The 288,358-nt window shown below is 37.2% G+C and overlaps 5 protein-coding genes, 1 long non-coding RNA gene and 3 other non-coding genes across 19 annotated transcripts in view; 6 read left to right on the top strand and 3 right to left on the bottom strand.

Annotated features, from left to right (window-relative positions):
• Positions 1–2,796, bottom strand: part of LOC128860942 (uncharacterized) — a 3,089-nt gene extending 293 nt beyond the window's left edge. Inside the window, exons 1-2 of the long non-coding RNA XR_008454321.1 lie at positions 2,681–2,796; positions 2,505–2,620 (exon numbers count right to left, since the gene is read on the bottom strand). This is a non-coding gene — a long non-coding RNA (uncharacterized LOC128860942). The remainder of the gene's footprint in view (positions 1–2,504; positions 2,621–2,680) is intronic.
• On the top strand, positions 140–16,910 carry LOC128860941 (drebrin-like protein). The gene is made up of 7 exons (XM_054098750.1): positions 140–1,253; positions 7,209–7,380; positions 8,526–8,977; positions 9,055–9,234; positions 9,299–9,948; positions 10,013–10,105; positions 13,422–16,910. Exons 1-7 carry the CDS (start codon positions 1,171–1,173, stop codon positions 13,559–13,561), a joined length of 1,770 nt encoding a protein of 589 aa, XP_053954725.1. The 5' UTR covers positions 140–1,170; the 3' UTR covers positions 13,562–16,910.
• Positions 16,911–23,855: 6,945 nt separating this feature from the next.
• LOC128862435 (transient receptor potential cation channel subfamily V member 5) lies at positions 23,856–26,959 on the top strand. 2 transcript variants are annotated; one of them, XM_054101050.1, is made up of 9 exons: positions 23,856–24,254; positions 24,319–24,545; positions 24,607–25,117; positions 25,175–25,475; positions 25,535–25,653; positions 25,712–25,819; positions 25,882–26,033; positions 26,091–26,625; positions 26,682–26,959. In XM_054101050.1, exons 1-9 carry the CDS (start codon positions 23,856–23,858, stop codon positions 26,847–26,849), a joined length of 2,520 nt encoding a protein of 839 aa, XP_053957025.1. In that variant the 3' UTR covers positions 26,850–26,959. The 2 variants fall into 2 exon arrangements, with proteins under 2 accessions (XP_053957025.1, XP_053957026.1); XM_054101051.1 differs by having other exon boundaries at positions 26,091–26,629; positions 26,689–26,959.
• An 11,250-nt stretch (positions 26,960–38,209) lies between these two features.
• On the bottom strand, positions 38,210–79,562 carry LOC128860938 (BAG domain-containing protein Samui). Of its 9 annotated transcripts, none has more exons than XM_054098740.1 (4): positions 79,447–79,562; positions 76,914–77,543; positions 40,287–40,395; positions 38,210–40,211 (listed from the first exon to the last, which is right to left on the bottom strand). In XM_054098740.1, the coding sequence occupies exons 2-4, from the start codon at positions 77,214–77,216 to the stop codon at positions 38,614–38,616; spliced, it is 2,010 nt and encodes a 669-aa protein (XP_053954715.1). In that variant the 5' UTR covers positions 77,217–77,543; positions 79,447–79,562; the 3' UTR covers positions 38,210–38,613. The 9 variants fall into 9 exon arrangements, with proteins under 9 accessions (XP_053954715.1, XP_053954714.1, XP_053954718.1 ...); XM_054098739.1 differs by having other exon boundaries at positions 76,914–77,524; XM_054098743.1 differs by having other exon boundaries at positions 40,287–40,392; positions 76,914–77,524.
• On the top strand, positions 70,118–71,682 carry LOC128860940 (uncharacterized). Its single transcript, XM_054098749.1, has 3 exons — positions 70,118–70,705; positions 70,765–71,154; positions 71,226–71,682. Exons 1-3 carry the CDS (start codon positions 70,422–70,424, stop codon positions 71,362–71,364), a joined length of 813 nt encoding a protein of 270 aa, XP_053954724.1. The 5' UTR covers positions 70,118–70,421; the 3' UTR covers positions 71,365–71,682.
• Positions 79,563–140,506: 60,944 nt separating the features above from the next.
• LOC128860937 (tyrosine-protein phosphatase vhp-1) lies at positions 140,507–286,811 on the top strand. 2 transcript variants are annotated; one of them, XM_054098738.1, is made up of 7 exons: positions 140,507–140,868; positions 220,605–220,668; positions 283,073–283,174; positions 283,794–283,910; positions 283,975–284,425; positions 285,085–286,006; positions 286,065–286,811. In XM_054098738.1, the coding sequence occupies exons 3-7, from the start codon at positions 283,154–283,156 to the stop codon at positions 286,105–286,107; spliced, it is 1,554 nt and encodes a 517-aa protein (XP_053954713.1). In that variant the 5' UTR covers positions 140,507–140,868; positions 220,605–220,668; positions 283,073–283,153; the 3' UTR covers positions 286,108–286,811. The 2 variants fall into 2 exon arrangements, with proteins under 2 accessions (XP_053954713.1, XP_053954712.1); XM_054098737.1 differs by lacking the exons at positions 140,507–140,868; positions 220,605–220,668; positions 283,073–283,174 and adding an exon at positions 283,623–283,724.
• Positions 191,566–191,647, top strand: Trnas-aga (transfer RNA serine (anticodon AGA)). The gene has a single exon. It is a non-coding gene; the product is annotated as a tRNA-Ser (tRNA).
• Trnas-aga (transfer RNA serine (anticodon AGA)) lies at positions 204,868–204,949 on the top strand. Its single transcript has one exon. It is a non-coding gene; the product is annotated as a tRNA-Ser (tRNA).
• Trnas-aga (transfer RNA serine (anticodon AGA)) lies at positions 225,802–225,883 on the bottom strand. Its single transcript has one exon. It is a non-coding gene; the product is annotated as a tRNA-Ser (tRNA).
• Positions 286,812–288,358: the final 1,547 nt, after the last annotated feature.

Below are 288,358 nucleotides of genomic sequence, written 5' to 3'. Positions count from 1 at the left end.
CTTAATCTAAAGAAGGTGTGGATGTGGGATTAGTTATTGAAAAATAACATTTGTAAATAGCTTCGTTTGTCAACACTGTTACATGTGCATGCAACCCTGTCGGCTAATAAGAAATTCTTTTGGATCGAGTCGCTCTGCCAATTCACCCAATCGGAATTTTAAAACCAGCAGCAGCGCTGTTAGAGGCAGTGAGAGCAAACTTAATTGCAGTAAATAACAAAAGGCAAAGTTTACTATATACATATAGAAATTCGCAAAAAAGTGTTTTTTGTTATGAAATATACATAACAAATTGTACTTTATAAATTCATGCAAAAGAATTTTAATAAGAGTGTGTGAAAGTGTTGTACGGGCTGCATTATACAAATGAAGAATTCCAGTGCATCGTGCCGAAAAATCAATTCTGAAAGCACTAAAAGGCGCAGCGCTAGCTAGAAGCAGTAGCGGTGACGGCGACTGTGACTGCAAAGTAAAAGCAACTTGCTGTGTTTTTATGTAAACCAGAGGGGTGGTGGCAGAGGCAGTAGCAGCAACAGCAGCAAAGCTAAAGAAGACATCGAAACATTGGCACCCACGTAGAAGGCAGCAGGGAGCAGGCAGCACGCAGTATCAGAAAATCACTTGCATGGAATTAATAATTGTCTAGTGTGGCGGCGGCAGGCGTATAAACACGTTAACTTGTGTAAAAATAACCAAGCAAGAGTAGAGTGTGGGTGCGTTGGTTCGTCGGTGTGCAGAGTGCGTAAATCAGTTGTTCAGTTAAATCAGTTGTAAAAGCTAAACGAGTAGGGGTTCATAAATTCGTGCAGTTGTTCGCTAGTTGCAAGACAGGTGTCGATGTTTGTGTTGCAGATGTTATACGGAAAGGTGTTGAGGGAAAGTGTGTGAAATTCGGAAAAATCAGGCAGGTCTAGTCACATATGCAGGCGCGAGCTGTACTGTAAGGAACGTACCAACGTAGTCAAAGCGAGACGCAAATCCAGTTCGGTCTGTACGTGGCGCTGTGCCAAAACCGTCTTTCAAGGTCGTCGGCATTAAAGTGGACAATAACCACATCAAACGCAAGCAAGAGGCGACGCGACTCGTAGTCAAGAGGCAAAGTTATTTGAACGGGAAGTCAACGCCGGAAGTGCTGCAGTTTGTGGTGACGGTTAAATTATAATCCGTAATATGGCCATTAGCTTCGAGAAACATCGCGCACAAATCGTAGCAGCCTGGAAAGATGTTTTGGATGATAAGAGCAGCACAAATTGGTAAAGTTAACCGTCAAATATTTTTATTTCTCTAAGTTTTTACAGTTTTTCTTTGGAATTTGTGCAAACAAGACTATTGACATACAAATACCTATATTAGTAATAAACTCACTAACTGTAAATACTTCTGTTAACCATTCACTTTTAAATTGCTACAATGCATTTGGTAGAGTGCCAACATCATTCATATGTCTTGTTAAAAGTTATATAAATATTTACATACTTTGCGGTCAGGCTTTTCTAAGCATTTAAACCACATATTTGCATTTCCATGAGTCAACAAAGATAAATATGTAATAAGTATGTACATATATTTGCACATAAGCATATTAAAAGATGCCAGAAAAACCGGAAAGGTGTAAAAAGTAATAAACAACCATTTATATCTCGGCTTTAATTTGTATTGTTAAGACTTAAACTCTTTCTAATTTTATAAAAATAATGACGTGCATACATACACACGTATGTGGGCATGTGTGTACATGATGTAAATGCATATGTATGTACTCGTATACGTCCAACATTTGCACGTATTTGTATAGATATGCCGGTGTTTCTGCATTTATTAAGAAATTTGCATTGGCTTTGTGGGAATGGATGGCGCCACGGGAAGACACGAATTGTCTTAAGTTCATGCGTGTGTGCCCGTCTATTGGCTGTGTAACAGTTTTGGCTATATCTAACGCTACATCGTATGGGGAAAAGATTTGCCGCACTTGCAATGGTACGCTCAATATATGTAAGCCCGAAGTAACGTTCAAATTCGTCAGGGACCTCCTGGGTGATTCACCTTGTCTTCGATTTTTTTTATTTTGTGACTTCGACATTTCGTTATTTTTAAAAATTTCAAAGCAATTCATTTTTGTCCCCTCGTAGTAGATAATTTTGAGCTGAACGTCCTCTGGATCAAAGTGTATTAAACAAAGTGAAGCAAATATGTGACATTTAATTTTTCTGTACTCTCACTTGGCATATTTGTCAATAACTTAACCGTTTTTTTTACTTTTCTTTAATCAAACAATTTTATGTTGCAACTGGAAAATAGTAAAATTTAAAACGAAGAATAAAAATAATGCCGTTTATGTCTATTTTAGAGTACTAATATATAAGTATCTACATACTTATCTACTTAAAAAGCAAGTGGCTTTTAATACCTCAGGTACAGAAAAAAGAAACACGAACGGTTAATGTGCACAAGTAAACAAAGTGTTTATTTTCATGTTGTCAAAAAAGCATACGTCAAATACTTACTCCACTTTGTGTTGTTGTTGTAGCAGCTTACTAAATCCAGTCAGTGCAATGTAGTTACCAGTCGTCTTCGTCTAGCTTATCTAACGAAAACATTGTTGTTGGTCTAGTGCTACCACCTTTAATTAATGCACCTTGGTAGCAGTTGTTGCAGCGACATAAACATTCCCCATACTTACATACGGTGAAAGCTGCTGAAGTGATAGTCCTTGGCCGGATACTCGTATAATCCGGGTCGGTAACGTAGAACCGACTGCCGTGAAAACGCAGTAGCAGTAGACCAGCTGATTTATGTTTTTTTCTCTCGCTGAATACATTTAGATGTCAAAATTAAAAATTTCGAATGAATTTAAATTCAAAAGGCTTTTTATAAATAAATAAAATAATGAGAAAGTGCGCAATTTTGTTTTAAATAAATAAATCACTTCCTTTTTTTCTTTGACGTGGCATTCTAATTCTAATGTATAAAATTTTGTTGTTGGTCTAGTGCTACCACCTTTAATGAATTCGCCTTGATAGGACTTATTTTTCTTTTTAATATTAAATCCATTTTTCAAGAGTAAAAAAAAAAAAAAATTGCTGGGGTTTAGTAATCTTTATTATCATATCAATCTTTAATATCATCCTTTAATTTTGTTTTTAAAGACCATTTCATTGAAATGTTGGTCATAACTGCAGTGGAGAGGATGTTTCATTCGGAAGCTCGAATTTCCGATGATGAACCAATGAATCGACTCTGGATTGAGCCGGCTTACCCATCTAGATTTTGGATTTTACGTCTCATGATTTAATGTCACATGATCAAGGCGGTTAATTTACTGGTCCGAAGCGTGAAATGAATTGCTCATCGAACTGTTCTCGCAGTAAAGGCATGGTGTCGCGGGCTGTATGGCGAATGACCTCATCTTGTTGAAAACAAATGTCGTGGAGATCACGGGCTGTGTCGGGCTAAGTCTTCCCACGATGCAATGCCAAATAATACTGCAAAAAAATGGTTCGTCAATGGCAATTAAATTTCCATGAAAAAAATCGTATGTAAATAAATCACCCGCTAGTTTTGAAAATACTAAGATTCAATTTGATACAGGGGTGGACGCACATGGAGTAAAAATACATGCAGAAATCTGAACACCAAATTTCTGGGACCGACTATTGTTCGCACATATACTTTTCTCGAAGAAGACGTACTTAGATTTACAAAACCTCTACTTTTTAGCATTTTCTCCCATAATCAATGTCTCTCTCCTGTTGCCTGTGACTTGGTTTTACCGCTAGATTAGTTCAAGGACAACAGTTGTAGGATTTTCAAAATGTTCATCCAATTATTTCCAAAGTCGCTTTCTATGCACTTTTGTGAGGATAACAGTTACTCCTGCGGTGAAATATGTATATGCAGCTAGTAAGAGAGATCAACATAATGACGTTCGCAAAACAGTCGTGCCGACCTTGTTAAAACGGCCTATTAGCATCCTCTAATTGCGGCTAATGTTTTTATGCTGCTACAACAACAAAGTTAACATAAAGTAGTAGAAACAGTGTTTTTCCAGCCAGCTACCATTGAGAATACTCGATTTTCATTCATATCTGTGGCCACAAGCCATACCAGCATAACTACATTTTGTACAGAACTTTAAAAATTTATTATTACAACCAAGTTGAGTTATGTTATTATTTTTTTTGTTTAATTTCTCCTTAACCACTAAACCCGATATCCATAAATTTTTCTTTTAAAAAACTGAAACCTATGATAAATTGTAAAATTATATTCTTAATTATTGTGCGATAACATAAAATTTTAACCTTTTTTTACATGATAAACACTTATCTTAATCTTGAATATTTTTCACCAGATGGAACGGGACATGAAAATTTCAATTATGATAATACGACGAATTCGACTTAACTTGAGTTGTGTTGTACATTTTTCCGAACTCCAAACACTAAGAAAATGCCTTTACAAAAAGCCTTCGCACTCAGTATCCGGTAGGCGAACTTTAAATGGCAGTTAAACTTCCGATAGGTAGGTGAAATGGTTGAAGTACCACTCTGGCCCTCCCCAAGTAGCACTGAAGCGCCGTTTTCATACCAACACGAGACATCGAACAGGCAGATATCTACAGCCAACTAGAGCTGTTGATGTAACGGAGAAGGTCGATGGAATTTAAGTTGGCGCAATGCCCCAGGCTGTCGAAAAAAGGTCCACCCAGTGACCTGATTTGTCTAGCTACTAAAACTGGACATTTACAGAGAAAGTTCTCAACAGTCTCCTTCTCTGAAGGGTCTGAAGGCTTCTGCAATGGGGGTTAAATGGTAAACATAGCTTTTCCGCGTGTGTTCCGATCATCCCCTGGACTTTCTGAGACCTGCGTCTATTGTACTGGGGACAAAGGTTTTTCGAAACAGCACATGAAGAAATGGGGCTCCATCTTTTCTGCGCTTTACTGAGAAATAAGTTGCGCAATTTCCCTATGGTTAGAGGGATGCCCATGACCGGGTAGGAGGTTTCTGAGACTAATTCAGTGGGTAAGCTCATCAGCAATTTCGTTTTCCTCTATGTTTCTATGTCCAGAGAAATGTTACCTGCACACCCAAGATATTTGATCTGCACCATGGGGTCGTCAGAGCCTTGATCGCAGCTTGACTATCGGAAAAATGTTAGTACTTCCCTCGTTCCCACGTTCTGTAAGCATTTTGCATGCCTGCAGGATCGCAAAGACTTCTGCCTGAAAAACACTAGCAGTATTCCGCAATTTTAAGGAAATAGATAAATTGGCTGATTTAGAGAAAATCCCTGCTTTGACTCCCGATTCCATCTTGAAGCAGTCAGTGAAGACAGAGGTACTAGCTTCGGTGCAGATTTGCCCCTCGTTCCAATATTGCCTATTTGGAAATATTGGCATGGCCCAACCCTCAAATTCCAGTTCGCAGATAGAGAGTTCAGAGAAATTCCGAAACTCAGAACTTCCGAAGTTCAGAGAAATACGTTGTTAATTGCCTATAAATGCTCTCATGTGTAGGTATATCACCGGTCATCTTCGTCTAGCTCATCTAGGGGTAGGCCCAGGAAACATGCTGTTTCGACGGGTTGGGTCCAGAGGGAGAGGGGTGTTAGATGAGTCGGTTTTAGGGGGCATGTGAAGAAGTGGTTAGTGTCGTGCGGGGTACCTTCACATGCCGGACATGTGTTTGGTATGTCGGGGTCGATTCTGGATATGTAGGAGTTTAACCTGCTACAGTATCCAGAACGTAGTTGTGCCAGTGTTACACGAGTCTCACGGGGAAGCTGGAGCTCTTCGTCTGCAATAGGTGGTGGTTGGACTCCGATTACGGCATTCACAGGACGGGAGTTCATGAAGGTGGTGACGGTCTGCCGGTGGATGTCGTTTATTGACTGTCTAAATACTGTCCGGTCCAGTAGGTTGCGGTCAGTTTTGTCCTGGATTTCGTCAGCGTGGTCTAAGAGGTGTCTCCTGACGTGCCTGGGAGGCGGCTCAGGCTCAAGCAGGTGTCTGCAGGCGTGAAACCTGCGGTAACATCTAGCGGCCAACCACCTTTAACCTGATTGCACTTTGAGCAGCGATGGAAATAACGTGAAAGTCGATGGGAAGTAAGTGCAAAACGACATTGGGGGCGGCACTGGAACAAGTTCTACACGCTCTAGTGATGTCAAAACATGCAGCCAATCTGCAGAACCACTACCACATTGTGCAACCAAAGCACGACCTGTGGCTTGAGTTTTCGGCGAATAGTTGCACGAATTTAAAGAGCTCAAATTTTGATTTCTTTTCTATTGTATTTTATTTTCTATTTTAGTTGAAATTTATAGGTATCTGGTTTATTATACATACTTTATTCTAATTAGAGTTTCTAGTTTTCTGAATGTCTAACCGCAGTGCGAATCTCATTTGAAATGTGTGAAAAAAATCTCTCACTGGAACTAACTATCTGGCACGCCAGTCTAACAATGAAATAAAAGTATAACTTGTGACAATGTCTACTAAATGACCCCCAAGTTGCAACAGCGGTAAACTTGCTAACGACTGGAGTTGCGCACAAGTGCAAGCTCCTCTTTACTTTCTGCATGGAAGTGTAGCGCTTTAAGTGTTTGTATGCTTTTATAGATACATACGAACACATGGACATATATAACATGCATATGCAATACACTTTTTCATATGTGGGCATGTATGCTATGTATGCATGTGTGTATGTATGCCATGTGAAAGTCAGGCGAGTTTTAATTAACTCTCCTAACTGTTCAGTTGTGAGTGTGAAATTGTCTGTGCACTTTTTCTCAACCGCTTTAATGTTTCTACGTCCTCCTTTTTTCATTAGCTCCAACAAGCACTATTTCGTATTTTCCAATGCTACATACATACATACATATACATACACATACATATACATATATATGTTTATAAGCAAGTTTGTATGCTAACTGCAACAAAGTAACTGCACAAAATTTAATTATGCCACAATTAAACCATCTTGGTACCCAATGCCTTATGCCCTTTGAGTGGTGCCTGTCATTGAGCATTTTGCTTTCTCGTTTAAAATAAAATTGCCTTTTTTTAATGATTTTATACGCTTACATACTTAATTTGTATATACATACATACATATGCACTTACAAACACATACATACATACTTACATGTATTTTTCTCACTGCAATCATAATACATATACTTTTTTTATTACTACCCAGGTCACTTTATGGCTACGAAGGTCAAACGAATGAACTGAAGGTCGTGGGCAGTGGAGAGGGTGGGCTGGAAGAGCTATGTGAGGATCTGAATAGCGGCAAAATTATGTACGCCTTTGTGCGAATCGAAGATCCGAAGACGGGATTGAAAAAGTTTCTACTCATCAATTGGCAGGTTAGTAAGGATGGAGGATATTTTATGGCGGTCAAAAATTACACTTTTGAGGTATAAAAGTAAATAAAAAAAGAACGACTGATATAATTAAGGGTTTTTGAAAAGACGCGCCTAGATGTTGCTCTAAAATAAAAAAAAACTTGAAAATTTGGATGCTACCAGGTTTCACTATTTTTTATTGAAAATACGGCACTTAACAATAATATGTGAAAAATGTCAACATTAATGTTCACCATGCGCACGTTTACTGGTGAAATCCGCCAAACAGTCGATTCATGAATGCGTAATTGTTGAGAACGTCGAGCTATCGATGTTGAAGGTTGTTCAGCAACACTTTGGGTTACAGCAGCAATATTCTCAACAGAACATCTAGTTTTTGGTCTGCCAGCCCTTTTTCTATCTTCGACAGAACCAGTTTTTTTTTAATTTTGTCACCAACCTTTGAATTGTCGACTTATTCGGACGTTCGGACGATTACTTCCAGCTTGTTATAGCAGCATAAACATTCCCCATACATATACGGGGAATGCTGCTAAAGTGACAGTCCTTGGCCGGATATAAAATCTGGGTCTTTTCGGTAACGTAGAACCGACTGCCGTCCGAACGATTGTACATCTTTCCACTTGACAGATGTTAAAGATGACATAAGAAAAAGGTACCGTCTAGGAATTATTCACTACTGACAGCTAGGCGCCACTTTTGAAAGACTCTCATTTTACTTCAATTTTGTTAACTTAGGAAGGGATTTAGGTAGGATTTTACATCCACAAAACGCCAGGGTATGCAACGTCGGGTATTGATATTAGTTTCTGTTCCGTTCCATTGAGCTCTATAAAAATCCATCAGTCGCTACGCAAACAACAAAATTCCCCCAGAGTATTGCTGATATTGCTCATTTAAACGCTGTATCACGGCACGCCATAAATTTACTTTGCAAGCACCAAAGACGCCGTCCAAGATAAGGCTTATATTTTCCAATACTTTATTTACGCCTATTCTCATATCTTATTGACGACACTTGGCGTTGTAATATACGAGCACAAACAATTCATAAATAAACATTTTAATCTTCTTTCTCCAATAATTTTGTGCGTTCTTACTTCAATAATATTTAATTGTTGTTGTGTGTATATTGCGATTCGCAGGGGGAAGGTGCTCCAGTGTTACGCAAAGGCACTTGTGCCAATCACATACACGACGTCGCGAAGTTAATATCCGGCGCTCATTTGACAATAAATGCCCGCAATGAGGACGATATCGATTTGGAGCGCTTGGTGAAGAAACTAAGCGCCGTCAGCTCTACGTATAGCTTTAAGGAGCCACGCGGCGTGCAAGATGAGCAGAAGACACCTGTAGGCACAAATTACACGCGAGTCATACCCACGAAGGAGCTGAATCCGAGCGTGATGCAGGACTTTTGGAAGAAGGAAGAGGAAGAGGAGAAACGACGTATTGCCGCCGAGAAGGAAACGAAGCGACAACAGCTGCTTAAACTCGAACAGGAGCAGCGCGCACGCGAGGAGAAGGAGCATTTGGAACGCGAGAAGAAAGTGATTAGCGCGTCCAAACTGCAGCCGGCGCACGTGCCGATTAAGACGTAATACAAAAATAAAATAAAAACATTTTTATATAACAAAAGTTAACTTAAATTTGCACCACATTTTGCCATTCCAGCTCTCCACAGCCACTTAGTCCTGAGAAAACTGTCGCCAGCAATTTCTCCGCCGGCCTGACTGAAGCAGAACGTATGCGCCAGCAGCGCAATCAGGAAGCGCGTGAGCTGATTGGTTCGCGTGTCATTGCAGCCAAAGCAATTTTTACCCAAAATACCAGTCAAGGCCAGTTGCAAACAAAGTAAGTTTTCTTCATTTTTTATTTTTGTTTTCCAATTATTAATACTTTTTTTTTACATTTCAAGATTAAACACCGCACCACCTGCCAAACCTGCGCGCACATCCATAGCGCAACGTATTAATGCCTTTAATCAGCCACAGCCAAGCGAACCGGAACCACGCAAACCCTCACCTACACCCGGTCGAGTCGCGCTTTCGAAATTCGAGGATATTTCCTTCGTCAATAATGGCAATCAACAGCCACAGCAGTCACCAGTTGTGCATACCATTACACAACGTGCGCCTTCGCCGGCCACAGTCACTGTGCCCACACACACACTGACTCCAACGCAAATTATTGAACCTTTTGCAGCAGCCGCGGTGGCACCTGCGTTGGCGACAAATGCACTGGAGGAGGAGGTGGAGCAACCGGTCAAGCCGGAAATCACCGCCATTGCCAATAATGATGATGTGCCCTCGGCCGCCGATGATTACGCTGCCGAAAATGAAGAACAATATTCCACCATAAAACGCTCGCCACATAGCAAATCGAATTCACTACAATCGCCAGAGACTTCATCTTCGAATGCGACCGATACGGCTGTCTATCAGGATCAAGATGATGAAGGCGAGGAGTTGGAAGAGGAGGAGGTGGTACGCACAAAGGTGTCGGTAACGGTGCAACAACCGCAGTCGGTCAAGAATGGTATTAGCAGCGCGTTGGATAGAAATGATTGTAAGAACGTGGCCTTAACTGATTGTTCTTGGGGGAAAATTTTGTTTAATTCTTTCAATTACAGTGACTGATTTGGTCAATGAAGATGACTTCATTTGTCAGGAGTCACTGGGTGATGTAGGACTGAAAGCAAGAGCTTTATATGACTATCAAGCAGGTGCGTATATGTATATTTTAGTGGTTAGTTCGCTGAAATAATACTACTTAGTCAGGTAAAATTCGAGTAATTTTGATACGAGAACCGAGTATCATGGGGATGCATTAGAGATTTCAATTTGGAGGTTTGGCAACTAGTAAATCAATATAAAATCTAATTTATAGCACCTCCTTCGGTGTATTAGGCCGAGCGATGTGTTACCAGAAGACTGCACAGACTATCAAACAACAATGAGCCAAAAAAAAAAAAAATACGGTACACGACGAGGCGCACATGCTCCCGGTTAAGGAGCACAACAAAATGCTCGGCAAGCAGTTTCTGCTTGGGTGTCACCGTAGGCCTCACCCATGCAGACACCTGCTCGAGCCTGAGCCACCTCCCAGGCACATCAGGAGACACTTCCTCAACTACGTGGACGAGATCCAGGACAAAACGGACAGACCACTCCAGGATCAGACAGTATACAGACAGGCAATTAACGACATTCATCGGGAGACCCTTACCACCTTCTTAAGCTCCCGACCCCCGAATGCCGTTATCGGAGTCCAACCACCACCTATCGCAGACGAAGAGCTCCAGCTTCCTCGAGAGTCCCGCGTAATCTTGGCACAACTACGTTCTGGATATTGTAGCAGGTTAAACTCCTACCTATCCAGAATCGACCCTGACATACTAAACATATGTCCAGCATGTGAAGGTACCGCGCACGACACTAACCACCTCTTCACATGCCCCATCAAACCTACTCATCTAACACCTCTCTCCCTCTGGACCCAACCCGTCGAAACTGCCAGTTTCCTGGGCCTACCGTTAGATGAGCTAGACGAAGACGACCGGTGATCTACACTACACTGACAGGGCGAAGATACTGCTACAACAACAACAACAACAACAACAATGAGCCACTTGCTTGCATTAGTGATGAGATTTGTGTGGATAAATATATATATAATTGCCACTTACACTCTTTATTGGGGGTTTGGCCGAGCTCCTCCTTCTATTTATGGTGTGCATCTTGATGTTGTTCCATGCATGGAGATTCCAACCTATGAACTTCCGAATGCTACTCGCACACCAACCCATTCGGCTATGGCGGCCAGAATCTGTATGCTGATGTTTAAATAGCACGTATTGCTGCTAAAACAACAACAAATCACATTTTAACTTTGCTATCACTAAATGACATAAACTCCAAAATAATTTGCGATAATAACAAACACCATCCTAACCTATTCAAGTAGGGTTTAAGTTCTTCAATGCCCTAACTTAGAATATTAGTTGAAAGCTGCGATCTTTTCTCGACTGTCGGTTCTACGTTACAGGAACGACCCGGATTTACTATATATCCGGCCAAGGACTGTCACTCCAGCAGCATTTCCCAAACATGTATGGGGAATGTTTATGCTGCTACAACAACAAAAACCTTTTCAACCAGCAAGAAATCTTAGCTGAATAAAGAATGATTAAACTATGGGGTAGTGACATCAGGCCTCAAAATTTTTCACTTGTGGTTGGAAATAAATAAATATGATTTCATCTATTTTAGAAAGTTGGATGAAATTATGGGTACCTGTACTCAATCTACTCTGAGAGTTGCCCAGCTAATAAATTGTTATGGAGGTCTTTTTTGTACTATAGCAGGAGGAAATCCTAATGCCCACAATGCACCTGAAGCTTCGCTTAACACTATCAAAATTATGTTCTGACTTTGTAGCAGGTTAAATTCTTACTTATCCGAGATAGACTCCGACATTCCAAAAAATATGTTCTCCTATTTGGCTGGTTTTTACTTTTTTGGTCTTACTCCTTACGTTTAAACTCCAGAAAGCACATTTCGTTTTACGTTGTTGTTGTTGCAACAGCATATAAAATCACCATAAATATTTGGGGAATGCTGCTGGAGTGGCAGTCCTTGGTGGTAGGGTTTCCCGATGAATGTCATTGAGCGTATGTCTAAACACTGTCCGGTCCAGAAGTTGTCGGTTCTTTTTTCTCCTGGAACTCGTCAGAATAGTTGAAGAGATGTCTCCCTGACGTACCTGGGAGGCGGATAAGGTTTTAGCAGGTATCTACAGGAATAAAACCTTCGGTAGCATCCAAGCAGAAACTGTTTGTTGAGCATTTTATTGTGCTCCTTGACTGGAAGCATTAGTGTTTCATTTCGTAGGTGTTGTAGCGGGAACATCAGGAGGCATCCCGTGGCTGTCTTCATTGCAGTATTTTGGCATGTCTTAAGCTTAGTCCGCTGCAAATCACAGTTCCAGGCGGGCAGACGAATGCAGCATAGTTCAGAACCGGCCAGCCAATTGCTTTAAATGTCGCTAGCAACATTTCTAGTCCTTTTGCCAGAAGCTCATGTTCACCCCTGGTCGGGTGCGTAGCGCCTTTGGTGTTAGTTGTAAAAGATATGTAGGGCAGACGGAAGGTTGGGCGGTGTTGTGGTGATATTTTCCCTTCTTGCTGGGCAGTTGTCTGTCGAAACAGGATCGTGTCGAGTTCTGTAGTAATTATGCTTGTAGGGATTAATTGTTGATGGCGGATGAAATCACTGCGTGACTATGCGTACCCTTCAGGTTTGTCAAACGGATTATGGTTGTTGTGTATGGTGCATAAGGTCTGATTTTGCTGGTGTTATAGCAATCTTATTAATCCCTGCCTAAGTTGTCCCACTATCGTCATCGAGATAATTTAGCAATAGGTGGAGAAAATATGCTCTTTTGACTGAGTTCGAAAGGAAAAAAGAGGGTGGGTGTTAAATGTGTTAGTTTTACTGAGCGTATAAGATAAGTGATCCCGTTAGTATGATTTCTTTCTTTATTTTGCTGAGATTCTGTATGTTGTCTGGATGAGTCTGGATGTTGTTTTTGTTGTAGCAGCATAAACATTCCCCATACATATACGGGGAAAGTTGACAGCCCTTGTCTGGATATATGGTTTTGTAGAACGGACTGCCGTGGGAACGATTTTCTACTGGTCGCAAGAACACGTGGAAAGAGAGCCGTTAATATGTTGTTTGCGCCGCCGAAGCGCAGATGGCTGTTTTTTTCATGGCAGAAATACACTCGTAGATTTGCCATTGCTTGCCGAGGGGTGATCTCTGTTGGAAAAAACTGTTTCTATTATTTGATGTTTCATGCTTGGAGATTTGAGCCCATACACCTCCGAATGGTAGTCACGCAAAAATCTATTCGTCTACGGCGTCCAAGAGGAACTTAGTTAAATTTTATTTTTGCAATTGAATTTGAGAATCGAAATTAGTTTTCTTTAAAATTCTTTTAGTAAAACTTAGACAATTAATATTCCTTTTTCTTTCTAGCCGACGAATCAGAGATTACTTTCGATCCGGGTGACATCATTACGCATATCGATCAAATCGATGAAGGCTGGTGGCAAGGGCTCGGACCCGATGGAACTTATGGACTGTTTCCGGCAAATTATGTCGAAATTCTTAACTGAACAAACGAGGGAATTAATTATATGCAAACAATTGCGAAAGAAACAAAAAAAGACAAAATTGATTGATAAACATTTTAAATAAATTTCTTAAACTTTTACAAATGCAAATTAATGCAAGAAAAAAAAACACAAACACACACAGCAAATTAAAAAACAAAATAATTGAAATTTAGCATCTATAATCACAATTGCCGACCCTTAGAGCAATCACATCCATACCATATTAAAAGAAATCCGAAGCACAGCACAACTGATGAAGAGAAATCCGAGAGGGATTAGAAACTCCTAATACTACTGAAGCAATTGAATTCTTATGCATTTTTATAGCAACGTACATACATAAATAAAAATTGAAAACAAAAATAAAAATAAAAACAAGAATCATTGGCTGCGCTACACTGCAAACACACGATTTATGCAAATTAAAAGTAAATGATGAGATTAAATCGACATTTTTCAAAACGTATAAACTTTTACGCACTCACACACACAATTTTTGATGCATTTTTTAAAAACAAATTTCTATACTAAAACTAAAAATATATTAAAAATTTAAATAAAACCAATTGTACGCCTAGCAAAGAAAAACAATCCAAGAATCAATTACAGCCAAGTATTTGCGTAAATTTATAATGTTTTCGAACTGAAAAATTTAAGAAGCAAAAAAACAAAAAAAACCAAAACAAAGAAGAAAATCAATACTATTAGTGCCAAGCTGTAAAAAACCACATACTCACATAAATACATACATATATTCAGCGTAAACGATTGCGTTCAGTAAACGAGATTATAACAGTAAAATCTTATGTAAAAAATACTACGTTATATATAAAAAATTTTGTAAATCTGTTGCCTATATGTTAAAGTCAGTGCGAAATCGATAGGCGAATATTATTGAAATTGTATGAGTATTTGCAGTTTTGTTATTGGGGAATATGAAAGGCAGTTAAATTTTGTCGTTGTTGCCACCTTCTTTTGTAACCAACCGCATTTGTTTCAACTTTCTTTGTATTTATTTAATAACAGCCCAAGAATTGCTGCTGGTTGTTTTTGTTGTAAATGCATAATTTATTTTCGAAAAATTACTGGAAAATGCTGCTGGATATAGGCGCATGGTAGGCACAACTGTTGTGTTTTGTTTTTTTTGTAGCAGCATAAGCATTTTCCATACATGCTGGGAATGCTGCTGGAGTGGCAGTTCCTGGCCGGGTATACTTAGTCTTGCCATAAATTCTGTGACAAATTTTTCAATGCATACGGCGAGAACGAATTTGCGGAAAACAGTTTCGGTTTTGTTTGCTTTTGTTCGTATGCATTGTCTCCTCATAAACTATATTCAGTTACGTGACGAATTTCGCTTGTTAACAATGGAGTGGGGAGCTAAGGGAAATCGCATTGCAGTGATTACATTACAGAAATGTGGTGAAAGTGCCAGGGAGATTTACGAGTTGCTGAAAAAATTTAATATTTCGAGAATGTTTGTTTACCGCACGATCAATCGTTTTTCCGAAACGTCTGAAGTGACAGACAGAAAAAGGAGTGGTCGTTCGAAAAAGAACTCGCAGAAATCCCCTTAGAAAGCAGAAAATCATGTCCAGGGAAATTAATGTATCGACCAGATCCATGTCAAGACTAATTAGAGATGATTTCTACATGAAAGCCTTCCGTCGCTCAACTGGTCATTTTTTTGGCAACGCACTTGAAGAAAATTAAACTTCTTCGTGACACGCGGTTCACGGCCATGAAAATATTATTTTCACAGACGAAAAAATGTTCACTGTTGAAAAAGTTTTTAATGAGCAAAACGACAAAATCTATGCTAAAACTTCTAAACACGCAAAACATGTTATTCGAAGGGTTCAGCGTGGCCACCTCCAGCCTCCGTAATGGCTTGTTGGGCAGTGTCTTATATGGTAAAGGCGTTACATCTCTTCATTTCTGCAAAGAAGGGGCTAAGACCGGGGCAAAAGTGTACCAGGAGTATCTCTTAGAAAGCGTGGTGCAGCAGTTGAGCTGTATTCTCTTCAATGGAGAGTGTTGGATCTTCCAACAAGATTCCGCACCAGCCCATAAGGCAAAAACCACTCAGCAGTGAAACACAATATTCCTGAGTTCATAGCCGCAGAAGTTTGGCCGTCTGGAAGTCCATATCTGAATCCATTGCACTACAGTTTGTGCCAGCATTGGAGAACACGGCCTGTCGAAGAATTCACATAAATCTTGGGGACTCTCAAACAATCTTTGGTTCGAGCACCAGCGATTATGGAAACTGTGCGTGCGGCAATAACTGAATGGCCAAATCGTTTAAAGGCTTGTGTAAAAGCAAATGATGATCATTTCGAATGAAAATTTAATTTTTTTTTAATATTTACTTTATTAAATAAAACTAACTTCATAAAAATGATTATAATTTCATATCTATAACGGACTTAACTTGTAACAGAACTGGCAGGACTAAGTTAATCCGAATGCCGCGCGAACGACAATTGTTGTGCATTATGGTGTGCCGCTATTTTCCAAAAAAAATTTTAAACTGTGTTTCTATTCATTATAACTTATTTTTTTTGCTAAATACTCATCTTTGATCCTCAAGCAAGTATAAATTTGTCTAATATTTCAAATGTTTATAAAATAATTTCTCTTTTATGTTGTACTTTTTTTTAAATTTAAAACCATATGCCAGTTAAAAGCACACACGAACATATCTTACTTTAGAAAATATTTATTTTTTACTTAAAACAACAATGCGTCCTTATTACGTCCAAATAAGCCAATTGTCATAAAATCCAAAAAAATTTTAATTAAACAAAAATTTATATGTATTTACAATTTAGTGCAGTGGAGTCATATTTAGCATATTTATTAATTACTGAGATTTTGTATTAGCAAAACAACTACTGCGCATCACTAACATTCACTTTTTTAGCCTTCAAAAGACTTGAAAAGAAGTTGCGATTTTCATAATTTGTCCATTTTATATACAAACAAATATATATACATATATACACATACATACATATACCTTTGTTAGTATTTATTACTGTAAAACTTATTCCAATACTTAATTTTTCACTCGATTAAAGATTTTGTAGATTTTTTATAATTATGAAAATGAATGGCGGAAACCGATTGTAGCCCGCAAAAAAAAGAAAGAAAGTAAGAAAAAAATTAAGTGTTGAATGCATTGTATTTGTACTTTTATTCAAGGAATCTTTTTGTATTCAAAAACTGTTTTCCATCATTTTAAGCATTTAACAGAATATAAAACAAAAATCATTATGTACTACGATTACTAACAATATTTATTGTGAAACAATAATAAGAATTCAATAAAATTAAAAACAGTATACATGCATGTTTCGAAAATATGAAGTGCAGTGTTTCATTTGAGAAATTCCGAATTGCTGATGGCCAGCCCGAAGAACTGCAACGCTTTTTCACTGCAAGGAATTTCCAAATGCCCTCCACTAATCCACGGCGACACTCTTTACCACCTGGTCAAACCACCATTCCCACAGCAACCGGACCTATGTTACCGGAGTGACTCGGGTTTTCTCGACCAAGAACTGCCGCCCCAGTAAACTAACTCTGTCTAATGCACCGTACCTCACCTCTCATCTGCCGTCACAGGAGCAGATCTATGCACAAGCTAGCTTCAAATATTTCTCTTCAGGGCTGGCATCGAACCCAACCCTGGACGCGAAGTTTAATACTGTTGCATATGCCAAAAACGGCTCCACCCGAACTCAACATCGGTTAGATGTAATCAGTGCGACGGATGGTGCCATCTTAAGATTTGCTCAGGCCTTAACACATACTGCGAGTGGTCCACACGGTATGTGTCCATGTGTTACTCCCGTCATCTGGCTCCCCCAGCCCATACTACTATTATCCAATGAGCTGGCGCTACCATCCGCCACCACAAACCAAACCTCATCTAGGAACTCACTACAGCTAAAGAGCTCCCCCACATACACCTACAAAAAAAACAAAAGGTTATAGGAGCAGCACATCGGCCAACGTCTTAAAATAGGTTCCTACATTTTCAATTTTTTTTTGTTCAGGAATTCAAATATCTCGGTGTCAAAATCGACAATAAAAACAACATAACGACTGAAATTGATCAAAGAGTACTTGCCGCGAACCGATGCTACGTTGCGTTAAAAATACACCTACCATAAAATGCCGCATTTTGGCATACGAGCGAAAATTACTTTATCGTACCGGTACTTATACTCAACAGGATCAATTTACAAAAACTCAAGGTTTTTGAGTGTAAGAACCTACGAAAAATATTTGGTGCTGTTTCCGAAAATTGCATTTGGAGAATACATACAATTTAATCACGAGCTTCAAAGACTGTAGGTATAAACACTCGGACATTGTCTTGACAATAAAACTTAACCGTCTACGATGGGCTGGTCATATTATAAGGGCAAACGAAGCACATCCACAAAAGGAAATCCTACTGGGTACGCGCACAAGAAATAGAGGCAAAGCAAGACCAAAACATCGATCGTTGGATGGCGTATTTCGGGACTCTGAGCTATTTGGTATACGTTGTTGTAAAACTCATGCCTCGAATTGGAGATAAATGTTACAGCAAGCCAAGACCCGGACCGAGTTGTTGAGCTACCAATGATGATGATAATAGAACCTTCCACTTAGGCTAAAATTAAAGGCCGAATTTACTTATAATTTATTTATTGAACAGCAAAACCTAATTTGAGCGAAGTTTGAGAACCTACCGAAATTAAACAAAAGCTGATCAAATTTCGTACTTGGGACTTAAAGCTTACATTTTCAAAATCACATTTCTATACAATTATCTAGTGGTCAGTGGAAGCGACTAGCAAGAGAGGGTACTACCACTCGCCTCCCTCTTGGTATGGAGATTGTAGATCCACCCAGCTCAACCTACAAACTGCAAAGTCGATTAGCATTTTCACTTCAGCCAACACGAGATGGGTTGATAGTCTGACATGTAATGCTACAAAAAAGATTTGGCCAAAATGGGGCGTCAGGCACTCAAAGGCTTAACTTAATCGGTCAAGAAAAAACGTCTCTCTCTATGTTAGTTGCTTTGATCACAGGCCACTGCCTTCTAGGTCGAGATTCTCATAAATTGAACTTTCGACTACTGCAGAAGCGGCAAGAATGAGTAGGAGGAAGAGTTCGTTAGACAATTTCTTTGTTACTTTCCCGCGTGTCATACCCCTAGGTTTATAAGTAGATAATTGTCTCATAGTTCTTGAATGATGCTGATGACCTTAGGGATATAAGTGCAGTCAGATCAATGGTTTTACACTTAAAACAAAATGGGTAATCGAGGTAAACTGCTACTACAATGGATCGGCAACTGTCTAAGTGAGTTGGTATAAAGAACGACTGCCACTTCTACCTATGTACCAGGAAGTACCTACCTACCAGTGGTAGCAATTTTTATAACCGAAAATTTGTTTCCATTTTTATTGTCGTGTGTCTGCCTTGGTTTTGATCTTATTAGCCTAAAATTAAAGGACCAAGTCGCCGACGAACTGACCGCCCGATTGGCGCAACATTTTGGTAGCGACCAAGACCGACCATCGGTTGTAGTTGTTAGCTAAGTAAGTAAATTAGTTTAAAACGGTAGTTGGAAACGTGCGTCTTCCTTCCATATTGAACACACAATCTGGAGAAGTAGGAGTTTAACTTGCAATGAGTAACTGTAATGAATCAAAATAAGACTACTCGTGAGCTTCGTCTGCATTATTGGCATAGATGATTTCTAATTTCGGTGTTCTTGGGGCGAGGGTTTGTGAAGGTGTTAGGCGTCTCGATGTCGTTGGGAGCCTGCTGTTAGCCCAACAAGTTAAGCGGTTAACAAACATTTAGCAGAACCTGTACTTTTAGCTTAAGTCTGGACTTTTGCTTATACCGGTTGGTGTCTGCTGGGGTTGCATCCATGATAATAACCGAACAGTAGCTGCTTGCAGTGCATCATATCCTGGTTCACAATGGGGGTGTAAGAAGTTTAATGTGAAAGAGTTCCGTGGAAATTAGAAACCATCTATTTTCGGGCCTGAGTATGTAATTCGGATGTCATAATCACTGTTAACTAATTAAAAATATGGTTAATCAGCTTACAGGCAATCGTTACTAGCAGCAAACAAAGCACAAACGATATCCGCGCGTTTACAGCAAGAAGGGCTGGAGGGAAGGGTGCTGCCATAACTTCAACTTTTTGGAATACCCTCCGCCACCATATCATCGATTCATTTTACTGATAACAGGTTTACGAGGGCAACGTTGAAAATACTCGTATCTGCCGACAAAGTTTTATATGACGACAATACGAATGGGTCAAGATATTAGTAGTGGAACAGAATCTGCTATCTTCTCTCGGAAAGTCTCTAAGAGTTGAGCACACAGACTGCCTGGTTAATGCGGTGTTTTCCAGGCCGAGATGAATACGTATACAGGCTGTCTCATTCAAGTAATACGCATTTTACCACATTCAATAAAACACATAGTCACTACAATTAGCTACAATGGCTTCACATCTTCGAGCCATACTTTGTGTTAATTTCTGCGCAAGTTGTGGAGGTAATCGGCTCCGAATCAGCCAAATTAGCTTTGTTAACCATTTGACTGCCCATATTTGTTTTCCTTTGAGTTTTTGCTTAACTATTTCCCAACCTTTTTCAATGGAGTTGGCATCAGGCGACTCTGAAGTTCAATTCAACATTTCAATCCCATTTTGCTGTTTTCACGAACCTGTTTCTCGAAACATCTTCGTAGCTGACGGTAGAAATGTTTGGACCCATACGCTGTGAGGTATGAGCATAATCTTTGGAAATATCTGAAACGGCCAACAAAAGAAATGTTGCAGTTAAAGACAGCATTAGAGAATAGTGTAGAGCTGATGAAAAGAAAGCAGAAGCGTTTTCTCAACATTCATACACAGTTTTTCAACCAAATGATGTCAGCGATACTAGATTCAAAAACGAAGTAGACAACTTTCTTAATTCGCCTTTTCAAATGAAATATCACCATTGGAGAGGTTGAAGATGAAATACAAAAATTAAGAAATATAAAATGTCCTTGATAGGACAAAATTGTCGAGGGCACCATTAACAATTTTTCTCCAATATGCATTCGTTTATTGACATTTATTTATAACGCAATGCTGCGTTTAGACTACTTTCCAGTCAATGGAAATGTGCCGAAGTAATTAAGATACCGAAGCGGAATAAGCCTGAAAATAATATTTCATCACTATCCGATGAATCCGCTGGTTATATTTTCCACGGTGTTTGAAAAAATATTCTTGAGAAGATTTTTGTTAGTGTTGGATGAACTTGCTATCATCAGTTTGGGTTCAAAAAGGGACATGGAATACCTGAGCAGTCCCATCGAGTTGTGACTGTCATCACAGACGCGCTAGAAAATAAAAAGTACTGTTGAGCAGTATTTTTTAATGTACAACAAGCGTTTGATAGAGTTTGGTACGCTGGTATTTTATACAAAATAAAGAAATGACATCCGGCTCCACAGTTTCTATTAATTAAATACATTTTCAACAACAAAACTAAGCATCCTTATTGAAAACCATTAAAGCTGGAGCTCCACAAGGAAGTGTTTTGGATCCGGTGCTCTATACTATATTTACAGCCGACATGCCCGTATCAAACGACATTTACATGGCAATATATGCTGATGATACGGCTACTATTGCAACCAACAGTTTTCCGGCGGAAGCATCGCAACACCTACAATCAGAGCTTGACTTTATCGGTATGTGGCTATTTCAATGGAAAATTCTAGTCAATTCGAAAAAAATCATTTCCTAAAGTTTCACTTAATGGTTCCGAAATCACCTATAACGATTCTATTAAACATCTTGGAGTTCACCTTCATAAACATTGGCCAAATCTTTTTTCGAAGAAGCAGTTCCAAACATGAATTGGATTATTTACAGTTCGTTGAAGTTTATCGATTATCAGCAGTACACTAGGACCGACGTATGCAACTATTCGCTCAAAAGGACGACTGATTCGTGAACATTACTTTTGCAAAATTCCATTGTAACTTGCCTTAACCTATGCGCGTGTTGTTTTAACTTGTGTTTTTAAATTAACACCACTTTTCTTTAAAACTGTCTCACAACGATAAGTTCGGCTTAGCCACAAACAAATAAATGATTTTCTGATTTGTTTTGGGTCTCGTCCGGTGAAGTCGTCAACGTTTTTAGCTTCGGCATACCGTTACGCTCATTTATGTCTTCGATTCCTTCAAATATTTTGCTGCATTTGCATAAAATATTTTTGGACCTTTAAGGGGTTACTTACGTCCAGAATTTTCAAAAAATCGATTTTGTTTTTACAGATTTTATTCTTTATAATTTTAGGCGTACAGAAATACGCCGTCGATTATAAAACTTCTCCATAGATACAAAGTTATGGCTGAAAATGTAACTGCCCAACGAGAGTTTGATGCGCACAGGTAGCTGTCCTACGTTTGAGGACTTCAAAGCTTAAACTCTTTTTTCTCGAACCTACTTTTTCCGGCGCGGCCTGCATGATAACTCGTACAGTTTTTAAATTTTTTTTTTTTTTTAAATATTCGAAAGAGTTTTCTCTATATTAAAAAATATTAAAATTTTATAAACATAATTAAAGTGTGACATTTACGAAGTAAAACACATGCTTTTTTTTAAAATGCTGTAAATTGCAAAAATCCGGGTCGACGGACTATAACTACATCTTTACCTTACAAGAATTTTTTTACTTTTTACAGATCCATCAACATTTCAAGGAGAAATGATGCAGACCGTGAATCAACTTTTTTAATTGTACTTTGGCTCACGTGATTTTTTATATACTAATTTTTGTAAAGAAAAATTAAAATAAATTTTTTTATAAAGTTTAAGTACTACTCGTAATAAACAATGCATACATTTTTTTATATTTATTTCTATTGTTATCCCTGCTAAAAACAGTTTTTCTTTTAGCTCATTTTTGGCGCTGCTGGACGTATGTAACCCCTTGGTGTTTCGGTTTTCACACGCACAACTCATTTTGTAAAATAAGCCTAAGCTTTCTAATTTTCTCACAAAACTAAAAAATTACACAACGCGTATTGTGAAAAGGTTGCGCCTATTTAGCAGCATTTAAAATTTTTCTGATTGCCGAAAATTTGCCAGTCACGCTTCTACGAGTATTAGATAGACTGGAACTGCCTCGATAGCAAAGTTGGTTAGCTTTCTCTGTCCTACGAGTGATGATTTCTTCATAGAATATCCCGCTTAGTTTTATTTAACCTACATTTGCCTTCCGAACAACAATACAAATCTTCAAAACCAAAACAAAAACGGCTTTTTGATGTCATTCAGTTGCATTTATTGAGGGGTCAATCACCTTTAAGGCGACCAAAGTGCTTTGGAGACCTTGCGTGCAAATTGTACATATATGTTTTGTTTTTGTTTTTTATAAAATTAAAGGAGGGAATGTCAAGGACATCAGTGTGTATTACTCATTCATTGATAGTTATTTGCCGGCTATTCGTGTCCTCTTACAAACACTAAAGAACCTTGCGATTTGTTTACAAACAACTTTTTGCATGAGATTAACAAAAGCGCAAATATAAGGTAGTACACATACATACATACTCGTACGTATGTGCATTCATTTGCAACCCTTTTGGTGTTATTTACAGCCTGAGATGTTTTATTTAGCGGGCTTGCTGAAGCAGCGAAATTTTGTCCTTTGCGGCGTTCTCTACTACTCGCCGTACAATTATAACTTTTTTAAGACATTCGCTTGGTAATATTTACAATTATTTTTGCGCGCCATTTCTGCTCCAGTAGAAAAGTGAAGGACTGAAAGTGAAAATAAGCCACTTCATTGGTTCCTTGGAAAACTACAATAATTTGCCTAGCAACCAGCCGTTGGTCGACTCGCTGTTAAATCAATGGGATTTTTCAGTTATTTCGGGCAAAGTTTTCGTTGGAATAAATCATTTCTTTTTATAGTTTTAAAAGCATACAATTAGTAAATAAATAGATTACAGTTATAGCAATGGAAATAAATAAAAAATAAGATAACTCGGTAATCTAAGATATCCATTGCTCAAGAAGAGCTCTTTTCTACGAACTCGACTACTCCTGATTTTCTCAGTTCACTCTAAATGTTATTGTAGATTACCAATTCATTTTATGTCTTCTGCACCGCTGATGCACTAAGAAGCAACGCAACCGTTCGTTTTCGTTTATTTTTCAATTTGATGTTTGGTCTGAGAACGCCCCAGCGCCGCCATGGGGAATACGGAGAGCAATGTTACGAGTGGCGTGAAGAAGCAAGCTGGTGTTTCCACACAGGCGCTTTACAAATTTGTGAATCTCAAAGGCGGCGGTCTACTGGTGGATATGATGAAGCGTGCCTGCCAAACGAAACAATTTGCGGAAATCGATCACGCAATCAAAACGAAAGTCGAACCATTTCTCTACAATAAGGGTGCCGGCCGTTATTTTCCCATTTCGAAATTGGTGCTCTTGCGTAATAAGGAACGCGCACGCACCAAACAGTTGCCCGAGATCAGAGCGCTCGAGAATCCGGATGATGATTTTAATATACACGACTATTGCACCGAGGTTTCGGAGGCCGAGTACATTTCGAATCCGAGCGCATATCGTTTTGTCTGCTGGAATTTAAATGTAGCTTAAATGCTTCTGTTAATTCTTTTGACTTTCCCTCTCTCTAAACTGGTTGACTTTGTAGGAACGTGGCGCTGTTGGTGAAACCATATTGCATCTCTGTCTGCTGAACGCCACATCGCTGCATGCTGACCTCGCCAAACGCTTGCTTAAGTTCTATCCGAAACTCATACTCGATGTGTACATGTGTGATGAATATTATGGCGAAAGTGTGCTGCACATTGCGATCGTTAACGAGGATCCGGCTATGGTAAAATATCTGCTAGACGCGGGCGCAGATGTGCAGGAACGGTACAGTTTCGAATACAAAGTTGAGTGCATCTTAAAAATGTTGTTTCTAATTATTTCGCAGCTGCTGCGGCGCCTTCATGTCCGCCGAGGATCAGAAAGCTTCTCGCTACGACTCACCTGATCACGAATATGTCGGCGTACAGCCGATAACCAACTACGATGGCTATGTCTATTGGGGCGAATATCCGCTGAGTTTCGCTGCTTGCCTTTCGCAGGAAGACTGCTTTCGCTTGGTGTTGGCACGTGGCGCTGATCCCAATCTGCAGGACACAAATGGTAACACTTCGCTGCATATGCTGGTGATCTATGAGAAGATCGAAATGTTCGATGTCGCTTACGAGGTGGGCACCAATATACATTTACGAAATATGCAAAATCTGACCGCAATGACGTTGGCGGCGAAATTGGGACGCGTCGAAATGTTTTTCCATATAATGAGCATCGAACGCGAGATTTACTGGCAATTGGGCAGCATTACTTGTGCAGCGTATCCTCTATCGATGATCGATACGATCGATGTGGAGACCGGAAATATCAACAAGGACTCGGTTTTGAATTTTGTGGTGTTTGGTGTGAGTGGATTGCATAGTTGAGAAAAATTCAGTTAATCAGTTCTCTAACACTTGTAGGACAAACTGGAGCACTTGGAGCTGCTGGACGGTGTGGTGATTGATTTGTTGAAGACCAAATGGGAATCTTTTGTCAAGTCGCGTTTCTACAAACAATTCTATATGTTCTCGTTTTATTTTTTATTTTCGTTAGTCAGTTTCATTTCGCGACCTGGTCCATCTGCGAAAAACGAGGAGGACGATGATGATGAAGGTGGGGAGGTCTCAGTGTCGCAAGCCACAAATAGCACGTCTGCGTTCCGCAAAGGCGATAAGTGGCTAAAACGACTAATCAAACGCGCAATCGACAAGATAGAATATAGTGAGTTGAATTTAAGCTAGGAATCTGGGAATCTTATATATCTGAGACCATTTTTGCAGAAACTTTTTGGCTAAACTTCACCGATTACTTCGACGACAACGACGTTGAGCTGGGTCCATCATGGTGGGCGAGTTATGCTGAGTGTCCGCTAATGAACATGGAATCGGACTTGGCAAAGGTTACTATCCTCTTTAAAGCTGTACCGAAAGCTATGGTATACTACCTTTTCATTTTAGGTGCGCATTGTTGCAGAAATCATCATATTCTTTGGTTCGATTTTATACTTATTGGCGGCTCTGCGCGAGGCGCGCTTTTTAGGCTATAAAATGTTTGTCGAAAATATGGTAATTGTTCTGTAATGCTTTTAAATTGGCCAACTTTTTCTATGTTCTGTTTTTGCCCGCAGATGACAGCGCCTTCGAGGGTCATGTTTCTTTTCTCCTGTGCGCTCATGATGACTATACCCTGGCTGAGATTATCGTGTTTAACCGAAATCGATGATCATGTCGCGGTCTTCATAATGCTCACTACAGCTCCTTACTTTCTATTTTTCTGTCGGTGGGTTCTTCATATTGATTCTCTTACTCTTTGTAAATTAACTTCTTTTTATCTCAGCGGCTTTAAAACCGTCGGTCCCTTCGTTGTGATGATCTATCGCATGGTCATGGGTGATCTCATACGTTTCGTCTCAATCTATCTCGTATTTGTGATGGGCTTTTCGCAAGCCTACTACATTATTTTCCTTACATTCGATAATCCCGCGACACCCGAGGAAATCGACGATTCTGAAACAAATCCAATGCCCTCGCCAATGGAATCCATAGTGGCTATGTTTCTGATGTCGCTCACCAATTTTGGCGACTACTTCGGCGGTATGGGTTCTACGCAACATGAATATGAAGCGAAATCACTTTTCTTCCTCTTCATGGTAATCGTGAGCGTGTTACTGGTGAACATGTTGATCGCCATGATGGGCAACACTTATCAAAAGATCGCCGAAATACGCAATGAATGGCAACGCCAGTGGGCGCGCATTGTTTTGGTGGTGGAGCGTAGTGTGCCGCCAGCTGAGCGGTTGAAGAACTTCATGCACTACAGTCAACCAATGTCGGATGGGCGGCGTGCATTGGTGCTGCGCCTAAATATGAGTGTAAGTATTGATATTTCTATTCCAATTTATCTTTTTTACATTTTTAAATTTTTTAGGATGAAGACAAGGAAGAGATGAAGGAAGTCCAGGAAATGAAACGCATACACCAACGATTTTCCAAGAAACGTCAGGCTGAGCGGGAGGCGCGTGCTCGTAAGAGGCAGGAAGAGTATGAGAAATTTTTTGGCACACAACCGAAAAGCGAAAATAATAACCCCTGCTAAAGTATACGTAAATACCTTTGAGTGAGCTCACTTGCTTATAGGAGTGTAGTGTGGGAAAAGTAGTTAACTGAGACAAGTTATAGTAGAGAGTAGGTAGGAAAAATTTGTAAAGTTCTAAAAAGCACGTTTATTAAAATAATAAAGCTATTTTAACAATTTCTGTTTAAAACACATAAAAGAATTAAAAAACGAAACCGACTTTGAAATTGAAAAAAAAAAACAATTTTTGGCGGATGAGGAGGTTTAAAATGCCTACTGCAACATCAAAGCTGTCGTTGCAGCGATGGTATGCCCGGTACTAAAACACTCCCTCTTGTTTAGAATCATTGTCCACTATGAAACCGCTTTCGCATTACTTTTGAGTGGGGTTACATCTCCCTCATTACGTCTTTTCTTCAGCAGAATTTTTTCTGCGAAACCACTGATGGTTTCTCACGTTTGCATTCTCCAGCGTTCGACGTTTTTTATTCCCAAATCATGCATTGAAAAAAAGATGTGTTCAGTATTGTCTTCGGCAGCATCGTCGTGTATGCATGTAGGGTGTTCGTATTTCCCTATTTTAAACAGGTATTTCTGGAAATACCCGTGCTCCGAAAGTATTTGAGTTTTATACAAAATTTTCTTCATAGAAGTTCTTACTGCACATTTTAGCGACGTCTTTAGCCTAGCCGTCCATCTACCTTGTGTTTCGTTTCTGCAGCGGTCTTGCCATAGCCTTAGCATTTCATCATCATTTCGCACGCTGTAGGTTTTTGACTCCTTCTTCCATTCTTTCTTTAATGCCCACAACTTTTTCCTCTCAAAGCCTAGTAAGTCTATCGGCATTCATGGTATATAGCTGGCCCTGATACTGTGGCGGATACAACTCTCAGGGTTTTATTTGTTGGACCGATTCTAGGAGCTTATACCGGTGATTTGCCTTTAGTGCATTTGCCTACAGTCCAGCTCCGTATAAGAGAACGGAGCGCATGGTAGCCATCGTTATTTCCCGTTTCTGTTTGGTTGGTCGCCCTATGTTTGCCATCAGTCTAATGAGTAGCCTTTGCTGGGTGTTTTATTTGGTCCCAGAAGCTTAGTCTTGGGTATGCCTGGGTACTTTAGAACCTTTTTTGTGGTTAGCGTATATGAGCGTATTTTAAAACAATTGAGTTCATATTTTTTTGCCCCATTACTAATTAGCGCATCAGATCATTTCTCGATATAGGTGAAAGATCATAAAGCAAATCAACTGTAGCTAAATACGAAAAAAAGCGGAAGCTATTCTAATTTTCTAAAACTGTATGAAATTGCTGTCAAAGTTTTGTCGTGGCCAAGTATTTCGCTTTTGATTTAGGATACAGAAAATAAGCCAAAACCCTTAAATAGTTATGTGCAGAAAATGTATTATGAAATCAAGACAACTTCATAAGGGACTATCGAGTGCAGCGCCCTTGTGAAGACTTTGAGGATCTTCTGATTTGTGAAGACCGCCGTAGCCGAGTGGTTTATGCGTGCCTGTGTTTTTGTTGGTCCCGGGCTCGATGTTCACTTTAGACATGAAGCATAAAATGAAAGAAAACCTTTTTTTCTGATGGGGGTAGTCTTTGACACGCAACGGTAATCCTTCAAGCGCATTTTCGCATTAAATTAACTTAACCTGATGTATCGCATCCATTCCTATATTAAGCTCGCAGTTGGTTCTATCGCTCGCGAAGCATTAATTAGCTTCTTACAGTAGGATTTTCAATGATCTTGATAAAGTTTAGTTCCTTTCCTAGGTTAGTCAATTTTTGTAGTCTCTAAACAATTTTTTACATATTTTATGGCGGTAATGGAGGAAATGGCGGCCGCCGTAGCCGAATGGGTTGGTGCGTGACTACCATTCGGAACTTAGAGAGAACGTAGGTTCGAATCTCAGTGAAAGACCAAAATGAAGAAAAAGTTTATTCTAATAGTGGTCGCCCCTCGGCAGGCGATGGCCAGCCTCCTAGTGTATTTTTGCCATGAAAAAGCTCCTCATAAAAAATATCCGCCGTTCGGAGTCGGCTTGAAATTGTAGGACCCTCCATTTGTGGACGACATTAAGACAGACGCCACAAATAGTAGGATGAGCTGGGCCAAACACTCAAAAAGGGCTTACGCGCCAATTATGTAAATACATATATGGAGGAAATGTAATTTTTGGTATTGGAAGAATTAGGCGCGATTTTTGTAAATCAAATCGTTTTTGTTAAAACAAAATAATTTTGAATGGTTTTGAAGTTTCATTAAGCATAAAAAGTTTTTGGTGAACCAAAGTACTTCCTTTTTCCTTCGGAGATAAACCAAATGCGAAGCTTATGTTACTTAAAATAAATCTTTTCACCCAATGATGTTAATGGCCATTTTTTAGAACTACTCTAAAAGCTACGCGGCAGATATAGACCTTTATTTTTAAACACTTCTTTAAGCACGTCCAAAAAGTTATCGAACTCGGAGTACTCGTCTTGACTCGGATAGCTGAGTATCGATAGAACCAGCCCTTTCCAGTGTGACCTGTAGCACGCAAAGGCGATATCAATCGCTGGAAAGATGCGGTATATAATTTGTCTGTCGTTGCAAATTCTCTCTGACAAAGGGTCATTATTCCTAGCATTCCGAACCTATGCTTCACTATGGAGTAAAAGGAATATATATATATATATATATATATATATATTTAAAGGAGTAAAAAGAATATATATATATATATCTGTCTATAGTCTCTGAAACTTTTTCTTATTCCCCCAAGTCCTGAAGTCCCACCGCAAAAAAATTCATCTTCAGGTTACAGGAGGTCAAGGAAGCTGTATTCGCGATGCTGAAAGAGTTTACTTCGAAGGATTACCAAGGATAATTTCAATCGTAGAGTCCACGTTAGAATCGTTTTATAGAGTTTGAGGGAGACTTTTGCGAAAGTCGACAATTAAAATTTTGTTGCAAATTTATTTGTTTGTGTTTTATTGATAAGCTCCCGGAACTTAATTGTCACACTTCGTATGCCACGTACAAGCTTCAATGTGTGGACGATGTGTTTTGCTCTGAAGGGGCAAATCCGCAGCAAATTCCAGTTCTTCAGCAAAAAAAATAAAAATTTAATAAAACATAATAATTTAGTCTTTACGTAATTAACAATTTTTAATTAATTTATTTTAATTATATTTTTTAGTACCCCAAATAAAATATTTGTTTTATATTTATAGTTTACACATATTTAAGTAAGTATTTTTTATTGTTTGTTTACTACAAACAGCGTTAATTTCATATTATCTGTTAAATATTTAGTAATATTTGTAAGCATTTCACTTAAAAATAAGGTTTTTTTGTGTTTTTAGAGATGTCGTTATCATGCATACCATGCAAAGAATGTAAAAGAAATGTCAAATTAGTCTTCTGTTAAATTTCAGAGTGTAGTGAACAGGTCTGCTGACCTGTAAAAATTGTAAGCTGCTGTTAACAGTCATACCAGAGAAGTTACAAGTGTTCTACTGCTGCAGAGTCTGTTACTGCACTGTTGTTAAACTCCATATACCATGTACAGTGGCGTAGATAGGGGGGATCAAGGGGATCAATCCCCCCATGAGGAATTGAAACTAAAATTTTTGAAAAATTGTACTTATACATGTATATGCGGCCATTTCTCGAAATACCTTCAACCCTTTTGCAGTATGACATCATTTAAACCACTTTAAAATGAGAAAGAAAAAATCTTTTTATAATAGTTTTGAATTTGAACACAATGGAATTCCCCCGCCTAAACGGGCTTACCAATTGAAAGGCATGAAATGGCGCTGTCATCGATAAGGACGTATTGAAGTTCGATAATCGAACATAGAGTCAATATTGCGGATTTATAACTTATTCCATAATCACGTTTGCATTGTTATTTGTTTATCATCTCATGATGAAACGATTTTTAGTGGCAAGAACACCCTTTGCTAAGAATAGCGAAAATGCAGAATTATCTGCTGAAACGACTGCGAAGAAACTTCGTTGTGAAGCGTCAGGCAGTGAAAATACAGTCGAAGAAAATTCTCTCGATGAAAGTGGAGAGCGTGTTGAACACTGCATCCCTCAAGAAGTTATAAATAAAAATGACATCGGAAATTTTGTCGACACACGTTTGAATGATTCCCAAAGGTTCGATTTATTAAAAAATGTTTGGGTCCCATCTAAAAATTATGTGTTTCCGTTGCTGCAAAAGTTTGAAGCTCGAGGATTAAAGTTTTGTTATAAATGGCTGGAAGAATTTTCCTGGCTTGCCTACTCAGAATTACACCAAGGGGCATTTTGTATTTCGTGTGTAGAATTTGCTAAAAGTGGTGGCAAGAGATCTCAAACTTTGGGTCAGTTAGTGAAAACGAAATTCGACAATTGGAAAAAAGCAAAGGAAGTATATTAAGTTTCGAGCATTTTTTATAAAATACATAATGTCTTACAAATACAATTTGACGGAAACATTTTATTTTCTGATTTTTACAGACTTTTCAAGAACATCAAAAAAAAAACTTATCATATACATGCGATTGCTGACCGTGATAATTTTTGCGCATCGTGCAAAATCGAGATGAATCTATTGAAAATCTAGTCGATGAGTCACGGAAACAGTAAATCTTGAAGAATAGACAAAATATAATTCCTGTCGTTGAAGCAATCATAGTTCTTGGACGGCAAGAGTTGGCTTTGCGTGGACATCGTGACAGTGGAAATATTGTTATTCAAAACGACTTCACTGGACCGAACGAAGGAAATTTCAGAGCTTTATTGAAGTATAGAGCTAAGGGAGATCCAATTCTTTGTAGTCACCTAGAGGGTCCAGGAAAACGGGATAAATTTACGAGTCCGTCTATACAGAGTGAAATTATCGACGCTTGTTATGAAATTTTGACCCAAAAGGCGATATCCAAAAATTTTACTCAATTTTGACGGATGCAACACAAAATGTGACTACCATCGAGCAGGTTACACTGTGCATTCGATATGTGAGCGAGAAAAATGAAGAAGATTTTTTGAGGTTTATCCCAACAGAAACCACTACAGGTGAAAGTGAAATGATTCTTTGAATCATCTAAGCAACAGCATTAAGAGCACTAGTAGTAATCTTGACCAGATCTTGCCAAGATCTTCAATAAAATGCTTAGATTTTGATCAAGATTTTGGCCAAATCCAAGTGTATGCTACTTGGGAGGTTTATATATATATTTATGTCATTAATTAATATATATGATGTTCAAATTTACAGGTGCTGCTCTTGCCGAGCTAGTGGTAGAAAATCTTCGAAATTTTGAATTGGATATTTCTTTCTTGATGGGCCAAGGATTTGACGGGGCAAGTAATATGTCCGGTCAATATAAAGGTGTTCAGACAATTATACGTAATAATTATGCGCCTCATGCTATATACGTTCATTGTGACGCACATTCTTTGAATCTTGCTATATCCATCACTAGCAACGTACCAGCCATTAGAGATTGCCTCGGTACCCTCGAAAATGTATACAATTTCTTACACACCCCAAAAAAAAAGCCATTTCGGATAACACGATTGAAGAATCTGATGAAACTCCACGAACGAAATCTTTGAAAAGATTGAATCTGACTCGATGGTCTTCGAAATATGAGGCCGTCAACGACTTTTTTGAGTTATTCCCGTTTGTTTACGAAACTCTAGATGCAATGAGAACCTCGCAAAAAGACGCCAAAAATCTGAAAAACGCCATGGATTTCGAATTTTTAAAATGTTTACATATTATCAATGTAATTTTTCAACTTTCGTTGCCTTTGAGTCGTGAATTGCAAAAGGTTAATTTAGATTTGGTCCAAGCCAATGGATCTCGCCAAAGATTTGCGTGAGGAAGTAAAAAAGATTCGCGCAAAAGAAGACGCTTTTTCTGCAATTTATGAAGCTTCGAAAAAAATTGCTGAAAATCTTGACATTGAGATCAAACCCAAAAGAATAGCGCGCAGACAAAAAAATCGAGCAAATCCTGAAGCACGGAAGATTATTTTCATGTGAAAGCGTTCAATCCTTTTCTAGATTTTTACATCATTTATCTTGGAGAAAGATTTACCAAACATGAAAATATATTTGAAGGATTTTCGGCCCTATTCAAGCATGATTTGAACGAAATCGACAAAGTAGCTGATAAGTTCATCAACACAGTCGAGTTTTACCAGGAATTTCTCACTGCGGGGACACATGCTGTTCTTGTCGAATTAAAAGTGTGGAAGAGATATTTAATTCGTAAAGGCGATATCAAACCTGGAAACTCATTGGATGCACTTGATCATTGTCCAGAAGAAAATTTTCCGAATATCAATGTGTTGCTAAGGATATTAGCTACTTTACTAGTATCAACATCTACTGCGGAATGCACTTTCTCTAGTTTGAAACGGATAAAGACGATTTTGAGACCCTCGGCAAAAGAAGTAAGTTTCTTTAAGATTTTAATCTTTTCTCTGAGATCTATAAATTTTATTACAAAATTAGAAATTTATTTTTGTCTCTTTTTTTATTGTAGGATCGCTTGAACGGATTGACTGCTCTAGCTATTCATCATGATATTCCAATCACAGCTGATGAAGTCATAAATGAGTTATCGAAAAAATCCCGAAAACTTGATTTTCTTCTTTAATTGATGCAAGAATTTTTTGCATATTGAGGGCATCCAAGTGAAAAAATGTATCCGTAATTTTTTGTTTGTTTATATAGAGTATGGCAAGTGATTCCCATGATTATGGAAAAAGAAAACCGATAAAAATATATTGAATGTAAAAAAAGATATTGTCAAATATCCCCCCCATCACAAAAAGCTATCTACGCCACTGACCATATACGCGTTTAAATTAATTAATGTTTAATTTATAATGCTTTAATTTGCAATGTAGCTTATTGTGGAAAAGCATGTTGAATTTAAAAATAGAAGAAATGTTTTCAAAGAATACTTAGTCAATGGTCTGCAGTCAGGTAACATTTAAATAGTTGCATGTGTTCTGCTGCTAGCACAACAAGGCTGCCTGTTACTGCACTGTAATACCCCACTGTTAAGTTCCATAAATGTGCATTTAAATTAATTTATATTTATTTTCACCTGTTTTACGTTATATTGTAGAGAACCATGTTGAATTTAAAGATAGGAAAATTTTTTTCAAAGAATATTTAGTTATTAGTTTTTAATAAGTTTAAATGTGTTTTTACATTTATTTAAATAGGATACATTTTGCTGTATTAAATTTAGTTTGTTCTTTTAAATTTTCACTTGCATTAAATTTTTTCTATAAGTTTTTATGTACAAAAAACATTTTTAAATTTTCATTTTGCACTTTTTCAATATGTTGATAGATTCTAGTATGCATGTAAAATTATTTTTATGTTCTGAATTAATTTTTTTATGTTTTTGCACTCGCTGAATTGTTATCTGTTATGCTTTAAGTATTTATAGAAAACGTATTTTTTTTTTAATTTTAATAAGTCCCAAAGTATATTATATGTCATTGAGGTACATATGTACATATGTGTGTATGTTCAAAATATTTTATTTATTTATTACTTAGCTTCAGGCACTTGTGTTAATTTGCGTTTACCCATTTCGGCTCATTTGAGTCGTTTTTCGTAGATATTTTTTATTTATTTCAAATTTAATTTATTATTTATTCATGTTAATCAAATAATAAGGTTCTTGTCAAAATATATTCTAGTGAATGAGTGAATTTTCCAAAAAGGATGGAGTTTTTATGTTTTAAATTAAAGAATAAAAATAATTAGCGTTACAATAAAAACAATTGTCATCTAAATTAATGGGAAATGCTAAGCAATAATATTTATATACAATGTCGAAATCTAGTTTCTTAATATAAATTTGTTTTTTTAATATAGTTCAAAAACTACTGGTGTAAGAAATATTTAAAATTTGAGATTTAAAAAAATTAGGTTTTTGGTATAAAAATGTATTTATAAGCGAAATAACTGAATGTTTGATCTCCAGCTGGTCTAAATTCGACAATTGATTCCAAAGAACTCGATGAGATAAAATAGAAACAATGATGAAAATAAAACTTACTGATTTTGCATGCATAAAAAAATTGTAATTCCAAAAAAACTGTCCAGCTCAAACTAATATTAAAAAAAAAAAAGAAATGAAAATTAAAAAACCAAAATTATTAAATAAAAAAAAAAACCGGTCTATCAAAACAAAAAATGTATTAATTTAATTAATCAATTTTTTGATTTAATAAATTTTTGTTTTGATAAACAGTTTTTTTATTTATTTTTTCATTTAATAAAATTTTTGTTTTGATAAGCAGTTTTTTTATTTAGTACAACTTTTGATTTGATAAGCAGTTTTTACTAATTTCGTTTTTAATTTTCATTTCTTTTATTTTTAATATTAGTTTGAGCTGAACAGTTTTTTCGAAGTTACAATTTTTTTAAAACATCAAAGAGGTCAGCGCTGTAAGATGCAAAATCAGTAAGTTTTATTTTCATCTTTGTTTAATTTTTTTTCATTAATTAAATTAATAAAATTAAATTAATAAACAATTTTTTTTTTAATTTAAAATTAAAATGTTTTATTAAATACAAAAAAAATGTTTATTAATTTTTTTAATTTAAGTTTTCTAATCTTTAATTTTTCTTACTTAATTTTTACTTTAGAAAGAAAACGCTTTAAAATGAAAACTGTTATTTGCTTTCCTTAATTTTTTGGGGTACTTTCTAAAATAAAAATTCTATTCCTAAACACTCCATTTTCTTCGTATAACTAAAACTATTTATTTTTAATTTCAATTGAAATTTTCATCACTGAAACCATCTATTTAATATTTAATTAGTGTTCAAGATTTTACAGATAAATTTGGTTGAGATATTTTAAATTTGCTGGTCTGTAGTCACTCAGGCCTACCTGTAATTAATAATTATTACCTTCCGTTTCGGATTTCTTTAAAGTCATACATTTTTTCCTCTGTTCAATAGTTTAGGAGCAAATTAATGACATACTTTAGTGCGTTTTCGCAAACTGTTTTCGTTTAAGAAGTCGACTTTTTTTTTGGAACATTTTAACCCTCCTATAAACATAATATTTTCAGATTTTTAAAAGTAAGGGTCGAAATGGCTCACACAGGTAAAAAATATTCGGTTAAAAAGTGCCACAAAAATATGAGCCATAGACTCTCAAAGACAATATAAATGGCAAATGTATTTTAATATGAGTTTTTCCAAATAATTAAAATCCACTTGGGTCTAAATTAGGAAAACTTCAATGCATTGTAAAAAAAGAATTGTGAACTTTAGGTGCAACAAATATTTTACCGGTTGACCAATATTCTTCTCTCTTCTTATTTCAAAATCAGACATAGGATTTTTTCTTTTTTTTGTCCAATTTTGTCGCATAGTGTTACCGACTGTAATTAATGGGTGGCGCACCCATAACATTTTTCCTTTATTTTTGTTTTTATATTGTTAATAAAAATATTTTCAAATTTTAATTACTAAAATATCCTACATCATTGTTTCAGAGCAAGTCTACACTGCCTATCAAAAGTTCTCTGACCTGTAATGAGAAGTTATTTACTGATACGCCGAATTATTCTTCTCCTTTCTAGCTTCACAGCCCGTGGTGGACCATAGATTCGTTAACCATTTTCTACACTTTATTTCCGAATTATTGGCGATGGATTTTTCTCTCGCTTTTTCATTGAAGTCAATAATTCGTATTCTCTATGTAAACTTGTCTTTAGTTATTAATAAAAATTCGAGAAATAGTAATTAGCAATGAAAATTTGGTCAAAAGCTTAGTGTTTTCTTCGTATATAAATATTATAATGAACTTTTTGAGTATGAATTCTTTTACTTATACTTTTTCCCTATTCTATTGAAGACATGAAATTTATATTATGGATTTTATTTTTTTAATTTTTTATTATTAATTTATGGACTTGAAGTACTTTCTTGAATAATTTCATATCTGAACAATCTAATCAATTAAAAAAGTAGTTAGAAATTTTGTTACTCTGGCTTAAAACCCAAATGAATTGCGGAGCGAAAATGTGTATTAAAATGTTATCTGGTTTTACTTTTCAAATCATTTTGTATTACTCGTATCTAGGCATCTGCAAGAAATATCGGTGCTTTATGAAACTCTCGGACCTATAGCTAAAAAACAGTAGCGCCACTATTCTACCAAGTGTCATTCTGTACAGTCCGTTATTATCGAAACTGTACTAATAGTTCGAGATGGACCCTTCCGGTTAGTGATTTATTTATTATATTTTTTCTTAAACTCTTATTGGAGCATAGGGCGCCAACTACGCCTGTTTGGTAACGGACACGCCAAAACAAGCACACACGTGCTTGGAGGGGCAGATAGACATCCAATTACCAAGCTAGGGTAGGCGATCTAGCAACCTCCTTATTTGAAACTTATTTTGCTAACGAATCGTCGGTGGTTTAAAGTTGTATAAAAAAAGAACCCAGCATTTCTGAAATTTACTTTTCTTACCGTTACACAGACGGTATACATAAATAAAACGATTCAGTTAGCTCGTCATCCTGATGCCGAATTACAGCATTCGTGAGCGAATGAATTTTGACTCGAAATTTCAGTTTGAGTTTGAGGCACTATAGCGAATGTATTTCGACTAATCAAAAAGTGTAAGGATATAATATCATTTTATCTCATTCGATCTCGAGTAATCTAATTTGGTTCCAGTTTGTTGTTGAGTCGACTATTTAATATTCAAAACTATCAGCAAAAGCAGTCATGCCAATGTTAAATTAAAAATGATTAACGATTACTTTCGTATTTAAATTTACAAAATCTCTTCCTTTTGTGCTTTGCTTCCTTTGTACTTCATTCAATGATTGAAATTTTTTTCCGATTGTCATATTTGAATTGTTTTTAGGGTAATTTTGCTTTGGCGCCACTAATTGAACTTCAAATTCGAACATATCAAACTCAATTTCGACTCAATTTTCACAACTCAGCTCGATTTGATATCCCAATTTTGGATTACGAAACTCAAAAACGTTTGAATTTCGTTAACTCAATTTCGTTTTAGAGAATCAGACGTATTCGGATAATGAAACGAGTAGTTTTTGGAACAGAGTTTCGCTACTTTGCCTATCGAAAGTGACTAAGCAATGAATAATTTCGAACTGAGTTTTTAAATATTTTTTGCCAGTTCTACTCGTATAATTCTGCCCATGGCTCGATAACCGACTAAACAACTTTCTTTGAACAATGAACGGCCGTGACTTTATTACGAGCCTTTTAGCGACTCAATAAAATAGAAGCAAGTTTCTACTAAACTACCTGCGTTCAATACACTTCTGATAAGTTTTTTTGGTTGTGAAAAAACAAAAAGAGATTCAATTTTAAATATTATATTTTTATTCTTATTTATAATTAATTTTCGCACAACAAAACGCAATGCCCGCCGATCCGCCGGCTGATTCAGTTTTGGCCTCAGCGTATTTGGGCATTCATGCGAATATTTTTTGCCTTCCTCTAAAATACTGCGCTCGTTAAGCAGCAGCATTCCTTTCAGTATTTTCTAAAATGTTTTGTGGCATAAAATAAAAACGTATAGGTAAGTATGTTTTTTTTTCTTAATTTTTCGTTAAATTTCTAACACAACGAATTTTACATTTATTTTGATGTATGAAACTAAGTTTTTTAGGACTTTCGTTTGGTGATGCTATGTAAACGCTTTAAAAATGTGGTTGAATAGGAGGACCTCACGGCACCGGAGGAAATGCGCTGCTCCAATCATCATTTGCTCAACTCAGTCCCATCCTTCGCCGACACCTCAGTTGTTTTGCCTTCCACAGCTATGGTGCTGGTGTTAGTTTCCGCCGTTTCGTCGATTTTTGACTCCGCAGCTGGCTCACCGGACTCCTTCGACTCTGTACTATTTGCCTCGCTGGTAGCGGATGCCTCGTTTGCTTGCATGCCTTCTGGTGGTGGCAACGGTATGGGCGCTTGAATTTGTTTTGCATCGGCCGGCTCGGCCTCGGAATCTGCTGCAGCCGTCTCTGAAACTACCTCGACTTTTTCTTTCGACGCACTCTTTCGCGTCGCAGCTTCGTTCATTTGCACTGGTTCTGTAGCTGCGGCGGTTATTGGCTCTTCAGCCGGTGCACCACCCTCTGCTGCCTGTTCAGCAGCCTTGCTGTTCTCGTTTGCTTTCGCTTCGAGCACATTGATCGAAGCCTGAATGCATTTGATGGCCTCCTTGCGTGCTAAACGTATGCTGTCCTTGCCGTTCGTGTCGATTGTGTCCAGCTTGAGTAGATTGCGTGTCAACATCTCATCAAGATAGGCATATTCTTTGTCTTGGCGTGTGCCAGTGAACTTCTCAACTTTTCCCATGAGATCGAGCACATCACGTTGAATGTCTTGAATTTTACTGATCGAGTCCAACGTGTGTGGTGTTTGCGGTGGCACGCCAGCAGCGGCAGCGGTTTGCTGTTGCTGTGGCTGCTGCTGTTGCTGAGTATTGAGTGGAGTGGGACGGTGTTGTTGGGGCTGTTGTTGGGGTTGTGGTGGCACATGTGCCCTGGCTGATGCACTGGCTGTTGCCTGCGATTGACCAGGCGCGCTATTTTGATTCGGTATTTCCTTGTGAGCGTTAATGATCGGCTCGGAACGACCCTCGACAAAGATCGGTATGGTGCGCACATAACTGCCGCCTGGAGTTTGCGGCGGTGGTGGTGTCTGTTGTCGTTGTTGTGGATGTGGTTGTTGTTGTGGTGCATAGTATGCCTTATTGAACTGGGGTTGCTGGCCAGTAGTGGTGCCAGCCTGCACGTGTGGACTAGTTTGTGTGCCAAATTGCGAGTGACCAGCCTGTGGCGGCGGTGTCTGACGCTTACCATTCACTGGGATCTGTTGCTGTTGCTCTTGGGGTGGCGCAGAATGTGCACGAGTACCTTGATCCGACTCCAATGCGGACTTTACACCCATGTCGACTGTGTTGCGCAGACCATGCTGCTTCAGGTTATCACCGTGTGCTGGCGGTGCAGCGCTGTCCACTTGATCGCCACCTGAACGAACAATGGGATCTTCGGTTTGTATGGCGGCATCGCAAAGCTTTTTCGAAGGCGATTGTGGTACGCCATTGGGCGGTGAGGAGGGAACAAATGACTGATAGTAAGCGGGTCCACCACCCTGTACTGGCACCTGTTGCGAATGCTGAGAGCTATGTTGGCGTGGCAAAGTAGCACTTTCACCACGTCTGCTGTGGCCAAACCCTTCGGGTATGTATTGGCGGAATTCGGAAGGCAGGCGATTGAAGAAGTCATCATCACGACCCATGTGGTCGGCAGCACGCCGGCGTCCTAGCGAATTGAATTGCGGAAAGCCAAAATCTGCAATAACATCAAAGAAATGAGAAAAAAGTCAGGATGCAATACGAGGGTCGAGTGCTAGATTAGAATGCTTACGTGAGTTATTGAAACTTCCGAATGGGTCATGCATGCGACCCAGGCGGCTGCGTGGAAACATGTCCATGTCCATATCCATGTCCATGTCCGGTTCGAAACCAAAGCCCTGCTGAAATGAAAGAAGATAATAAATTTATTTTAGTAAAAATTGCCGGAAAGCAACTAAGTAACGGTAATATATCACTAGAAATACTTCAGACCTACTACTGCGTCGTTGTGAAGCAAACATTTCATAAACAAATGTTGGTATGGCTGGAATTTATTTCTTAATTGAGCATCCTATTAATCAGCGCAAATTATTCTAATATATTCCCTGACCGTGGCTGCTGACTCTGGAAAAACTAATGGTGACTTAGTTTTTGTTAGATACCCTATTTGTATTCTAGCACCCACAGTTAACTGTAAGCTTTGAGATAGAGTTAAGAAAGTGATGACTTTCCTATTCTGGAGATATTTGGTGAGTATGCTCCGATAACTGGCCATAAGCTTGGGGACGGACGACACTTTTCATGTGGGATTCAATACGAAGATTGAAACTACGGTCGTGAGTTGGGATATTAGTTCAAAGTCGATGGATGTAGTAACTGCCACTATCGAGTGGCTCAGTGTTAGTCCCATTAGTAGTCATGGTATATCTATACCAACCGTATATACAGGAAGAATAAGAAAAAGCCACCCGCAAGGGCTTCGAAAGCACAGTTTGTGCCAATATTGCAATATAAATCTTTGTGAAGCGAATTACCACGAAAAGACATAGAACCATAATGCGTATTAAACCCTGAAAGGCTTATGACTAGTTTCCTTCCATTTCTGATTCAAATTCAGTTAGTAGAAAACTTGACGACAAGGTAGATTTCTCGTGTATGATAAGCGCGAACTTTAGAGAGAGCGCAGACTTTTGTAATTTTGGACAGCGCAGACAACGATAACTCGCATTATTCATCGAATGTGATATTCGAGAAATATATCAAATATTGTAACTATCGACAGTGTAAGAGACTAACATGTTAGTGTAGGATGTGGCTAACCGCCCATGCGAACTTAAGCAAGATTGGTTAGAAAAAAGGAGGATGGTTCCATATGTTGAAGTGAATGCTTGTGGGGAAAGCCTCTGATCGACATTCACTTGGAAGTGACCTAGACGATTCTTCTGCATATAATCGAAGCAGCTCACAACTTCCGGGCTTTGCCAAAGCCTTAAAATTAAAAAAAAATATGGCGATTGACAGAAATGAAAATCTGACATATAATAATAAAAATGGGATGGAACAGTGTATCGAACAAGCATAGATGCATTGAGGTGTAGCGCTTGAAACCCGAAAAGGAAATATGAACGCTGAGGTGGGCCTACTTTTGTTCATAATGCTGGGTGACTCAGAGAGAAGCACATTAACAAATTCAATATCATAGTAATAAGAGAGCTAAGTCGTTGAAATGCTTTAGACTACGCAGCGCGAAGTAGCTTTGGAATTATCAAATTGACCGAGATTAACTTAAGACATAGATGTTTGTATTGGGCATATAATGGCGACTATGTTAAGGCTATGGCAGAGATGTAAAACTGATCGAAAAGAAAGGTTCTAAAAATCTCGTTTTCTTAAACCGCCCCCGCTTACGTCAAATGATTGGGAAGTATTACTGACCACTATCTAATGCGGAAGCATATCAGCAGAATAGGTTTGTCGGCTAACGAAAGCTCCGAAGATCATCTCTGACACTGCCATTGTTATGCTCTGGGGAGGGAGAGAAGCCTCTTCTTTCACTACTACTTTTTAGTTCTATCGGGACAGTAACATAGAAAGTGTCTTACGGATTCTTTCTCCTCCTCATTCTTGCAGCATTTGCAATAGTCGCAATGAGGTACGTTCAATCTTTGATCACGGCGACTTATGAGACAAAGCAACTAATATAGAGACGTTTTTCCTTGACCGATTAAGTAGCGCTGGAATTCTAGTACTAAATAACCTATTAAAGTATGGTTCATTCAAACAATAGTCAACAGGGTTGTTTGGACCCAGACCGAGTGTTATGGGCGAGTGTTCTACCCCTATTTGCGGCAAGCCGAGCAGCAGTCGCAAGCCTGAAATCTGTTTACCAACTGAAGCGGAATCTAACGAAGCCACGTCATAAAATTTGCGTCTTGTGTGGGATGCAGCGCGGGGTAACACAACTCAAATCGACTTTGGTTAGCAGAACAGAACACAAATGTTAAAATAGAGTTATTTTGTAAATCGAAGAAATCGAGAATCAAAAAATTCTAAAATATTAAATGAAAAATAGCAAATTTTAACAAAAGAGTCACCATAAATATTATATTTACTTTCAGGGTCGTTGGGGTTCATCAAATTATTTACGAGCGCAAAAAAAAAAACGCATACCAGCTGGTCTAAAATTAAAAACGTACACACTGACAAGTGCAATTTAATAATTGTTCATTAGACAGAGAATATAAAAAAAATATGTGTAAAATATTTGTTGCTTGTTTTTTTAAGCGTATCTGCGCCCACCTCCAATTTTTGGTCACACACAAAGACCACAAATTTATGCGATCAACAATCAAAACAAGCAAATATATTATATATAAGTGTGTGCACACACTGCCAATCATGACCATAGCAATACCGTTGATGAGTCATATGAATTTTCAAAGCAACTTTTCGCCAATAATGCGTTGTAAATTTAAGTATTGGTGTATTAAGTAAATAAATAATAAAAATAAAAAAATGCACTAACAACATGATAAGTGCACAACACATATAAATATTAAAAAAAAATGCTAAAAAGTAAAATAAACCAAAAAAAAATGGCAGTGAATATTGAAGTGTTTATCTGAATGTCAAACATTAACGACTCAAATTACATTGAAAACACAAACATAAGTCATCATAAATGCGGCAAAAAAATTTCACGAAAAGTAATAAAGTTAAAAACAGAAACAAGTGACGTCATTTGACTGCTGTGAAAGAAATATAGCTCAAGAAAGGTAATTTAAGACATGGCCAGACAGGTCGGCAGACCAGCAACACTGATTGGCAAGAAAGTAAAAGAACTGGATTAATCAGTCTATATGCACGTATGTATGTGTGTGTGTATATGTATGCCTATATGTGTGAGTATATTCGCATGTCGGTGCTTTTGCAAATTGCGTTTGACTTTTGTACTTGTTCGTCCAAGCCAAACACGGAATTGACACACTGGCATAAAGTGTTGAGCAGCGCGCGACCGGCTTGCATGACTGCCGGCATGACGTCATTACATGCGCTGGTAAAGGAGTGCGGGAGTTTCGGAGAGACATGCAAACATTTTAAAATTCAACAGCTAACCGCAAATTGGTTTTAGTTTGTTTTTTCCCCATTAAATATATTTTCTCAATGTGTTTTTGGCTATTTTTCGTGAATAATGGAAACAAATTTATCCAACAATAACAGTCTTTTGGTTCCTTCATTGTTTCTGATACTGATTATTCATTATGTACATATTTATGAGAGATTAGTATTGAATTACATACATACATATATCCACAAGTATGTACATGTATGCGCTTATTTTGAATAAACAAACAATTAGCAAATATGTAGAGAAATTTATTCTACAAAGCACTTCGCTAATAATGCCAAAATGCCACACAATTAGACTTTTTATGAGATATGTACATCAGTCAACTTGATTTAATGGATTCATAAAGGCCGGAACTGCATATGAATCAGTGTACTTAATAATTTATTATCATGTCAGCTTTTTAAAATGAGAATAAAAAAATTAAATAAATATTTCGAACAAAAAAAAAAAAAAAATTAAATACACAATAAACAAGTTGAAAAAAAAAACATTTTACACCGGATATTTCAACTCCAGACATCTTTTTGAAGCTTCATGTCAGTAAGTATTTTAATTAGTACCTCCATCGAACGAAATGTGGCACTTTACGCTCGAACCACTGTGGTAAATATTGAAAATTTACTTCCATTTCCAAACCGAAATAAGTTTTGGTTGAAATAAAACCTCTATCGGTCATTTGGGAGTGCGGAGGTTCGAATCTCCGTGCATGAAACAGCAAAATGATTGAAGCAGGTTTTTCTAATAGTGGTCGCCCCTCGGCGAACAATGGCAAGCCTCCGAGTGTATTTCTCCCTTGAAAAGGCTCCTCATAAAAACCCATTTGCCGTTCGAGGTGGGCTTAAAACTGTTGATCTTAAAAAAGGAAAGCACAAAACATCGACTCATATTCTTTCAATATTTTGTAATGGAAAAAGGCGTTCGTCAATGCAGTATTCGAATTTTGAAAACATTTTGGATATTTCAGAAAGAAAGTTAATAAACTACAGACAATTGTTTAACCGTCTTATTCACATTCCTTATGAGAAGAGACTGGTTGGTTTCAACAAGAAGGCGCAACTTACCATACAGTGCGCTTAACAATCAATTTATTACCATATTTAACCCATCATTATCGCAAAAGTAGTCAAGAATTTACTTTGAAGAAGGCGATCAAATCTCTTGGGTGTGAAGGCAACATTTCTCTGATCTGGGTTCCAGGACATACGAATATAGAGGGAAATGAAATTGCTGATGAGCTTGACAGGAAGGGGACAGAAAGTCTACCTACCTAGTAAAACATTGGATGATCGAATAGACGGTATAATTCGTAGTCGCGGGATACTTATGCCGGATATCAAAAAATAAATGCCATGAAATAATCTGCCAGATTGTAATGAAAAGAATTCATTCCAACAATATTTCCGTTTTGTATATCATTTTAACTTCTAAAGCTCTTAAAAAACACCCGATACTAAGTCAACAATTGTCTAGGAATTTCACTGAAAATAGCCTTTTGTTAAAAATATATAAAAAAATATAAAAGTAAAAAAAAAAAATTAAAATACTTTGCTGACCAAGTCGCTTATCAAACACGATTCATTTTTGTATCCACTGATTCATGGCACAATTAAGTTTTGTGAGTAGCAGTAATTTTGAAAAAAATGTATACAACAAATATTTGTTGATGCCACGTTTGGATTAGTAATGCTTTTAAAATAATTTTTTTATAAACAATTTTTATTAAAAACTTGCCACGCTTGAATTAATGCATTTAAAATAATTTTTTAAAAACAATTTTTATTAAAAACTTAAAAAATAATTATAAAAATAAAAAGAATGAATAACAAAAAGTTATAAAAAAATTCTAAAAAAATTAAAAAAATAAATATTCGAAAAAAATCTTCAAAAAAAAAACAAAAGTTTCTAAAAAATATTAAAAACAAAAAAAAAAAATTAAAAAAATTAATAGAAAATTATCAAACAAATTAATAAAAAATCTTATTCAACTACTAAACACTGCACGAAATCCTTCCATGCCAAGTTATGTACGCACATACATTTTCAAATTTGACCATTTCGTCGGCGTGCACTTGTGTAATGTAGTTTTTGTAAATTCGAAATCAAAATCCTGCCCAATTTCTGGAAGCTCGACAGTTGTCGGTGCGTTACTCTATTGTTATGTATGTATGTATATATATATATGTGTGTGTGCGCTTAAAAGGCTTGCGCTAGTAGCCAAATTTGGTTAGCACAAAAGCTGGTTAACTTGTCTTATTTTGGAAGTTTTCGCTGTTTCGCAACCGTTTTGCTGTCTTCTTTGTTTGAAAAATTTTCACCTTAAATTTTTAGTTACTACTAAAAAAGTCCACTCAATGCGCAACAAATAATTTTTTTTGCTTTCAAATAAAAATCACTAAAACAGCACAAATTTATTGTTGTTTTTGTTTTTTTCTTTCTTTCTTTATTGTAAAATTTATAGAAACAAATAAGTATTTACTTTTACACTTGTTCTTTTCGGCCTTGCTGTTTGTGTGTGTGTGTAGCTCTCTGTGTTTATTATAGTCTTTTGATTTCTTGAATTAAATTCACTTAAAATACAAGTCTAATACTGAGTTCTTTTTTTTTTGTATTTTGTTTTTGCACTTTTTGCTCTATAAATAATTGCTCGTCTTTTTGTTACGCTCGTTGTGAACACGTTCACGTCTTGAATTCAACTGTTTGTGCCGTCGCCAAAAGGCGTTGTTTTTATAGCGACGCCCTCGCATATTAATACGCGGCGCAAGCGCGGTCTGTACATTGATTTGTATTTGGTTCGGTTGCTTGTGTGCCGCGTTGGCGTTCGTTTGCTGTTTGCTGTTTGTTCACTGTGAACTGTTCATTTGTCTAGATGTTCTGCGTACCTTCTACGCTCTTCTCGAAGATAGACATTCACTGCTGGGGATATTGATTTTTCTGTACAATTTTCACGATTTTATGCACGGATTTTCAGCTTTTGCAATTTTTTTTTCAACTGTTGTGCTGCGTGCTTTTTATTGTTGATGAGTAAAGCGGTTTTCCATAATAAATATGAAGAGAGTGTGAAAAAGTAGGAGCAGAAATAAGAAAACGAACATGAAAAAAAACGTTAAAATGCCAGAAGAAAAGTGGCTTTTTGAAAATGCCGAGGCAAAATTGAAAAGTGTGAAGTAATTTTTGATTTTGCAAAGGAATATTTTTTATACATATTTTTTATCTTTTTATGGATTAATTACAAGTGTGTACATATGTATGCATGTGTGTTTGTGAAATTTATGATGTTTACAGTGATAATTTGACAAAATTTTTTGCTCACTTACACAGCTACATGAATGCTTGTGAAATACTAAAAAAATCTCATCGTAGCTGTTAGAGATAATTCGCCTATAAGTTTCAAAAACAAAACATATGTACACATTACACACACATATATCTTCATTACTATAGAGCTGTACAACTGAATGGAGCCACAGTCTTATCAATTGATGAACAAAACGCCAAATCATTGCTTAGCATGAGCTTCGATTAATTTGTCGCGCACGTGATAACTTATTTAGCGCGCTTAGTCGAAGCGTTTCCTCTATTGCGCAGACTACCTCTTATTGCGATCATCCACGATCAGCTCAAGAAAGAAGTCCGAAGTAGTAAAATTACATAATCCACTTACTCAATCCAGCATACTCAATTCTTGCGACCATTCGGCTGCCAATGGAATGGAATTATGACTCAGGCAGGCTGACAAGTAGGAAAAAAGGGATTGACAGGCGGAATCGGAATTCATTACTCCTCAACAAACTGCCCAGACTTTTATATGAATCTTAGCCCCTCCCCGGCATGAAACACCAGTTGATACAAACAGTGTTTTCTAATGACGATAGCTCTTCGGCGCACAATTGCAAGCGCATTTCTGCCATGAAAAAAGCTCCTCATAAAAAACCAGTTGCCATTCGCAGTCGGCGTTAAACTGTAGGCCCCTCGCTTTGTGCAAAACATCAAAACGCACACCACAAATATGTAGCAGTTTGTGGAGGAAAGATCAGATGGAGAAGGGCTTGATTTCACTTGGTTGTGCCCAATTGGCGCGCTTTCTTAAACACGGCCAAAATAGCGTAAGCGGTTATGGCGCCAATCAAGAAGGATAAGTCTGGCGGAAGCCGGTTAGTGGCAGAGAAAATGCTCTATATTTTCATTGTCCAGACAAGATGACATAGTGGAACGACGATGATACCTACGGTGAGCGTATGTCGTTACCATGGATTGTGCTCCGTCGTTTTGTCTCCATAGATTAGTCCCATCAGAGCTCGTAGCCCACTCCTCCTCGGTCTGAGAAAGAATTCTGTTACCACCCTGCCAGGAATTCTCAGGAAATACTTGATTTTTGGTTTTAATAGGAGGGAGAGAGCTTTGATATACCTGATTGGTTCCACTATACTTGGTCCTAAAATTACGTTCTAGTAAAGTGATGTCTCTTCAGATACTGATTTTTTTCAGTCCTCGGCCACACTTCTACAGCGCGAATAATTTTTTGCGTAGGTACACAAAAATGAGTACTCAATAAATATGTATTATGCTTAAGGCTGAAATTAACCATAGATTTACATATCGTTGTTCATATAAGCTGCAGGGATAAATAATTTTGCCACCCGAATTGAAGAAGAATTGCAATTCCACAATGCATTATTGTTTTCGGAGTGTAATTGCGATTTATTTGAGGTTTACACTGCGGCCTTATGATCTTTTGTGCCTTCTACTCATCACAGTACCTCATCCAGATCCAGTTCCCTTATTAGACTTAAGATAGATCTGGGTTGGACTGAGCCCATGTGCCTTTCTTGTGGCTGCAAATTGCCGAGGTGTCTCAAGATTCCCCGAACTGTAGCGCTGCATTCAAGGAGAAGTTGTATTGGACTATCTTAGATCGCAGAAACGAAAATAATCAGTAGACCATATCCCGCTATGTATAGGTGACTACGCAGTCTGCAATGGTCTGTGAGCATTCTTAGTTTTTTCTTGGGGAGAGTTCGGATTTTTAAATCTCTTTTGGTTGTACCCCCTAGTAAGGATTTCGCCTGGCGTAACCCCATAGTTTAATGCCAGCTAACCTCCCTTGGTGTTAGCTCTTCACTCCTAAGGTTCTCCTTGATGATGTGTTGTCCTATAGCAAGGAAGGGCTCTGGTCAAATTAATAACGAGGTCACAGCCTCTCTTGACAATGCGTTGGTTACTTCGTTTTCAGCTATGTTATGTGCCTTGGGACTCAAATTAACCCGATGCGATTGTGTATTTCTACCAGATTCAGTTTCACTGAAGAAACTGTGAGGACTTAATCTCACATGATGACAAAGCCTTGAGAGCGAAGCGACATTGCAAAAAAGGTCCAAAACAGTAAGCTGTACGTGCCTTATAAAAGGGGTCGGCGCAGGAAAATCTGGGTAGATACAGTTAATGATAACGTCAAGACCTTTGGACTGAAAAACTCGAGAATGTCTGCAAAGGATCGATAGGTCTAAGTGATTGAGGAAGGCTAAGGTTCAACCCGGACCGTCAAATCAACAATGAAGATGACAATATAAATTAATAAACTAGCTTAACTCATCACGAAGCTTAACTCCCCGCACTCCCTAAAAATCTAAGCAAACTCCTCTCCCCCAAAGTTAAACCAACTCAAACGCTATTTCGATATCTAAAGAAAAATGTGCGAAAATCAATAAAAAAATATACACAAACATATATGTGCGTATGTTTGTATCCCAAATTTCAATACAATTCGAATATGGTTCTCCAGTTACTGATTGTGCAAGTAGTTGTATGTATGACTGTGCAAGTATATCTTGAGTATATGGAAGTGCGTACTCATAGTTCCACTCCAAAATGCGCCTGGAAAATCGTATGTTCCACCGGAGCTTGTTCACTCTATTGCACTTATGAAAATATCCATGACAAGTTGCAAATGTACGTGCATGGATATATCCATACGGGTGGATGTGTGTGATTGTATGTACATTTACGCCGTCAGCCATTTGGCAGGAATAATGCAAATGTTTTGAGAAATAGTAGGTCATAACCGACAGACGACGCCTTCGCCTAGCACGCCAAAGAAATAGTGGCATTTGATATATGGAAATCATGGAAGCACATACACATACAAACATACATACAGACATACACATGCGAGTATGAAATAATAAACATATGTAAGAACAGCGTAGCGTAAGAAATCATTTGTGGTGCACTTTATCCACTGGATGCGTATAAATTTCAAAGAATTAACCACTTGAAATTAGTACTAATTGAAGTAATCAGACTCCATTTTCCATATGTATGAGTATTTTAGATGACTATTTACTAAACTATTAAATATTCATGTTTCTTTTCCTTCTTTTTCCTTATGGTGCTAAGGAATGTTAATTTTATGTATGTACCATAGCATATACAAGTATTTATTTCCTGCTAAAGCAAACTGCCTATTCAATAAAACTCATACGTTCGAGTGTCATAAGTGCGCCACTGCCCAAAAGAGGGCCACTGACGATCAAAGTCTATTAAACTCATTAGTGCCAAGAGGCAGCTGCTTTCCATTGTATTCTTTCTCCGCATACATGCACATACATATATACACATATATAATGCATAAATTATTTTTCGAATTTTCTTTATTTATTTGCAGCATTCATTAAACTTTGGTCGATTTTCAAGTGGTCAAAGAGTTGTTTGCGATCTCATTAATTTTTTAATAATTTCAAAAGCAAAAGTTGGTTCTCCTCTTTATCCACTAACGTCGAGCTCGTTCTGAACATATTATGTGTTCATATGTACGTATGTATGTACATATGTATGTGCATAGTTACCATGAAGAATTTGAAAAGAGAAAATAAATAACGGGTTTTCTGCAAATACTTTACACATGCAATTGTGCAATTTGCTCACTTTTTCCCCTGAACACATGTGCACATACCTACAAGTACAGTCATTATGCACGAGTAAAAGACAATCTAGAATAATTTTTATTTTTCAGTGATCGTTCTTCATTCTTTTACTGTTACCTTTTATTTGATAAATTTTTCTCTTTATATGAGCTAATATCATATTTTGACAATTTACTTTATTTTTCAAGCAGAATTTTGTTTATATTATTCTTATATACGTCTGTCTGTCTGTCCGACCACTTTCCGTTGTTGCAGTCATTTGCTGCTGCGGCGACTTTTTTCGACATTTTTAATGGTCGCATTGCTGCTGACAGATAATATTTTATTTTATTTTATTTATTTTTTCCTTGGCGCTGTGACAGTTGCAGCTGCCAAATCATTATTAAACGGTCAAGGTGAGTAGAAACAATTTCATTTTGGCCACCATAAAATTCCATAGTGCCCACTCGTGATGTGAAATGTTGAGCACCAAGCATTTACGCGAGTGCATTCGTGTGAGTTTAGTACAAAAAATATTGCCCAATTCTTTCGAATAATTTCATAATTTTTTGAAGGTAAAGTCATTTTATTGTACTTTGTTTTGTAATTTTAGTAAAATATATATTTGTAAGTATTTTTGTTAGGATGGGCGAATAAAGAACAATTTAAATACCTACGATACGAGCTTAAGACCGATTCATATAATTATAAATTTAAATGAAACGGGGAAAGGCAACAATAATTCACACGACGAATACTGCTCAATGCGTAACTGGCTAGCGTTCGGATGCTGCGAGTTTGAACCTCGTTAAAGTATAGAAAGAGGAGTGATGTGCATTTGTGGGTGTAAGGTGTTCCCCCTAACTTTATTTAAATGTGCATAATTTTTACTGTTTTGACTAATATATTGTTGCTTTTTCATTTTGAATGGAAAACCAATTGGCTTTAAGCTCCTAAAGTCGGCGTCTCAAAATAGCGGGGAAATGGATTTTCATCGACTCTATCCGTTTGTTTACCCGCGCACACGAAGCTTGAGTGAAAATTGAGATATCTGAAGCGAATAAAACTCGGTACACACACTTGTGCTTACATAATTAAGTCACTTTACTTTTTTGCGTAGTATTTTTTTGCTAAATTCCTTTCGTCTATTTTTTTTATAAATATTTAGTTAATTTCATAACAATAAGTCAAAGTTCCAATTTTTATAGCCCAATTAACTGCATGTTTAAGCAGCTCAAATATTTCCCTGATTTTTGAAAACGGTTTTTTGACGGTGTTGCATGTTTTCTCCTATAAAATAAAATCTGTAAAAATTCTAATTAAACAGTTTGAAATTTTCACGATTTTTTTTAACTTTTTCATAGTGTTTTTGTTTAGAAGAATGAACTACATTTTCATAAAAAGTTATTAATATTAAATCATACGCAAATGAATCGTAATCAATCTGTACCATAGTTATTTCATACAGTGTATTATGCTTATGTACCAAGGTAGGTTGGCATTGGTAATAAGCAGAATCGGGTATTTTTTTATTTGAGGGTGAGGTAGGATTCAAAATGTTTGCACACTTACAGCGACCGTCGTCTACTGCGTTGAGGGGTATGGACACTAAAATAATGGCTTCTCCCTTAAAATGCTACAATGTGATAGTTCTGTAAAGTGCGAAGAAAATGTGCTCAATTTTTTAATTCATTTGAAAACACTTTTATTTTATTTATTTATTTAATAGTTTTTTATTTCTTATATTTTAATTTATTTTTCTTATTTCATTTTTTTGTTATTTTGGTTTATTTAACTTTTTTTAATTGCGTTTTGTTTTATTTTATTTTACTATCCATATTTACTGTCATTTAATTTTTTTTAGCTACACTCCTCGTTTACTTTAATTTAATTTATTTTACTTTATTTTATTTTAATTTTATTTTCTTATTCTTATTCATTCATTTTTCATATCTACTTTTTATTTTACTTTTTTTGTTTGATATAACTAATTTTACTTTAGTGCATTGTATATCATTTTATTTTAGTTTTTTTGCTCTATTTCTTTTATTTTATTTTATTTCAGTTTTTTTTTATTATGTTTCTTTCATTTTAATGAATCTATTTTATTTTTATTATTTTAATTTTAATATAGTTTTTATTTTTTTATTGTTTTCGATTTATATATATTTTGAATTATGTAGTTTTTTAATTCAATTAAATTTTTTTTATTTTTTTATCTTTAACAATTTTTTTTATTCAAGATTATTTCATTTTATTTTTCTTATGTTATTTTTTCATATTGCTCATTATATATTTACATTTTTTTAATATTTTGATTTATATATTTTATTTTATTTAATTTTTTTATTTTTTTATTGTATTTTAATTAAATTTAATTTACTTTATTTTTTTTTAGTTTCATTAAAAATAAAACAAAATTTATTTAATTTATTTCATTTAATTTTGCTATTCATTTCATTCATTTTAATTTTTTATACTTTTCTTTACTATTTTATTTTACTTTTTTCATTTGATATAATTTATTTTATTTTAGATTTTATGATTTTATTTCATTTTATTTTAACATACAATACATTTTTTATTATTTTTATATTTTCAATTTATCTCTTATTCTATTTTATTTCTTTTATGGGATTTATTAATTAGCTACATTTTCTTTTATTTTATTTTACTTATAAATAAAAAATAAAAAAAATTAGTTTTACTTTATTTCATTTTTTTATATTATTTCTTTTAGTTTATTTTATTGTACTTCTTTTTATCTGATTTGATTTATTTTATTTTTCTTTTCATTTTATTTCATATCACTTATATTATTGTTTATTATTTCACCTTATTTATATTATTTTTTTTCAATTAACTCCATTTTATTTTACTTCACTTTACTATTTAATATAGTTTTTATTTTTTAATATTTTCGACTTTGATTTTATTTAATTTTTTGTTTTATTTTATTAAATTTCATTTAATTTTTCTTCGTTCATTTTATTTTAGATTATTTTAGTCCATATTTCATATAATTTTTATTTATTTAGATTTCTCATCTATATTTTATTTAGTTTTACCTGATTTTCTTTTATTTTATTTTTCTTTATCACAATTTAATTTTTTTTTTAATTTTATCTTAGTTTAGATAACTTCATTTTGATTTATTTTATTTTATTTTATTTCTCTCTGCTACTTAATGTGACTTTAATTTTTTATATTTTCTGTTTCTTTATTATTTTGTTTCGTTTCGTATAAAATTATTTTACTTTATTTTATGCATTTGGTTTTATTTCATTTTACATTTTTATATTATTTTGGCTTTTTTTATATTTTCCATTTCTATTTTGTTTTACTTTACTTCTTTTCATCTGATTTAATTTATTACCTTATTTTTTTGTATATTATTTTATCTTGCTTTAGTTTATTTTATTTTATTTCATTTAATTTTTTCCTATTTTATTTTATTTTATTTTGGATTTTGCACTTTTATTCATTAATTTAATTTAATTTAATGTTTTTTCATTTTCTATTTCTGTTTTATATTATTTAACTTCTTTTATTTTACTTACTTTCATTTTATTATCTTTTTTCATTTATTTTTTACTATTTGTTTGAATTTGCGTTATTTTATTTAATTTTTTCTGAGTTTATTTAATTAAATTTCACTCTCTTTACTCATTAATTTTTTAAATTTTCGATTTGTATTTATCTTATTTTAGTTTAATAAGGTAGACTTTTTTTTGTTATTTTATTTAATTTAATTTCATCTTATTTATTTCATAATTTAATTTATCAAAATTCGACATTCACAGCTGGAATTTAAGCACCTGGATCCGAAAACCAGGGTTGTGACCGGACAGAGTTTAGACAGACATTAAACGACATTCAGCGGGAGATTGTTACCACCTTCATAAGCTCTCGTTCAGTGAATGCCGTAATCGGAGTCCAACGACCACCCATTGCATATGAAGAGCTACAGCTTCCCCGTGAGACCCACTTAACACTGGCACAATTTCGTTCTGGATATTGTAGCAGGTTAAAAATCCTACTTATCCAGAATTGACCCCGACATACCAAACTTATCTCCGGCATGTGAAGGCACTCCGCACGACACTAACCACCTTTTCACATGCCCTTTAAAACCCACTCATCTAACACCCCTCTCCCTCTGGACCCAACCTGTCGAAACAGCAACCTGGGCCTATCTTTAGATGAGACTGACGAAGACGACCGCTGATATACTCTACATTGACGGGGCTTCTCTTACTGCTACAACAATAACAACAACAACAACTATTGCGATCTGTTGCTATTAGTTATCGTTGTTTTCCATCATCTAGCCATTAAGTTTACTATCTCTCTCTCTCTCTCTCGTTTCTTGTATGATCGATGCTACTTTTATGAGGAATGCTTTCTACATCTGCGTGATTATTTTATATAATTTTATTTCACTTAATTTCATTTAATTTTTCTCTTAATTTATTTCATTTTACTATCCTTATTCATACATTTTTTTTACTTTTCTATTTTGTTTTCCTTTTTTATTTGATTTAATTTATTTACATTTTTTTTTCTATGTGAATTTTTTCCTTTAACTTGTTAAATATTCATAAATAATGCAAATGTCATTAATGTCAATAAAGCAAACTATTATAAAAAAAAAAAAATAAACCAACGAATAAAAACTGTTGTGGCTATATGTAAGTGGCTTGAATAGTATCTATGTATGTACGTGTATGTGCATGTGAAATAGCGAGTCAAATAAAGTAAATAAGTGAAATTCGCGCTTACACTTGATGCTATTTTTAAGCTATTACCAGCGCCGGTTGAGCAAAAACTGATCTGATCACGTAGTGTTCACATAGGCGCGTACATACATACACACATACCTACCGGTATTCGCCAATATTACTGCACATACACATGTAAAAATGTTTGTACAGCCAAACTAAAATAGCTCATAACTTTTTCGACTTGAAAATCAGCGTCTGAATTTTGTTTACATTTGAAATTTACGCATGAAATGTGCGAAACAAAAGAAAATGAGTGGCATGGAAATGAAGAAAGAATGTAAATATACTCGTAAATCATTACTCGCTTAATGTGCTTTCATGGTTGATTTGTTTAACGTTAAGTTAATTTTTGATATGCGCTCGTATGCTTAATATTTTCGAAGCATGCATTTTCAGAGTTTATTTTCATGATCTGCATATGTGTGGAGGTATGATCACGGGTATGAGGATAAGTGAAATTCTACTAAGCACCTCTGTAAACTCTTATATTCCTAGCTTTTTAAGGAGCACAAAAAACTAGGCCAGAGTCAGCATCACCACCAAAATGCATTGAGCTTTTTGGAAAATGATGACAATATTTTTATCTTGAAATCCAAGCCACCTTTGAGGTCGCATAAAATCTAACTAACTACATCTACACAGCCTGGAAAGATACTATAATTTCAGTTGGACTAAAATTGTGGAATTCTACCTGGAAGGTAGATGAGGTAACCGATGCCAGTAATCCCAACTCATGGTTAAGTGAGTCGGTTTCTGGAATTAAACTCATTTATATCAGCGGATCAGAGACGTTTTTTTATTCTTGTAATTTCCTAAGACGGCCGCCGTAGCCGAATGGGTTGGTGCGTGACTACCATACGGAATTCACAGAGAGAACGTAGGTTCGAATCTCAGTGAAACACCAAAATTAAGAAAAACAGTTTTTTAATAGCGGTCGCCCCTCAGCAGGCAATGGCAAACCTCCGAGTGTATTTATGCCATGAAAAAGCTCCTCATAAAAAACGATTTGCCGTTCGGAGTCGGCTTGAAACTGTAGGCCCCTCCATTTGTGGAACAACATCAAAACGCACGCTACAAATAGGAGACGCACGCCCAAAAAGGATGTACGCTGAAAAAATTATCAAAAAGTAACAGGAACTTCCAAATTTCTAGCAATTTTTAACAAAAAAAAAAAAAAAATTAATTAACCCTGCATGAATTAATAAAGTATTGAAAAAAATTGTTTCGCAGTGAAAACAGCTTTATTTAATTATAAATAAGACATATTGAAAGAAAAATAATGACGAAAGTTTTATGTTTTTTTTCGTTTGTATGGAATTATATATAAAACCTAGTTGTCAAGTATGGAAAGCAGTTGAAAAGCGCAAAAATTATTATCCGTCGAGAAAAATTAGTATATCGACTCCATGAAACTCTTTTCCTTTCTGTTTGTCAAAAAAGTTTACGTTTTACTCTGTTATCGTTTTTCGAAAACGAATCGCTCGCACTTCAATTCTGCTTTTGAACCCACTTGCACAAAAGTGAAGTTATTTAGAAATGTCATAAAATCCTACACTATTTTTCTGCATTCTATTATATTTAAAATATAGGTATATCTGATAGTTTGAATTATTTTAAAATAATTAATTTGGAAATAAAATTACATCGAAAATTGCAATTCCATGGGCGATAAAGCCCATATGCGGTAAAGGGTTAAATTTTCTGGGTAAAAAGTTCGAGATTCTGATGAAAATTTGAATGTGAATTTTTTGAATTTTGAAGACAAACTTCGATTTATATTCCATTATTACACTAAAACTATATTCTCGTACAAAACTAATGGAGAAATATAGCATGAAAAACATTGCGAGGTTTATGAAAAAATCACAGAGCCAAAACTTTTTTTTGATGACGGTAAATATGTATATGAGCTTAGAAAAATTAAAGGGCAGTGCATTTCCTACTTTTGGTTAACTGATTCACTTTGATTATCAGATGATCTATTCTTGAAAAAAAACCGAAATACAAATATAGAGCCAGAATGCTTGTCTGTAAAAAATAATTGGTCAAATAGTGTCTAGGCTATGGCGGTCACGCTCCCATTAGACAGGCTGTAGGTCTCATAAAATCGATTGCTGATGAGTTGCTGTCCCTTGACAGCTCAGCGGCGACTTTGATGCCTTCGATTCTACAGGGGACGGACACCCAGCCCTGTATATCTATGTTTTTGTTGCCTGAGTTGGGCATGGATGCAAACGACCCATTGGAGAGAGCCTTAGTAGCCTAAGAGGTAGCAATCGGGCGGAAGATTATATTTTACTTTTCGTTTCCGCCTCCAACTCCGATCAACTACATGTGTTTGACCTTGTCGGAGTATTCATGGACTGCTTCTCAAAAGGCGACCAAATCAAGAAAATCGTTGAAAATTTCATCACAATTGGATGAACGGTATGAAGCTGTTAGAATCATTAAACGAACAATTTTATATATTCTTATGTATAAATCTATACTAATATTATAAAGAGAAAAACTTTGTTTGTTTGTTTGGTTGTAATGAATAGGCTCAAAAACTATTGGACCGATTTTAAAAATTCTTTCACCATTCGAAAGCTACATCATCCACAAGTAACATGGATTATATTTTATTTTGGAAATAGGGCTCGAGATATAGGTCAAAACGTGGACCCGGGTAACCTTCGGATGTGTATGTACAATATGGGTATCAAATGGAAGCTATTGGTGAATGCTTTAGTCCAGAGTATTTTTCATGCCGCTCCGTGACTAGGGTCTCGGGATATAGACCAAAAAGTGGACCCTAGAATGTGTTTGTACAATATGGATATCAAATTGAAGCTGTTGGTGAATGCTTTAGTACAGAGTATTTTTCATGCCGCTCCGTAACTGGGGTCTCGAGATATAGGTCAAAACGTGGACCCGGGTAACCTTTGGTTGTGTATGTACAATATGGGTATCAAATGAAAGCTGTTGATAAGTGCTTTAATACGGGGTAATTTTCATACCTATTGATGACTAGGGTCTCGAAATATATGCCAAAACGTGGACCCTAGAATGTGTTTGTACAATATGGATATCAAATGAAAGCTGTTGATAAGTGCTTTAATACGGGGTAATTTTCATACCTATTGATGACTGGGGTCTCGAAATATATGCCAAAACGTGGACCCGCCGTGTCTTTCCACCGAATTAAACCAAACTTACGCACATTGTTAAGTAAGTATTGAAAATGGGTTTCGTAAAGTTTGGTTGTAATTCGGAGCACTGGCAACGGGTACAGCGTTCTTTTGAACCAGCCATAATGTCGCTTACTTGGTGGTCATATCGAGCTTAAGTGAATATATTATACTAGCAAACCCGGCCCCCTTCGCTGGGCACACTAAAATAGAATAGATATGGTTTAGAACAGAAAATATATGATTTTCATATTATTTATTTCTTTATTCTTTATTCAAGCGCTTTGGCATAAACAATATTTTTTGTTTTTCTATTTGTTTTTGAGTAAATATAAAATATAAATTGAAAATCAGGAAAAAAGAAGATTGTTTTTAAATTTCAAATCAACGCTTATGAATAAACAATCGTCTTTTTTCCTGATCATCCATGAATTTTTCGTTTCAATTTATATGTTTTATTAAGCTTTGGAGCTTTTTTAACCATTATCCATTTATATTTTTCAAAAAAAAAAAAACCAAAAAAAATTTTTTTTTCCACGAACACATAATTTCATTCGGATTTCCCATTAAATTCTCAAATTTCGTAAGAAATTATTCACTGTTCCAAAATCCACTCCAAAAAAATTCACAAACAATTTTTACATGTTGCACTTACGTTCTTTCCTTATGGCATCCAAATCAGAAAGAAATATTGACACATTGTAACTCACACTGTCAATTTGACAGTTCAGTTCCGCCCCAAGCGTTAAAAAAGTAAGCGACATTATGGCTGGTTCAAAAGAACGCTGTACTCGTTGCCATTTTCAATACTTACTTAACAATGTGCGTAAGTTTGGTTTAATTCGGTGCAAAGACACGGCGGGTCCACGTTTTGGCATATATTTCGAGACCCTAGTCAACAATAGGTATGAAAATTGCCCCGTATTAAAGCACTTATCAACAGCTTTCATTTGATACCCATATTGTACATACACAACCAAAGGTTACCCGGGTCCACGTTTTGACCTATATATCGACCATGTTACTCGTGGATGATGTAGCTTTCGAATGGTGAAAGAATTTTTAAAATCGGTCCAGTAGTTTTTGAGCCTATTCATTACAACCAAACAAACAAAGTTTTCCTCTTTATAATATTAGTGTAGATGTTAAAATTGTAATCATTTTTGAACAATTTTGTCTTTGAAATCAATAAAAACTAATTTCACACAAAAAAGTTATGGTGTTTTGAATAGGTAACACTTCGTATCGTAAATATCATATCTCCTTGTACATGAACATGTACGCACATATAGATTATCTCAGTTGACAAAGAGAAAAAAAAGAGATACATAGATTCAGCACTAGAAAAAATATAGCGACAAAATTTGAAGAATTTTAGAGAAAAAAACATGAAATAAATTAAAAATATGGAAGAGAATTCAAACAAAACGAGGCCAGCAAATAGGAATTTCAATCAGTGAATTAAGAAAACAACTGATTTTTGTCGCCGGTTGAAGTATATTAACACATGTGTGTGTGTATGTATGTATGAGTTAAAAATGAAAAATGCCCACACAGTCGTGCCTTCGCTCGATCAGCCCACAACAAAATCAGCAAAGCATATAGACAGACGTTAACTCCCACGCGCAAAATAATGGCAAAAAACTAATATTTATGTAGAATCGTCACTGTTTGATAGAAATGCGCGAAGCCGCTGAAGCAGCGCGGGTTAGAGGTGAGAAGTGTGGACGCCATCGTTGTCTACACGACTATGGCGATCGTTTGTGAAACGCTGACGTCTTGAACGTGAACGGAAGTGAGTGAGAATTTACTACGCGCGCATACGTGCATACATACGTATGTATGTTTATTTGTGCACATATCAAAAGTAGGTGGGCGTGGGAGAGAGAGAGAGAGAGAGAGGGAGCGAGTAATCGATTTTTGATTTGAGCGATTTTTTAAAATACAAGTGACGTGTCCCAACCGTCAGATAGCGGAATGTAAACGGTGTAATGGTAAGCTACAAAACTACAAATCATTTGCACGCGAGTGTGTGTCAAGCGGGGAGGGAAGGAAATCGCTCCGCGAAAGATAATTCAATCGATTGAATTATGCACACGTACTATGATTTATTTCACATCTTATTTTATCGTACAGTGCACTTGGCAGGCTGCACCTCCCTACTCAATGTAAATATTTGTAAAATTGCTTTTTCTGGCCTTATTAAGCTGGTATGCAGCAGTTATATAAACAGAGTACTTCTAAGAAATTTTGCTACGTTTTTATAGTAGTGTATACAGTGTGGCAAAAAACAAAACGCAGAAGAGATTTGAGACAGACACTTGAAAGTGCATAAATTATAGAAGGGAGCGAATATGAAGTAAAAAGCTAGGCAAAGAAAAAAACAATGATATACAAATAATCAAAACAATGAAAAATGTGCTAAAGACTTGTTCTTAATGAAAACGGCAGGCTGGTTGGCGCTGAGTTTCGCAAGCATTGCAAAAATAGTGAATATGACTCATAAGAAACACAGTTTATGCGAAATGCCCCTGTGTCAATTAGTAGTATTCATACATGCATACGTATGCACATATCTACATATCTATAATATACTCGCGTGTGTCGTCCATACTTTCAAAGAACCATCACAAGCCCGTCGTCTAACAGCGATCGTTCCATCCACTATTAATTACATTCATATTGCGTATGTTTGTACGTATGAATGCGCAAATATATACATTGTATGTGCATAGGCGGATACTCATGCGCCAATATCTTAATTAAGAATCTCACTAAATCGTTGCAAATTAAATTACTTGAAAATGGTTTACAACGCTAGCGCATGCACGAGTTGCGTCTCTGCCCTCTCGATGAACCCTTTATGTGTCTCAATAGCTAGCCATAACACAACATCGTCAAGGCATTCGCAAAAAATATTTGTGATATAACTACATATATGTAAGAGTACTAGAGGGGATAGCTTTTTTTGTGTGTTTTGGTGGGCGAGGTAGCCTTCAAAATGCTTTCGCACTTACAACGATCGTTGTCTCTACTGCTTTGAGTGGTGTGGCCACTAAAACAATTCCTCCTCCTCCTTCCCAAATTGCATCCATAAAAGACTAATTCTATTCATCCACGTGTCGGTCCACCATATTTGTAGCCATCTTTCATGCTATTGGCTCGTCTTTTTGTGTCTTTGTCTCTGAGGCTTCGCCTTGCTGCACTGTGTCGAGGTCAATCTTTTTTTTTCGTAATACGTTCTCGATGTGTCTCTTAACTGCGTTCCAGCTGTCCTCGTGTTCGAGCATTTTGTCTCTAATCTGCTTCCTCAGAACATCTCTTTCCGCGAGCCATCTGCCACAACTAAACAAACATACACGCTTCATATGCATTTGGGATCGCTTACCTTACCCATGCGATATAGGTATATTCCGAAGTATCCGTGATCCGTAAGGAACTGAGTTAAGAAGTAATTCACTTCCCCGAAGTTCCTTTGGGCCCATTTGCCTATAAATATAATGAGCTTCACCATCTATCTGCCACCCCGTTCAGAGGTCCATCAGCTTTGCCACCGCAACAGGTTTGGCATCTCTGTTCTGGGTCGATAGTGAGGACGTGTTTCTTCTTGGAGTCCCACGCATTCATTTGTTTCCGGGTCATGATGTCGACAGGTATCTCCCCGCTGATCCCAAACCCTGCAGCGCCAAAGACAGTGTGGTAGTCTAATTCGGTGTAACGCTGTGAGGTTGGGCTCTTCAGTTTGCATGAAGTAATCCAGGTGCACACCATGAACTCAAAAACAAACTTGGCGTGCAAAAAATATTATATTTTTTAAATAATTGTAAAAGTCTACCAATAGATCCAAAGTGGGAAAGCCTGTTAAAACTCAACATATTTTCAAAAGTTCAAAAATAAATTAGAGAGAACTTAATTTTATTTAAGAGTTCCCCGCTTTCGTTGTAATGATACTTCCTGAATCTTAAATATACATTTTGGATTACAGCTTAGATGACTCCATGTCGCTCCTTGTGAGAGTTAACTTCCATTGTTGGACTAGCTCATTTTTTGTTCGGGTTCATTCGGGTGGAGTCCACGGGGAGTCTATAAGCCGTGCCGATAATTATTTTATTCACTTTATGAGGACTCTAGAGCAGATATGTCGAATTAAGCAAAATACATGGAGGCATAGATAGTAGAACGCTGCTGCGGTTGAGTTAAGATGGTGATGAAGGAACTGCGAACCAGACAATTGCGGAGATCTCATGAGGAGCTCAAGAGAAGAAAAAGAACCAGACAGGTTTAAAAAAGTAACAAGGGGCTTTGGATTAGAGGATAACGACAGACAGTGACTATTTACGTTCGTATTAACCGCTTCAAGCTACTGATGGCACTATCCGCATTATCCCCAGTTGTAGGGAAAAAGTAAGAGTCCAGATGTCTGAATCTTTGCCCGACGAGAGCAGGCCAGCTGAGAAGAAAGTGCTAAGATAATTCCACCTCAACCTCCAGACAGCTTCTGCAGAAGGGACTTAAAACAATCCCCAGTCTCATCGCATGGACAGTTAAGGGACAATGTTCGGTATGGATACCTACCAAATTGGAAGGCTGCGGCTTTGTTTGTCTTAGAAGTTCCGTCGAATGTCCTCGATATACCCGTGGCCAGAAGGATCTCGCGACTTTGCACATTTGCGCACTAGCCCACCACTCGCTCAGTCGGCGTGAGACCCATCTCTCCAAGAGCAGACCACAAGTTTTCAAGGAAATCACAATCCTCTCAGCTCACGATGACACCGTCTCCAAGGGCCCTTGTCTAGCAAGCTCATCAGTCCAGCAACCCAAATAAGCATAATATCAAAGCATTCGGATGCAATCGTGATAGAAGTCAGGTATTGCCCGACTAGTTTCGAACACACAAACAATGAGCCCAAGACCCTAATTGCCGCTTAGATGTCGGAGTAGATATGTACATCCTTTACAGTAATTAACGTAGTAAGCAACCAATCCACTGCAGTGGTCCGGAAGCCTAAGTTTGAGCTTGATGGGAGCTCCTCCCAGAATACTCGTCCACCAACTCTTCCGTCCAATCTCGAGCTATCCGTAAGCATGTTTGCTATGCCAGGTAAATCTGAGTAGACCCGGGTTCCACTCACCACAGCTTTTTACTTCTTACCCACTTTATAGTTTGCTCACATTATTTAAAATGTTTTCGCACAAATCGCCTCATCCTTATGTACACACACGCATATATAAGATATGCATTCATTGACTACTGGGTTAACACGCTTCGGTAGCTCCAGTGCGCGAACCATCAATACATTGTTCATATTTAAGTTTAACAGCACACTTTTTTTTGTTATCGTTTGTTTCTTTAGTTAGGTAACTTTAGTGTTATATCTTTTGTAAATGCAATTAACGTTGTGCAATCAGTTTGTATATACATACACACGTACATACACACAAGCGCATATGCACATAACTGTGTACAAATATTCGCATCTATTAACCGGCACTCCCATGCACCCATTTCCTACACATTCTACTCGACTAACTTGCTTTGTGTTGCCGCCGCCATTTTCCTCATCCCTCCTGCCTCATCTAGCTGAGCTTCCCTTCCACCTTCGGCTGTAATTGGACTTTGTACCCGCATTTACGGGCACTGGTGTACTTTTATACAAATATTTTGTGCGATTTCCCATCTAACTTATTGATTCTATTAAGTAACTGGAGCGCTTTTCGGTTTCGCTTTGTCGGTTTGATTTGAAAGCAAACTCGGTTAATTTCACTTAAACAGCAATTAGCTGAATTGCCTGATAGCTGTGCTTAGCACGATCAAGTTTTTGCAATTACCTTGCAGCACAATCGGTTGTTGTTGTTTTTTTTTTAATTGAGGGAATTTCTACCGAACTTAGAATTAGAGTTAGTTGGCCTTCTAGGCAGGTGATTACACGCAAATATTAAAGGAAAATCCAGTTGAGTACCTTTATGCAGAAGTGGATATCGACTGGCTTTGGCTTGAGACGTCCTTGAATGTTTTGTGTAAATGGATAGCCTTGATGAGATAGAGGTTTGAAGAGTTCAATTTCAACTATTCTATGGTTGAACTCTTGAGCATTACAAATTCACCTAAGTTTTTGTGTTAATAAGAGCGGCGAAGGAAATTTGAGTAACCAGGTAGTCGGAATACTAGGTAGAATCTGAACTTCACCTTCTGATTTCACCTTCCCAAATCACGAAGGCTAATTTTCAACAACATCTCAACAACTTGAATATTATTATTATTATTTCCTATGGAAGGAAGGAACAAATTCATGGCGCGCATTTCCAACTCCAACAATCGTCTCCAAGTGTTCCATGGCCTTTCCCGTCTTCGGTTGTCTTGGGGACTCTACTCAATAGCGGGTCTTATTCGGTTATCACATTGTCTACGAAGTACGCGGCCAATCCAACCCCATTTTCTTTCACAAATCTCAAGCAGTATTGGAGTTGACTCTGTTGTTCTTCACAGATCTACATTCGAATTGTGTTTGACCAGAAGATTTTCAGGATTTTGTGAAGCCATGAATTTGTGAACACTTGCAGTGCGTTTATATCGGCCGCTATTGCTTTCCGCCTTTCACAGGCGTAGATTACAGATGATTTGACATTATAATCAAAAATCCTCAGCTTTGTGCGCTGCGAAATGTGTGATGCTTTTCAGATTGGAGGTAGGGAACCAAATGTAATAGAGCTTTCTTAATGCGGTTTTTGATGTCTTCGCTTGAGCCACCTGACACCGAGATGTTAGTAACTAGATAACAAAAAGATTACATTTCCTGCAGTTGAGTACCATCGATCACACGTCGACGCGTATTTTAGAGGTTAGTACTTATCACTTTGGTATTTGAGATGTTATAAACCAGCCCGACCTTGGCGGCGGCTTCTTGTACTGACTGGATTTGCATTGCCATGTCGGAAAAAGTATGTGATAATAGGCAATTATCGTCCACTAAGTCGAGGTCAGCAAGCCGGCTCTGCTGGCATAAGGAAATCCCACTTGCAGACCCTGTGGCGTTCTTCATAACGATGTCCAAGACGATGTTAAAGAGCAATGGTGATGGTATGTACTCTTAACATACGCTTGCTAATACTTTTATCCTATCACCTAAGAGCTGGGGTAATAGCTTCTTGCTTCCTGCCACGGGATAAATGCTTCAAATAGCTGGATCCGTTTACGTGGGACCCTCTTACCAAAGAGGGTTGTGAAGTGAAGTGTTGATTCTAGTGTTCTCGATTTAAAATTCACTTGTTTTTAAGACGAGACTTTCTTAGATATTAGCTTTAGTAATTAATAACCACTTGACCTCAAGGAACATGAAATCAAATGAAATAAATTTTGATTGTTTTTTTTTTTTTATTTTATACTTTTATTTAATTTGATATTTTTATTCATTCAAATATTTTTTATTTTTTCATCTTTTTTATTATTCAAACTATTAAGATTCAAAATTTATTTCATATTTTTTGTTTTAATAAAGGTTAATTACACAAAATTAAATCACTTCCATTTCGATATTTAATGGATATGGAAACGTACAAATTAATCTAAAAGTTCATTTACTTAACAACGACACACAAAGAAAATTACAACTAGATAAAAAAGTAGGGTACATTCCGAACCAAAGCACCAGCTGCTTCATAACTAAATACAAACACTCTTAAATACAAGTTTTGTGTATAAATTAAAATTGCAAAGAAAATTTAAGTGCTGCCAGAAAGGTTTTGAGAAAATGGTTAATATCAAATGATAAAGAATGCGAGAACTCAATTTGAGAACAAGGGCACTGGACAATATTTTTTCTTGTGTTTGCTGGGATTATATGTTTGCACATCTGTACATGAGTCAATCTTTTATCTTCCATCTTGCATACACTCTAACTTTCCTAGTCTTTGCGCTTCGATGCTGTTATCTTATCTCGGCCGACAGTTAAAAAACTGAAGCAAGCGCTATGGATTCTGCTGTTTATTATGGACATATTTTATTGTCGCTTAAATATTTGTAGTCTTGCCTATTAAATGAATACTTTTGTGTACCTGACAATCGTGAAATAAAGTGAAAATATTTTTTTTTTAGTTTCCACTGTACACGATTTGATAACAGTTGGCTCACCAAGCGAATTACATGAGTAAAAGCGAAGGCATAGATAATTGGGGTGAATCACAAATGACAAGCATTTACTTATTATAGTTTTACACTTTTAGTGAGGAAATTTAGGTTAGATTAGGAATATAATTCCATGATTACAAACAATAGCGCGTAATTCGAAAATCAGATTTAAAAAAAAAAGTTTTTATATCTGCCTTTTAATGGTTGCCCAGGCGAGAGTCTGCCCTCAAAGAGCACAGAAAAGAGGGTGGAAGAGACAATATTTTGATCCCGAAGTTTTCAACATGAGCTGGAACGCTTGCCTAACTCTAGATAGCGCTGGGGAAATGAAAGCAGAAGGCATGACGGCGGTCATAAGCAACTGTCTCAGCAAGGCCTGCGACGCGACCATGCCTAGGTTATCGGGAAGGCCACACAGAAAAGCAGTACATTGGTGGAATAGTCACATCGCAAAAATAAGAGGAGACTGCAATCGGGTGCGCAGAAAGCTGAAGCGAGCTCGTGGTACACCAGCCGTCGACGCATTATTAGCACAACATAAAACCTGTAAAGCTACGCTTCAAAAAGATATGCAGGCTAGCAAAAATCGTTGTTTTAAAGAGCTTTGCGACAGCGTGAACGTCGACCCCTGGGGAATGGGATATAAGGTTGTAATGAGAATTATCAAGAATCCAAGAGGACCACAGCCAACGTGCCCAGCCCTATTGCGAGTAGTGGTTTCCACATTATTTCCATATTAGGTGGAGTCAAATCCACGACAGACACAATGGGTGATGGCGACTAACATCCTAGAAGTCACCACACAAGAAGTGCTTTCCACAGTACAGCGCATTGCGGATAACAAAGCTCCGGGCCTAGATGGCTTGCCAAATGTTGCAATTAAATCAACACCCGAGGTTTTTGCTAAATTGTTCAACACATGCCTCAATGAAGGCGTTTTCCCAAAAGTGTGGAAGAAACAGAGGTTGGTACTGCTCCCCAAACCAGGAAAGCCGCCAGACCTTCCATCGTCATATCGTCCACTCTGTATGCTAGATACACTCGGCAAAATACTAGAACGCATCATATGTAACAGAATGCAAGAGGTTCTAGAGAAACCAACAGGGCTTTCCCCAAACCAATACGCCTTTAGAAAAGGCCGCTCAACCGTGGACGCAATACAAGCTGTAATGAGTATTGCTCGTCAAACCACTAGCGGCAAGAAATGGAAAGGTGGCACGAAGAAATACTGCGCTGTTGTTACCTAAGATATAAAAAATGCGTTCAACTACGCAAGCAGATTATGAGTGAACTGAGAGGATTCGCGGTGCCGAAATACCTGCAAAATCATATCAAGCTACTTTGAAAACAGGCTCTTGCTTTATGATACTGACAACGGAATAGGCACATATAAAGTAACTGGCGGTGTCCCACAGGGCTCGGTGCTTGGCCCAGCACTTTGGAATGCTATGTATGACGGTATCCTCAAGCTTGAGCTTCCCGAAGATGCTAAACTCACTGGATACGCAGACGACATTGCGTTGGTGGTAGTGGGAAAGCATCTGGACGTGTTGCAAGCGTTATGCAACGATGCAATTGTAAGAATTAGAAGATGGCTTAAAAATGTGAAGTTAGAACTTGCAGCTCAAAAAACTGAAGTCGTATTACTGACAACACGACGGGTACGTGAAGAATTAGTGATTACGGTAACTGACCATGACATTAGGTCCCAGCCATATATCAAATATCTGGGAGTACTCATTGGCTCGAAAATGACCTTTAAGCATCATTTAGAGTCAGTCAGTGAAAAAGCGGTAAGAATAAATAACGCGTTGACTAGACTAATGCGTAATATTGGCAGTCCTCGCGCAAGTATACGGAGACTCCTGTTAACAGTCACAAGCTCAGTGATTCTGTACGCAGCACCAATCTGGGCAAACACGAAGCCATCTTCCTTCCAACACATACGAGCCACATACAGACTTGGCGCCCTGCGAGTAGCCAGTACCTATCGCACTGTCTCAGATGACGAAATCCATGTGATAACGGGAGTGGTGCCTATCGACCTTCTCGCGGTTGAGATGTATAGGTTACATAATACCATTGGGTAGAAACCGTCGAACGTGGCTAAAAAAGAAGAAAGGCTGCGAAGAATTGAAGAATGGCAGATACGATCAGTGCTGCCAGTTTAGCAATTTAGTTGCTAGATCTGGCAACTTTTAAAAAAATTTGCAACTTTTCTTTATAAAATGCTATTAGCCACAAATCTAGCAACTTTTTATTTTTTCTTAGCAATTTTAGCAATTTTGTTATAAAAAACGCAAATTTTATATTTTTCTTCAGAGTTTTTTCATTTTTTATACCTTTTTGTCATCGATTGCACAAATTACGATGAAAGCGGTTCGCAAAGATATCGGAACATGTATTTATTTCAGTGGTTCGTTTATATGAACAACTTTATTGTGTATGGTAACTCTTTGAATTTGTTTGGTGATAGCAAAGCGATCAAAATGCCAAAAGTCTACAAGCAAAATTTTCGTGATGCCTGGCTTCAAGACGAGGAGTTTAAGCAATGGATTCGCAAGGATTGCACTGATCCAACGCGAGCATATTGTGCCTACTGCAAATCCTCAATAGGCGCAAAGCTTTTTGACATTCGCCACCACGCTGCCTCAAAAAAACATGTAGCTGTGATGGGCGCATGTACCCAGAAAAATAAGTTGCATTTCGTTCCAAAGTCGACCAAAACGCAGGAGCAGGAAGCAGCACTATGTCTGCATATTGCCAAACACTCAGCGATTGCGACAAGTGATCATTTGTCGAAGTTGTGTGTTGAGCAGTTTTCAGCTTGCAAAGCTGCTGCAAATATAAAACTAGGCAGAACGAAGTGCACCTACATCATTAAAATTGGACGAGTCTACTGACATCAGCGTCGAAAAAATTCTTGGTAAGCTTTTTGTCTAAGTAAATATTAGCTTGTATATACATGTATTTATGTTAATTAATATGTAATTGTAAATATTGTTAAATCTTAAGGAGTTGCTATTTGTTACTTCAGTAAGAGTAAATGGGATGTAGTATCAACGTTTCTAGGACTCGAGCAAATCGATGCTGGAGACGCCATTTCCATAGCAGATGCTGTAAAAAGCTTGCTTTTATCAAATAATTTAAAAATATCCAATTTAATTGGCATAGGCACTGACAACGCTAATGTAATGACTGCTCCAAAAAGAGTGTATACACAGAGTTGAGGAAATCAGTTCCCTCTCTGAAACTTTTAAAATGTGTATGTCATTCAGTTCAACTAGCTGTTACAAAGTCGTGCACAAAAGTTTTACCGGACAACCTGGAATTTCTTGTGCATGAGACTTACTCCTGGTTTTCGAAAAGTTGTAGTCGCCAATTAAATTATAAAAAGGTGTATCAATGCATAAATGATAACAAGGTACACATACAAATATATGTATTAACCAAAAATAATCCGAATTGTGATTGTCTATAACTAATGTATTAAAAATGGATAGATACAGTAAAACTTTGTTGTTTTGTGTGTGTAATTGTTAAATGTCTGTTTTCTTTGATTTTCCTATTTTAAACTAATCGCTTTTTTTTATTTAATACAATAGAATCCCTTAAAAATACCGAGAGTATGTGACACAAGATGGTTGTCGATAGAGAGTGCGGTTTCTCGTATCGTGGATCAGTGGACGGAGCTGAAGCTGCATTTCGAGTTAGCAGCTACTACTGAAAAGTGTCACAAAGCTCACATTCTAAACGGATTGTATAAAGACGATACAAATTATCTGTATTTGGTGTTTTTAAAGCCAATTCTAAAAGAGATGCAAAGTCTTAATAAAAACTTCCAAGCACGGAATGGAAACCCAACCCAATTACTTTCCGATGTAATTGTGGCCATAAATTCGCTTAAATCTAAAATAATACCACCAAATCATGAAATTAACATTTTAGAAGATGATTTGGAAAATGCAGCAGTGCCTAATATGTATTTGGGCTATGCTTTTGAGCAAAAAATTAAAGAGGCTCAATTTCTATCACAGGAGCTGGAAATTAGAAAAATTTGCATGGAATTTGTTAAAGAATTAATAATCCAACTACGTGAAAGGTAATATGGGAATTTTGGTTTAAGTTCATATCTTACAATAATTTTTTTGCAATTTCTAGGTTGCCAGATAATATAGAAATAATGCAACTGGTAAATTTATTTTCTGTACAAAACATGCTAAAAGTTTCAAAAAGTAAAGAAATTTTCAAAGTATTAGAATATTTTGAATGTAAAAACATTGAAAATATTCAATTGCAAATTGAAAAAATTAATTTTATAAAATGGGAGTTTGTAGAGGACACCAGCAAATTTTGGACGGAAGTTATTAAGTACAAAGACGCTGGAAATAATAATCCGTTTAGCGACTTAGCGGAATTCGCCTTAAAAATTCTTTCTCTGCCGTGGTCGAATGCAGAAGTTGAGCGGATATTCTCACAAATGAACATCGTTAAGAGCAAATTACGCAACGCCATGAGCCTTAAAACATTAAATGCAATAATGTATATAAGGTAAGACTTAATTTTGAATAATTTTCACCAAAATACAAATGGAACATATTTAACTTCGAATATTATTACAGATATGGACTAGAAAGACATGGCAAATGTTGCCATAATTATGTCCTGCCAAATGAATATTTGAGTCAAATAACAAGCAGTGAAAAATATTCTGATGTATGTGAAGCTGACGAGCTAGACAATATTTTAAGTATCCTTTAGTTTAAGACTGATTTAGTTTATAAATTGATTAAGTAATGAATTTTAAATGTAAATTGTTTGGTTTTTTTTTTATTTTTAAGTGTTTTCAGTAATAATTTCTACGTTTCGTTAAATAAATATGTATATTTGTTGAAAATTAAGATTTTAATGGCTTAGCAATTTTTCTAGCAATTTTCAGAAAATTTTTAGCAACTTTTAGCAATTTTTCTTCAAAAATCTAGCAATTTTAGCTTGGAAGATTCTGGCAGCACTGGATACGATGGGAGCAATCCGAGAAAGGTAGGTGGACCTTTGAGAGGTGGACCACGGAGAAATTGATTTTTGTACATATCACACAGTTGCTGACTGGACACGGTTGCTTCAAAGCATACCTACACAGGTTCCATCTTGAGAACGACCCGTACTGCCCGCAGTGCCCCGAAGAACAAGAAACGGCGAGGCATATCTTGTTCCAATGCCCGCGGTTCATTAATGAGCGAAATATGCTTGAGGGAGTGTTTGGCGAAAACATAAGTGAGACAAATCTTATCCCACATATGTGCGAAAACGAAGAAAACTGGAAAATTACATGTGTAGTGGCCGCAAATATCATGAAGAACCTTCAAAACGCGGAATATGCACGTAGGTCCCTAGAAAGAACTCTTTAACACAATGTACAGAACAGAATGACAATAACAGACGATTGAGGCGAGAGTCTGGACAATAAATCAAAATTTGTCTTTTGTGATACCGTACGGAGGAGAAAAGAGGGGAAAACGTGGAACAAATAGCTAAGAACGGGTGTTATTTTGAATAGCTCGCTATTTCGGTAGATGCCACTTTTGAAGCTGCCATTTTTTGATACTTGACAAGAAGAAACAACGCCAAAACACGCTTAAACCACGCATTGAAATTATTAAAACTCACTATAAAAATGGTGAAATTTGGCAGAGACGGTTCGTAAACCTCGAACATTTTTAAGTCATCGTGAAGCCCCTTGACGGACCGCAATACAGAAATTGGTGAAAAAATTCGAGCTGGTGGGACAAATTAGTGATGTGAAGAATAAAACCCGTGCACGCCGCTTAAGAACAGCCGAAAATATTGCTGTTGTTGCCGGAAGTGTTGAAGAAAACCCAGGTTTGTCCATTCCTCGTCGTTCTTTAGAATTGGGCATTCCACAAACGTCATTACACCGTATTTTGCATAAAGATTTGGGTCTTAAGGCTAATTGGGTCGTTGCATGAATATCATCCGGAATTCCAACGAAAAATCATCTTGAGTGATGAGGCCCATTTCCACCTCGGTGGCTTCGTCAACAAGCAAAATTGTCAGATCTGGGGCTCAAAAATTCCAAAAGTTATTGTTGAAAAGCCTTTCTATACTCAACGTGTGACTGTTGTTTATGGTCCGGCGGAGTCATTGGATCTTACTTTTTCCAAAATGAAGCTGGAGCAACAGTTACCGTGAATGGATTGAGCTATCGAGAGATGATTAACGACTTTTTATGGCCGGAATTGGAAGGTATTTATCTGGACAACGTTTATTTTCAAAAAGACGGCGCTACGTGCAACGCAAGCAACGAAACCATTGATCTTTATCAAAATAACACCTCTTATTGGAAAACCCTGTAAGAAAAGCGAATATCTTTTTTATGAAATTTTTAAACCTACTATTAACATATTTAGTTAAAGATTAAAAGCTCTTCTCAATCGGATGTTGACGGCCTTTCTGTAACATTACTTAAAAATTGTGGGCCTTTGGTGCAACCTTTTAAACTAGTTTTTAATAAATCCTTGGCTGAAGAAATATGTGATGATGATTGGAAGCTGCTGCCTCCAAACTCTTTGAATGTGTTGCAAAAGACAATTCATATTTTAGCGTGAAACGTCTGATTAGTCCTAGACAACATGGTTTTGTAATTGCAAGATCTAAGTTATCTAATATAAATGATCGGCTTTTTCTGATGATTGCCATGCAGGCATTCAGAATGGATACCAAATTGACGCGATATACACGGACTTCTCTAAAACCTTCGGTAAAATCTCCCATACGATTTTAGTAACTATAATAAATTGGCATTTCTCGGGATACATTCGACTTTCCTTGATTGGACTCGTCCCTATTTAGTAAAGGGGTGCAGCATTTTAGTTATCGACGGGGTTTCTTCGGAACAGTTTTTTGCCACTTCTGGTATACCTCAGTGCGGTATTTTAGGTAACAAAGGTTGATTTGTTAATTAATGATATCTGTTCACGTTTTTCCTTTGCTAATTTTTTCTCTATGCTGATGATTTAAAAGTTTATGTTGAAGTAAGAAATTCTAGTGATTCAGCCGTCCTACACTCTGAGTAGAGTAATTTATTTTCTTGGTGCTTTATGAACCGTCTCTTTCTTAATATTGAAAAATGTCATGAAATCACTTTTCTAAGCTTCAAATCCCCTTAATACCTCATATAAGTCATACATATCGTGCTTCGTTTAATGAGATTAAAGATTGAGAGGTTTTCTTTGATTCGTGGCTTAATTTTATCACGCACTTAAGATATGCCATTTCCAATTCGCTTGCTATGTTCGCTTCGGCTATTCTAGAAGGATTACAGTTTAATGCTTCTTGCAGAAATTTTTGGCGATTTAAGATTTTTCGCGTTGGCTTTAGTAGGACACTGCTAATGCGCCACTGGCTAGGACGTTGTCTGACTTTAATTCACTCTCAACCTTTTTGGATTTGGACAAATGCAAGTAAAAATTACTTTCAGTGTAGCAAATTAAAATAATACCTGTATATATTTGTTATTTTAGTTTCATAATTATTTAATGGTTTCGTGTGTTGGTAATTTAACTGTACTACACTTTTTAATCTTAAATATGATAAATATTTGTACTGTAGTTTTGAATTCATCTCTTAAATGTCTGGTGTGAATTTTGTTAGATAATTTTGAATAAATAAATAATTAAATATAGACCTGGGTTAGTGGCATACGATCACTTAAAAGGCAGTTATTACTTAAGTCGACTTAAGCTGTTATTGCTTTTGATTTATTGAATGCGAAGGCCCCAGCTTCGTTGAGAGTAATCTTGAGCTAGTAGACTTGTGCAATCAGTGATAATCTGTCGTATTGCAACAGCCGTGTTATCGACAGCTGCTTACGAAGCAGCCCAGAGAGTTGAGGCAGTTTAATGAACGCAATGAAATTTCAAGGTGCTGTGCTCAAGCAACAACGAAGGGTACTATTGTATAATGTCAAATTCAAACGAACACAATTTTGCTATCGTTGTGTTATATTTTAAATTGAAGATTCTCATTGAAGATTCCAAAAAAAGGTAGTGTAACAAAAATTTCAAGAAATACTTGTTTTGTGGTAATAAACTGTTCTTCCTTCGATGCACACAGTTTGAGATGCTAGTTAGAGAATTGAAGTTCAAGTCTACCACAAACACATAATGCCAAATATTTAGGTATTCTATTGGACCGGCGTTTTACTTGGCGAATAACCGAGCAAATAACCTTTCCAAGATAAGCTACTCCTCAAGATTAAAAAAATTTGAGCCTAACGATTTAATACAAAGATTTAAACCGTAATATACGTAAATGCAAAAGTTGTAAAATTGTTGTTGTTATATGTTGTTCATTATTAAGTAACGAATTCCACTGGGGATTCTTACTCTAAGCTATTCTTATTTAAATTGTAGGTAAAAATAGTACTTATTATTATTGTTATGACAGATTGTATGGAATAAATGGAGTTCGAAAAAAAAAGTCTAAGCTGGCAAGAGATGCTGGTGTATTCGGAGCTGAAAAACTCGCATCACGAATTGTCCTATAAATTAATTACATTTGGATCTCCGCAAAAAGTGGGGTTGAATGGAAAAAGGTAAGTATGAGATCGGTACGAACTTCGATCGTTAGGAGTTCGTCATTTATTAATATAAAGGCTGATCATATTGGAGGTACTTTTTCCACGCTCTGTGAAAAGTATTCATCGTGCGCTCAGGCCAACTTATGGTGTACATAACCGTTCTACGGAACGCACTATTCGGCAAACCATCGGCAAAATTGTGAATACTTTTATATTTTTGGATGATACTTGGCCGACTAGACTACATACAGTCCGAAGTGAAGAGAATATTTCGGCTGTAAATGAGAGTTTTGCCGAAGACCTGGAAGAATCATTTCGGCGCCGATCAACAACTTGGCCTTGGCCGTATGACACTACTTGGGCGATTTTACTCAAAGATCGTGGTGTGAAAGCGTATAAAATAGAGCTAGTCCAAGATTTGAAGGCGGCCGATCACCCAAAGCGTCATAATTTCAGTCGTTGAGCTCTTGAAAAACTCGCCGAAGATCAGCATTTGGCGATCCTATTCAAGTACAGCCATTACATCCATTGAAAACAACCGTTTGGTGCAGATTATGGGCTGGAGGAATCATCGGCCCATATTTTCTCAAAGACAAGGCTGGCCCCAATGTAGCAGTGAATGGCGAACGCTATCGCGCCATGATAAATGACTTTTTGACGATGAAAATTGAAGCTCGAGATCTCCACAAGATTTGATGCCAAGACGATGGCGCTACTTGCCATACAACCCGTCACACAATGGGTTTACTGCACCGTCATTTCGGTGAGCAATTTATCTCTCGTCTCGGGCCAGTAAATTGGCCACCAAGATCGTGTGATATCACTCTTTTAGGCTTTTATTTGTGAGGGTATGTAAAGTCGACATGCTTTGTGTATAAACCAGTTTCGACTGAGACATTGGAAGCCAATATTACTAAAGTTATTCCCGAGATACCGACTGAAGTCCTCCAGCGAGTCGTCCAAAATTGGTGTTTATGGATGGCCGAATTACGACGCAGTTCGGCTATCATTTGAAAGTAATGATCTTAAAAAAATACATGTCAATACTCAAAAATAATAAAGATTGCCCAATCAATTTGAATTCTCGTTGCTTAATTCCAATTTAAAATCTAATACTTCTGAATTGATCACTCTTTAGATACATAATAAGTTAATGTTGTGTAAAAAATTAAATTTTGTTCAAATAAAATTCTAATTAATTTTACGCTCAAGTTGTCCTCAAATACCGTACGCACCCTGTATATAGGCACGAGAAATATTCTCTGTGTCGTTTGTAAGTTTCACCTCCAGCTAAGTCGATTGCACAACTGCCTTAAATAATATGAAAATAACGAACTAATCGATTATGTACGGCAACAAGCAGCAAATACAAAAATCTGAAACTAAGAAGGGAAGCAGCCATCAAAAAGCACGCAGCCGACCTTGCCATGCTGACGCCCCACTTTTTGGCTTCACATTTTTTTTCAGAAAGCAACCAGCAGAGAGGCACAAAAAACAAAACGAGACGAAACGAAACGAAGGAATGACAGCAATTATATGCGTGACCTTGACGAACAAAAACTCGCAGCGCCAGTGCAAACATATGCACGAACATTTATTTTACAAAAAAAAATAATAACAATAAGAAACATGTGCAGTTTGGGCCACTTCCAGTTACATGAATACATTTAAGTGCGTTCGTATGTGTGAGTTAACTTGGTTTGCTACCAACCTGAAAATGTTGTGGAATTTGCTGGTGTGGATGTTGTTGTTGAGCCGCTTGTGGCGCTTGCTGCTGCGCATGATATGATTGTTGTTGTGGTGATTGTTGTTGTTGTCGTGGCGAACCATATGCGGCTGCATTGGGATCAGCATAGTAGCCGGCTGCTTGCGGGTGCACGCCGCCGCCGTTGCCGAAATCGTGTTGCACGGGTATGTTAATGCCATTGGTGGTGTTGCCGGCTGTACTACCGCCGCCCCCGCCAACACCCGCTGCGGCGCTCGCATTCGCATTGGACAATACGGTGGGGCGCATTGTTGTTGCTGCTGTTTTATTTGGCGTGCTGATCTGAAGTGTGTTGCAGTTGTTATTAATTGTTATTGTTTTTGCTTATTGCCCCAAGAATTTCACTTATTAAAGCGTTAAGTTTAGATTTGCAGTTACGGGTATTAATTTCGTTTTATTTTTTTGATTTTTACTTTCGATTTTTATTGTAAAATTTTGTGTCATAAGAAAATTGCTTGTTGCTTCCGAGATTTTTGTTTTTTTTCTCACTTTGTTTTGCCTTTGTTAATTGACTTTTCGTTAGTATATTTCTTATTTTGCTGGAAATGTTGTTGCCACTTTAATGGAATATAAGAACTTTTAGTACAAAGTTAAATTTTCTGCCGAAAATACTTGATTGAGTAAGTTATTGTGAGCTTACATGTTTTTGCAGAAAAAAATGTTTCTTTGAAAAAAAAAATTCTAGAAATAAAAAATTTTTACAAAAAATATTTTTTTTAAATATTTTTAAAAATATTATTTGAAAAACTGTATGAATGTGAATATTTAATCTTTTAACTAAAATATTTACATATACTAAATGTTTAATGTACTAACTATGTTAGAGTTCACCAATTTTTCATATTTCCTTTTATTTTATTTTTATTAATTTTTGCGCCTAAGCTGATTATTAAATATTTTATTAATTTTCGAAACTAAGTTTGTTATCTTTTCAATTTTTTATTTGTTCTTAGTTTTTTATAAACTCATAGGTATTTTTTATAGTTGTGTGTTTTTATGAGCACTAAAAAACTTTCCGCAAACTCTCCGCCTTACGCAGAACTTTGAATTTCATTGATTTTCACCAAGTTATTTAGTATTTCTTATTTTAAATATTTCTTTCATGAATTTCGCAATTTTTGATATTTTAAATTTGAATATTTTATGACTGTCACTTTTGCTGCTGCTTGTTAACAGCTGTCTTAGCTGTTGCGCCGTTTTTCCCCTCTCTCAATGGTGTGGGTGGCGTATGAGCAACCACCAATGCGCGCATTAAGCTCTTAGCACACTTCCTCTGCCTGTTTTGCTTGACCGCTGCTGCCAGTATGCTCACCTCATTCGTCTATTGAGCTTGACCGTTCTGTCAACGACTGCTCCAATTTGTACGTGGCGATTGCTCGCCCGAAATTCGACTGTGCGATTACTTGATTGCACAGCTGCTTGGTCGCTTGCTGTACGAACCGCTATTTATGCACCCTTCCCGCATCTATTTTCTGACTCATTTTATTAGGTAGTTTCTTGGGTGGTGAGCGGCGCTCAATTTTCGTGGCACTGGGCAGTGGGGTTGTTGCTGGCCGTACACTCACCCTGTGTAGTTTGCTTTTGCTTTTGCTGTTCTTGTTGTTCTGGCCGCCTATTGTTGGTGGTGGTGGTGGTGGAAAATTCTATTGCGATGTTTCTAGTAGCTTTTGGATTTTAGCGGAAATTTTGAGAAAAATTTTGTAGCAGCTCGAAAATACACACGAAATAGATTTATGTATTTGAATTTTTTAGTTCTTTTTATTTATTTTCAATTCAAACTTTTCAATTTAATTTACTTTCGACAACTTCTAGTGTTGTATAATAATACGAAACCGGAATTTCAAGCGCACAATTATCGATTTTCAGAACAAAAAAAGGAATTCGCATTCAGTTGGCATTCTTGCTATTGCGTTGTTGTTGTTTTGCTGAAATTTACACGCACATCAACCTTGAGCAAAAAAGACGCAGTAATTTAACCTAAAAGCACTTGCAACACCAACAAATTGCGTTTTGACACGCAAATGTGCCGAGTAATTTAGGACCTACTTTTTGTGGGGGGTTTCGCAAAAATCAAAATCTGCAATGCAGCGATTTGGAAATTAGTAAAAAAGGAGGAAAAACCGCAAAGCCAAATATGACGTCACTGTGTGCTGCTTTTAGCTGTGGCTTGCCGTTAAGTAAAATTTTAATTTTAGTTTCACTTTTATTTGTTGTTGTTGAGAGAATTGTTAACTTATCCGGCTACAGCTGACACCCGCGTGCTCGTTAAATAAGCTTTAGCTTATTACGCACACATTCTCAACGTAAAAAAATATATTAAAAAAAGTAAGTACTTCAGTTGCCAGCCACACACGAAAAATTAAAAAAAAAAAAATCAAACAAACAAAAGCAATTAAAATTGCTCTAAGTAATATAATTTCTTGTTTACTGCATTTTTTATTATTTTTTTTTTATTTCTTTTTCAGCACGTTTCTCTTACAATTTATTGCCTTGTTGTTGTTGGCGCCGTCTGTTTTATTCGATTCTCAGATACAATATTTAATTTGCTTTTACTTCCGCCGTACTTAATCGCTTCGTTGTTACTTTTAGACTGTCTTTCAATTGGGTTTCCAATTGTTACCTTATTGCCAGCAAGTCGATGATATACCAAAACTCACGCATTTGCCGTTGAAACTCACAATTCTCTTGTACTTGTCTCCAATTGCTTTATGCAAACACTATGAATACATAAGTATATGTATATTTGTGTTTGTGTCTTTTATTCTCTCTCTCTCTCTCCCTATCTGTTGCTTTGTCTCTATAAAGCGCACTTTCTCCACACTTTCAAAAATATTTCTCACTTTGTTGGCGAGTGAGCGACAATAATTTAGTATAGAGCGCGTTGAGGTTAGCTTTTGAGAGTGAGTGCACGAGAAACCGTTTAGAAAAACGTGTGCAGTTAACCTTACACAGTGGGTTAGTTACTTGAATTATGAACACATTTGAATATGGATGTACATATACATGTACTTAAATATCAGTTAGTGGAGAAATAATTATAACGGATGATTAGTTGGTGATATTTATCGCGGGCTGTATCTTGTGAGCTCGGTTTTGGGAGAATGATCGATACAACTTGAGCTTGTAAAAATAAAATAACCTGTAACCTAGGTGGAAAGTGTTTCTAGTTAAATCCATCAGGTGTTACTCAAATACGAGGTGAGGATATTAAATAACGAAACTGATGCAGTGGCGCCTTCATTTCGAATGTAGTATCTCTCGTTTATGCAAACAAATCAGTATAGTAGACATTGCCTTTGTTCACATTAGTGTGGTTTGTTTGTTTCGTCGAAATTATGTTAAGTATAACAATGGAGATGAGAATGATTATTGTTTTTTCGATAGTCAATATTCCCACCTTTATGTTATTGTTAAGCTCCATGAAGGAATAAGAAGAAAAAGCGAACCGAGATGCGGAAGGAGAAGATGGACTCTTCAGCAAGCAATTGCGCTGCCTCAAGGGAGTTCATATCGTCAGTTATTTCTTTTCCCGCCAGCTATTTCTTCAAATTGGCGAGCAAATAGTAGTCTGAGAGATGCAAGGGAGCCAATTCCGGAGAATAGGGAAATGTGAAACGAGTTGGAACCATATTTCCATTAATTTTGCGATATCAACTGCTGAGGCGTGAGCTGGTGTCTTTTCATGAGAATTAAAACCACCCGACTTCCTCTATTGAAACATATACCAAATACAAATAAATATACAATATATACCGATCTGGCTGAAACTAGTTGTTGCTACTAACTCAAAATAACTCTCAGACTTTCGCTCTTTCGTCGGCTCCTATCGTTAACTGCACTTTATGTAGAGATTTGGCCACCTCGTGACCTGTAGTAATTAGTAATACTACCTGGTGTTATAGCCAAGAAAAAATCTAAAGCTTTCCGGTTATTTCTATACACGGCAGTCCAGGGGCCTCCTACTGCATTAGAGTTCTAACTTAAATCTTATCGGGTCAGTACATATTTATTTTGTATAGTTGATTCTCTCGAACAACAAACAACAGCCTTTGAAAACACTTCTAGATAAAATCTATTTTTACAGACGAGCAGCAAATTTATTTTACTAATCTACTAATGTTCTTGAATGTTCCTAAAACACTCAGGCAAAAAAGTCCGCTGCATTTAAAGTTTTGGAAAGTGAAAGGGTAGATGGTCAAGGAGGAAAGGAGAGAAGTAACAGAAGGAAAAAGATAGGATAGAATAGAGAAATAGAGGTAGTTAGTCATGTGAGAAGTTTTCAGATTCTTTGGTAAATTTGAAAATATCCACCAGTTTAAGAGATCGAATTTTATTTGTTCTCATGACATTGGAACCTAAAACTCGCAGCGTTGCTCTAGCAAATGTAGGACACTCACAGAGAAAATGCGTAGTACTATCCGCCTTCTCTAAGCCAGACTAGCAAATCGGGTCCTCAATAATTCCAATGGTGGTCATATGTTGACCTCCCCCTAATGATCTTTTATATATATTACACCTCCTCCTAATTTGTGGTGTGCGACTTGATGTTATTCCACAAATGGAGGGACTTACAGTTTCAAGCCGACTCCGAACGGCAGATATTTTTTTATGAGGAGCTTTTCCATGGCAGAAATACACTCGGAGGTTACGACCGCTATTAGAAAAAACTGTTTGTTTTTTAATTTTGATCTTTCACCGAGATTCGAACTGACCTAATGATCTTAGTTATAGATAATAAGAGATAGAGTGGCATGAGAAATAAGAGACGCTGCGACCTAAAGGCCTTTTGGAGTCTTGAGCCTCTCTATTTCTGACTAAAAGGTCCCTAATTGCCGCATTCATAACGAAAATAATATCAGTTAATATAATATATAGTATGTTGAGACGTGATCAGTCTAGGTTGACCACCTGTCAATGGTGGATGAACTTTTGCTTGAATTTTGTGGTGTGTGATCTTATGTTTTCCCGAAGCGACAGCTGTATGCCGTCTCATAAAAGTTGATTACCTCTGAGAATCTCTATTAAGGCAGAAAAGTATTCGGAGGTCTGTCATTACTTCTCGAAGGACGATCGCTATTAGAAAATATAGTCTGATGTAGTATGTACGAAGTGAGAATAGAACCTAGAGTGTAGTCTATATGCCGCAATATAAGTTACGTCAAGTAATTATTTGTGTAGTGCCAACTGAAGGTGTTTGACGCATTGCTGTCATATGAGGTTCGAGGATGCTTCTTCAAGTACCGGACGAGTGGTGATAACTGAAGAGGGATCAGTTAATATGTACGGATCACTTCTGGAACCAAATGTTTTTTTTCATACTCCACACGTGCTCTTTAGATTCTGTACGGAAGCCGAAACTGAAGTGGCTGCGAGTTATTGTAAACGATTGTTTTTTTTTCATCATTGAAATTTATCAGCCCGGCATAAGAATTTACTATCGGTTTTAATATCGGATTTTTTAACCCTGCCATCAGTTAATCGGTGGTACAAAATCAATGGGATTTCAAATAAAAAAAAATTATTTGCAAATACGACGCTAAGGGCAAACAAAGCCAATCGATCAGCAGCTATACCGTCACAAGTACTCAGCTACCGAATCATCCAACCGGTGCGTAAGAGAACCTGTACATGAGCAGTATGTCACCCAGTCACGCCGGCCAGAGTTCGAAATGGACGGAATAATTAAATGTACGTTTTCGCATTCGCATTCGAATTGTACAGTATTGAATTGTATTTGTGCAAGCGTTTCAAATTTTGCCCACATTACTCGTTGATACACACATCAGATTTATAAATAGATACGAACGTGGGTTCCGATAGATGAGAGCACAATACCAAAAAGCCGAACACACAAAATGTTTAACGCCAAATACCTAATACCAAACGGCAAATGGCAAAAACGGCTAACGAAAGTATATTACAATGAAGAAGATAAAAAATATATATAAACCCAAAAAAAAAAAAACAACAAAAGGCGCTGAATATAATCGCATATTTTCTTGTTGGTTTTGTTTTTTGTGATGACGCCGATCACCCGAGTACTTAATAACACCAACAAAGAATTGAAATTTTATTTGCAGTTTTAGCGACTGCGCGTTTCGGGTGACTACATTCGCGTACATGCACATACACATATACTCGTACATAGAAGTATGGTATGCTAACAGCTAGGTGAGCTCAGTTTTGACAATATTTATATGCGAAGGTCTGTAGAGAAAGATTTTAAGATGAGTGATCGTGCTGAGAGCGAATGGCTAAGTGTAGAAAATAATCAGCTCATTTGGTATAAAGAGAGAGTGTTAATGGAGCTTAGCTAATCAGCTGGCAGGTTAATTAGTAAGGTTTTTTTTGTAAGCGGGGTAAAGGCGCATTATTTAATTAAAATATTCCAAGCATTAAATAGAATTAAAATTTCCACATGCAAAACCAAATAAATGAACAAAAATTGTGTGTTGTTATTTTCAATGCACACGTACATACATACATACATACATACATACACACATGCAATAAATAAGTAGGTACAATTGTGTGTAACAAATATAGTATAACAATTTCTACAAAACTCTCATTGCTCTTTAGCCAAAATATTCTAGACACCACAAAGCTACACAATACATTCACACATACAAACCAAATTTATAGATGTTTCTCGAATAAAAGCTGCTGATATATAATAATAAAAGGCCGGAAAATAAATTTTGTTCGTGCAGCAGATGATCGTTCTCTCACTTCCATGAAATTATTCTATTCGTATGTATATGCAAAGTTAAAAGTGTTTGGCTTACTAAATTGTTGCTGCGCACCCAGAATATTGCATTTGTGGTTAGTTTACTTATAGTTTATTAGTAGGCGAATTGCTTTGTAAAAACGTGAGATAAATTTGCGTGCATAGACATATTTTAATAAAGTAGCAATTGTAGTTTTTATTTAAGCGTACATTAGAGTAGAATCTTAGATGAGGCAGTAAGTCAACTAGTCGTTGCCATCAGAAGTGATGTATAGGGTGACCAAATAAGAACTAAAGAAAAGATTTTGGATTTATTTTGCAGCTACATATGTATATTCAGGTCACAATAGAGTCACGAATGTTGGCCTTGAGCCATGCATGGTAGTGGAATTGTTAGTATTGACTAATGACTTAAAGGGACCCCAGAGAAAATAATGGACGGGTTTTAAGTCATATGTTGGCGGCGGCCAATTGCTCCACACTCGCAGTGAAATGACGCAGTCGTTAAATTTCTCCTTCGCATATCGCGGCATGAAGCGTTATTGGAACCACAATGCAAATATATAGATATTGGCAGTGGCGGTGTCTCTCTCCTAATTTCGAAATAAATAAAGTCCTATAAACCATACTAAAGGGTCAATCTTGGTGGGTACATTGATACAGGGTGTTCCATAAATGCTTGGCACATGAGAATTGTGAATAAGTTTGCTTCTCCTATAGGGTATAATTTTAACCATTCAGTAGTACACAGCCACAGAACGTGGAGCAATCCTGTAAGAGCTGCAATTTAACGTGTTTAGACTTATAAGGTCCGATCCCATGCGAATAATCTATAAACGATGGAGGCTCTTAAGGCAAATTTAGAGCGAGCCAAGGTTTTGGAAAACTGAGTTAACAGCGAAGCGAAGCTCGCCGAGGCCGCAGCATCACTGAAGTTCTGTCTTACGGATAATGGAAATGTTTGCTCTTTCGAATAAACCAATAATATTCACGAAAAAGTTGGTACTTTGTTAATTTTTTGCAACTTTTAAAACGAAACTAATAGATTAATCACTCTGTACTCTGTTAAAATAATAAATTTATAAAAAATTTTAATTCTGATCAAAGTTTCGGTTTACATATATTTAGTCTATAAAAGGCTTAAAAGAAAATGCTGAATTGCCGAAGGTTTTCTTACTTTGTTTGTTCCCTTATGATTTTAAGAGCAGCAACAAAATTATCATAGTTGTGTAAAGTACATAAAAATTGCACAGAAAGGAGTTACAATCCTAACTCGGATATAAACACGGTTTGTTCCAATAAAGTTACCCGACTGACGTGGAAAGGTAACTTACTAAGGCCATTCAGCTTGGGGACTTGCTTGCTTGCTTAGATGACACTACAACCGTATGCCGGCTTTGCAGAATCTAAAAAAATACGTCATATAGCGCGGTTCGCCGCTTACTGACGCCAGTTGATAAAACCAGGTGCAGCATAACCTGCTCCATTTGGTCTCCCCAACGTAGATTAGGTCTTCCTCCTCCTCGTCGCCCAACAGTGGGTTCCTTCTCGGAGGACTGCCGTGCCGGATCACTCTCGTTCATCCTCGAGACGCTCTACTATGTCCACGTCTCGGTTTAGCTCATTCAGCTCGCTGTTCCATTTTCGCCTACGCGAAGAGTACCAAAGATTTTTCGGAGAATGCTCTTTCATCAGTAGTCGTCATCGTCTAAGTTTCTGCGCTTGCTCGACCACTTCGAATTTGCGGCTGTCAGCAGTGGTTGTTTTTGTATGTTGACAGCAGTCGTTTTACTCTCATTCACCGCAAGACCCCTTTTTTCTGTTCCTTCTCGAGACTGGAGTACGTTAAACTCGGTTGTTCAGGCCGACAATATCAATATCGTCAGCATATGACACTTTTGTAGTAGATAGCACCAAAGCGGTTCAAAGGGGATAGCCTTGTTTGAAACCTCGCTTGGCATCGAACAGTTAGGAGAATTTCTTTTTGATCCTGACTGAGCTTATCGGAAGCTTATTGTGAAGATCTGGTCAATACTCAATAATCCAATCAGTTCTTTTATGATGGGTTTTAATTTCTCACATAATGTTTGCAGTTAATACTCCATAATTAGGGTATCGGTCTCAACTTCGTCATCCATACTGCTAGTGCCACCGTTTAGCGAAGAGGTTCCTCCAAAACCCCAGCATGCCCCCCCAGCATCTCTAGGTCTTCCCACTCACGTTTTTCCATTTCCCGTTTCTTGTGCTCCTAAATAATCCTCTCTTTCCTCCTAGCTTCGCGGTACTGCTCTTAGGAAGTATTAAAGCATAAGATAGACGAAAGAGTTGAAGGTCTTCATAGTATGCGAATAAGATTTATTCAGAGCTGGGTCTGTGTAATAGGTTAAGTTTTTCGAGTTTCATCATAAAGATTCCTCCACTCAAGTCAGGGCGTATCTTTAAGGTTTTGTATCGGTCTTGGAATGGGATCCGATTTAAGAGATATTTCACGAAGTACAGACTTGATGCATATTTTTGCATTTTCAACGTATTTAATTGCGTTAATAGACTTATACTTCAATACAAATAGTATTCGATTTTGGTTTCTTCATACATATTCGCCCATGTTCCCCTAATTGTATGTTGAATAAATTACTTAAATTGAACCATCACTATGAGCAGAAAGCTCAGTAGACCAATTTCAAAAATTAAAATTAAATTGTAAAAAGTGTGTACATCGCCTATCAGCAAAGTATAGAAAAAATATTTATTTCATTTTGAAGTTTTCACAATCATAAGCTTTTGCAATTTTGATAAGAAAGTTTTTATGAAAATACCTTAAAATAGATAAGATTTCAGCTTGATTGCGTTCACACTTAGACTTTAAAAAATAAATTGCTAAAATCTCCAATATATGAACTTTAAACCACACCAATTGGTGCGAAGAAACAAAATAAAAATACCAAGTTCCCGCGAAGACAAAGCAGTCAATAAATCAATTAAAAATGCTTTTACATTTCTTTCCACACTTACGTTTTTTTCGTAGAGTGATTCACAAAAATTCTTTAAAGGTCAGTGCCTAACTACGCGCCGGACATGTGAGGAAATGATTTTTAATTAAGTTTACTGCAAATAGGAGAAGCGTGGTGTTAGCATCAGAATAGGCAATACTTCCGCATTTTACACCGAACCACCGTAAAATATTATCGGTGTTCAAATGCTCTTCATACTCGAATTTTTTCTCATTTCCCAAACTCTTTCTCTTTTCGCTCATCGCTCAGCGGGTTTACTATGCTGCGTTGGCATTTGGAGTACGCATTTTTACACAAGTACTCGCAAGTACTTCACATTGTTATAGCCACCTATTTTATGCTCATCAAACCTCAAGGTACCCCACCGGCTGACTGTCACTGTAAAGGTGAAAGAAAGAAATTGAAAACCACAAAGCACAAATTGTCATACAAAGCGCAAAGTATACATTCATTGTTGTAGTTGCAGTTGTAATTGTTGTTGTTGTTGCTGCTACTGCGGTTTGCCTGTTTCCGTATCGGTCACTAGGTGCGTTCTATGGCGTAACTGAACACAACAACCACGAGAAATGCGGCCACAAAAGCAAAAAGGAAACACATACATACATACGCATGTACAAACTTGTGTGCCTTGAGGGAAATGAAATTTTAAGATCAACCACAGCAACAACGTCATCAATATGTTGATGCTTGGAGCGAGTATCTAAATGAGGTAGCAACAGAAATCACTAAACAGAATCACAAAGAATCTACTCAAGTTTTATTGCTCAAGGAGTAATTGGCAAAGGTTTAATAAAGTACGTGCATTAGAGAAGAAAGAATTGCTGTCCAAAGGGGAAACTTTTTTCGTATTTTTATGTGTTTCAGGAAATATTTGAATAGACCTTAGAGCGTCATATAGCTAAGAGAACGTTTTGGAACCGAGTAGACTACTTGGAAGAGTAGTCAGATGAGAGCTTCATTGAGCGATTTTGGTTGACGAAATTTACCTACTCACATATTCTGAGCGGAATTGGTACGCCATGATGGTGCAATTCAAACCATAAATTGAAATCATAAATATCACAGAAGCCGTTAATCTGACTTCTTATTCTCACCTCTTTGTATTCCGCCACCGAATCTAGAAGGACTACCTATTCCTTTGTTTTATTGTCTATTCTTTTCTCTTCTTAATGTGTAGTCAAAACCTTTTTCTCACAAACCACAATATTTACCATTGCTTACTGAGAACTGAAATGAATTGCATGGGATTTTTAATGACCTTTCTTTCAATATAACTTTTTTTTAATCTGACAATCACTGCTCGTCACAGAGGAAAGGAACTGTCGCTATTGTTATTTTTTTTTTTCTTAATCGACGCAATAACCGCTTATGGAATTTTGGGGAAGTTTAGTGAAACGCTAAAGTCAGACACTAAGTGCATTCAAGTTCTTCTCTACCTTATCTTTCTAACGAAGACGCTGCTCCCACCAGCTAACACCGCTTTGAATACTTTCAGAGCCGGAGCATTGATGTCCAATCCGACGACATGTTCCAGCCAACAAAGCCACTGGATCTTTAGTCGGAGAGCTATGTCTATGTCGTCGTACAGCTCATACAAAGGTTCAAAACTCTTCTACAGAACCTTTCTCTCAAACACTCCAAGGGACGCCTCATTGGATGTTGTCATTGACAAAGCTTTTACACCATACGATAGGGCGCAAGTGATGAGAAGCACCAAAGTAGCCCTTGTTGGCTAGAGAGATTCTTAGTTGGATTTCAAGGCCGTCATTGTTATCGGTGTTAATGCTGGTTCCTAAATAAACGAAGTATTTTACAACCTCGAAATCATAATTGTCCACAGTGACGTGGACTGTGACTGTTTGCAGACAGTTTACCACTGGACCCATTCGTTTTTCTTCTTTCCAGTTTGGAAGAGGCAGAACTAACAGCGTGGTTGATAAGGCCCATGATGTCAATTCCATCGGCTTGCGCCTACAATTGTACCCTCTTATAAAAAATTACGTCTGAGCGATTGAGTTCTTCGGCTCCTACAATCTTTTCCAGCGTCAGATTAAAGAAGTTGCACGACATATAGTCACCCTATCTGAACCATCGTTTCGTACAAAATGGCTTGAAGAGGTCCTTCTGACGGCTCTGCTGGTATTGAGTAACGTCATTTTGTATAGCCGTATTGGTTTTGCATTTTGTTGCTCTTTAGCCGCGTTATCGCTATTCTCACCTTGTCATGGTCGGGTAGCGGAACGACAATTCCGTCGTCAACGATTGGGGTATCGGGATCTTCACATTCTCTGTGACATGCACAGTTGTCACTATTTAACAAGTTCGAAAAGTGTAACCTCCATAATTTAAGTACGCTCTGGGTGTCAGTCACCAGATTGGCGTCCTTGTTCTTACAGGAAAACGCCTTGGTCTTGAAACCTTCTGTGAACTTTTTCCTATTGGCCAGAATCTCAAGTTCCTCGAACTCACGTATTTCGGCCTCTCGTTTCATCATTCTGATAATACGTCTCTCTTCCTTTTTCGGCTCCCGGTTTGGGGTCCAGGAGTTTAGTTTTGCAGGCAACGCTCGCTGGTAAAGCGATTAATCAAGTCAGTCATATACAAAGCGTTAACTATGCGCAGTATCTCAATTTATTGTAGATGAGAAAGAAAACCATCAGCAGAAAATGCTGTTTAATGAAAGTGAAAGCTCATTTTGAATCCAACTTGATTTTCTGCAAGCCAACAATTTTTTTTTATCAAATATTTCACTTCTTGCCTGATATAAAGCCTATTTTTTCAATAAATTATTTACACCTCACCCACTTATCATTCAAAACCTATACATCAATTTCTCTTTAAATTATTCGAATAACAAACTACCTTTACTGGATTTTTGCCGGCCGCGGTTCGTTAATTAAATATGGCCACGCTTCGGCTTACATGCCGTGCATATGCATTGAGCAAAATATGAATGAAATAAAATTTTATGAAGGAAAAATTCGTCACACATACAAAACAAATTGTTATGCCATTCAAGTGGCTCATTAAAAAATTACGCAAAAAATTTGCAAAGCTCGCCTTTTCAGCTGCTACGAACCGATTTGGTATGGCTTGTCGGGCTCTGCGCTAGAAAGTAGCAGCTGCAAAAGGTGTGTTTTGGTAGTAGCAATGCAAGTGTTGGCAATATATCAATAACAGCGGTAGCAGCAACAACAACAAAAACAACATCAATGTGATTCACTTTGCGCGTTGGCATTGTTGTGTCGTCACAGTCATCATGGTCTTCGCCGTAAATATAATAAGCAATTGAATTCAATTACACACTCGCAGAGTAACCAGTCGATTACGTCGTTGCGCTGTCACTTCTTTGAAACCTTCTTCCTGCTCTTCCTCCATCTTGCTGCCTTCAGCGTCGCCACCACTATGCTGCTGAAAAGAGTACGAACGCACAAAAACCAAAATTATGAGAAAATCAGCGAAAGAAAACGTAACGTGGGTTGGGTTAACTTGCAAATGTTTGTCGGCCTCAGCGGATTCAGCGGCGTTGCGGCGGCTTGGGGTTCGTTCACTTGTGCGGAGCCTACGTACTTCTGCATGGCTTGCTGGTTGTTGTCTTAAGCTACAGTCGAATCACATTAAAATATTTAATGAAGTGTTTATCATTCATAAAACCACAGCCATCGAATTGGCGATTTTCATTTTATTACAATATAAATGAAATTTACCATCAAGGCGGATTATTCCATAAATATCGATTTTTTTATATTTTTATTGCACAATTTTTTTCTTTCTGGTTGGTGTTCAGGCTGGCTTCAGATGATTTCTCCAAAGTAGAAACATTTAATGAATCAAAATTTAAACTTTTAAAATAAATCAGGAAACCAAATCAAATTGAGAAGCCGTCAGGGTTTCGGTTTATTAGAGTTAAATGTGGGGTGCTTATTATGCTGGTACTGTTACCTAGAAATTCTCCCAAATTTCTGCAAAGAACATACAATATATTTATAAATATGTGTGGAAATTAAGGAAATATGTTAGATTAACTCCCATCAGAGGGCTCGGTAGTACAGAACCTTTTATTGACTCTTTAATTGGCTTCATTCTTCTTCATCTTTCTGATTTGTAGAGTAACCGCCTAAGTTGTCGGAGCGGTGCACACTGTTTTCGATGCCAGCGGGTAATCGGGTACTTTACGTTAGCTTTGGAAGTATGATGTTTTAATCTCAAATAAAGATCAATGGTTAAGTCCAGAAAACCTGCTAATGATATTTTAGCACACTTTCTACACCGACGGATCCAATACGAGTGATTGCATAGGATCTGGATGGTACTTAGACCAAGACACTAAGTACTTCCATGCTACAGGACAGATGGATACGGTATTCTTAACGCAAGTCTATGAGAAAAAGTGGCGGGGCAGTAGTATTCGAATTTGTAATGACAGTTCAGCTGCACTAAGAGCCATTGCTAACCCACGCTCTTTGAAATTAGTCGGCGAATGTAAGACAACAAAACTGAACAGTGTTCCAAAACACAACAAAGTTTGTTTTATTTGGGTGCCTGGATATGCAACACCACTAGCCCCTGAACCCTTTGTAGGAGTAATTCTGTAACGATTGAACTATAGATTGACGACTTCATGAGGTCTACCCATAGAAGACGTTGGTCTGAGTTGGTCTCCTGCAGAGTAGCCGACTGTTTTATGAAAGAACCAAACAGGAAACTAGTGACCTTTCTTCTAAAGCTTAGTAGGAAGGACCTGGGCTACATGACGACCATGGGAATCATTTACAACCCAATATACCTAACCTATCTTGAGAATGAGGACACTGCAGAGTATTTTCTCTGTAGCTTTCTTATGTTGTAGCGTTTTCTTATATCAGATGAGATTCATCATTGAATGCTAAATATGATTTCAAACCAATTTTTCCATGTTACCATCCATCTCTATTCTTCGCATTGTAGTCTATCTGGGTGCAGTACAATGGCCTTGTTGGTTGAGTGCTTGGACTTACCCAACAGCCCCCAATCTAATCTAATCTTATCTAAACGTCCAAGCGTTTTCGGCCGAATTCAAAAAGGAGTCCCATTCGTTATTTCTTGGCGTCAATTATTAACGGTATTTCCCACTACGCTTGGTTTTTCTAACGCGGAGTAGACTTAGCGCTTCTTCTACATGGAATAGAGCCATTATATTCTCTCCTATGACGTCACATCGCCAACACATCCAAAGATATTTATTCGATAAGAAGGATACAATTTATAATACCCATGACGCTGAAACTTCACTGAGCTCATAGTTCCAACGTTTGCGATGTTCGCCGTTCACACAACATAGAAGGTCCATGAATTCCGTAAAAACTGCTTCTGCGCAATATATAACAAGCTTCATTAAATTTTTCGAGACTTTTTTCATGGCGGAAATGCATTTGAAGTTTTGATGTTGCCTGTGAATGGACAATTCCTCTTCATTTGTACATCTTCTTTCAGTCATCAGGTCATTCATTCCATCTATCGCCCGAACGAACATTGTTCCGTTAAAACTGAAGAATTTCATTGAATTAGACTTGAAGCTAGGCAGGGCTAGGCTTTGGTTTTTGTAATAAATAAAAAATGTACGACTATCTCTTTGTAAAAACAAAAATAACAACCTGTTCTTTCTCAGTACAACTGGTCTAAAAGTTGTCTCTTTAGTTACGAGTGTAACAAACGACGTGCAGATATTGAGGAAACAGTTCTTTATTGCTTACCTCTTTCTGAGACGATAGACCGGAAGGGGCAGTCATTTCTATGGCGATCATTTCTTTTTCCAAAAGGTTGTGCCTCGTGTTCAGATCTGTCATTAATAGCAAATAATACGTGCCTCGTATCGTAACTCTACCTGGAAAATCACCACCGCTATAACCAGTCGCTTACAAGTTTTTTTCAACCGCTGTCTAAGGATAATATTCCGAATTTTCTGGCCAAAAATAATGCCAAACAAGGAATTACTTGAAAAAGCAAACATAGAGCCGCTCGACATTTGGATGAGAAGACAGAAATGGAAATGGATTGGTCACACTTTACGCAAAGGTCACATAGCGAAAAGACAACGGAATGGAACTCACTCATAGCGAGAGGAAGAGTGCCTGGCAGGCCAAGGGAAGCATGGAAAAGAACTGTGGATCGCGAGACGGCTCAACTCGGGTTAAGCTGGAAGCAGGTGAAGGCGTTACCGGGTAATTGGACGAGATGGCGCGTAGGTGTTGTTTATGCCCTATGCCTCGTTAGGCATTCACGGATACAATGATGATTCTCCCTCGTGTATTTTTAGGAAATATCTCCTTAGCCTAGTTAGGATGTGGCTCTGTAGCTGTTTTACAGAACATCCTATGATCCTTGTATGTCTTTTCACAAATCCCTTAGTCCACCTTCACAGTTCTCACTACGCTTGCAGTTATAATTAAATGTTCCGCACTACGTGTGAATAGTTTATCGAAAATTTTATGTTTTAATTGTTTTCAAACCTAATTTAATCTAATTTCTGTCTGAAAACTTTTATAGTAGAATTGAGTGTTTTTGTAGTAAATCGCAATCCTCTGCCTTCTGCATTTTTGTCTTACTAAAAAATAGCGTTATTGTAACCTCATTAGAAGTAAAAATAGAAACCTAGAATTTTTACACAGACAATTTTACTGGAGGTCGCCGAAGACGAAAAACTCGTACGGGCTAAGGTGAGTGCGATTGAGAGAGGGTTGATTTGGATGGAACACAATTTTTTTATTTACTGCATACATCGCATAAGTTGAAATAAATATTTGTTTGAAGTATTTTTTCCAATTAAAGTGTGGCTTTAAGGGGTTACATACTTCCATACTTTTAAAAAAATCGATTTTGTTTTTACAGATTATTATTCTTTATAGTTTTAGGCGTATTTTTTGTGGAAGTCGATTGTAAAAATACCGACGAGAGTTTAATGCTCACAGGAAGCTGTCCTTCGTTTGAGGACTTCAAAGTTTAAACTCGTTTTTCTCGAAACTACTTTTTCCGACACGTCCTGCATGATAGCTCAAACAGTTTTTATATTTTTTGATGCCAGTTTCTTTTAAATATTCGGATGTGCTGTATATAGTATATCGAGCCGGATTTTTAATATTTCTATTAATACATACATTTTATAAACATATTTAAAGTGTGACATTTATGACGTAAACGCATACTTTTTTTTTTAAATGCTGTAAATTGCAAAATTTTTCGAAATTCAGAAATCCGACTGGGCAACTATAACTACAACGTTATTTTACAAGCATTTTTTTACTTTTTACAGATTCATCAACATTTCAAGGAGAAATGATGCAGATCGTGAAGCAACTTTTTTTTCATTGTACTTTGGGTCACGTGATTTTTTATATACTCATTTTTCTAAAGAAAAATTAAAATACATGTTTTTATAAAGTCGAAGTACTAATAAACAATGTGTAAAATTTTTTATATTTGTTTCTATGGTTATCCCTTCTAAAAACAGTTTTTCTTTTAGCGCGTTTTTGGCGCTGCTGGACGTATGTAACCCCTAAGTGCGATGTTAGACGCCATTGCTTTAATTTGTATTTTTATGTGTCATACATTAACCGTTAGTGCAAAAAAATTATAAAAAATTGATATATAAAATGTTATATAGGCTCTAAAGCTTTACCCCCTAGATGGCGGCTGTTGGTCCATCTGATGCATGTACCCATTTTAGACTTTTTCTAGATTGGTAAATAGAAGAAACCCAAGGGAACTTGAAAGTTACGTAAAACAGTTACGTCAGTTTTTGTCTCTGGGTCCTCGCGCAAATTTCGAATTCATTCTATGCTCTTTAAAGAGTTGTAGAAGATTTTAGAATTCCTTTACCCTCTTTGGTTTCTGGTTACAGTGAGGGTGAGTTTGAAAGAAGACAAGTCTATGGAGCACGCAAATTTTATTGTCTAAGCGCCTTTTTCTCAGCTGTATACGCACATATAGTTAAATTTTAGATCATTCGGTTAAGATTTCTTCCAGTAATGAGTGCAGCCGATTTGAAAAATTCAGTTTTGAGAAAAACGCGTTTAAAGTTTTTTGTATGGTACGCATCGGACGGGCGGCACCAAAAAAAAAATTAATAAGTGGCACTTACACTTTTAGGTGTTCGGCCGAGTTGCTCTTCCTATTTGTGGTGTGCGTCTTAATGTTGTTCCGCACTAAAATACTGACCAATTTTTTTACACAATCTTCCCACTTTAAACCTTGGAGTAAAAAACTTTAAATGTGTCTTTTACCCAAAATAAAAGAAAGGTTGAGTTTTCTTAATACGCACAGTGGTCTAATTCTTTAAACGTGGTGCTTATGGCATATGAGTGCTGATTGCTTCATACTCTATAATTGCTAAAATTTAGATATATTTATTTATCCGTTCTTCCTCTGTTTATTATTTAGAAAGTTCAACGTCATTCTAGTGAGGAATTTTTAAGGTTTGCAAAAATAAGCACAATGACTAATGGCAGATGATCGGCGTCGTAATGTGTGTGCAAGCAAATATTCTCATGCATATGTATATGTGTATATGTACATTAGCGTGTATCAGTCCCCATAAAAAAACAATATCGGCACTGCTTTTCCATGGGAACTATCCATTTTTTTTAATTTTAAAACTTCCACCCAAATATTTTGGAAAAGCATTAAATTGACGTGAGCTGGTTGCCACAGATAGTAGAAGAGTTGAAGCTGAAAATTACATAAAATTAGATCTGCATAAAAATGTTGAAATATTTCGTAAATGTAATCGAAGTAATGATATATGACAAAGAGTGAGAAAATACCTTTCCAATGGTACCTTAGAAGTATAAATCGGTTACGATTTGGCTGAATTATTCAAGATTTCCTTAATCACGCTCGCGTTTTTTGTTTCACAAAATGTTAACAAAACTATGAGGTTTTTTATTTTGTATTTAAAAAATAGAACAAAAAATAGTTTTATTATTTCAATATTACACACATAAGTTATAAATAAAATAACTACTAAAAATTAGTAAGTAGATTTTGTATGCATTTTGTTGCATTGTGATTTGCTGTATTGTGGCATATTATAGGTCTGTTCATGAAGCAAATTATTTGTAACAATTGACACAAATATCAAGTTTTGGGAAAGTGAAAGTGGAAGTTGAGAGTTTTTACTGGATAAAAGTTTTCTTGTAAGAATTTGCAAGTGAGAATAACAGCTGATGTCGAAGTAAAAATAAACACGAATTCATTTTTGCGAATTCAAAATTCTAAATTTAATAAAAATGGTGTTTAAAATGGAGATTGTAACGAAATATATTTTAGATAAAATTTATAAAGTTTATTTTAAGTCATACAGGGTGAAGTCTAAACTAAACAAGACTGGCGTCATAAAAATTCAGAAAAGGCTGTGAGAACATATAGTAAATGACAATGAACATACGGGCCGCCCAAAATCAGTAATCACCGAAAACTCCATCGAAATTATTCGTAAATTTATCAAAACCATCGATTTATCACATTTGAACTGATCATTTGGGTTTACGAAAGGCAAGTTTCATTCCGCACAAGTTAATTGAGGGCCGAAAGACCTCATTAAAGCGGCGAGAAAAGACGAGAGCTTCCTTTACAACATTGCAACTGGTGATGAAATGTGGTGTTTCCAACATGAACATGAAACTAAGTGTCAAAGTGTCGAATGAAAGGCCCCGGACGAGTTACAACCCAAAAAATCGCGTTTGGAGAAATCAAAAATATGGTCGATTCTCATTTGTGTTTACGATTCCAAGGAAATTGTCCACAAGGAGTTCGCGTCATTGGGTCAAACCGTCAATGCAATTTTCTATCTTGACATTTTGAAGCGTTTGTTGCATCGCATTCATCGAATTCGCCTTGAATACCGTGAAAGGGGAAGCTGGCGCTTATTGCATGATAATGCACCATCTCATCGATCCACTCTTGTGACTTATTTTTTGACTAGAAATCTCATTTTATTCCGTATTCCCCTGATATGGCTGCCTGTAGCTTCTAACTATTGGGAAAATTGCAATTCGACATGAGAGGAAAAGTTTGGCGTCCGTAGAGGCCTTCCAAAAGGCTTGTACCGACATCCTGAAGGACAATCCGGTCAATGCCCTGTAACACTCTTTCGAGAAGCTTTTATATCAGGCAAAATAGTGTATCGAGGCCAGAGGGGACTATTTTGAATAAATAAACTCAAGGTTATCAGAACAAAGCTCCTGTCGTTTCTATTTTAGTCTTGATTATTTTGGGCTTCATCTGGTATATTAAAAAGGAATCGGCCAATGTATGTACGCTTGCGCTTCTGAACCACATCCTCCAGTCACCGTTGTTGCAATTTCCGAAATACAAATCGGTGGCATTGAAGGAATCGTTTGTGTTTTATGCTTGTACTTCTGGTTTATTAACTAATTTGGCAATATATGTATGTATATATAATATATACATATGGACATGCATAGGGGGATGCAAGGAAAATATGAAGGAAGCTGTGATTGCCACAACAAAACATTTGCTAATGGAATGTTCTCCATCTGACAGCGATGATGAAATGGAACAAATTATTGTGGACAAAATAAAATCTTGTAATGCTAAGCTTGTTATTTTGCATTTTATTTTTTTAATTTAATTCGAGGTAACATAACTAAAAAAATGTTTACTTATTGAGATTTTTCCCACCAACAATTTAATTAGCTGCTCGTAAAATTGTCAAATTGTTACTGGCTTTGCGGTCATGCAGTTATTTTGATATTTTTCTCCTTGAATGCGAATTCTGGGAAACTAAGTTACTGGCAAGTTACTGGATAATTTTTACTCGAACAGACCTAATGCCATTATTTAGACCTAATGCTTTTCTTTAGTTTCTGTACTTGGAAATGCACAAATAAATGAAAATATATGTAAATATCAGCTACTTGTGGCTATAGCACCAAGAATTGATGACACAAATAACGTTATGGTTAATACCACGGCTACGGTTATGGCGTTACGCTATACCACCTCTACTTTGAGCTTTAAAATTGTAAAGTGGCAAATTATTAATTAAAATTCTTACGCGGATTAGTCAACAACTGATTTCTTTATTGGATAGTTTTGTCAGTAAAAGATGAATCGCAGGCGGCAAATACGGGCCTTAGCTGCCCTGATACTAAAAAATAATAATTTGTTTAAAAAAATCAAACTGCTCCGATATATCATTCGGTAGCAATGATTCAGTATCATTCGAAGCAATACACACATACCAATGATTAGTCCAGTCATCAAAGCACCTTTTAAACGCGTTTGAAGAGATCTTCTTCTGCTTTCTCAGCGAATTCTCCTTAATGGCCTCTATCGACTCAAGCGGCATCCGCGGAGTGGAAATTTGAGCTTTAGGAAAAGAAAAAAGTCACAGGGGGATAAATCCGGATGATATTTGTCAAGGTTTTGCTCAAAAAAATGTTCACAATATGAGCCTTGAGAGACGGTGCGTTATGATGGTACAAGCTTCACGAGTTTTCTTTCCACAAATTGGGCCGTTTCCTACGCACATTCTCTCTCAAACATCGCATAACTTCCAAATAATATTTTTATTTACCGCAGTACCATTTGGAAGGAATTCCGAGTGCACAACACCCTAATAATCAAAGAAAACGAGTAGCATGACTTTCACTTTCAACCGACTTTGACGTGGTTTTTTGGTTTCGACTCATGTGTATTGCGCCATTCAGCCGCCTATTGACCGGTGCGCATGTCAAACTCATATACCCACGCTGGATAAACGTTTGGTCCGAATTCACTTGCTCAAGCATATCTTCAGCCATCTTCTTCCGATGAAATTTTTGGAAGAAATTCAACTCTCTTGGAACAAGTTGAGTAGGCACGCGGCTCATGCCAAATTGAGGGTGGAAAATGTTGCAAATTAATTCGTCAGACATGCTAAGGTCACAAGCTACCTGCTTCAAACTTAAATGATGGTTTTCCAGCACCATTTCCTTGACTTTGTCGACGTTTTCTTCCGTTGAAGATGTTGATGGGCGACCAGATCAAGGCAAGTCCTCCACGACTTCTCGGCCCTCTGCAAAAGCCTTACACCACTCGTAGACTCGTGTTTTTGATATAGTACTTTCTCGCGCTTTTTAAATGAACAATTTTTTATATTTTTTTGACAGAAGGTACTTACCCCTGTTGTGCTCAGCATATTGCTCCAGAGTTTTAATGCTGCAATGATTGTTCGCAGTCTTTCTTGTTCATTTCTCTAAAAGTTTCATTATTTTTCATTGACAATAAATATTAACTGTTATTTTTCAGCAGTTTTGCCATCGACAATTCCTATAATCCGTTTAAATTATGAGAATTAAGTCTAGCTGCCTAAAGTCTGAAAGTAAAAAAAATTCATAAAGTATACAACATAGTTGCAGTTTGATTACGTTAATAAAATTTTTAAAAATTTTTACGCTGACCAAACATAAACTTTTCTATTTTTTGCAATTATTTTTTTTTTTTATTTATTTATTGTATTTATTTATAAAAAACTAAACTTTGGGAAATATTTTCAAATCAGCCCAACTCACGAAATATTTTGGCGGAAGTCTTAAAATATAATAAATTTTATAAAATCGCACTCTAGTGTACACACAGGCGTACATGCGTATGTATGTATGTATTTAAATATACTATAACTAAGCATCTATACAATAAAATATTGTAAACTATAACTACAGAGTATTACTGTAGGCGAAATGCGCTGCCAATTTCTAGCTATGATGTTAATAGGCTTCAGCCGCAAGTGTAAAAATGTATGTAGGTATGCACACACCAGGCCACGACTGACAGTTTGCTTCCATGTGGGCGTACTCTGTGTGGGGAAATAGCATCTGTGAGTGGCAGCAGACGCCAAAAGTGGCGTTTGCGATTCTCACTTGTGATCGCACCAGTCCCCATATGTCTAATGGTTCAGCGCTTGAATCAAATCTTTTGTAGAATAATTTAGAAGATGATTGAAGAAAAAGACAGAAGAGAGTAAGTAAATGAGAGCAATACATAGAATGCAGGCAAGCTACAAAATGTGGGAAATGCGAGAAAATACGAGATTATATGAATTCAACTGTAGACAAACTGAAGTGCTGTTGAGCGTCGACTTTCGTATATATTTGTGGATTCCACATTTATGTTGTTTTAGTCTTAATACATATGCGCATACATAGGTACATATATACTTTAGATATATATAAATACATGTTTATCCTTTGTTAGTTGTTTGGCTGAGCCTCTTCTGTACTTTGAGATGTGTGTCTTGGTGTTGTCTCACAAATGGAAGCACTTACAGTTTAGGGTCGCTTTTCAAAGCAGGTTCGTTGCTACGCATTTTTCTAGGCAGAAATCAACACGGAGGCTTGCGACTCCCTGTAGAAGGGGACCGCTTTATACAAAAATTTTCATCAACACAGTGGTCTTCGAATATCTGGGGTTCTTCGGCTCTGCGACCAGTGATATTGGTTCCCATTCAAGGCTTTGGTTGCTTTTTCATTGGGATAAAAACCTAGACCTAGACCTAAACCCCAGACAACCTGGGTTGTTTTGCCTTCTCGCATTAGCTCGCTCTCAAACGAATGTTCGGAAGCTACCCAGAGGATACTTGGGCAGAGCTCGGAAATTGCGAGCTGCTTGAAGAATAATCGTCCAGGTCCCTCCTAAGTGAATGGTGATCAGGGAATTTCCCTATTTCAGTCATGTCACCCGTATGAAAGAAGACTCTCCATCATGGTGAATTTACGGCACGGTACCCCAAAAAGAAAGACGTGGAAAAGGAAGATCACATCGCCGTTCCGAAGGACCAGGACCTGTCACCATTCGATATATCAAACTGGCTCCAGAGAGCGCAGAACATAACCAGCTGGCGCGCTATTTTGGATTCGGTCAAACCCACTTACACAATCTCTCCGCATTTTCAAAAACTATTGTAAGTCAAAAGCAAAGTTTTGCGCAAAGCTTCGCTCAAATAGATGAGCAGAATAATGCAAAGAGACTTGAAATAGAAAATAATCACTTCAATATTGTTTAGTCACCGTTTACTTTTCACATTAACGGCAGCCAATGAAGGGAATTGAATAAATATCTCTTTTATCTGTTTTGAGTTAAATGCGTGGGATTATTTAATGACTTTTTCATTCTTTTCTATCAGTGTTTTTATTTTAATTTCTGAATAACTTAGATCGAAATTAAATAAAGTAATAACTTATTTTTTTCAGTTTATGACATGCGCCATACAGATACGAAATCTCAAGGCATAGGGCGTCCATTAAAATCGCCTATTTGGAAGAAGAAACATGGAGTTTATATAAACATATTGTGATAAAGGGTGTAAATAAGCAGGTGTAAAATGCAGTCCTCGAAATGTCCATCTCGTGATGTTGGTTGGAGAAACTTTCAATAACATTTTGGAATAATAGCGACATGATAACATCAAGGGTACGTCGAATATCATATTTCAGTTCTAGAAGTGTTTCTTTATTATTGACTTTATCCTTGCTTAGTTTGGATTGTAAAGGCGCAGTGTCTTTGGTATATAAACTAGTGAATCAAGATTCGACAGAAAGGTCAGTGCCAAATGTCACAATCGAGGTGATGGGACAATTGGGTCTCCCACGTTTTAATTTTGAATCTTCATATTGTTACACAGGCTGCCAAAAGTAATTAGGGATTGCGAACAGATGTATATAGACTTGACACCACACTTTCCTTTGAAACCATTTTGAGGCACTATCAACCTACATCAACATAGGCATTGGAAAAGGCTTGAAGGGCTCGAAGGCAAATGCCATCTTTAAAATCGGACTCTTACATTCAAGGTAATGCTATTGGAACCGCCAGCTACTGGCTGTAAAAACATGGCTATATTGTGCAGGTATCTGGCAAGATGTAGATGAAAATGAAATGGTAAAGATGGCATACATAAAGAACGAATTCTATTCATCCACGTCTGGGTCCAACATATTTGTAGCCAGCTTTCATGCTATTGGCTCGTCTGCTTGCGTCTTTGTCTGTGAGGGTTGCACATTGTCGAGGTCAATATTGTTTTTTTTTGTAGTACGCTCTCGCTGTATTTCTTTACCACGTTCCAGCTGTCCTCACGTTCGAGCATATAGTTGATTACCTTGCTTGGCGCGATGTCTCCAATCTGCTTCCTTAAAGGATCTATTTCCGCGAGCCATCTATCCCAACTAAACAACGTGTGTTCACCGTCATCGCTCGGCACTCGCAGTATACGTATACACTTGGGATCGCTTACCTTGGTATCTCCGCGGTCCGTAAGGAACAGAGTTAAGAAATAATTCACTTCCCCGAAGTTACTTTGGGCCCATTTGCCTATTGATGGAATGAGTTTCGCCATATAATCTTTTTGAATGGTTCCTTCCTGATTCGCTTCTCTAAATCTCCCCAAAGCTTTTCAATGGGATTTAGGTCCGGTGGCTCCTCACATACTAACATTGAGGAGTGTTTTGAGTCGTTATCTTCTATAAAAGCCACCGAAGTGGCATATTCTCCTCAGTAAATGGTTTCATTACTTCTTTAAGTATGTCACTGTAAATAAATTTGCCCATTTTATTGATTATGAGGTGAATAGGTCTGCTTGCCAAGAGAAGCATCCCCAAATCATTATGTTGCCGTCACCGTGCTAGATTAGTTTTTTTGTGTGAACCGCGGTGAGCACTTTTGTGTTTCAGAACGTCTGATATTTCACCCCTCATCATTCCCAAATAAAATTTATTTTTGTTCCAAAGTATTATATGTTATACCATTTCTTCATACTCTCTAGTCTGGTTCCTTTCAAAAGAGGAACTTAACGGTAGTTTTCTGCTTGGTAGACTCATGTGGTACAATCGACTCCATACATTTATTGCTAAACTACGTTTTTAATTAGAGCTACAATGGCCTTTGACGCCACCACGTCCTTCTGCTGATTTTTTGGACTTAAAGACATAAAGAACAAAATGTTTACACCGCCCAAGTAACTCAACGATAAATTTGCACCAATTCATAAAAATATTGTTTAGAATGGTAAATCTATTGCTAGATTAAGCTAAACTTTTGGCAGAGGAGGTGCCGTCTGCAGTGATGCTATTTGTGAAAAAAAAAATAAATTTCAACAGTAGCTTTTAATATTATATTTCCGAGCCGGACAAGGAAATCGGTAGATAAAGGCAGCTTACCTATTTCAATGATCATATTTGTATATACACATGAATATTTCAACTGGTAAACAACAAACCATCAACACCATATTCACTTCTGTAGACTGAAATGTCATGAAAATAATTATTTCAAAATTTGGTTATATCACATACCTGAGTATATAGGTATGTATATAAATACTTATAAGAACAGGTAAATATGTGAATACTCGTATGTAAATAAACACTTTTCCAGCTTGTTTACAAAAATATAAGAATACAACCCACCTTCACTAGATTCTCCTGAATCATTGCAAAACAATTGCACAGCAAAACAACATCCTACTGGATTTCGCATTTTCTGTCCATATATGCCGAAGCAGCTATTAAGCCCCGATCGATCTTCTGCTTCGACATTTTTGCTCGTGAATCACCGCTTCGATTACAACAAATACCGCAAAATGTGAAACCATTACAATTTAAATGCCATACATTTAATTGTAATTACAACAACTTAAAAAAATAGGTTTTTACCTTAAACTGCACGACAGCTGCTCGCATTGTGACACTCTTACAATTGCAATCCGAGTTGCGATGTTGAACTGAGCAAAGTGTGCAAGTAAGCTTTACATTTTTTCACTTGTTTTTTTTTTGGTGTAAAATTTACGTTTTATTACTAAACATGGTAATATTGTTGGAAACTAGTGGACTCTGTTGAAGTGCATATATGTATGTGTCGTATTTACTGGCTGTACAGATGTGTGTGTGATATAAATGTTCTGTGTTTGTGATGAATCGATGGCTGCAGTTGAAGTGGGCGAACTTGAACGCGTTCATGACTTGATTACAGGTGAGAACAAGTTGTTGGATACGTCATGGTTTTCGCATTTCAACTTTAATAACGCACATTTTTTAGTGGGAGCACACACATACAAGCATTGTAATTGAGTTCTTTTAATTAATAAAAAAATATATATAAAGACGTGCGCATTTTAGACCCATTTGCTGGTTAACCCACTCTAGCGGATTAGTCTGATGGCCAAAGTTGTTATGATGAACAATGAAGCACATAACCTTCTTTTAGTAATGCATTTTTAAATCACTTATCACCTTGACCAAAAAGTTCCCGGAATATATTCAAAAATATTTTGTAAAGCGAATTCTGAAGCTACCATTACATATGCCTGCATATATACTTTTTTGGAAACCGGCATGCAAGAAAATCATATGTCCACTTTAGAACTGTTCCTTAAGTATATGCACAGAATATTGTTTATATACTCAGAAAAACGGCTGCCACCTTATATGTCCAAAATTGTTATAAAGAAAGAAGTCTTCTGTATTAGAGGTCTAAAGAATTTGTTTAGTAAAAACGATGTCATTTGGCGAACAGATAACATACAATCAGAAAGCTGGATAAAAGATGCAAAATTGCTTTTAACAAACCACAACCAGGCTAGGATGAATATGTACATACAAAAAGCCTTAAGTACTAGTAGGATATATTTTCATTTCCTACTTTTCTTATCATATCATATCGTAGAGAATAGATTCGTACATTTGATATGTCCATATGATGTGTATGTATCTTTACATATAGATTTGTTCTTTTTGTTTGAAAATTGCGCGAAATTGTATAGAGTGGGCCATGTAAAATTTGCTTTTTGAATCGGCTATAAAAAAAAAACTAATCAATATTTTTTCAAACTTTTTTTTTATTTTGAAGATTGAACATTGTCGTTTATGAATGAAAAAAAATATCGTTCAAATGACTGCCACGACTGGCTTTACAGTAGGTCATTCGATCAACACAATTTTTAAACACATTTTCGATTGTTTGGGCTCGTGTTTTAAAGCATCAATCGTCTCTGGAAGGTTCGCATAGCATTTGTCCTTAACGGCTCCCCACAAAAAATAGTCCAACGGGCCCCAAATCCAACAATTTTGCTTATTGTCGTAGCCACCGATGTGAAAATCAGAAAAGAAGAAGAAGACTCACCACTTTGGAAATAGGTTTTCAATATTTCCCAATTTCGTCCCATTTCGTAAATGTCAAACCTTTAAGTAAATTATGAACACATTTGACATGCCATTTGTGTTACCATTCCGTCTTCCGTCTTTCAAGTCCTCTGCCAGCTCGCTGATGATCTGATGGTGAATTTGTGGTTAACGATTCCGATGGTCTGCCATTACTTTCATTATACTCGATGCACTCTCACTTTTTCTCAAGCGTTCATGCCCCTCGAAACACCGAAACAGTTTCTCAACAGTTCTAAGGTTTTCGCATCATTGAATCTACATATATCGCATTTTTAGCGCAAAATTTAACACTAACTCGTTGTTGTAAATTCAATCACGTGTGGTGGTAGATTTACTCAAGACGGCGTAACTTTTTCAAATGTCAAGGAATGACGATACAATTGTAGGAATGTTAATAAATAAACAAAAAAACAGCACTCAAATCAGTTCAATTAGAGCGTTACCTGGCGGTTGTTCTTGGAACTTTTTGATTAAGGTGGTATGTGTACGATAATTCCTGAGTTGTCGGCATTTGAACCATACATTTCTTTTTAATTTGATAACATGATAGACATCTACAAAATAGTTCGCTTTTGGAGGGTACAAATTTGGAAAAAACTAACAAGATGGGGATGTGCCTTTTTAACTTCACAATCATCTTTTCAGATAAAAATTATTTCCACCTCGACGGTTCTGTTAATAAACAGAATTGGGGGTCGGAAAAATCGCAGGCAAGAAAAAGCCGATGCGTTCTCAACGACTGACTTTTTGGTGCGGGCGGAGCCTTCGGACGATGTTTTTTTTGGAAAATGAGCACGTAGTTTACCGCGTTATCCAACCAATTTTTTGCTTGCCCAAAGTGAGACGAATAATTTAGATGGCATTTGTGTCATCGAAAATGCAATGGTCGCTTCGAAGCTGAGCCATTAATGGTAAATGCTATGCCAACCATACAGAGGCGATTCAAGATTTGTAGAATGAGATCGAACTTGCCAGTGAGGAGACAAGTTCCGAAATTGGCGAAAATATACTGAAAAGTTGGGTTAGCAGAATCGGCTACTGCAAAGTCAATCGTGCACTTAAGTGAAGCTGTTCTTCTTAATTATTTAATAGCAAGGTATATGTATATGTATGTATTAAAACACTTATTTTCTTCTTATATATGTATATTTATTTGTAATAAGAATATAATATTATCCGCGATTTGTACTGCACTTGAAGGCGCAATGCCTTAATCTGTCCTTCGTTCGTTGGGTATGTTCACTGTATGGTGATCGCAATCCTTTTTGTTGTGTCACATACATATGTTTTCTGTACTAGTCCGGTCACCCACTATATTATAGTTACTGTCTGCTATTATGTCCGTTCGTCGCGTCCGTCATTTCCCACATGTATATATATAATCGGCGCTGATATCCTTTATTGGGTGTTTGGCCGAGCTCTTCCCCCTATTTGTTGCGCGCGCCTTGATGTTGCTCCACAATTGGAGAGACGTACATCTTTAAGACGGCAGTATGGTATTGTCTGTCGTACTATATGCGGTACCAGCCTGGGTCGAAGCAACACGCTGCAGCACATACATGAGAAGCATTAAATCGATATACCGGTTATGTGCCTTCAGGGTGTGCTGTGCATTCCGCACGGTATCGGAGGAAGCTGTATTAGTCCACGCATACCCAGTTAAGCTGACTGCACTCGAATTCGCCTAAATAAAGAAAACATCGGGCGAATCCAGCACAGCTGACTAACCGAAAGACTGAACGAGAGCGAAGCATCTGTACGTGGCAGGAGGAATGGCGAAACTCCATGAACGGACGATGGACATATCGATTGATTCCGAATATGACCAGACGGATAAATCGAAAACATGGACAGATAATATAGATTTCTACCTTACCCAAGTACTTAATGGGCATGGATTATTTAAAGCTTATCTGCATAGATTTAAGCATGAAGATGACCGGTAATGCACCTTTTGCGACAGTCTAGTTGAAGATGCAGAGCATGTTTTCTTTGTCTGGCCTCGTTTTGAGCTGGAAAGAGAAGATATGAGTGATAGGATTGGGAAGCCAATAATGGTTAGTAACCTAGTAGATATCATGCTTGAGTCAGAAGAACATTGGTCTGCTGTCAGTAATATGGCAAGAATAGTAATTACCAAACTGCGTCGCGCTGAACAACAGCGTAGATCTTTATGTAGAGGCAATAGGCCGCTCTCCCTTCCGGGAATTAATACCTAACGGTACCAGTAATTACCAAACTGCGACGCGCTGAACAACTGGACAGATTTTCATTAAGAGGAAATAGGTCGCTGTCTCTCGTAAAGTACATATCGTCTAATGATCGTCCCGCGGGGGACAGCTTTAAGCCGGTGGTTTTTATAAGAAGGTTTTTCATGGCAGAAATACATTCGGAGGTTTGCTTTTGCCTCCTAAGGGGTGTCCATTATTAGAGAAAACTAATTTAATCATTTGGTGTTATCAAAGTTTGCCCTTTCTAATAAAAAAAATTATTGGAAAATATTCACGCCCCAGATATATATACTATTATTTATAGCTGCCGTAGCGGAATGAGTTGAAACCCGGACCCGAAACACCAATTGGTAGAAACGGTTTTTTTAATAGCGTTACCCGAAAAACCATCTGCAAAGTCGGTTTAGAATTGTAGATCCCTCCTAACAACATTAAGACACACTCGAGAAGTTGGAGGAGGTGGTGGGCCGAGCTCCCTTAGATGGTGTAATTATAGATACATATATGCTGTTTATAGCCGAACCAATAGAAAACTCTGTATGTGCAAAGAACTACAAAATACTTTTGAGTGAAAAATGTTTATTAAATACAATAACATGTCCAAAATAAACGAGACTGACGTCTTAAACAAGTTTTTGATAGCGCCATCTACTAATTGATTTAGTGCGTTGGAAGTTACATTCCTAGCTGACTTGGTGACATTCGGTTCAGTGGAAGCGTAATTATTGCGTCTAAAGTGTTAGTATGTTTGTGTCATCGGTTCAAAAATGAGTTTCGAACAAAGAGCTGATATTAAATTTTGTTTTAAAATCAGTAAAACTTTAACCGAAACACTTGAATTGATGAAAAAAGTTTACGGCGATAATTGTTATATCGTGCCAGAGTTCATAAGTGGTTTACACGTTTCGGAGATGGTTGTGAAGACATAAATGACAATAAACATATGGGCCGCCCAAAATAAGTTCGCAAATTTATCAAAAAATGAACCGAAATCATCATTGAAATTTATGGAATGGGAGTTGAATATCCCCAAAACATCGATTTATCGCATTTTAACTGATCATTTGAGCTTACGAAAGGTCTGTGCAAGTTTCATTCCGCACAAGTTAATTGAGGACCAGAATTCAACATTCGAAAGACCTCATTAAAGAGGCGAGAAAAGACGAGAACTTCCTTTACAACATTGTAACTGGTGATGAAATGTGGTGTTTCCAACATGAACCTGAAACTGAGGTTGAAAGTGTCGAATGGGAGGCCCCAGACGAGCCACCACCCAAAAAATCGCGTTTGGAGAAATCAAAACTCAAGTCGATGCTCATTTGTGTTAACGATTCCAAGGGAATTGTCCACAAGAAGTTCTTGCCAATAGGACAAACCGTTAATGCAATTTTCTATCTTGGGATTTTAAACCGTTTGTTGCATCGCATTCATCGAATGTTTATTGCATGATAATGCACCATCTCATCGATCCACCCTTGTGACTGATTTTTTAACTAGAAATTTCATTTTAACCATCAATCACTCACCGTATTCCCTGATATGGCTATTTAAATATAGTAAATCTCGCACGAGATGTGGTTTGATTTTCAATTAAGAAAGTGAAAATTTTTTTATTTATGCTTCGTACGGATTTTAAAAATCATACTTCGTTATACAAGCATTTGAAGGCTTAAAATGTGGTCCGCACATAAGGTGGTACGATAGAAACTCAGAATTCTAAAGAGAAAGCATTTTTACAAGAATCATACCATACTTTAGAAGGCGTAAATGATCTTTGAGTCCAAGAAAAAAGAATTGATTTATTCAAAGTTCCACAGTGGTCTTACCTATTAAGTATAAAACAAAGACAATGCTACATATATTGTAAAAAGCAATATGAAGGTTTCTGAAATATTGCCACTCTTGGCAGTTGGCTCCTCTGCATCTCTAATAGACCTGTTTCGTCTATAATGAATCACCACTTCTTTGCTGGGAAAATTGACGCTAAAATACGAGTATGACAAAATGAAGTGGTCACAGGAAAAAAATGTGTTTTGAGATGACTGTGCGAAATAAAAACACATCGAAAATAACAAATAAATACACATACATACCTACATACATACATCATTCGTAATGTTTTCGTTTTCAACATTTGATGTTTTCAACAGTTCTTTTTATTTCTTATTTTTATGACCAATTTTGCAATGCTAAGGTAAATTTAAAAAAATTACTTTATTTATTCTTTATTGATACAGTTACACACACAATTTCACGTTAAAAGTGCGTAGCAGCAACAATAATCGTTTTGAAATTGATTTGTCTGTTTTGGCGCTTTTCGGTGCCGAGTGCTTCATCTGCAGGCGCACAAATGTCCAAATTGCGGATGATTCCTACATTCTAACGTGACAAAAACAGCGACATGTGTGCCATAAGTGCTTGGATTGACAAAACAAAAACAAAAAAAATACATTTATTTACAAGAATTACGGAATTAACGAATGCAAAAAAATAAAAAATGAAAAAAATTAGTAGTTGTGTGGAACCCAGGAGGTGGGTTTTAAAATATTGGAAAAATATTTTGCATTTTAAATGCGAGATGTGAAATATTGGAAATTTGTAACGACGCATTAATATGACAAATCTATGTACGTGAATTTTTCACTTGTAAGTTTTTATGGATGTGTGAATTTCTGGTATAAAAACAAAGAATTATTGCAAAGTCTACTGAATAATTACGAAAATGGATCAAAGAATTTTGCGTTTTCATTGAAATGCTCTTCAAACATTTTTTAAATTATTATTATATTACGTATTATATTTTCTTATATTACTTACCTTATTTTTAAATTAATTTTACGTATTAAATTTCTCGCAAAAAGTTTATCACGAAATCCGGACCAAAAAAAAAAAAAACGATATGTGTTGAATGAGGATATTTACCAGAGTGTGCACAAGTTTTTCAAACAAAACTTATTTCACAAAGCAGTTTTGGATTCCACGATCTTGAAAATTCACCGAACATAATACCAAAGTCTAGCCGAAAGCTTCCTTTATTATAATGAGGAGCATCATTTCCATTTAAATGGGATAAAAGCATATCGCTTGGTCAACACACCAGATATAGATATAAGACCTATTCATTCCCAAAGCAGGCGGTTTTACGTACCGGAATGTCTCGAGTTCTTCCCGACCAAGGGCTGCCGCTTAGGTAAAGTACCCTTCTAGTGTACCCTACCTCAGGTTACTAGCCACCTATTCACATGTCCTCTAAAACCTACGCACCTAGCCCCTCTCCCACTGGATCCAACCAGTCGAAACAGCACGTTTCCTGGGCCTACCGTTAGATGAGTTAGACGATAACGATCGATCAGCTCAGATAACGGCTAGTACTGGCAACTGCTGTAATAACAATAAATATAGTATAAGATCTATTGACTACTTTTTGTGTGCTTCGAGAATGCGTAGGTTACGAAGAACAAATTTAGCTGCCTTTACGGAGGATTGGGGTTAAAGGGGTTTTCAAATGGATGCCTTCTACACAGATTTTTCTAAGACTTTAGATAAGGTTTCTCACCCAATACTAATAGCGGATTCGCGTCTGGTGCGTTTGAGAGCTATTGTGTGGACGTTGTGAAGTTCGGAATGTTGTTTTTTTAGCCAGTTTTGGTCCATTGAGCTTTGTGAGACGGTGTCGAGTCCTGTTGAAACATACATGGTCTGTCGAAATGTTTGTCTGCCCACGGCTTCAAAGCAACCTCCAGAATACTTTCCCGATAATATTTCGCATTTACCTTGACGCCAGGCTCGATGAAAACGATTGGAGAACGCCCATCTGCGGTTACAGCGGCCTAAACCATTACCAGAGCCCGGTGCTGCCTACTGGTGGCCAATCGGTTGACACAAATTCTCGCATGAACGGTCGGTCAAATAAACCCTATCATTTTGGGAGTTTACGAATTGCTCAATTTGACAAATTTTGTCATCAGAAAACACAATGTTCGGAAATTGACCGCTTTCGGCCAAGCGAAGCAACTCCTCTGCTCTCTCAGGTCTGACTTGTTGTTGCTTTGGTGTGAGATCATGCACCTTTTAGATATTTGATATTTTCAGTTCTTTCGCCATCTGATTTTCACTTCGACGGGGATTTCGCTCAAGTCGCTTCTTTACTTTTTGAACCATTTCACGTGACGTTACAGTCTTTTGATGACCACCTCCATGACATTTCGCGATGCTACCAGTATCATTGTAACGAATAATGGTGCAAAAAAAAACTTGATTTACTTTATGGGGCTCGAGCTAACGAATAATCGCTGGTTGGGGTTTCCCAGCCAAATTAATGCAATCACACTATTACATTTGAAATCCATTACATCCATCGAACAAGCAGATATCTACAGTCAACCAGAGCTGTTGATGTATCGGAGCAGGTCGATGGAATTTAAGTTGGCGCACTGCTACAGGCTGCCGAAGAAAGTACACTCAGTGACCTTAATCATCTGGCTATCAAACCCGGATATTTACAGAGAAAGTGCTCAATAGGCTCCTTCTCTGAATGGTATCCCCAGCTTCTGCAATGGGGGCAAAATGGTAATCCTAGCTCTCCCGCGTGTGTGTCGATGGTCCAATGACCGGTAAGCACAGCCACGTGTTTGGAAATTAAAGGGCGTGGAATCCTCGGAGCTTTCTGAGTCCTGCATCCATTGTACTGAGGCCAAAGGGTTTTCAAAATAGCACATGAAGATATGAGGCTCCATCTTTTCTGCTTTTTCCTAAGAAATAAGTTGTGCAATTCCCCTTTATCAACAGTCAGGGGGATGTTGATGACCAGGTAGGACGTCTCTGAAACCAATTCAGTCAACCTCTCCTGGCAAGCTCATCAGCAATTTCATTTCCCTCTACGTTCCTATGTTCTGGAACACAGATCGTAGAAATGTTACCTTTATATCCAATCGATTTGATCTTCTTCTTGGAAGACTTGTCTAGTTGACCTTTATTAGCTGAAATTATTCTTCGATTTCTGACCCCCATACTCTCAAACTATGGTATTCGCCCTTAGTTTAGATGAGATTAGAATACGCGCCATACGTTTGGTGACCGTTTCATGAAGTCCATATTAATAGATGAGAGTCTGTTCATAAAGCTTTGATTGATTCCATTCCGTCCTGTCCCTCTCGTTGCTTACTAATAAATCTCATGTCCTTAGAGTCTAGGCGTGTTCTGTTGCCGATGTGTTTTGTGTTCAATAGATTGTTCGTATCGGCTCAAGAAAGTTAATGGTTTTGCTAAAACTTTCATGAGATGAATACATTTAGGAGGACGCTTGCTCAATTTAGTGCTTATTAGTTTTGCTTAGACTTACTTATAAGACTCTTGTCATGAGGTCTTTGTTTGTATGCATCTATCTAATTATATGTAAGCATCCTGTTTGTTGATTAATAAATAAATAAAAAAAAAACTTTTAGATAAATACCATATCTAAAATAAAAATCCTTGTAAGTTTTGCATTGCTGTTGTTTTATTTGATTAAAATCAGAATTAAACATTTTAAAGGGAAATATTGGCGTATTTAAAAAGCATTACAAGTCATATGATATTGTGATTGCTATGATAATTTGAAAGAAAAATCAAATTCTCTTAGTATCTTCATTAAAATATCTATTTCTTATACAGGGTGAAGGTAAAAATAACTATTAATGATACAAGTTTATTTCTATAACTACTGCAAAGAAGACAAGTGCGGATTTTATTTTTAAAAATGATTTTCTCTAAATGTTGATCGTTACTCGTTACGTCGGAAACACTCTTGGAACTTGGTCACCGTACTCCGTGTCACTCGCTGGTGAAGTGATGTCTGGATGCCATTAACCTCGCGTACGATATTTTCTTTTACTGCTGAGATGGTCACTGGGCATGTTTCATGGAATTTTAGAATACTCCCACACAAAAAAGTTAAATTGTCCGTGTAAGATCTGGCGGCCTGGGTGACCAGTATGTGTCTTAAAAATAGTTTATCAGTTTGTTAGAGAAGAAATCACGCAGTATCGCCATGACCTCTCTAGTCGTGTGGGGCATGGCGCCATCTTGCTGAAACCATGTGTGTGTGCTCCCTAGTATATATATATACTAGCAACCTGCCCAGCTTCGCACGGGTATAAAATATATACCCTATGTCACTCACTGAAAAAATGATTAAAATCGATCCAATAGTTTTGGCTTATTCATTATTGCCCGTGGCCCGCACGCGTTAAATTTGGAGTAAAACAATTCCCCTTTCTTTATAGCATGAAGATTTCCTGCTATCTTTGGGATATCTAAATTCATACCCTACATTTTTGCATATTAACTTTTTGCATTTTTACATATGTATTTATTTTATTTTTACAACAATTACTATATTACAGAATGTCTTTATATACAACGTTCATAGCCTTCTTGTCATTAGACAATACAAACATGTTTTCTCTAGAGGTTACTCTTGAAAGAGCGACATACAGTTGGCCATGTGAAAAACAGTCAACACTCAAATCTAAGCCTGCAACGTTGAAGGTTTGACCCTGAGATTTATTAATGATCATTGCAAAAGATGTCTTTACCAGAAATTGTAAGCGTTTAAATTGGAATGGTAGATCCGATGGTATCAGAGGGATTCGGGGAATCAATACATCTTCTCCGGTACCACATCCTGTGAGTATTGTGCACTCTATTATGAAAGTTTTCAGTGATTTTACCAGCAAACGCGTGCCATTGCAAAGTTTAGGTGGACTTAGGTTTCTTAATAAAATAACAGGACAACCTATTTTCAGCTCCATTTTGTGAGGAGGGAGTCCAGACGGTTTCAAAGAATTTAGAAATTCTGTAGGAAATTGAACAGCTTCTTCCAAATCGAGAACAGTATCGACCGAGTAGTATATTTTCGTCGGCGCATCAATCTTTGAAATAATCAAGTTATTTACTTTATCTACTTGTTCGTTAGTTGGTGACAGAATAGCTCTTTCTTTAAACCAAGATATTGTCTTATAACTTATGTTATCAATGTCTGGATAGACATTGTTGACTAACTCTTGGATATTGTCTATCAAAACACAAAGGTTTTCTAGGTTAATCCTTCCCTCACTTTGTGTTAATTCTCCATTGCCAACTTTTAGCAGCATCTCTGGAAATAGCCTGTTCTCACGTGAAGATGACGAAATCCTCATATTAGTTTTAAGCTCTAATTTATTGACATACAACTAAAGGTGGGATCTTTTTAGCGAAGCATTTATTTCGTCAGCACGTGTTCCTCGAGTCACAACTGGTAGGATTTGACGGAAATCTCCTGAGAACAGAATTGTACATCCACCCATAGGTGCATTTTTGTTGCGCAAATCGCGCATTGCCCTATCCAGTGCTTCCACAGACGTCTTGTTTGACATGGTAGCTTCGTCCCAGACTATTAATGAGCAGTCACGCATCAATTTTCCTGTATTGCTCTGTCTAGAAACACTACAGACGCTGTTATCATCATCGGTGGCGATTTTCAGCGGGTGCTTCATTGTAGAGTGTGTGGTTCGGCCTCTTTCCAAAAGAGTAGCGGCAATGCCGGATGACGCAACAGCTAACGCAATTTTTCCGGTAGATCTCAATTACTAATTACTGTTGTAATATCTTGAAAAATATTGTTTTTAATTATATGCTGTAAAGAGCCATATACATAGATCTATATGAAAACAACAATGTATTTAAGGTATTTAATTGGATAAGGATTAATGTTGTACCCATTTGTTGAAATCGCTTCGAAAATAAGCTATTAGTTGTCGTAAAAAGTAAATGACAAAAAATGTTATTGTATGGAATTGATAGCAAACTAAACGCGCTCCGAATCAATAAAAACTATTCAAAAACTGTATTTTAATTATGTGCGATTTACTAATATAGAACCTGAAAATAGCGTTTTATTTCGCTGTAAAATTGTATGTACATATAATTACATGGAATTCAGTACATACATAGATACATATGTGCATATGTGCGAAATGAAATAATGCGAGCGATTCGTAAATACATACATACATACGTCACCATACGATGTAATTCAACATTAATGAGGTGTGGTGAGATTATCGCTTAACGCCTGTTGCTTCATTCGGTTGAACGCGAACAAACACACAAACAGCTTTTTTGGAAAAAGAGCTGCTTTTGTTTAAACAATTTTGGTTAAATAACAAATAAATCAATTATTTTTTTTGATGCAGAACGAAAGTAAATATTTCAAAGTTAAACTTCAAGGAAGTTTCATTTTAATTGGTTGATTCGTTTATGATTTATGGCCGTGAAAACAAAAAAATTATGTTTTTTTGCCACATTTTGACCGATTGCCACGCCCCCTTTATATATTTCTTCACATTATATAGATATAAACCTTCCTCTTCAATCAATCTATCTTTAAATAAAAACCGCATCAAAATCCGTTGCGTAGTTTTAAAGATTTAAGCGTATAAGGGGACATAGGGACAGAAAAAGCGATTTTGTTTTATAATAAGTAGTGATATACACTGAAGAGCAAAACTGTAACAAAATGTAATACTTTCTATTTCAACACATTTTTTTTAGACATGTTTTAACAAATCAAATATTTTTTTTGCATAACTTTATTGGCATGTATGTACTCTCTCTCTCAAACCGGTTTGGTGTCAATGCAACAACAACAACACTAGTAGCAAGCAATAATGCAAATAAAGACAAATGTTACAGTTTTGCACTCAACCCATTTTTTATTTTTTACAATAAATAAAATAAATATTAATAAGATGTCCAATATCCTTTGGATTTTTTCAGCTCGTGGATACGATTGGGCATACTTCGTGTATACCTCAAGACAAAGTCAGTCGGAATAGCATCCCATACATCGCGTGTTCGCTCCCACAGCTCATTAACTCCACTGGGCGGACTTGAATATTCGGCAAGCTTCGATTTTACATGACTCCATAAATTTTCGATTGGGTTCATGTCCGGTGATTGTGGAGGCCACTTCAAGTTATTTACGAAATTTTTGGCGTTGCATCCAATTTCGTACAACATGTGCGGTGTGCTTAGGGTCATTGTCTTGCTGAAAAATTACTTTTTCAGCAGCAAGACCCATACTTTCCACTACACCCGGCAGATTTTGTTGCAATATGGCCAGGTATTCCTCTTTCCGCATTATACCGTCTATTCGTACTAAAGGACCCACACCATTTTTGGAAATGCAGCCCCACACCATAATGGAGCCACCACCATGTTTTACTGTCTGCTTGATGTGATGTGGCTGGAGCGCTTGGGTCTTTAACCCAATACCAGGCCCGACCATCTGACTGAAATCGATTGATTTTGGTTTCATCAGACCAAATAACCTGCAATCGTTTTGAAATTTTATGAAAAAAGGTCTTTTATAATCCATTTATAAAGACGTACCTGATCCCAATCTTCAACTGTCCAGCTTTGGTGAGCCGCAACAAAATCCCGCCTCAACCGCACATGTCTTTTTGTCAGCATTGGCTTGGTTTTCTTCTCCGCTGCCTTTAGCCCCAGTTTTGACAGGCTGCGCCTGGCTGTCCACTGACTGGCATCAATATCCAGCATCTTTAGTGCTTCTTTGGGAGTGACCGCCTTGCTGCTTGTTACCAAATTTGCCAGATGGCGGGCATCGCGGTCGCTTATCTTCCTTGGCCGGCCTCCTTTGTTACTGGGAACAGCGTCTGGTACATTTTTCCGCAGCCTTTGCACAGCCATGTGGCTCACTTCGAATTTTTTAGCTATTTTTCTTATAGACTCGCCCTTCTTCAGCAAATCAATTATTTGGCGTTGTACTTCCCGATTTAACATTTTGTCTTATTCGCGGTCAGGTTTATAATAATTAAAAATCCACCAAATATATAATTACGAGAAAAATAACGGAAAATTTGAAAATTAAGAGTGAGTGCAAAACTGTAACATTTGTCTTTATTTGCATTATTGCTTGCTACTAGTGTTGTTGTTGTTGCATTGACACCAAACCGGTTTGAGAGAGAGAGTACATACATGCCAATAAAGTTATGCAAAAAAAATATTTGATTTGTTAAAACATGTCTAAAAAAAAAATGTGTTGAAATAGAAAGTATTACATTTTGTTACAGTTTTGCTCTTCAGTGTATATATATAATTGGTGCGTACACCCTTTTTGGGTATTTGCCCGAGCTCCTCTTCCTATTTGTGGTGTGCGTCTTGATGCTGTTCCACAAATTGAGGGACCTACAGTTTTAAGCCGACTCCAAACGGCAGATATTTTTTTTTTATGAGGAGCTTTTTCATGTCAGAAATACACTCGTAGGTTTGCCATTGCCTGCCAAGAGGCGACCGCTATTAGAAAAATGTTTTTCTTAATTTTTGGTGTGTCACCGAGATTCGAACCGATGTTCTCTCTGTGAATTGCGAATGGTAGTCACGCACCAACCCATTCGGCTACGGCGGCCGAAAATAATTGACCAGCATGCGCGGATGAGGGACACCGTCCACAGAAACTTTTAAAAAATATATGGCTAAACTATTTCATTGATTGGCAATGCACGCCAAACCGTCACTTTGGGACTGTGAAGCGGCTGTTGATGTTTTAACAGTGGGCTCTGTCCTTTAGATGGCCCATGACTGCAATTTTACTTATTGACACTTCCATTTAAATGAAAAGGGTCTCATCGCTCCGAAAGATAGTATTTACGGTACCGCCTCAACATTGTGTCGCAGAATTTTTACTTTAATTGTAATCGTTAGGCGTTGTCAGCGCTGGCACGATTTCAAGTTTGAAGTGGTAAATGTGTTAAATATTAAGGAAGGATCTTAGTCCTTAATATTTAATACAAAATAGTTTTTGGAAGTCCCAGGGTAGTCGCTCCCACGGATTATCGCCCATATTTGTAGCGACGAATTAAATATTTTCATTTGTTCTCGATGTCCTGCTGGGGTCTGTCGGATAGCTGTTTGCCACCGAACTTTGGTGTTCGGAACCTGCGCACCCATGAACGAATCAAATCTTCCCAGCAATTGCTCTAATTACTATAATAAAAGCGCACAGAAAATTATCACCTAAACGTCAAATATTGTAACGTGAACGAAATCTACGACGGGCAGTTGCACAGTAACCTTTGACCTTGAAATACGTTTCGATTGCGAATGCACCTAGTTCACCCGTCCACTGCAACATCGTGACTAAATAACCAGCACGAATAGCGAAGCTAACACGGTCCTCTCCGCGCTTATACGCTCAGCGGTTAGGGAAAAACTTCAAATTTAACACCTAATTCTGCCACTAAGAACCCTGTATAACAAACAAAAAAACGCAAATAATTGACTTTCATTAATCAAAAGCCCCATTATTTCTTTTAGAAAATCTAAGAGGCACACACTTTCAATGAGGCAGTGCCAAATCTTCCATACTTCTCATATTACTTATACTTCACCTGTATATTTCCACTTATGTATCTACTTTGTTTTTTAATACGCCATGGTCGGAAAAAAGATTACCAGCAACTATCAATTTACAGGACACCTGTTTCGAGTAGAACTTAAATGTTTAAGTAATTTAGCATTGATAGATATCCCATTATTTATTAGTTGCAGAATGATAGATGCAGACTGATAGCTTTATCTTCTAAACCCCTTTTAGTGTAACTTAATCTCTTCCAATATCAATTTAATTACTATACATTTTTCAAAAAATTTATCGCCTGCATTATTCATGGTAAATATTGTCAATTTACTCACAACAGAAACCAGTTTTTCATTTCCATAGAATAGGGCACGAAATTTATAGTGAAACCAATTTGTTTCTTACCACACACACACACGCACGCAGTAATGGGCAGATTATTTCACGCCACAAGTTTTACAAATTGCTCCAAAAACCAGCAATTGGTCCAATTACTATAATAAAAGCGCATAGAAATTTTTCTTGGAATGGGTGTTGGAACACATTTGTAGCTGAATTTAACGCAATTATTATAGGGAATGAGACATTTTACACTTCGAAGGAGAATTGTACTACTACTAGATGTACTAATATCTGGAATATTGTAAATTTGTGTTTGTACGTGTTTATGTTACTTTCTGTTTACATATAAAAGCTGCAAGTGGTCGAGCAGTTGTACCTACATACCTATATCATAGTAGGTACCCTGCAGGAAAGAGTAACTGGTTAGTAAGTAGTAGAACTAGAAGTAAACTAGTAGAACCATTGTTTTTTTGTACCTTGGAATCCGATTTTCAACAGTTGCAGCTGGAGCTAAATGCGATTACTAAACAATAAAAGAGTGTTAAACGTGGCATGAACTTTCGCTCCATCAAAGTAGATAGAAGTACAACGTTTCCCTCATAAGGTTACTAGTTTGATGCTAAAAATAACTCTTGTAAAGAGTTATTATGATATTTATCGTTGTAGTAAAAATTGTTCAATTACCTACTTTAGTTGTGTTTCCAAAATTATGGCTCACTAAAAATATCACTCCTATAGGAATTGCCATGCCTCCTTGTCTAACCAAGCTATTATTACTAATAGTGGTGTCACTATTCGAATAAAAATTATTCGAATAATAAAATCTTTTATTTGAGAGGTACTCGTAATTCGAATAATATCACAGTCCTGCGAGGGTGAGTTTCTAGAATGGCTGTACTTGTTTCTTGTAGTTTTTTATGCGCTGAAAACGAATCTGACCTTCAAAATGCTCCATCACGTCAGGATTTTTGGTAAATGAAGCCTAAAAGGTCAAAAAATGGCCATTTTAGCCATTTTTGATAATTTTTTTTGGGATAGAAATTTTTTTTTTTCAATTTTCGACGAAAAGGTTGCATAGTACAACTCTTTAGCTTTAAAACCCATTTTTTTAAATTATTGTACGATTTTTTAAAAAAAAGTTATGACATTTTGAAATTAACAGTTTCAGTTACGTATACGTTGGGTATAACGTCTATTGGCGTAACGAACCTCAAGCAAGAACGTTCAGCCAATCTAATCATCAATCAAGACAAATAAAAAAAATAATAATAATGCCCAGAAGCAAAGTTTGGCAACATTTTACAATCGTGGAAAATACCGGTGAGGCCTCCTGCAATTATTGTGGTGATATGCTGAAACGTGTGGGATCCACCACTTGTTTATGGAACCATTATAACTTTAAGCATAAACTCAGTTATGGAGTTGATAATCAACCGGAACCTTCGAGCAGTCGTGCTACGGATGATTCAGAAGAAATTTTGCCTCCAAACCGGAAGCGGCAGTCACGGATTAGTACTTCAACCAGCAGTTCCACAAGTATTACCCAAGACCGCCAAGAACTAATTACCCAGGCGTTAACGAAAATGTTGACAATGGATATGCTGCCGACATCCTTTGTTGAAAATGAAGGATTTAGATCGTTAATGAGTGTTTTGGAGCCAGGGAACAAAGTTCTTTGTCGGAAAACAATTCGAAAACGAATTGAGGCTTTGTAATCTGATGAATTAGTCAAAGCTCAAAGTATCATTGGGAAGGTTGAGACACATATAGCTCTGACCACAGATGGTTGGACTTCAAGGGCATTAGATTCCTATGTCACAATAACAGGTAAGTTGTTTACATAAAATATATTTATAGTTTGATTGCGACCAGTTTTCGGGCGATATTTTGTAAGAGTTAAGGCGAAAAAAGTTTCGTTTCTTACACAGCCGAAATATCACCTTTATTTACCATTACATAAAAATAAAAAATTCTATTACACAAGTACTTTTTTGCTAACAAATATATAGTGAGGTATTCGAATAGTAAGGTATTCGAATAGTGAGATATTCGAATAGTAAAGTATTGGAATAGTGAGGTGGTATTCGAATAGTGAGGTATTCGAATAGTAAGGTATTCGAATAATGAACTATTCGAATTATTTGAAACGAATAGTATTATTCGTTTTATTCGAATAATGTTTATTCGAAAATAATCCCACTCCTAATTACTAAAGAAGTGTTCCTGTTAGTTCCTGGCTTGTTTGAGAAAAGAAAATAGCCTTTGCAGGATCTCTTAGAATCGGTCTGTGTTATCTATTTTCCTTTTTTGTTTGGTGAAAAATACTTACAATAACCCATTCTGCCAACCTAATTTTTATGTGAATTTCTGCGAATTTTGCACTTACTTCAGCAATGGCGACTCCGATTTCATGCTTCAATTCTAAAGTCACCTCTGGATGGTTGATGTCCAATTGACAATACCGTTTCGGTTGATTTTTTAAATTTTATAAGTTTTAGCCGAACTTCAAGTAAAACGTGATCAATACATACACTTGGAATGCTATTTTAGCTATTTATGTAAGAAAAAAAAATCGATGGCTCGAATTCCAAACGCTAGATGGACCACCCTGTTCATCTGTACAATCGCGCTACAGAGAGTAAGATTAATGAGCATATGTTATATACCACACACAAACACATATGAGAAAAGGGTAGAACAACAAAAATGACACTAAGCTGACATTAAATTGCTCAAGTTGTCAGTAGAAAGTGAAATGACAAATATGAAACTTAAACGCAATGTGACACAAAATGGAACGCGGATGGATTCGTGATTTTTTTTAACTTAACTGAGGTCAGTTATTATTGATTTGCTGAGGGCATAACATTTAGTTTTTACTAACATTTGCTAACAGGCTTTTAGCGGTGTGCGAAATTATTATGTTTATTGTGACTATCCACTATTATTATTATTGCTAGAGGGGCGGCTACCGTAGCCGAATGGCTTGGTGCGTGACTACCGTTCGGAATTCAGAAAGAACGTAGGTTCGAATCTCAGTAAAATATCAAAATGAAGAAAAGGGTTTTTTTTCAAAATGAAGACAAGTGTATGCTCCTCTTAAAAAAATATCTGCCGTTCGGGGTCGGCTTGAAACTGTAGGTCCCTCCATTTGTGGAACAACATCAAGACGCACCACAAATAGGAAGAGGAGCTCGGACAAATACCCAAAAAGGGCATCTGCGCCAATTATATATATTTATATATACTAAAGGGGGCTTGGTACTGCGATCTAAATGTGCCCTCTTCACGCATTCAGTGTATTTTCTGAGCCCAACTTCTTCAATTGAGTCTCATTTCCTCCTCTGCTAAAATATATTTACCCACGGGCTCTACAGTGCTAGTAGTCTCGAGACTACTTTCTGCATTATTTCGGAAGGGCCCAGGACGACGTCTATGAAATGAACCAGTTTTATTCGCCCACGTCTTATGGCTCTGTCTGTGAGGCTTCGTTTTGTTGTACTGCGTTCAGGTCTATCTTCTTCTTCGTAATAAATCGTCAACGTATCTTTTAACCGCATTCCAGTTATCCTCCTCGGCACGATATCGCCAAGTCACCGCATGGTGCTTCACAGTATATTACACCTAAGGTCACTTACCTTACCCATGTGATATACATAGGTATTTCCGGAAGTATCCGTGGCTCGAGAGGAACTGAGTAATGAAATGGACCACTTCCCCGAAGTTCCATTGAACCAATTTGCCTATTGTAGGAATCTCCGTCCATCTGCTACTCGACTCAGTGCCAGTGCATTTTATATTTTGCACCCAATTATGGAAACACAGTAAAATAATAATGATTACAATACACTTCTTAATTCGCTCGAAATTTTTAAAATATTTTTGCAACTGAGAAGTTGATATCTCCAAAGAGAGCTGTTTAAAGGCTTCAATAGCTTCTTAAGATGTTCATTTTTGATACTGGGAACAAAAAGAACCATTAAGTGCCAAATCAGTGCTGTAGGTGTTGTGATTTGAGTGCTGAAAAACTTTCGCCGTTATGTGAGAGCTCGCACTGCCTTGGTGAAGGATGATTCGTCTTTAGCGTTTGGTTTTCCTTAATTCTCTGAAAATTTCTGGCAAGCTGTTGTGGTTGTTCATCAGTTAGAATTAAGCTCGTTTTGGAACACCCATATTTTCGCTTGCTGTTTTGCTTCCGGCTCATATGCATACATCCAAGATTCGTCGCCTGTTACGATAGTCCTCTTCTATACGCCACTTCTCAGCTCTCTCTGCTCGGCTCACTTGACCAAATATTTATATAAGAAAGCATCAACAAAGTTACTGATCAAGATTCGTGACTAGCGAGTATGGTTATAGCTCATTAGACTGATATAAAAAATAAATGTAATTTTAGGCAGCTCTTTTCCAGTGCTGCCAAGATACGTTTATTTATACCAGTTGCTTCATATGTTCGCCACTTGCCAACGCTTGGCGAAAAGAAGAGGCCTGATGTCATAGACGTACATTAAACCACCGGGGCTGAATTTCTTCAGCATTTTTTACATTAATAAATCTTATAAGTGAAAATGTTATATGTAAGTTTATACTAAAAAATACCAATCTTTCGATAAAAATATAGAACTACAGCTCTTCACATGCAATGTTGCAAAAGCGCAAATTATAAAAGGACTACATTTCCTGGTTAGGAAGATGATAATGCAATCTGCAATGCCCGGTTAGAATTCCTGTGATTTGTGAAGTTTGTAAGGTCATAAGAACTGAGTTTACAAAAGGCAAAGAGTGGCACTAGTAACAAAGTCATTTCTGGTAACCAATTCTAGCTAGATAAGAAGGCGGTCACCGTAGCCAAATGGATTGAAACGTGAGATTGAGAAAGTTTTTTTCTAAAAGCGGTCACCACTCAGCAGACAATGGCGAACATCCCAGTATATTTCTGCCATGAAAAGCTTCTCATGGCAATTGCAGTTAGAAGACGGTTTAAAACTGTAGGTCCCGCCATTTGAGGAACAGCACCAAGAGGCACACACATCGGAGGATGGGCTCGGCCAAACAACAAACAAAGGATGTAAAAAGCTGAAAATAAGGTTATGCTCAGTCGCAGGTCTTCTCCCTTATTTACGCTCTCGGTCATAGGAAAAGCAAGAGAAATGGGAAGTGAATTAGTTTATTAAATTAGTGCGCAGCAGTGACACTGGAAGGCCCCTTTTTAACACACTTTTATTAGGTCGGGTTGTATGTATGTATGTATCTATGTATGTATGTATGTATGTATGTATGTAACGGAATCTTTGAGCTTAATTTTCACTGGCTTCTAAAAATCTGATCGACTTGAAATTTTGCACACCTATCAAGGACCGATGACAATGCAATAATTTGATAAAAGTTTTCCATTATTCTTTTTAGGATTGCCAGGATTAATATTTTCTATTTTTACCTGTGCGCAAAAAGTAAGGTGAATTTGGTTGTAAAATGAAAAATCTTTATTTATTCTTGTAAATCAATTTCATCCCCTTCAAAACAATCCCCTCTCAATGAAATACACTTATGCCAACGATTTTTCCAATCCCCGAAACATGCCAAATAGTCCATTTCCGGTATAGCTATCAGCACCTTCTTCGATTCAGCTTTTATCTCCTCAATCGACTCGAAACGCGTTCCCCGGAGTGGTCGCTTGAGTTTTGGGAATAGCCAGAAGTCACACGTAGCCAAATCAGGCGAATACGGTGGTTGCGGAACGATATGCGTGGAATTTTTTGGCGAAATGGTCACGAAGAACGAGTGCAGTGTGAGACGGTGCATTATCTTGATGCAAAAACCAAGAGTTGTTGGCCCATAATTCTGGTCTTTTTAGATGAATTGCTTCACGTAAACGACGCATAACGCTCAAATAATATTCCTTATTAACAGTTTGGCCAGGTGGAAGGAATTCATAGTGCACCACACCACGAAAATCGAAAAAAAACTGGCCAATGGAGTGAGGTAGCCGTTTCTCAGGCTCCCTCCACGAAATAAGTTCTTCATCCCGATTACTTCTTTATCAAGGCCGATAACTGCATAGCTTTGACTCACAGTCGATAAGAAAGGAATTAAATATAACACGAATATATCGAATCATTAATTCACTGACTGCAATGATAACAATAATTTTCATTCATAATAAAAAATAGTTAAAAAAAAAACTAAAAAACACGCTTTTTTACTAATCGAACTAAAAAGTAAGAAAATAAAAAATAGTTTAAAAAAACTAAAAAACACGCTTTTATTGCCAATCGAACTAAAAAGTCTAAAATAAATTTTAATGACAAAGAGACCTATAATGAAGTAATAGCACTTGAAGGATCAGTCATAGTCAACTACCTCAGAACAGAATTAAAACAAAAATTAAGATACAAATAGAATAATTCAAATTCGAGTTAAAAGCGTGGGATCCATTTTGCTTCACTTTCATAACCTTCTGTACATAGGTAGTTGCCAATAGAATGATTGTAATATTTACTATATCAAGCATCCCACGCTTTTAACTCGAATTTGAATTATTCTATTTGTATCTTAATTTTTGTTATAATTCTGTTCTGAGGTAGTTGACTATGACTGATAGTTCAAGTGCTATTACTTCATTATAGGTCTCTTTGTCATTAAAATTTATTTTAGACTTTTTAGTTCTATTGGCAATAAAAGCGTGTTTTTTAGTTTTTTTAAACTATTTTTTATTTTTAATCCTGTCCTGAGTTGGACTTTCTTGGGTAAGGAGGAGGTGATAAAACATTCAACTATAAAAAATAGCAGGAGACTCTTAACCTGATAATTGTAGAATGAAGGCAACAAATATGCTAAACAGACCAGAGGCATGCATCGAACTTAGTATCTACAAGAGAAAGTAGTAATAGGATGCTCGGGAGTTATGTATTTATATTATTAATCATAAATTCTTATTTACGTGCAAAAATTAATTCTCCTCTACAAAAACTACACAATAGGCTGTGTTTGGGCATCATGCAGATTCTGCCTCTTTCTGCCTTCTTTATGCTGTTTAAAAAAATCAAACAAGAAATTTCATATATCAACAAGAAATTTGTCAAGAGCTTATGTAGCAATTAGGTTTAAAGTACTACGTTTGTATGTGTACTTATATTCGATTTACTGATTGTCAACCATTTGACACCTATCAAGTGACAATAATTTCCGTTATTTCCGACATCAGCTTTTATAGTACTTTTTCAAACGCATGCCATCTTCTCCTTTGAAAGTAATTTCCTTTAGCGGGTAGTTAACTTGTATGCGATCATAGCGAGGATGTATGCATACAGAAGGCAGGATATATAGTTTGAGGGTGGCAAGAGAGGACAAATACAGATTGCTATTGCTACCGAAATGACAGGATTCCGCCATCTGATACAATTCAAAGCAGGCAGCGTAAATCGAGTCATCATTTAAGCCTATATTTTCTAGTGCTTGAATCTTTAAAGATATTGTTAGTATATCAATAAGAACAAAACTTCATTCAGTCGTTATAAGTCTCTCATTATGCAAGGAGTAGAAGCTTGAACCATCCGATGAGGTGTCCATTGTATGTAGTGTTTGAGAGAAAGTTTCTGCGAAAGATGTTTGGATTTTTGGAAAAATCAGGCGCCGAAGTACTTGGCCCGAGAGAGAAACTACTAGCGCACTTTGTTAAACTCGGCCAAGCTTGCTTAAGCGGTTATTATGCCAAAAAGAAGAAGTATATAAGTTTAGTCCACCTAAAAGTTATTTATACCTCTGACAGAAAACTGATCAAAATTTTCGCCCATTTATTGGCGTTAGACTGAGTACTTTTAGTCAATAGCTGTAACCTAAAGTATCTAATAAATGATGCTATATACCGAAGCCTGCTTATAGATACTGCGAGATAGTAACATAATAGATGAGAGATGATTTCCTCTTCCTAATAATTCCTAGCTCTTGCGCAGCATATTTCCCTATGCTCCATGCAATGCTCTGATAATAGAAAATTCTTCTCTTTTTAGGGGTGATGTTTGTTTCCAGTCCTATTTCGTCCATTTTTACTTGCGATCATTTTGGATTGGCTCGAGACTTCTTTACGCTTGGCTTCCTTATATAGCAGTGTGCAATTGGTATAACACATAGGTATCGATGCGTTACAAGCTCCGCTGTCATGCAGCTTCCCTCATGTTCCTATGAACTGGAGCACAATCGACGTGTCGTTTATTATGTAAAGCTATCTCCTCTAGAGTAGAAGAATTGGACGCGAAAGAGCCTTATCGCTGCCTGGTGATAACAAAATATGATATATAAATTGGCGCTTACTTCAGTTGTTTTGTGTTTGACAGAGCTTCTCCTACTATTGGTGGTGTGCGTCTCGATGAATTTCCTCTAATGGAGGGACCTACAGTTTTATGCCACCTCCGAACGGTAGATTCTATTTTATGAGGAGCTTTTCCATGGCAGAAATATTCTCGGAGTTTTGCCATTGCCTGCCGACGGCGACCACTATTAGAACAAGTTTTTAGTGCTTCATGACCGGGTTTTCGAACCCGAGTCCTACGGAGTGGTGCTCACACACTAACACATTCTTCATTCATTCTTAAATTCTTCCTAAAGCTCGAACCTTCCATGATGATAAAGGTCTTAGCCTATTAAAGATACGTTGCACTAATCAGACAAGCAAACGAAAAGGTTTAGAGATGGGCTTCTTTCTTGTCGTCAAGCTTAAAAGCTTACACTGACATGCGAAATGTAGAAAATCTCTTAAAATTGCTTTCAGAACAGCGAATAAATTTAACAAACTTAGCATGCACAAATTTGTTCTCCATGACCACACATGTTTATCTTAAGAGCAATGAAGGTAATGAAGATTAGATCTAATGACTACCGTCAAAAGTTGAAAATCTGTCCATACTTGTTGTGTAATAGAAGACTTCGCTACACTGACATGACATTACACTCTCTTGTATGAACCACGTAGGCCCTGGTTGGTTGGTTGGTTTGAATGGTGATTTTTCCAGAATCCAACTAGCGTTTCCGCACCATTTTGTTGCCACATCCTCGTTACCAACTTGATAATCAGTTATTTACGGCATGACTATATCCAGTCTGTGCGGTTTAAGAACCTTATTAGGTTGTTGACAGATGTTCGAGACTCTCGAACAGCGGTTTGCCCAGGGCTAACATTCTGTCCCTCCATAGGGCAGGGCATTCACAGAGGAAGTGGAAGATTGTTTCCTTTTTCTCCGGTTGTTTACAACTGTGACAGTATGTGCTGTGAGGGATGCCCATTTTGGCTGCTTGTTCTTCGACAGATCAAAAACCAGTTATGACTGCCGTTATTCTCAAGGCGTCCCATCGTTTCATTTTTAACAATATTGACGATTGCTTTAGGTTGTAGGTGGGCCATAACTTTCTTCTGATTTTGCATTTCGTCTGGTGTCTCCATCTACAATCCGTGATTCAGAGGTATTTTAGGGAAATTGTACTCTTGACTGCACCCAATGGTGTGAATACCAATTCTGCAAGAGCGTTATTCACGGCACAACAAACTACCGAACTATACGATAAAATTGGTCGTATAATCGCCTTATATATTACAACCATAGTGTATGCTTAGGTTGGAAACCCCATCTTCTTCCAAGCATAAGTTTACAGGCATATAAAGCAATTTCTGCCTTCCTTACCCATTCTTCGACGCTTAACTTCCAGCTAATTACCCCTAAGTACTTTGCACTGGGTGAAAGTGAGAGGGTTTGCCCGTTAATATTTGGTAGGATAAAGATGGGTATCTTATATCTAGTGATAAAGAGCATGAGTTATGTTTAACGCGTGTTTAAACTTAGGCCACAGCCTGTGGCTCAAGAATTAAGCTCGCCTAATGCCCTTTGCGTGATCCCAAGGATCGTATTACGCCATTAGCACCACATCATCAGCGTACGCCTCCCCTTTTACCCAACCTCTATTAAGTTTTATTAAAATTTTGCTAATCACACATAACCAAAGAAGTGCAGATAATACTCCCCCCTGTGGAGTACCCCTATAGACTTTCTATGTTGATATTACCCATGTTAGCTTTGATGATGCTGGTTCCTAGCATAGAGATGATCCAATTGCTGATACAATTTTCCACCCCTAAGTCTATTAACGCCCTTTGGATAGCATCAGTGCAAATGTTTAATTTAATGCGCTTTCTATGTCTAGAAACGTAGGTCCTAAGGCAGTATATTATTGCAACACGCTCAGTACACATCGGCGAGGACTGATTACATCCTCCCGACGGTAACATTCAATTGGACTTTTACAACTCCTTTTCCATCTCAGGAGGAATGGAGTAAGAGGTGGCTCTAAAATGGATTGTGGTATTGGAGCAGGTACATTTTCTCATAGACTCAGAATTGAAAAATCTGTGCGTCTTCCTAGTGCTTGCAATGTTTTCCAGGCAGAAGTACTGGCAATTGGGGATACTAACGAAAAAGCAGACAAACTGACAAAAGGGAAATCTGTCATGAATGCAATCTTCTTAAATGCAATCTTCTCAAAATATTTACGAATCGCGGAAAATAGAAAATAGAAAAACCAAACGGCATGCAAAGTTAGCAGAAACTTATGGCCCACCTACAACCTCAAACAAACGTCAACATAGATAAACATGAAACGACGGGACGCTTGGAGACTCACGGCAGAGATAATTGGCTTCTGGTCTATCAGGAACAAGCAACCAGAATGGGTTGTTGTAAAGAACCTGTGATTGCCCTAGGGAATGTATGTCAACCCTGGGCAAACCGCTGCTGGAGAGTCTCGAACAACTGTCTGGCTTAGACGTCAACAACCTAATAAGTTCATGCTGTAAATAACCGCTAAACAAGTTGGTAGCGAGGATGTGCAACAAAATGGTGGATTCCGAATGAATCACCACTTCAACTAATCAACCAACCAGGGTGAAAGAATTTCTGCAAAGGATTCAGCAGATACAAGGGTCATAAATTTCACCACTTTAGCTCAGAGAAGACATTTGTTTATATTTTACTAATTAATTTACTAATAAATTTTGTGCACAGTGTAACAAAATTGTTTATTATTCCCTTTGCCATTATAATTCAAAATACCCCTCCCCTGTCTAAACAGATACACAAAATAATACCGGAAAGGCTCATACCGCCAGCTGCAATAATTATTTTGCATTGCGTTTCCAAACAAACAAATCAGTATTGATTAACACCAACAACGCCATCACCATCAAGAATATCATCAAACACTTCATCAATAACAGCAAAGACAATAAAATCACAAAGTAGAATAGACAAGTAGGCATGCAAACAGGCAGGCAGGCAGGCCGACGGGTAGTGGCATGTTAACTTCAATACCCATCAACGACACCCAACAAAGCCCAGCTGTGCAATCAACTTCCAAGGACGACAAGTCAGTATTTTCATAGTTACTACAAATACGTATTTACATGTTAACATTTGTGTGGTGTGTATATGTATATGTATATGTAAGTGTTTATAAAACAATAAAACCACTGCATACAGAACTGAATTAACAAATACAGGCATACACATAAAAGCAAAATTATTCCTACATTCAAATTATGATTGCCAGCAAGAAATCTAAATTGTCATTTAGATCTCGCTTTTAGACTTGGATTTAATGCAAATGATTCAGCCCCATAAGATTTCCTATGTACACTGGTGGAGTTAGATGATGCTAGTGGCTACCTTGGTTTGGAGATACTACTCGAATTAAAGCTTTGCCACTTTTTGTTAAAGTTCTTCTTACGTGAAAGATCAAGAAAGAAAACTTGTTCGAAAATTATTAAATAAAAGTGTAATAATCTTATTGCTTTTCATTATGAGGATTTTTTACGTGTCGCGCCCCAAGCCCAGCTTACAACCTGATATACTGGGTTGTTTCGCCTTCTCACATTAGCTCGTTCTTAAACGCATGTTCGAAAGAATGTGCGGAAGAATCGTCCTGGCCATTGCCGGGTGAATGACAATCAGGGACTTTCCCCACTTGCGTGGACTTCTGCAAATAGAACCATCCTCCGAGCCGTTTGATACTAAATGACGTTTCAGACAAGGTGACTCGCTGTCGCGTGACTTCTTTAACTTCGTGCTAGAAAAGTTCGTTTGGACCGCAGAACTGAATCACAATTTTGTATAAGGGCGCACAATTGCTGGCCTATGGCGATGATATTGACATCATTGGCCTTAACAACCGCTCTGTTAGTTCTGCCTTTTCCAAACTGGATAAAGAAGCAAAACTGAGGGGGTCAGTGGTGAATGAAGACAAAAAGAAATACCTTTTGTCATCAAACAAACAGTGGGAAACCAGTGGAGTAGAAACAAGCACTAACACCAATAATAATGCCAGCCTTGAAATCCAATGGATAATCTCTCTTGCCAACAAATGCTACTTTGGACTAAGTAGTCAATTGAGTAAGAAAGTGCTCTCCCGACAAACAAAACTAACACTCTATAAAGCTCGCATCATGCTCGTCCTAACATATGGTGCAGAAGCTTGGACGTTGACAATATCCCATAAGTTGTCACTTGGAATATTTGAGAGAAAGATTCTGCGGACGATTTTTGTACCTTTGCATGTGGGCGAGAGCAAATAACGCAGGCGATTGAAAGATGAGTTTTATGACGACGAATAAAGATCCAGGGGCTACGTTGGCTAAGTCATGTCATCCAAATGGATACAAACGCTATGGAAGAGGAAGGTATCCCCTGGGTTGAAAGGATCGGGTGGAGAAAGTCTTGGTTTCACTTGGTGTGCCCAACTGGCGCCGGTTAGTACGAGAAATAAATGATTAGACTGCTTTGTTAAATTCGGTCAAAATCGCTTAAGCGGTTACCGCGCCAGTAAAGAAGGCGAAGATCAAATAAGAAAAGTAAGACTTATTTGCTGCTAAAACTCTATCATTGACCTAGTTACATATAATCAAAGCAAGCTGCAACAGTAGTAATTTACAAGAGGCCAATGGCTTGGATCCGAATCGCATTTCTGATCGTCTACTTAGATACGTAGATGCGGGTAAAACTGCAAAAGAATATATGAGCTTTGACTCTTTGTATCAACAGCTGTCAAGCCGTCATTATAATACTGCCAGGGAGTAGTCATTGGTACACCTCTTCTTCGAGAGAATGAAATATTATTGTTAAAAGAAACTGAATGGGGAAAATGGATATCTTTGAGATAAGTTTGGTAATATGTGCCAAATAAACTCAATCAAACCTTTAACAAACAGATATTGCTTTTAAAATAAAATAAAGAAGATAAGATAGGCCCCAGAGCCTTAAAACATCTTTTGTATTCCGATATTTCGTCAATGTGCAAGTCACCTTCAGACTCCCTAATACGGGCTAAGATATTCCGCATTCCATCGCTTAAAATATATTAATAAAGATCCAACCAAGACCGGGCATTTGCTGCATGTACTGCTACTGTCGAGTAAGACTATTAGATAAGAGAGACATTCCAAATCACCACAACAAAGTTTATCTTACTTCGGTGTCTGGTATTACAGGGAACGAGTTGGCTGAGAAACTGTCTAATGAAGGCTCTGCAAACACACCACAAGGTCCTGAACGCTTTCTAGGTGTCAATTCAACTAAAAATTGACGACTTCATTAGGTCTACCCATAGAAGACGTTGGTCTTAGATAGGCTCCTGCAGAGTAGCCAAGTACTTTGGAAAAGAACCAAATAGGAAATTAGCGTCCGGATCTCTTAAGATTCATCAATGAATCCAAACCACATTTTTCAGTCTTATCATCCCTATTAAATCTATCCTGTCCCCCTATTCTTTCCACCGTAATCTAAGCGGGTGTAGTACAATCGTTTCCTGACTGAGTGCTTGGATTTGTCCAACATCCCACAAATCTAATCTAATCTGAGGTCACAAAATGGTTCTTATTCCAGGTGAACTGGGAACAGGGAGCTCGTCCGACGAGTCCTCCTGTGCTTGAAAAATGGATGCCATCTCCACTTAAGATGGAAACTTTGAAAAAATTACCCATTTGTTTGCAAAATAATTTTTATTTCTTACCTCCCGTTACACCCAAGCTTATCAGTTGACTGAACTAGATTGAGCTTCTCTATTCGATAATAATTTAGAATGGAATTTCGTACAGCAAACCCTTTCAAACTACATAGAAAAAAAGAAGAGAGAGGCAAATAAAGTTATTGGCTATGAGATGGAATGTAATTCGTAATTCTCGTTCACTCATTTGTGTTTGAGTGAGTTTTTTCATGCTTTGCCTTGAGCGCATAAATTCATGAGAAAAGTAAATCCAGGCCTTGCTGCAGGAGTGTTATATAACCGGCAGGACAAACAATGGCAAAATAAAAATTCGAGTCTCTAAGGTTTTGACCACAATTGCAAATTACTCAAACATCAACACTCAGAGAGAGAGAGAGAGAGAGAGAGTATGAGTGATGGCAAAAATGCGCGCGTAAAAGTAAAGGAACTTATCAGAATAAGGTAGGGCGTGGGTGGTTGAAAATGGAATACTTCACTGACTTTTCACTCCTTAATTTTTTTCCACTTTTGAGAGAATTTTTATTGGCGTTACTGCTGTGGCAAAAGCACTTAAGTGCTATACACCACCCTAACTAAAGATATGTTAAGCCACACATGAAAAATCTGCACAGTCATACATGCCGAAGAGCGAGTTGACTTAGATGTAAATAAATATGGAATTTTATATGTATGTCAAGTTTTTCTTCACACGCGTACTGGGTATCCGTTTTAGCGACAGTATCCTCCTGGCTGATTAAGTGTTGTGTGAATTGATCGCAAGCAAACAGCTGGTGCAGAAGGTTGGGAGTGATAGTGAAAGTGCAAAGGGGCGGGGTTTCGGGGAAAAAAATAAAATAAAAATAAAATGTTGAAATCAATAGTTTATTAAATGAGCTACCTAGAAATGAACAGACTATTCAAATAGTTCGAAACACTTTACGCAAAAGTAAGCTCATATTGCACATGAACACTTTCCCGTGGGAATGTTTTGATTACCTTTTACCTGGATATGGTTAGAAATTATTATTTTGCCTATAGAACAAGTAGCGCACGACTACGGCCGCCACCCTTTGGGTAAAAGTACGAGTAGTATTCGGCGTTAAGACACACAACAATTTTCACTACCTATGAAATATGTGGATCATTAGACAAAGAATTCCACTGAGTAAACAAAATGAGTATCGCAAAGATATAACCCCTGTATAGTTATGAATTCGGAATTCACAGATAAAACGTTGGTTCGAATCTCGGTGAAACCAAAATTAATAAAAACATTTTTCTAATAGCGGTCGCCCCTCGGCAGCCAATGACAATCCTCCGAGTGTATTTCTGCCATGAAAAAGCTCCTCATAAAAAAAAAATATCTGCCGTTCGGAGTCGGCTTGAAACTGTAGGTCCCTCCATTTGTGGAACAACATCAAGACACACACCACAAATAGGAGGAGACAAAGGACAACGGAGATATTCAAGTAATGATGATTGAGAAATAAGAGTGGAGAAGCGTTGTGTGCATAAGAGAAACTCTTCAATACACTAATATCCAAGCTTGAAAGCTTCTCGCATGCAGGACAATGCTTAGTATGACTTGGGGCTTATCTCCTCGACTTACACAGCGGATATACTCGTACATGACGGTCATTAGACCAATAATGCTCTATGGTTCGCTGGTATGGAGGACGTCGTGTGATAAAATTTCGTACGATAAAGAATTGGAGGGCGTTCTAAGGTTTGCAGGAATATGTGTAATCGGCGCTTTGAGTACAACTCCAACAGTGTAAGAAACACAGCCAAAAGATCTGCACTAAGACTGATGATGATTGGACAATACTCATAAAGGCTTTTCGGTCACAGTATCATGCAAGGCATAAAGGGAGGGCCTTACTACTTTATTCCACAACTAAACTTTGGCAGAGGCCTGGTTTTATAATAGAACAGAATGGTTGGCAGAAGGGATTAGAATCCGATTACCACGCATACAATTTCTTTACAGATGGATCCAGAATGACGAAAGGAGTGGGATCGGCTGTCTTCTGCCCGCAGTTTAATCTCCAAAAGTCTTTCAGGCTTCAAAACCACTACAGTTAAGCTGAGATCTATGCTATAACCAAAGCTGGAATTTATTCCTCTCGACACACGCACAAACATCTTCATCGATAGTCAAGCTGCTATTAAAACAATAATGGCTGTAATGACTAGCTCGGAATACGTGCAACACTATAGATCCAAAATAGACGAGGTCTGCGAGAATAGAAAGGTCACAATTTACTGGGTACCAGTAACAAGGGAACGGAAGGCAATAAGAGAGTTGACGAGTTTACTATGGCAAGCACCCGCTTGCCTAGGATGAGTACAACGAACATATATCCCTTACTCTCAGTTTTGAAGTCGGAACTAGACAACGAACTAACTCTGGAAGCATAGTCTATATGGTAAGCCTCGACATCCCACAGGTTTGTCAAAATAATGCTATGAACTTACAACACGAAAACAATGAACTTTATTTTAGCACTTCCAAGGAGGGAATGTAAAATATTGTTTGGAGTACTGACGAGACGACATTGTCTCACTTCATAGTGAGCTAAAATAGGATTGGTTCAGAACGAAGCGTGTAACTTATGCGAAGAGGAAATAGGTGTTTTAGAACACCTCCTTTGCCACGGCCCTGCTCTAAGCAGAATTCGTTACAACTGCTTGGATCATATTTTAATATACATAACATAAATCGCTGAAGAATATCGCTGACAAAAGTTTAAACTGTTTATTAAAACTAGGCAAGACATGTATCACGAACTACGTTTAACTCGACCTCAACAACACTGGTAACACTATGGACCTTTGTGGTCTATATAAGATCTATTCAGATCAGCCAGATATACTTAACCTAATCTTAATAGCTTCTCTAGCGAGATGGGTAACTGAAATATCTAATCCTCAGCCCTAAAAAACGAGGTAGCAGAGGAGTAGATGCTGAGATGATATTACGGCATGATTATATGTGCGAGTATACCGTCTTGATGCTTTTCCACAAATAGAGAGACTTACAAATTTACGTCGCCTCCGAACGGCATATGGATTGTTATAAGAATCTCTTTCATGGCAGAAGTACGCTCAAAGCTTTGCCCTTGCTGTCGAGGGGCGACCAGCAGCCAGAGAATTTCGAACCCAGTTACCAAATGGTAGTCGTGCAGCAACCTCAATATAAAGTTATTTTATCCCAATTGAAACCCTCTTTAGCTTTGTTTTTTAATCTGCTTCCATTGGTATGCACCTGGTGCTGTCAGGCACCTGTAATAACAGAAAAAATCAAGACTCAAGAGGCTTAGCTGACAAACCTGTGATCTAGCTAATTTCTGGCACAAGAGAAAATTCCAAAAAATGTATTGTATATTTTCGCTTTGCGATTTTACTGATGTCTTCCACCTTCAAATTACCAAGAACAATACGACTGAACGAGTATAAATCATTTTAACGACTACGTGGAATTACTAGCAATGTGCAACATGCTGAACGTACCCACATAAATAGAATATGTTCATAAAAACAAAAACAATAAAAATGGGGGTGCAAGTTCTTGTATTTCCTTTTTTGTGTCAAATAAATTTAATAGAAATTTACAACTCTTCAATTGTTTGTGGCCTTCAAGCTTTACCAACAACATTTTCCAAAAGTTCAAGGCTATTTTAGTTTTGTATGAATAAAGATAGTGAGTGACTAAACAAAAACTTTTAAATTTTATTAGCCCAAAAAATTATTACTGAAGGTTACATGACCAAGCCGTACACTGAAAGCTAAAGCTTACTTTCAAAATGCCACAGAGGAGGAGAGAAAAATAAAGTAGCTTGTTTTGGTTGGGCAACTTGCGGTTGGGCGTTGGAAAACAAACAGGTATTCATATATGTATGTATGTATGTGAACTCTCCGTCACAAATTCAAACTCAAGGTGGTCATTTTGAAGGGGTAGAAAGAGCTAAGTTGAGAGAAAAACCAAAGAAGACTGCGGTCGGAAATGAATAAGTGAGAGGGTACAAAGGAAAAGTGGGACACAAAAGCAAACATTTTATGTTATCTATTCGTTAAATTTGAAGACATTTAAAGCAATTTAAGCAGGGCGCAGTATTTCCTGCCCAACTGTGAGGCGATTGCTACAACTCAATCAATTCCTCACACGCTTTCTCTATTTAAGCTTTTCCTAGTTTTCCCACTCTGTGAGCAGATTCTTTTAATCACGCCAAAGAATTATTTATTTCAATCATTTGTCCGTCGGTTTGTACTTTAAAATTGTGTGCATTAAAGTGATATATATACGTTTATAAATATATTATGCGAGTTTCTTTTATGTGCGCATTAATCTGCAAATCTTTACAGCTTAATTTTAAGATTTATTGCCATTTCTCGTTTGTACCAGCGCAGCTAAATAAGTAAACGAGTAGACGCCCGCTGTTGCCACCACGTTTTTAAAAAATTGGTAAACAAAGAGTTTTTGTCGTTGTTGTTCCCGTATGCATGCATGCACTAATACATCAACACGCCCTTTCCGCCCGTACACTCACACTTCCCTATACACTCCAATCATTTTGACTTTGTAAATAATTCAAAATCCATCTACATAGCGAAGGCGGAAAAATTACTTCCACATAGACTCGCACTCGCACTTACGTATCTTTTTTGCACTTCGTGTTTCATTCATGTTTTTTGTTATGAGTGACGTTAAAGGACTACGTTGAAAGAGTGTGAATACTATACGAAGAGTATGGAACATTTGAGTGCCACTTTGGAGCGCATGTCCATAATAGTGAGTAAGGAAATATTGAGTGAAATTAAAGGCGCTCGAAAGAACGCTGCTGTGTTGTTGTTGTTGTTGCGGAATGGGAACAGTTTTCTCATAATCCTTCCTGCTCTAGGAGTACTGTGTGTGCATAGCAGGTGGTAGTTAATATGCAAATTTAAGGGAGGTATACATAGTACATAGTGACTACCATTTGGAAGTGCGTAGGTTCGAGTCTCCGTACATGAAACACCAAAATAATAGAAAAGGTATTTCCTAATAGCGGTCGTCCCTTGGCAAGGAATGAAAAAAATTATCTGCCGTTCGGCTTAAAATTATAAGTCCCTGAAGGTAAGTATTTTTTCGAGAAAGTGAAATTATGTAAATTTTCTATTTGTTTCAGTAGCCATGAAACATAATACCTTCTGCTCAAATATGAACGAGACGTTATCAATAAAACGTTTCGCGGATGACATATGGCAAAAATAAATTTTTTGTTTTTTGGTAGGACTGTTATAAGCTTGCATGGCAAATTTCAGCGTGATATGTCACATAGTTTGTTTTCTGTGCTACTGTAAACAAGTCAAGCTCGAGTGTGTTCTTCGAATTTAACGATGGAAATTCAAGTTGAATAAAGAATTTGTTTGAAATTTTGTTATTCCAACAAAATTTCGGCTTCAGACGCCTTAAAAATGTTGCAGACAACCTATGGGGACTCTGCTCTATTGCGTGCACGTGTTTTTCAGTGGTACAAATCGTTCAAAGAGGGCCGTACATCGGTTGAAAACTTGCCTCATGAACGTCGTCCAGCAACATCAGTACACGACGAAAACATCGGAAAAGTAAAGGAAATTGTGCTTGAAAATCGCACAAATCGCAAAATCGGTTAACACTGAATATTATTTAGACGTTTTAAAGCGTTTGCGCGAGAACATTCGTCTTAAAAGGAAGGAATTGTGGGACAACAAGTCATGGTGTTTGCATCACGATAATGCACCAGCTCACACATCACGTCTTGTTCGCGATTATTTGAACAAAAATAATGTTAATATCGTTCCGCAAGCACCGTATTTGGTTGATATGGCTCCATGTGACTTTTTCCTGTTTCCCAAGCTCAAGTTGCCGCTCCGTGGAAAACATTTTGACACAATTGAAGTCATAAAAGAGAATTCGAAGAACACACTCGAGCTTGACTTGCTTACAGTAGCACAGAAAACAAACTATGTGACATATCACGCTGAAATTTGCCATGTAAGCTTATAACAGTCCTACCAAAAAACAAAAAATTTATTTTTGCCATATGTCATCAGCGGACCGTTTTATTGATAACGTCTCGTTCATATTTGAGCAGAATGTATAGTCAGAAGTGCAACGATGTGAGAAATGTGTATTGTTATTCGAGAACCTTTCCTGCTGAGTATTGCTTATGTTCGCGACCACATAGCAGTTACCGCACCTACGAAATAGTACTCAACTTGAGAGATCTCATCCTGGAGGTGTTTAGGAGGTCAAAGAAGCGGAGCTTAACAGGTTAACTTGGAAGAATTACAGAGGGTGCTTCCGATTATCGGAGTCCAAGGTTCGTCAGGTTCTTTAGGATCCCTATTGGAGGCCTTGACAGCCGCATTTTGAACAACAATTTTTTTAGTTTTAAAAATTTTTTTCTCTTCATTACTTCTTTGAGGAGCAAAGAGCCTCTACAAGGCTTGGATGCTTACGGTAAGATGCTATCATCTGGTCCTATCATCTGGCTATCATCTGATCATTGGTCCGCAGCTTCGGCTTTCCTAAGGATGCCAATCTAGGGCAAGTTCCGTGATACTGTGGGGTGGTTTTCTAAGAACGTGGCCTAACCAACTCCATTACTTGCTATAAGCTGGCGTAAGATGGGCTCCCGCTCATTTGTCTCCAGAGTTCTTCATTACTTATTATGTCGAGCCAGTATATTCTGGGTATTATCCTCAAGCCTTTGTTGGTGAAGCACTGATGTTGAACAAAATATGATTGCACTGAAAAATATTTCCTGTGATTCCGCAGCGCTTTTGGAGTTATATTAACGTACAAAGATGCATACGAAGTAGTAAAAAGGTACGTCGGTATGCAGAAGGAAATCTCAAGTTAACTGCAGCAAACAAATTAAAAAAAATATGGAAAGTAAAGTCACAGCAAGTTGGAGTTCAACATTTGGACTATTCAAGTCAACAAATTTAAAAAAATATGGTAAGTAAAGTCACTGCAAGTTAGAGTTCAACATACATATGAAGTATTCAATTCTTAAGATAAAACACCAAAAAAGGTTTGCAAAACTAACAAAATAATTTACTCTCTAAAATGTTCCTCTCAATTCGAGCTCCATCTCATTTACCTTAAATTTGCTCACTCAATGAATGCAATCGTTCTATGCTCGTACTTTCACTCAAATCCTTCGTGTGGCTACTGCTGAGATGTTTGTCTGCCTGCTTGTCTACTATTCTGCCCATGAAATTCAGTTCGTCTTACTCAGCTCAGCTTGCTTGAACGTCGTTTTCCAACTTTGCTTTAAATTCGTTGCAAATTTCCACATTTCAAACATTTCACTTTCAAACGGCAAAACAACAACACTAAGCGGCGTTTAAGAAAAAACCAAATCGAATTAAAATAAAACAAAAGTTTTTAAAAACCAGAAATAAAACCTAAAATCTCTATTAAAAGAATTTCAAACCAAACTCAAACCTAAAGTAAAATCACTTTAAGAAAAATTTAATTAAAATATTTGTGCAAGTGAATGTTGGCATTTGCGTGTGTATGTTTATCTGTATGTGTGTTTTCTTGAATGCGTAAAAATACTACGCGCTGCTGTTAGCTGCAAGTTGCGTTCAGACGCGTCAGCCAGTGAGGTAGCGAGAAGTGTTGGCAGTAGGAGCAGAATCAGCAGAAGCAGCAGCAAAAGGACGAACGAAAACAGCCAGTGAAAGTGGAGACGTGTGCGTCGCGTGTGGTGATATAACAACCGCTTAATTTTTCATTTCGTGTTTTTTTGCTGCATAGTAAAAGTGAGACTATTTTTCAACTGCTGTGCGGTTCGGAAAAAGGCATTGTGGTAATTGGGGAAAGGACGTTGAAGAAAGTAAATTTAATAATAACAACAAATTGTATGCTGATTATAACTGTAGAAATAAGCTGTATTGTGGATAAAATTTGCATATTTGTAAATACATAAAATATTGGTTGGCATGTAAGTATTTATGCTCGCATTTGGCAAACTACTTTCCTGCAATTTTTGTTTACTTTAAAATGTCTATTTACACACTTACTCATGTTTTTATTCCTTACTAATATTTGTCCAGCAATTAGCTCCTAGCCAATTGCAATTAATTTGTTGACTTTGCTTAAGACGCTTTTAACTTTGAAATGCGTGACACTGTGAGGCACGCATATGACACACAGCCATCAGAGCATAAAGGTAAAGATCATTAGTATCCTCAGGACAATACATATTTACATATTTACAAGCGGACAGTTACTAAAATAAGCCTATATGGCTTGGCTTGGGTTATTGAAGAAATTCTAATGCTCCATATTCATAATATTATTTTTTTTGCAAAAATATCTTTTATTAATAATAAAACTGACGTTAAAGCGATTATAAAAAATTGCATATACCTTTTATTAAAAAAAAAATACTCATCACTATTAGGGTGATAATAAAAATTTTATATTTAATTTAAGAAAAAAGTTCTGAGAGAATAATTTAATTAAAAATTGGATATAACTTTAATTTTAAGAAAAACTAATAATTGCTATTAGGGTGGTAATTAAAATTTTATACAATTTAATTTTATTTTTGAAAGAAAAATATTTTTAACCTTAAGGCGGTTGTCCTTTATTTCCTTTAGTCCTTTATTTTGGTACGAAATAACCCTTTGAACCTAATATAACCCCTTTAAGATGGTTGCAGAAAATTTCATAAAAACTTTATTTTTGCAAGAAAGAAATTTTTTAATTATATTGTAATATAAAAATCTTCAAAGTGGCTGTATTTAGTTTCATACAGTTTTATTTCATAAGAACAAAGACTTTGAGAATAATATAACCGACTTTAAGGTGGTTTTAAAAACTTCGTATATAACATATGGGCTAAAAAGTCCGAGACCTAACAAAGAAAACTTTTTTTTATTCAAAATTAGCTTCATTTCTCAACGTAATTTCTATCAAGATCAACGCAATCATGCCAGCGCTGCTCTAACATTTCAATACCACTTTTGTAGATCGATTTATCTTATTCTCAGGGAGCCAAATCTGGTGGATTATGGGGGCAATTCGAAGTTCAATTCATATAGTTTAGCCATTGATTCGCCACTATTATTCTCATAGTTAAATGCTCATATAATATAAAGCCGAAACGTTCTCCTGATATCTTTACGATGTCAGCTAACTCTCGCAAATTCACTTTTCGATTATTCAAAACGACTTTGTGGATGTTTTCTGTGATTACCGCTTCATTTGGACGTCCACCGCGTTGTGCATCATCGGTGTCTCTACGACCACGTTTGAAGCTAGCAAACCACGTTTCATTGTTGTTTTTGATGGAGCGGAGTTCCCATAACACTTTTCAAGCCATTGCTTTGCTTGAACGGTATTTTTCGCCATCACGAAACAGTATAAAATTAAAACACGAAATTCTTTCTGTTATTTCGAGCAACTTTATACAATTATTACAAACAAAAAAATGATATATTCGAAAGATGAACTTCAACTATTAAAAAACAGGATAGATATGAAAAGCGACTTGTGTTTTATTTTCATTTGCGCATTTTCTCAATATACATGCCCTGGCGCATAAGAGCCATCATAGAAGTGAAAGAAAATGTTACAAAGTATTGACCAGAACTAAATAATTTTAACTGCATATCTTTTATTTATCGCGGAATTTATAGAAATTTCTATTGTATTCTCATATAAAACATTTCGGTGGCGGACCATGGATATTTTAACAGGTCCCGGCACCGTCTCATAAAGCTCGGGTGAATTAAGAATGGGAAAAAAATAACGTTCCGAACTTCCCAACGTTCACACAATGGCTCTCAAATTCACCAGACCCGAATCCGATGGATTATTCTCTTTGGACCATTTTGGAGAGCAAGGTCCGAACTAAAAGATTCACCAGTCTCAAGGCGGTGAAAAAAGCCATTGCCCGCGAGTGGGCCAAAATACCTGCAAGTCACATTCGAGCAGCTTGTGATTCGTGTCTGGACCGTCTCAAGGCCATAGTAAAGGCAAAAGGTGGTCATATGGAGCAAAAGTAAATTGATTCTTAATTTTGCATTTCTTGCACACATTTTTTACTTTGAATTCAATAAAAGTATTTTCCAAACAAAATGTATGGCCTTTTTAATTGATTACAGTTCGAGTGCCTGACCTTGTAGAATTATAGCCTTATTCGACGAAAAAAATGTTTTATTAAAACCAACTTCTTCAAAAAATAAATTAACCCATTTATGTCTTTAAAATCATAGATTAATTAATTTTTCCGTATATATTTTATGCTTTTTTATTAAATATTCAACTTATTCAAGTTATTATTTGATTACATTTCATATTTTAGCGGCATTTAAAAATTTGGCATATGCCGGTTGTAGCCTGCTGTCGTCAAAGTGCTTATACTATTCGGCATAATCCTGTCCACTGCAACGCTTACAACTTGATAAAAGTCATACAAAAGACATACAAATTAGCTAAATTTGTTGAATGTTTGTATGTAATTGTAATGTGACAAGTTCACTACTTCTACTTTATAAAGTATATCCCTTGATTGAAAATCTAGAAAACTCTAGTGCGATTTTTTTATGATAAGTATTTTTTACTAATTTAACGCGTAATTACGCTCATAAATAATTATATGCTTATCTGTCTTGAACAATAGGTATTGATATTGAGAATAAACCAGCATGCTTTAGTCTTTATCCTTTAGAACGTGAAATAATAAGCCACACATTTCATATTTAATCAGAAATAACTAATCAAACAAACTATTCATATACGAGTATTCAGCTGACTTAAGCGAGAGAAATTTTTTGGCAGCTTAACTTTTTGTTGGTTGCTAAGGAAATCCGCAAAAGCTGCGTGTAAAAATTCAGGGGACACAAAAGCGAAAGAAAAGAAAAAAAACTACATACATTGGTGACTAATAGCTGAGCAAATCCTTTGCATGTCATTACCAGCGGAATTTCATAGCTATAAACAAAGATTGCGTAAGTGGCCAGGGACAGCAGAAATACTTAAAATGAGAAAAAGAGTTAATAAACAACTAGAAACATAGCGAAACTAGCTTGATAAATGACAATCTTTATAGTTTGCTTTATGGCAGATTTTTTCACAAAAATGCTGTTCTTCAGCTAATTCCTCTATTTATTTTATAGTTTGGAATATGAATGGATAGTTTCATCGGAAAATTAGCACGCGCTGTGGTATCTACAAAATATATGAGTGTATATATATACATATATGTATATATGTGGCATCTTTCCCGCAATTGATATCTCCTTTCCGTACTTTGCCTGTAGCATTTATTCGTTGGTTATTTTGCTACAGGTCACACTGGAAAGGTTCATACACATTTATAAGTACGTGCAATATAGAAATGTCCTGCCTGAAAAAAACGTGCTGGAAAGCTGTTAGTGTACTTAAAGTCATACCTGCTATGCGTTCCTTTTCTTCTTCACACCCTAATGTTTACTGAAACTTTCCTTTATTAAAAGTTTTAAATGTTTTTAGGTCGATGAACTTTACACAAATTTGTGTTTCCGCAATCTTATTCAATTTGAAAGGTAATCAAACATATTTAAATTTTTGTATTAATATGTTAATTTTGCGACCATTTCGCTGATTGTGTTTGGAAGAGGCATTGAAAATGTAATCAAACATAATAATTTGGGCAAGTATGGGCGAGCTTTAATATATCGAACGGTGCAATAATTTCGGATATTTCACTTGTTTAATACAATAATTTTTTATTAATATTTGATTAAATACGTCTTGAAATTATTTTACTAATTTATTTAGTAAAATCTGTTTTCAGTAGTTTAGTTTTTGTATCCATAAGAGACTACATGGCTTAGCAACTACATGATAACTCAGAGTTCTCCAGGAGGTACATTTTACATTTCCTATTAATTTATATGCCATAAAAAGTGAACCGTTTTACAGCTGTTCGATTTGTTTGGTTTCGGTTGCGACATAACTGCATAAGACTATGAGATGGACCGTAGTTGTAAAGCGTACCTTGCAATACCTTACCAAACTAGTAATATTAATGTGCAGAATTCTTACTCCCTAAATATACATGAGTGGAGAAAAATTGTTGATGAAGCTATGGTCCACCACGGATTGTGGAGCTAAGAAGAAGAAGAAATATACATAACTTCATCGCAGAAATCAGATAAGATGAGGGAAGAGGGTGCTCGAAGTATGGACTAAATAAACTGCATACTATTGAATATCAATAGAACTGCAGAGTTAGGAACCTAGTAATAATACTTGTTTGGTGGACGTTAAGCCGGCAGCGAGAAGATAATAAAGTAAGTGTTCTTGCAAACTGCTAAGCATAATTGAATATTTCAAAGATATGCCCACTGATTCGAAATAAGATGCCCAATTCACTAGAAAAGCTATTCTGCCAATAGTTAGTGAAGTTGGCGTCTCAACACCAAGCTACCCAAAGTAGTTTGCTGCTGTTTAGGATAAAAGGAAATACCTCGAGGAAATGTTTAAAACATATTAGTAGTATAGTAAATATTTTCAGTTGTGATTAGTTTACATCGAGTGTAGGAACCGAGGAGAGCGATAGTGTTACACAAACTGGTGGTGAGCTTGTTCCCGTGTTAATTTATTAGAGGTTTTTAGCTCTTAAAGATAAAGTTTTTGAGCTTTGTGGCTTCATTGTAGAGGTAGAACATAATGCCAATCAGTGGAGGAGTCATCATGGGTTAGTATTAGTGTTGTAACACATTTTTGTGAAACATTTTTGAATTTACCATATAAAACGTTTTTAATGAAAATTTAATAAAAAGTTACGCGTTAGTCACTTAAATAAGGAGCAAATTCAAATTTGACTGAATAATGACTGGTTCATCAGCATTAGCATCATCAGCACTGCCAGCTTAGAGATCTGCCAAGGTATAACTATACAGAGCCAGCAGATGTTACTGTCTTGGTTTGAAAGAGGCAACGGAATGGGAAGAACTTTCTGCATGAACAAAAAATGTGCTCTACATATCTTTCAACCTGCCCTTGATTTCATATTTTTGAGATAAATTTTCGTTACCATGTAACATCTGTGGGTTGTGAGAGAGCTGATAAGCTGTGTAAGCTCTGTGTTGGCTTGTAATCTTTCGTATGCAACTATTGTGATACGGAAAATGACCTTATTACTCATTAACCATGCATGAGTATGGAAATCAATAAAACCGCAGAGTGCAGTTTCAGAATCGAGCACTTAAAACAATTGTTTGGTGCTACATGCTTCGAGGAATTGCATTTTGGGAGATTTAGTGTTAACCAAAACCGAAAAACTATTGCAGCACCTTTTGGATGAAGCAGAAATTCTGTCTGCGTCATTTTATACAAAAAAGTCATGCATGTTATTATCTGCTTAGAATTATTGTATTAAATTTGATTTCAAGAAGCGATACCACAATAATATATAGGCATGCCATTCGAAACGAAAGCTAAGCAATTTCTGATTAAGCTAAGCTGCTATCTGATATTCTGCAAAGTCAAGAGGAAGAAGTTTTTGGATGTTAAGTAAATTCAGTACAGTGCCTTCTCCAAAGCAGGCCACTATATAATAACTCCGTACAGCAGAATAGTTTCGTAAGAACTGTCCACATATTTAGTAGCAGATGGATTTTACTTCGGAATTTTTGTTTACGGAACCTTTACCAGTACAGGTACAAGTTAATAAGCCTTCTTGTACGCAGGCAAGTAGGTAGAAGTGCTATTCGGTCTTTGAACCAACTCACTTAGACCGTTGCCAATATATTGTGATACCACAGTAACAGTTTATCTGCTACGCTTCGCTAAACTATTTTGCTATAAAGGAAAATCCTTTGATCTGGCTGACACTTATATCCCTAAGGTCATCAATATGATTCAAGAATAGTAAACCAAAGTATCTTAACCTAGTGACATGCTTCGCGGCACAGTAACAGAGAAGATATATAATGGACACTTCTTTCTCCTCATTCTTGCAGCTTTTGCAATAAACGAAATGAGGTACGTTCAATCTTTGACCATGTCAATCTAGAAGACAGTGGCCTATAATCAAATTAATTAACATAGCGACGTATTTCTTAGACCTTTTAAGTAGCGCTTTTTAGCGCCCTTCGTTCCATTTTGGCCAAATTCTTATGGTAGCGTTACTTGTCAGACTACCAACCCATTTCCTGATGGCTAAAGTGACTGTTATACTTGTACCACGCAGTTCGTAGGTTGAGAGGGGTATACTCACAATCTCCGTACAAAAAGGGAGGCGGTATGTCACTATGCCCTCACCCATATCAAATGGATGCGGAAATATTGTATTACGACATCTCGTAAAGAAAAGCGAGCATTGATGGAGTTAGCGACAACCGGGGAGAGATTTAATCGCCGCTTCGCTATTAGATTAAATATGGTCTTTTCTAGCTACTTCATTAAGAGCTAGAATTTTAGTCTGAAATACGCAGTGATTAGGAAACACGAAACGCTTACTTTTAGATCCTTTTCTAACTAAATATCGAATTTCCTTCCAGGTCAGTTACTTATCCGGAAATAACGTCCAAAAATTCAACTTAATTTACCTTATTCAGGAGTAAAGAACGAAACAATCTAGACAATTTAAGCAGAACATACTGCTATGTACCCGGTAACCGATGGTGAAAAGTCCTTATACACTGTCAACATTCGTTCTTAAAGTTCCTTTGCTTTTAAGCCTTCCAAAAGTAAAAATTCAATCACCGCATGATACTTGAATTTGTACATTTTAGTAGCAACGCTCTTCCCTATCAAACCGCGAAATTTATTGAACAACCCAGTATTAAAACATTGACACATTTTTTGTAAAAAACGGTTACGCCTCGACCGGAAATGGTTACCCACTAACTGTATTTCTGCCATAAAAAAGAGGCTAAGATAAACCTCTGCGGCACACAGCAGAAATGAAATCAGGAGTGTTACTTAACTCCTATTATGGCTGTATGTGTCAGTCTATTACGAGTATTAATAATCCCCTCGTGCCTCATAACAGGTAACTACATTCACTGACTTTGTTAAGATGCAAGTACAGATTCTATAAATACAAACATATTTTCACCGCCTGATGTCACCTAGCAATTGTACTATCTCATTTCTCTACACACACCTTCTTGATTTACTTATACTGATTTGCGCGCACACCCAGTCGTATACGTAACCTGAGTGTCAACACGCCTCAGCGCGGTGTCGCTCGCGCACTTGCACCTGTAATAAAGCAATATGTTTTATACTGCACTCAGCTATGTTATGCTTTATTAATTCTATGCAAATAATAAATTCTGCGCAATTTATGAAATCGGAATAAACAGGAAAACTTTATACCTTTATGAAACATACACTCAAAGGCATGCAAAGTGTTGGCGATGTGCAGAAATTTATGTATAAAAGTTTATGAAACTGATTAGCATATTTTACGCATGAACAGACTGTTGTACAAGTACATTGATGAAAATTGGGGAATAGTCTTAAAGGAGAAAAATTTGGTAGAATTATGAAAATTACATTTCGAAGAAATAAAATTTGGGGGAATAATGCAATATTAAACAATAATAATAAAAAACAAATCAACAACTATTAATGGTAAAACTGGCATTAGCAGGCATTGCTTATTTGGTTTGCATGCTTGCTTCCATGTACAAGCACATTAACGCATGTAACCAAATTTAATTTTTTACTCTAATTTCTTCCGGTCTCAGCAGAAGAAATACTTTCCGTCACACGTCGTGCGCAATTAAAATAATTTGTTGGCCATAATTTACCAAATTTTCTTATAATTTCACACAAACGAAAACCAGAAATTGCAGCGCATTGAAGAAAGTTCGCGGAACAACATTTGGCACAAAGTCTGTGAAGTGGTCATAATTATGAGTTTGAAGAACCAATTAAACCATATAGGAAAATATATTTCTTGCTACCTCAAAGTTAGTGAGTCTAATGCTAATATTAAAAACGCGACTTTCAACCACAGAAAAAAGAAATTCATAGTAATAAAAAAGTAGAGTAATTTTACTCAGAGGAGCAATTATTTCGCAGAACTAAATATCGGAGCGTGGAACTCTCTGCACTTTGTGACACTTGCAATAGTTGCTTATTTGCCAAGCTGTTTCACTCGGAGTTACCGTCGCTACGAGCTCACAAAAACCCAAAAAACATAAAACAGAACAAAAACACAAACTACCAATTTCACATTCATTTTCAGTGACATTAATTAACTTAATACGCTTTTAGCACTCGCACTCAAAATATTTGCCTTTTTGCTTCTTTGCTTCTAAACGTAGGGCAGACTAATTAGCTGAGAATTTTGTGGCCGCAGTTTGTCAGGCAAATAATACCAAAGCTGCTGGCCTTGAAACTAAGTATCAAAAGGAAATTCCAATATGGCAAGAAATTTGGGCAGTTTGAGCAAATTCTTAGTATGTAAGGATGTAAGGAGCATTTTAGGGCTTTGGGGCAAACACTAGGTGTTAAATATGGAAGAAAACCGGCTTATTGACACTTTGTATGTATATAATTAAATAACATAATATATGTAGTAAGTGAAATGCTGCTCAGGGGGAAATATTTGCTTGGTCAAGGAGGCCAAAACAAAAGAAAAATTGCTTTGCACAACAGCTCGAGATGATAAATATTTCAATTCAACTCGGTCTCGACATGTCGTACTCTCTCTCGCATCAGAGCAGTATGTAAGAATGTGTCGTTGTAATTATGGGAACAATATCTGAAATATAAAATATGCTTGTATAGCGTGGCGTAAAATACATCATCCAATAGGTAGGTAGGTAGACTCTCACTCCCCAAGTACCACTTAAGCGCCGCTTTGATCTCATTATTAGACGTCCAATAGTCAGATATCTACAGTCGGCCAGAGCTGAGCAGAGAAAGTGCTCAACGGTCTTATTTTCTGAAATGTCCCCACAGCTTCTGCAATGGAGGCAAAATTGTGAACCCAGTATTTTTGCGTGTGTGCCGATCATCCAATGACCAATAAACATAACTAGGAGCTTGGAAACTGAATGAAACCGATGACTGGGTGGGGACCCCTGAGGCCAATTCAGTTCCATTCCTGGCGAGCTCATCAGCAATTTCATTTCCTTCCATGTCCCTATGCACTAGAAACCAGATCAGAAAAATTTTACCTACACACCAAAGATATTTGACTAATTTCACACGTCGTCAGAGCCTTGATAGCAGCTTGACTTTCGAAAAAAATTTTCATATCTTCCTCGCTTCGCCGTGCCCTAAGCATACTACAATCCCGCATGATTGCAAAGATTTGTGCCTGAAAAAGACTAGCAGTATTCGAAAGTTTTAAGGAAATAGATAAATTGGATAATTTAGAGAAAACCCTTGCTCTGAATTCCGATTCCGTCTTGGGGCCGTCAGTGAAGACATAAGTAACAACCTCGGCCCCTCGTTCCAATCCTACATGATTGGAAAGATTGCCCTGGTACGATACTCAAACTCCAGTTTGCGGGTAGAGGGATCTGTAGGAAGGTCAGGGAACTTTAGCACCGAAGTTCAGTTAACTGCCCAAAAATGAGACTATGTCTTTTCAAACTTCAGAAGCGATAGAAATAACATGAAAGTTGATGGTGCAAAACGATAACAATGGCAGCGCTGGGACAAGTTCTTCATGCTACTTGCTACATTCTACCCCATCGGAAGATTTATAATTTTCACAAATTGCGTCGTGCGTCAGTCATATTTGGCACTTGAACTAGAAAGTGGCAGCATACAAGCAGACAAGTTATAGAGTTCGTGAAGGTCAAAATGATGATGTTCATCACCGAACCATTTTTTAATTCCAGTTTATTATGGAAGCTAGACCAGGAAAAATTAAATATTTCAATCATTTTAAACCCAGTGGTCTTTAACTTATTGCATTTTAGGTATTGCTACTTGAAATGAATCAGTTTCGGAATCACAATAATATAGCTCGGTGGCCATCTCCTAACGGTTTTTGCGTATTTACTATTCGACAGGCCCTGGGTTAGAACTTTGCGTTTTCTATGTAGCCCGCGATATTGATATAAATGCCATGAACTGAAAAATGTGATGAAATAATAATTACTAAATAAACAAAAATATAAATAATTTCTTCAATTTTCGTTGAGTTTTATTTAGGTATAAGGAAAATCTGCGGTCTTATTGAACCTTCCACAATGCCTACTCATAGCACACAAAATTTAGCTCTTAAAGTGTCCATATTTTTCCTAAATCCCTATTTATACCACCAAGTGTTTGTAGAGAATGCCACCATACACACAAATGGACCGCAAAACTTTACCTGTTTGCAGCTGACACCAACTAATTTTGATTAGCGTGAAAATATGTGACAAATGTGCAGGGAATTCGAAGTGATGTGGAAAGCTGAAGAGTAGCAGCCCACAACAAAAATAAAATAACCAAGCTAAAAAGTATGCCAACACTATTTGCAAACAAAGTTTATTTTGGTCCACAATTGCAGTTACCGCTGTGGTATAATATTTGCAAGGTAAACTAGTGGAACTTGCCGTTTATTTGCGATGAGCTGAATGGCTGTGAAATGCCAACAAACGGCCACAAAAGGCCAAAGGAAGCTGGGAATTTTTGGTTGAGCGAATTTCCGATGAAATTTAAAATGTGCAAGCAAACACAAAAGTACGTACTTTGCCCATACAAACACAGCGAGGGTACATATTCGGTACTTTTGGGAGCTAATTTAAAATGCCCATTGCCGCTCCTGATATTGAAACTGATCATGATTAAATATTTTATGGTTAGAGTGTGTTAGTGGAGTCACCTCGTAAACAGAAGTTTGTGCGGGCATTTGAGTTTAAATAAAAAATAAATACATTTAAGATGAGTGAATGTACAACACAACAAATCCTCTATGCCGGTGAGTTGCTGAGTTATTCAGTAGTTGATTTGACTAAAGCGGGCGGAGATTACTACTTGTCCAACGATACGATTTACGTGCTGAAGTTAATTTTTTATTTAAATAGTAAATGCCACTTTAAGTGATTACCCTAAATTTTGAACTAATATCCTTATGTTAAAATAATTTTCTTTCAGCTTTATGAAGGAGAACTGAAGCTATGCGTGAAAATTGAGTTTAAGCTGTGTCTCACAATTTCGAGCAGTATATCGCTTACATGGGCCAACAGTTTTAAGCCCGCTGCGGACGGCAGATGAATTTTTATGAGGATCTTTTTCATGACAAAAATAAACTCCGCCGAGAGGAGACCGCTATTAGAAAAAACTTCTTCTTTTCTATCATTTTATGCCTCATTTATGTGTCTAATTTTCCGGGGTAATGTATTCCAAAAGCGGCTGGAGTTCACAAAGTATTGACATTCAGTCACCACATAACTTCTTCTTCTTGATTGGTACGATAAACGCTACACACGATTTTGGTCGAGTTTAACAAAGCACAGCAGACATTTCTTTCTAGGGCTAAACGGCGCCAGCCGGACGCACCAAGTGATCCTGATCTTTTCAACGGCAGAGAGACCTTCTTCTTCCTTTGCTAACACCAGCTGATACCGCATGGAATACTTTCATAGCCGAAGCACTTGTACACATTCGGACGACATGATCTAGACAGGGGAGCCACTGATGCGCTAAGTCTATGTCATCGTACAGCTCATACAACTCATTGTTTTATCGGCTACGATATACGCAAAGGCTCAAGAATCTTCTCAGATACTTTGCTCTCTAGAAAAAACGGCAAAATATTGGAATTTATATCACGCAGCCAAAATAGGCTTAGTTCAGAGCGGTGTGTGCAGCACATGCAACGAAGCGAATGCTAAGCGTACTTTGGAATACCTACTTTGCCACTGGCCTGCTCTTTGTAGGACTCGACAAATGTGTCTAGGATCACCACATTTTTACACGTTAGCTATTGTTTGTTATTGTTTTATGTCATTCTTGCGAAGAAGTGCATTGAGAAATACTATAGGTACATAAAATAATAATTCGACTACAAATGCATAGCACTGTTAACACAGAGTCTTTTACATTAAAGGGCTCATCGGATGTTGTCATCGTCCAAGCCTCTGCGCCTTTCAATAGATCGGGCATGATGAGGGACTTATAAAATTTTAGTCATTAAGCCTCTTACTAAATAACATCTATATGATATAAGAAAATTATAACTGTCAACAGTGGCGGGTGTGCCGATACAAAAGTGCACCCATTGTTTGCTTGGTGACCGAAAGCATAAGAAACTCGTTTTGTGCTCGTTCATTACTAGACCCATTCGGTTGGCTGCTTTATCCAGCTTAAAACAAGCAGAAGTAAAAGCGCGGGCTTTAAGACCAATGATGTCAATATCATCGGTATACGCCAGCAATTGTACGCTTTTATTGTATAATAAATGGTGCCTCAGCGATTAAGTTCTACGGTTCGCACAACCTTTTCCAGCATCAAGTTAAAGAAGTCACGCGACAACGGCTCACCCTGTCTGAATCCTCGTTTGGTATCAAACGGCTCGGAGAGGTATTTTTCAATTCTGACGAGATTACTGGTACTGTTTAACGTCATTTTCAGTTTCTTTTTCACTGCTGTGACGTGTTGAGCAGTCCATAGACTTTAAAGCATACCATATACTTTTTCTTTACACCGCTGAAAATCTGGTTACTCCACGTCAAAGTTCTATCAAATATGACCTCTAAATTGTTGATAGTGTCAAAAGTTTGATCAAAGCTAATGGACTTACATATTTTTAAAGATTATTTTGAAATTTCGTTTATTGCATAATATATTTTATATTAATAGTTTTTAGGTCTTAGACTGGATTTCAAATTTTAATTTTATTGCTTGGGTTATTGCTTTACTGTTTAAACTCCATTTCACAATTTCGAGCTCAATTCAAGTTTTCTGCATATAATTTTTTGAGCTGAAGTTCTTCCTACCTGACTTGAAGGTGTTAACAAATGTTAATTGATTTTATCCATACAAGTTGAGCTTACGTCTCTTCTCCTAATTTTGACTTCAATCTCGACTTTTTAGTCCCTACAATTCTTTGGCATGTTTCAAAAGCTCTATCTCACACTTTCGATCTCTAATGCACTTTGGTGAGCATCAAATTCTTAAGTTTAATCGAAAAGTTGCATCTTCTTACCTGAGTTGAAACACCGTCTTTTAATACAATTGAAGTAGGGGCCTTAATTATTCTAGAACAATGCGTCAAATTGATGATTCATCATTCAGAATTACTACCTTTGTTTTGTAATTCTTCACACTTAAAGTGTGTGACAAAAATCCACTACTTCTTTACTAAGGTGAATTATTTTAATTGCTTGCCATTAACATCATTTGTTCGTGAACCTTCATAAAGCCTTCAATGAAGCGTAGGGAACGGAGTACTTTGCCTTTTTATTGCTGTGACATTTGCGATTGTTGTGGTGCTACCGAGTCGCGCGGTTCATTGGAACTCTAATTACGGAAAGGTGTAAGAAGAAGTCTTAGCTTACTTAGACCAAATTTACATGCACTCGTACAAATTGTGTGTGTCATTTGAATAATATGCGGTCATTGCACGTTCGTATACTTACACAGACGCAGGCAGACGCATAAAAGTCACTGCGTGATTGCCATTCACAGCCATTATTGTTTAGCTATTTTTATTTTTATTACTCACAGTGATTTCACCAATTAGGCTGTTGTATTTATTTGTTTATTGCTTATTGACTTGCGTGGAGCAAAGTAAAGAATAAAACACAAGGTGGTGCAAAATTAGTCATCCTATCGGAAGATTTATAATTTTCACAAATGCCGTCGTACGTCAATTGCATTTGACATTTGTGAGCTACGCATCTGCAGTATACAAACAAGAAAGAAAAGGTGCCCGTGGTCTAACTAAAGAGTTACATTACTTGTTTTTATTTGGATAATTAATTTTGCGTCACCTTTTAGCTATGATAGTATGCAATGCATCATTCCAATGGGAAAGGTAAAGTTTTCATTGGAAATACTAATTGACTTTATATCGGGTGTTTTTTAAGAGCTTGAGAACTTAAAATGATAACACAAAACAGAAATATTGTTGAAATGTTTTTTTTTTTGACGTGATAACGTCTTATAATTCGATTTAACAGGCTGCACGCACGAAAAAATGTGTCGTTACCTTGCTCATTAGTGTTACCTTGCTCTTTAGTGTTACCTTGCTCATATGTAGTTACCTTGCTCATTAGTGTTACCTTGCTCTTTAGTGTTACCTTGCTCTTTAGTGTTACCTTGCTCATTAGTGTTACCTTGCTCATATGTAGTTACCTTGCTCATTGCATTGAATGAACGGCCGTATTTACTGGTGCGTAAAAATACTGAAAGCAAAATTTAGAGGTGCCTACGCATTTCATACAAGTGGATTAGCTGAACTAAGCAAATACAACATGCATGCTTTAAGAGTCCCATATTTTATATTATACTTTCATCTGAGTTACAATTTGCGCTAGCAAAACCTCCTATTTAAAAGTAAAAATTAATTCCCAGTTGTGGTCAATTAACATTCCGCACACTCAAAAACATTCATCCCATATTTAGTCTACTTACAGGCACGCGCTATGCCGGTTCATTGGCCATATTTGATTAAAATACGATGTACACAGCAAAAAATGCGACTTGACCAGAAACACGCGGCTACTGCCACTTTTAGTATTTTTAATAATATATATAAAAATTAAATTTTGTGTGCGCATAGCCTATGAAGAGACTTATTGTACCCTTCCAAGGGTGATAGATTACTAGGTTTGGTAATCTGCTATGGTGAACAGAAATAAAATTGGGAGAGTAACTTCGGCTGCCACTTCAATGCAAACTCTCAACAGAGTTCTGCCCACTCTAATTTCACACTGCGCTGGATTTTTCGAATATCACAAACACAATATTCGTTTTTTGAATGTTATTAAGTTGGTAATGTTGGCAATGCAATCGCTGGTGGGCTATAACATTCATGCATCTCACTTTAGGTCCAAAGTTCAAATCTTGGCAGAGGTAAACAACATTTTGTAATAATTTTTTTCGTTTTAAATGCTATACATATTCGAATATTAATTTATTGTAATTTAAATATTGCAAAGGTAACTTTATATTGGTTTTGGAAAATTCACATGTCCGATATCGAACTAGAACCAGCGCCTTCAGAATCTTAAGCTGCTGTCTTTATACAAGTATATGTCACTTTAGTCATGTGTGAGTGGAGTGCTTATTTCCGTTTTCTTCTGTGTCTTGTTACTTTCAAGCTTCGAAGAAGTGATCCGAAATTGTCGAATTAATATCCAATTATACCCTACAGGGACTAATTCCGGAATACTTCTTTTAGAGTTTAGTCGTACAATTTTTTACAGAGTATCGCACGAGCCATATACACATACACACTGACACACTGGGTTTTTCGCCCTTACACTTTTGCGTTTACTTGGTAAGCCTTCATGGTATCAATTATGTCAGCTAAGTTTATTGACCGCTTTTATATTTTCGTTCACGATTCACGAACAGCCTTTAATATTCGCGTTTAGTGTAAATAAATTTCCACAAATACTTGCCTGAATGTGTTGTTGCTATTTTTATTACTTGCCACTTTGCTACTTTTACTTTATTTTCTCTTATTTATTCGTGTGTGTGTGTGTCTTTGTGCTTTTCATGTCATTTAATGTCGGGCATTGTTTGCATAGAGCAGAACCCACTGAGAATAACCCTCTGGCCCTCTTGTCGTCGCAATTTTATTTGGGCTCATGTTTCGCTTTTGTGGTCACTGGTAGCTGGTAGCTGGTGTTTGGCTGTTGTGGCTACTGAATGCAAAACTGGGGCTTTTCTGTGAAAACAAGAGACTGTTGCATGGGTTGCTGTTATATGAATTGCTCTTTTGCTTATATTTAATACATAATTGCAGTTGTTCTTATTGTTGTGCGGACATAAGTGCTGCTTAGCCTTTTTTGGTGGCTACTACAATGACAGATTTAAAGCTACGCCGTATGCATTGCCCTTTGACGGGTTTTAAAATTATGTTTTGAGTTTGAGTTCTAAATCTTTATAACCTGAAATATATCTAAATATGTATGTGCATCGTGTAATTTTTTTATTAATTACGCGGCACAGAAGCAAAATAAATAAACAGGAAAAATAAATAAGGCCGCAACTTATGGTGAAGGAGGTCAAGGAATTACATCCGTCATATATTGATTTAAAAATTTACGTCTAAATCTCATTTTTGGTGGTAAAAGATTTTTATATCCTGCTTTATTTACTTTTCCTTACTTTCTGAGCATATTTTATACGTTAAATGTATGGATGTTGTGACTTTGTAAGCCATTTCCTCCAGGAAAAGATATCAAAAAATAATTTAGATGCAAAGTGAAAAATGATGACCCGAAGTATGCCTTCAGGAGAAATATTAATGAAACCTTTTGAAATAAATACAATTTTGTTGCACAATGTTGTGACAATGGAGTGTCGAGATCAATCTTTTTTTTCGTAATACGTTGTCGATGTATTTCCTTACCGCGTTCCAGCTGTCCCTGCGATCGTGCTGATTTGCTGATTATGTTGCTCGGTGCGATGTCGCCAATCTGCTCCCTCGTAGCATTTCTTTCCGCAAGCCATCTGTTACAACTAAAAAACGTGTGTTCAGCGTCATCGCTCGATGCTTCGCAGCATATCCACTTGGAATCGGTTACCTTGCCCATACGGTATGGGTAACTCCGGAAGTATTTGTGGTCCGAGAGGAACTGAGTTAAGAAGTAGTTGATTTCTCCCGTGTCTCGAGCTGGTATGACCGCCACTATATCGTCCGCGCATCCCACTAAATATGTTTCTTCTGGCATTTCTATGCTCAATATCTGATCGTAGCTCAGATTCCAGAGATCGGGGCCGATAATGGATCCTTGAGCTGCGCCAGACGTTATCGCTCTTTTGTTTTCTGACCATTTGGTGTGTCGTATAACAGTTCGCGCTCGCTAAGGTAGCTCTGGAGAATCCTTAGCAGGTATGCAGGTATTCGAAACCTTTCTCGTAATGCCTTTATAATGTGTGTCCATCGGCTGTTAAATGCGTTTCGTAGATCAAGCGTTGCCAGGACGGTGATGCTGTTCGGGTAGTGGCGTGTGCGTTGAGCGTTGCTTACTACCTCCTCTATTGCGCCAAAGATTGATTCTCCGCGTCGGAAACCGTATTGTCTTGCTGAAAATCCTCCTGCTCTCTCAACAGACTCTACAAGTCTACGCTGTATGAGTTTTTCAAGGAATTTGCCGGCGCTGTCCAGCATGCAAAGCGGACGCCAAGCCGACGGTTGCGCTGGGTCACCCTTACCCTTACTGATCAGCATCAGTTTCTGTATTTTCCACAGCTCAGGGAAGATGCTTTGAGCAATGCATGCATTGTATGCTCGATGCATCACATCTGGTCGGCTTTCACCAACAAGTTTGAGTGCTTCAGCTGGGATGCCATCTGGACCTGTAGCTTTGTTTCTTTTGAGGCATCTTGCCTCTGTTTTAAGCTCGTCCTCGGTGAAGGGTGGGAGCATCTTGTCACCTTGGGGTTCTCAGTGCCGCACATCATAGGGTGCGTGGGGAACAGTCTGCCTACTATTTTGCTGATAGCATCACTTTCTAGATGTACGGCTGTGGAGTTGGCGTTTAGCTTCCCCGTTACAATTTCATAGCCCAGACTCCATGGGCTGCTATTTAGATCCCTTCGAAGTTCCTCCCATTTTGCCTTCTTACTTGCTTTAGCGCTTTTCGGGATTGTCTGAAATCAGTAGCTTCCACCTTCTTCTGTTACGGAAGCAGGTTCTTCTGATCTCTGCGATTTTTGGTGTCCACCAGTACACAGGTCGTCTTCTTGAGCGAGGGGCGCCGAAGCTTTTGGCAATGCGCTGCATCATGACGCTTGCAAGTGAGCCAGCGTCACCACTTATGTGCGCCATGGAATCTGCATCAAAGTGAGCTAGAAACGCTTCAGTGTTCACTTTGGCGATGTTCCATTTGCGTGTGCCCTTTGTTTTAGGCGTTGCGGTAGGGTCAGTTCTCGCACCGATCCGGAATGTCACTTCCAGTATCTTCTTCCAAAACTTCCCACCCGTTGATTGCCCCGGCCATGCTATCAGGCACAAGGGTGATATCCGGCATGGTGTGTTCACATCCTGGTCTTCTAAAAGTAGTGGCGTTTCCTGTGTGTGCCACTACAAGCCCCAGTCTGGCAGCCATGTCTAGGACATGTCTTCCCCGTGTGTTCGTAGTAGGGGCGTCCCACTCGACAGCCTTGGTGTTGAAGTCTCCGGCTACTATGAAGGGGCCACCTATTTCGCTTAAACTGTTCAATACTGTCGCTGGGGGTAAGGTAGCAGCTTAGCATTGTGAAGCGTTTATTTTGAACGTATGTGCAGAGTGCGGCCGTTTCTGCTTCGTCTGTGAACCAGGTTCCCTTGGCAACCCGTCCGTATTGCTCGCTGATGATGACCGCATCTAGCTCCCTCTCGATGTTGGTTCAATCAAGAAATTTATCGCGTTATGGTTACGGCACCTCTACTTTGGGCTTTAATCTGCCTGCTTATTTCACACGTATTTACACACTCGTTGCTCAGACGGCAAAGAAGTAACATAAATGTGGACTGCTTGAGTTGTTTACTGAAGGGGCTAGGTAAATATAATATGTATATATGAAAATATTTTATACTTGTTGACATAGGTATTTATGCGCCATTGTCTTACAAGAAATTCGCGATTCAAAAAAGTAAATGATTAGATGAGAGTATATTACGATTTATGTAAAATACAACATTACTGAATAAAGCCATATCGATGGTGTAGTTACCGGCAATTAAACATAAAATAAAAATAGTAAGTAAAGTTTCTAGAACCAAAAGGCGGTTATTTTTTTAATTAAGGTAATTTGTATTTATAAATAAATTTCCACCAGAAGTTCCACCGAAGGCAAATTATTAAAAATTAATAAAATTACACTGTTTTAACATATTTTTATAGAAGAATTTCATGCCAACAAATTTAATCTAACCCAACTCGAGATATTTGAAAGTCGTGCAAGCGCAACTTATCTTATTTGTGTGCTTTTCTTGTTTTGTTTTGAAAAAAGTTCATAAAGAAAGAAATTTTGCTTTAACTATTGCTATCTAATCTTTCTCAAAGTATATAGAGTAGAAAATATGCATAAGAAACTTTGCATTCCCAAATACCTGTAAGTTTTTGATTTGCATTATCACATATTCCGATATTCCTCATGGCATTGAAAAACAACATTCGTTGTGAGTGCTTCACAATTACATATAGAAAGATCGTAAAATATTGGTGCTAGCAAAGATTTGTTAAGCAATTAATTAAAGTTCATCAAGTGCCATATCGTATGTGTTAAAAAAATTATAGATTAAGTTAAAAATTTTAAAATATTTTTTTTTTACACAAATGCTTTATTTATTTACCCGCCGTATTCCTCAGGTATTGCACCTTCGGCTTACCATTTGTTCCGATCAATGCAAGCAGCCCTTATTGGAGAGCGGTTCACTTCTTACGAGAGCACCGCAAACTGGCTCAATGAATGGGTGAAGTCAAAAGAACTAGAATTTTTTATCAGAGGAATCCACATGCTGCCTGAAAGATGGAGTCAAGTTGTAGCTTTCAATAATACATACTTCACATAATATTATATATTCTTTAATTGTTTAAATTATTCGTAACTTTGGCTAAGAAGGGACGGAAGCCTATTCCCATACCCAATACATTTTAAATTATTTAAATCCAGGTGAGCAAAAATGGCGGTTTTTCTCACAATAATATCGTATTCATTCCGCCCTGCACCAAAGCAATAAAATTTGAAAGTTCGTTTCTCAAGTTGTTGTACTCGCACCAGGCGAATGTGTGACTTTATTGCCCATAGATTTTTCTTTGTTTGTAAGCAAAATTTCGCCAAAATAATTGTACGAAAACTTTATTTGTTATACTAATATAAAATGATACTAAATCATTCTATTTCAATATATTCAGTATATGTATCTTCTTATATTATAGATATAACATTTATATATTTTTTCCCGTGGTTCATAGGTGGAACATAGGACCCCAAATTAGTTCTTATAAAAAATTGTATATTACTTTATTAATTTTCTTCAATTGTTAGTTTCAACTTCTTGTTATATTGAAGATATAATTTGTGGAAGTTTCAATTTTCCCTTGCTCTATATTTATATTAAATACGTGGTATTTTGACCGACTTGCTCTATATTTATATTAAATACGTGGCAATACCGACATGTAAAAAGGTGAAATTTTTTCCGATAAAATAAAGCATTACTAAATACTAATACCCCTAGAAATTTCTAATTTCTCTTCAATATTTATATACCGAAACGGTTCAACGTTGCGTATGAGTGACATCCAATTCAGTAATAATTCGTTTCATTAATTTTATTTCGATTGCCTCTTTTACTAAATACAGATTTAAGTGATTAAACATGCTGCTTGTTAAAAAAGAATCGAGTGCAGTAGAATATTTAAGTGACATCTGACAGTTTCATAGTACTTAAAATAGCTGAAGAAGGAATACCACTTCATTATAGATACGAGTTCAAGGCTGAAATATTATAGCAAGAGAGCTAGCGCCTTTTGTTTTAACTTTGATTAAAGTAAATTAAGTTAGCAGAAAAGGCAATGGTACCTTGAGTAGAAAACAAGTACACATTTTGGATTACTCACGGGTACGAGCTATATATATAATGAAGGTTGACACTGTCGGATTCAGAAAAATGTTTCTTAACAATTTTTTTGTAGAAAGTCTTATTTAAAATATATAGGTAGGTAGGTAGGTAAGATGGCAAGAGTACCCCAGGTACACTACAAGTAGCACTTACGTGCCGTTTTGATACCATAAAGTGGACCACTACCTCTGAAAGGATTTAGGGAGGAGATAAGACAGTCTACAGCCATCCAGTGCTGTTGATGTAGCGGAGGAGAGAAAAGGGATCTAGGCTGGAGAATTTCATCAAGTCATCCCCAAAGGGGACGCTGAGGAATCTCAAGCGCCTAGCCGCCAAAGCCGGACATCTGCAGAGAAAGTGTTCCACAGTCTCCTTCTCTGTAGGATCCCCACAGCTTCTGCAATGGGGGTTGTACGAAATTCCAAGCTTCTCCGCGTGAGTGCCGATCACCCAGTGGCCACTGATCACCGCAATGAGTTTGGAAATTTAATGGCGGGGGGTTCCCATCACCTTAAGCGTTCTGTTTATGTCGTATTGAGGCCATAGTGCTTTTGAAATGGCACACGATGAGACAGACCTCCATCTGTCTTGCGCTTTTCTTAGAAAGAAGTTGTGTAGTTTCCCTTTAACGACGGCCAAGGGGATACCGATGTCTGAGAAGAGGGCAGCTGGATTCGGTTCTGCCGCCCCCTTCCTGGCAAGCTCATCGGCAATTTCATTTCCCTCTATATTCCTGTGCCCAGGAACCCAGATGAGGGAAATGTTTCCTGCACGTTCGAGGCGTTTAAGTTCCTCCTTGCAGGAGTTCACGAGAAGAGAGCTGCAATACGGCGACGACAGTGCCTTGATTGCAGCTTGGCTATCGGAAAAAATTTGAATGTCTCCCTCCCAACAGCGATCCCGAGGCATTTTGCATGCCTGCAGGATCGCGAAGACCTCTGCTTGAAAGATGCTGCTTGTCTCCGGCAGTTTATAGGAGACCGAAATGCTGGCTGATTTGGAGTAGACCCCCGCTCCCACTCCAGACTCCATTTTGGATCCGTCAGTGAAAACAGAGGCATCTGTATCCGCAACAACTCTCCCCTCTTTCCAATCTTGCCTGCTCGGAAAGATAGCCCTAGCACAACCCTCAAAGCACAGTTTGCGGATGGAGAGGTCGGTGCGAATATCAGAGAAGGAAGGGGAGATCTGCTTCAAGATGCTGCTATGCCCTGCAGGGAGTTGTCTCCAAAGGCCAAACTCCTTCAGTCTAATAGCACTCTGAGCAGCAATGGATTTAACCTGCAGATCCACAGGAATTAAGTGGAGAATAACGTTGAGCGCAGCGGTGGGACATGTCCTACAGGCACCAGTGATGCCTACACATGCAGTTCTCTGCACTCTCTCTAATTTAGTGAAGTTGTAGCCCTTCTGAAGAGCTAACCACCAAACTAGGCAGCCGTATGTCTAAATTGGCAGTACCACTAAGTTGTACATCCAAAGTACGACACGTGGCTTGAGGCCCCATTTTTTGCCGAACATAGATTTACAGGCGTAGAAGGCTATATTAGCCTTCTTAACACGATTTTCTATGTGCGGCTTCCAGTGGAGCTTGGGGTCAAGTATTACACCAAGATACTTGACTTCCGATGAAAGTGTAAGGCACTGGTTGTTAAGTCTAGTAAGCTTAAAAGGTGGAGGCTTGTATTTTCTGGTGAATAGCATCGACTCAGAGTTGACTCTGAGACCGCAACTGGCGGCCCATCTGCTGAGTGTAGCCAGTGCACCTTCCAGAATTTCAGCCATTACTGATGGGAAGGGACCTGAGACCATCAGGACCAAGTCATCGGCATATGCTACCACCTTTACCCCCCCCTCCCTGTTTAAGCGAGTTAAGGCTTCATCTACAGCTACTAGCCAAAGGAGAGGCGAGAGGACGGCGCCCGTGACAATTGACTCCGCCGTAATATTATTAAAGGCGCCCTCTATGTCTATAAAGGCCGCCAAAGTGAATTGTTTCCCCTCCAGAGATTTATCTACAGTCCCTACTACCTCATGTATGGCTGACTCGGTAGATTTCCCTTTCAGGTAGGCGTGTTGGGCTGGAGAAAGTCTGGTTTCACAGTGCTCTCGGATGTGACAGTCGATCACTCTTTCAAACACCTTGAGAATAAAGGAGGTAAGACTTATAGGTCTGAAGTCCTTGGCCAGGACGTGGCCCCTCCTTCCTGCCTTAGGAATGAAGACCACTTTGGTTTTCTTCCAGCTAGCAGGAACGTGGTTCAGCGAGATACACGCCGAGAATATCTTTTGAAGAACGGGAACCTCCACGGTTTTAGTCTTCTGAAGCATTACTGGCATGATACCATCGATGCCTGGAGATTTGAAAGGGGAAAAACTCTCGATTGCCCAGTTTATTCTGTTGACGGACAGGACCGGTGTCAGGGACATCACAGGTAACCCCTCCTGCCGGTTCGCGTCTTCGTTACAGACCGGATCAATAGAGTTTTCCGGGAAATGGGCATCAATAAGGATTTTTAAGGATTCGTCTGCAGATTCAGCCCACTCTCCGTTCTCTCTTTTGACAAGAGTTTTACAGGAGTGGTCTTTGGATAGGATCCTGCTGAGTCTGGCCGAGTCTCTTACGGATTCGATGGATTCGCAGTACTCTTTCCAAGAGTTGCGCTTCGCATCTCTAATGGCTTTCTTATAAGCTTTCAAAATTTCCCGGTAATCTTGAAAGTTCTTTATTTCGTAACATTTGTTGAAGACTCTCCTAACCTTCTCTTTCAAGTCGGTCAGCGTCTTGCTCCACCAGGGAGGAAAGTCTTTCTTGCTAAAGGATACTGGACAGGCCACTTTGAAGGCAGTCTGATAGGACCCTTCTAGGTGTCTAACTTGCGTGTCCAGTTGTTCCTTAGTGGAAGCCAAGTACTTACTCCTATTCAGCTTTTTGCAGAAAACCCTGTGGAACAGAGACCAGTCTGTTCGTTTAGGGTTCCTGCGGGGTAGCAAGGTCTCCCGAACGAAATCGATTTCGTAGAGGATCAGCCTGTGGTCCGAAAACGAGTTCCTCTGGGAGACGGTCCAATTATCAACCCTAACAGCAGATGAGTTAGTAGAAAGAAAGATATCAAGAACTTCCTCCCAACCACTTGATGTTCCCGATGCCGGGAAGACAAAAGTTGGGGAGTTGCCCTTGTTCCAGATAAGTAAATTACGGCTTAGTATAAAATCAAACAGAGACTCACCCCGTTCATTGATCTCGCTGCTGCCCCAAATGGTGTGTCTGGCATTCGCATCGCATCCGATCAGGATGTTCTCCTTCTTGGGCTGGAGAGTATCCATTAGATGTTGCAACTCCTCAGGAGGCGCCGATCTGTCATGGGCCATGTAGGCAGATACCAAGCAGAAGCAACTGCCACTGGATGGTTCCACCCTGACCGCAGTCACATCCGGTGAACTGAAGTTAGACAGCAAAAAGGCATTAATTGTGTTCCTTACTAGGATACAGGCCCTTAGCTTACCATCAGTTTGGACATAAAAAAGGTCATAGGATCTGTCCCTCAGTCCCATGATTTTTTGCTGCCAGATCCATGGCTCCTGAATCAGGCAGACATCGATGTCCTCCTCCCGGAGGGTGACTCGTAGGTTATCTGTGGCTAGTTTGGAATGACGAAGGTTAATTTGTAATACTTTTAACAACCTGTTCAAAAGTATTATTTACCTTTTACGACTGCTCCCCCAGTTCAGAGTCTGCGTCCGTCCCAGACAACCGCAGATCGTCGAGCAGCTTCTGGGTGTCATCCCCCAATTTCTCCAAGTCATCGTCCAGGGCGACAGAGGCGGGGAAGACCTTCACTTTGGCCAACCTGAGGCCAAAGCGAAGTTTGAACTGCTGTTTTTCGAGTGCCTCCAGCGACTCGTTGTTGATCAGCAGTAGTATGGCTGAGCTATGCTGCTGAGGTTCTTCTACTTTGATGACAGACCAGTCATCCATAGGAACCTTAGGTTTCTGTAGCTTGAGACACGGGACAATTTCCGAACTGTCCAGCTCCATTTTCGGCAACCAGATTCTGGCTCGTGGTCGCCTGGGAATTTCTGAGGCAGGGATGAGCTTTAGCGAAAGCCCTTCCCAGGCGTTGCTAACCGTAGCAAGGCACTTCTCCAGAAACTCTTTCGAGTACTGGTTGGCACATTTTATCACCCTACAGCCTGGACAGATTTCACCTGAGTCAAAGAGCGGAGCTGGCCCTTTTTTATCCATGAGGTGTCTGACGACCATGCCCGATATCCGTCCCTCAATGGCATCCCAAAGGGGTAACACCGCTCTTCCACTATTGGTTTTCGCGTCCACGAGGGCAACTTGGAGATGATCTCTGGCCAGCTCACTGTAAGCCGCCCTCGGGGCCGCTCCTGCCGCACTGGTTGAAGGGCCCCCAGCCCCCTGGGCTGAGGAGTATTTGCTCCTTTTGGCCACACGTCCACTCACATCCTGTGAGCGGTTACGTTTAGCCGAGCTCCGTGCCGGTTTTGGCTGTTGTTGTGGTTGTTGTTGTGGCTGGTTTAATTTTGCTGCGGACGCGGCCTCGTACTCTCTGATCGCGGCCTCGTACTTCACACGGTCCTCAGCGTCCCGCTCGTGCGCTTTACCGGCTTGTTCATTCTTGGCAATCTTTGCCAAAATGAATTTCGCCCTCAGGTAGCGCGCTTTGAGCAGGGTACCGGACGACTTCTTGTTCTTTTTCTTTTTGGTGACCTTCGCAGTGGTCACCGGGGCATCATTGCCAGGGTTCACCTTGGCGGCCTTACCAGAGGCCCCAAGGAAACCTTTCCAGAGGCCGCCTTGACTACCTCACCAGAGGTCGTCTTGGTAGCCGACTGGAGAAGGCTTGGTCTTAGAAGCGGGGTGCTGTGTTTTGCACCGCTCGAACATGGCTTGACGATCGTTTCCTGGCTGGAGGCCAGAAGATCGTCCTCGGAGAGAGTGCCCAGCACACTTTCCGTTAACTCCTTTACTTCTTCTTTTGTTTTTTTATTTGTTTTAGAATCCATTAGCTTTTTGGTCCCACGAGTAGGCACGGAAGGGGTGGTCCGCCACGGCAGAGCCGGTATGCCGTGGTAAGGCACTTAATACAACCGACCTAGCCTGGGCGTCGGAGGGGACCGTTAAAGACTGGTTATTTAAACACTACCAGCCATGCAGCTCTCGGCACGGGTACCTCGACACCTTAGCTTAAAGTGCTGACAAGGTTATACCGCCTTGTCACCGGTCGACAGAGCCTCGTTAGCGAAAACAGGGAGTACCAAGTCCAGGGCATCAGGTCCTGGACAGTGGGTAGAGGTTGCCAATTGGAGAGGAGTGGCTATATTGTTCGCATCACTTTCCCATCTAACCCCCCAATATTTAAAATATATATTTGAAAAAGAAGATAATAACCTATAGATAGATAGACTCATAGAGGACTCTAATAAGGAAGAATTTACGACAATAACTCTTGGTCATCTGGCGGAAAAATATACAATAAATTGAGATATACGCGCATGCATAAACATTTTTTGTTTTTATATTTAACAGTATTCGTTTACAATGAAACGTCTATATTCCAAAGCCTGAGTAGTAAATCAAATAAGAACATCCTATTCAAATGCATCAAAGCAATAATGAAAATCCTATTTCTTAAAATATTATCCTTCGTAATTGAGCAAAGTCATTTGATTCCCGCATATCAACTTGGTTTCCGTAAGCAGCACAGCTCCATTGCGCAAGTGCACATATAAATATCGCTTTCGATTTTGCACGACAGCTTTTCTTAACATCTTTCAAGCTTTTGGCAGAACATGGCACAGCGCCTACTTTAAAAATTTAAAATTTCTCCCAATATATATTATTTCTATAACCTTATAAACTCGTATCTTTCCGATAGACACTTTTTGTTAAACAAGGCGATGAAGTAGTCAATCATAAAATAAATGCTGGTGTGTCTCAAGGCTTCGTCCTTGGTCCCATATTATAACTGTTATTCACGCATATTCTACTTGCCACATCAGGAAAATTTGCCTATGATACAGCTGCCATAGCTGTAGATAAAGTCTCGAACACAGCATATCTAAAATTACAAAAATATCTCGATGGCTTTACCTAGTGGCTACAAAATTGGCGAATTAAAGCAAATGAGACTCAATCCGTTGAACTAACATTTATAACCCAACGTGAACACTCTCCTCCAGTAAAGTTCAATGCCATCGATAACCTCCAATCCAACAAAACTAAGTATTTAGGCAACCATATGGACTCAAAACTCACTTGGAAAACTCGCAACCTCTCCAAAAGAAAAGCTTTGGCTTAGAAACTTTTTTCTCTGTACGGGTTACTAAACAAAACATCCCATTTGTTGCTACATAAGAAAATTCTCTTGTATCAGGCCACTCTCAAACCCATTTGAACATACGGTATCCAGGTATGAGGTTCTGAAGTCAACTCAAATATCAAAATACTACAGAGATTTCAGTCTAAAGTACTTAGGATGAAAATAATTTGCTCGTGGTATGCCTCCAATTTCCAAATCTCAAAATACCGACGGCCAAAGAGGAAATAAAAAACACAGCCACCAGCTATAAAATGAGATTATTCTTGCACCAAAATACTTTGGCATAATGTTTAATAAGACATAATATGAATTATGTCATAAGAGTTTGACTAACAGAATCAATAAATAATAGAGCCAATAAAAAAAATAGTTTTAAGTGTTAATAAATTCTTCAAAACTTAAATAAACTTTTCTCAAATATGCGTATCGGATTCCTTTCAAAATTGGATATCTTCCTCAGAAATAGCTTATATTTTCTAATTCGCTCAAGGTACAAAGTGCAGATTATAAATTTCTGTGTGCTCCAACATACATAAGGTCACACCTGGCCTTCAAAATCCACATTATTTTATAATTTAACAAAATATTATCAGTTAAATAACTTTTGCCAATATTGTGAACTAACTTGCCGTAGCCGAATGGGTTGGTGCGTGATTACCGTTCGAGAGTGCGTAGGTTCGAGTCTCCGTGCATGAAACACCGAAATGACTTTTGGTGTTTCTAATAGCAGTCACTCCTCAGCAGACAATGACAAATCTCCGAGTGCATTTCTGCCATGAAAAGGCTCCTTATAAAAATATCTGCCATTCGGTGTCGGCTTAACAATATAGGCGCCTTGTGGAGCAACATCCGGATACAAAGAGGAGGAATAGGAAGAATAGGAAGAGGAGTTCGGCCAAACGCCTAACAAAAGTATACGCGCCAATTATTTATTTTATTTTTTATAATCAAAATTTATTGTTTAACCAGATTGCAAGTAGTCCACAAGCCATATTCCTTTCGCATTCCAAAAAACTGATCCTAACACCTTCTTGGCCGATTTCTGGACTCGAACTCGTTTCGGAGCCGAAGATCCAGATTCACACCACTCTTGTTTCAATTTAGGATTGTGGTGATAAACCCAAGTCTCATCCATACTGATGAATCGATGCACAACATCCATTTTATCCTTTCGAAAACGCAATGAATGTTGCTGAGAAAGTTGCATTCTAATGTTTATTTATTTTTTATTGTTAGCGAATGTGTCACCCATTTGTGAATACCGCTTTCTGAAACCCAATAATTCAGTCAAAATATTGGTTACACTGCCCAATGAGATGCTTAGGGCTTCTACTTAATCTCTTTCAGTCACTCGTAATTTTAAAGTACGATATCCTATATTTTTTCTTCGATCTCTGATGTTGTTGATCATCTTCAAGGCTTGTACGACCACGTTTGCATTCAGCAACCCTAATTCTACTATACTAATTGCTGGCGAAAAGTCCTTATACGCTTCCAACATTCGTTAATAAATTTTCTTTGCTTTTAAACTTTCTAAAAATAAAAATGCAATCACTGCACGGTACTCGATTTTTTCATTGTAGAAAATTCTTTGACACGCCGATACTAAATGGCTTGTGAACAAAGAATGAATTGACCTACGTTCATATAAAGAGAGAAAAAAACATAACAAAAAAAATTTAGGTTAGTATTAACGTCCTCTCTTATAGAACCGCTGAATTTATTGAACAACCTAGTACATAAACCTTTAAGATTTCTTTCACATAATATCTTTTTACTTTTCTTATTCAAATTTTGAAAAGGTAAATCAATTTTTTCGTTCCGCTTGCCTCTATTTTGATTTTTGTGTGGCAATCTTGTACCGCCGTAATCAGATAATGTTTGAAAAATGTATCCAAGGATAAGTTGCAATGTATATCAAATAAATTTCGGAGTGTCTGTTTCTAAGAAAATTTAATTAATTAATATAAATTTTATCAACTTCTTATCCTATTGGGCGCGCAGAATTTAACACATAAGTGCACAAAACCGAAAATTGTATTATTTTGAAAATTCTTACATACCAAACCATATAGTGGTTTATTGATACCTATACCTTCAAACAGATATAAAAGTACAGTAAAGTCTCTCTCTCAATGAGAATCATAAAATAGATAGAAGCAAAAACCAAATAAAAAATACCCCTCACTGTCTTACTGAGAACTCAATTTGTCAGCACCCACAGCAACCTTGTAACGAGTTAAAACTCAACACAACAGATCAGTGTCAATGTCAATGAAACACACAAAAAAACAAATTTAGTTTGTTTTAATTTCCCAGCGCTACCATAAAACACAAAAGCACATCAAACACAGTTACAAACACCTTTACAAATAGGTACAAAATGCAGTTTGAAGTTCGTGGAGTTGGAGGGAATTGAAAAATGGGGCAGAAAGGCAACTGAAGGAAAGGAAAAACCGAAATTGTGTGCCCCTGCAAATCTAATGAACTTGACATAAATTAGCAAAAGTATGAGTAGCGGGCTTCGGTGTGCAATCGTGTGCGTACACACACAGACACGCCTACGTAAGTATGGCCGTTTGCCTACCCACAGGCGCCACTTAACAATTCACTTTTCACACTCACTTTAACATGCATAACCTAATTAATATGCAACAATATGCCGGCGCTGCGTTTTGTGTGTGCTTCTGCGGGTTTGTGTGCTTAACCGAGACTTAGTGATATTGTGACCCTTTTGCTAGTAGGTCTTGATTTTGCTTCTTGCAGAATATTTATTGTCATTTGAAATTCTTCATAGTCCGTGATGCTCAATTGTTATAGTTGCTGTTTGCCCTCCTACTGTGCTCTTCATTTCTTATTCACTTGCTCTTACTCCTTTGTTTAGTTTATTATTTCATAAATTTCCAATTTCGAAACTTTCGCACACACGAAGTACCTTTTGAATAATTAGAAATGTCAATTACTTGCAAACAAGCTGGTCATTAGTTACTTTGTCACGTGCAGGTGATTCAAGGACATTTGAACTCGAGAAAAAGGTAGTTGGTGAAATACTTAGGGAAAGTAATTTACCCGCATAATGTCAACATGAAATTTGCAAATGGTGCTTTAAATTATCTTAAAATTTGCATACATTTTAAGATGGTTGGGTTAATACCCTATGACTTCAAAAGTTATAAGGTAGGCAGTCTGCCTGCACCAGATCATAATATGCACACATGCCATTCAAGCCCATTTGGCCCTTTACCCAATTTTTTTTACTTATTCCTCTGCTAGCACCATCAGGTACCGCATCGAAAAGTTTCTGTACTGGTTAATTTTCGCTTATTCGAACAGATGGCCGTGGCATCATATTTTTTAAATATTTATTTAATTTAATTTAATTACTAACCAAAAAACACAACCACAAAAAATTTAGTTAAATTACAAATTTTCTTACAGACCACTTACTGCAAAAACATGGTCATCAAAAATTTAAATTACAACAATTTAATTGAGCAGAAAATCATAGTTAGGTAAAGTAAAATCTAATTCAATAGATTTAGAGATTTCATTGAATTCACGAAGAGAGCGAGCAATTGGAGCCTCGCATCCATAATTAGTTCTGAACCTTTTCAAATGGAACGGATATTAAAGACCTGATAAGGATCGAAAAGTTGATCATTTCTAGAGAAGGGAAACAGTCAATTTTACCCTTGATAATATTAAACAAAAACGACATCGACAAAATGGATCTTCGCCTGTTTAACTGTTTGAGTTTATTAGAAGTAAGGAGAGGATTGGATCATAGGAATTCAGAGAGGGAGATAGAGAGAGCATTTTAAGAAAACCTTTTTGCACTCGTTCAATTCAGTCAATACCGAATTGGTGGGAAGATTTCCAAATAAATGCGGTGTAGATCGAACAACTGCAGTAAATAGCAACTTAAGAGTTACGGCAAAATGTCTGGAAAGTTCGAGTTATTCCCCCTTATAAAACCAGGAATAGAGTACGCTTTAGATATAATAAAGTAAAACGTAACTAAATGTAAAAAAGGACTTAGAAAGTTTTAGATTCCAAAATCGTATAATAATATTATATGATTCCTTGCTGTCTTAAAATAAGGCGTACTTTTCGTTATTAATCTCTTGATTCGACCCTATTTTCAAACGGGCGGGTAATTTTTTCATACCTGAAAACAGGAAATGGAAGCAGAAGCGAACATCTGACTAATAGCTAAGCTTGATGGGGAGAAAGGGAGGAAAAAACCTTTTAAGTAAAATATTTTATAATATAGTTTATTATTAAGTTTTTGTACCTTTGCTAGCATGTACACCGTGGGCATGACGCTTGAGTCAAACACTCACAATAGTACCAAACTGAAGACAATAGTCTCCCATGTTTCATTCCCTCCACAGCCGCTTGAAAAGGCAGTGGGAGAGTGAATACTATCGATGGCGTAAAATCCCCACACGCCCACAGGAGCGGAACCTGGGCGAAGGAACCTGTTGCGTCAATAGACATAATCGCTGCTCCACCTTGAACAAATGCTTTCGCAGTTCCTGGGTGGAAGTCAGCCGAAAAGGAGGAATGTTATAGTTTTAGTGGTAGCATAAAAATACTTGATGGGGAAATGCTCATGAAATTTTGCATTACTACTAAATATTTCTGTATCGGTGTTTTGTGCTAATGAAACTAAAAACGACTTTTCCCATAAAATGCGTTCGTTTCCTCTTCAAACTTTCTCGAATCTGTCCAATAGATTTAATCTGTCATAATATGCCATATCAAGTTAATCGGCATCGCTTGCATCTAAAAAATAATGACGCCATGTGCAGGTTGGCCAACATACCAATTTTGGTCACTTTTAGGTTCGGTTTATGACTATAATTCTACTGTCCACTGTACTGTATGTTATGATGATGATAGCTACGAAATAGTGCGGAAACTTTATCGAATTGCTATCGCATATTACCTTCATCCCTTTGAAGTTGTGAATCAATTGCCAGTTGTTAATTTTTCTGTAAATGCTGAATGAGTTCCGATTAAGGTTTCTCTAATAGACCATAGAGGGATAGATTTATCTTTCCTATAGAGTACTGGACTCATAATCACTACATATTATAAAACAAAGTCGCTTTTTCTGTCCCTATGTCCCCTTATACGCTTAAATCTTTAAAACTACGCAACGGATTTTGATGCGGTTTTTGTTAAAGATAGATTGATTGAAGAGGAAGGTTTATATCTATATAATGTGAAGAATGGGCAATCGGTCAAAATGTGGCAAAAAAACATAATTTTTTTGTTTTCACGGCCATAAATCATAAACGAATCAACCAATTAAAATGAAACTTTCTTGAAGTTTAACTTTGAAATATTTACTTTCGTTCTGCATCAAAAAAAATAATTGATTTATTTGTTATTTAACCAAAATTGTTTAAACAAAAGCAGCTCTTTTTCCAAAAAAAGCTGTTTGTGTGTGTGTTCGCTGTCAACCGAATGAAGCAACAGGCGTTAAGCGATAATCTCACCACACCTCATTAATGTTGAATTACATCGTATGGTGACGTATGTATGTATGTATTTACGAATCGCTCGAATTATTTCATTTCGGACATATGTACATATGTATCTATGTATGTACTGAATTCCATGTAATTATATGTACATACAATTTTACAGCGAAATAAAACGCTATTTTCAGGTTCTATATTAGTAAATCGCACATAATTAAAATACAGTTTTTGAATAGTTTTTATTGATTCGGAGCGCGTTTAGTTTGCTATCAATTCCATACAATAACATTTTTTGTCATTTACTTTTTACGACAACTAATAGCTTATTTTCGAAGCGATTTCAACAAATGGGTACAACATTAATCCTTATCCAATTAAATACCTTAAATACATTGTTGTTTTCATATAGATCTATGTATATGGCTCTTTACAGCATATAATTAAAAACAATATTTTTCAAGATATTACAACAGTAATTAGTAATTGAGATCTACCGGAAAAATTGCGTTAGCTGTTGCGTCATCCGGCATTGCCGCTACTCTTTTGGAAAGAGGCCGAACCACACACTCTACAATGAAGCACCCGCTGAAAATCGCCACCGATGATGATAACAGCGTCTGTAGTGTTTCTAGACAGAGCAATACAGGAAAATTGATGCGTGACTGCTCATTAATAGTCTGGGACGAAGCTACCATGTCAAACAAGACGTCTGTGGAAGCACTGGATAGGACAATGCGCGATTTGCGCAACAAAAATGCACCTATGGGTGGATGTACAATTCTGTTCTCAGGAGATTTCCGTCAAATCCTACCAATTGTGACTCGAGGAACACGTGCTGACGAAATAAATGCTTCGCTAAAAAGATCCCACCTTTAGTCGTATGTCAATAAATTAGAGCTTAAAACTAATATGAGGATTTCGTCATCTTCACGTGAGAACAGGCTATTTCCAGAGATGCTGCTAAAAGTTGGCAATGGAGAATTAACACAAAGTGAGGGAAGGATTAACCTAGAAAACCTTTGTGTTTTGATAGACAACATCCAAGAGTTAGTCAACAATGTCTATCCAGACATTGATAACATAAGTTATAAGACAATATCTTGGTTTAAAGAAAGAGCTATTCTGTCACCAACTAACGAACAAGTAGATAAAATAAATAACTTGATTATTTCAAAGATTGATGCGCCGACGAAAATATACTACTCGGTCGATACTGTTCTCGATTTGGAAGAAGCTGTTCAATTTCCTACAGAATTTCTAAATTCTTTGAAACCGTCTGGACTCCCTCCTAACAAAATGGAGCTGAAAATAGGTTGTCCTGTTATTTTATTAAGAACCCTAAGTCCACCTAAACTTTGCAATGGCACGCGTTTGCTGGTAAAATCACTGAAAACTTTCATAATAGAGTGCACAATACTCACAGGATGTGGTACCGGAGAAGATGTATTGATTCCCCGAATCCCTTTGATACCATCGGATCTACCATTCCAATTTAAACGCTTACAATTTCCGGTAAAGACATCTTTTGCAATGACCATTAATAAATCTCAGGGTCAAACCTTCAACGTTGCGGGCTTAGATTTGAGTGTTGACTGTTGACTGTTCACATGGCCATGTATGTCGCTCTTTCAAGAGTAACCTCTAGAGAAAACATGTTTGTATTGTCTAATGACAAGAAGGCTATGAACGTTGTATATAAAGACATTCTGTGATATAGTAATTGTTGTAAAAATAAAATAAATACATATGTAAAAATGCAAAAAGTTAATATGCAAAAATGTAGGGTATGAATTTAGATATCCCAAAGATAGCAGGAAATCTTCATGCTATAAAGAAAGGGGAATTGTTTTACTCCAAATTTAACGCGTGCGGGCCACGGGCAATAATGAATAAGCCAAAACTATTGGATCGATTTTAATCATTTTTTCAGTGAGTGACATAGGGAATATATTTTATACCCGTGCGAAGCTGGGCGGGTTGCTAGTAATATATAAACCTTGACCTTTGGATTTTTTTAAAATCTCAAATTTATGGCAAAGTCACTAAACGGGAGTTATTTGAACTTTTTCTAAACGGATTTCATTAATTTGCCCAAAATCTACAATATTCTTCGTGTTTGGTAGTTTTTATAAATACATCTTTATATTGAGAACAGTTTGCTCTAACACGGCCGTCAGATGATAACGACCTACATTTCCTGTAGCAGCTATTGTAGATCCTGATGAGTTAAGCCGAATACTACAGAGTAGCTCAGTGCTCTCTTCTTAATAACTGGCTGACCTTCAGATATGTTTTTAGTGGCTATTCGGAGGATACTTCTCCTAAATTATTTTAATAGCACTTCCTTTTCCTATGTAAAGATATTCAATGCCATCGCATTTGAGTTGAATGGAGTCACATTGTGGATCCACCAGTTTGAGATTTTGTTATACGCCTCATCATGAAGCTGTATGTGAGCCACCACTTTTTTAATATTTATTCGTGCTAAAAATAACCATCTTTAATTTCTCTTCTTGTTGGGATATTGAAATGATACATAGAACTCAAAGTGATTATTCTTACTTGAAAAGGATATCCTTTGCCGCATAATTTTTAGATCTTTCCACACCTTACACCTTTCTGCCAATGTATTTGTTGTCTTAAAATTTTCGTCTGGAGGTAAATTCGGAGAAATCATTTAACCAATAATGGAGTTTAGACAGGGCGAAAAATTATAGCGTCGGTAAATTTGGCAATTCAAAGGTATACACATAACAGCTACAAATGAGTATTGCTATCTGGGAGAAGTACTGATTCCAAAAATGAGCTATCAAAATCACTTTAAAGCGTAGCACCTCAGCAAAAGTTAGTATAAATTCAGCTTGGACAAGCTTATTTTTCAAGAGCTTAGTGGTAGTCAGAACTTTAAAGAAATTGACTTTTTTACATTTTCTTAAAGTACATATAATATATTAGAATTATTGTGTGAAAATTTTGAGTGAGTCTGACAAATACTTTTCGAGTTATTCAATAATTAACAAAGGGTGCTCGGGAGCTCCGGAGCGATGCCCCAGGACACAGTGTAAGTAATTAAATAATTCGTATAACTTTACATAAATCGATAGCAAAACTTTAAATAAGTTTTTCTCAAAACGATGTATTTGGAACTGGTGATCACTGTAACTTAAAAACCGCTTGGAAGGTTTCAATAAAATGTATACTGCTTTTGAAAAACATAAACAACTCGTGCCTAATCGAAGGATTTTTTCGAAACATGATGTATTAATATTATGTTTTTATTTTTGCAAAATAAAGCAATTGACTAGTAAAAACAAGTGATTGAAAATCATATTTTTTCGGGCCTCTGACTACCCCTAACCTCTTAAAAAAGCTATAAATTTCACCTCATAATGGCAAATTTTACAAGCTAAATGCCATGCCAATCAAAGTTAGGCCTCTCAAGTATGGGGCTACACTCTATTTGAAGGCGTAAACAAACTCCAACTTCATTTTTTTTTTAAATCGTAAGACTTTCGGAATGCTCGCCTACCTATGTCATAGTGTTGGAAACGAATACGGAAAGTGGGCATATCTATACCCTTGCACTACATTTAAATTATATGCAAAGAAGAATTTTTGAGAACAGCAACGAAAGACCACCGCATAATCTGACACTGAAAGTATTGCGAAAAAACATATTCAGTTCAATTTAAGATGGGATGATAGAGATCTAAACCCAAGTGTTTGGAAAGAAAAGAAAGAATCGCTTATAATGATGAGGAATATCAAAATTCGATATAGAATGAGAGAACGTGCTCAACAATCTTTTCTCTGAAAGTTCCCTACAGCTTCTGGAATGGGGGTTAAATAGCAAATCGTCCAAAGACCGTAAGTTCAGTTACTGAGTTGAAAAATCTTTCACGGGTTTTTCATCTTTCAAGTAGTTTTCGAAACACCCCTGAATAGGTTTTGCTAAAATTAGAAAAACTATCCTTCTAATAGTTAATGGCAGGGATATGTCAAAGTAAAGGCTTTTAAATTTACTTTAAGCCTTCGTATAAGGTGTGAATTTTGAATGACCAATTTTACATAGCCGTTCTGTGGCTTATTTCAATATAAGCTAATACAAAATATTTACCGCTACCGCTTTTTCAAAGTCTCAAATTTTTCCTTTCTTTATTAAGATTTACGTGCATACCATGAACATATTGCATTTTCACATAAACAAAAAGTTGCTCATACGCCCCGCTGTTTGCATACATATGGCACACAACACATCGGAAAGATACACCACAGAAATTTGTCTTTTGGCAGCTGCTGACGAAACTAAAATCTAACAGAACTCAATGCATATTTGACGCTTTTTACATCACTCATAAAAACGAAACAAACAAACTCACAAAATATGGAAACACATAACAAATATTTACACATAATTTTAATGGAGAGCCAAATCTCGGTGAGCAGCTGAAGTGGCAATGGCAAAAGAGAAATCGGACGGGGCAAAAGCTGACCTACAGCAGTTATTAGTAGAGGTGTGATAAAAAACAAAGGGTAAACAATTTGCCTCCACATGCATTTACGCTTAAAAGTAAACAATAAAATCCATGTTTGCAGTTTGTGGTGTACAATCGCCCATTTGCAAGCAAAACATGCGGATGACAACAATAAGTAATAGAAAAACAAGGCGAGTTGTTGGTTTAATAGAAAAGATAAAACAGAGTGGTTTTGTGATTTCATTGTGTATGAATAAAGCTGGGCAGGACTTCAGACTTGAATTGAAAAGTGTATATTAAATTAAACTTCCATAGATACGCATCAAACTGACCTGGTTTTTAGTAGAATGAATAAAATGAGATTAAACAGTTTTAGATGGAACTTCGACTGCAGCTACAAAAGGGCATGTTTGTAAAAGTTCTGTACTATTATTATATCAAATTGTGTTTTTTAAGAAAATTTATGCCATATAAAGTCAAACAAATGACCACTACAATACTGCGGAGCTCCCGCTTTTAATTACTTTGTTGCGTAAATCTGGAGAAATTTGTTGGATGGCATTCGTTATGCTGACCTCAAAGTCGAATTTAGAGAAAATGGAAATAAAAAATTGAAATAATTTACTGTTTGGAATTTCAAATACACCCCGTTTGCTTAAGTATAAATGCACAATAATCTTACTGTTTCATCTGTTATCTTATGGTTTAGAGAAAATATTTTTACATGCACTGTTTGGATAAGTTTGAATGATCTTATTAACTTTATTTATTTATTTATTTAAGAAATGAGGTACATATACAGCCTTTTTAGTGTTTTATATAACATTGCTGTTGTTACATAATTCGAAATCAGTTATTTTTATATAATGTCAACTTTAGAATTGTAGAAAATCTTATTATTTAAATGTAACTGTAAACGCAATGTGATGTAAATGATATTGAAATAAAATTGGAGAAAATAAAAAGAATAGTTAGAGTAGTCAGGAACAGATGTAGATTAATAGTAGAAAATAGAAAGACAGGGAAATGGCCACAATTTAATCATAACCACATCCATTAAATAGAAGTACAGTAATCGGCTATTGCCACTTTGTGCCCTTTGATCTTGCAGTAGTCCTCGGCAGTAGCAAAGGCTTCCAAAGCACTGACAGCCTTCTGAGGCCAACTTCTTTGGCCCGGAGCCCATTCTGCCACTCCCTTCTTTCATCAGTCATCAAAACCACGGTTAGCAAACGGGTTACTTTAACCCACAAGCGATCCTGACAGGCTCAAAGAGGCTGCAGATGAACATAACTACCTGTCATGTCCGACCGACTGTCATAGTTCCTTCTGTCACCAAGTAGAAGGGACTGTAGTAGGCCGGTTGGACTGATGACGGGCCACTTTCTATGGACAAGTACATGGAAAAGGTGGGCATCTCAGACAGTGCACCCTACCCAGCATGTGGAAAAGAGGATGGGACGGCGGACCACTTTCTGTGCATCTGCCAGGCCTTCGATCGAATCAAGCTTAAGGTCTTCGCACTGATGTGTTAAGAAGCGGCCACCTTGGCTCTTTGGCACCACAAGATCTACTCAGATTTGTTCGGAGGTCGGGCAGATCTAAAGAAAATTAAAAAGGAGCCCGAGTGCCGTACAATGGGCTCAATGTTGTTTGAGTGCTGTATTTGCTAGTTGTCCACAACCACAAACTCATCTGTAGTTATTCCTACCATTCAAAGCCATCATAGATTCAAGAATTGAATTCTAGAGCCTAACCGCATTAATGAAGAACAACCTTCATGAAGATAAGTAGGAATATTTGGGGACTATCAAAGATAAGAAAGGACACTTCCCATTCACACGCTTAAGTTCCGAAGAGTGAATGAAGCTTAATTTTGGATAAACTACTGCCATTTCTCTCTTCGAAATGTCCTTGTATCCACTTTCTTGAGTGGCCAGCAATTTTGCCAGACCTCAATATCATGAAGAATATGTGAGGTGAATTGGTTCGAGCAGCTTATGGAAGAATTAAGCAGTGCATACTTTACAAAGGAAGAGTGAAAAGATGTCTTTCTTCATTTAACTGACTCTCCTAGCACGCACCGAGTGCAAAAGATTTTTCATTCAATGCAGAACGGGATTTTTGAAGTTGATGGAAATAATGGGAATGCTACAAATTACTAAGGAGAGCAAAGAACCCCCAAAGGGCGTTTATAATTTTGCGACAGTTATATTTGTGTAGTCGCTTCTTCCTTAATACAAATTATATTGTTTTTTTTTGCTTGTTCATTTAGCATGTAAAAATATTTTCTCTAAAACACAATAAACATGTTAATAAAACTATTGTGCGCTTAGAATTATGCAACCAGGTGTATAGAAACTTATGTTTATGTTTGAGCAAAGTTGAGGAAGCACTCGAAAATTTTTAAAGTTGAATAATCAAATGAAACGGTGATGTGAAGTGACCGCCTAGAAGCTATGATTTTACTCCATCAAAACATTTTTTGTCTAAATGTTACGCTAACCACCTGTGGGTAATTCAAAAGTTGAAACTGTAAAGCAAGATATGGAAGTAGTTTGAATATATTGCATTCCTTATTTAGGGATAAGTTTTACTATTTCCAAAAAAAGCACTTTGTATTTTAGAAAAAGCTCCTCGTAAAGACTTCTGAAAAAGCCCCACATAAGACTTAAAAACCACCACTAATAGGAGAAGCAGCCCAATATGTAAGGGCGGTAGCCGCCAATTATATAATATTAGAATTATTCATCTTTGATTTCTAAGCGATGCTACGACTACTAACATGTCGGTCAACTCCGCTTATTTCTGTGATTTTACGAGTATCAACATTTTGTGTAACACCAAAAATGCCTGAACGGAGTCGACGAAACAAAAATAAATGGATTTATATTTCCCCAATCTAATATTATAATGAAAAAAGAAAAAAACATTTTAAAACATACATTTGCCTTTTATTTACAATTTAAATAAATTAATTTTTAAACTTATGACGGACCTTTCTAGAAGTGTTTTTTTAAGTTGATTATTAAAATACCATATATTGACTAAGTGCTGCTACTGGGAGTGCTGCTATATTAGATTACACACTTCCAAAAAATCCCTCAAAATAAAACCGAATAATCGATTACTAAACTTTGAGGTCTCTCAAAAGAACTTCCACGAGTTACTATCACATTTAAGCAGCACATTTTTGTGTCCCGATTTACCATATACAGTGAAGCATTGTCTTCATAAGTCCTGCAGCACTAAGGCGACGACTTTGCTGACGATATTTTATAAGGTTATTGCTTAGATTCCTTAAATTCAGGCATTGGTAGAAAATTAGTATTATTGATTTTTTTTTACAGCAAAAAGTAAAATAACTATCGAGCCTTATTTAAATTCCTAACAAATTGAATATAAAGTAATTAAAAATACACTTTTCGATCAATCTGGTTGGATAGAATCAGACATTAAGTCAAAATCCCTTAAGAGGGCCGAATAGGAGGAGCATTACGCAAATACCCCGTTTTACATTTGGAAAGGTAGAGAGCCACAAAGATTAGACTGTTTTATATATTGATAGTATTTCGAATCGTGAATAGTGTTAAGGAAAATTGTTTGGATCTATTGCATTTTGTTAGGTAGATTTCATAGAATTGAGGTTCGCACTTCGAGCTCATGGTCTTTTGTGCCCACTTCTTATCACAGTATCTCATCCAAACAGTTCCTTCATTAAACTTAAGAGAGAACTGAGGGGGTTGAGCCTTTTTAACTGTCTGAAGTTGGCTGAGATGTCTCAACCTTCTCCCCGCTATAGCACTGCATTCAAGGAGTTAGTGGACCATATTCCGTTCCTGTACAGATGACTGCGTAATCTGCAAAGGCCGGTGAGAATGCCAGTGAGCATGCTCAGTTTATCCTCAAGAAGGGTTATGAGCTTCCTAAGCCTCTTAGCTTTTCATCCACTTCAATAGTGTGTTGTCCCATAACAAGGAAGGGCTCGCTGCCTATTGGTAACAAGACCGTAGAATGTCTAGCCAATCATCCGGTACTTCGTTCCCGATTATAGCCCTGAATTCTAGGACCCAAATTAACCGGTTGTGATTTGCGTTTCTAACAAATCCAGTTTCTCGATACAGTCAGGACCAGTGAGGCCTTAACCTCCCAGGATGGTAGTGCCTTGAGTGACGCTAATGACGTATTTAATTATAAAAACATAAGGTCAGTGAATAATATGACTTACATGCCTATTACATGAAAAGTTACCCAAAAATATTGCGCTAAGATCTGTAATTTCATTCAAGCTTCATCCACAGTCATTTTTAAAGATGCTACGGTTACGAAGCAGAAGATAGTAAAGTAGCGTCTTACACCTGTTGTGCAAAGTTGCAAAAATTTATTTGCACATTCATGTATTTTTATTGAAAATGTTTATTTATTAAGTTTCCAACGCTGCACAAGAGTTCATGGAATACCCCCGACAGCAGAAAGGCGAACTGTCGCACAGCACCCACGGAAGTACGCGGTGGCTTGTAAATAAATGTTTACTGTCGGCAAGCAAAACCGGCAAACAGCAATGTTTATTTTTCCTGTGCTCAGCATTTGGCATTAACACAGCTGCTCGGCAGTTCAGCTGGCTTTTGCGAAGAAACTCCATGCAAACTAAATACAATTGACAGCAAATTATAATTTACACTACTGGCGGGCTGGTGGTTGCAGGCCAAGCAAAGGATTAAGTAACGCGAGCAATGACATGAGTGTAGCCGATCGTTGGCAGTGACTTGCCCAGTAATAAGTACAAGTATAAGTACATACCATGAGCTTAAGTGCCTAATGGCAATTCAGTACACCAGCATTAGCAAGGTAGTAGCGGCTTTTAATTAGCAGAAGTGTTGGCATCCACACACTCTTAGATTTACCCAAATGAACAAGCCTCTTTATATGTATTTGTGCGTATAATTCGACGAATTTCGTGCATATTTACGCCACGTAAGGCCAGTGTAAGTGCAAATGTTTTGCATTAAACTGAAACTGTATTAGGTAAACAATGCCATATTGCGGGAAGCCTTTTTCTCTTATTCATAGTTATTTTTTCTCACTCTCACTCTAAATCAATTCCTGGCATGACATAAGAGAGCTGTTACTATTTTCGGTGCTGTTGTCATTGTCCAAGCAGCCAAAAAAATGTAAGTAACAAAAACTGGAGAGGCGACCGCCGTAGCTGGATTGGCTTACCAATCGGTAGTACCCGGACTCGAAGCTATATTCACAAATCAGCAAAAAAATGATGTAACAGATATTTTCTGATAGCGGTCGCCCCTTGGTAGGTAATGGCGAGCTTTTGAGTGTATTTCTGCTGCGAAAAATTTCTCATAAAAACAATCTGTCTTTCGAAGGCGGTATGAAATTTTAGGTGTCTCCATTTGTGGAACAACTCCGATACGCACAAACACGCGTTTGATTCTCTTCCAAATTTCACATCTTAAAGTATATACACATGTCTAGCGATTAGCAATGACTCCACATAAAGTAATCTACCCGTTAATTGGGGAAAGGTTTTTTTAATAGAAATTGGTTTGGTGGAATATTTAAGTGTTTTTGGTTTGTTTAATTTTTATTAACAATATGAAGAAAAGGCAAAGAGAAGCAAGAGTTTATTTAATTGCGCAATTTACTGCTAGTAATAGAGAGGAGGAAGCCCTTAAATGACGTCTACTGAAGTTGCAAAAATTATGGCAGAAATAAGCACATGAAATTCGATATTACATTTTATAATAAGCAATAACAGGCCAAAGAGTTTATGAACACATGCTTTTTTCTGTGATATATATATTTGGCGCGTACATCCTTTTTTGGTGTTTGCCCGAGCTCCTCCTCCTATTTGTGGTGTGCGTCTTGATGTTGTTCCAAAAATGGAGGGACCTACAGTTTCAAGCCGACTCCGAACGGAGAGACGTTTTTTTTTTTGAGGAGCTTTTCCATGGCAGACATACATTCGGAGATTTACCATTGCCTGCCGAGGGGCGACCGCTATTAGAAACAAATTTTTCTTAATTTTTGATCTTTCACTGAGATTCGAACCGACGTCCTCGACGGCCACGGCGGCCGCCTGTAATATGAATCCATAATCTACACTAATATTATAAAGAGGAAAACTTTGTTTGTTTGGTTGTAATGAATAGGCTCAAAAACTACTTGACCGATTTTAAAAATTCTTTCACCATTCGAAAGCTACATCATCCACGAGTAACATGGATTATATTTTATTTTGGAAATAGGGCTCGAGATATAGGACAAAACGTGGACCCGGGTAATCTTCGGATATGTATGTACAATATGGGCATCAAATGAAAGCTGTTGATAAGTGCTTTAATGCGGGGTAATTTTCATACCTATTGATGACTAGGGTCTGGAAATATATACCAAAACGTGGACCCGCCGTGTCTTTGTACCGAATTAAACCAAACTTACACACATTGTTAAGTAAGTATTGAAAATGGCAACGAGTACAGCGTTCTTTTGAACCAGCCATAATGTCGCTTACTTTTTTAACGCTTGGGGCGGAACTGAACTGTCAAATTGACAGTGTGAGTTACTATGTGTCAATATTTCTTTCTGATTTGGATGCCATAAGGAAAAAACGTAAGTGCAACATGTAAAAATTGTTTGTGAATTTTTTTGGAGTGGATTTTGGAACAGTGAATAATTTCTTACGAAATTTGAGAATTTTATGTGAAATCCGAATGAAATTGTGTGTTCGTGGAAAAAACAATTTTTTTCGTTTTTTTTTTTGAAAAATATTAATGGATAATGGTTAAAAAAGCTCCAATGCTTAATAAAACATATAAATTGAAACGAAAAATTCATGGATGATCAGGAAAAAAAGACGATTGTTTATTCATATGCGTTGATTTGAAATTTAAAATCAATCTTCTTTTTTCCTGATTTTCAATTTATATTTTATATTTACTCAAAAACAAATAGAAAAACAAAAAATATTGTTTATGCCAAAGCGCTTGAATAAAGAATAAAGAAATAAATAATATGAAAATCATATATTTTCTGTTCTAAACCATATCTATTAAATTTTAGTGTGCCCAAATATAATAATATTTAGCCAAAACTTTATTAGAATTATGTTAACAGACCTGTTTTCTTTGCCGGCATCCATTTCATTTAGTTTTTATTTTGATGCTTCTCCTTAAATTTGTTATAATAATTATCGATAACTCAGAAAACACAGGGATGTTTGTCAAAAAGTATCGTGATTATCTGGGATTATTTTATAATCTCAGATTTTGGGAGAGAAATTTTGTATGGGAAATGGCGCTTTTTAATTACGGATTTTCAGTTAAGCGCGAAAAAATAGATCATCCACTTATATGTAAACGCATTACTAGTTAGGACTAGTACGGAATGGCAACTAATAATACGTTCACATATGCATCAATCACCTATAAATTAAAATAAAGTTAAAGTTAATAATATCTAACAAAAATTATATTAGAGTTAAGTATATAAACCTCTTTTTTTGCCAGCATCCCCTTTATTTAGTTTTTAATTTGACGGTTCCCCTTACATTCATAAAAATATTTATCGATAATACAGAAAACCTAATGTTGTATTGTATAAAAAAAAATAATCTCGGATTACGGGAGAGAAGTGGTGTATGGGTAATCTCGTTTTTTATTTATGGACTGTGAGTTAAGCTTCATAATCTAGTTATATGAGAAGGGTAGATCTATTGAATTATTCACAAATTTTGTTTTAAACCAATTTGAAACAGCCCAACAATGCGATGTCGAAAGCGTTCAATAGAGTCAGCTCTAATATCTATATCAAAGACGGGTTCAATTGGCTTTCACCATAGCTTACTTAAGTGGTGTGCGTATTCTCTCACTGATAGTTCGTATGAACAATATAAAATCAAAGCTACCTCAGGTGTTCCTCAAGACAGCCATCTTAGGCCATTCTTGTTCCTAATCTTTGTTAATGGTTTTCCAGACGTTTCCTTGATATCAAGTTGTCTTGCGTACACGGACTGCGTGAGACTTCAAGAGGACTTAACAAGATTTGATGCATAGTTTGATGATAACTCCTTGCCTCTTAATGCTGGTAAATGCCAGCGTTAGTCCTTCAGTAGACGCTAAGGTACGATTGATTTCGATTACAAGTTGGGTACCCTCGCAAAAATGTACGTAAAGAAAGACTTGAAGGTCATAATTACATCGGAAATGTGGTTTTGTAAACAAATAGACTTTACTTTTTCAAAATAGTTCCAGCATCTTTCTACACTGAAGAGTTTGTATATTATCTTGTGATATCAAACCTCAAATATTTTCTATGGCTTCATCTTTAAGAATTTAAAAGGTTCAGAAACATTCCACTAGATTTGCATTCATTTTCTTCGTTCGCCGCGTAGTTTTCCTGCATATAAAAGTGGCCTTTTGTTAGCAGTGCTAACATTAGAAATCCTAAAAAGAATTTCCTCGGTAATGTTTATAAAGGACATAGCTACGAATCATATGAAATGCCACAACTTACTGAAGCTAATGCGTTTCAATTGTCCTACAGTAGACTTTGCAATATATTCCATTTACCTTATCACAAGACCAATTTTAGCCGTATTGAACCACTTACACGTTGGATGAGGCAGTCCAACCAAATTTGTAAAAATCTAGACTTTATCTGGAGAGACACTTTTTGAACTGTGACTAATCTATCTCAGCACATTGCTTACCATATGTTACATATTATATAAGCCTGAGTATTAGTGATCAATGTGAGTTATAGTTTAATTGATAAATAAATAGATAACTAAAAGAAACTCGGACAAGCACCTAATAAAAGGATGTACGCGCCAATCATATACATATACTTAAACATGTCATAAGTTCTGTCACAAGGTAAGTCCGTTATAGATATAAAATTATTGTATAATACTTTTTTTAATGCTGAGGAGATAAAACATCTTTACAAGACACTAAACACCAAACCATTACGGTGGCTGGATAGTGGTCACGCTGCCCCCTTGGAACAACATATTTTGTGTCTTTAGAAGTTTTAGCATAGATTACGTCGTTTTGCTCATTAAAAATTTCTTCAACAGGGAAAAATTTCCTATCTGTGAAAATAATATTTTCATCTGTCGAGTCTAATTTTCTTCAAGCGCGTTGTCATAAGATGACCAGTTGAGCAACGGAAGGTTTTCATCAACGCTTATTAGTCTTGACATGGATCTGGTCCATACATTAATTTCCCTGGCCATGATTTTCTGCTTTCTAAGGGGATTTCTGCGAACTCTTTTCCGAACGACTTTTATGGATGCAGTGGTTCGAAGCACGCGAGGGCGACCTCTTCGTTTTCTGTCTGTCACTTCAGACGTTTGGGAAGTACAAACATATGTAATTGAATATTTAAAAATGTTAGAATAATAGAAAAACCTGATAACAAATGTGTCTGTTAACTCGGTGGAATAGAAAATGCCAGTTTCCATAAATACTAACTATTTTATCGTTCAAATGTATTTATGTAAAAAATAAATATGAATTTTTTTCTAAACATATGTGAAGTTGGCAGAAAAGTCAATTTTTGCTCAAAAAAGAACCTTTATTTTTTAAAGTATGCGAATTTTACAACTAAGAGCCTGCGTGAAAATCTGTTAACAAGTAACTCGTCGAGAAATTAAAATCAACGCTTTTCTGATAATAAGGCAATCCATGCCAACTTTCAAAATCCGCCTATGACATATAAAAAATCTAAAAGTCAACTTTAGGTGGCCCACTTGGGAAAACTGGACTCTGGATAACGCATTAATTTTTTTAATTATTTAGCTAGTCTTCTAAATTATAAATTTGCACTTTTGCAAAATAAATATTGCCCTCGCTTACTTTACCGTCCGTTTGTGTATGTATGTATGTGTCTGTCGGTAAATACACAAATTCAATAAAATTCTTGTACATTCCTGAAGTAGTTTGCACAATATTCATATAATTTGCATCAATGCAGGTTTTGCGCAATTAACAAAGTAAAAGTTATTTTTTACTCATAATTATTTGCACACACCTGTCTGGCAGGTATTTTAAAGCAACTGACGCACCCGGGTACATAATTTTTATTTGCACGCACCACTAAATTTGGCACATAAATATTTACTTTTGTATGTGTAATTGTATCACTTAATTGCCTGCTAACAAGTGACAAAATTTTTGTAATTCGTATTTGCATGAAAATATTCCTTAATGCAAGCACGTGGCTGCCATAAAATTTAGGCATTTGCACGTACATATGTCCCCAAACTGTCTGCTGGATCGCGACGGTGAGAAATAAATGTGGTACTCTGCGTATGAGTAATTTCAATTAAAATTAACTTCATAAAGGAATTATATTATACATATATATACACATTGCATGTCTACTTATCGCACATACATATATATGCTTAATATACAGGTACCATTAAGCTTCATTACATTTTGTGTTTGGCAACGACTTGTGTTGGAATTTGATTAACGATAGCATCCAGTAGACTACTTGGTATTCAGGCTGTTAGTTGATTTTTCTAAGAATTGACGTAACTAACTGTTATTGTATCTGTGAATTCGCTGGAAAGCATTAATTGGAAGTGAATGCAAATGTATTGAAATGGAAGGTTCATAGAAATTCAATTTTTAAATTATGGTGAAAAGTAATTCAATCAGTTAAAAATTAAAATATTTTGTATGTGCAAGCGTGCGAAGCATATAAGAAAAATATTCTTAAAAGATCAATTTGATATTTTATGCATGAAAATATATTACAAAAAAAATATATTGCAAATACATATATATTGTATAAGTACAGTCATCGTCAAAAGAAAGTGTATGTCATATATTGACGAGTTTTGCCGATTTATTTATTTACAATTTAATTTCAATTATTTTTTTGTAAAAACACATTCATACAAGAAAAACATATAAAAGAACGTTTCAAACCTTCTACAAAATTTGTAAGAATTCGACAAATTTTCATTAAAATTTCAAACTCTTCACTCAGAATTTTTAGAAAAATTTCGGATATGCAGTTTTATAGATCTTTGGTTGAACTGTATGATCAACTTGTTTGGTTAAAAAAAAAAACACATTAGATTTGGTGAAAAACAACGTCGCATTACAACTGCAAAGGGATCTCCTCAGATTACCAGTTGTTTATGAAACACATAATAACTGGAAATTAAATCTTGTCTACGCTTAAGACCGCTAACAACAGAATAATGTATCGATTATTTCGGCAAATATTTAAAATATATAAAAATTGCTCCAAAATAACTTTAAAATACAAAATAATTCCCGTTAAAAATTTCCTACTGTTATTGTAGTGAGAATCCCTTTTAATTGGGCGAGCTGTTAACAAAAAATATACAACAATAGTATCAATAACAATCGAGTAGTTATGTTTCGGTTCCGTGAAGTTCTGTTTTTGTACCAGGCCCTCATTGTATTCATTGCTCATAATCATTGGGCCAAAAATATATATACATATATTAGGCAAGATATAAATATGAATGTAGTTTTACGATCACCGTACTGCACTGATTTAGCTCTGCGTGACTTCTGACTATTCAACAAACTAAAGACGGACGCACTTCGAGAACTTCAATTCTGTACAAGAGCTTTAACGTGAAGAGCTGCATATGTGCTGAAACTAATTCAGAAAATATAGTTTATGAACTGTTTGGAGTATGGAAAAAAAATAAACCGAGTCATGCCGGTAGTAGATCACAGTATAGATACGTATTAGCCAAGAATGATAGAAACACGATTGCGCCTGTCAGAGAGTGCGCAGTTGTGCAGTATTGCAATAAATTGTGTGCATTTTTATACATAAAATGTGAACATTTTTGAGTTTGATGTTTGTTTAATTTTTTAGTTTAAAAATAACAACACTGTAAGTTAAAAATATTTTCGTAATAGCAAAAAAGCTAAAACATGTCACTCTTGTGTTTAAAGCTTATGCTGAGAAGTTTCAGCGCTATGGAAATTTGTTGATTCTTGATTTTAGATTTGAAAATTTGATATTGTGAAAGTGCAAATCTTATTTTTTGCTCCTTTGTTCCTATTGCATCTTCTTCTCTCAACTCCTCTTAACATTTAAAACAATTTTATATATTTCAAAGCGCCTTTGAATTTACTGAACACAAATTAAAGCCATAGAGGTGTATTCATAATAACAAAAGTCAAGACAATACTAAAGAAACCATAACAACTTCTTTTGGAAAAGGAGTACCTTATCTTGTTACATAACCTCAAATATAGCAAACAAAATTTTTGAGCTTTTTCTTAAAGAAATTCTCTCAACATAAACTTTAAATACAATGCAAGGATGGATTTTCAAACCACTATTTTTTCCCATACAATCTGTTTTACATAACCTTAACACATTTATTTAAAAATGGCACACAGTAAAGACAATTTTTCTTGAAGCAATTCAATAAAAATTTTGGTATTTTATTTTCTTTATATGGGCGTTTTAGGGCTTTTTTATATCCAAAACTAGGTAATGCTGCAGTTGCAAGGAAGAGATTTGACTACTCGAAGAAGAAGAACAAAATAAAGTGAAGAAATGTCATCCACAAATAACACACGAACAACATCAACAGTAATCGCAATCGCCGACAATTTGACTAAATGATAAAAAAGTAAAGCTAAATTAAAAAAAAAATATTTTACATAATTATAAACATCACATTTTAGTTAAAAGTTGGCTAGAAAAATGTCAAGAAGGAAGAACTAAAACTCCGAGGCTATAGAACAAAAAAATTCTAAATCGAGTTGCTAAAATGGTAATCTGGCCACACTCACCACCAATCGCACCAGTGTGACGTCACGAAAATCAGCTCATATTGTCGAATTCGCTGAGAGCAAAGTAGCGGTACCACGATAGGGGCCACCTTATTATTTTGTCTAACCACTAAAGTGAGCGAAGTTATAATTTTACATAGCGGAAAACTTATTTTTCAATTTCATCCCCTATATTGTAAAATCAAATCCTTTGTGGTGGAAAATTTGCAATAGCAAATAATAGCACAAAATTTATAATTGCTTGCCATATTCAGACCTTGACACGGCCAGACCGAGATGACACACTTTTACACAAATTAATCGAATTTAATCTTAAGAGGTTCTTTAATTCAAAAACAATGCACATATTCCAATAGAAAACAAATTAATTCTTCTAAATTCACATGAATTTGAAATTTAAATTAAGGCTAAAATTTATTTCACTGAATATTCTATTCACCTAGATAGCTAAGAGTAGGCAAACAAAGTGGCTTTCTTCGGTCAAATGATTTTTCTTGCTTAACGGAATGTTAAAGATGTGTGCTTCTGTTGTGTTAGCCAGAAATAAAATAAATTTCTAACGTATGAAAAAATGGCCATCAATGGAATTTATGAAAGTTAAGTGGAATAAATCTATAATATAATAATAAAAAGTTCTTACCAGGGCAAAGATACTAAAAGTTTTTACTTCCATGTCTACCTGGATTTAAATAGATTTATTTATATTTTAAATTTATGAATGTTGAATATGTATATAGAGGGGCTTGTAGGTATTTCTGTAGGTATGTGAATATAAAGAACAGAGTCTCTATACCCTCTATACCTTTGTGTAGCAGTCGTGGCCGAGCGGTTAAGGCGTCTGACTAGAAATCAGATTCCCTCTGGGAGCGTAGGTTCGAATCCTACCGACTGCGAAGTGTCATTTTTTTACAACTCTTAAGGCAATAAAATTATTTTTTGTATAAATGATATAAATACTTAGTATGCTTTTATGTTGATAAAGTAATTTGATTATCTAAGAGAAAAAACAATAATGATTGAATGGTGTTGGAAAGTAATAAAAGGCACGGGAAATGCATTTAAACATCCGCCAGAAACCTTTTTTGCCCAAACCTTGGGTTGAGCACTCAGATCTAGACCCCTTTATAGACCCCATGCATTTGTATGGGAATATGTGGCAAATGCGCCGCATTTATAATTCTTTTTAAGTATATATTTTTAATTTTTTACCATTTTCATTGGCTTTGACATGCATTGAGCTACCCAGAAGCAAAAGTAATTAGTGAAAATATTTTGGTTTGTGAAAAAAAAATTTTTTATTCTTTATTTTGCCACATTTCGAAGAAGGTTGATGACAAAAAGTTAATTACAATGACATTTATTGTGAAATATGAAATGATATTTATTTATGCACTCTCTTGATATACGGGACCTTTGCATACAATACATATACACAAGACTTTCGCCAAAGCTTTTCGCCTCCTTGTACACAAAGACGAGAATTTCTCTTTGCTGTGAGTGCATCGGCTCCGGTTGATGGGTTGACTACAATATTTCCTGGTATAGTAATTGGTTAGTTTAAAAATGATTCTATAGTCAAACGAGTAATGGATTATTTATACGATTTGCGATGTTCGACCAATGTGTTCAAAAAAGTCGTCAAAGAATGTTGTGTCGCATTACTTTTTCTGAGCCCATCAACTTTTTCGCAAGTACAAAACTCCAGTCAAACCTGAAGTACCCAACCGAAGGTGTAACTTTTTTCGTCCTGTTCGAGAATCCTTTTTAACAGTTTATGTTCATAAATCGATAGAAAATTAAATTTAAGGAAACTAACTGCAAGCTCAAGTCATTAGCTATAATAGAAATCTGTTAAATTCACGTCCAAAGTCGAAAAAGGTCTGCCCAGACCAGGTTACCCAACGGAGGGTTAAACTAAAATACAGAGTTACATCGATTTCATATGCTTTTGTTTATTAGTTGCATAAAAAGCTTATGAGATTATTTTGATTTCATTAGAAATCCCCAACCCCTACAATACTTTGTTATAATTTTCCATTTTTGTAGACAGTGTTGCAAATCTTCTTAAATCAATTTCTTCCCCCTTAGGAAACTGATTGAACTAACACGGTACCAGATTAGGAGAATAAGGTGGATCTTATATTGAAATGCTTTAATTATTAGAAGCTTCTTGACAGACAAAGCAGTGCAAGCCCGCTCATTGGACCAAGTGAATGAAGAGGTGGTCTATACTATAGAAAAGCAGTTAAACATGCGTTATGCTCCAATCAATATGGGGCAGACAGATCTATGCTAATTAATTTAGCTGCCTTCACTCAAGATTATTTGGATATCTTTCAAAGGGATATCTTTCTAATATGGATAACTGCCCAACTTAATAAAATACTCTGTGTCGTTCGACTCGTTAATGTATCGTCATTCTCTTTAGTTGCTTTCTCTGGACACTAGGGTAGCGACCTATGTCCGTTACTATTTGTGATCTTCATTAAGATATGCACTCCTTTTGTTTCAAGTATAATTTTTTGCTATACCCGGATGATCTGAAAATCTGTTATACAATTAAAGGTTCAGGTGATTCATCCATTCTCCAGCGTAGGTTAAGTAACTGATATGGTTGGTGTGTGCGCAATGGTTGGTTCATCGAAATAAATTCCTCACTATACTTCTTATGCGAACGTTTTCAATATAGTTCAAGCATCTTACTACATCTAAAATACCTGGGTGTATATTTTGACTCATAGCTCAACTTCACCACTGTCATCAAACCACCACATTTGCTAAAAAGTCCTGGTCCTGACAAAGAAAATACGTGTTTCTTTGTCCAAAATTAACTTTATTCATCTACGTAATTTCCATCAATAACAACGCAATCATTCCAGCGCTGCTCTCACATTTCAATACTACCTTTGTATAGGGCTTTTCAGTAAGAGCGCTTCAACTTTTGAACTTTTTTGAATAAAACACAAACGGTTTGACTTTTTTAACTAATTTTTTGAAGTGAAAACTTCTTTAGAATCGTTGGGAGTGATTTGAGACTCGATGAAACGAAAAAGCGACATCAAAAAGAAGAAGAAAAAAGATATACGTATATATATGTATGTATAGAAAATGCTTCATTACCAGGCACACAGAAGGATGGCATAAGCAAATTTAAATTTGTGAAATTATATATGTATGTATATATGCGGATATATGAATATATGTTGTGTGTATGTACATATGTGCCTCGCCACAGCAAAACATACGGTAAAATTTCTCAAGAAATCCAGCGCGCATTCATAGGCACAGCGCACATTCATAGGCACAGCATTGCATGTACAGTAGGGCGGGTCGATTTAAAAATCGCTCATTGCTCTATGAAAATCGTATTCTAGGGATCAAAATAAGAAATTTTGCCGAAGGAACCATACCTCTAAAACGAATTCTGATGTCCCCCAATTTCAAAATATAACCATTTTTGGCCTTTACATGAAAAAATCAGCTAAAGGGCTATGTTTTTTTCTTTATTTTTATTTATTTATAATATTATCTATTTTTTCTCTTAAGAAATTTATTTAGTCAGAACATATGTAAATGAATGAATGTGAGTTATAGAAAAGAAACTAAAAAGTTCGACCCATATTGGGGGACATCAGAAATCGTTTTAGAGGTATGGTTCCTTCGGCAAAATTTCTTATTCTGATCCCTAGAATATGATTTTCACAGAGCAATGGGCGATTTTTTTGCCTTCCCACAAATCGACCCGGCCTAATGTACAGTAACCTTGAACAGGCAGCTGCGGTTGTCGAGCATTTAGAAACATATATTTACATACATATATGGGTGCAAACATATTTACGGAGCTGCGGGCACTCGACTTGACAAAAATTTAATATTGGCAAATAATTCTACGCGAAATATTCCAATATTGACTATTTTCGAATTGTCGAGAAAATTAGCATATGGGCGGCTCGTTTTATGAATGAAAGTACTTGCTCTTAGAACTATGAGCTCGAATTTATAAATCAATTTTTTGATGATGAGTTTTTGTTGCACAGTACAATAGTTGAAACTGTTCGGCGCCGCCGCGACTGTTCAGCGCTATGGCAACTAGGATGATGGCTGCTACGCCTGCGCCTATTAATGCATTTTGTTCTTGTAGTCGCTAGGCATAGCATTTTAGCTTTGGACGACATACGCATTTACAGGAATAAAGTGAGTGGCCTGTGTGTGCGGTTGTATGTAGATGCATATGTGTATATTAATAAGCATTGTTTTGCTGGAAGTTCAGAACACAAATATGTATGTACGTACATAGGCTAGGCCATAGTATAGCATACATACATATGTATGAATAAAAAATTCAAACCAAGCGTCCTACGAATGTTTGCGTGTATGTTAGTACGTCTGTGTATTATACGCGTTACGACGCTCATAATAGCAACCGCGTGTGCTGTATTGCGTCCGTATTTTTATATTCGTAAATATTTTCATTTCTAAATATTTACCGCAATTATTATTTTAACGTAAATTTTGCATTGAGCACAGCGGTTCCTTTAATTGATTTTCTCAATACAACATACAATTTAAAAATGTGTAACAATCGAACTGAATCGACAACACGATCAAAAACAACAATTGACGCGGTATTTCAAAGATATGTTGACAACATCGAAACCAAAGCATTTGTATCATATTTTAGCTATCATAAGCCACTCGTATCATTTGTTGAAATTGAAAACATTGAGGATGAATAACAATAAAATGAAGAAAATAAAATATGAACTTTATAGCAATATTATAATGAACCTATAATTATCCCGCTCCTAATGCTGCTTTCGTCTCATTCTCTCTCAGTTTGTTTTACGGAAGGTTTCACTTCTATCGCGTCTAACCGTTAGACTGGTGTTTTTTTTTTATTATCGAGTTTGAAAATATATGTACATTTAAGTATGAAATTCGATTTCTTTTGCATGACCACCGCGTGCACGTTTTACGAAGTCCAATCGTTGAACCCAATTTTCGACCACTCTTTTGTATAAATCGGCCGAAATTCCAGCAATTTCGCGTTCAATATTGTCTCTGAGCTCACAAATCGTCGCCGGCTTGTTACTGTAGACCAATGACTTCACATAACCCCAAAACGGGGCGGCTTGTTAAATGGACCGTAAAATGGCCGTAATGCTCTTAAAGTAGCAGCAACAGAACGATTATTTTCATAAAAAATTTGCACCATTTGCAATCGTTGCTCAAGTGTGTAGCGTTCCATGATGAAATGTATACTAATGAAGTTTACAAATGACAAGCGAAAAATAAAAAATATTGCGTCGTTCGCCCTCCCTATCAGAAAAAAGTTGAAGCGCACCTATTGAACAACCCGATTAGAACGATTTATCTTTTGCCTCCAAATAGGTCTCAGCTTCAGCGAGAACCTCTTCATTCGAGCGAAATATCTTACCGGCGAGCATTTTTTTAGGTATGTAAACAATTGAATTTCAATTCAGGATAAGTTCCTTTTTGCCATTCGTTTGATTGGCTTAGAATCATCAAGACGTTCTTGTTTTTGGTCAACAAAGAGCAAACGCGGCTCCCACTTTGAACAGAGCTTCCCCATAGTCAAAAGCTCATGTAATAAAAAGCCAACACGTTTTTTTCATTTCTTTACAATGTCAGCTTATTCACGCAACTTCACTTTTCGATCGTTCAAAATGATTTTGTGGATTGTTTGGATGTTTTCTGATGCTACCGTCTCATCTCCACTGCGTTGTGTATCATTGGTGTCTCTACGATCACCTTTGAAGTCAGAAAACCATTGTTTTATTGTTGTTTCTGATGGCCTTTTTAAGCCATTGCTTGGCTTGAACGGCATTTTTTCCCATCAAAAAGCAGTGTAAAATTAAAACACGAAATTCTTTTTAATTCATTGCTTTGAAAATAACAAAAGTAGCGTCACTCTTAGCACAATAACTCACGAACTACTTATAATGGATAGGATATCATGAAATTTTGACAGCTCTATTTTTAAAGTTAGTACTAACGGAAAAAGAAGTGAATGTAATAAAACTAGTGCCATTTATGTGATAGATTCGGGATTTTCATTGCGTTGTTTCGTACCTATTTTAATGGCCACATGAATATTTCCTTCTTATTCCTGTTGTCACTAGTTTAAGTTTTAAAGGATTCTCGAATTATTATTTATATTTTTATGTTAATCTATGAAATGAAAACCACATACAATGCAATATCTTACTATTAATTTAAAACCTTTCGTTTTCCGTATGAACCTTGGGGGTACCTATTTTAGTGACAATATGTGTATATACGAGTATAGTAACCACGAAAGACTTAATAACATAAAAAATGGAAAAAAGTATATATGTATAAGTTAATCTCTCACCAGATTAAAACTTTAAAAAAAATATTTTTTAGGTGCTCATAGGCACATCTTTACTTTATTGAGTCTAAAACGAACTAACTTAAATTTGACAATTTGTTCTTAACCTAAGCTTGCGGCGGAAATGTTGTCACATGCATCAAACATGTGCCATACCTGTTTCCCACGATTTCTGACTTTGGGTGATATGACACCCAAAGTTAGCAGACATAGCGTCAGCAGAAATTACCTCGCGCGTGTGAACGTCAACTATAGCTTTTGTGGTATTAACTCTTCCCCCTTTAGGCTCAACAGTGTCCTCACTGTTGTGATGCGAGGTACTGGGAATGTCTCCTTTATTATTTTTTGTTCGTATGTTTATCTTACAGTTCCTTCTGTTGGAGTATGTTTTATAGGATAGTAGACCAATAATTATGGCAAGGATGATGAAATTAGTGGTTAGACTTGCACCGTATTTGTGCTTGATGCCTCTCAACTCTTGGGTATTAGTAATTTGTAATTCTTTCAACATCTGTAAGGACAAGGCTTCCTCGAAGACATTTGTTGCATTTGAAATTTGTGCTATTGCAGGTAAAGGTTTAGCGGCTGATAGTTGTTTGCTCTTAAATGTTTGATTTTGTACCATGATAGTGGAGTTACTATGGTGAATTAGGAAGGTTCCTTGTAGTGACACGGATCTATTATCGATAGTTAATTCTCCGCTGTGATCATTCAGTAAAAGAATATTGGATGTGATTTCTTCAATCGTCGGCAAATGTTGATTGTTCGTAGTGATGCATGTCGAAGGCAAGCTTTTTATTAGATTAGGGATACAACTAGAGCTAGTTATATTAACAAAATTTGATGTTTTACAAATTGATATTTCATTTAAGGTTTACAATCCTTTTTAATTCCTAATATTTCATTTTCGCACAATATTATATTTTCAAATTCCAACTTAATACTAACATTTTTGATTTTTACAGGTTTTAATAACAATTTTTTGCAACTATTTTTTTCTGTTAATGGCAACAATACAATGTACAACAAAGTTGACTGGTTTCAAGCTATTTTTACTTCGCTAAATTCCAAGGCTTCTATTAAGTTTACAAAAGGCATCTTTTGTTCTTCAAAAATATTTTTAGTACTGTTAATTTCAAAATTTGATAAAATAAAGGAATTGATAATACCTGCTTTGGCCCACTGTATTGAGTAATCTATCTGAACCAATTCCTCTTTAATTATCTTAAGTTTGTGTTCTAAATTTCGGATAACCTCTTTTTTTGCTATTTCACTTGACTGGACTGTGTTTAAAAGGGTATTTGTTATTTTTGAAATTTCGTTTAATCGATTAAGGGTTAGCCTATTTATTATAACTTGCTTGTCGTTGTTGTTCAATAAATTGTTTGTCGGATCGGATATTAATTGGAAATCGTCGTGGTCTGGTGTGCCTGCTAGCCATTTCCAGGCAGTCCTAAGGATGTTCAATGATCGTTTTCGTCTCGGTTTCAGTCCACTAAGGATGTTTTTAAGCAGTTCTATGTCATGGTTGAGAAAGGGGTAACTGTAATCCTTCTGGGTCACGTAATTTTTGATTGTAGCTTCTATCTCCAGGATCGCATTTTCATATTGGTCAAGGCTAATTGTATGTATGAGTTTAAATGTACCGGTTTGTAGTAAGGTAATTCCCTTATCGATTGCGATTATTTGGGAATTGCTGTAGTCCAATATTTGGGTTTCGCAGAGGCATGTCGTCATTAGTTTAAGGAGGAGTGCAAGTCCTATAAGGATTGTCATGTTGTTTCCTGTGAATAAAAGTAATTCTTATCAACCAGGAGTGGGTTAATTTCCTTCTTTCCTAGTTACATGTTTCTATCTAGTTTCTTATTAATCCTTTATGTACTATTCTTCCTGAGTTTGTAGTAACTGTGCTATTTTTATTTTCCGCTACAATTTCCTCTGTATAACGACAAGAGAGTTTATTTCCAATTCTTTTATTTGTCTTAACGAATATCAAATCACCTACATTATAATTTTTGTACGGTTTTCTTTTTTTGTTGTGATAATTTAGATCATTATCTTGCTTGTTTTTGAGCCTCTGAATGTTCTTTTGCTTTTCGGCTTCGATTTGGAGAGGGCCAGACATTACACGTCGTCCGAAAAATAGTTCTACAGGTTTTTGGTTCGTGGTAGAGTGAATTGAATAATTGTACTTCCAAATAGATTTGTCGAGAAGATCTGAAAAGGATGAGTGAACCTTTTCTGCCTTCAGACAACGCATTATTTCTGATAAAGTGCTGTGGAATCGTTCGATTTGGCCGTTTACTGTACTGATATAAGGTGGACATTTGAATATTTCTATATTTAATTGATCTTCTAAGAGATGCGTTATCGAGGCTGATCCTAATGATTTTTCGTTGTCAATAACTATTTTTTCCGGTATCCCGAAACACATCAATAATCTTCTAAGAGGTTCTTTAATATGTTGCGTAGCTCTTGATTTAACTAATTTAACCTGCGCATATTTAGAAAACTTGTCTATTGCGGTCAGTATTACTCTGTCATTTGTAAAGTAAATGTCTAAATGTACTATCTGTCCGGGGTATTGCGGAATTGGTGTCGGTTGAATAATTGGTTTTGGAGGGTGTCTTTCATATTTTTGAGTTTTACAAATTTTACATTGTTTTACTATGGAGTCTATTTTTGCTTGCATTTTAAGAAAGTAGTAGGATCGTAGAAGCTGTTGTTTATTTTCGCGTGAGCTGCGATGTGCTCGTTTGTGTTCATTTAGGATCTCATTCTCTTGCTGAGCTTCATCTGTCAAGTCAGTTAAAAACCTGCGCGTGAATCTGATTTTATAATTACTGAAGTGTAAAGAGTAAATTTCTTGTATTTTGCCAAGAGTGGGTTCGTCTGTGCTTAAGCCATTTACGACTGATGGATTTAAATATCGTTTTAATATTTCAATAAGTTTCTCTTGAGAGTAATCAATTTCAGTTATATTATGTCTGTGATATGTGGGGAAAATTATATTGAATCGATAAGAAGAAATTACATCGGCATTTAAAAATATTTGATTTTTAAATGTATTTGTAGGTGCTTCCGTTATGGGTATTAGGTTATGATTGGAACTTTCATCACTATGTATAGTTGCTGTCAGTGTATTTATTTGGGGCGGCCGTGAAAGTGCATCAGCAACCACATTTGCCTTTCCTGGTTTATATTGGAGTTCGTAATCATATTCCTCCAGGATGGCTTTCCACCTTTTCATTTTGTTGTTGTTATTCTTAGTACTAAGTGCGTACGTCAGTGGTTGGTGGTCAGTAAATATCTTAATTTTGGTTGATCCCTAAAGGAAGTTTCGTAAGTTGTTTAAGGCCCAGATAATGGCCAACATTTCCTTCTCGTTCGTTGCGTAATGTTCTTCTGACTTGCTTAGGGTTCGTGAAATGAATGCAATGGGTTTATCATTTTGCGAGAGTACTGCTCCGACTGCATAGTCAGACGCATCTGTTGTTAGTTGGAATTCCTTTGAATAGTCGGGGTGTATGAGCATCACCTCATTTGCAGTGAGAGACAATTTTATGTTGTTAAAGGCATCTATTGCTTTTTCGTCCAGAGATATGAGTGTTTTTTTCGAAATGTTTTTGGGCACACGGCCATCCTCCCCTCTTAAAAGGACTGTAAGGGGTTTTGCCAGCTTCGCGTAGTCTTTGATAAAGCGGCGATAGTACCCTGAAAGTCCCAGAAAGGAACGAAGATCTTTTAACGTTCGGGGTTCTGGAAAGTTCATTATTGCTTCGGTTTTCTTCGGATTTGTTTTGAGGCCTTTCTCGGAGATAATGAATCCTAAAAACTCAACCTCGGTTTTTAGAAATTCGCTCTTATCTAATTGTATTTTTAGGTTGGCTTCCTCTAGAGTCTCGAAAATAATTTTAATGTCATTGAAATGAGTTTCTAGGTCTTTACTGAAGATAATGATATCATCTATGTAAACATAGCATCGCTTACCGATATGATCCCTGAGAATGTCATCGAGGGCCCTTTGAAATATTGAGGGGGCATTTTTCAGCCCAAAAGGCAATCGAGTAAACTCATACTTGCCGTTGTTAATAGAAAATGCTGTTTCCGATGCCGATTCTTTAAGTGGAATTTGATGAAATCCGCTCTTTAAATCGATTGTTGAAAAGTATTTGTTTTTGCCAAGTTGTGACAATACATCATTTATCTCAGGAATGGGATATTTGTCGGGCACCGTCACTAGATTCAACTTCCTATAGTCAACTACCATTCGATATTTCTTTTCTCCCGATGCGTCCAATTTCTTGGGTACGACCCATACGGGGGCATTATAGGGCGATCTAGATTGTCGAATGATTCCATCACGTAAGTATTCTTTAATTTGTTTTTCTACTTGCTCTTTTAAGCACATTGGGTAGGGATAACTTTTGGAATAAACTGGTCTGTATGTTGTAGTGCGAATCTCGCCTTTTACTGTGGTAGTAAAAGTTAATTTTTCTTCGTCTTAAAATCATTCACTAAGTCTTGCAGTTTCGCTTTTTGAATTTTATTTAAATGTTCTGTTCTAATATTGATAAGATTTACGTCTTGTGAGGATTGTTGTTTCAATTTAATTTTTAATTTGTTGCCTATTGACATGTAGTTATCCTTTGCGTGTATTACGGCGTCTAATTCTTTTAATGAATCATTCCCTATAATAGCGTGAAATGATTTTAATGTTGGTAGCAAAAAAAATTTTACGGTGGTGTTTTCCAATCCGAAAACATTTGCAAAAGTATGATGTGTGATAGATATATTTCCTCCTACAGAGGTTGCGAAGAATGGGTTCTTATTTTTAGCAGGTTTTTTTGCAAACTGGGGCTGCACATAATTTTTATTAGACCCAGTGTCTATTAGTATTTTCATTAACTCTCCATTACTTGTTTTGCAATCTATGTAAGGCAATGAAGAGTTATTCATCCTAAAAAATGAATATCTGTAAAATCAATATTTTTTGAGGAGTCGCATTCTGTTGAATAGTTCTCTTCAGGATTTTCGGAAGGATAAATATAGTCGTGTAAGAATTCATCGTTGACCATAGCGTTTTCATAGTCTTGGGTTTCTGTGTTGAAATTACGCTGCCTTTTGTCTGTGAAAAGCTGTGTGGATGCTGGTCTTTTTCTTATATAATTATTATTTTGCGACGGTCGATTCATATAATTTACGTTACGTGTTTGCGCGCTTTGGTCTATTTCCATTTGCTCTGGTTTTTTTGTGGCTTAGGCTCAGAAGGACGAGGAGGTGGTACAGGATTATTTCTAAAATTATTAGGACTGTAGTGATAATTATATCCGAAACCAGGGTTTGCGGCAGTATAAGGATTTCTTGGAGGCTGTGGGAGATTTGCTAATTCTGGATAAAAATTTCGGGTTCCTCTATTATTTGGATTGATACGATTAATAGGATTCCTAGGGGGAATTACAGGATGATTTTGATGAGGGTTTTGAAGATTTTTTGTTAGTCCATGAGCGTAATTTGTCCTGAAATATTGATTTTCTAATTTCAGACAAAGATGTAAGGCTTGAGGGAGATCAGCTGGCTCTCTCATTCCTAGCAACTTGGGTAAATCTCCGTTCAAACCACAAATAAATGTATCGAGAGCTTTATTTCTATATGTTTGGGTCATGATGCATAGTGTTTCGTGACCCATGTCCATACAGGATATCTTATTTAAAATTAGGGATAAATGTGAGTAAACATTTTGGTAGAATTGTTCTGTGGTCAACTGTCCTTGAAGAAGTGAATTCATTTGGTACTCAAGTGTACCGAGGTCTCTTTGATCCGCACAGTGGAGGGTGAGACACTTGCAAATTGCCTTCCAATTTAAAGGCGTATTATAAGATTCTAGAGCTGCGTCCGCTTGACCTGTGATTTTATTACGAATTACGCTTAAAATACCGAAGTATTTTGGGCTACCGCAGATGGGCTCGTAAATCTGCATTAGTCTTTCTACACTCTTTTTCCAAGAGCTAAATTCCTTTGGTTCGCCAGAGAATTCTCGAAGGCTTCGAACCACGTCGGGAATTTTGTCTAGTTCCCCTATATTGTTTGAGTTGGTCATGGTAATTGTCTGATCAACTTCTATTGTTGGGGTTTGCCTTTGTCCTAATCTAGCCTCAACTAATCTATTCACTAATTCTGCAATTTGGGTACTCATTTCCCTTGGCATTTCTGTATTTGGTTGTAATTGACCAGTCAATACAGGTGGCCTAATTATGTTATTATTTGTAGCCATTTTATGCTATTTTTTTCTTTTATTTTTGAAGTAAAAAAGAGAGAGAAAAAAATATTTATCTTGTTTTTTTTTCTTCTTCCCGAAATTAGGGTATCGTTAAAATTGCAGCAAGAATTTTTCGATTTAAGGATTGTTTTATGTCCAACTTTATTGTATTTTGTTTTTATTATCCTATTAATTAAATAAATTTTAACGTTCTTGTTTAAACAAAGTTACACTTAATTATTTTCACAAATTTTAGTTTTTGTTTTATTCTTTTGGTTTTTTTAACAATTTTGCGTTATATTATTATTAAATTATTCTCACAAACTTTTATTTTTTTTAATTCTTATTTCTAGTTTCTTACTCTTAATCCCTCGCTGCTCCTGGCGGAGTTGTCCTTTTTGAGCGTTTTATTTCGTTCTACTGGGGGTCCTGGACAGGAGACGACGTTGCGAGGTTGCCTGCGGACGGACACAACAGGCTTGGTTCGTTCCGGTTAATTTTTTGGCGGGATATCCTTGTAGCTCGGCGACTTCTCTTTCTTTATGTTTGTTTTTCGCGGGCTGGCTTAATTTGTATAAGTTTTGTGCGTACGGTACGGTGGCTTATTTTCGCGAACTGACCGAAATAAACTTAAATTTTTATTTTTTTCGCACTGGTACTCTGCTCCTTTTAGGCAATTGACCAAAACTTTTAATTACTTTTTCCGCACTTTAACCGAAACACGTTGGGCGCCAGTTAATCTCTCACCAGATTAAAACTTTAAACAAAATATTTTTTAGGTGCTCATAGGCACATCTTTACTTTATTGAGTCTAAAACGAACTAACTTAAATTTGATAATTTGTTCTTAACCTAAGCTTGCGGCGGAAATGTTGTCACATGCATCAAACATGTGCCATACCTGTTTCCCACGATTTCTGACTTTGGGTGATATGACACCCAAAGTTAGCAGACATAGCGTCAGCAGAAATTACCTCGCGCGTGTGAACGTCAACTATAGCTTTTGTGGTATTAACTTATATTTTTTTAATATATGCTCATTTTTAAGTGTATGCATATATATACATACATACATATGTATACCAGCAAAATATTTCATAATGAAAATATATAAGTATTTTTTTGGAACTGTAATGTTGTTTGTATAAGCAAGTGTGGAAAAGATATAGCTACTGTTCCCGCCGCTCTACATGACTTCTGCATAATTCTGAAATCAATTAAAAATCAAAAGGTATCGGTGATAAGTTGGTTAAAATAAAGTTATTTAAGTAGTCGACTGGGAAATTCCTGAAAAAACTAGCGTATCATTTACTGTGTTACGTTTTCTGTTGTAAATCAATTCTATCTAAACGAAAGTTGCGTAGCGAAAATAATGGTTAGGTAATAAATTAAATATTTCATGTATCGCAAATTATATTATTGATTATACGGTACGTACAAATATTAAAATATTGCATTTAAAATGTTATAACAAACCAACTGGCAGTCGTGGCCGAGCGGTTAAGGCGTCTGACTAGAAATCAGATTCCCTCTGGGAGCGTAGGTTCGAATCCTACCGACTGCGAGGAATTAATACAATTTTTTGTTCATAAAACTTAAATATAAATGTAAACATAAAGGTATAAGAAGAAATATTAATAATTGAAACATAGTAATTTAGAACAGGACCAACATGAGATACATACATACATACAATACAATACATACATACATGTGGAAGCGAAGCGTCCATAACTCAGACTCTGCCCGTCTTTTAGAATTCAACAATTGCAGTTTTTAAAGTCATTAGACTGTTATTTGTATATCATTTTTTGAAATAACTGAAAAAAAAATAACTGAAAAGCAAGGGGAAATTCTTATCTTATAATTATATTAACTGATGTTCATTTCTGGTTCAAAGGGTGTGTGATTTAGAAACAATTAATATTTTTGAAATTAACTTAATCCTCACGAGACTCTCAATAATTCATTACATCACGAAAAAAAATTAAGTATTAAAGTAAGATAAAGATTCTCACTTTTTTACACATTTGCAGGCGGCTGCAGCCAAAATATTGGTATTTTCACTATTTTCAGAATAATTATTTTAAAAAGAAAAAAGTTTTATGCGATTTTAAGCAGAACAGATGTAATTTTTTTGCTAAAATGTAAGCTTTATTGAAAATCACTTATCAATTCACTTCTGAAAAAATGTTTAAGAATTTTACTTTTTCCACTTTTGATTACTTTTACTAATTTCAAAAAAATTTTTTTTAATTCGTCAGTCAACAAACTAAAACAAACAAAGCAGTAAACATACTAATAAACTGTTTCGATTAATTGTCAAATTACACGGAAAAAATATATTTTTAAATCCAGTCAACGGAGCTCTTCATAGTACTTTGAAAATAATTATATCAGTAACACATAATTAGCTCCAATTACAAAATATATCTGCTTGTAATGGAATTGAAAGAAAAAAGATTATACTTGAAAAGATAATTGAAAGAAATTGAAAAAGTAATCGATTCTTTTGCTGCAGACTAAAGAAACCTTTTACTAATTACCCGTCGCAGCCAAATGTTAGTGCGTGACTACCATTCGGGAATGCATAGGTTCGAATTTCTGTGTATGAAAGAGCAAAATGATAGAAACAAGTTTTTCTAATAGCGTTCGTCCCTCAGCAGGCAATGCAAACCTCCGAGCGTGATTCTGCCATGAAAAAGATTTGCATAAACTGTTGGGACCTCCAATTTTGGGGCAACATCAAGAGCACACCACAAACAATTTGTGCAATTTGAATTTGATAGTGTTTTCATACTCAAAGTAATCTCTACGGCCCAGCTCAAACAGTAATGTTTACTTTTTTTCTCGCATTTTCTTTATTATCTCTTATTATATTACCTCTAAGTCTTTCATAGCCTGCATCAAATGTGCAATATTTGGTTCCATAAGAAACAAAAACATCTCATTTATTTTTTTGGGGTTTGAAAATGTATGCATACGCTCTAGCCAATCAAAGCTTCAGCAACATATGGACTTCGTTTTGACTACAATAATCCCTTTTTAGCAAACAGTTTTTAAGCAGATCCCACTATAAAAAATTATTTGAAAATACAAGTAAGCACATATTTTCCAATGGAATTTATGGATGTAAGGCTAAGCACGTAGAAGGGTCGTTTCAAAAATCCGGGCATAGTCAGAGAGATGACCTACTAGCGCATTTTGAAGCTATATTGAGTTAGCAGCATCTCTTGAAAGAATACACACCAGCCAGATCGGTCTATTACTTTGTGTTTAGTATTGTGGAAGTCGTTGCAACGCAACTCGTTTCACATCTTCCCTATTCACTAGACTTGGCTCCCTCGGACTACTTGGACCTCGGAAAAAGATTTTATTCAAACAAGGAAGTGATTGCAGAAACGAGTGACTATTTTTCAGACTTTGAAAAATGCTATTATTTGGAAAGGATCAAGGATTATTAGCATAAAAGGAGGCTATGTCGAAAAATAAAATACTCCAAGCAATTAAATAGTTTTTAGCTTTGCACGCACTTTTCAAACGACCCTCGTTGCAGTTATAAAAGGTCAGCCTTTTAACGATAGCGTAGAAAACCAATAAGTTTTGAAAAGAAATTTTTGCGAAAAACCTTGAGAACCCTTTTAATTATAGATTAAATTAAATTTATTATCGGTTCTCAATAAAATGTTACTAAACTTATCTTACTTACTTACTTAGGTGGCCATAACAACCCGTTACCGAGTTACGGCCGACCTCACTAGCTCTCTCCAGGCGCCTCTGCTCCGCGCGCGCCTTCTCCAATTCTGTACACCAAGCGAGCATAGGGTTTCCTCCACCTGGTCTTTCCACCGGAGCAATGGTCTTCCTCTGCGTAGGCTCCCGTGGACTTCGCCCTCGAACACCTTCTTTGCTGAGCTTCTTCATCCATACGCACGACATGCCCTAGCCAACGCAGGCGTTGGATGGCGATGCGTTGAACAACGTCAATGTCGGCGTAGAGCTCATACAGCTCGTGGTTCATTCTTGCACGGTAGTCTTCGCCAGCGCGCACAGGACCGAAGATCTTACGAAGAACTTTTCTCTCGAACACCCCAAGAGCGGCTGCATCGCTTTGTGCCACTACCCATGCCTCTGCGCCATAAAGCAACACGGGTATGATGAGCGTCTTGTAAATTGTCAGTTTGGTCATGCGAGAGTGGGCTCGACTACTCAATTTCTTACTTAGCCCATAGCAACACCTATTAGCAAGAGTGAATTTTCGTTTGATCTCCAGGCTGATATCGTTGTTGTTGTTAACGGCGGTGCCCAGATAAATACATTCTGGCACAATTTCCAAGGAATAGTTGTCCGCAATGACGTGCGTTCCTACACGCTGTGTGTTCCGTTCGTTTTCCCCTCGTTCACCGCCAGACCCACTCGTGATGATTCCTTTTCGATAGCAGAAAACGCAGCGGTGACATCTCGCTGACAGCGGCCGATAATGTCTATATCATCGGCGAACGCAAGGAGCTGGACACATTTGTAGAAAATAGTGTAATTACGATGCACACCTGCTTTTCGGACCACCCCTTCCATCACGAAGTTGAAGAGGTTGCATGACAGTGGATCGCCTTGTCTGAAACCTCGAACGGTACTGAATGGCTCGGAGAGGTTATTTCCTACCTTGACGGAGCTGGTTGTGTTGCTCAACGTCATTCTGCAAAGCCGTATGAGCTTCTTCTCTTTTCGGGCTATCGAACGCAGCTTTATAGTCGACAAAGAGATGATGGGTGTCGACTTGCTTTTCATGGGTCTTTTCCAGGATTTGGCGTAATGTGAAAATCTGGTCGGTGGTGGACTTACCACTTCTGAAGCCGCACTGATAAGGCCCGATCAGTGTGTTGGCAAACGGCTTAAGTCTTCCACATAGCGCGCTAGACAGGACCTTGTAAGCGATGGTTAGAAGACTGATGCTCCGGTAGTTGGTGCAGATCGTCGGGTCACCCTTCTTCAGTGCAGGACAAAGAACACTGAGATTCCAACCATCGGGCATGCTTTCTGCTAGCCATATTTTGCAGATGAGCTGATGCATGCTCCCTATCAGCACATCGCCGCCAGTGTTGAACAATTCAGCGGGCAAGCCGTCAGCGCCAGCCGCTTTGTTATTCTTGAGCCGCTGAATGGCAACTCTGACTTCGGCATGACTAGGTGGGGGAACGTACGTATCGGGTCATCGTCTGCTGGGACGAAATTGTGTGCGTCATCGCCAGCAAGTGAATTGAAGAAGTGTTCCCTTCATATGCCCAGTGTGGACTGTGTATCCATAACCAGATTTCCGTTTTTATCTCTGCAGGCTGATGCTCCGGTCCTGAAACCTTGTGTCAGACGCTTGACTTGTTGATAGAATTTTCGAGCATCATTCCTGCCCCTGTACTCCTCTAGCAGCTCACGCTCACGCTTCTCCTGTTCTCGTTTCTTGCGTCTGAAGAGGCGCCTCTCTTCCGATCTCTTTTCCCTGTAGTTATCTCGCACGGCCCGCGTTGCAGCTGACGGCAGAGTTCTTTTGCAAGCTGCGTTCTTCGCTGCAGTAGCTTCGCGACACTCTTCGTCGTACCATTGGTTTCGTTTAGGTGGGCGTTGGAACCCAATGGTTTTCTCAGCGGCAGCTCGCATAGAGCGGGATATATCTGCTCAAAGTCCGCCTGCGCCTCCAGGTAGAGAATCGTGGAGGAGCAACTCCGAGAGGTGAGCGGAATAAGTTTCGGCAGTCCGTTGTGATAGCAGCTTAGCGACGTCTAGCTTTCGTTGCGTAGTGGGGCGCATGTTTTTCGCATTGCATAACTGCGTGCGTATCTTGGGTGCGACAAGATAGTGGTCAGAGTCGATGTTCACCCCACGGAACGTTCGCACATCCTGCACACATGAAGCATGCCTTCCGTCGATCACAACATGATCAATTTGGTTGCGTTCTTTGATCAGGGGACAGCCAGGTGGCCTTATGGATGTTGAGGTGTTGGAATCTGGTGCTACTAACTACTATGTTTCGCGCCGCAGCGAAGGCGATCAGCCTTAGACCATTGTTCGATGAGGTCTCGTGGAGGGTGAACTGACCGACAGTGGGATCGAAAACAGATTCTCGCCCAACCTTTGCGTTGAAGTCCCCGAGTACGATCTTCACGTCGTGGGCTGGGCAGCGATCATATACTTGCTCGAGTTTCGCATAGAAATTGTCTTTGATGGCATCGTCCTTTTCCTTCGTTGGGGCGTGCGCGCAAATCAGGCTTATGTTGAATAACCGTGCCTTGATACGCATTGTGGCTAGCTTACAACAAATCCGCATCCTAATTCGCGCCGCTCCGCATGGCAGCTGTAGTAGATAGCGCAACCTGCTTGCTTAGAGCAGCCTTGTCCTGCCCATCTTATCTCCTGGATGGCGGTGATATCAGCCTTCATTTTTTCGAGGGCTTCCGCCAACTGGATAGAGGCACCTTCCCTATTTAGGGTTCGGGCATTCGAGGTGCATATCCGTAAATCGTAGTCCGGTTTTCGTTTGCGAAGGTCGTGAACGTTGAGGGGCTCATTATCCGAGGCTATTTCAGTCTTCACTGGGAGAACATTTGTCTCACACATTTGTTCACTGCCCGGCGGGGGCTCAGCAGCTATCCAGGATGCCCAAGGAAAAGACAGGATCAAATCCAGGGGGCTGTGTGTCGACTTGGATAAAGGAAGTGACAAGGATAGAGCCCTGGAGTTTGCCATGTTAAACCCAGTCAAGGCCGTTGCCTTGTATAGGCTGGGCCATGTAAAATTTGCTTTTTGAATCGACTATAAAAAAAAAACTAATCAATATTTTTTCAATATTTTTTTTATATTGAAAATTGAACTTTGTTATTTATGAATAAAAAATAATATCGTTCAAATGACTGCCACAACTGGCTTTACAGTAGGCCATTCGATTAATCCAATTTTTAAACACATTTTCGATTGTTTGGGCTCCAATTTCATGAATGACAACTTCGATTTCGTGTTTTAAAGCATCAATCGTCTCTGGATGGTTCGCATAGCATATGTCCTTAACGGCTCCCCACAAAAAATAGTCCAACGGGCTTAAATCACAGCTCCGAGGCGGCCAATTGCTATCGGAATTTCAGCTGATTATTCGGTTTTCAAAAACGGTAGCCAAAAGTTCGAGTGTAACTGTGGCAGTGTGACAAGTTGCACCGTCCTGTTGAAACCAAATGTCGTCCATGTCATCCTCAATTTTTGGAAACAAAAACCCGTTGAGCATGTCACGGTAACGCTCACCATTTACTGTAACCGCGGCTCCTCGCTCATTTTCGAAAAAAAATGCCCCGATGATGCCGCCAGACCAAAAACCGCTCCAAACAGTGACTCGTTGTGGATGCATTTGCTTCTCTACAGTAACGTGTGATTTTCTGAGCCTCAAATCCAACAACTTTGCTTATTGACGTAGCCACCGATGTGAAAATCAGAAAAGAAGAAGAAGACTCACCACTTTGGAAATAGGTTTTCAATATTTCCCAATTTCATAAATGTCAAACCTTTAAGTAAATTATGAACACATTTGACATGTCAATTGTGTTACCATTCTCAAAAAAATAGGTGGTTCAAAAAGCAAATGCTATATGGCCCACCCTGTATTGCTAAGTCCCATACATCCCACATACTAAACTTATCACATTATTTTTTTCTAATTTTATTCATACGCATCCCGTTGTGATATATAGCCAGCCGCCTTTTTATATTATTTCTTATTATTGCCTTTTAAAATTTTACTTTATTTATGCCAATAAACTTCTTATTTCTAACGAACTATCCAACCTATCACCCAAGTGTGGCTAAAATGTAAATAAATGATACATGTGTAAGTACACGATTACATATAAATAAATTCAAATATGCACCAATGGCTGTAAAAACGTCTCAAACAATTTTATATAGGAATAGCAAGAGGAATGGAGGCATTAATAAAATCAGTGGCGGCATCAGTAGGCAAAATGTTTATAGCAGACATTAAATTGACTTCCTACATTTCTCGCTTTATTCAAATATACAGACATTCACAATGTACATAGGAATATTTTTCTGTCCAAGTATATCTTAAGCTGTTCAAGGTGGTGCAGCTTTTTGGAGGTGAGAATATCGACCGTGTTGCAAGCGCGAGGCGTTGTGGCGGCATGAAACAGCACCAGCGTCTTACAGTCTACCGATGCTTTTGTCTGCCAGCTTGTCTACTACAACGTGAAGTATGCAAAAAACACAGAAAAAAAATAAAATAAAAATGATGAATACAGAACTGGCAGCGAAAAAAAAAAAAAAATAATAAAGTAATGTAAAATGCACGTAACACAAATATTTGTATATACAAAAAAAAACTGGTAAAAATAGCTTAACAAATCTCCAGACAAGAGTTTTTGTAACTTAAAAGTAATTTCCACATAACTATATGGGGTGTTTCTTTAGCAGCATGAAAACTATGGATATCGATAGTTATCTTTTAACAGCTGGAATTGGCCGCACATTTCTGTTCAGTAAGATTTTGGAACGAAGGTTTGGAAAGTCATCATGAATCGGTTAACGCAAAAAACAACGCTTTCAAATTGTGCAAATTTACTTACAAAAAAAAATATATGTTCGCGAGGTTCATAGAGCACTGACGGCATCATCGGTCCTTATTTCTTTCGAGATGAGGAATGAGCTGCCGTTACGTTTAAAGGCTAGCGCTATCGAGCCATGCTAACTGAATTTATGTTTCCAAAAAGTAATCAGCTAAACATCGACGACACTTGGTTCCAACAAGACGGCGCAATTTCCCATACAGAGCACGCAAAACTATTGATTTATTGCAGTATTTAAGACACCATTGACACCGTATTATCGCCACTCTTATTTTGAATGATCCTTGATGATGTGCTGAATAACGCCCTTGATACCTACCCTGGAAGATGAATTCTCTGGAATCCTATTACTGTGGAATCCCTAGATGACCTTGACTACTTTGACGGCAGCAGAACAGGCAAATGTAGATGATGAACTTAGTTTCCACGCAGAGTGCGTCGGTCTATGAATAAATGAGGGTAAAACTAAATCCATGCAAATCAACACCTCACATTATATGGTGAACAAATCGAAAGCGTCGACACATTTACCTGCCTAAGAAGCCAGATTTCACCAGATGGTATCATATATAAGTGCAAGAAAGCCGAAGCGACATTCCCCAGTATAAAAAAGATACAATACTCAAAGCAACTGACAAAATGCACAAAAGTAAGCATTTTTAATTCGAATTTAAAATCAGTTATTTTATACAATAGTGAAACTTGGCTCATATCACTATCTACCATACAAAGCTAACAATCATTTGTTAACCGTTGTCTCAGAACAATCCTGCGCATATTTATTTATTTATTTGTTTATATAAATAGTACATAGTAAGACTAAAGTCTTTTAATAGTAGATACTTCAACAATATTATAAGCAACTGGAACATTTTTAACATACAAGTTTCTTAATCTAAATTTTACACCAGTTCATTTACGAATTAATCCAATATATTTAACTTAACAATCCAATATATTTAACTTAACTATAATAATAAGAAGAAAAGAAGCAATAGGAAAAGAAAAGAAGGATTTAGAGAAGAAAGAACAAAAGTAGTAATTAGAGAATGTAGAGAGAAATTTAATGCCCTAATTTAATGCAATCAAACACTTTTAAAGTAATTATAGACTTGTGCCCTGAAGTTAAATCTGTTAAGTTCACCCTTCACCCTTCGTGTCGGGTAACGAGTTCCACACTTTAATAGCGTTAATGAAAAATAATCCAGACGATGGTAGGTAATTAAATTTTGGACCGATGAATTTGATGTGTCTGCGAGACCTTATTGGTATCAACTTCTCTGTCAGATAGGGCGGAGACTTAAATAATATAAGTTTGCATAAAAATATGCAATTTCTAGCAGGCAAATAACTATTAAGGCAGTATCCCAGTAACCTTGATCGCCATGCAGAGATATGGTCATATCTGCCAATCCCATATACATACCGCGTGGCGTTATTAAATGACACATTAAGTTTATGGCAAGATGTGAAGTCGAGTTTGCTGTATACCACCTCAGAGTACGTAATGAGAGGCATAATTAGCTGGAGAACTAATTTGCGCCTCGTTTTCTCTGGCGTGAATGTTGCAGAGACTCTCAGCTTACGCAATGTAGCATAAATGCTCCCCACAACCCTATTTATATGGTCAGCACAGGTAAGTTTTGTGTTGAGAATGAACCCCAAATTTTTTACCTTATCCATAAAGGTAAGGGAACTTGTACCTATCCACAATTTAGGGATATTGTCAACATGCACGACACTATTACATATAGGTAAGACATATGACTTTGACGCGTTCAGACACAAAGAGTTTTCATTAGCCCATACAGAAATAGCAGACAAATCACTGTTTATTTTGAAACATAAATCTTCAGCGAGACCAATACGACTGGACAAGTACAATTGTATATCATCAGCATACGCATGTACATTCACATACTGGCAAACGTTAAAAACATCATTGACAAAAATACTAAATAAAAGCGGACCAAGGATAGACCCTTGCGGAACACCAGTATGTACGTATCTAGACTGAGATGTTGATTTACTGGTCTTGACCTTCTGCGTTCTGTCTCCAAGGTAGCTGGCCATGAGCTTCACCGCACTGTCTTTGAAGCCGAAGTAGTGTTTAAGCTTCAAACATAACAATTTGTGATTCACTGAATCAAATGCTTTAGAAAAGTCAAGTAAGCAAAGTAGAGTCAAGTCTCCGTTGTCAAAACTAATTCTAATGCCGTCCAGTATTTTAACCATTGCAGTCGAGCACGTAAGCAGAACAGTGTTACTCTGGATCCCTCAAGGACATCACCGCAGAGGACGTGTTAAAGGATCATGGTGACGTAGCCTGTTTGGCAAGTTTTTAGGAGTCGAAAAACCTTATCAATCAAATCAAAGCAAAAGCGAATAATCGAATCGATATTGGCAAATTTTGCTTCAGCATTATACGCCTATAATCGACCCGAAAGCAACAAATAATAATTATTATTATAATAATAATAATTGACGCCATAAGACGAGATTTATTGAAAAAAGTAGTCAGAAATGGGACTGGTCGAATGGACTAAGCGGCACGTCGCCACGGCAGACATATCCGGGATATCAAATTCACAAACAAGTGCCAGGAAGTTATTTACTAGAATATAATAAACAACAATACTTCAGTTTTGTATTATTATTTTAAGATCTCGATCATTTTAAAAACACCCTATATTTCTTTATAAGTAGATAAATATAGACATATTTACATAGCTTCGTTTATGTATGTACAGAGTGAGTTTTTTCTCATCTCTCTTGCTGATATTTTAACGCTGGTATGCAGTGCAAAAAAGTAAGTTAAAAATATTTATTTTTATGAAGGTTGGTAAAAAAGTCCAGCAAACAACTGCGAAATAGAAAAATATTTCAAAATATTACAAAGTCAAAAGACTTTGCGTAGTCAACTGAGCCTAAAGAATAGGCAGCACGGCCACCGAAAGCCGCTTGAGTGAATTTGTCTGATGATGGAATTACAAACACAATGCAATAAATTACGCCTGAAAGCACGCAAGCATTTGTGGAAACCCTAAACTAAGCCCAGTAGGGAAAGTCTGAACTGGTGACATAAATAGCTAACGGAGGCTAGTTCTAATATCTCAAATGGGAACTACTCACTTGCACAAATTACAATTTATGTGCCCCAAGCAGTATTGCTTTTTGCGAGAAGTAGAGATTAATTGGTTTCGCTGAATATTGGATGAATTCGAGTCTGGTTTCAGAAGTTGTTACCAAATCACAATTAGAGAAAATTTTAGTCAAAAAATAATTAAATTTTACATAATGCAATTTTTTTTACATTTGATGAAATTTAGGAGCTATACAAAAAATATGGGCCAAGACTTTGCTTTGTTGCTCCCATTAAGTTAAAATGCGAACACAAGTGCTATTGAAATACCGTAAACACTCAAGAATAAGTTTTAGCACACAACCGTAAACTCAAATGCATTGCAATCGAATGAAGTAAGGTGGGTATGGTGACTAAAACTGGAAAATATTAAAATTCTGACATAGTACATTGGGAATTTTTTGACACATTTTATTTAAAATTGGGAACAGAAACGAATTTTTAACCAATTTTAGTGATTTTTTTGATGATATATTGATATTTTATTTTTTATATCGAAACACACCCTTGAATAGGAATATTTTTCACACTTTATTGCTTTCATTTTACTCTATAAAAATAACCCAACTATCCAAAATTTCATGTTGTTTGAACTTGTCTTTCGATCACGTTAGCTATGAGAAGTTGTCTGACTCCAGTCCTATTAAGACCGACTCCACCTCACGTCTCTGTTGAGGCAGAGACATTACAAACAGATGCTGGTGGACCAAATTTTGGGTTGTAAGGATGCAGAATTTCTTTTTCTTGACTAGAGAAACCTGATTAAGTAGAAAATCCAAATTACTCAAGCCGAAGAACTGGCGAAATTGAGTTTCAACTCCTGATTCCGTGTAGTATGCACAGTGGTACATAAATGGATCTAAAACATGAAAGAGAGCAGTCATACATAAGTATACTTGGATCTGGTACCACATTTTACATTGCGGTGAGTATATCAAGTTCCGGTGATCTCCACCTTCACCACCATAAATCTTACAAATGGTCTGAAAAACAAATTTATTGTCTCTCCAGACAATCAAGGCTTTATTTTGTAGAATTTTCACATCAAAGATACTACAGGGTTGCTGTGGTACCTTCCAGCTTCTAAGAAGGCATTAAAACAAAACAAAAAGCAAAACCAGAAAGCTGCCGTGGAATCTAACACCGGTCACTGCGGGATTGCACGAAACAAGGATGGGTAGGACAGAATTAAAGTTGTTAAAAATTAACTCATCAGTCACAGTAGATTATATTCAAATTTTTACCAGATGAATTTACGTACCACTTGTAAGTCAAAATACTGACTGCGTGTAGAAGGCAATAAGACATTAAACACACTTTATAATTTCTTTAATCATTTATTAATATTTATTATTTATAATATTTACTCTAAGAACTTATAATCTTACAACCTACGAACAGCACAAAATAATTTAAAACTAATAATCAACATCAACATTCATAGCGTTACAATGCGGGCTTCCTACACAATGCTCCTCCAAAGCGGTCGATCTTGAGCTTTTCCTTCGTAGTTACGAATTCCCAAATTTTTTAGATCGTTTTATTCTGCGTTTATCCATTGGTTCCTCGGTCTGCCTTTGGCCTTCACGCCCATTAGCTTCGCTGCCATGACTTTCTTTACAGTACACTCACCAGGCATACGGATACCGTGACTTAGCCATGGTTTAGTTCCAAATTATGCAGGATCCTATAGGTACCGTCATCCATTCTTATAGGGCCAACGATTTTTCTCAAATTTTTTCTCCACATGCTAGAAATCTGTGTGCAGTCAGCAAACTTGAGAGCTCACACCTCACATCCCTTATCTTGGGATAAGGGGTATTGATAAGGAATTTGTACATAGTAAACTTTGTATTTTTAGTCAATAGCCGTGGCTTGAAGAAACTATGGTAGGCTTAATACGTTTTATTGGCGACGTTGATGCGATCATTGACTGCAGGAGTTGAATAATCACTACCTGGGAGCATAATTACCAGATATTTAAACTGTTGCACTGCTGCAGAAGTGTAGGTTTCCACATAAAGATTCTGAACCTGTGTAATCACTAATAATGTTTTTTAAAACAAAAATAATTTAAATACTAAAAAGCGGAATTGAAAAGATTAAAAATGCTACCCTCGGAACAGAAAGGTGAAGGAAGATACTATTAATTGTAATATGATTGGGGCCTATGTCCATTATTGAGTGGTTCATCTTTAAGGTTTATGCCACCTCCGAAGGGCAGATGGCTTTTTACGAGAAGCTTCCGTGCAAAAAAAAACAAATGAATTGTTTCGGGTCAACCTATTTTATTTTTCGACATAGTCTCCTTTAGGCTTATACATTTCATCCAACGCTGTTTAAGTTTCTAGATCCCTTCAAAAGAATCTTATCTAAGTCTGAAAACTGCAATCCCCTCCTCCTTTGAATCAAATCCTCTTCCCGCCAGCCATTTCTTCCAATTGGGGAATAGTAGACTGAGGGAGCCGAGCCTGGAGAATAAGAGGGATGTGAGACGAGTTGGAACAAGATTTCCATTACTTTTGCGAGCACAACTGCTGAGGTGATTTTTTCAATTTAAACAAATGCCAAATACAAAGAAATATACCGATCTAGCTGAAGCTTGGTTTGTGTTCTTCCAAGAGTGGCTACTAACAAAACATATCCTCGATACGCTCTCTGACTTTTCACGGACTTTCAATTGACTACAAAGTCACGCACCAACCCACTCGGCCACGGCGGCGTACAGTATGACTAATAGTCTCAAGAATAATTTGTACTCAAGTAATTTACGAAGAGGACGTTTTGGAACATTAAACCTGATTTCTTTTAACAAAATCGGATAATGAATGACGATTTCAAAGTTTACAGTTTATGTGAATGGACGGCCTATATTAATATTAAAAAACAAACTTAATACTTATCCTCTTACGACAGCATCAACCAATGGCCATTAGGGCCATTAAGTAGTTAGGGACGTGATATTGAGAAACAAATGACTTTTAGTCCACAGTGTTCCTCCACTCTCCTGCTACTAATACCTATCAATGGCGATTTGCTTAATATCAGATGATAATATCGGGAAACTTGTACTTGGACGGCGGGAGTTTTAGTTTGGGTTTAGTTCCCACACTGCCGAGGTAAAGGTTTTCGATGATTCCTTCTTGTGAAAAACTATAAATAAAAAATTAAAACATACCTGAAGTTTTGCAAATCATTTCAGTTTACATAGCATTTTCTGACTTACAAGCACTAAATTGCTACACTGCTATATTCGAGCTATTAATAATTTATAGCCTTGGCTTAGGCAGTCATTTTAATACAGCAGTGAAACTTCACTATTCATTAAGTGGAAACCGAAACTTGAATAGCTAAATCTTAGCTAAAGTAATCGACAGATGTGTTCATTTTACTAAGCTTTTACAGATTTCCACAATTTTTGGTAGGAGCTAAAAATTGAAGATGGCCAAACAAATGTTACATATTAAGTACTTTCTTAAGGAACATTTTTCTAATCTTTTCACATATAAAAAAATTCTGCAGTGTTGAATATTATTGCCTTACCTCCATAGTTAGCATGTTTCGTCACTTAATTCTGCTTTAGTTTGGGAATCTGAAAACAATAAAATTCACTATTAAAATGGTGAAAATGTGGCAGAAACGGTTCGTAAAACTCGAACATTTTTGGGTCATCGTGAAGCACGTTGTCGGGCCGCTATACAGAAATTGGTGAAAAAATTCGAGCTGGTGGGACATATTACGGATGTGAAGAATAAAATCCGTGCTCGCCGCTCAAGAACAGCCGAAAATATTGCTGTTGTAGCCGAAAGTGTTGAAGAAAACCCAGGTTTGGCCATTCCTCGTCGTTCTTTGGTATGCGGCATTCCACAAACGTCATTACACCGTATTTTGCATAAAGATTTGGGTCTTAAGGCTGATAAAGTCCAGTTAATACCAGAACTCAAGCCGACCGACCATCAACAACGTCGTGCCTTTGCTGATTGGGTCGTTGAAATGCATGGAAATGATCCGGAATTCCATCGAAAAATCATCTTGAGTGATGAGACATTTCCACCTCGGTGGCTTCGTTCTCAAGCAAAATTGTCGGATCTGGGGCTCAGAGAATCCAAGAGTTATTGTTGAGAAGCCTCTCTATCCCCAACGTGTGACTGTTTGGTGCGGTTTATGGTCCGTCGGAGTCATTAGACCTTACTTTTTCGAAAATGGATTGCGCTATCGACAGATGGTTAATGATTTTTTATGGCCGGAATTGGATGGTATTGGTCTGGACAACCTTTATTTTCAACAAGACGGCGCTACGTGTCACACAAGCAGCGAAACGATTGATATTTTACGGGAATAACACCTCTTATTGGAAAACCCTTTAGTGCTTCATTTTTTATATTTTTGAACGCATTAGAGATATACATAAATCTAAATTGCTTGAGCAATGCGATTTTAGCTTTTTTATTTTGCAGCTTTCTCTTAGAGCTTGTCATGTGAGAAATAAATAAAAATGTCTGAATGTTAAAAAAAACGGCGATAGTGGCATGAGTAGCATAAAAAACAACAAAAACAAAACTACAATCGAGAGTTAATTTCTTTCAGTCCGCAGAGTGTGCTTTTAGGCGCTCCAACGCAACTTTACTGTCCATTCGAAGACACACAAGCGAGGCTGCTTGCAATGCGCAACGAACAAAGTTAAGTGCACACCTACTCGTACACATATATGTAGACTTAATATGTATGTGTGCACACAATGCCGTCTAAGCCTGAAATACTCTGCTGAGGGAATTTCAGTCGCTCCGCTTACTGTTATTTTTGATATAATATCTGTGCTTACATGTTTATGTTTTATTTTGAATATTTTTCCCACATTCGCTCACTTGCTTGTAATTTATTGTATGCGTTGAGTTGCTTGGTGTGATGATGAGGGCGTGACGTTTGCTTGTTCAATGCATCAAAATCTTTGTATATATGTTGGCAACAAGGTACGGGGCAAGGGATTGCTTTTAGGTACATGCATATGTATGTGTACTTTAAGGCATGAATGTGTGCCAAATCGTGAAAGCAGCTATGTAAGTATACTCATATTTACATATTGTTAAGCTGGCATTTGTATGTTTGTGTTGGCCGAGTTCAAGTGGTTGTGTACGCTGCCAATCAGCTTAACCTGTCTTGCCAGCTTTGAGGAGTCAATCAAGCGTGTCCTTTGCCTACTTTTTCATATTTTTTTATGTTCACATATGGTAGTGTGTCGATAGTACTCGTATTTTGAGTTGAAGAGACATTTCGACGCTTATCAAACTGAAAACACACTGTGAGAAAAATTTTTAGGTAGCGATTGTTACATTTTGGGATATGACATTTTTCGATACGTACATATTTGAATACATGAGTATTTTTGAGTGGAATAAATATACACATACTTACATACATATTTACATAATTTCATGCTGTGTTCCTTTTTATCTTTTCAGAAGATTTCTGTATAACGTTCCCGATCGAAATTTAGCAATTTGAAAATTTTCGGTGTGAGAGATGGTAAGTAAAAATATTTAAAAAATTGTGTAAACTAAAATTCAAAGCATTCCAAATATGGCTCTTTTGCTCCTTTCAAAAACCGAAAAATTCAAAAGAGCTTCCACAAAAACAAAAATTAAATTGACCATCAGAAATAGACGTGCTCATGGTGGACTTTAATATGATATAATTTTTCACATATTGTAATTGAAGTATTTTGAATTAGAATGGAGAAAGCTGAAATAAACTAAATTTTAACATGTTTTGTTTTAAAATAAAAATCTGAAAATCGCACATTAAATGCATCAGTAAGCCACACCTGTGCGCCGTGTTTTAAAGATACTTAACAATTTCAGCTATGCGAACACTGATGACCTTCTAGAAATTCTTAGAGAATTCTAGTATTCTTTCCATCTTGTCGTAGACTATCAAGTGTGGCGAGTTCAGGATTCAATCAAGAATTCTTACATTCCCTTTAAAATTGCCTTCTTTAAGATGAAATAGATTAGGAAGGGCTGCACTAGCTGCCGACCCTTTGGCTACAAGGTGGAGTGGAATAAGTCCAGTGAATTTTCCTAAAGCCGTTGTGGGATAAGTTCGCATTGTTCCCGGTACGCTCAGATAGACTATTCTGTATGGCTTGGTAAGTGTTATCTGACCCAAACTAAAGAGGCGTGGGTGATCATTGGCCCTTTTATTGTCTTATAAGACCATGCCATCATCTTTGGCCGCATACTCCATGTTTTACCGTTACGCCACGTGTGTGTTGCTCTAAAAGCTTTATTTGTGATGTACGATAAATAATTTTTCCAGGTGAAGGTTTTATCAAGCATTACTCCCAGATACTTCTTATCGCCAGATAGAGTTAAGTCTGCGTCTCCTAGTTTTAAGGTCCCTAGCTTCCTTCTTCGGGTGAAGTGTACCACACATGTTTTGTTCGGATTTATCGAAAGTCCTTCCTCTTGACATCAGTCTGGCGTATTGCCGAAAGCTAGTTACATTAAGTCAGCTAGAGTAGAGTCAAACTTGCCTCTAACCATAACAATTAGATCGTCAGCAAAGCCCTGAACTTCTTATCCGAGATCATCGATGGTTTGTAGAAGCTCGTTAATGACCAATAGCCAAAGGAGCGGTAATAAAACGCTTCCTAGGGGGCATCGTTTGATTGACCTGATACACAATCTTTTCGGCCTAGTTTCAGTTATTGACTTATTCCTCGGCATGTTGAGGTTCCACGTAATGATTAGTCTATCTATTTCCTTCCTAACCATCCCTTTCTCAATAGAATTGAAAGAAGCATTATTAAAAGTTTCCATAATGTAAATTTTCTGAACTTTATGTAAGATTTGTATTCGGGAAGTCCAAAAGTCTGCGATTAGAAACTTTAAGCGTCTTTTGCAGCTTTCTCTAGAACTTTCAAATTATCAGCGATATTTTGATAATTTGCATGCGAGAACTCTGTCCGACAAATCAATTTTACGGGAGCGACCGGTCGTAGCTCGGCAGGCAATGGCTAACCTCTGAGTGTATTTCTGCCATGGAAAAGCTCCTCATAAAAATATCTGCCGTTCGGAGTCGGCTTGAAACTATAGGTCCCTCCATTTGTGGAACAACATCAAGACGCACACCACAAATACGAGGAGGAGCTCGGCCTAACACCCAAAACGGGTGTACGCGCCAATTATATATATATACCTATATAATTAATGCCATAATTCATTGTACCGCTAATTTCATGTATTTCGTAATTACAAAAGTAATGTGAAGGTTGCTATTGTATTTATTTATTCGTATATTCATTTTTTTATTTACATTTATTAATATCCAACACAATAACTTTTGGCTACATCTCAGCATTCTATATAAGTAAGATAACAGTATATTTAAATTTGGGTAAACCGTGACTGAATTGTCGACATATACTAATTTAGTCGCCTTGTAAATCCTGTTGGCCATCGTTATAAAGAAAAACTCTTTAACGGTAATAATATACTAAAACGGTATTTCTTCCCATCAACGAGTTCCCGTTTATCAGTTTATGACAGTTTGTCCTTGTCAGATTTTCTCTATCCACACACTTATTTTCTGACATTCACGCAATGAGGTCATAAAAATATGAAGCCCCTTGCGGCGACGGTGGTTATCATATTCCCTGCATCTCTACTTACCATAAAACACGTGCTTCTGTTTTTCTACTCTAAACAACAACAACACGAAACCAATGCCTTAAGCGAAGAAGTTAACCGGCGCCCGGCGCGACATGAATACGAAGAGTATACATTAGGGTGTATTACGCTTCTTCTTTTACCGGAATTATAAAATGCATTATATTTTAAGACTTTTACTAAAATATTTCGGAAAAATATTAAGATTTAAGATTATTATAAAAAAAAAAGTCATCTGGATTAGAGATTTAAAGAATTTATGTAAAAAAAATAATGTCATCTGGCGAATAGATAATAAATATTCAGAAAGCTGCAAGGAGATGCATAATTGCTTTTAACAAACCACAACCAGACATACAAAAAGCTTTAAGTACAGGGTTGCCAATATTCGACGGACCCATCTGGCAACCCTGTATCTTTTGACAGAGACGTCAGATCGCTTAATGACATACCGGGTTGGAAGCGTCAGTCCAAGCAGATTTTTACCATGGAACAGTACTTGCCACGCAAGTGCTCCCAAATTGTTGAAATTTACATTCAACAAAATAAGTTAGTTGTGAAAACTCAACGTGCGTATAAACGTGGCAAAGGCCAAATCAAAACCGACCAAGGCGTCGCCAAGGGCATCCCAAAATCGCCGTTCTCAGCAGTTGGGCATTGCTCGGACCACTTTACAACGAATTATCCGCTTTGATTTGCATTTATTCCCGTATAAAATTCAATTGACGCAAAGATTTTTGCCTGCGGACAAGCCTCGTCGATTGGAATGGGCCCAAAGAGTCATCGAAATCCATCGGGTCCAGCGAAGATGGGCTACCCTGTACTAGTAGGATATATGAGGAGTTAAACAGGCCAAAAGGTCTGGTTTATTTAAAAAAAATATGACTTGGAATCAAGTATATAGATAATTATGGCTAGAAGTGACATTGTAATTTTAAATAACAGCAGATTTGACACAGGAAATAAAACTAGCTCAATGTGTAATTTAGACGAGCTTGAAAATATAGCATATTTCTTGGTGCGATGCCCAATATTAAGAGATTATATAAGAATCTTCTTCGGAAAATTTACCTTAAAGGATTCACAATTGATTGAGATTCTCAGTGAGGAAAATTATCATTGGGATAAACTTTTGCGTTTTATTAAATATGGCTCTAGATACAGAGACTACTTAATAAAAGAGTTTAACTGATTTTAAATTTAATAATTGTCGTTAAATTATTGTAAATATGTTTTTTCTTAATACTACAATAGAATATACATTTTTTTTTATATTTTGCTTTTATTTGAAATAAATGCGACTACTACTCTTCTTCTTAATTGACACGATAACCGCTTACGCGATTTTGGCCGAGTTAAACAAAGCACGCCAGTCATTTCTTTCTAAAGTCCTTCTCCACCTGATCTTTTCAACGCACAGGAGGCCATCCTCGTCCTCTGCTACCACCAGCTGGTACCGCATCGAATACTTTCAGAGTCGGAGCGTTTTTATCCATTCGGACAACATGACCCAGCCAACATAACCGCTGGATCGCTATGTCTATGTCGCCGTAGCTCATATAGCTCATCGTTCCATCGCGTGTGATATTCGCCGTTGCCAACGTGCAAAGGTCCAAAAATCTTGTGCAGTATCTTTCTCTAAAACACTCGAAGCGTCACTTCATCGGATGTTGTCATCGTATACGTTTCTGCGTCATACGTTAGGACGGGCATGATGAGAGCCTTGTAGAGTGTTAGTATACTACTACTATCCGAAAAAAATACGCGATAAAAATTATGAGAGTTCGTGGTCATGCTGGAATCAAAGACAACGAAGTCGCGCAAATAGAGCAGGGATGCAGTTATTACATTTTTTAACCACCTCACTTCAAAAAATCTACGGATGTCTGTGTCAAATCACTTAGCTGGCAAACTCGCGCACGATTGGCCACCCTATCAACACTACTGCACATTAAATGATTCCCTTAACACTAAAAGCATTTTCCCATAACACTCTCATTGCAGAGGTATCATAATTTTTGTACGCTTAAGAATTGGACATTCAATTTCCTCAAACAATCATTTACAAAATGGAGCCTTGAAGTTGGCATGCTCATACTGCAATAGACCAAATTTATCAGTACAACAGCTTCTGGACGAATGCCCTGAACTAAGCCAGACTCGCACAACACTTTTAGCCAACAACAAACCCTCTAATAGTATTAACGCTTTCCTAAACATAATAAATATTAAAATATTAAACTAAATAAATATTACATATAAATTGTTACCTTTGATCACCAAGTTATACATACTTAATGTAAATTATCTCTAAAATAGCCTTATAAGTATAAATCTCGAGCTGAAGGGCTTAGTAATAATAATTTTTATAATGCGGCCACTAACTGGCACTTTTTTAGTGAGGCACCCTAATATGATTGTGTGCTTATCTGAAAAGTCGAGAGAATAAAAATACTAACTCGCATACGTACATATCGTCCCCTTAGTATAACAATAGCCTATGTGCTCATAGGCTATTATTTTTTTATTGAATTTTTGGATTCTCCATCGTCGATTTTATATGTGGTCAAAATTTTGTCAAATTCTAGTTCCACAAAGTGGGTCAAAACGTCAGTCAAAAAATAATAAATATTTACAGACATAACGAGATTTGAGTGAGAGCTGCTTTCGACAAAAAGTTTGAAATTCATTTTCTCAAAACATCAAAAAATGTATAGGCTATTTTAATACTAAGGGGACGATATGTAAGTAAGCAAAAATTTTGAAGTTTAAGCATACAAATACTTATACATATATTTATATCGACACGTGTATAAGAGAAAACAAAAAGAGGCAAAAATGTCTAAAACCTGATGGAGAATATGGAGAGAGGAAATAAATTCGACAGCGCACGAGAGTTGGCAGTACATAAATTTCTTTGTACGAAATAGTATAAATATAAACAACGAAAAAAGTAAATAATGTTAAAAAAAAAAAATTATTTTTGCTGCGCAGTCGGTAGGATTCGAACCTACGCTCCCAGAGGGAATCTGATTTCTAGTCAGACGCCTTAACCGCTCGGCCACGACTGCCACAATAAATAAATTAACCAGTTCGTTGTGACACCGTCTAAGCAATGAGCAATAAGCAATAAGCTAAAACCATAAGCGATAACCGATAAGCGATAAGCGCGCATGTGGCATAGCAACTAAATTGAACTGATTAAAGTCTAAAGCATCTAAATTTATATGAATGAATGAATGAAGGCTAAGCATCTAAATTTATGTGAATATTCAAAATACCAAATTATTTATGTTTGTACTCATTTATAAGCGTTTGTGTGAGTATATGAATGTTATCTTACCTTTTATGGCCTTATCCAACAAGTGCTACTGATACTCGTAGTCACACAAAGTTTTGCTCCCAGCGTAAACATAAATTTTCACACGCACCTATAATCAATTTCGAGCTTCAAATAAATGTCAAATAGTTTGATTTTGTTACACCCTGTTTACAAATACATTCAAATGTCAAATTAGTAGGCATTTACCAAATTGATTGATAGGAAATGAAATCATTTTCAATTGACTCGCCTAAGCTGATAAGTAATAAAGCAACAAGAAGTGCCAACAAAACTACTAAATTGGCTGTTAGATAAAGTTTATTGACTTTGCTGACATTTCTGCCTGAAATTAATGTTGTTTTTATGTACAAATACAAACACACACACCTGCATTGAGACATGCATACATTGACATACTTAGTTGATAATGAGTGACGACAAAGATTCATTGAGTGTTTCAGATTAACGACAAGTAGAAGAAAAGCAAAGCAGTGCATAACAACCAAACAAAAATATTGTAACTCATTGAAGGTGATGACGAGATGTAAATCCATTTTATTGTAAGTTTCGATGGAGTGGATAGTTGTAAACAGACTGGATTGCTCATTGTACTCGTAGGTGTGTGTGTATGCAGAAAGTGAGACATGAAGTGAATGCTAATGTCATTTAGTTGTGCGGCAAACCATTCAAGGTGCAAGCACACGCAACGAGAATTACAGAAAATAGCAATGCTTCAAGCACTCTACTTCTTCTTTCTCTTGATTGGTGCGGTTACCGCTTAAGCGATTTTGACGGAGCGCGCCCGTGGTTTATTTCTCGTGCTAACCTACGTCAGTTAGACACACCAAGTGAATTCATGTCCTTCTCCACCTGATCTTTCCAACGCAAAGGAGACCTTCCTCGTCCTCTGGTGGTAGCTGGTACCGCATCGAATACTTTCAGAGCCCAAGGTTCGGTATCCATTCGAATGACATGACTCAGCCAACGAAGCCGTTGGAACTTTATTCGCTCTACTATTCCCTGTCTTTAGCATCTATGTAAAGCTGATACAGCTCATTGTTCCGTAGCCTTCGATACTCGCCGTCGCCAACGTGCTAAGGTCTAAAAATCTTGTGCAGAATCTTTTTCTCAAACGAGAAACTTCAACAACAGACGAAAAAATTGATGGAGTGAAGAAAATGGTATTGGCCAATCTTCGAGCCACCGTTAGAGAAGTTGCTGAGGACCTTGACATATTGATTGGCTCGTGCTATTCGATTTTTTTCATTGATTGGGACATGAGACGGGTCGCTCGTGGGATTATGGTTATGACGTAGAATCCAAAGCTCAATCATCTCTCAATGGAAGCTGCCGCAAGAGCCAAGACCGAAAAAAGCGCGCCATGTTCGGTCGAATATAAAAGTTTTGCTTACCGTAATGATGCCACAGCCACCGTATTCCCCAGACCTGGCCCCCTGTGACTTTTTCTTGTTCCCGAAACTGAAGAATACATGAAAGGACGACGCTACGTTACGATTGACGAGATAAAGACGGCATCGAAGGAGGAGCTAAAAAAGATAAAAAAATGATGTTTCGAAGTGCTTTGAAGATTGGTAAAAACGTTGGCACAAGTGCATAATATCTCATGGGGATAACTTTGAAGGGGGCAAAATAGATAGGAATGAATAAATAAATGATTTTTGAAAAAACAAAAAATTTGCGATACTTTTTGAACACCCCTCGTATTGTCATCGCCCAAGCTTCAGCGTCATACAATAAGATGTCAGCCTTATAAAGTGTTTTTTTCGTCAAGAGAGAACTTTACCCTTACATTGCCTTCTTGGCCCATAGTAGTAGGCTCAAATTTTAATCGGCTCACTTTACTACCAATAGTAATAAGGTGTTAAGGTTAAGGTTAACGGGGAGAAAAATCACGGGACTCATAACTCGAACAAAACGTAACAGATTGACTCGAAATTTTTACTGTGCGTTTACATTTGCGTTCGCATTTGCATTTTTCATGGTGATATATTCATAATTGTTTTATAAATAATTTTTTAGATTTTTTTAGTTTCAATTTTTTCCTTTTTTATCAGCCATTTTTGCAAAATCGAGGTGTCAAAGAAATATAAGTATGTATACACATGCTTCTGTAGCTATTTATATGCATACACATGTGTAAAAACGATTTCTCATTCCCTGTTTGCAAGCGCAGTTGGTCCGATCGCCCTTAACCGTAGACTCAAAAACTATAATAATTAGAAATACCTTTTACTTTAAGAATTAAAAAAAAAACAATGTTTAATCAATCTGAGTATTTTAGGTACAAACTTCCGCGATGGTTCATACACATGTGACGTTTGCAGAAGGTGCAGATAAATGTGGTTATACGTTTTTTTATAGCAGCAGAAGTTACATAAGTTCCTGGTTTGATTTTCAGGATTGGCTGGTACATCAGGCGAAGTATCCCGTAAAATAGCTTCCATATTCCGTTTTAGGCCGCGACTCAAAGTTGGCGTTCGATGTCTCAAAAAATCCTCAACTTCACTGTCCAAATCATTTGCAAAAACCGATTCTTCCTCGTTACCCACTCTTGATAATATTGTAAAAGTATCATCTTCAATCAAGAAAGCCATGCTGGAAAACATTAACACAAAATAAATACTACTAAAATACTAAATATAAAGAAAAACTGTAATTTATGAATTAATACCAGTAAAATTTTATATTTATCAAAATTATAACCGCTGCAATAGTGTAGCGTGCTTTCCTTTTATAGAAGAAATAAAAAAACCGACTACTTTAAAAAATTAAAGTTAAATTTGTTACATTAATCATAAACATACGAATCTCGCACACCTTGAACCCAGTAAATGCGAAACTATACGTATATGCGATAAGACTACTGTGGCCAAAATTAATTTTCGTCGTTCTAGGAAGGTACTGAGAAGATTCCTGATGTCCACAGCACTGAGATCCTCCAACTCATTAAAAAATGATCTGCCTCAAGTTATGAATCTACATCCGGATAGATGAGGGAAATGACACAGAAGGTGCGAGATCATCTCTTCCTCTTCTTTGTTCAGAACCTTTTACATAAGTCATGTGTCTGTAGTCATAGTTTCCTTTTACTCGCATATGAGGAATAGGATGTCAAATTATTTTACATCACATATTAAAGTTACTTTCAAATCTGAATATTTGAATCTGAATTTCAATAAACCAAACACCTAAAATGGGGATGTTAAATTCCTGGCAGTGACGTATTGTTTGTGCTACATTTTTGGGCTTGATGCATATATGAATAATTATCACTTTACATACACACAGTCAATGTTCGCACACCTGCGTACACATATATTATGTCATATTTATAGGTTATGTCTTTGTTTTTGTAAATTTTCAACATGCTAAGCAAAACAAGATTTACACAACTTGTCAGTGTGTGGAAGTGCACAGGTTTTTGCATGACTAACTTTACTTATACATACAAAACAATAATGTGCCCTTACTACTTATTGCTTACTACCTACAACTACATAATTTGCATTTCATGTGGAAAAACGTCGGCTATCGCCAACTATATTTGCAATTTTTTCCGTGACCTGTCTGTTTGTTTTTGTTAGTTAAATATTAATTTGATAGCAGTACATTTACATGTCAACGTTTTCCGCCACCATTTGGCTGCATTAAACATTAAGCACTCAGCTGTGCTGGGAAGTCCAACAATATGGTGGCGATTAACTGATCTGGATGGTAGAAACTTCCCCATTAAAAAAAAAATATTTTATTAAATTTCTAGATGAGTGGGTTACCATAAAGGTAAAGGTTACCAACTATATTTAAGGGGATACCTGTAAAATTTTGAAAAAAAAAAATTGGGAGAGCATTTTTCATGTATTCAAACTTTAGACGTTTTTTCCTCAAAACTATATTTTTCGATATGGCGTACACGATAACTCGAAAAGGTATTTCACCGATCTCCCTGAAATTTTGCACACATCTTTTTTATGATATTACTTTCTATGTGAATGTACAATTTCGAAAATTTTTCGAAAAAATAATTTTGTCGAAGTGAAAATAGTGGAAAAATTCGCCCCAAAATTCATTTTTTTAAGCATTTTATTCCGCAAATTGTTTGTCCATTTGTTTCATATAGAAATTATGACATTAATAAACAAAAAAAATTTTGGTGCCTTGTATTCAGGTCACTGACGCCGATGCTACAATGCCCGCCGATTGAGAAGCCCCGCTGCGACCTTCCTGGAAGAATTGAGTGTACATCCGCCATTTTAAATGATTAAAATAAAAAAAAATTGTCTATTATTTTAATGCATAAATAAACTGTATGCCAATTTTGAAAAAAATATATATTTCCTTCTTCATTTTAAATAATTTAAATGAAAATCAGGGAAGATATGGCCGTTTACAGGTATTATATATTCACTATTATATATGCACTATAGATTGCCCAGATAAGGGCTTTAAGAAAAAATCACTAAATAAAGAAACAACGTGTGAGATGTTAAATTTATTCTGACCTTACTTTGCCACTCTTCGCATGACATTATAAATAGAACAGCACATCTTTGAAATAGCTGCCCAGGCTTCACTGGCTGTGCTCCAAGCCGTCGGTCCAGTTTTCTGATATGTACAGCGTTGACTTATTAGAGTAGATTGTAGACTTGACGTTGGTTAAAGTGGTGATTCATTCACAAGCCAACTAGAACTTCCGGACTATTTTGCAAATTGACGTAGCTCCAGAGAAAATAATTTAGTTGTCAAGTCCTATGATCTTGGTGGCTAGTTGATGAACGCTCGCCACAATTTCAAGCGCCGCTTTGCTTTTATGACATGTACCGCTATTTTTTTGGAACCATAGACCGGATATATGAATGTTTTTGGACTCTGGCCACAGAAAATTGGTAAAAATCTTTAGACCGAGAATCATGACGTTAACTCCTTCCACAATTCGCAAGAAATAAAGTCGGATGATGTTGCCATGCCGTGAACTGCAAGAAATCTTTGTAGCTGGGATAACAATTAGTCAAACGCTTGTAGTTTGCTTGCTGAGATAACCGTTGACGATTTTTTGGCCAAAATCCGGATCTCCGTACAGAACTAAGTCGGAATTTTGATAATATTTTTTATTAAGTTTCATACGTTTCTGCAAGTGTGAATCGATGTATGATCTAATGGCGAACCTTACAGAATAGTTTGGCCGTAGGATAACTTGATAACTTTTGCAGCTGCTGAAACATAATAATTAACATTTCTATCTGGTATTTTTCTTAATTGGCGTTTCTTTCTCGTGCTAACCGGCGACTATTGGACACACCAAGTGAAACCATGTCCTTCTCCACCTAATCTTTCCAACGCAGAGGGGGCCTTCCTCTTCCTCTGCTACACCCAGCTGGTACCGCATCGAATACTTTCAGAGCCGGAGCGTTTGTATCCATTCTGACAACATGACCCAGCCAACGTAGCCACTGGATTTTTATTAGCTGTCTATGTTTATGTCGTCGTAAAGCTCATACAGCTCATCGTTCCATCCCCTGCGATATTCGCCGCTGCCAACGTGCAAAGGTCCAAAAATCTTACGCAGAATCTTTCTCTCAAACACTCCAAGCGTCGCTACATCGGATATTGTCATCGTTCAAGCTTCTGTGCCATACGTTAGGACGGGCATGATGAGAGTCTTGTAGAGTGTTAGTTTTGTTCGTCGAGAGAGGACTTTACTGCTCAATTGCCTACTTAGTCCAAAGTAGCACTTGTTGGCAAGAGAGATTCTACGTTGGATTTCAAGGCTGACATTGTTATCGGTGTTAATGCTGGTTCCTAAATACACGAAGTCTTTTACAACCTCAAAATTATAACTGTCAACAGTGACGTGGGTGCCGATACGCGAGTGCGCCGACTGTTTGTTTGAAGACAGGAGGTACTCGTTCACAACCAGACCCATTCGGTTTGCCTCTTTATCTAGTTTGGAGAAGGCAGAACTAACAGCGCGGTTGTTAAGGCCGATGATGTCAATATTGTTGGCATACGCCAGCAATTGTACGCTCTTATAAAATATTGAGCCTGATCGATTAAGTTCTGCGGCTCGTACGATGCTCTCCAACATCAGGTTAAAGAAGTCACACGACAGCGAGTCACCCTGTCTGAAACCTCTTTTGGTATTAGTATTAGTTTTGTGGGGATACCAAATTCAGACATCGCGGCATACAAGTAACTCTTTTCCAAGATTTGGCGTATTGTGAATATTTGGTCGATGGTAGACTTTCCATGTCTGAAGCCACACTGATAAGGTCCAATCAGTTGGTTGACGATGGGCTTCAGCCTTTCACACAATACGCTCGCTAGAACCTTATAGGCGATATTTAGAAATACTAATCCCGCGGTAATTGGCACAGATGGCAGAATCGCCCTTCTTATGGATTGGGCAGAGCCCGCTTAGATTCCAATCGGCAGGTATTCTTTCATCCAACCATATTTTGCATAGAAGCTGATGCATGCACCTTACCAGCTCCTCGCCGCCATGTTTGAATAGCTCAGCGGGCAGTCCGTCGGCGCCCGTGGCTTTGTTGTTCTTTATCCGCGTTATCGCTATTCTCACCTCGTCATGGTCGGGTAACGGAACGTCAATTCCGTCGTCAACGATTGTGGTATCGGGATCTTCACATTCTCTATGACATGCGCTGCTGTCACTGTTTAACAGGTTCGAGAAGTGTTCCCTCCATAATTTAAGATTGATCTGTACGTCAGTCACCATATCGCCGTCTTTGTTCTTACTGGTCACCCGATATATTAGTTAAGCGAAAAATTAACTCACATTCTGATGGTTACAGAAGGAGGTTCTGTTAGATATATCTGGTCGAGTTAGAAATAGATTTTAAATAGAACAAATGCTCACCCTCCGGAAGGGATTTTTGACTATAACAAATACAAAACTGTGAAATATTTGTTTTAAATCGGCCTTTGCTATGGTTCGATGCGATTTATACATCATGAAATATGGCTGTTAAAAGGCATCTTGTGAAAACCATTCGGAATTCAGCTCATATAAATCATATTACTTTATTAGAGTCTGTCCTCAATAATAATTAAGGCTACTACTTGAAACTGCTGGCGTTATTTCTTAGTATAAAAAAGCGGTCCAAGTTCATCGAAATGTGTTCACACTTTTACTTTGTACTTCGCGTTGTGAGTGTAGATGTAGATTATTCTCTTTCACACCGCTTGATCTCGCCTTCATTAATTGTTGCGGATGGAGCAAAGCTTATAGTGGCTGTTATGGAATCGGGCATACTCCATCGCTGATCGCTAAGACTTTTTTTGTATTTTTTGTTTGTTTGTCAAGTTTACATTGTGACTAGTTACAAAGAAAAATATTATTATGTAACGAGCAATTTGTTTTGAGTTTATAATATCCATCGCAATATCATCAACAAATTCTCTATTAGTTTTCTATTACCTACACATCAACAGACCTAAATATAGTATATTTAACGGGCAGTGAACACATTCTCAAAGTGTGACTCTATTCACATAACGCATTATGAAAAGTCAGCCACATGCCGCCTGCTTTATTCCATTTTCCTGCTCAGAACGTATCCCGACATACTCAGATGATGTGAATGATGACGCCCTCATTAATGCGTGAAATTCAATGCGTGTCTTAAACATTTGCAAAGAGGTATCTAACGTGTGGGGAATAGAATATTGACTCACCTTCAGCTATAATTGCACCTGCAATAAGAAATCATCAACAAAACAAAAGAAAATAGTAAAGGTATTATTTGCACCTGTTAAGCTTTTGCCTGATTTAGATGGTAGATTTTTGAGTCGGACATACTGATAATGGACGAGCTACATTCTCTTTGAAATGAAATATTACATCCAATTAAATTTCTTTTATTTAGCTTTTTAGATAGGTGGCAAATCTTTCGTGTTGTACCCATTTAAAAAAAAATTACATTCAATAAAAAGTTTTTTTCTTTTAAGTTTTTGGATAGGTAGCAACATTATTCGTTTTGTATCAATTTGTACTATTTGAAATATCACGTTAAATTAAAAAATAATACTTTTAACTTTTTACATATATATTATCATTTTCTACTATTTTAAATACTACATTAAATAATAAAAATAGTTTAGCTTTTTAAATACATAGGTGGCGAACTTTTTCGTTTTGTATCATTTTGTACCATTTGAAATATTACATTTAATGAGAAAAATGTATTTTAACGTTTTAGATAGCTGGCAAGCCTATTCATTTTGAACTCCTGCTGAAATATTTTATTTAACTAAATTTTTTTTATCTTAACTTTTGTTTTGCACCCATTTTGAAAATTTTAATTTAATAAAAAGTTTTTGATAGGAGCCAACCCTATACAATTTATATCGGGCTGCACTATTTGAATTTTTACATTTGAGTAAAAAAAATTTAACTTTTTAGATAGGTGACAACCCTATTCGTTTTATATTATTTTACATCATTTTGTACTATTTGAAAATTTTCATTTTATGAGCAAATTTTATTGTAACCTTTTAGTTTAAAATATTTAAAAATAATTACTTAATCACACTAATAATAAATAACTCCCGGTTGATTTTCATACATTTTTTCTGTTTTGTTGGAAAATGAAACTTTAGGTCCTGCGGGACTATATTTTGATGTATAGATGTATGCACGTATGTCTCCGGAGCCATTAATATATAAAATAATAATAATTATTGTGTCCGAATGTGAAAAAAACCTGTCAAGTAGTGTCGGACTCTATTGGTTACATACCAACAAATATTTATCTTCTTATACCCAATTAGATTTACCACTCCTGACTTTCAATAAATAGGTACATATTTATCGTAAATATTCACATGTATGAGCAACTTAAAAATTTATATTGCAAACATGTTAATTCCTTTCTACACTATCCAGTAATTGCAATGGGACATGCAGAATCCAACTATTGCATGTTCAATTGCTTTCAAATGACTATTATTTGCAAATAAAATAATAAGCGAGAAAAAAGAAAATAACAAAGACTTAACATTCATCCGTTTGCACGTTAGCCATTCGGTCAGCCAGACTACTTAGTTAAATGTTCTTAGTATTAGTCAGTGGATAGTTAATTGCCCATAAACACGTGCAGGTACAATTACGTTAGTCGTCTGATGATGACAGTGATAGGAACTTACATACAAAGTATCACATATTGTACTTTATAGTTGATAAAATATCTTTACAGCGAAAGTAAAAATGAAATAGTAAAATCTGTGATTGTTCTAGAAGGAAAATGTGTAAAAGTTGCAAATGTGAAAAATCAAATTGTTATGATTACGACGTTGTTAAATTTTTTATACCTACGCACACACATTACAGCTATCTTTGCATATTTGCAAATCTTGAATGGCATTTTATGAAACCTTGAATGCAAAGTAAATATCATTTTATATTGCGCTGACTGTAAATACACTTAAATTATTTAATGTGTCTCCTTTTCCAGCCACTCGTAATTTGATGACTTTACTTGTACATAACCTACACCTCGTACATGTCACTTTCTACCGCTATAATCCTTGCAGTGCGGTGGCCCAACTAACGTTGTAGATTTTGTTTAACGAAATCTGTGACATTCTCAAATCAAATTTTGAGTTGCCACAATTCTTTCTAGAATCTCTTGAAATGCATTTTGGTTATAAAAATAACTAAGATTCTGAGAATAGATAAAATTATAATATCATTCCTTTTGAATAAAGAAATAGCCAATAGAATTCTCTGCGCTCTGTCTAAAACCTTTAGCTTATTCAGCGACATTATCAGCAACTCTTGTGAATGGTATGGGAGCATTCAAGTATGTAGATTGTAAAGCAGAGCGGCCATGTTCATCAAGCACAATGCACATTTAAATGAAGGTGAGGAATTGATTCGTATACGCTTGTGCGTGTAACAAATTGTTATTGTATCAAATTGTTAGACAAATCCTAATCGGACTGAATATTCCATATCTCCGAAAGTTGTAGACCCTTTACCAATTTTTGAAGTGAAAACTTCTTTAGGAGCTTTTGAAATTTTTGCAGAGTTCGTTAATAGCATTTCGTGCTAGTAGCAGAAATGTAACAGTAAACGTATCCGTAGCAGTAGTAGTAACATTTAGGACATATATCGAGAGACTTACAAAAGTTTTATTTCTTCACTGTCAGGTAACCTTTTTAATGGAAGTCAATAATGTCTTGCTAAACCTTTTTTTACTGATGTTACAATCGATGTCTATAAATGCTGATTTCCCAGCAAATAAAGTTCTCAGTTGATTTTGACTTTAGGTAATACGAAAGTCTTCCAAAATTAGATCCTAAGCCGCCTTAGGTTTGGCTTCCGCTAAACAGAATACAATTGACTCTTCTTGCATGAGAACTCTAGCAGACGCCAGTATATCGCCCGTTGCAATGCGTTCTCTGCCTATTAAAGCTCTTAAGTGATGGCAGCGGTAATGGTAATGGAACCGATTGAGTTGTTGCAGTTGACAAGGTTGCAAACGCATTGGAAATACACCCAAGTGTGCTAGAAATGGAATAATTGCAATTTATCTCAATTCTCTATGTTTTGTAATAGCAGTTGCTCCATCTCGAATAATTGCCACTTTAATTGCTACATAAGCAATGCCCTCGACAGTGAAATGGGTGTTAAAGGGCAAGCGTGGAGCATAGGGTGCCTCATTGGCGTAACAAAAATCATATTTTCAAGTGCGGCTTATTGAGCATTGAAATGACAGAATTTCAAGAGCTAATTGTGCGAGATGAATAGTTGCCTAGTAAGCAGAAATATTCGCACTTTTGCATATACGTATGTATGTGTGTAACGCGTAAGTGTGTCAATTGAAAGGTACTATTTTCAATTTTAAGTGTGTTAAGAGGTGTACAGGTATTCCTAATCAATATTCTCTTTTTTTACCACCTACGCGCTATTCTTAGTCAGTTATCTATATAGGGACGTGTGCAATCGCTGGGAAATCAGAAGTGGTCGTTGAGTACTGCAGCTCTGTTGAAATTGCTAGAAACGTGTTTTAAATTTACATTGATGAAAAATTACTTAGCGCCCTGGCGTAGTGCGTGGATGACAATATAATAGTATAATAATAAAAGTAGATATATGCCTCTTGCTTTTTCAAGAAAGTTTTATTTTCCCAAAATTGTCCATAGTTAAACAAAATGTATTAGATACTATTGGGTTGGCAACGAAGTAATTGCGGACACTTTTCTCATTGAACTAAATAACTTTAATCCGTAATGTATTGCCCATATTGATCAATGATCTTTTGCCATCTTTGAGGCAGCATCATAATATCACGTTGGTAAAACTTCTGGCAAAAAACTTGTATTAGCAAAAAACTGAATCATCATCATTATTGAAATTTTTACCATTCAAGGAGTTTTGTAAATATCGAAACAAAAAGCATTCAGATGGTGCAAGGTTAGGACTATATAGTGGATGTGGTAAAACATCCCAACCAAACTCCAATAATTTTTACCGAGTGGCCAAAGATGTGTGTGGCCTTGGATTGCCATGATGGAATACAATACTTTTTCGATTTGTCAATTCGGGCCGCTTTTCTTCTACTGCATTGTTTACTTTCATTAGTTGTTCAACGTAGGCATCAGAATTGATCGTTCGCTTGAGTGATAAGAGTTCAAAGTTCCTTTGTAATCCCACCAAACTGATAACAAAACCATCTTTTGATGAATATCAGCTTTTGATGTTGCTTGAATTGATTCACCTGGCCTGCTCTACGATCTTTTCCGCTTGATATTGTTGTAAACAACCAATTTTTCATCGTCAGTTATGAGTCGTTTTAAAAATGGATAATTTTCATTACGTTTCTTTAGAAAATCGCAGCTGTTAATGCGTTGCGTTAAATGCGTTTCTTTCAGTTCGTGTAGAATCCAAGTATCGAGTTTTTGAACATAGCCTAGTTGTTTTAAGTGATTTTCAATGTATGTATATATGTTATACATGAAGCTTTTCTGCAATCTCATGTGTTGTACTGTGACGAACTGAATCGATTATTGGTTTGATTAGGGCGTCATAAACTTAAACTTGACGACCAGAGCGTTTTTCATCTTTGAGTGAAAAACCACCAGAACGAAATTTGGCAAACCAATTTTGACACTGCCGTTCTCTTAAGGCTTCGTCACCATAAACATCACATAAATTTTTATGAACTTATGATGCAGTTTTCACTTTGCGTAAAAAAAGAGTAAAATATGACGAAAATGTTCCTTTCGATTTTCCATTTTTCAACTGAAGCCATATATGAGTAAAATCCGGAATTATGTAGTTGCAAGCCCAATATTAGCATCAATTTGAGTACTTAGCAATTATTTTTGTCTCACATTTTTGTCCACAGTTTTCACATCGTTAAGTAATTTTGTTGGCGGAACTTCCTTCCACAATTTCACTTAGCTCTAAATATCAGACACCAGTAGGCCTTTTTTACTTACAAGAAAGAATCCGAGACTTAGGATCTTTTGTAAGCTGTCGAATTCTTCCGCAACTCTCAGTGGTAATTCTACACCACTTTCGGGGTTTCCCATCATAGCCTGAATTGTTTATAAATAAATAACAAAATAAATATTTCTCGTAGTATATATATTTATATATATAGTATTTGGTCGAGCTCCTCCGCAGACTTGTGACGTATATTTTTATGAGGATCCTTTTCATGACCGAAATACACTCGGCGGTTTGCCATTACCTGCCGAGGGGCGACTGCAACTAGAAAAAACTTTTTCTATAATTTTGATGTTTCATGCACGGGATTCGAACCTACACACTGGAAAATGGTAGCCACCACCAATCCATTGGGCTATGATGTCCGTCGAATTTCATATAGAGTTGTTTATTTTTGTGTGGCATTCCTCGCCTTGTCAGTTTGTTTCAAGCTTCCCAAAATCCAATTTCTTCTTCGGCGGTAATTCGCTCGAGAAATGTTCCTTAGTTTCTCAACTAAGTCTTTTTGATGAGCACTAAAGCAGAGCAGGGGTCGAGTTATGAATTTGCTTGCTGTATGTTGAGTTTGTAGCTTTTCGGTTTGAAGTTACCCTCGAAACTCGGATCGTACATACGTAGATTTAAGTCTCTGCAGGCATATTTCCACATATTGATATCCAATTTTTTGGAAATTCTTATAGTTATGAAACATTTTCCGATCCACTCTGCGGTTCCTTATTTGGTGACATAGACTTCGATGCTCTTTACCACCTTAATCCGTTCGTCGCATGCCATGGGGCCCAGTGATGTCAGCCATTCCACTCAGCAGCCTCATATTCTAGGTATATGACGTATATATGTCAAATCATAGTCCCTCAAACGTTTTCTGATGATCTATAAGAGCCAAACTTTGGCTAAGCATTTCTGTAAATTTTTTTGTTCAAAAAATGTGTATTTTTTTATGCATACTTGTGTGGAAACCTACATTTTTTTAGTTGCTTTGATATTTTATTTGTCCCTCCAACGAATCGGGATAGAGAGCAATTGCTCAGTGCTGCAAGTCAGCTCTATACCAGTAGAGGGTGAAAATGATGATACGCTTATATTTTTATATTACATTATTAAAAATGTTTCAGTCATGAATATGGTTTTTATACTTAGGTATGCGTTATGAGCTGAAATTAGTGTGATTGAGACTTATTTATGTCCCATTGGTGCTTTTTTATGAATAAAAATTTATGCACTTAAAAAGGAATCATTGCTTGATTATTACTTGTGTCCTGCAAAATGTGCGGGGCCGCTTTGGCAGAAATTGGCCGAATTTCTGTTCGGTTCGGCCTTAAGCATCGCTACCACTCACTTTTTATTTCATAATGTCACTCATACGCCCTGCTGCGCCCACAGTTGCACTCAATTCGAATCGATTGAGGTCGTTTTTAATTGACTTTTGAACAATTTAATTAAAAAAAGGTTTCATTTCAGCGAGCGAGCACTTTTTCTGTGCTTGCCCAAGAAACACATACAATTTTACAATAAATTCATTATTGCGATTTAAATAATTCAATTGGCCAATTCATTGTCAACGTGAATTAGCGCGACTTAATTGAATAAATCCATTAATTTTTGTTATTTGGGTTTTTAATTTTCACATTATCAACACGATTTTATCACGCCACGATGCATATTTAGTACCAAAGCAGCAAACGGAGTCCTTTCATGTCCTTGCATTGCTGCCCATGATGTCATGCCAAAGATTTTGCTGATTTCACGCTATGCAAATGTGCTGCTTGCAGTTTTTGTTTTGCTAAGTTCAGCTACTTTTTGTGTTAGTATTCAGATTCACACATTTTCTTATAATATCTAATTTTGTTTTCTTTTTTATTTTTTATTTTTGGCTATTAATTTTGCCTCTATTTGCTGATTTTTGTTCTACTTTTAGATATTAACCCGCTATTGTTATGAGCTCACATTTTGGCACTGTTTGGCATAGTCAGCCTTTCTAAATCTGCATACTGGCTGTTCCGCATTCATAACCTGCATCCCGTGCGCGTATCAGCAACCAGCGCAAATACTTTTCTCTCTTTGTGCCAACATTTGCAGCGCTTTTTAATTATGCAAAATCATGCGCTTTCCTTATTCCAACCAGTTTTTATTTTTCTTGCATATTTAGTTTTATTATTTTCATATTTTCAGGGTTTGTGCGATGTTTGGCTGCTAGCACTCAGCAGAATAAATCATGAATATTCAAAGTGGATAGTCAGCAAAGATGGGGATAAAAGCATTGCATTGTGTGTGCTGGCTCATCCGACCACGCCTGCATGTCTACCACCACCGTCGAGAAACAATGAACAGCAAACGTCAAACTGCAACCGGTTGACGATTGTCAGCGTTTGTTTGTTTGCCTTTTCGAGGATTTTTACTTCGGCCAAATGATGATTTTTATTATTCATTCAGCAGTTCTTGGTGCATTTTTAGCAGTGCGCTTCAGGGCACTTTAAATGTAAATTACAACACTAAAGACACCACCAACCAACCTTTACTGCTGCTACAGGATGTAGTCCGACAGCTAGCTCTCTCCATGGGGTGTATTTTACGGTGCGCACTGCCCACGCTCATCATGAAAATTATATAAACGCCGGTAAATGGAGTTGACTTTCATACGATGGCCAAAGAGACATCACTCATACGCCATGTTGGCACACAATTTCAATTAAATTTCGTTAATTTTCTCCATTCACTTGCATTTTGCAATAATTCCATTCATCCATTCATCCATCAATCAAATCGCGCTGTAGGTGGCGGCGCAACATTTAAAATTGTGATAGCCATTGGCAGTGGCACGAACAACTGCAACTCACACCATTTACAATTTGCAATTTAGGAAGTAATTTCAACACTTTGCACTTGCACATTGTAGTGAGCAAGCACAGGCGTTTGACGTATGTGTATATGCAAGCACATTTACGACTTATACATAAATTATTACATATTTACATATGGAATCGCTATTGATTGGCAATCGATACTTTTGGTAAACAGTGAGCCATCCGTACTCTGTGGTAACAGGATATGTCAGGCACTATTTTATTCGCTGGTGTGATGTGTGCACAATTGTATGTCTGATAGGAATCAATTGGAAAACTTGAATGCAGAGCGCATTATATGCAGCTATATGGGCATTAACCTCCATAAAAAAATAAAACAAATTGGCAATGTTTTTTTATCGGGGTATAAGTATAAAGCGGATTCTATTTTAAGAGTTTTTCCAATTAAACCGTACTCGAATTAGGCCAGCTAGTTAGTTAGTTCTTATGCTCTTTATTTTAAAAAGATAATTATATATATAAAATGGGTGCTTACAACCAGCAGAACGTACGTCTATAACATTGATATGTTGTCAGTCGGAATAATTCAAAATAAGTAATATATATAGTGACACATTTTCTTGATTCTTAATTCAGTTTCGAGGGTTTATTTTAAAATACAAAAATAACTAAAACTTCAGTACGCACGAGAGATTATTATTTGAACTCAAAAGAGTACTTATGAAAATTCTTTTAAAATCATTTCCTTATACTTGAGACAGCAGGATAAATATTTATACAAAGCTCTGTAATCACAGCCATTTGAGATATTTATAATAATAGATACATTTATCTTCTTTCACCAAAGTACTCTAAACAAAAGCTTTTAGAAGTTGACCAGTTGCCTATGACGTGTTAGATGTTTTTAGGGGCATCCAAGTTACAAACTTTCAGGCGGTGGAAAGTACATTCTTAAACGGTCTCGCATTTAGGTTAAGAAGACTTCCTCTTGCATGAACATTTAAGCTAATAGAGTAGGCAGAAAAATCATTACAGAAATATTTAATATCTCTAAGAGCTAATTTAGCATACAAATCATGCAATTTTTATTTAACAGAAGAGCTCTGAAAAGTCAAAACATTGCCTTAAAACGAAGTTATGAACGCAAACAAGGGCTCAGATTCGAGGAATATTAATATATTCAAGCCAAAAAGTACAGTACGAATTTCGAGAAAATACCCGCTACTTCTCGTCGCTCTAGGCGAACTTATGGTGAATACAGACTAAAAAACCGGTATGTCATTTGGTTAAGATGAGTCGAATATTTTTTTCACTAACAAATTAGCTAACATTTTTGCCAGCCGTTTCTGTGAGTCTTCAGTGTAATAGATCTGGCAGCTTTTCTATTATTAGCTTATTTCCTTTAAACTCCTGTTTTGGTTTAAAAATTTATGCTTATAAAATTCCAAATGGATAATGGAACAATATAAAAAAATTATATTTTCGCTAAAGACAAAGTACGACATTATTAAACGACTACAGTAAAGTGTGAAACTAATGGAAAATGCAGAGAAATGAACATCAGCAAGTCAACTGTCTCTACGAATAGGTTAAGTAGAAATGTTGCAATGAACAGTTTTGACAGATTTAAATTCTGTAAATGTACAATATACAAATATAAATATAAATGTAGTGCTCCTGATTATGACATTGACGGCGTAAGTGACGTCTAAACGCAGAACCTAGTTACGACTGTTCGAATAGTCGACCAATCGGATGAAGTTTCTTTATTTATTATTATTATTTAGTCTATGAATACAAACTTCAGACTAATAACGACGTAAAGTAGAATAACTATCGAACGTGATTTAAATACCTAAAAAACATAATACAAAGTTATTAAAACTACATTTTCAGAGATGAAAAATCTAGTTAGATAGAACTCGAGATTGAATTAAATTCATTAAAGCCCGAATTCATTTAAGGCCCGAGATTACACTGTGGTACACTGAAATTCATTATTTTCAAAATAAATGAACTGCTAATAGTTCTATTTATGATGTTACTATATAAACAAATAAAAGTGAGAACTGATCTTCTTACTTCCAAAGACTTTAGCTAAATCAAAAGCAAATGAGGCTGATATGCAGCAATTGGCTCAACAAAATTCAATGGGCGAAGAGCGTATTTAAGAAAGATTACTTGGTGCCGTTGAATTCTGTATAGTTAGATTTTTTATTTTGGTCTCCAAATGAAAGTAGAGTATTCCAAATTGAAACAAACGAAAGACGTATATAATGATTTGAGAGTGTAAGAGTTAGTGAATTTTTAACTATTTAATCTCAGAAAGCCTTAAACCGAGTGAGCTTTTGAAGTAATATAACTTAAATATCTATTAAATGAAAAATTACTGGAATAAATAACGCCAAGATCTTTAATTCGTAAACTTTGCAAACAAGAATGAGAAATGTTGTAAAATGTCGGGAAGATATTGCGGGTTTTTAATATTTAAAGAAAGCCGACAACTAGCACTCCATAGTTCCGACACGCCATTTTGAAGCTCAAGTGCGTCAACAGGCTTCAAAATTTTGGAAACTACTTTTGACTCATCAGTAAAGGCCAAAAATTTTGCGAAAAGAAAGCAGCTATTAAGGTCATTTTCAAGAAAAAAAAAATAGTAACGATCCTAGTACACTCCCTTGGGGAACGCCAGAAGGGGCGAAGAGAGGCTCAGAAGAAATACTTTGTTCCGCAGGTCAAAGCTGCCTTCGGTTGTTACAACGCAATTTCTTTTATAAAAGTATGGCTTAATCCAGTTTAGAAACATAGAATGAAAACCCACACAAATCAACTTAAAAACGATTAAATAATGCAGCACTGTATCAAAAGTTAAAGAAAAACAGACGCAATCAACCTGCAAACTTGAAATACAAGGTGAAGTCCAAAACAAACAAGACTGAGCTAAAATAGAAACGACAGGAGCTTTGTTCTGATAACTTCGAGTTTATTGATTCAAAATAATCCTCTGGCCTCGATACATTGGTTTGCGCGGTTCAAAAGAAAGAGTGATCAGGCCATTGACCGGATTGTCGTTCAGAATGTCGGTACAAGCCTTTTGGATGGCCCCTACGGACGCAAAACGTTTTCCTTGCATGGCCAAAGGCAATTTTCCGAATAGGTAGAAGTCACAGGGAGCGCCAACTTCCTTCTTCGCAGTATTTACAATAGTATTCGACGAATGCGATGCAACAAACGCTTCAAAACGTCAAGATAGAAAATTGCATTGACGGTTTGACCCATTGACGCGAACTCCTTGTGGACAATTTCCTTGGAATCGTAAACACAAATGAGCATCGATCATATTTTTGACTTCTCCAAACGCGATTTTTTGGGTTGTAACTCGTCTGGGGCCTTCCATTCGACACTTTGACACTTAGTTTCAGGTTCATGTTGGAAAGACCACATTTCATCACCAGTTGCAGTGTTGTAAAGGAAGTTCTCGTCTTTTCTCGTCTCTTTAGTGAGGTCTTTCGAATGTTGAATTCAATTTTTGGTCCTCAGTTAACTTGTGCGTAATGAAACGTGCACAGACCTTTCGTAAGCCCAAATGATCAGCTAAAATGCGATAAATCGATGTGTTGGAGATATTCAACTCCCATTCCATGAATTGAAATGATGATTTTGGTTCATTTTTGATAAATTTGGGAAAAATTTCGATGGAGCTTTCGATGAATACTAATTTTGGGCGGCCCGTATGTTCATTGTCATATGTCCCTCACAACCATCTCGGAAACTTGTAAACCATTCATGAACTCTAGAAAGAGATATACAATCATTGCCATACACTTTTTTCATCAATTCAAATGTTTCGATAAACGATTTATCGATTTTAAAACAAACTTTGATATTAGCTGTTTGTTGGAAAATCATTTTTGTACCGATGACCCAAACATACTAGCACTTTAGACGCAATAACTTTGCTTCCACTAAAACCAATGCCACCAAGCTTTCACAAGAAGTCTGCTAGAGATGCAACATTCACCGCACTAACTCGTTAAAAATATGGCGCCACCACAAACATTTACTGGCGTAACCAAATGGGTTGGAGATTGACTAATCCGTAGTGTCCAGACTCGAATCTCCGAGCATAAAATATCAAATGATCGAAAATGTTGTTCTAATAGTGGCTGCCCTAAGGCAGGAAATGCCAAACCTCCGAGTGTATTTCTACCATGAAAAAACTCCTGACAAAAAATAGCTGCAGTTTCGAGTCGGCTTCACATTGAAGGTCCATACAGTTGTTTAAAAACCATCAAGAGTCGCACCACAAATAGGAAGAGGAGCTCCGCCAAATACCCAATAGAGGGTGTAAGCGGCAATTACATACATAAAATATAAAATAAAAAATGCAAAAATAAAAACTACTTAAATGTTTGTACTGAACATTTTTTTATTTTTCGACATAGTCTCTTAACACCAACGCTATTCTAGTTTGTTGATCCTTTTCCTTCTGAAAAATAACCATTGGTTATTGCAATCACCTCTTCGTTTGAAAACATTTTTTTCCTCGCCAGCCTCTTTCTCACATTGGGGAAACGTGTCCGAAGGGTCCGAGGGAGCCAAGTCTGGCTGAGATGTGAAATGAGTTGTAGCCCTATTTCCATTAATTGACAACTACAACTACAAATGCTGAAGTGTGAACTGGTGCGTTGTCGTGATGGAAAAGGGCTTTGTGAAACTCACTCGACTTCCTCGATTCAAACACGAAGAAATATACCGGTCTGGCTCAAACTGGATGTTTGTTCTTCCAAGAGTGGCTACTAATTAACTAACATGATCTCGATGTGCGCCAGTAGTGCCACATCTCTGACTTTGCACGGACTTTTCGCTTAGTTAAATACTAAGCTTTCGCTTACTTAAATACTAAACGAAGTGAATTGAAGGATCTTTTCAATACTAAATAAGCAAAACGATGCCTTTACACTAACGGTAAGATATGGTATTTACGAGGACGACCTATTAACAATATTATTACGGGCAAAACGAATGGTCTTTGTTTAAATGCAATTGAAATTCAGACACCAAGTACAAGTACAGCTCAGTTGGAAAATAAGTATTTCAATTCAAACATTGCACATGAAATTACAAACCACTGATAAACAAGAAATCGTTGGGCTTATAGCTGTGCGATAGAAATTACATGAGCGATTGGATTTCAATCGCAGCATAAACACATTGTACATTAGTTATTAATCGTCAATCCAATCAACCTTAAATTATAATTTTTAGTTTTCTCCTAATAATTCTTTTGATAAGCATAAGGCCTGTCTGCCTCCACTTGGCTTCTCCAACGGAATGGCATTGCAATCGTGTGCCCGAGGATACCTGTACTGATTCGTATAATCGAAATAAGTCTTTTTAAATGATTAGCCTGCCGTTGTAGATCTCAGGTTGGTTCAAGTATATGCAGATCCATGCAATGTCAATCTCGATATCACATTTTGTTCCTAGAGGCTAAATTGATACTGTCACAAAAAAAAAGAAAAAAAGGAATAAGCTTTTTGATTTTTAAAAAATTGCTATTTGCTGTATTTTCAAGGCTTGGCTGGCTATCCATACATTTTTTAATGCAAGTGGTTGAATATGCCACAAGTAATTCAGCTAATTTCTTGTATGCACCAATCATATACGCGTATCATCAATTTAGCAAACGCTGCCCCCTTCAGCAGCAAATATGTAAATCCTCCCTAATCCCTCAGCAACTTATTCAATAGCTTATCCCCCACCATCTACTTTGACCAACCAACTGAACAGCAGTTTATCGTAGTTTATGTTGCAGCTGCAAAGCTTATAACTCTTTAAATATTTTCGCTATTTTTAAGTCAACAGATGCATTTAAGCGAAAGGAAGCAAAAGGAATACCAGAAACAGAAAAAATAATAATAAAAAAAGAGAATATCTTAATATGCAAATATGCGTATATAGTGCACACATACAAGTGCATCGGGCCACGCCCATGCAACAATTTAACATACTCGTAGCACCCTTCACGCGATCAACACTAAATGAAACAAAAACAAAGCAAGCAGTCAGTTGCAAGAAAATTGCGGTGAACTTAAACAACTCAAGAAATTTAGCGGCAAGGCGACGTGAAAATAAGAAAAATAAAACAGAATTTACAAAAATAAAAAACAAAATTCAAAGTGAAGCGTGGAATGAAATTAAGCGCTTGGTTAAGAAATGCAATTTTGCATGCCAACAAAAACAGCAAGAACAACAGATGTGTGCATAAGTACTGTTAGGCTTCTAACTACGTATATACCACTACCGTTTTGGGTAAAATATAAGCAACTTACAGAGCACGCTTTTTGGTCTTTAAAATTTAAAACCTAAAAATTAGTTAAGGAAATAAAATTAAGAGCTTAAAAATAAATATAATAAAAGTTTAAAAAACGTCTAAAAAACATCTGACCTGACTTTATGGAAAATTTACTCCAGAATACCAATATGGTGTCAAATATTAAGATAGTGGAACATTTTTCGATATACAATATTGTATATAAATTTAGCTAAGCTCAAAGTTTTTAATTTCTGAAAAAGTGAGTTCACTAAATTCCAAAGTAACAACATTTTCAGTGTTTCACATAAATGTCAATCCCAAGCTAATGTGTCTGAAGTTAATGAATTTATTTCACGTTTCATCTTTGGCGGTAAACCTTATCCGGTCATATCTTTTTGGTCGGTCGTAAGGAGTCAGCATAGGCAACATAATATCTAACTTTCCCTCCATATCTAGATGAGTCCCTCAAGGGTTGATTCTTGGTCCTCTACTATTTGTTTTGTATATTAATGATCTGCCTAGAGGGTGTAGAGGAAACTTTAGAGCACCTGTGTGTCTTTGTCCGGCATTATCAAAAATGAGGAAAATGAGGAGGATATCTCAAAAATACTTGTTAGCGCTGCTTAGCTTCGCCTGCTATAGGTTCGTCTCCATCCGGTATTGCTAGAAACCAAAAGGTCTATGCGTGGCGTAATGCCAACTGCACTAACCTAACCTAACGATCTATCTAAGCTACTGCAACACAACAAAACTCAAATAGGTATACGCTGGTGATGTTCAATTGTACTTGAGCCGCCCACAGCAGAGAGTTAGAGATGGTCAACGAGTGCGCAAAGTAAAAGTCCAAATAAGTCGCAATGTATTGATATCTTCAAAAACCATTTTTATGATGACATTTTATTGAACAGATCGGCATACGGTAACGCCGTCGATGTAGCTAAGAACCTAGGTGTGCTATTCAAGAGAACACTAACATGGGAAAATCTATAGCACAATTGGTAAAGTATTGCCACATCAAAGAAAAATTGTAATATATAATTTGCTTAGATCCTACACTTTCAATTTCTAGGACTGAGAGATCATTTAACAATAAATCTGTATCAGACGAGGACAAATTTGTTTGAAAAAAAAAAAAAAGATTATTATTTTTAAAACCAGATAGTTGCTTTAATTTTTTGCATTACCGTATTCACATGCATAAACAAATACAATGTAAAATACATACACAAAGCATTATAAAGTTCTGGTGCCCGTTAACTTGTTTTAGCATCGCACTGGGCCAAGACATCGTTTTCACTTTTGTGTTGCCTTGACGATGACGGGTGGCAATAATATAAGCGCATATTAAAGCATATTTACTCACTCAGCTTGCGAAGCGTGCACTCTTGTGTATGTGTGTGCGTATTTGAATGTGTATAAATGTATGTAAATGCAATGTGTATTATGCACGCGTACACGCTTATGACGTATGCACATGTGAACGCGGCAGTAGGCGTACAAGACCCTGTAGGAAGAGACGCAGCAGAGTCAGAATAGAATATGAAATTCAAAGTGAAAATTTACAACTAACCCTAAATTAGTTTGAAACTAACGCAGAGATCAGCTTTTATATAGGGTTTTTCAGTAAGAGTGCTTCAACTTTTGAACTTTTTTGAATAAAACACAAACGGTTTGACTTTTTTAACTAATTTTTTTTTATTATCGAGTTTGAACATATATATTTAAGTATGAAATTCGATTTCTTTTGCATGACCACCGCGTTCACGTTTTACGAAGTCCAATCGTTGAACTCAATTTTCGACCACTCTTTTGCATAAATCGGCCGAAATTCCAGCAATTTCGCGTTCAATATTGGCTCTGAGCTCACAAATCGTCGCCGGCTTGTTACTGTAGACCAATGACTTCACATAACCCCAAAACGGGACGGCTTGTTAAATGGACCGTAAAATGGCCGTAATGCTCTTAAAGTAGCAGCAACAGAACGAGAAAAAAATTTGCACGATTTGCAATCGTTGCTCAAGTGTGTAGCGTTCCATGATGAAATGTATACTAATGAAGTTTACAAATGACAAGCGAAAAATAAAAAATATTGCTTCGTTCGCCCTCCCTATTGGAAAAAAGTTGAAGCGCACCTATTGAAAAACCCTTATTTTTGCAATGCTAGTGTTTTGGTTTTTTCTTATTTAGTGATGTTTTATTAAATGTCAAAATCATGATCATCGCTTTATTGTTTGACTAAAAACGGCGCGGTTTTCTAAGAAACCGCTTTTTGATGAGCTGGCCGGAATAAACGTAAGGTTTCTCAATCGTACAGACTGGATATATTGATGACGAAACAATCGTATATTTTGTTGGTAGCGAGGATGTGGCAACAAAATGGTGTGGAAGCACTAATTTTGATCTTGATGAATGACCACTTCAACCAGCCAACCAGCCAACTTAAAACGTGATTTGGAGGTCGTCCCGGGAACTAGTTGATCATCAGGTGGTAGCGAGTAGTATTTGCATTACTTTTATTTTGGTATCTTTTTTAATATGGTTATTTTCGTATTCACATCTGTATTTAAGCCAGTTTATTATTCCACCTTTACATGCAGACAATTAAGGGTAAACAAATTTAATTAGAATGGATATCGCGGAAAGGGAGGTTGCCAACCGCACGCCCACTTTTTTAAAGAAATCTGAAAATCTATCTTAATTTTTTATTATTTTGTATTAAAACTTAAAAAAATTCTCACTCGTTATTGAGTGGCGCGATAATTGAGTGGCGTAATAAATAAAATAGATCTGGAATACATTAAAAGCACTCTACTCTAAATGAATTAAAAGTGTTACTAGTACTAGTCCATAGCAGAATTTTTGTATAATTCATTCTCAGACAATTACATTTCCTACGGGTCAATGCAACTCTGTAATTACTACAAGAGGCAATGGCGCGAAAACTGATTTGAATTTCAAATTTCATTACTGCACAGCGCTAACAAAAACAATGACATACATACAAACCAACACATAAGGCTGCTTAGAGGCAGCGTTGCACAGATATGCGAGTTCTTATAATTACATATAAACAAGGAAATAGAAACAGAAAAAATTGCGCAACCCACTAAACAAATATTTTCGAAATTTAAGATAATTCAAATTAAGATTCTTTGGCGCCATAACGACGCGAAAAAATTGCTATAAAATAAAACAGGTGACGATTTTTTATGTTTGCTGCTTTAGTAATATTATATTTAGTGTCTACTCTCGGTCATATTCCCAAACAATAGCGAATTTGAAAATTTAATTTGTTTGCCAAATTTTGAATGCGTAACGATTACGGACTACATATTTTAAAAGGGTTTGAAACAAACTCAATAGAAGTGTTTCAGTAGTAAGCCCTAAAACATTTTAGAACTCTACTTGATCAATAATTCAATAGGGAACTCAATACTTCAGGTTTTTTCCCATGATGACGCCCGAGAAGGGAAAACTCTCATGAGTACTGCTATACCGGCAAGGCAGTATGCACGACTTGTAGCCTCACAGCTACATCTACGTTCTTAACACCTATCCACAATCTACTACTCTACCCAAAAAGGTATTACCTCACGGGGCTGGTTAGCTCATAAGCTGCTAGTTATTATGCCTACGAAGCTAAAATCTATAAAATAAAAAAATCTTCAAAATCTATAATATTTTATCCGTTTAATATGCTACAGGCTTCGGGGGTATAGCATCGGCATTGGAACCAGACTAATGAGCGTCTTCTTTCCTCTCCGTGCAGATTTGGCAGTTTTGGTGGCTATCGTGTCAGAATCTTTGGAAGTATTTTCGAAATACCCCGTACCCAGGAAGGAGTTGGGTTAGGTGGAAGTTTGTTTCCCATGGTTCCTTTCTAACGACATCGCAAGAATGGGTATTAACTTATGCGGACATCTACCTTTCGGTGATCTGTTCCACCGGTCTTCCCAGTGGGCGATCGAGCGACGCCTTTCTTCTTCTGCAATATTTTCTCGCCTTACTCTACCGTCATGTTCCGACAGCATTATATACACTCTCTACATTTCTTCCTCTATGGGGACTAAGCCTGCAATAACGAAGGATGCGTCATCCGAAATTGTACGAAAGCCGCATATAGTTCTCGAAGCTCTTAGCCGACGTCTACCACTTTTTTAAAGTAGCTATTTATGCCACAATACTTAAGGTGTATCTATCTATTTGCCCAAGGGCATACGTTCTGTCAAAAGAGTACCGAATTGTTCAATAAAACGCAAAATAATTGATTAATGATCAAAATTTATTTTATCGCCTTCAAAATAGGCTCCATTAGAAGTAATACACATATGCCAACGATTAGTCCAGTCCTCAAAGCACCTTTTAATCGCAGAGATCATATTCAGCTCCTTCAGCGAATCCTCCTTAATGGCCTCTATCGACTCAAAGCGTCGTCCGCGGAGTGGCAATTTAAGTTTTGGGAAAAGGAAAAAGTCTCAGAGGGCTAAATTCGGTGAACACGGTGGTTGTTCGATGATATTTGACAAGGTTTTGGTCAAAAAAGTGTTCAGAATATGAGCCTTCTGAGACGGTGCCTTATCTTGGTGCAAGTTTCATGAGTTTTCTTTCCACAAATTGGGCTGTTTCCTATGTACATTCGCTCTCAAACGTCGCATGACTACCAAATAATGTTCTTTATTTACCGTAGAACCATTTGGAACGAATTCCGAGTGCACAACACCATGATAATCAAAGAAAGCGAGTAGCATGGCTTTCACTTTTGACCGACTTATCCCCTCGTAGAAACGTGTTTTTATAAAGCACACTCGCCGTAGGATTTCTGCAACATTTTGAACGATTCGGCACACGAAAGCCCATTTAAAACACAAAATTTAAGACAAATTCTATGTTCGATATTTTTATCTATAGTGAAAAGCGCGGAGCACACCTGCGGCTTTTTAATGAACAATTCCCGACACTTTTTTAGCAGAATGTAGGTATATCAACTTTGCCTTGAGTAATTTGGAGTGTAGTTTCCAATCTGGCTAACTTATCCGCTTACAGTTACCCTCAATGTTACTGTGGTCCGGCACCCAGAGTAGAGTTATAGTGAAAAACTGTACGAGTCTTCTTACTTGTACATTACACTCTGCTACTGTTTTCAAAGAATATTTCCATGATTGAAGTGATTTCAAAACTGTCGGAATAGCAGCTAGCGCAGTTTGATTACCACTGTTCTCATGTGATATCTTTTTTTGTTTTTCTTTTTTTAAGTCAGATCCATTTCGTGGGATTTAGATATAACAGCAATTTCTTTATCTCTATGTCTGGGATTTCATAAATTTGCTGTAGAAAAGGTTTATCGATCTCGTATATTTTCTCATTACTCTCTATATTCCCGTGTCTGGGAATCCATATCAGAGTAATTTGAAGCCAATGTTCCAGCAGTTCTGACTGTAATTGTGTCTTTATTTAGCGCTAAAAAACGTCAATCGCCAAAACTTTAGCTAGGAACGCACTGGAATGATCAGGTAAGCGAAAAAGACTATAGTATCTGAATATACACCACCTCCCACTTAATCGTTAAGTTCATAACCATCGGCATATATACTGACTCCATTTTCCTAAAACACTAAACCATTTTCCTAATGCCGATAAAGTTAATAAAATCACAGAAATAATCGAAGTTGACCGGCACGTTAGTAGTCGTGGAATCGCACAGAAGCTAAAGTTTTAAACCATTTACCCAAAAATTTTACGCAAAAATAATGGGTGAGTCGGACATATCTCATACTTAAAACTTTTGGTTCAGCCCAATGATTGCAATGGCTTTCTTGAACTCCTCATGGATTCGCTATAAATTCCTGGCTCTTCTTTCCAAAATTCAAAAGAATTTCCCAATTCCGACGAATTTGTTTACTGGGCTTGTATGAATGTATGTGTGTGTGCGTTTACGCGTGCTATTGTCAGTCTTAGTTACATTTGCATAACGGCATACTTATAGGTGCATTATAAACAACTTCACGATGCAAATTTGCAGTCTGCGATTATTTACTAAACTCAACTCAGTTGTCTTCAGCGAATGATATAGAACGCTGCAGCCTATGCAGTTCTGAACGAGCATTGCATTTGAAGTTAACTGTATTCGCATTTCGCTTCCACTAAAGCGCATTTGTAAAGCTCTGCAGATGACTGCTGATTGTGAATATTTAGTCCGCAGCAGCAAAAGCGCAATTTAGAAAGTTTTTATCTTTTGTTGCATTGCAAATTGGAAAGGTATTTCAAATGCAGACACATTTGTAAAGAGTTTTAATGTTGAAAAGGCTAAAAAATTTTAATTAGCTGAGTATATAAAACTTAATGTTAGTACATTGTGCTTTGCGTGGTTAGGTGGGCAATCGGCCATGTCTGGGGACTGAATTTACCCTGTTTTGTTGCTACCCAATTCTTTTTTCTTCAATAGTATAGTAACTGATTATATGACTTAGATTAGGTTAGAATTAAGTAAATCTCGCAAATGGTTCTTTTTAACTAAAGCCAACTGCCTCTTCGTCTGACAATTAGACGGACATTAATAAGGAATTAGAGACTTGGTCACAAAGAAAATATTTTACTTTTCAAATATCTACCGACTAGCAAGCCCGGTATGTTGATAAACATAAAAAATTCTGCGCGCCAAGTCACAGGCAGGTAACTGCTAATGAAACATTTGGCCAGACTTTATTTATGACCTCACTAATTACAGGGATCTCCTTCGCTCAGTCAACACAGCGTATGAAAGCAAGCAAATAAGTTATTGAAGAGAGTCAAGATGAGCAAGAAAAGTTTAGACATGCATATACTCTTTCTCAGCGGTTCAAGAGATATAAAAGCAGAGAACTGGTTGAATTAACTGTAGACTACGATGCAGAATTTAACCCGTCTGAAAATAGTATTCCAGCTGTATGAAAGAAGCTCATTTGGAGCTCGCATGGTTAAAAGATTTAAGAGGGCTGGCCAAGATTAAATCATTAACCGGCTCTCAGCGAATTTGACGCATTCGTGGTCATGATAACGGTTTGCTTCGTTACCATCGGAAAAACGTTTGAATGGACGAGTGTGTACATACATTTTGAATGATCTTACAGAACTCGACTGCCGAATCTCTAAGTGACGTAGCAACCGATGTTCCCTTTGCAATATTATTTTTCACCATAGGAAAAGAGCAAACCTTGTAAATCTATCATAACTTAATTTTCAGTTATAATGGATTTTGCATTTTAACAACCACTGAATAGACAGTGAATTGACTGAAATAGGCAGGATTGGCCATACGCTCCCTAGAGAAGAGGACGATATTGCCAAAATGGGTTTTTAATGGAACTCACAAGGAAGGCGGTATAGAGGACGTCCATGACAAACTTGGTTGCCCACAATCCTAAATAAAAGCTCTTCCAATGCCACCTGGAACGAAATTTGACATATCGCAGTTGATAGAAATCATTGGAAAGCCTTTGCTTCCGCCCCGAACTCCTACTAGGAAATATAATATGTACAGAGGGTTTTTTATAGCAGTTCTTTAGTTCTTCTTACAAATGACATCTAAAAATATATGTTTTTCTAGGACTCCTGTCATCACAAAAACAATCGGCGCACTCGTGTATCAGTATCCACGTCACTGTGGACAGTTAAGTATTCGAGATTATAAGAGACTTCGTTTATCTAGGAACCAGCATTAACACCGATAGCAATGTCAGCCTTGAAATCCAATGTAGAATCTCTCTTGCCAACAAGTGCTACTTTGGACTAAGTAGGCAACTGAGCAGTAAAGTCCTCCCTCGACGAACAAAACTAACACTCTTCAAGGCTCTCATCATGCCCGTCCTAACGGATGGCGCAGAAGCTTGGACGATGACAACATCCGATGAAGCGACGCTTGGAGTGTTTGAGAGAAAGATTTTGCGGAAGATTTTTGAACCTTAGCACGTTTGCGACGGCGAATATTGCCGGCGATGAGCTGTATGAGCTTTACGTCGACATAGACATAGCGCAGCGAATAAAGATCCAGCGGCTTTGTTGCCAGGGTCATGTCGTCCGAATGGAAACAAACTCTCCGGCTCTGTAAGTAATAGTAAAGGAAGAGGAAGACCGCCTCTGCATTGAAAGGATCAGGGGGAGAAGAACTTGGATTCACTTGGAGTGTCCAACTGGCGCCGGTTAGCATGAGAAAGAAACGACTGGCGCGAGTCACCATCGGGTGCTGGATGGTGTGTGTATGAGTGTGTGTGTTTTGCCACTGCACATAAAACGTCTGCTCAATTCGAATGCAAAAACAGAAGTGATTTTTTATTTCAGAGTTTTCAGTTTCTTACATTTAAATATGTTTGTGTGTAACAAAGAATCAATGTATATGTGCTTGTGTGTTGTTGACTCCCGATCAAGGAAACTAGTGGCAAGGGTGTTGGGTTGCTAACTCGCGCGTTGTTATCGCGTTAAGCAGTTATCGCACAAATCAAGAAGAAGGCAGTATACATCATGAAGGAATACAAAACAAAGTTATTTGCCGTTTGATTTAATTTACTTTCTTATCGCTAACAAACAACAAACAAATTTCTGAACTCAAACCTGTCCTTATAAACTTGGTAACGGTGGCTTCAAACTATTGTGCCGTAATCTAATTGGTGCAATCACAAAAACTTAGACATGAAGAGGATTTGTTATTTTTCGAATCACTAAATTCTTATGACTGGCATTTTATGCGTTTAGGTCTTTTCGAAAATATATAGACATATAATTGGCGCTTATACCTTTTGTACTTTTTGTACTTTTTCAAAATTGGCATACAGTTTATTTATACATTAAAATAATATAAACATTTTTTTTATTTTAATCATTTAAAATTCGCGGAATAAAATGCTTAAAAAAATGAATTTTGGGGCGAGTTTTCCTACCATTTTGATGGTGCAAATTTTTAGGGAGATCGGTCAAATACCTTTTCGAGTTATCGTGTACGCCAATTCGAAAAATATCGTTTTGAGAAAAACGCGTCTAAAGTTTGAATACATGAAAATTGCTCTACCAGCGCTCGAACGCAAAGAATATACTCGGCGCGGTTGACGATCTATAATATAAGAAATACTTAAATTTACGTTCTAATAATTTTTGGCATATTCTTAAAGGATTATATTAACATTTTGTGAAAAAAAACGTTTTTTTCGAAATTTTACAGGTACCTGTCCCCTTAATATAGAAACAATATCGTCTACCTGTAAATAAAAAAAGTTAATAAATAAGTCTGAGGGCATAATGCGCCAAACTTTTGTTTTAATTATGAAGAAAGTATTCCAAAACTATCGAACTAACCAAACCCCTGTAAATTTTAATTAAGATATCTGAATTTAAGTGCATTTTCTACGAAACGAATTTAAGAAGCCACATCATGTTCGGTGATTAAAACTATTTAAATATCAAATAGAACTAAACCGAAACCGCATACTTTCTGTTTATTTAAAAGTTTGCACCAAGTCCTGCAAAAAAATCTTTGCTTCCTTTCAAAAGTTTAAATTTGTTTGTATTACAGTTTATATGCACCCGAATGTATGTACGTGTGTATGTGAGTACATATAGAAGAATTTTGAAATTAAAAGAATTTCTGTACATGCACAGAGTGCCATGAGTAAAAATATTTGGATATCTACAGCTTATCAAAAATAGTTTGAAGCGATAACCAAAACCGCAAACATCAATGTAATTGCCAGAGGTAGCAACAAAAACTTCGAAAGCCCCATCGTGCAATGCGAAAACTAAACAAAAATTCTAGTCGAAAAATTGCTGGCAGTCATGAATGCTGGTAAGTCATTAAATGGTGAATGTATGAATTGTGTGTATGCACGAATATGAATATGGGCATATGAAGGTATATGTGTCGGATTTTCAGTTTTACAAGCCCACCGCAGCAACTGCCTGAATCGATCCAATGCTCGTCTAACTGCTGATGATGAGCGTTGGTAAGCTCTTCAAATTTACTTTTCAATTGGCTTAAGAAATTGAGTATTCAATGAATATTTTTATTTTGAGTTATTCAGATACTTATTACTTGAATGTATTAAGGATTATCAAATAGTCGTGGCAACCCTGCCACTACCCTATAACAAAGTCAAAGGCTATCTTAGTAGTTCCAGTACCTACATTATTTGACTGAAATAAACCTCCGCTAAATCTACCGCTATCGAGTCACGATATTTAGCTATTGATAGGCCCAGAAGTTGTTATAGCAAACGCATGAGCCTTCTGCTGAGTTGACACGTCGAAGGGCTCACACGTATTTGCTGTAATAACTACTGCACACGAGGGTCGTTTGAAAAGTCCGTGCAAAAAAAAGAGAATAATTGCTTGGGATAAACCTTTTTTATTTTTCGACATAGTCTTCTTTTGGGCGTATACACTTCGTCCCACGCTGTTTTAGTTTGTTAATCCCTTCCGAATAAAAGAATCCGCCCGAGTGTGAAAAATAGCCATTCGTTTCTGCAATCACCTCCTCGCTTGAACAAAATCTTTCCCCGCAAGCTTTTTCTTCAAATTGGGGAACAAATAGTAATCCGACAGATCCGAGGGAGCCTAGACTGTAGATTGTGGGGAAGGGGGATGTGAAACGAGTTGTAGCGACAACAATTTTGCGAAAACAAATGCTGAGGCGTGAGCTGGTGCGTTGTCGTGACGGGAAAGGACTTCTTTGTGGGCAAATCGTGGGCGTTTTTCTTGCAACTCGGTTTTCAAACGGTCTAATAACGAGTAATAGCTTACGCCTTTCCAGATAGTCGATTAGGATTATTCCTTGCGAGTCCCAAAAGACAGGCGCCATAATCTTTCCGGCGCCTTTTTAGCGCAGTTTCTCCCTTGTTACGCCATTGTTTAGATTGAATTCCACACACCTTCACTCTTCTTTTATTCATTACCATATCATGGATTTAATCAATGGTTCATTCAGGGTGTTCAGAATGTTCAACGTCACTTGTACCAATATGTGCAGGGCCACCATAATATTTATCAAACTACTTTTTAGTCTCCTGAGACGTATTTCATAATTCAGTTATCTAAATTTCGGTCCCACGAGTATGCACGGAAGGAAATGGTCCTCCGCGGCAGAGCCCGCATGCCGCGGTAAGGCAAATGCTATAACCGACCTTGCCTGGGCATCGGAGGGGACAGTTAACGACTGGTTATTTAGGCACTACCAGTCATGCCGCTCTCGGCACGGTAACCTCAACACCTTAGCTTAAAGTGATGACAAGTCCTCGACTCGGTCGACAGCGCCTTGGTTTAGTTGGGCTCCAAAACAATAAGCATACAAGCAGATTGAGTCTCTGCAATGTTACAATCACTTGCACGTGGCACCAAACCCCAAATGCGGAATGACACACAAGCACGACAAGGAAATGTAAAATCATCAGACCCCAACTCATGAGCATATTCTGTTGCACTGCCAGGTACTCGGACGCCCCAATGACGACAGTGTTCCCATCGTCACCAAGCCGTTTCTATTTCGCTCAGCCTATTATCGTTAAGTTAACTCTTAACTAACAAGCTGAGGTGTGGTCTTTAGTCGCTTCTTATGACAGGCATCCTTTACCTCGGGCAAATTCTATGGTAAAATGACTGAACTATAATCCCTAGATGTGAAGAATTACGAACCTTAGAGCTCCATAACTCCACGCGAAACTCTAGCAAAGAATATTGGCAAACATATTTCTACTACAAACCGGATTTGGAAACTTCGACCTATTGATCCCTAAAAGACTATGACTTTGTTCTACAGAATCGAGTCACTGAAGTTATGCTTTCAGAATTATACGGCCGTTTTCCTGCCAAGAAAATTTTTTGTATGGTGTAATTAGGCCCGGATAATGTTATCCTGTCTAATATCGCATCTAAAGAAAGTGCGCAACTCTTTTATCTGATTGCAAATATTCTACACGGCGTAATAACACAAACACGTGCCGCATTATGTTGCACTGGCAATGTGTGCTTGTATAACTTGGCGCATTGTATGCGTTTTACAATAGAAATTAATAAATATTTTTCAAAACTTTTTATTTCCCTCGCACGCGCTTGTCCCATTTCATGTTTGTGCTTTTAATGCTCGCACTTGTAAGTATAGTAATTTGACTGCAAAGTGCAGATAGTTTGCTATAATCCCGCCGCAACGCAGTGGGCGAAATAACACAAAAGTAGATTTTTTTCATTTTCACAGCAACATTGTTGGATGAATGGCAAGTAGGTGGAAGGAAATTATGTGTAAAATCTTATTGCCTGACTTTGTTAGCAAATTACGACTCTTCCTTTTTTTGTACTTGTAAGCGGAAGTAGCGGCAAATGAGTTTTTTCACTATTTTTGCAATATGATAAATGGAAATACTCCCCATACAAGAAGCATACTGAGCAGAAGAAGAAAAGGGATTAGATATTTTAGATTAGAAATGTTTTTCTTTGTAATTTACTGGTGGAGGCTTAAATATTACAGCGGTTGTAGAGAATGCATTTATCGGCGCACTTTGGCCCACTTTGCTGAAATGGCTCAAAGTGCTTTTGTGTAAGCTTCGAGGGAATTATTTTTTACCCGCTTGACTTTAACATCATTGAAGAAAGGTTTGGCATCTAGAGCCAAAGTATAGTTGAACTTATGCGTGCAAAGCGGAGTTTCTAATTTCTAATAATCGGAATTCAACTAATTATTAAGCTAAGGAAATTGGTCAGTGTAAATCAGTCGGTCGACTTAAAGTATACCTTCTTCTCATCTTTATTCTTTATAACTTAATCTTCTAAACCTCGCCTAACTTTCTTGCCCATAGTTTTCAAGGAAAAGCGGATAACAATCCAACGTCCATTCATTGTTTTGGTATTGAAAGGAGAACACAGAACCGGAAAAAGGGATAGGTTAGGGCGAATCGCCAAACGATGGCGAGTTCTGGTTGTTGTAACTGCTACAGCAGACGCCTAATTCCTACCTTCTCCAGATATCTGATGCGAGAGGGCCAAGAAATTATGCTGATTCTCATATAAAAACTAGGCTGCTCACCGGAGTCGAGAGTAGAAGTTTTGTTAGTCTTAGAAGGATCTCGCAATCTTGCTCGCTGAGTTGACACGTAGCTTTTCCGCAGAAGTAATTCACAGATTGAAGAAATTACCACTCGGGCTCTATGTCTAGTCCGTTCATCTGTCAAGTAGTTTCTTCCAATATACCTATGACCATATTTTCACATAACATTGAAGTGTTTAAACTTAGTTTCTATTCGAAAATGTCTCATTTTTACTGTCGTTATTCTTCTTGCGTCAAATCAGCGCTTACTCATTAAAAGTAATCTGAAAAGGAGTGTCTCTATCTGGACCCTTCTTATCACAAAACTATGACAATCTTTGATAAGGGCTATCGAAGCAGAGAAGAAAACTGATGAAGGAAAAATATGAAAATTCAGCTTATCTTATAAAAGTAAATAAGACAATTATATATATTATATATACATATATATATATATATATATATACATATATATATATGTATCGGGAGTTTTGGAGTTTGAGAACTTAAAATGATAATACAAAACAGAAATATTGTTGGAATCAGTTTTTTTATTAAAACCTTGTGGATAATTTCATGGCATTTATTTTTTGATATCCGAAAAATAACCGTCGCGGCTACGAGTTACATGGTTCATTCGATCAGTCCAATTTTCGACTACTTTTTCCAATAAATTTGATTAATAAGTCTAAATGAGCCCAATCAGGAAAAATGTGACCCAAACGATGGCCAATTGGCTCCAATTCTTGCATGAGCTGTATTTAATATGCACCTAAGCTAAGATTCTTACGAAACATTTTCCACATAGTCAAAGGGCAAAGGCCAACAAGTTGAGAACGAGAACCACGAATCGATATATTCTTTTCGGTATGCACAATTCTTGGTCTTGTTGATGGTTTTGAGTCGAGAAGAGTAAAATTAGTGCGAAAACTATAAATAACTGCTCGAATGGATTGCTTACTAGGACGATTATGTTGACCGTAAAACGGAAGTAGTGCTCTACAAACTTCGCGCACAGATTTTTCTTTTTCAAAGTGAACTTCCGCAAATTGCAAGCGTTATTCTGGCATTAAACGATTCATAATGACTTGCCAAACCTTACTGAATACTAATGTCAATACAGTTTGCCATTCTCAGCTGCCAAACCACAGTTATCGACATCGATAGTTCTCATGCAGCTGAAAAAACACCCGATATGTATGTATTACAATACTCAGTTTGGTTTTGATAATACGCAAATCAGAATTTATAGGTATGAGTAGTTTTTTAGAAGAATTTTAAGTTAAATGTTCAGTTCCTCTAGAGAATTCCATTTCTGTATACCCGAATTTTCATTGTGCGAGCGAATAGTTCGAAAAATCTGTCCTTCAGTCGTTTTTTCATTATCTACTTAAAGGCGAAAAACAGTGCTACTTGAGGAGTGGCAGACTGGTTTCCAAGATGCAGAAATAGTGTTGGTACAACAAGATATTAAAACATTACCTATTTAATTTTTCTTGTGAGATTTTTGAAGTGAAAACTTCTTTAGAATCGTTGGGAGTGATTTGAGACTCGATGAAACGAAAAAGCGACACTACGAAGCATTATATGTTGATATACGTATATGTGTGTGGCTGCGTACTGCTGAGCCACGCTAGTATAGTGAGTATTGTAGTATGTATACTACACTGCCTATTACTTGCTTTGGTGTTTAGTTCAAGCGTCATACGTATGTATGTTTGCATGTATCCTAGTACGTATGTGTGTGCGCCTGCGTATTACGGAGCCACGGTGAGCGAGAAGGCATTATGTATACCTATACTACACTACCTAATACTTGCTTAGACCAAGCGTCCTACGAATGTTTGTGTGTATGTTAGTACGTCTGTGCAATATACGCGTTACGACGCTCATAATACCAACCGCGTGTGCTGTATTGCGTTCGTATTTTTATATTCGTAAATATTTTCATTTTTAAATATTTACCGCAATTGCAGGCGGTGTTGCAATATACCACAATCAAAATTACGGTGCTCGTATTGTAACTCCACAGATAGATCTGAATGCACAGCAACTAGAATCACTATCTGTTCAGCTCTCTAAAGTGGGAGAAATATGTGCATGCGAAACCAGATTGAGCAATGGAAAAACAGTTTTAATTGTGGCAATTTATATTTAATCGAATCAATCAATAAATAGCATCACGGAATTCATTCACGAAAATTTAATAAAGTATACACCAGAAGTATCGCGGATACTTAGAAAAGATTACGATAAAGTTCCAATGATTTTAAGTGGCGATTTTAACATAAATTTTGCATTGGACACAGCGGTTCCTTTAATTGACTTTCTCAATACAACATTCAATTTAAAAATGTGTAACAATCGCACTGAATCGACAACACGATCAAAAACAACAATTGACGCGGTATTTCAAAGACATGTTGACAACATCGAAACCAAAGCATTTTTATCATATTTTAGCTACCATAAGCCACTCGTATCATTTGCTGAAATTGAAAACATTGAGGATGAATAATAATAAAATGAAGAAAATAAAATATGAACTTTATAGCGATATTATAATGAACCTATAATTATCCCGCTCCTAATGCTGCTTTCGTCTCATTCTCTTTCAGTGTGTTTTACGGAAGGTTTCACTTCTATCGCGTCTAACCGTTAGACTGGTATTTTTTTATTTTCTGATTACTCCCTATTATTTATTACTTTAATCTATTACTAATGACCGAATTTCTTTTTGTAATTTAATAGATACTCTAATAGATGAATACGAGGATTTCATTTTAAATTCTACGCTCAATGTTGAGAAAAAGGCTTTATTTTTTTCTAAAATATTCTCCTTTGAAGTCAATAAATATACTTCTGCATTTGATTGAACCAATTTTCAAAGCACTTTTGCCACTCAGATGTGGATACCTCCAAAACGAGCTCTTTAAAGGTTCCAACAACTTATTTTGGCATTGAAACCCGTTGACCACGCAATTTAGGCCCGTAAAGCAGATGTCCCATTGATTCGGTGTTTTTAATGCTCAAAAACTCTCTTGTGTGAGTCTATACGTGAGAGCTCATATGGTCTTGGTGAAGGATAATTTGTTTTTGACTGTTGGTTTTCCTTAATTCACTTAGAAATTCTGGCAAATAAATAATTTTGTACTAATCAGAATTGACTGTTTTACGTTTTTCTACTGGTGCAGTTGAGATATAGTGATATTTTTCGAAAAAACAAAAGGCCATTGACTTTGAGGTGCTGCTTCTGTGAACAACTTTTGTTGGATTAAACTCGTATTGGATCATGATATGCATAGATCCGATATTCGTCATATGTCACACCGCGGCTGAATTTCTTCAACCTATCGACGCGCATCCGTTTTTAGACGATTATCAAATTTTGCGCTATCTAAAGAAAACAAACATCCTTGAGGATCAACTGCTCCCAATATTGCCTGAGTATGCGTTTATCGCGCGATATGTCACATGACGATCTTGCGTTATCAATTGACGCACAGCATCGATGGTTTCTGGCACAACAACCGTTTTTGCACGGCTTTCACGAAATTCATCTTCCAAGGATCGACAGAACTTATTATACTAGCGTTTAACAGCTAAGTGTGGCAATTCAATAAATCAGCGCACAAAAATTTTCATAAGTTATTTCCAACTTTTATTATTATTTTTCCTTTAACTAGAACTTTACGTGTGAATAAAATTTGTTTTATAGTAATAGCTATTTCTATAAAAACAATGTCTTGAAAACATTTTGTAATTTTTTAAGTATCGTATTTATTTACTTTTGCCCATCAAATCAATATTTGGTAGGAATTTAACTAAAAAAAAGTTTTTTCGTTTGCCAGTTGGAGAGCTAAAAATAAAGCTTGCGGTTGATTCCTAGCGCTTTAAGATATGGAAACGTATACTCTCATAAAAATTACGCAATTCTCGAATGCGTACAAATATGTGAAACGAGTTAATCCATGCACACGCACGAGCATGCATGCACTTGCAGCCACCCCAGTTACTTGCGTTCAACTTATATTTTGGCAAAAAAACAGAAAAAGGAAGAAAATCCTTTCTGCGAGCATTTAAGCATGCAGTTCTATTCAAACAACTATCATACTTATATACTAACTGTAAGTGTATGTGTATGTATGTGTGCGTGAATAGTTGCGAGTATTTGCGTGTGTGCATGGATTTTATGCAATGATATGCACAATCACGCCTGTCACTCAGCTAGAGTTTTTCGCAGCAACAGACACAGCAACAACAACAAATAGCAAAAACAATATCCACTCATCCATTCAGACATTCATCAGCATCGGCAGGAAATTTATGCGGCCACACTCATTCGTTACTGGCTGCAAAAGTGGCAAATTTCTTGAAGCTTTCACCCTTTAACCAACCAGTTGCCTGCCAGTTGTGGACCGGAATTTTCCTTTTCACACCGTTTGCCCGCAACGGCGAATTTCAAAACTGTTACTCGCTCGTTATTTGTTTGTGTGTGTTTAAATATTATTCACCTATCTTAGCCTTATTGCCATTTGTTCGCACGCTATCATTTGACACACGCAGACATGCATACAACCAGACACACCATTTGAAATGCAAAAATTTGGTTTTTTTCTCCCCTATTTTGCATACCTTTGTCACTTATCGTTTCTCCTTTCACAAGTTTTTTTCGCTAACTTTTTCACTAACGTTTTCGTCGTTGGCCCAGCCGCGGCAATTTTACTTGCACACATCCATACAAACTTACAAACGCACATGCATAGTTTTGAAGTGCAACACTTAAAGTAGTTGACGACTATAACTGTGACTGTTCTTAATTTTTTCTAGACGACGCGTCAGATACAAGCAAACATTCATAAGTGGATATATGAAATTTACGTATCTTAGTTTGCTTTCACCCCCGCATACCTACATACGCACACTTGTTTATATAGTACATACCACAAATTCCCACTTTTATCTGCCTAGGCTGCAGCCTCAACAGTGCATTTATGTTTGGTAATTGAATTGAAGTGCCTAGCAAAAAGTTTCAGTAGCTTTGTGCACAGAAAGAAAAGTACTGCTGCTGTGCAAGTAGAAAAGTGCGCGTTCAGAATTTGTCTGCATAATGCATACGAGTATAATGGATAGAATGGAGGCTTGGATGAACTGCTTAAATTTCGTCTCATATCTAGCATTTGCGCTTTTTATCTGTTTTTGTTTTCATTTTAGTTTCCTTTCTGTGTGCTCAGAAATCTAATAAATCCGTCAGTTGGATGGGTGTGGCTAATACGCAACTTTTTGAGCCTCGCATGCAAACACGAAATTTTATTATTCGATCTCTACATTTGTCATTACTTTGAAGGAGATATGCGTACTTACACCCAATTCTGTTTCTACAACGTAGATACGTTCCTTAGAAAGGTGTGTATATGCGACATAAGGTAAATTTGGGAATATGTTCCACAACTTTAAAAAATCGTGTAAGATGAAAAAACTTAAAAGAATTTGCCAAAAAACAATTCATTTTTATTACAAAAAAATAAAAATTAGTTAACAGTCGAAATTCAATCCTTAAATCATAAATTCAAATTTACAAAAATTGAAAAAATACAAAAATTTAAATTGGAAAAATACACAAATTCAAATAAAAGTTAGGGAAAAAAAATCAATTTTGCAACTATTAATCGCTACTTGTTAACAAGCGTGCACTTTTATTACAGACTGGACCAAATGATGTCTTTTGGCACAGAGCGTCGTACGTCAGTCATATTTGGCACTTGTGAACTAGACAACTGCAGTATACAAACAGACAAGCAATGGAGCGCGTAAAGGTCAAATAAAGATTTCCATCATGCAAATTTTGTTTTTATTCAGTAAAAAAATTATACATAAACAAAATTGGATGAATAATTTTGCGCCACCTTGTACAGTGGCAAATACGTTGAAATTTTAATGCCCAGTTGGGCTTGGTTAGTTCTAAAGTGTACTTGTTGCTCTTATACGAAAAATGTTTACTTAATAAAATATGCTTTTAGGAGTTATGTTTTGCTTAGAAAAACATTTTTTGTTTTCAGATTCATGCAAGAACAAAAACTTCGGGTAAAGAAACTTAGTAGTGAACCGTGCTACTTCCAAATCGTATTAAAAAAAGACCGGGTGAAAAGAAAGTTAGGTGCATCAACAAAAAACAAAACAAGACCACGTTGCTTATTTTTTCTATTTCGAAGCAATTTGCATATTTCAGTTAATGTGGCACCAATGTTCGGCATAACTTCGCCTCTATGCTATCTTTCTCTTCAAACCTTTGTCAGCCTGCTTACCCGCAGACACTAATTATCCTGCTCATACTGTTTCATATTGTGCCATTCACCTCTGCTCTGTCGTGTTTTATGCCCGGAGCACAATTTTATTCACAGTAATTTTTATGAAAGCTCTACACCAAAATAAAATAATTATAGGAAATAAAAGTTTATTTGCGAAAATAAAATTAGTAAAAATAAGTTTTGTGGCATTTTCTCGTTTAGAAAAAGCAAACATTCCCGCATTCAAGCGAAACTATTTTTAAAAGGTCTTTTTGACTGTTTTTGAAGCAGGACACGGCCAATGTTCACATCAAAAATCAGCAATGTTCTTTTCTTTAATTTTATCTTACTCATCTTGTTAAATGAAAGTTACAAAGAAACTTGTTTTTTATTTCTTGTTCATCATCAAGGCAATGTGGATCTCACAACTTATCGCAGTGTCTCCTCTAGCAGCATTTTAGAAGAAACCTGCACCAAATTGTCGCTTCCTTTAGATGCATTTGCATTTCTACAGACACCTGCGAGGTGAAAAAATTTCTTATCAATATGGCCTTACAAAGGAAGAAATCCTTTTCACCACCAGGTATTTTATACGCCTCAGACCAGGCTACACCCTCTCCACTCATTAATATATTTCGCAATGGGCTAAGAATATTTGCCACTTCTCCAACAATTTCCACCTTACAGTCCACCACATTCTACTACTTAGTCTAGCTCTTTACAATCTACGGCACAATCACGTGCTTGAAGAGCATAATCCATTCTAGTCTACTTTAACCCATCCTCCTGAAACAAATATAAAACAGTTTACAAAGTTTTTAAAAATATTAACATTTTCAATTAACTTAATTATTAGACGCATATTAATCATAAGACTAAGCATATGGCTCGATTCGATTCTATCCTTACATATAAGTGGTGAACATAAGAAGAGATGGTATTTCGATGTAAATGTATTATTGCCTTAGTCCTATAGCAGAAATAATAACCAATTTTTCTGACATATAGGGTGGGCCATGTAAAATTTGGTTTTTGAACCGGCTATAAAAAAAAAACTAATCAATATTTTTTCTACCTTTTTTATTATTTTGAAGATTGAACAGTGTTATTTATGAATGAAAAATAATTTCGTTCAAATGACTGCCACGACTGGCTTTACAGTAGGCCATTCGATCAACCCAATTTTTAAGCACATTTTCTATTGTTTGGGCTCCAATTTCATGAATGGCAACTTCAATTTCGTGTTTTAAAGCATCAATCGTCTCTGGATGGTTCGCATAGCATTTGTCCTTAACGGCTTCCGACAAAAAATAGTCCAACGGGCTTAAATTACAGCTCCGAGGCAGCCAATTGATATCGGAATTTCGGCTGCTTATTCCTTTTTAACACACTTTTATTAGGTCGGGTTGTATGTATGTATGTATGTATGTATGTAACGGAATTTTTGAGCTTAACTTTCACTGGCTTTTAAAAATCTGATCGACTTGGAATTTTGCACACCTATCAAGGACCGATGACAATGCAATAATTTGATTAATAATTTAATAATTTGAATTATACTTATTAGGATTGCCAGGATTAATATTTTCTTTTTTTACCTGTGGGCAAAAAGTAAGGAGAATTTGGTTGTAAAATGAAAAATCTTTATTTATTCTTGTAAATCAATTTCATCCCCTTCAAAACAATCCCCTCTCGATGAAATACACTTATGCCAACAATTTTTCCAATCCCCGAAACATGCCAAATAGTCCATTTCCGATATAGCCATCAGTACCTTCTTCGATTCAGCTTTTATCTCCTCAATCGACTCGAAACGCGTTCCCCGGAGTGGTCTCTTGAGTTTTGGGAATAGCCAGAAGTCACACGGAGCCAAATCAGGCGAATACGGTGGTTGCGGAACGATATGCGTGGGATTTTTGGAAATGGTCACGAAGAACGAGTGCAGTGTGAGACGGTGCATTATCGTGATGGAAAAACCAAGAGTTGTTGGCCCATAATTCTGGTCTTTTTAGATGAATTGCCTCACGTAAACGACGCATAACGCTCAAATAATATTCCTTATTAACAATTTGGCCAGGTGGAAGGAATTCATAGTGCACCACACCACGAAAATCGAAAAAAACTGGCCAATGGAGGGGGGTAGCCGTTTCTCAGGCTCTCTCCACGAAATAAGAGAAGGCGAAACATTCCAGGATAGCTGGTTGTGAATTGGGTTTGGGACCCGCCACTTAAAAATTCCCCCCAATGAAAAGTTTAAAAATGCCTCGGATGAGACCTCCCTATACTGATGACGACACTGCAAACGAAATAAGGATTACGATTTGAGGGCATGCACCTGGAATGTCCGGTCCCTCAATGGGGAAGGTGCCACTGCCCGGCTGGTCGATGCCCTCGTGAGAGGAAAGAATGACATCACTTGCCATTCAAGAGATGCGATGGACGGGACAAGGTAAGAAAAGAGTAGGACCTTGTGACGTTTACTACAGCTGTCATGTAAAGGAGCGCAAATTCGGTGTTGGATTTGTTGTGGGAGAGAGACTTCGTCGCCAAGTACTGTCGTTCACTCCGGTGGACGAGCGTCTCACAACAATCCGCATCAAAGCCGGTTTTTTAACATATCGCTAATTTGCGCCAACGCCCCGACGGAAGAGAAGGACGATGCGACCAGCCACGACATAAAATCGCGCTTGGCGACTTCAACGCCAGGGTGGATAAGAAGGGAATTTTTGGTCCCACAGTCGGAAAATTCAGCCTGCACAACGAAACATCCGGTAACGGACAGAGGCTGATCGACTTCGCCGGGGCTCGAAACATGGTAGTCTGCAGCACCAGATTCCAGCATAAAAAGATACACCAAGCTACCTGGCTGTCTCCTGATCGAAAAACGCGAAACCAGATCGATCATGTTGCGATAGATGGAAGACACGCTTCTAGTGTATTACTATCCGAGGACCCAACATCGACTCGGATCATTACCTTGTTGCAGCCAAACTGCGCACACGCCTCTGTCCAGCAAAAAACGTACATCTACCTACGCAAAGAATGTTCAACATCGAAATGCTGCAATCACAACAGACAGCCAGAAGATTCGCCACTCGACTCTCACTCCTGCTCTCAGAGAGTACTGCCCAACAAACCGGCATGCACGAACAATGGAGCAACATTTCTCGTTCCCTACGTACCGCCGCCGAAGAAGAAATAGGATTCCGGAGAGCCCGAAAAAACAATTGGTACGACAAGGAATGTCATGCTGCAGCAGAAAGAAAGGATGCCGTCTATAGAGCCACGCTGCGATCGGACGTAACGCGAGCCATGTGGGATCGCTACAGAGAGCTGAAAAAGGAAGTGAGACGCATTATCCGACAGAAGAAACGAGAGGCCGAAATACGAGAGTGCGAGGAGCTTGAGATAGATGCTGGCTTATAGGAACAACGCCCGAAAATTCTACCAGAAAGTTCCGCGGCTTACAGAAGGTTTTAAGACCGGGTCGTTTTCCTGTAAGAACAAAGACGGCGATCTGGTGACTGACGTACAGAGCAATCTTAAATTATGGAGGGAACACTTCTCGAATCTGTTAAACAGTGACAGCTGCGCATGTCATCGAGAATGTGAAGATCCCGATACCCCAATCGTTGGCGACGGAATTGTCGTACCGCTACCCGGTCATGACGAGGTGAGAATAGCGATAACGCGACTAAAGAACGACAAAGCCGTGGGCGCCGACGGACTGCCGGCTGAGCTATTCAAACATGACGAGGAGCTTATAAGGTTCATGCATCAGCTCCTATGCAAAATATGGTCGGATGAAAGCATGCCTGCTGATTGGAATTTAAGTGTGCTCTGCCCAATCCATAAGAAGGGCGATCCTACAATTTGTGCCAATTACCGCGGGATTAGTCTTTCTAAATATCGCCTATAAGGTTCTAGCGAGCGTATTGTGTGAAAGGCTGAAGCCCATCGTCAACCAACTGATTGGACCTTATCAGTGTGGCTTCAGACCTGGAAAGTCTGCCATCGACCAAATATTCACAATACGCCAAATCTTGGAAAAGACCCACGAAAGGAGAATCGACACAAAGCTGCATTCGACAGTACGGAAAGGAGTTACTTGTATGCCGCGATGTCTGAATTTGGAATCCCCGCAAAACTAATACGGCTTTGCAAGATGACGTTGCTCAACACCAGCAGCGCCGTCAGAATTGGGAAGGACCTCTCCGAGCCGTTTGATACCAAATGAGGTTTCAGACAGTGTGACTTCTTTAACCTGATGTTGGAGAGCATCGTACGAGCCGCAGAACTTAATCGCTCAGAACTTAACAACCGCGCTGTTAGTTCTGCCTTCTCCAAACTGGATAAAGAGGCAAAGCGAATGGGTCTGGTGGTGAACGAGGACAAAACGAAGTACCTCCTGTCTTCAAACAAACAGTCGGCGCACTCGCGTATCGGCACGCACGTCACTGTTGACAGTTATAATTTTGAGGTTGTGAAAGACTTCGTTTATTTAGGAACCAGCATTAACACCGATAACAATGTCAGCCTTGAAATTCAACGTAGATTCTCTCTTGCCAACAAGTGCTACTTTGGCCAATTCAGAAGAAGAAGAAGAAGAATCAAGCCACAGCTTTCAATAATGGGAAGATCACTACAGAATGCAAGTATACTCGTATATTCGGTAACAACAGCACTAATACTAACTGTGGGTAGAGCATGGACATATTAATCCATAGGCTGCCTTGGTCTTGAATTTAGAAGATTTTTTTTTAAACAAACCCCTATTATATAAAGGTTGGCCAAAAAGTCTTGCGGTAATTTTATTGAATTTTCAATTGGTCATAAAATTGGTTATAATAATGCGATTTAAGTCAAATATGCGCCGTTTTGTTCGATGACGAGTTCCCAACGAGATGCCAACTTCATAATGCCCCTCTTATAGAAGCTCGCTTCCCTATTGTCAAAAAACTCGGAGATCCAATTTTCACAGGACTCTCTTGTGGACAACTTCCGACTACCAAGCTCGATCGCCATGGACAGAAATAGGTGGTAATCACTTGGAGCGAGATCCGGACTATACGGTAGATGCAAAAGAACCTCCCATTCGAGCTCCCGGCGCTTCTGGCGCGTCACCAAAGATGTGTGTGGCCTGGCGTTGTCCTGATGGAAGACAATTCGGCCTCTGTTAAACAAAGATGGCCTCTTCTGCATGAGTGCTGCATTCAAGCGGTCCAGTTGTTGGCAGTACAGGTCCGAATTGAGCATTTGGCCATAGGGGAGCAGCTCATAGTGGATGATTCCCTATCAATCCCACCAAACACACAGAAGAACCTTCCTGGCCGTCAATCCAGGCTTGGCCCCCGTCTGGGCAGCTTCACCGCTTTTCGACCACGACCGCAAACGTTGTCGTAAGGGACCCACTTTTCATCGCCAGTCACCATCCGCTTCAAAAACGGGTCGATTTTGTTGCGATTCAGAAGCGATTCGCATGCATCCATACGGGCAAAAATGTTTTTTTGCGTCAAGTCGTGTGGCACCCATACATCGAGCTTCTTTTTGAATCCAAGCTTCTTCAAATGGTTTATAACGGTTTGATGAATCATGCCCAGCTCTTGGCCGATGCTACGGCTGCTACTATGCCGGTCTCTTTCAATCAATTCAACGATTTTATCGCAATTTTCGACGACAGGCCTTCCGGACCGTGGCGCATCTTCGATCACCTCTGCACCAGAACGAAAACGTTGAAACCATCGTTGTGCGGTGGAAATGGAAACTGTATCGGGTCCATAAACTGCACAAATTTTATTGGCAGCATGAGATGCATTTTTGCCTTTATCGTAGTAGTACTGTAAAATATGCCGTATTTTCTCTTTATTTTGCTCCATGTTTGCGACGCTATAACTCACGAACGACTAAAAGCAAACAACAATTATTCAAACACGTGTTATTACGTGAAAAGAGCTTTCCAAAAAGCTCTAGCGTGAACCGATGCGACGAATACAACTAGAACTACGCGCTTGCAAAGACAAGCTTGCGGAAATACCGCAAGACTTTATATATATGTATGTGGTTATACAAATTATAATTTATTTACTAAGCAGCTGAAGGCATTGTTGCTAGTGCTGCAACAAATATGTAATATATTTATTTATAAGTATATTTCATTATATTAAATAAATAAATAAAAATATATATGTATACATAATTGGCGCATACACCGAGCTTCTCCTCCTATTTGTGGCGTGCGTCTTAATATTGTTCCAAAAATGAAGGGACCTACAGTTTCAAGCCGACTCCGAACGGCAGATATTTTTTTATGAGAAGCTTTTTCTTGGCAGAAATACACTCGGAGGTTTGCCATTGTCTGCCCAGGGTCGACCGTTACTAAAAAAACCTTTTTCCTTATTTTAATCTTTCACCAAGATTCAAACCTATGTTCTCTCTGAAGCCCATTCGGCCGTATGTGTTTAGCTGGATGAATATCCATTCCGACGACTTGACCCAGCCAACATAGCCGCTAGATCTTTATTCGCAGGGCTATGTCTATGTCGTCGTGGAGCTCATACTCGTACTTCCATCGCCTACGATGCTTGCCGTTGCTAACTCCCTGAAGAGTACTTCTGTTAATTAATGGCAAAAGACTAATCAATTAACAGCGAGATTCGGTTTTATGGTTTCGAGTTTGAGAAATTGAGTTAATGTATTGCGATTTATATGGACTGCAAATAAAATCAGCATTATCTAATTTGGACCTAACAAACAAACAAAGAATATCTTAAGAGTATATGGGTCATTGAAGTGACGTATTACAAACGCGAGCATAGCAAGTGAATTGGAAACGGCATGCATTAGGTGCGTGATTAAGCCACGAATCAAAGAAAACCCGTCAATTTTTAATCTCATTAAACGAAGCAAGATATGTATAACTTATATGATAAGAGGTATTAAAGGGTTTTGGAGCTTAGAAAAAGTGATTTTATGACATTTTTCAATACTATGAAATAGACGATTCTTAGGGCATTCGGAAAATAAATTATTCAGCTCAGACTATAGGCCGGCTAAATTTCTTATTTCAGCACAAACTTTTAGATCATCAGTGTAGAGCAGAAAATTAGCAGATGTAAAATACTACCCATCGATATATAGGATCGAATCTAATCAAGGAAAGTCGAATCTAATCAAGGAAAGAAATGCCAATTTAGTTACTAAAATCGTATGGGAGAATTCACCGAAGAAGTCCATCTATATCGCATCAATTTGGTATCCATTCTGGAAGCCCGCATGACAATCTTCAGAAAAAACGGATAAACTGCTGAAATTAAACACATTCTTAACTTGGAAGTTACTACCCGTCGTAGGCAACATATTTTGCGAGCGAATTCTAGTCTAGAATATGTAAATCGAGTATCTAAACCTAAGTTAACGGAAGAAAAATGAGGCAGAATGGGTAGTAATTTCGAAGAGGGTTCTGTCATGGTTTAAGCAGCCATTAGTGTCAAAGGCAAAAAGCCTATACGTTTCATATCCACAAAAATGAATAGTGCCAAGTATATAGAACTTCTGTTCCAAATACTTTTTTGTTGATAATGTCGATGACGAGTGGATTTTTCAACGTGGAAACGTAGCCGCTCATGCTTCCAAAGCAACAAAAAAGTTTTTGATAGCGACAAAAATACCAGGTTTAGAGTGGGCTGACCCAAATAGGCTTAACCCAATCGAAAATGTTTGGGCAATACTTTCTCAATCGGTCGAATGGTCAAAAATTTATCGAAATATTAGTTATAATCAAAGGAGAATCGAACACAAATTATGATAATAAGCTTCAAATTTTAAACCAACCCCAATAACTCTGTTTGTTTCTTTTAAATATATTTTAACATTGAATTTATTACTTTTCTCGTTCTATAGATTTTACTTTTTTTGATAATTAATTTAAATTCTTATTTTTGGGTATTTTTCAAACATTTACCCTTAAAAGTGTATATATTAAAAACACAAATTGTTGGTCCTAAACTGATAATAACAATATAAGAAATTTAGTTGGTCTTATAATTTTTTCGTGTGGTGTATTTGCGCCGCATAGTGTTAGTTAATCTTTTCGCCAACACTAAAAACCTGCTATTAAATCGGTTTTGTGCGTGACATTGAAAAGTGTCGTAAATTTGAAAACTCAACGAGAACACAAGTAATGTAAAATGCAGTTTTGCTGCAGATCAACAACAGATTTACGAGACAATTTAACTTGCACTGAAGGCAGCGTTAGTTGCAGCGCTTGCAACGGAAGCAGCAGCAGTTATGGCAAACCAGCTTCCAGGATAATAAAATGCAAGGCAGCCATCAACAAATCAGCGAGCATTCCGAGCTGCAAAAAACCAGCCAAGCAATCATCAAATCAAACAGTGCCGCAAATGGGTCACCATGGCCTTAAAGCTACTTGCTTCATGTGCTGCCTGCTTGCATGAATGTCAAGTTCAAATGCGAGGCAGATAAATAAGTGGAAAGATACGAACACAATGAAAGCGTGACACGCCTACCCGCAATGAAATATGTGGCTGTATGTATGCAAATAGTTAATGCCTCCGTTTGAACAGAAAATAAATGCAGCTGCACGTAAGCGCACTCGTACATATTAAATTGTATCAACATGCATTCTTACATATGTACAAATGTATGTATGTATTGTTTTTTTTGTGTCATGTGTATGTATGTACGTATGCGTATGAACTTTATATTTGCCTGTGAGTCAGTTGCGTCAGTTGTTTGTAAGTGAATGCCAACCGTACAATTCGCTACCCGACGTCCCTTTTCGCACCCGCGTTGACCTTTAAATTAGCTACACGCACACACATACATACTCAGCGTTGCAGCAGGCTGTGCCAGTGCCAGCGCCTGAAACTATACCACTAACAAAGGCAAGGTTACGTAGGCTCTAAGTAAAACTGTCAACAAACTGTTGAGTCAGCCCAGCGACGGTGACGACTAATGCTGCCGCTGCTTCTTTTGTTTCACGGCTGCAATGCCAACGGAAGTAGGCGCTGCAGTGCAGGCCATCATTTGGTATTTATGTGGTGTTTGTGTGCATCCAGCAGCCTGCCTATGTGCAGTAGCAGTCACTTTGTCATAATAATAAAACCAAACTTTTAAAAAATAAATACACGAAAAAAAATTTTAAACAATGACGACAACAGACTATAAAAACAAAAACTAACAAAAATCACAGCAATAACAACACGGATGTCAGCGCATTCAACCTCTATAATTCCGCTCTCATCGCAACGAGTGCTTAAGCTTACCATCAGCAGCCTGGTATGTGGCCTTTGCGCCACTAAGTTTGCTTTGTAGCAAATCAACCGGAGGCTTGCCAAGTCATGTTGGATTTGTAGTTACACTGTACGAGTTGTCTTTACAATTGTTGTAGTGTATACAATTTTAAGTTTCCTTTTTTGTTTGTGTTTGTTGCACACTGGCACTAACATCATCCACTGGAGTGCAATTTTCGTTGACTACATAGCTCGGCACCGGCAATACCAGGCGCCTTGCACACATTTCGCTTAACTGTTGCCAAATTATTTTGTGATTGCACATTTTCGGCCGATTGCGCTATAACAAGTTGTAGTGCCGTAAATTCAAGGTAATGTGGCCAAGCAGGCCGGCGGGGCGACATGATCCTTGCAGAACTCGCAACAGCAATGACGTCATCGTGCCGCAACCGACCTACCAATGCAAGCAATGGCAGACAGCGGCAATAGTGAGAAAAGCCACAGGCAAATCACTCGGCACGAGCAATTTCAATAAATCCATGTGACATACGTGGCAATCAAATAAAGTGTGCATGCTTTTAGGCGCTGACGAGTAAAAATGGTAATAATATACATAAAATGCACTGTTGTCCTTTTACCAAAAACAAATACGCGAATTCTTCTTTGATTTATACTACGTGTGGCTGTTCAACCATTTAACCTTTGATTTCCGTGCCATTGGCGCCAATCTGGCTTTAAATTTGAGTGTCTGCTATTTACAAGCAAGAAATAGGCGATAAACACCAAAGGGAAACACAAATTTTGTGTGACAGCTTGGCGCAATCTGGCACGGTTGCTTTTGACGGCCGGTACTGGATTTTTAATGTTGATATTTCAATAGAAAAAAATATAGAAAACACAAAATATTTGCATAAATTAGAGCGTTGTTGCCAATTTCGACTATTTAAAGTGGCAGCTTAGGCTACTGTATTGATTGTTTGTTACAGCTATAGAGGCCAGCTATTAATCTAGATCAATGCTCCTGCTCCTAGTGATTCATCCTTTATATCTAACAATTCAAGAACTATTTTTTCAGAAGATATCTCTGTCCAAGTGTCATGTCTACACAATACGACAATCATGATAAGTACCTTACCTATGTGATTTTCGTTCGCAGAGAAGGTCTTACCAGACATTCGTACACTGAGCCCAAAGCAGACTATATTGATTGAAGATGGATTACCGCTAGAGTCTCAATACTGAGTTTACTACAAGTGCCCACCTTAGAGCTATTTTGAAACAGCAAAACTAACAACCCAATTATTGTACGCTTTTATAAAGAAGGGAGTCTCGTAGATAATACTAGGTTGCTCAATAACTTTTGCCGTTCGATAAGAGAGGGCATTGCTCCTACCCTAAATTTTTTTGGCTATTTTGGTACACTCTTCATATGAACGTAGGGGAAGTTTTATTTCAATCTTTCAATTCCTTCCTTGTTTACAGGCCATTTAGTATCGGCGTGTCAAAGAATTTTTTACAATGGAAAAAATCAAAGAATCGTACAGTGATTGAATATTTACAGCAACACCAGAAATCGTAGAAAAAATATTGGAAAATCGTCCAGTGACTGAAAGAGATTTAGTAGAAGCTCTAGGAATCTCATTGAGCAGTGTAAGCAATATTTGGCTGAAGTATTGGGTCTCAGAAAGCTTTGTGTGCAATGGATACCGCACAATGGAACAGAAAGACATTCTAATGCGACTTTCTCAGCAACATTTAGAGCGTTTTCGAAAGGTTTAAGAGTTGATTCATCACTATGCATGAGACTTGGGTCATGGTATATTACTAAATCAAAACAAGAAGTTAAAGAGTAGTCTGAATCTGGTTCTTCGGCTCCGAAACTAGAGCGTCTCCAGAAATCGGCCAAGAAGGTGTTACCATCAGATTTTGGGATGCGAAAGGAATTTTGTATGTGAACCACCTGCAAAATGGTAAAACAATAAATTCTGGATATTATTGTAATCTTTTAGACCAGGAAAAAATTCATGATAAAAGATCCAGTTTGCAAAAGAACAAAAGCTTTTTTCAAGAGGCTTTTGAGAATGGCTAAAATCGATTAATTAAAGTTTGAATTGTTGAAGCTTTCGCCGTGTTTATCAGATTTGACCCGTAGCATCTTCAATCTGTGTCCAGATCTAAAAAAATTCAAGCGCGGAAAGCGTTTTTCATCAAATGATGAGATCATAACAGCCGTGGAAGCGTATTTTGCAGCCGTTCCAAATTCTCACTCCAGGGATGGGATTTAAAAATTGGATTCTCGTTGGAACAAGTGTATTGATGTTCAGGGAGACTATACTGAATAATAAAGTGCATTTCCAATTTTAAAATTGTGTTTTTCTTATCGAACCGCAAAACTTATTCAATAACAAAGTATTTTCGAGTGGGTGTCCGCATATTGAGCGGATCAATTTTGCGTAGTATCATCGCATGTACGGAGCTAAATTTCATCAATAATGCGAGTTGTACAAGCCAGCAGAGTGGCAATCGTTTGTATCATAGTTTGCGTAGACCAGAGTTCATGTATCCCCGCAGAAAATAGTCAAACTCCGTTTAGTCACATGATCTTGGTTCATAGAAAATGCAGCTATAACACGAGATGGCGAAGTCCTCGAATTCCTCAGCCGACAAATTCAATGTTTCCCATGCACTCTGATGTGAAATATTTGTTGAAATCATTTGTGAGATCCATACAATCCACCGTAGGCCACAAAATATTTTTCAACATATTCCGATGCAGGTCACCATTGGTTAGGAGTGATCGAAATCCACAGTAACATTTCCAAACCTCCGTGCATGAAACACCAAAATGAAAAAAGGGTTTTCTAATAGCGGTCGCCCGTCGGCAGTCAATGGCATACCTCCGAGTGTATTTCTGCCATGGAAAAGTTCCCCATAAAAAATAGCTGCTGTTCGGTGCCGGCTTAAAACTTAAAACAACGTCAAGGCATTATGTATATAGCACAAAGAAAAAATTTCCATGTATTATGATAATGCGAATTGGTGCATTAAATATTAAAATCAGCTAACTATCTACTTTCAACGAATTTCACATTTCACATTTATTTATTTAGTTAAATTAAAAATAGCTTCACGAATGTGGCAGAACCTATCGATTGAACAAAACCAAAACGAAAGAAAAAAGCCATATCAGCTGTTCTAAATACGAGTAATAGCACCACCTCATTTGAATTCGCCTTGGTGTAAATGAACCTGTTGAATCTTCCGTATGAAGTCACCAAGATGGATTTAATAAGGTGACAGCATTCACCCAGCTGAATTTTTCGCCGTAGGTATGGCTTACGTCAAAATGATATGCTTTCCCAGCAAGAAGAGTGCCGGTCACGTGACCGGTCACGTTACCGGGACGCGTGACCGTTAAACGGTCACTAGCCCCGCCCCTTTGCAATCACTTTGTTAAAAGCGTTGGGAAAATCGTGCCAAAAATTTTGTGTACGTGTGATTTTTTATCCCTTTCATACATATGGATTCGTTTGCCAGTGCCAGTTTCATATAAACGTAGCGACGAACAAAATAACTTTTAGGCCAGCGCCGGCAGCACAGCGCGATAGCCTAGCGGCTAGCAATGTGGGCTTCCGATCCAAAATCCTTGGTTCGAATCACAAAAAAAAAAATTTTTTTATACATTTATTTTATTTTGTTTTATGATATGTTTATGAGGAGAATTTTTTCATGGCAGAAATACACTCGATGTTTTGCCATTGCCTGCTGATGGGCGACCGCTATTAGAAAAATGTTTTTATTAATTTTGCTTTCACCGAGATTCGAACTGACGTTCTCTGTGTGAATTCTGAATAGTAGTCACGCACCAACCCATTCGGCTACCGCGCTTATTTACTTTGATTGATGCAAAAATGAGTAAAAGTATTTGAATGAACTTTGCTTACTGCTTACACATTTGCCAAAGGTTGACAATTTGATTCTCGGCCTACTTTGATATCAAAAAGAGAGAAAAGATATCTTTTTGACTTATTGCTTCGACAGCCACTTATCGTTTTCTTTTGTTCTATTTCTATTGATGCAAAAATGAGAAAAAAGATATGAATAAAGTTTGCTTACTGCTTACACATTTGCCAAAGGTGACGGAGAATCAAAAAAAAAAGTCGATTTCCAAACAAATACGAGTGCATATGTGTTAGTAACAAATAAAAAAGTGTAATTGTGTGAGAGCATATGTTTACATTTGCTTGCTGATTTTGACATGATGCTTGCACCAAACGCAACAACAAATACATGTAGGGTTTTACTTCTATGTGTTTGCTGTCACCTGTAATAAATTCGCCTTGGAAGTCACATAACATATATAAACATAGGGACCTTTTGGAAAGCTGAGAGAAAAATACTCTGGATTGTAAATGTTTACTGCTATGAGACGAGGCAGTACTAGTGAATAAATTGACAGTCAGCATAACCGTGAAGAAAAAAAAATATATACATATATGCACATAAATTAAAATATAGAAATTAGGCAAAAATGGTCCCTACCGGATTTGACGTGGTTTTTGTTGTAATACTATTTTAACAAAGGCACGAATTTTATGATTTGTAAAATAAATAAAAAATCGTTTGTCATAAAACTCACTCCTTCGCGTAGCCATTTTATAAAGATTTTTATTTATAGTAATCTTTTTTTTTTTTTTGTATAGCTTTTGCTTCAAAACTTTGCTCAAATGTTTGATTCGAAAAATAATCCTGCTCTTGGAAAAATAACCTTTTTACATTTATGTCAATTGGTACATTTCTACTTTTATTCAATAGTACATCACACATATTTTTTTACAGCTAATTGAGTTTCCGTTAATTTTTAAAAATACATTTTCCAAAAGTTGTATATCATTTAAAAATGTTGCCTTTGGTTTGATCAAATTTCTCCCTCCTTTTGGCCCATCCATGGGCATCCAATCTCGTCGGAAATTTTGGTTATTAAATTAAGTTTCTTAATAATGTAACCTGAGATGTTCTACAACGCGTATTCGTAAAATTCATCGATCTCAATACCGTCTTCGGTTTTGTTATTGTTCACATGCGTGACTAATTCATTTAACTCATTGAGTTCGGCAGAGGGATCTACATTGTCAAACTCAACACCAAGACTTATCGTATTCAACATTAACCCGGTGGTCTAGAAATTTTTTGTTTTTCCGATATTTCGAAAGTATAGTACCTTAAGAATATTCTGTTAAATTTTCATGTGGAAATTCCTAATATTATAGCTTATACAGCCTATTGACTAGGTAGAGAGCGGCCCGCGGGCTCCTGTACCTCAAACTTTAAACTCATTTATCTCGAAACGATTTTTTTCGGCCTGGTGTTGTCAACAAAAAAAAAAACAGACTATTCAAACGAATCGTCTGAAATTTTAATATGTTGTTCACAACATCAATGGCTAACGACCGCCTAGAATCATATTATTATTTCAATTAGAATGTCAAATTCAAAACCGTGCAATTTTGCCAATTTTGTTCTAGTACGGGACATATCTACAGTCATACAGATTAATAATTTTTTTGGTTTTTGTGTTTTAAATAAAGATCTGCTTTTCAATTTCGGAACCAAATGGGTTCTTGAATACGGTCTTATATAAGTTAAGTTGTAAAACCAATAGGTTTACCAGTTGTATGAAATGCAGTTTTGCCGCTGCATGCGTTATGCAAACAAAGGCCTTGGCATAATAGCTTTTTATAGTACTCGATGTGGTATTCGGAAAATTTGTGCTGCCTATTTAACTTTTTATTTAGTTGTTTATTTGTCTTTGCATGGATACATTCTTACAGCCTATGTTAAACAAATGTACAATAGTTTAGTAATTACTAAGAAAAAAGGATTTAAGATGGTTGACTAAGATGCCATATGGCCATGCAAAATCAGCAGCAGTAGCATTGAAAAACAAATCTAAATCTGCAAATGCCTTAGAAATCGGAGCATTCACCCCGTAATTGTGGTTAACATTCGTAACGGTCAAATGTTCTTCTGTTAGCTTAAACACAATAAATAATACCTTAAGTGCTTTTGCACAACAAACACGAATTTCGCGGCATTTCTTTTTTAATTTTATTTTTTTATATTGCTTAAAATATTTATTTCCCAACTTCCCCAACTGAAAAGTAATTTCATTAGGGTTAAGGCTAATGTCAATGCAATTTTTCAACCAATAAATTAAAACGAAATGTCGAACAAGAATGTTTACAGTTTTTCTTTTAGCTACTTGGCTCACTGTAGCCACTGTGCATCAAAGTATATATTGAAAATTTGCACCCATAAAAAGTTACGAATTGGCACGGCAGAAATACAAAATTTTCCCACCACAGTAAAAGGTTTTTTCACTACACAACTTTTCTACTGACTGGCACAGGCTCTGATACCGAAAATTATTATGTTAATAAGTTTTAAAAATGTCTACGTGTTGTTGAATTACTTTGGGTTCCATAACTAAATAAGTATGCACGCCAAATTGGACATTCACTTCAAAGTTCGAACGCATCTATTGAAAACTCCTCTGATTCACTGTTCAATATCATCTCTATAAAATTTCGTCAACACTTTTCTAAAGCAAATCATTTTTCTTCATTTTTTATTCATTATTTTAAATTTTAAAATCCAATACTGTCAATATTTTAGCTACAAAAAACCAATTTAGTAATATTCGCAAAACAAAAAGAATTAAGAATTAATGTGAACATTTAAATTCTTATTGCAGCTTGACGGCATTGAAATCTGAACGTTGAGCAGTTGTTTTTTTAACGTGATAAAGTGGAGGACAATAATTAAATGAAGCAACATGGGAAATGGTATGAACAAGGTGAGTTGAGTCGGTATTAAAGCGTTGAATTACATACATACGTAATTCAAATGTGAAGACATGCAGTCTGATGATTCAATTTTTTTTAATATTTCAATGGGCGTTTTATGACAGTGAAGTGTATATTTATTTTATACTAAAAACAATATTTTAATAAATGCTCAAACTACTATGCGAATTTGTATTACAGTTATACGGTTGTAAGTTCTAAATGGCAATCTCCTCTGCAATCCATGCACAAAATTCCTTTTCACATCCACTAAAGCGCCATCTGTCATCCCGCTAGCGAAATTCAGATAAGCATCAATTTGCATTTACCTTCTCTGCTGCTACAAAGTGCGCGCATTTGGCTCTCTCTGCGCAGTTGTCAATGCCAATGAAAAGTAAACAAACCACAGCTGTTTTATTGTAAACAAGTATCAGTTACCATGGCAACAAAACAAAAAGCTAGACAATTTATAGTCTCTGAAGAATTCACTTCTGTATTAGCTTTTGTTATTGGAAGTCTTGGCTGACACTTGAGACCAGCATGGATTGGCACATGAATATGGCAAGCGGCCACTTAGTGAAAAACAGCTTCCCTGCAACTCACTAATGCAATATTTTATATTCATTTCAGGTGTTGCCCGGTCTCTATGTTGGGAATTATCGCGATTCGAAGGATCAACAGCAACTGGACAAGTATCAGATAACACACATAATAGCCATACACGATAGTCCGCGTCGCTTACTACCGGTAAGCTTATAACAATTTCCACTTTCCAATAATTTTTAAATTTGTTTGTCTTTCTACCTCGCAGGACAAACACTACCTATGCGTGATGGCCGCTGATACGCCTGATCAGAATCTCTCGCAGTATTTTGCTGTTTGCAACGATTTTATACATGCCGCCCGTTTGCGTGAAGGCAATGTGCTGATCCATTGTTTGGCCGGCATGTCGCGTTCTGTTACGGTAGCGGTGGCGTACATAATGACCGCAACCAACTTGTCCTGGAAAGAAGCGTTGAAGGTAGTGCGAACTGGACGCGCGGTTGCCAATCCGAACGTCGGTTTCCAGAACCAGCTGCAAGAGTTCGAAACGTATCGCTTAGTGGAGGAGCGTAAGCGTTTGCGTGAGCGTTTTCCTTCAACGGCGTTGGAGCAGTTGGATCGTTCCAAATGTTCAGCAGCGTTGGATAATTATCAAGAACTGTTACAAAATAAGGATATTTGCGAGGGGAATTGTGTGCGTGGTGAAAAATGCCCGACAGGTGCGATGATTGTATTACCTTTAAAAGGTGTAAAAGTTGATGATGAGAAAACAGACAGTCAAACAGCCGCAATTGGTGGTAATGAATCGGGTCAAGGGACAATTAGTCCCGTGGCCTATATGATCTCATTTGCGACTGAGAAATGGAAAACATTATCTGTAGATAATAGTGGTTTACAGAAAGGTGGCCTTGAGGATAGTGACAGAGAAGGTAGCGATTTGCCAAGTGCACCTGAGGTGGAAAATACGTCAACAAATCAGAATGATAACGACGATAGCTATAGGGAGTCGGATAAGATATACTTTGAAGATAATCAAGTGGGTCAACAGTTAATGGAAAACGTTGTGTACTATCATCCGGTCAATGTAGTTGAAGTGCTAAACGTATCACCCACATAGCGAGTTGCAAACTTTGAACTAATGAGAATGCCCACTTAAAAAGCCGTTAAAAGTATTAATGATTTTTAAAAAAAGCATTTGGCTCCTGCAAATAATCTAAGAAAAATAACAGATTCTGTAAAAAGCGAAATTGTACTGCTACTTTCTTCTATTTTATTATACTCCTATGAACATAACGCAACAACTTTTATGTATTTTTATTTCTCTTATCTGAGTTTCTCTTCCAAACCTTCCATTTTTACCCCAATTTGTTTCATGCAGGTGTCTGTAATGTGGATCCTTCAAAGGGTCTCTTCCGTCGTCGTCCCTCTACAGCCTCGATGCGCTCTCGTCTACGTGGCCAACCTTCAACGTCGAGCGCGTCAGCATCACCTACTTTATCTGGCACTGGTGTGGCTAATGTGGTTGCTACCAATGTGGCGCAGTCATGTCCAACATCGCCCAGCCACTCGCCGGCCGCAAGACGTTCTCTGGGCGGTCAAAAAATACCCGAAGACGAGGAGACACACAACCCACCCACAACAACAGCAGCCGCGACAACAACAACAACTAACAGCACAACCACGACGACCACCAACAATAGCAATAGCACCACCACTAATAACACAACCACCACCACCACCGTAACGTTGTCACCACTGATAGCGACGGCGAGCAGTTCAAAGGAGGCTGCCGAGTATGCGGCCGCAATCAACGACGCGAAGCGTGAGCGAGAGGCGCTACAGAAGTCGCCACCAGCTGCACGAATGCGCAATCCACGTGTAAACAGCGCAGGTAGTCGTCTAATCAGCGCCACAGCAAAGGCTCGTGCTGCCGTATCCGCCACAGTGGCAGCACAACAGGAAGAACTTGATAAGTGTAGCGCGGGTAATGGCTGCGGGTTTGGCGGCACCGGACAACTGCATCGTAGTGCCAGCACTGTGAGCGGCCTAACGGTGCGGCCGTACAGCAGCCCGGCTGGTTTGCATGCTTACACAGGCAAAGTACCTGGCTCTGTGCCATCGTCCGTCCATGGCTCGCGAGTGGATCTGCGTGATGTCGATAAGGGTTCGGCAATTTATTTGGGCTGCTCTGCGCCGCGCAATTCAACGTTATCGCTCTCTTCACGCACCTCATCCGGCAGTTCGGCGCCACCTTCGCCGGTGAGCACGCCGCCGGTGAGTCCGCGACACGGTGTGCGAAGGTAAGTATAGCAAAGTTTGCTGTGTGGTAATAACACTAACTCGGGTTTCATATACTAGGGCAGCGACTATCGTGAAAAAGCAACAACAGCAGCAAAGGTGAAACAACTGCAAAGCCTGATAATGGCGCGTCGCAACGTTTATTGCTGCATCAATCAAAATAACTGCTTAAAGGGAGAGGCGGAAGCAGATGTAGGAAATAAATCACTCTTAGCGTAGCGTAGTCTTGGCGGTTTTTAAAAAGCTATACATGCAGCTATGCTATCAAGACATACATAACTCCTTGACTTCGAATAGGTTCCTTGAAGTGTGAAAGCAGCATTGAAGCATTTTTTTACTTGCTAATAGTTCACTAAGAACTGATGCCTGAAACATTGTTAATTGAAAATGGTTATGGCAACCAATAGAACTCTTTTGTGCGCTTAGCTTATACATAGCATAGAATTTGCAGAAACTCAAAGCAATTATGAACTTATAAAATAAGGAAAATGAAAAAGAAACATTTTTTACAATTCATACGAATTAACTTGTTGTTGCCTAAATGTGTGTGCATACGCACTTCAGACATATTGCATAGGAGAAAAAGCTTAGACATCTGTTAGATTTTATTGATCAACTAGCAGAAGTAGAATTTAGCCACCTTTTTGTAGAAAATGAACTGGGACGGCGGATGTTTGGGAAATATGGGCGTGAACCTCTTTTATTGGAAAAATATGAAAATATGTTGAAATACAAAATCATATTAATAAAGTAATAACAAAATAAACAGTTTGAATTAAAAAATTTAAGTAAATAATAACACGTAAAATAAAGGTATTTAAAATTAAATGAAATTATGAAATTTAACAAACTATAATAAAATGAAATACAATAATGTAAAATTAAAATTATATAATATATATATTTATATATCGTCATATGAATTCAAAAAAGCCCTAAGTTACAAAAAATTCAAATTCGACTTTTTAGTTGATTATCATGTACCGTATCATAATACATGTTCCCTTAAAATTTTATAATCCAACAACCAATAATGACGTTGGTATAAACAAAATTCGAAAAGCCCTAAGTGCAAGCGTAACAAATTTGCCAACCAAAACTGTAACTTACGCCTTTAGAGAAATAATAAACAACAAATACAAGAAGGCATAGCATGCCATGCCATTGTGTGTGTTCTTATTTATCAGTTACTGACGAAAAGTATTGACGATAAGGTTTTTTGCATCTCTGTATTAACAGTTACTTTCTTTTGTATGTTTCTAAGAGGCTTTACTGAGTTGGAGTTTATTTAATTAAAACTAAAAATCATGATTAACGAAACTAATTTTGATAAGTCAGTGTTAAAAAAAACGGTGAATAAAACACATTTAAATTACAATAACCGAATGACCGGCAAAATTTATAAAGGTCTTAATAAGGGGATTGTGTGTGAAAAGAATCCTCGAAAAATGGGCTTAAGATGTCAGTCTAAATATTGTGAAAAAAGCTGATTGCGTCATTGCTCCCAATATGATGAAAATATACGCCAAGAAATATTTGATGGATTTTGGAACATGTTGTGGAAAGAAAAAAAGATTTATGTAATAAGTCAAGTAGAATTAGAAGAAAAAGCACGAAACCGTAACACATTTTCGAGGCGATCGCTATCTAAACGGTATTATTTGAAAGCAAAAGCAACTCGTATCCAGGTTTGCCGGCAAATGTTTATGTCAACTCTTGGAATAAATGAAAAAATGATAAGAAATTGGGTAGATTCGAACATTTTAAAACACACGCAATTGGATATTGCTCCGCCAAAAGAAACGTCGAAAAATGCTAAACAATACGAAAAGCGCCTTAACTTTTTAAACAAATGGTTAAACAGTATTCCAAAATAAAAAATATATAATAATAAATTGGATAATATCCATTATAATATATTATTATATTATAATCAATTTAATGCAAGAAATAAGCAAAATATTTTGAGAAAATTACCAAAAAACAAACTTTCTATTTGAGTTACGCCCTTTTCGATTTCAGAAAAAACTAATTCTAGAAGGCATAAGTTTCATATATCTATAAGTACAATAATACGAAAAGTAATATTTTTTCTTCAAATACTGATTCTTTTATGAAAAATAATCTTAACTTGAGAAAATATTGAAAAATTTTGCCTTAATTTTCATTTTAAAAGGTTTTTTGCTTCTCCTGTAAAATTTTTAAAATGTAACTTAGGGCTTTTTTGATTTCTTGTGACGATATGTATAATAAAACAAAACTAATTGAAATAAAGTGCTGAAAAGCGAAAAATTTCTCAATAATTCAACACTCGTTCAACACTCGAAATGATTGTTCCCCTTCTTTGACGGAAC

Source organism: Anastrepha ludens, chromosome 4 (assembly GCF_028408465.1).
Source record: "Anastrepha ludens isolate Willacy chromosome 4, idAnaLude1.1, whole genome shotgun sequence".
Lineage (NCBI taxonomy): Eukaryota > Metazoa > Arthropoda > Insecta > Diptera > Tephritidae > Anastrepha > Anastrepha ludens.
This window is presented reverse-complemented; position numbering and strand designations above follow the sequence as displayed.

What these genes read in the sequence shown, in the direction of transcription:
- LOC128860940 (XM_054098749.1), top strand. Translation starts at nt 70,422, where the DNA reads ATGCAAAGTCTTAATAAAAACTTCCAAGCACGGAATGGAAACCCAACC. An exon ending in ATAATCCAACTACGTGAAAG is followed by an intron (nt 70,706 to 70,764) that starts GTAATATGGGAA and finishes TGCAATTTCTAG; the next exon opens with GTTGCCAGATAATATAGAAA. An exon ending in AATGCAATAATGTATATAAG is followed by an intron (nt 71,155 to 71,225) that starts GTAAGACTTAAT and finishes ATATTATTACAG; the next exon opens with ATATGGACTAGAAAGACATG.
- LOC128862435 (XM_054101050.1), top strand. Translation starts at nt 23,856, where the DNA reads ATGGGGAATACGGAGAGCAATGTTACGAGTGGCGTGAAGAAGCAAGCT. An exon ending in TACTTTCTATTTTTCTGTCG is followed by an intron (nt 26,034 to 26,090) that starts GTGGGTTCTTCA and finishes TTTTTATCTCAG; the next exon opens with CGGCTTTAAAACCGTCGGTC. An exon ending in TGCTGCGCCTAAATATGAGT is followed by an intron (nt 26,626 to 26,681) that starts GTAAGTATTGAT and finishes TAAATTTTTTAG; the next exon opens with GATGAAGACAAGGAAGAGAT.
- LOC128860941 (XM_054098750.1), top strand. Translation starts at nt 1,171, where the DNA reads ATGGCCATTAGCTTCGAGAAACATCGCGCACAAATCGTAGCAGCCTGG. An exon ending in TTCTACTCATCAATTGGCAG is followed by an intron (nt 7,381 to 8,525) that starts GTTAGTAAGGAT and finishes TGCGATTCGCAG; the next exon opens with GGGGAAGGTGCTCCAGTGTT. An exon ending in GCGCACGTGCCGATTAAGAC is followed by an intron (nt 8,978 to 9,054) that starts GTAATACAAAAA and finishes TTGCCATTCCAG; the next exon opens with CTCTCCACAGCCACTTAGTC.
- LOC128860938 (XM_054098740.1), bottom strand. Translation starts at nt 77,216, where the DNA reads ATGCGCCCCACCGTATTGTCCAATGCGAATGCGAGCGCCGCAGCGGGT. An exon ending in AAATTCCACAACATTTTCAG is followed by an intron (nt 40,396 to 76,913) that starts GTTGGTAGCAAA and finishes CTTTCATTTCAG; the next exon opens with CAGGGCTTTGGTTTCGAACC. An exon ending in CGGAAGTTTCAATAACTCAC is followed by an intron (nt 40,212 to 40,286) that starts GTAAGCATTCTA and finishes ATGTTATTGCAG; the next exon opens with ATTTTGGCTTTCCGCAATTC.
- LOC128860937 (XM_054098738.1), top strand. Translation starts at nt 283,154, where the DNA reads ATGGGAAATGGTATGAACAAG. An exon ending in GTCCGCGTCGCTTACTACCG is followed by an intron (nt 283,911 to 283,974) that starts GTAAGCTTATAA and finishes TCTACCTCGCAG; the next exon opens with GACAAACACTACCTATGCGT. An exon ending in TGGTGAAAAATGCCCGACAG is followed by an intron (nt 284,426 to 285,084) that starts GTGCGATGATTG and finishes TGTTTCATGCAG; the next exon opens with GTGTCTGTAATGTGGATCCT.